At 37.7% G+C, this 288,358-nt stretch overlaps 1 protein-coding gene and 1 non-coding gene across 2 annotated transcripts; both read right to left on the reverse strand.

The window, feature by feature from the left end:
- Positions 1-24,006: 24,006 nt before the first annotated feature.
- CDH8 (cadherin 8) lies at positions 24,007-196,674 on the reverse strand. The gene is made up of 9 exons (XM_089902478.1): positions 196,533-196,674; positions 186,199-186,386; positions 180,721-180,974; positions 153,846-153,982; positions 96,017-96,138; positions 92,346-92,600; positions 82,107-82,224; positions 27,487-27,738; positions 24,007-26,061 (listed from the first exon to the last, which is right to left on the reverse strand). The coding sequence occupies exons 1-9, from the start codon at positions 196,672-196,674 to the stop codon at positions 25,568-25,570; spliced, it is 1,962 nt and encodes a 653-aa protein (XP_089758604.1). The 3' UTR covers positions 24,007-25,567.
- Positions 126,260-126,390, reverse strand: LOC115802830 (small nucleolar RNA SNORA18). The gene has a single exon (XR_004023379.1). It is a non-coding gene; the product is annotated as a small nucleolar RNA SNORA18 (small nucleolar RNA).
- Positions 196,675-288,358: the final 91,684 nt, after the last annotated feature.

Consider the following 288,358-nt stretch of genomic DNA (forward strand, 5'->3'; position numbering starts at 1 on the left):
TATTATTTTAGGTAGGAGTCCAACTTCACTTTTTTGCATGTGGTCATCCAGCTTTCCCAGCACCATTTATTGAAAAGACAGATCTTTCCCCCATTGGATCTCTTGGTCCCTTATTAAAAATCAGTTAACCGTAAATGTTATGGTTTATTTCTGGACTATCAAATTTATTTAATCTATATGTATATCCTAATGTTGGTACCAGACTGCCTTGATTACTGCAGCTTTGTATTAAGTTTTAAAATTGAGGAGTGAGAGTCCTCCAACTTTGTTCTTCTTTGCAAAATTGTTTTGCCTATTCTGGATTTCTTTCAGTTCCATATGACTGTAAGAATCAGCTTGTCAATTTCTACAAAAATAATCCAGCTGAGATTTTGATAGGTATTGTAGTCAACCTATAGAAAAACTTGAGAAGTATTGTCATCCTAACAAAATTAGTTGTTAGAGTCCGTAAACATGGGATGTCTTCCTACTTATTTAGGTCTGCTATTTATTTAAGCCTTCTTTAAGGGTTTTAGTAGATATCCTTTATCAGATCAATTAAGTCTCCTATTCCTTTCAAGTACTAATATGGTAATTATTAATATCAATATGGTAATATTACATTGGTCATGTTTGTTTGTTAAACAAAACTTACATCTCTGGGATCAACTCACAAATTTGTACATAACAACTAACACTTTTTTATGATGCTTGATTTGTTTTGCTAGTGTTTTGTTTAAAACTTTTGAGTTTGTATTCATATGAGTTATTGTCTGTGGTTTCCTTGTGACATTTTTGTCTAGTTTCAAATCAGGGAAATCCTGGCCTGATAGAAAGTGTTTGGGAAGTGTTTCCTCCTTTTCTGTTTTTTTGTTTTGTTTTGTTTTTTTCCTGTTCTGCTTTTTGAAAGAGTTTGTGAGGAATTGATGTTAATTTTTCTTTGAAAGTTTGGTAGAATCACCAGTAGAGCCATCTGTTTCTGGGCTTTTCTTTGCGGGTAGAGTTTTTCTTTAATTACTAATTCCATCTCTTTGTCTGTTATAAGCCTGTTCAGATTTTACAATTTCTTCTTGAATTCATTTTGATAGTTTGTGTCTTTCTAGGAATTTGTCCATAAATAATCATCCAGGTTATTTATTTTGTTGTCACGTAATTGTTTATACCATTCACTTATAATCATTTATTGTTCTGTAAGGTTGACAATGTTGTCCCCTTTTCCTTTCCAGATTTTAATAATTTGTCTTCTCTCTTTTTTCTTGGTCTAGCTAAAGTCTGACACTTTTCTTAAACATTTTAAAAAAAGCAACTCTTGGTTTTGTGGATTTTCTCTATTTTTTTCTATTCTCTATTTCATTGACTTCAGGACTTATTTTTATTTTTTCCTTCATTATGCTTGTTTGCATTTAGTTTGCCCTTCTTTGTCTAGTTTCTTCGGTGGGAGGTGACACTATTTATTTTAGGTCTTTGTTTTTTAATATGGTTGTTGTGTTTACAGATACATTTTCCTCTAACCACCCCTTCAGCTGCATCCCATAAGTTTGGGTATGTTATATGCCATATTCATCCATCTGAAAATGTTTTCTAGTTTATCTTATTATTTCTTCTTTGACCCACTGATTATTTAGGAGTGTTTTTTAAATTTCTACAAATTTGTGAATTTCCCAAACTTTCTTCTCATATTGACAATTCCATTTCCTTTCAGTCAGAGAATTCAATCATTTTAAATACACTGATGCTTGTTTTATGGCCTAACATATGGTCTGTCTTAGATAATGTTCTTTTTGCTTTGTGCACTTGAAAAGAATGTATATTCTGCTTTCATTGGGTTGAATATTCTTTATCTGTTATGCCTAGTTGTTTCATATGGTGTTCAAGTCTTTTATATCTCTGTTGACTTCTCTCTAGTTGTTCTATATTTTATTGAAAGTGGAGCATTAAGGTGTCCAGCTACAACTTTTAAATTGTCTATTTCTGTCTTTAATTCTATCAGGTTTTTTTCATGTATTTTGACACTCTGTTCTTAGGTGTATTCATTTATGATCATAAGTATAATGATGGATTGACCCTTTTTATGATAAAACATACTTTTTCATCTCTGTCACGTTTTTTATCTTAAAATCTGTTTCATCTGATATTGCTATAGCCATTCCATCTCTCTTTTGATTTCTGTTTACATGTTATATATTTTTCCCATTTGTGTATCTATCAACAGATTCATATTTTTTAATCTGCAGTATGTCTCTTATAGAAAAGAGAACCCTCATACACTGTGGATGGGAATGTAAATTGGTTCAGCTGCTGTGGATGACAATGTGGAGATTATTCAAAAAATTAAGAAAAGAACTACTATATGATCCAGCTATCTCACTTCTGGCTAGTTATCCAGAGAATATAAAAGCACTAATCTGAATAGATATCTGCACCCCTGTGTTCATTGTGGCATCATTTACAATAGCCAAGATATGGAAACAACCTAAGTGCCCATCAACACATAAATGGTAAAGAAGTTGTGATATATATGTACAATAGAATATATTTAACCATGAAAAGAGATAAAACCTTGTACTTACAACAACATGGATGGACCTTGAGGGAAAATACTAAGTGAAAATAAGTCATATGAAGAAAGACATACTATATGATTTCACTCATATGTGGAATATAAAAAGCTACTAAACAAACAACCAAAAACAAAATAAATGAACAAGCCAACCAAAACCAAACACATAAAGAGAACACAGTAAGGGCTACCAGAGGGGAAGAAGCGGGGGGAGGGGAAGGGTGAAATGGGTAAAGGGGGTCAACAGTATGATGATGGATGGAAAACAGACTTTTGGTGGTGAGCACATTGCAGTGTGTACAGAAGTAGGAATACAGTGTACACATGAAACATACAAGGAGCACAATTTCTGGCTGATATGGTAAGAGTATGTTTAGTTTTGTAAGAAAGTCCCAAACTGTCTTCCAAAGTGTCTAAATAATTTTGCATTCCCGCCAGCAATATATGAGAATACCTGTTGCTTCACATCCTCACCAACATTTGCTGTTGTCAGTGTTCCAGATTTTGGCCATTTTAATAGATATGTAGTGATATCTTATTTTTCTTTTAATTTGCATTTCCCTGATGACATATAATGTGGAGCATCTTTTCATGTTCTTATTTCCCACTCTTTTCATTTTGTAATTGTTTTTTCTCTTTGTTTTTCATATTGTATGATTTCTACTTATCTTCAAGCTTAGCAGTTTTTCTTCTGCCAGTTCAAATATACTATTGAACCCCTCAAGTAATTCATATTTTTTAATCTGCAGTATGTCTTTTATAGAAAAGAGAACCCTCATACACATGTGGTTGGGAAGCCCCAGAGGATTCTTAACCACTGCACCACCAGGGAAGCCCAAGTATTACCATTTTATTAAAAATAATAATATGGAGAAAGGGAAATGGTACATGGATTTTCATACTACATTAGGAGATCTCTAAGATCAATGAAACTATAATTTCATTACAACGTAAAAGAAGTTTTATTTATTTTTAATGTGAAAATAAGTATAGTTTAGAGCCCAATTGCTAAAGTCCAAGACTTCTTGGTAAGAACTTTACTTTGAAGAGAAGAGGAGCCCCTGAGGATTTTTTTTTTTTTTAATTAGGGGAAGGATAATACAGGAGAACGGCAAAAGTCAAATAAAAAAAGGAAATTCTTGGGCTTCCCTGGTGGTGCAGTGGTTGAGAGTCCACCTGCCGATGCAGGGGACATGGGTTCGTGCCCTGGTCCGGGAAGATCCCACATGCTGTGGAGCGGCTGGGCCCGTGAGCCATGGCCGCTGTGCCTGCATGTCTGGAGCCTGTGCTCCACAATGGGAGAGGCCACAGCAGTGAGAGGCCCGCGTACCACAAAAAAAATAAAAGGAAATTCTTCAACATATTTTTTTGGTTAAAAAATAAAGAGCTGGGGGTCTTGCAGAATCAGGAAAACTGAAATAAAAAATAAACACAAACAGAAATTTATTATTGATTATTTTAACCTGAGTATTCTCAGGGGCCTTGAATCTTCCTTTTTTATATATTTTATTATTTTTTTTTTAAAAAGGAAGTGAGAAGTGAAGGGAGGGTTGGAGGGAAAAATAAAGATTGAAGAAAGGGAAGAAAGAAAGCGAGAGAAAGCAGGAATGGTGATTTTATTCTACCTAGGTTTCTACGTAGGATACATAGGATTCACAGAAAGAAACAAAATAGTTTATTTGTTAAAACCCTACTTTTATTCTTTCATTTCTGCAGCACTGTTTCTTAGACGTAGTGCAGCATAGCAGTTGCAGGATGACGGCAGAGTCAGACAAACCAGCTGGAATCCGTTCCTCATTTATAAATTAGTTAATACCTAAATTCAGGCAAATTGCTGTACTTCTGTCATCCTCCCCCCTACACACACACATACACACACACACCCCAATTTGACTTTAAAAGTGCTATAAAGAGGTAGAGTTTTGTGGATAAATGGATTCAGAGAGGTTTATAAAACGAAATGACCTAAGGATAAAATAAGATTAATATTCAGTGAATACACAAGTCTCCACAGCAGAATATTGTTTTATGTTTATTGTTTATTGTCTGTCTCCTTCTTAATACTGTAAGTACCTGGAGAGCTGATGTTATGGCTCTTTTTGTTCAGTGATGTTATCCAGTTGTCTGGAACAGTGGCTGCCAGGAATGAATGAATGAATGGATAGACGGATGGATAAAGGGAACATAGATTGAAATCTCATAACCTTTTTGCTCCATTACTACGCTTAAAATCTACAATGACAGTTTTGTGATATTAAAGTGTACATTCGTTTGTTTCAATAATTATAAAGACTCCAATTTCTATTTTACTACCAGAAGGGAAGGAGGCATGACTAAGGAAAATGCTCTCCAACCACGCCATGAGATCATTTGATTTGGATTCCATGTGAATCTTGATTCTCCTTTGCCCGCTGAGCTCTGAATTGTCCTCTTCTCTATTTAAGAGCTGGATCATCACCCTCTCATATTACCAATATAAGCTTATTGTTTACCTGCAGCAGCAAGACAGTGGCTTATCTGATGAGTTCAAAAGAGCTCTCCCTGAAATGAACCATATTTTGTATTGGGCCACGTATCTAACAAACATGGTGCCCTATGAGGCCCAAATGAAGTCTTTTCAAATCACTGCTACAGATTCATGGGGGAAAGCCAATTTGGATACCCTTAAGTGAAGGTATTGAAGGTGGAGAAACAGAGCTAGGGTCTCTCTGAGATGTGGCACATATTGCCAAGGGCCCATCTGAAAGATTAAATTAGGCTCTCTTTGGAGGAAATTAGGATTCTTAAAGACTCTAAATATGGCAGGATATTAGGAGTGAGGTCTAATCTTAAACCCAATTTAAGAGAACATTAGCCTGCATCCCTTGAGTTCACGTCTCCAAATGTGAAGCAAATTTTCCACTAATGAAGGCAAAAAGGCTTCAAGCAGAAGCCATTTCAAGTCTGCAGGCAGAAGACAGAGGGTGCCTTTCCTGGATCCACCAGGGAGATTTTTGTATGCAACATTGTTCCCAGGCCTGCTTGACAGCCATCTGCATGGGACGTTTAATAGACCCTGCAGTAGGAAATACAGGAGGGAATGCAAATCACATTATTGAAGGCTCTGTGCTTTGTCAAGATTTGGAAAATGTCAAGGTGTTTTCTTTTCTTCATAATGCTGATGTGTTCTTAATTGAGACAGTGGATGAAAGAAAGACAAATTCACACAGAGAATTGTTACTGACCACCCTGATTGTACAGTTATTTTGCCTTCTGTTTTTATGGTCTGAAAGAATGGAGAGACCCTTATGATTAATTGAGTGAAGGAAGGAGAATGTATCTTAATAGAATTCAAGGCAAATATTTGCCAGATGCAAAAATGGGACTAACAGCCCCTGCCCTGACTACCACAATGGTTGCCATGAGGATTGGGTGATTTAATAAATGAAACTGAGATAATTAAGATTTTGAGTACTTCAAAATGTAGAAAAAGCTCCATCTCTTCCCATCATGGGAAGAAATATTCTGCAAGCCTTCCAGGCAAGAGTAGTTACACTGAGAAACATAAGTATGAGGGAGGTGAGGGAGAGAGAGATTGAGAGATATTTAGGGAGTAAGGCTTCATGTAAACATTTGAAGGCATTTTGCAAGTCCTAAATTAGTAATAATTTCTATCACACATTAATCTCTTTTAACCAGGCCTGGGCACCTAAAGAATTTTAGTATCTCACTCCCCTGTGTTTTAGTGAGATGCTTGTAAGTTCATTTTGCCTTATTAGGGATAATATGCATGCCAGGAGGGAATTTATTTTCTAATTGTGGTTGGTGTTCCATTCAAAATTGTGATGCCTTTCTGATTTTATGGGCCATGAAATATGATTTCCATATTCACCTCCTGCCTCTCTCAGCCTCACTTATATTTGGTCCATATTCTCTTGTGGATATCAAAGAATATAGTTCTAAATGAGTTTACCTTCTCTTAGACCTTTAGGGAAAATACATATATACATTTCCTAAGGCTTTATTACATAAACCCGCCTCCCTATTCTCCATGTATGCAACTACCATTTATTGAGTATTTATGATATACCAGGCAGCATGCTGAAAATTTATAGAATTATCTCCTTAAATTTGTACAGCTCAGGGCAGTCATTATCGTGAGTCCTAACTTACAAACGAGGAAGAAACCAAGGGTGGGAAAGTTTAAATAAGAGCCAATAAGTGGCAGATATTAGGTTTTAATTGAGGTCCATCTGTCTTTACCTCCTTAACCTCCATGCCAAACTGCCTCCTCTTACAATAAAATTCCTTCCCTTTAGAGTTCCAAAGCCCAATTTCTCTCTCTCTCTCTCCCTCTCTCTCTCCCTCTCTCTCTCTATATATATATATTTTTTCTAATTTCCATAATTCATGGTAACTGGAACTTGAAATCTCATTATTTCCTAAAATAATTACCAAAGAAAATTTATGCATAAATTCATTTTTGGCTATACAAGAGTACTTGGTACCAAAATTTTTCCTTGTAGCCGAAAATCCATATAACTACCCATTAATTCTCATTATAATTAATGTAAAAATGTGCTGTTACTATTAATGGATGTAATTACATACTGTAGATAATCATAATCTCTATCATTACACCAGTGAAATGTAAAACATTCCTGAAGGAACCAGGAACTTTGTAGCAGCTGAAATATCAGGTTGCAGTATTTCACTAGTTATTGGAGACTGGAGTAATGTTTGCAGTAGGTTTGAGAACAAGCTTTGCACAACACCCAGGTGATATTTTTTTAAAAAAGATTAAACAGAATATTAAAACAGGGACATAGAGTACACCATGTAGAGATTTACCTCAAAATGCTCAGAAAAAAAGAAAGGCATGATGTGGGAATCCATGGTCAAGTGCCTCAGGGTGGGCTGCTAGTAGATTTCTTTTTAAAATGAACTGACATTAGAGTTTTGGTTTTTTTTAAGTTATTTTAACCCCAAGTAGCTGCAAAAGCACCTGCCTCCTGCTGAGGCATAAACTTGCTTTTGTTTAGAAACAGCATCAGTGGACTTTCCTCTCTCTGATCTCCTTTTCTCTTTGCTTTCCTCTGTATTCCTCCTTCAGATTTTAGCACAGCTCATACCCGCACTTGGGTCTCTGCACAAATGCCACCTCCTCAGAGAGGCCCTCTCTGACTGCTCTATCTAAACACTCCTCTCTCATTACTCTCGTTCCATCTAAACTGCCTTTTTGTCTTTAAGGCATTCCATTTATTTGTTTACTTTTGTTTATTTATCATCTGTGTAAGGGAGGAAAAATCATTTTTCCTCTACCCTTGTTACCCAGCTAGGATTCCCTGCCTAATATGCATAGAAGCCAATACTATGGCACCGACTTTAGAGAAGAGAAGGAGGTTTATTGCAAGGTCAACTGGCAAGGAGACAGGAGGCAGGGCTCAAATCTCTTCCTTGATCCAGAGTCCAGGGTGAAATTTAAGGGGCTAGGGGAATTTCACACTTGGAAGCTGATTGGCCAGTTTTGAATAAGTCCGTATAAGTTACTCATGCTGATAGAAGCTAGATTTTCCTTATTGAAAAACTTCTTGCTTTGTAAAGGGCTCCGGTGACAGCATTTCCATTCTATGAGTTTTGTAGACTGAAATTCTTGGTTCCTTAGGTCATCCTGGAGACAGGAGTTCCTGTCTTGCACATTCTCAGTGCTGTCTCTAAAATAAGTCAAGGTTTGATTAATCAATAAACCTATGTAAGGAGACAAAACTAGTTTAGCTGGTCATTGTTTTAAGTGCTGTTTCACTCTTCTGGGTTCTTGGCTGAGACCCATCTGTAACAAAAAGACATTAGCAACAACAACGAAAACAAAAACAGAAGTTTAATAACATGTATACCTCCTGAGCACCTATTGTACATGGGAGAGAACCAGGAAAACTAAGTAATTCCCCCCAAATGGCCCAAGCCATCACCTTAAATAACATCTCTAGCTAAAGACCAAAGAAAGGTCTTGGGGGTGGGGAAGGAGAGACAGTTTCCGGAGGTTACCAGGAAGAGTACAGTAAGTAAGGGTGTGGTTGTTATGCAGATTGATTTAAGTCCCTCCTTTCTTCATTGATAAGAGATTCTAGATATTTAGGCAACTCCTCTTCCTGATACTGAGAGGACAACACCCTTACAGATGGAGATTTCCCTTATAAACGTAAATGTCTCTAACAAAAGGGAACTTCTACTCAATTTTTAGAGCCTTTCCTATGTCTGCTGTTTCTTAAAAATAATTAGCCTAAAAAAAAAAAGAAAAGAAAGAAAAAGAAACAAATGAAAAATAAATAAATAAATAATGAGCCTAAAATAAGCCTTATGCCAAAGAGGCAAATTTTGGGGTGGGAAATTCTGCTTTCCTTCATCTGTCTGAAATGGCTACTAAATGAAAGTTCCATGAGGCAGTAACCTCATTGGTCTTCCTAACCTGCGTGTGTCCAGCACAGTAGTTATAAGCATAATAAGATTTTAAGAAATACTTTTATGGACTTCCCTGGTAGTCCAGTGGTTAACACTCTGTGCTTCCAATGCAGGGGGCGTGGGTTTGATCCCTGGTCGGGGAACTAAGATCCCGCATGCCATGCAGCATGGCCAAAAAAACCCCCCAAAACTATTATTTTTATTTTTAGAATGTGTAAATGCATAGGCCATTCATTGTTCCTTCTTATTACAGGTGAGAAAATAGTGCCCCTCTTATCAAATACCAATTCCTTTCCATCTTCTTCTCTGGATTACAGCCTCCATCTTGTGTTGACCTGATAGACTACCAGATATTTCTCCAGCAAAGATGGGTTTATTCAGGATCAGCTGAGACTTGCAATTCAGGATCTGCAAACTTGGTGAGCCATGTTTAAGTTCCTACACAGCAAGGTAAGGAGAACTCTTCTATAGAGGGAAAAAGGAAGTTGGGAGGACTATAGTAAACAAAGAGTCCATGGTTTTTCATTTAATTGGCTGAGTACTTGCTAGGACAGAAGAAGAGGAGTCTTTCTTCTTCCTGTTGGTCTCTGCTATGGTCACAGGGCTTGTGTGTATGTATACATATATATATATATATATATATATACGCACATACATACAACATATGTGTATATTGGTGCGTTATGTTTAAGCTGTTGCATCCCAGACACACACACACACACACACACACACACACACACACACACACACACACACACACACACACACACACACTGCTAGATTAGCCTCTAGCAGATGAGGCCACCCAATAAACATTGGCTGAAAAAGCAACTATATAACAAATAGCTTTTTTTTTTTTTTTGCACGATAGGTAGGTATACAAAGGTTTTTATACCAGGTGGGTAAAGAGAAAATTATTTCACATACATGTCTGCTGAATTCCCTTTCATGAATGAGAATTTAATAGTCTCATCTCCCAGTATCATTAGCAGAGGTACATGCCTTTTCTCCTGCCAAGTGTATTCAGGAAACATCTTCTTGCAATAGTTGAAAACAAGCACAGGCTTGTAGTCTCTGGAAATCATGATGTCACAGTTAGTTACTACTTATGTCATAAGTGTAAGAAACATTGAAACATTCTTGAATTATTGGATTGAATTGGGTTGAATTTGGGTTGAATCAGATTGAGTTTTATAGTGGCAAAGTGGAATTTCTCCAAATGCATGCACAGGAAGAAGGGTAAGCTGGAACATATTGGTCCTAAACATAGCTATATGTGGATGTAATGAAAGCCCCAGCAAAAAGTGACAGAGTTTCGCAAATTGTTTATAAGTAATGGATAAAAGCCTAATTTTGCTGGAGGTGAGAGAAAAGAGCAGGCTGAGGGTTATAGGAAAGTCAGGGGATGTCTTGATTCTGTCTGAATGTAGAAGTTTGTAAAACTGCCACAGTGGAGATGATTTAAAAATCTTGCAGAAACCCTATTGATACAAAGTGAGATCATGTTTTTGAGCCCCTCCTAGAAGTGTCATCTGATGGCAATTCATCACTCATAGGCTGTGAATGTCAGGCTTTGTTATCAGGTGAAAATCTTATTTTAGTCTAGTTACTTCACATTTAGGAGTCTCAGTTTCTTAATCTGTAGAATGGTGATAAAAATAACGCTTATTTTATTGACATCTCCTACAAACCTGTGAAAACAATATCCCATAATGCCTGATCAAGTTCAGCAGCTTTCTACTTCCTTTGTTCCTGTCTACTTCTCTTTTTATGTCTTTATTCTGTCCCCTAACAGGTGGTGAGATTCCACGAAATCAAAGGGGACAACTACTTTTCTTTGTCATAGTTCCTGTCACCTATACTACACATAAAACTTCAACTCTGTCTCCAAGTTCCAGTAACTATTTAGTCTCATTTTCCAGTCAGGATTAAGAATGTTGATGCGTTCATTGCTATGGTTAGCTATGGACTGTACCACACCCTCGTTGACTACCCACTTTTGGAGTAGGGAGCAGAATAGAATGCAGAGGTCAAAGCATGACATCAGAGAAAATCGGGCCATGAGTGAGCCGGTCAACAAACCAGGCCACAAAGAAAATAATCAGAAAAAGTGGACATGGAACAATTTTAGTGTGGGGTCACAGAAAGTTATTATTGTTCTTTATCAGGTTCTTCCTTATAGGCCAGGAGAAGGCCCTTCATCTTGGAGTACAGCCATGGAGTAAACATTTGCATTTACAAGTGAGCTGCGTGGTTAGAAGAGACAATTTCAAATTTCTTAACTGTGTATCCCTCACCATATTCTCCCCAATTGATCAGAAAGATTTTACATGGTTTGATTGGAGTGATAAGTTGGTGAGTGCAGAATAGAAAATTAGTTTAATGATCTTACTTCTACACCTCTGTCTAGATGTGGAGTACTTAACTCATTTTAGGAAATAATCTTGAAGACATCTTCATCACTCTCCCACAGGTACATTTAGGAAAGTTTATAATTCCCCACTGAGAATCTTGGAGCTGGGTATGTGCCATCTTTCTGCACTATCAGAATTGGATAAAAGAAAAGAGAGTATTCATTTTTTTGTTTTTTTATAAATTTATTTATTTTATTTATTTATTTTTGGCTGTGTTGGGCCTTCATTGCTGCACGTGGGCTTTCTCTAGTTGCGGTGAGCGAGGGCTACTCTTCATTGCAGTGCGCGGGCTTCTTATTGCAGTGGCTTCTCTCATTGCAGAGCATGGGCTCTAGGCGCATGGGCTTCAGTAGTTGCAGCACGCGGGCTCAGTAGTTGTGACTCACGGGCTCTAGAGCACAGGCTCAATAGTTGTGGCGCACGGGCTTAGTTGCTCCACAGCATGTGGGATCTTCCAGGACCAGGGCTCAAACCCATGTCCCCTGCATTGACAGGCAGATTCTCAACCACTGCGCCACCAGGGAAGCCCAAGAGTGATCATTTTGAAGTGTGATTACAAAACCATTATGAGTTATAAAGCTAGCAAAGTTGATTTCTACCTTCTGCAATCCCAGAATATTGTCCTGCACAAATATAAAAATAATATGAACCTAACTTATAGGAATGATAGACTATAAAAGACTAGTACTGCATCCATTCAACATAAGCCTTTCAAAAAGATTCCAGAAAGTGGAAAGTACAATGACATGGAAACACTGCCTCCCACTGCAAACATTGCTAGGATTGATGACTAATTCTTCCAGATTTTCAAGTCAGTCATATGGTGGCCATGACAACTTGTACAAAGTACCTGCATTCCTATACATGGTCTCTCTGATATCATAGACAAAATATTACAGAACAAAAACTCTGTGTTCCTTTTACTAGGAAATAAGTACTCTGATATTGTCTTTGCCCTATTTAGAAAACTTCAAAATTATTTTTCTGCCTTTCTTTTTTTGTCATGGGGAGTTCTATTGGCCATAATTAAATGTGCAGTTTTTTGAGTGAAACATACAAGCTTATAAATATTGGAAGGGAGTTTTGAAAAATGTTGGGTCAACTGTCCAGAAAGATTTTTCAGCCATAAAAAAAAATAATAAACAAATAAATAAATAAATAGTGTAGTTTACTTGGCACCTCAATAAATAAAACAACAGTTTTTGGAGAGTTAAAATCAAGTGATGCTGGTAGTGATGGTGGAAAGTCTGTGACACTGCTCAGTGACCTTCCTCTTCATCCCCAACAGTTAGCAGCACCTGGCAAGTTTCTGTGGAGTACAGTTTGAAAGCAACTAATGTGTGTTCCTGTCTCTTTACAGAGAAGGACAATGGACTCAAGAGAGACAATTGCATGTTTAAGGGCATATAATCTAAGAACTGTGTCATATACATCATCGTTTTACTCAAAGCTGTCAATCATGTCCATGTACATAAACCTGACAAGTAAATGCCTGCCTTGAATTGGGTTAGTATTCTATTAGCCCCCTCAAAATAACTATTGCTGGGCTTCCCTGGTGGCACAGTGGTTGAGAGTCCGCCTACCGATGCGGGGGACACGGGTTCGTGCCCCGGTCCGGGAAGATCCCACATGCCGCGGAGCGGCTGGGCCCGTGAGTCATGGCCGCTGAGCCTGCGCGTCCGGAGCCTGTGCTCCGCAACGGGAGAGGCCACCACAGTGAGAGGCCCTCGTACCGGAGAGGCCACCACAGTGAGAGGCCCTCGTACCGCAAACAAACAAACAAACAAACAAACAAAAACATTGTTATCTAAAGACAACACAGATGTTGAAATAGTTTAAGTCTTTTTCATCTCCAACCCTCGAACTTTCTAGGACTGTTTCCTTTATTAATAAAAACAATTCACTCTAAACCCTCTTCATTATTACTAGAACTTTTGCCTAACTCCTGGTTGTTCAGATATGATCTTGTGACCACATACCCAACACTGAGATTGAAACTTGAAGAATAAATATGTATGTTGTTGAGTACCAGTGGGAAGGGCATTTCTGGGTCTCTTCAACAAAGGCAAACAAGAGGAGACTCTTATCTTGACCAAAGCAAGGGAGAAGACTTTAAATGAAAAGTTCAGTGGATCTGTTGGCTTGGAGGTCACTGTTTAATATAATAAGGGCCCTCTTCTCCTATGCCTAAACTCCAGACTGGACGTTTCTTTTGGGCTGGGGCTGTGCTTTACCAGGACGTGGTGCATAATAAGTTCTACAAGGACATACTGAACCAAAAAGCGATTAAAAAAAAAAAAAGAATGATTAGGGAGCCTCTTTAGGTTAGTTACAGAAAAATGACTAAATATGATGTTTTAGGAGGTTTACTTGATAATAGAGATCAGAGATGGAGACACTGTTCAGTAGACTACTGCAATAACCTATAGGGAAGGTAATTGTTTCACAAACCCCCTCGCCTAAATAGGGAAGGGAAGCCTAGCAGACAAGTTCAACTTGTCACACATTGCTTTCTCTAGCCCTTCTGACCTTCCTTGAGCTTTTTCTTTTTGGAATACCAATTGACTAGACAGCTTCCCCACATTTTATCACTTCCTGAGACAGTGTCATATGCAGTAGGGCACATCACCTAATTATCTCCATGTGTTACATTTCTCTCTCCAATTAGCTCTGTGTGAACAAGGTCTATGATTTCTTCTACTGTTTTATTCCTAATCACACTCACCACAGAGATGTGTGCAGTGTAGATGCTCAATAAATAGATGATGGTATCCTTAATATGTCCCCAACAAAAGGAAGGGGATTAAATTAGATGTGATCATATCCTTTTTTTAAAATTTGTATTGGGGTATAGTTAATTTACAATGTTGTGTTAGTTTCAGGTGTACAGCAAAGTGAATCTGTTATACATACACATTGATCATATCCTTTTACTTCTTAAAAATCCTCAGAATTTGCCTATTGATTCCAATAGTGATACTAAAATTGTATTTCACAAAATACATATATCTAGAAAGATGAATTTGGTGTTTCAGTTTTAAAAAATTAATTATATTTGAGAAATCCTGGAATAAACAGATTAGTTTTCATTGCAATAGGATTTCTGAGTCTTTATATATATATATATATATATATATTTATTTATTTTTGGCTGCATTGGGTCTTTGTTGCTGCCTGCGGGCTTTCTCTAGTTGTGGCGAGCGGGGGCTACTCTTTGTTGGGGTGCGCAGGCTTCTCATTGCAGTGGCTTCTCTTGTTGCGGAGCACGGGCTCTAGGCACACGGGCTTCATTAGTTGTGGCACGTGGGCTCAGTAGTTGTGGTGCACGGGCTTAGTTGCCCCACAGCATGCAGGATCTTCCTGGACCAGGGCTCGAACCCGTGTCCCCTGCACTGGCAGGCAGATTCTTAACCACTGCACCACCAGGTAAGTCCCTCTAAGAGTCTTTAGTTTGCAAATGTTGATTGTGACCTCTAAGAGGGGGATGGATAGTTGGAGCAAATCACCAAATGTGAAATATATTTGAAAATTTAACTTTTACTCAGAATACTTATCAAAATCATATGCGTTCCTGTTGTTCTGCAGAACAAATCCCATAGGCTGGAGTTCACCATCTATGTCTAGACTTCTTAGCACGTTTGAACTTTCATAATCAAAACACCACTCATCCTCTTCCTAATGTTTTTTCTCTACTGAACACTAAGTCCAAGACATATGTTATTTATTGTTTTCCATACACAGTAATCATCTTATTCATTTTATTTTTATCTATGTATTCATTTCCTTACTGAAACTCAAATGCAAATAGTTGGGTCATTCTTTTTTCTCATGTGATGCAGTAGTAAATATTCTTGGATATGTGTCCTTTGTAAAGTGTATATTTGTGTGAATCCATTTTTAATTAGTATAGATGTTATGGTGCCATAAAGATCATTCTCTATTTTATGTTTTTTCACTTGACAGTATTTTCAAAATTGATATACGTTGGACTATGTGAATTTATTTTTTTACTTCTAAATGCCCCATAGTAGCCCTTAATATCCATTCTCCTCGTGTAGATGAATACAGTGCCTTCAGCACCTTGTTTAAAAAAACCAATACAGTACAAAGAATAATATTATGTATATTTACCTATGAATCTGTGCAAGAATTTCTCTGGGTTTTATACCCTGAAATGGCATTGCTGGATCATAAGGTAGATGTACTGTACGAAGCTTCTCATTTTTTATATTTTCACCAGTACTTGGCCATATCCACCTTTTTAGACCTGTCTCATGAGTTTGAAGTAATAGCTTATTGTTTTCACATTTCCATTTTTTCTGGCTATACTTAGTTCGATTATTAGTTCACCTACTTGAGTATGCTTCTGCACCTGCAACAGGAATGCCATAGATTTATTTTTTATTGCTTTTGTTGTTGTTGTTTTCTTGTTTTAGTTTCACGACTTGGTAGTAAGTCTTTCTTATCTGTAAGTGTGAGAAATACCCTTCCCTCCTCCGCTCTCTACTAGTCTTACTAAGTTTTATGTTGAAGAATGGAGCTCTATAACTACTAAAATCAAATCTGAAAAAAAAAAGATGTTGAGTTGGTCACAAAATTCTGCTCTAATTTTGATTGTAATGGAATGAAAATTATAGGTTGATGCTTAGAATAATTGACATCTTTAACATTTTAAGTCCTTTTATCAATGATATATCACTCATCTAAACTCTGTTTAGTATTAATAGTTTGTCTATTTATTCTGTTAACTTTTCTATGTATATGGTAATGTCACCTGCAACTAAGGACACTTCTTTACTTTTTTCCATAAATCTTTAAGTCTTTGTTTCTGTTTTTGATTTTCTTTGTGTAACGGTGGTAGCCAGGCTCTACAATATTATATTGAACCAAAGAAGTGAGGACAGCCATTCTTTTCTTATCTCCATATTAAAGGAATGTACCTTACAATTCTCTATTAAGTATTTTATTTGCTATAGGATTTGGGTAGATTATTAAATTAAAGAACTTCCCATCTCTGCTTATTACTTAGGTTTTTTTTTTCTTTTTTTAAACATTACATAGATCATGAAGTCTATCAGAATTTTTCTAATGCATCTATATAAACGTTCAATGATGTTTTTGTCTTTGATAGTCAATTAAATATAATACTAAATTATCTTTATATTCATAGAATGAACCATATTAAAATAAGATATATTTCTTATTAATACACTATTAAATTCCATTGATCTTTTTTTAATAAATATATTTATTTATTTTTATTTTTGGCTGCCTTGGGTCTTTGTTGCTGCACGTGGGCTTTTCTATAGTTGCAGCAAGTCAGGGGCTACTCTTCGTTGCGGTGTGTGGGCTTCTCATTTGGTGGCTTCTCTTGTTGCAGAGCACAGGCTCTAGGTGCGCAGGCTTCAGTAATTGTGGCCCTCGGGCTCAGTAGTTGTGGCTCATGGGCCCTAGCGCGCAGTCTCAGTAGTTGTGGTGCACGGGCTTAGTTGCTCCACGGCATGTGGGATCTTCCCAGACTAGGGCTCGAACCTGTGTCGCCTGCGGTGGCAGGCAGATTCTTAACCACTGCGCCACCAGGGAAGCCTTCCATTGATCTTTTGCGGGAAAAATAAATGGGTCTGTAATGGTCAGTTCTTGGTTTATCCCTGCCAAGTTTTAAGATACATACTATGTCTTCTTGAGGCTCTTTGGGTCTGTCATGCCCTCCTGCTTTTCACTTGTGATATTATTTTTGCTTGTACATTCCATCTCTCACCTGTATACTAACTGAATAACTTTTCCTGTATTGCATAGGTTGATAAATATTTTTGTACCTTTCCCAAAACTCAAGAAGCATTACTTATTTTGACTTAGTGCTCCTATAACAATTTGAAAGTGCTAAAACTTGTTTCAAATCCCAATGCTATGATTAAAAAAAAAGTTGTGTTATGCTACCACAGAAGACTGGATGCTCTCACAGATAGGAATTGAATCTTATTGTCTTTGGCCAACCCCCATGACATCTTATAGCATAATAAGTGCATAACAAGTAAGGTGCATCCTTTTAAAATAGCTTTTTATGTAAGAATGTCTTATAAATATAAGATGTTCTCCTCCAGACTGATATCACTTCAGTTCTATGCACCCAGCATTTATTAAGTGCCAAGCTCCTCAACTTACAGAGAACCAGATGGACTTATCATTAATTGGCAATAAAAAAAAGATTTTTTTGAGTGTGTCTTTTTCTGATTTTTATTTTTTTTAATCATAGCTAAACCACAAAGACCAAAATTCCTCTTCCCTTGAGAATTAGCATTCACTCTGAAGAAAAGGACACCTTGGGAATGCTTCCTGGACAGTGTATTGTGTTTCTAATATAAAGCCATATGTGACCTTTTCCCTTGCTTTAAGATAATCATAGATAAATATTTCAGGATCTCACTCTTCATTTCCATTAAGAAATATTTCCAATAAGTGAATCCATCATGCGCCAGCCAACAGTGAACTCATTAATATGGAGGCTCTTTCTTTTTTCCTTTTTTTTCCTTTTCTTTTCTAGATGGCTAAAGAAATAAAATAATCAGACTGGCTGGACTTTTTCTGCCTGAGACTAATTGTGTCATTTATGTATTGATATATAGAAGAATCAAAGTATAGTAACATTTTCTAGAAGGTCCTTTACATACTCCATGTAGGGCTTTCCCCAGGACTCTAAATTCTGTTATCCCTCTGCTGTGGATGATTAGAGGAGGCAGTGATCTTTTTAAAAATATAAGCCAGATCATATCATTCTTTACCTTTAGATCCCTTCAATTGCCTTTGATGTAAAGTAAATCTGAGCTCCTTATTCTGGTTAACAAGGACTTGTATAATATGGTCTCTCCCCAACTCTCCACATCATATTGTGTCACTTTCACCCTCATCTACTTTTGTCTAGGCATCATTTTCATTTCTTGCCCATTGGTTTAGTGCAGCAGAACAGCTAACAGAAACTTTTCCTTAGACCTTTACTGTAGTTTGCTCTTATCATGGTGATTTCACATAGCAACTCAAATATCACTCTGTCCATTCTATGTATAACGTCTAGTGTCCCATCCATTTTATGTTCTATTGTATCGTCTTTTTTTTTTTTCTTACTTCTGCTCATCTACATTTCTCCTGTACCATCAAGTCTTTGAAGAAAGAGACCCCTCACACATCCCGTCCTATTTACTGCTGTATTCTCAGCACTCAGATTAGTGGAAATCTTAGGCATATATTTGTAAAATAAATAAGGTTATTGGAAGTTGTGTCATATGGAGAATTTCATATGGTAAGAAGCACTAACAGTCAAGTCCGTTGAGAGATTTATCCCAGCAGCACAATTCCTTTTCAAGTACCTGGACCTAGCCTGACCTTACTTACTGATGCTCCCAGTGTACTGACCTGCTCCGTCCAAGACTCACTATGACATAGTCTCTAGCAGTACAGTGTGCCTTGGCAGGGTTAGATATTATTTCTCTGAACTTTTATAGAACTGTCTATTTACCTTTTCCACAGCATAGACAAATCTAATGTTTTATTATTTATTTGTTTCTATAATTGATCCAATCCGACTCCGTGTCTTAGAAAGGCAAGGCAAATGGTTTATGATTATAGAATCTAGCACGTATTTGTAAAAAATTTAGAAAGATTCTTTTTTTTTTAAGTTTATTTGCAATATCGTTATTTGTAGCTCTGTCCTTGGGCTTAGATAGTCCATTCACTCATGAAACAATTAGACTTGACAAATGTGTAATAATTCTCAAACTTTAGAGGTTGAATTAAAGAAAACCTAGAAAATAACATTAGGTGAAGTGACAATGAGTGAATGCACATATTAGGGAGAGAGAAGGATCCCAGTAACTCCTGTTGTGTTCAGTTAGACCGTAGCTGTTAAACCCCAGCTGATTTTTATGAGGAGTCACAGAGTGGCCCTGGATATCTTTGCATGAACAGAGGAGATCTGAAGGAATTAAAATTTACCTTCAGTGATCTTTCATTTTCTTTTCTTGTCTGAGTCTCTGGGTTCATTGAAGCCTTTGTTTTCTACCATTCTCCTTCTCAGACAGCATCCTGTGCTATTCCTTATAACAACCCTTCTTCTGTCATCTGTGGATAATAATAGAGGTACCTATGATCTATTAATAAAGATACTTGCAAGAGATAATACTTACACTCAAGATGTGTGTCAGATGATGGCAGGTAACTCAAGTTGGGGGAAGAGAGAACCAAATACCAACTCCTCCAGCAAATGCCTACCTGCCTTGCAACCCAGATGAAACTTCTATAAATAAAAGAGGGGGGAGCATGCACACAAAAACACTTACAACTTCACAGTCCTAGCAATGAACTAGAAGACCAGAGTTTGATTCCTGCCTCTTTCACTTATTAGAAGTGTAATTTAACCATGAAAAATCCCTTAAGACATCTCTGAACCTCATTTTTCTCATCCCCAAAACATGCCTCAATTTAGGCAAACCTAGAGTTCCTATGAGCACTCACTTTCCAGATCTTTCTGAATGTCCATAAAAATGTCATTAATCTATAAATGTGATCTTTTGATAATTTCCTCCTCTTAGTGTTGGGTGTTTGAAAAGCTGTGATTACTGTTGCTTCAGTTCTCATCTTACTTTAAAACTTCTCCATGAAGACTTCCCATTTAGAGTCACTTTCTTCCTCCTCAGTTCTTCCATATCACTGTATGTAACTTAGTTTCTCTTTCTTATCATTATGAGCCTCACATGATAATTACAGAAAATGTTGTTTAGTTGAAAGTCACGGGCTTTAATGTCAGACCAACCTAAGTTTAAACCTTGACGCAAATAACAGGTGACAAGACCATAGAAAAATAATGTTTTGACAATTAGCTTAGGTGAGATTCATTAGCTCAAATTTATAAATAAAAGAGATATGTTTGGAGATGCTATCTCATCATCTCATGTAATCTTTCCATATCAACTACATAACCCGATTGTTGAGCAGGGTGATGGCTCAATATTTGTAGGAGACACAATTCTCTTATAGATAGACCATCAAGTCAGGGGGATTTTAAGTGGCATGACCCCCATACTACTAGGACTGCGTGGAAAATACTGGGACTAGAATATCTTTAATGTCAAGAGTATATCATTTAAACAATAACAACAAAAAGTATACCAGGTGATATATAAATGTGTGTTGACTAAGAAAATAATGAAAATAAACGTCTACTTTACTCATAGAATTTCTGTCTTCTACAATCGTCATAAACAGCAATAACAGCAATGACAACAATACATGCAACATGGTCTGGCCAGCTGAGTAACTTTGCAAAGAAGCTTTGTATAGCAAAAATTTTAAAAAGTACTGGAATAGAGGAAAATAAAAATACGTTGAAAACTATATTCCTTGCAAAATACAATCTACAATTATTGTTTCTACAGAACAATATTTAAAGAAATCTAATCCAGCTTTACAATGTTATGCATTTCATTCTAATTTCAGGTATTGCGAGTCATTATTTCATTCTTAAATAAAAACCGGCATTTAAAATCCTTTACCTTCAATCCAGTTTCTTTCAAAGTTAGATTCAGAAAAACAAAAAGCCACCATTCCAGGTTTTTGGTAGCGTGTGATTGGGAGATGAAAAATTGCAAATATAAATTTATTTCTAAAACCTTGAGTGTGTGTATATAAATATATATGTGTATATAAATATATATGTGTATATATAGTCTTTTCAGTGTTGATATTCATGTTTAAATTGTGAATTTATATCACTTTTATAGTGATGCCCACCGTTACCTTATTTTTTGACTGACAGTGATGGGATTTCAGTCATGCTCAGCCCTTCCAACAGTGCCAGTGATGGGATTTTTTGAAATCTTATTACTGGTTGCACTGCCCTGATCTCAGATGGAACTTTCAATCAAAAAGGCAATCAGTAGGTTATACATTCGTGAGATTCCCTGCAAAGCCAGTGATCGCATAATACAACTTGTTGGAAAGGCCTGCTTGCCTCCTGTCTTATGTGGCTATAAAGAGTAATTGGCTACTTAGCTCTCAGCACCTGCTTTTCCTTCTCCAGAATTCAGCATAGCCCAGAACTCTGTTGGGTCTCAGTGTGGAATCTTGCTGCTCCTAGGAGATTTCCAAGTCTCATGCAGAGACTTGTCTTACGTTAAGCATCTGATAAAGCAAAAAACTCTCCCAAAGACACACTTGGCTCTTTCTCAGCATTCTTGTTTCACTGGTGATGCCAGTGAATCTAAGTTTTATTTTATATACATACAAACACTTACCCACACATTTCTCCAAAACACTTTTACTGTAAAGTCCATATTCTAGAAATCACAATTCTGCGTGGCAAGGCTAAACTTGAATTTAATTTCTAGCATATTTTAATCATCCTATTATAAACTATTTTTAATCTTATTACTGTACTCATAAAAGATTATTATAAAGAATGGCTTCAGTACTCCTTAGTATACATATGTGGATGTTTAAAAGACATTTTTGTAATTTGATTTGTTCAAATAGTGAACAGGGGTGAGGCTGAATTGATCCCATGTGGTGTCCAGTCACCCAGGGATGCATTAGTTCCCCAGACAGGGACCTTGAATTGTGAAGTAGGCAGAGGGAGATAATTTTGTCTCACTTGGTTCCAACTCACTGGTTCTTCTCCATTAGGCAGAGAACCCTTGGGCAGGGATAAGTTTCAAGAATGAAAAAAGACTGATGCTTGGGACACAATAAAGACCTACAGACACATTAAAATGCCTATGGACTGAATGAGCATTTCTTTTGCCAAATAACCACACATGTAATATGTAAGACATATGTCAGTATTGCTGTGACAGAAAACAATGCACAGAGACAAAAATAGTCATTTTAATAAAGTTAAAGAATGCATTATTTAAAGAGCTGTGTATGGAATACTCAAATCCTGAAAGTTTAGGAATCCCATCAACCTCTTTTGGTTCAGGAAATTTTAGCAACTCTATTGCCAAAGTAAAAAGTACTTGAAGTCAAGGTAGGGGTATGTGTGTGAGAGTGTGTGTGTATATTCCTCAGATCTTTATTAAATTCAGGGTACTCTAAAAGTATAGTTCATCCCTGTATGAACATGGTATCATTTACTTGATTCCATATTAAAAAAAACCTTAAATGGGCTATTAAGCACAGTCAGCATGATGGTGACAAAGAAAATCAACAAGAAAACCACACTTTCATTCTCTCTTTCTGGGCAAAGTAAATTTTGAGATAAGATTGGACAACTGGTATACCAGATATTATCTCCTGCCCTTGAAAATCACCATATGAAGATTATTTTATTGATTGCCAAGATTGGAAGATATGGATTTCATACTCCTGAAAGCTAGTGTAATTTTTGTTAGACATGTTTATATGTCTCTAACCTATGCCATTTCACTGAAAGGTACACTAGAAATGAGTCTGGTATGCAAGAGATAAGTGAAGTAATAATCTCGCCTTGGTTTAGAATGTGAGATAGTCAGAATATTAGTATTGGTTACTACTAAAACTACCATTAATAATCTGCATTCACCAAGTATTTGCTTTAGTCACTGTGCCAAGTCCTGGTGTATTTTAAAGTCAATTTGGGCCATCATTTTGACTTCATTGAAAAGTGTTCAATAGCCATGATGATAAGCACTAAAGACGAACTATTCTCAGGCAAGAGAAACTCAATAAGGTGTCAGTTAAGTCACTGAGCACTGGGTAGTTGTAAATTCTAAGTATAATAGTCGAACTTCATAAAAATCACAGTGGAGTCAGCCTCCAGAAGTTGGTGCCTTTGGTTTTCTAGCCAAAGCCATACTTTTCTCAGGCAGCCCCAAGCCAATGACTGAGATGGCAGGGCAACTGGAGTCTATTTTTTTTCTTTTTTAATATTTATTTATTTTTGGCTGCATCAGGTCTTAGTTTTGGCCTGCGGGATCTTTCATTGAGGCCCACGGGCTCTTTAGTTGGGGCACACGGGCTTAGTTGCCCTGCGGCATGTGGGATCTTAGTTCCCTGACCTGGGATCAAACCCATGCCCCCTGCATTGGAAGGTGGACTCTCAATCACTGGACCACCAGGGAAGTACCTAGAGTCTGTTTTTTCGCAATGAGAGACTCCTTTAACAGGATTCCATTAAAATCCCTGATTTGCCTTGCAAAGATTTGTCAGGTCTGCTTTGCAGTCTAAGGCTCTCTTGTCAAATCCTGCTTCCTAATCTCTCTGCTTTTACAAGTTTTAAAATCTGCATTCCTGTATGAAAACTTTCCCTGCTCAATCCTGTTTCCTTTCTCTTTTATCTTTTACTCCTAACTCTGATTTAGCGTTTGCTTCCAGGAGGACCCAACTGGCACAGCTGGACTAGCCTTTACATACACTGTGTTTCTTTAATGTCCCTGTTGGTATCTTGCTGTGTGATCATTGCCAAACCATTTCTCATTTCTGGTTCTCTATAATGAAGACTTACAAATAAAAGTGAGCCTTATGATAATTTAGTTGAACGTTCTAGAATTCTAATTAGAGTTGATGACTCTGTTAATCGATCTTCATCTGATGGGAAAAAAAAGTGATGACAACAAAGGTATTTATAAAAATATATTTCACAAAGTAGGAAACAATACAGGAGTTTCTCTGAATACAATACATGGAGTAAATAAACAATATTGCATTAAAGCAAAGTAGAAAATTAAAATGATCTGCATGTAGTACTTGAGTTTTATCATACATTTTCTACTCCTAAATGGCAGGTTTGCATTAAAAATTGAATATGCTCACATCTTCTAGTGCTGTTCTCTTTTGGAGTCTAAGACATTCTGTGCATCACCATGAAGATCAGGGAGAGAAGTGCTAAAAACAGAAGCAGTAAAATTATGTACAAATCAGTTCCTGCTCTAAAACTGTGGAGGCAACTTGAAGCATGTTTATTGGGCAGGGCATTATGTAGGCATCTAAAAGTCTAGAGTTTAAATATTCACATGAATCAGTATACTTTCAGATGTTTGTGCTTGTAGTAAAAACACCAAATACTAGGATTATGAACAAAATAGAAAACAGTCCAAAAGTTTCTCTGGGAAAATGCTGTTCCTGCCATCACCAGTCACAATAACACTTTCTACTCTAAGGAGACTATTAGCTTCCCTTTTGATAATATTGCCTGCCATACTCATCTCATCAAAATGTACATGTATTAAACATTCATTGTATATATATTTATATAAAACAATCTAAAGTATTATTAATGGATATAATTTAGGTTTTTTTTCATATAGTCCCTTAATCTATAGATTACCAACCTTAATAAATAAAAGCATTAATGGACATCAATAAAATATTTATTTCGAGGATTAAACAAATAAATTCACGCGCTAGCAATAAAATCATCTGTCTCTTATGTAGTCCACTGTGTGACACAGTTTATCTTTGTGTCCTTGTGGGAGAAGATGAACCGGGGGGAATGAGTAATCCTGCTTCCAGAGAACAAGCCTGTTTGAATGGGACTTCTCTCCTCCCACTATTGAGTTGGCAGTCCCCACCCTGGAATGGATTACAAACATGTGAATATTTTAAGGCTCGACACAATATTTAAAGATGCTATTCAGTCTCTGATGAATGGGGCCAACAATTATGTACAAGGTGTGGTCACCGTACCATATAATCTAGGAGGCCTCCCAAAGCTCCAAAAAGTCAGAGTGTACAGCAGACCAAGTATTGCTTTATCATTTGTGGCGGGATCCTTATTGGTGAAGGGGAAAAAACCATTTGCGTTTATAAAAATCCTTGCAGAAGACACATATCAGTAGCAAATTTCTTGCAGGTCCATTTTTCTAAGAAAGCACCTTTTTAAGTTTGATTTTTTCCTCTTTTTAAACCATTTCTCTAAGGACGAGCCAGGATCCCAATCTTTGTGGTGGTCAGGTAAATATCAAATATCCAAAGACTTCTAGACACTCCACATACTTTAATTCACACTCCACAAGATTTATAACCTCCTAACACATACTTTTTTATTTTTATTATTACTTTTTTGGTTCAACATTAAAATGTAGCTGAGTTTATAGATGATTGGTGCTAAACTTGCCTCTAAAACAAATTGCCACATTGGTTGTATCTAAGGGGAGTGACCCTAGAATATTACAGAATGCTCAGTTCCCACTGATTTATTCATAATCCACTGTCAAGTTTCTTTGTCACTTTCACCGACAGAGTAGAGTTCACCCAGTCTCTTAAAGCGGGGACCCCAGTCACTGAGGTAGTCAAAATTCTGATCTGAGTCTGAGGTGGTGGACTCCAGGGAGCTGAGGGAGCCGGCCACAGACCCTCGGCCTTCATAGCCATAAATCTGAATGGAGTCATACGGTGGGGCTGTGGGGTCGTTATCTGCCTCGTGTAGCCGCACATTTATAAATTCATCCACATCCACACCGCTCGGAACTGGAGCAAGCCCTTGCCTTGGCATAAATTGCAAATCTGGTTTAATATCTTTACGGGGTAAAAATCCATTAATTCCATCTGGGTTTTGTAAAGTTGCAATGTCAAAAGCCTCCGTGTCTTCTTCCCCTCCTCCTTCGTCATCGTAGCGAATGATGTTTTCTCGCACATCTTCATCATCTTTGATAATTAAAGGCTCGTTTTTATGTCGCCGCAGAGTCACAAACAGCACCACGATGACTACAGGAAAAACACAAAATAGCGATTAGTCAGACTCAGGTATAATTTCACAAGCAACGCATCGTGTATGTTAAGAGAGAGGGGCGCTATTTAAAAACTTACTGAGCACGTACCTTTCATGCATTCACTTGGGAATTAAGTGAAATACCTTTCTGAAGTATGAGCACTGAATTTTGAGTGAATACTATTCCAGGTTGCTTCTGTTTATTAAATGGTGATGAAGAAGCTGGGTTAAAAGCACAAGTTTGCATCTATTTATGGTGAAAGCTACATTTAATACCGTTAGGAGCTCTAGAGTGAACGGCCCAAAAAGGGAAACAGCACCAATAGCATAACTAACTTGCTGTGTGTCTTGGGCAGTTTGTTCAATACTTTTTGGCTCCATGACCCTCTTCTATAAAGAAAAAGGAGCTGAATAGATCATATTCAGTACATTTTGTGTTTTTTAAAAATCAGTCCTTCAAGACTCTTTCCAATAAAATAATGTCCATTCACAGATGAAATGATACATTAAGGTGAATGTCAACTTTGCATGGGCAACTTCTTCTCTTGTATGAAAGCTAGCACTCCACTATCTGGTAAGGTAGGACTACGGGTCGGGGAAGGGAGAGGAACACATAAAAAACTAGCCAGATCAGCCACACCAAACTTGGGCTAATGACATTAAAAAAATGTGGCAGGAAACGATGATCAACTCAGGGTACTGGGTGAACAGAACAGATGTAACCAGGAAGGTAAAAACTGACATAACCTTCATCTAAGGGCAGGATAAGATATAACTTTCCTTTTGTGTGTCTTCCTACTGTCTAATCTCATTTTTATAATTGGATTTTTTAGTAGAAAAGTTACAAAAACTTTTTCTTATTTTGCAATCTTCATCTAAATTTGATTGTAGTATCAAGAAAAATATCTGAGAAACAATGCAATTTTGAAGAAAATGTATTTTTTGTTTGCTTGGGGTTTTTTTGTTTGTTTTTATCTTGCCAAATTTTGTGATTGGATGGACTCAGTAACCCAATCTATACATTGTTTAGATAAAAGAGTATTTTGGACATATGTTTGCCCCCATTGAAGTAAACTGGCGTGTATCAGAAGATCTGGAGGCCTTCTAATGTAATAGTTGCTGTTGTAACCACATAAAGGTCCATCCCCACTTCCACCACCATTATGCTTAGTCTTTTCGCCAGTGATGGGATTAAAAAAGGCACTGAATAGTTCTCTCCAATTGAATATTTACTATTACAATTCTTTTTTTTTCCCTTCTCTTAGTGACCTCAAAGCTTGGAGAAGTATATACAAAGGAATTTTTCTTCCAAAGAATGCTAATTAGGGTTTTCTAGGCTGGGTTAGGGTTTTCTGTCCTTCTTTACAGTCATTTATGAACCAGAAAAATGGTGACCATTCGGCTATGAAGAAAATACATACCTAGCAGCAAAATGATGCATGCTAATATGGCAATTAAGGCGCCCATACTGAGTCCAATCGGAAGTACATAAGCTTCAACATTACAAGACTGGACAACACCATCACTGCTGCAGCCACAGACCCGGATGGTCAGGGTACTGGTGCTGCTCAGAGGAGGATTCCCGCTATCACTGATTATGATTGGTAAAAGATAGACTTCTTGCTTCTGGCGGTTGAATCCATTATGCTTTGCCAAAATGCTGAGGGAATTATCTGGAAAAAGTGAAAATTACAATAGTTTGCATCATTTCAAAACGGCTGCCCAAACAACACTTGTTTTTCTAGTTCATAAATCCTCTGCAAGCCTCAAGACAATCCCAACTCCACTGAACCACTCCAGCTCTCTCCCTCTCCCCTTTCCCACTTTCCCAGTTGGCATGGACCAAAACATCCACACCCTAACAGGTTCAGTGAGCTTGGTCTAGGATAAACTAATGGAGTTTTACCACCACCTTGTAAATGCAAAAGATTTCTTTTACAAAAATGATCTTCAAGTGTCCTTTTAGAAGACACAAATTACCCCAAGTCCCCATAAATAAGTTTAATGTTCTCTCATTTGTCCTGATAATGCAAACGTGACAGAGTTTCATCACATTTGAAAGTCATGTTTGAGAAGCTTTGTGTTAAAAGTAGACTATATGACAGTATGGCATACAAAACAATGCATTTGACTCTCACAGATACCTAAAAACACTTACTCATGCTCTAGAGCATTTTACACTAACACATAACAAAAGTCCCATTTACTGCCAATTGGAGGAGATATGCCACATATTTTAAAATTCTGCAGAGAAGACCTCTAGTGGTTACACAAGTAAGAATTAAGTGATGAAAAGTCATAGGAGCAGGTGGTCCATTTTTAATGTATTAATTAATCATATGGAAATGTATATTGGTTATCTGGAGCAACACTTAAGGACATTTAAGCAATACTTAATGGCATACTTCAGCTCGATGTAGAACTGGCCAGTGAGAAGTGATTGGTCCCGTGGTAGCGCTATTGTTCTCAAAATTTCACCCCCAAAATGAACTCTTTATTGTCACTCATCCCTATCTCATGAACTATAGCTATATATGTGTGCATATATGTATATATATATAAATTATTAATCTATTTTCTCATTTTGATTAATGAAAGACATAGGTCTATTCAACATGGGAACACTGATTATTTCACACTGATATTCCAGCCAAAAGCAAATAAACATAACTTTGGTTAATGTGTGCAGTACAATTTGGGCAAAATGATTATTTCAGTTGGGATTTTTTCAAATATTGGCAAGTTTGCAGACCCCAGAACTCTTGTCTACCTCGTTGTTGCATATTAAGGCAGGCATTCCAAACCATTGCTGTCCAGTTCCTGGTCATCAGTGTCCTACTGGTTTCCAGAATACACAAATACATGAATAGATATTCCACTCAAGTGATTTTAAGTAAATGTGTTAAATCTTCTGAACCATATAGTACTATACCAGAATTCAAAAAAAAGTGACATTCCCTAAAATAAATGTATAAATTATATTTGTTTTTGCTTTAAGATATATGTGGACCTACAATGCCTTGCTAGTAAGCAGTTAAAGAGAAAAGAAAAAGAAACTCTGAGTTAACTTTTTTTTTCTAAATGATTGCTGGTTGTGCCTCATTATTTAGTAATTTGAAGGGTGAAAAGAAGTCTCTAGTGGAAGTAAGCAGTGGTATTCCAAATGATCTAGTCATCTTTATTTCCATGACATAGAAGGAAATAGCACTAAGCTAAAAGCAGGAGAACACCATCTCAAAAAAGATACAGAATATATAGCTGTGTTACATTTCCAGAAAGTGTGTGACAAGACTGAATACAGTTAAAATTAGTACAAGCAACATTTGTGGGTGATTTCGTATACCATAGTTCAAAACAGAAGATGGGAATTGTTCTTCAAGATGCAATTAATAAAATTACAACGAGGCTTTTGTCTTTCTGTGGTCAACATTATTTATATGAGAAACTATCTTTGCATATTCGCTCTTTAAAACGAACTATAATGATAATTTAGAAACTGCAGCAGGAGTATTACTCATTGCAGAACAAAACCATCTCCTTTATTACTTAGAAAAGCATTGATGGGTCTAAGACCAAACTCATACTCATTTTTTTACTACTCCTGGTATCTGTACGTGTTACTCCCTTTCTATATAAAGAAAATTATTGACTGAGTAAAGGGAGTCTATGAGTCATTTTTGCTAAAATTTACCTGCTACTTCCAGGCAAAGTCAACTCCCTATTTGCCTATTAATTTTTTACCATATTTTTGATTGGAACTTGCATTTATTAATTATTTAGTTATTTCATTAGGCCAAATTGAATTGTCATTATTTTAACACTCAAAAAAACATTGAATATTAGCAGTTTCACACACTTCAAATTCATGTATTTGAAATACATGTTTCTTTCAATCTACATGTTGCAAATATCTTTAACAAAGTTCTGGTTTGTTTCTTTAAAACATATGCCTTTTCATTTTATTAAAATTTTAATCTCAATGTAGTCAGTTTTATCCATCTCTTTAATGATTAGTCATTTAGCCTTATTTTTTAAATTATTAATTATATAAAAATTAGTTCTCATAATGTTACCTTTCACATTTAAACAATTGTATGGAATTGGTTTTTTCTGTACTGATTATTGATTTTTCCAAGGTTAATTATAGAGTAACTTATCCCTTACCCACTGATCTTCAATTCTCAGTCTCTCACAAATCAAATTTTTTTGCATCTTCATCCTTTTAGGCTCTCTATCATGTTCCAATGCTCTGTTTTTCTAATCCTGCATCAATACCATGCTTTTTATGTATGAAAAATTTGTAATAAATCTCGATGTTTGTTAGGGTATTTTCCCCTGTCGTGTTCTTCTTTAGGAATATTTCAGCTATACTTGTTCATTTGCTAATCTCTGACAAATATAGAAGAGATTATCAAGTTCCATGAAAATTCCTATAAGAGTTTTAGTAGAAATTATATTAAGATGTAAATAAATTGAGAGAACTGACAGCTTTATTATGTTTAGTCTTCTATACCAATATCGTGGTTTCTTTATTTTCTTTAATATATGTTAAAACGTTTTTATTTTGGCTACAAGAGATTTTCACATATTTTTTACACTTATTATTAGTACTGCATGTACTTTGTTTCTTTAGTAAATATTACCTTTCTAAAATTATATTTTCATCTCATTGTTCATCTGATTGTTTTATGCATTGATTTTAATTCTAGTAAACTTCTAAACCTTTTTTTTTACTTATAAAAATTTATCTCAACACAGAGATATGTGTGAGGAGCATGATAATATGAGGAACTCCATGGAATTGCTTCCCAGTGGAACTGGGGAGAATTATAAAATAACATTTAAAAAAATTAGTGTCTCTGGAAATGGTCCTGGAGACAAGCAGCAAATGCAGAAATGTTTATTCAAGAAAATCTATTAGAGTCTGGTAGGAATGATGAGAATGTAGTTTGTCAACCAGAACCTAGTTCCTTCATCCCTTCTCTCAGCTCTGCGAGATGGAAACTCCACTCCAAACTGGTTCAGCCAAGAACACAGGGCTCCCCCCACCCCACCCCAGCTAGCAGTTGGAGGGCAAGGTGTTGCCAGTTCTCACCCTGCTCCTAGCTACCTATTGATCAACTAAATTCTGAATCGGTATGGCCAAGAAGAGGGGCTCCTTTCTTCTTCACAGCCTATACTTGTGCAACAGAGGCTGTACCTTGGCAAGGCTTCACAGGGAATACAGGGCCGCAATTGTGCTTGCCCTGGACTGTAAAGCAGTGGTTTCACACTGGGAGAGCCAAGCCCAAAAGACTTGAGGCTGCTGTTCCCTTGCATCAAGTGCCCAGCTCCTAAAGTAGAGGCGTCACTCGGAGAAACCCAGCATAGTCTCCAATTCAGCTCCAAAGCCAGTGGCTCAAAGTTTTGCCTCAGTGGAGAAGCAAAGAACCCAGGAAAGAGAGGCAGAGGAGCCTGCCAGGTTCAGAACAAATCTGAAACACTTGCCAAGGGAAATACCCTTTTGAAGGAGCCCAAATTGGGTTGGATTAGTCTGTAGAACAATTTAGGGCCCCAAATTAAAAACAATACAGAAATCATCTGGCAATCAGTGGAGTATAGCAACTTGGGTGTAGTCAGGGAAAGAGACAGTAAACCCTGCCAAAACCACTGCCATTCGAGGGTGACTGTGGGCATACCCAAGACTGGGATCCCCTGAAGTGAAACGTTAGAGGCTTAACACTGCAGAGGGGAAGTAGACTTTACTAAAGTAATCTAGCCGATCATTAAACAAATAAACAAGGAAATTACAGTAACAGGCCTTCAGTAAAAAGTCAATATCAGATTTGCTAATATATTCTCTAAAAATGTCCAGTCTTCAACAAAAGATTACAGGATATACAAAGAAACAAGAAGGCATGACCCATAAACTAGAGCAAAACAAAACAAAACAAAAAAGCAGGCAAAAGAAACTGTCCATGAGAGCAAACAGGTATCAGATTAACCAAAGACTTCTAAGGAGCCATTGTAAACATGTTCAGTGAACTACAGTAAACCTTTAAAGAAGGAAATGAAGGAGTGATAACAATGTCATATCATAGAGAATATCAAAAAAAGAACATAATGGAAGATGTGGAGTTGAAAAGTACAATAACTAAAATGATAAATTACTAACTCTAAATTTGAATTGGCAAAAGAAAGCATTAGTGAACTTGGAGATAGATCAATAGAAAATATGCAAGCTGAAGAAGAATATAGAGAAAAAAGAAAGAAGAAAAATGAAGAGAACCTCAGAAAGATGTGGGACATCATTAAGTGCACAAATATACCTGAAATGAAAATACTAGGAGACAAAGAAAGGAAAAGAAAAAATATGGCTGAAAACTTCAAAAAATTTTGGAAACATTAGTCTCCACATTCAGAAAGCTCAACAACCATCAGGAACGTAAACACAAAGAGACAGAAAAAAAAATGCTGAAAGCGAGAGAAAATTGACTCATCACTTCCAAGGGAACCCCAATAAGATTAACAACTAAATCTTTATAGAAATAATGGTCATCAGAAGGAAGAGGGCTAGCACATTCAGAATGCTCAAAGCAAAAACTTTCAACCAAGGATCACATATTCAGCAAAGCTATCTTTAAAAAAAATGAAATAGAGACATTCCCAGATTACAAAAAAACTGAGGGCATTTGTCACCAGCAGATATGTCTTAAAAGAAACAGGAAAGGAAGTTCTTCAGACTGAAAAGCAAATATCCCCAGATGGTAATTCAACTCCACATTAAAAACAAAGAGCATCAGGAAAAGTAATTATGTAGTTATCAAAGACAGTATAAATGCATAGTTTTTCTCTTTTCTTAACTTTTAAAAAGCAATTGTATAACACAATGCATACGTAATATATTATTGAGGATATAATAACTAGAAATTCAAAAGTAATGGTTTGGTATTCCAGTATTCTCCTTTCAGTAATGGATAAGAAAACTAGTCAGAAATAAATAGGGCAATAGAAGATTTGAACAACAGTATAAACCAAGTATACCTAACATATTTATACAACACTCTACCCAAATAGCAGAATAAATATTCTTCTCAAGTACACATGGAACATTCTGCAATGTATACTATAGGTTAGGCATAAACTAAATAATACAAAGTATTAATAATACAAAGTGCATTCTCTGACAGTAATAGAATGAAATTAGATATCAATAATGTAAAACATTTTGGGAAACTCATAAATATGTGGAAATTAAACAATGCATTCCTCAATAACCAATGATTCAATGAAGAAATCAAAAGGGAATTTTGAAAATGTGAGACAATGTAAGTGAAAATGCAGTCAATCATAAAGTCATGGATGCAGCTATAGCAGTGCTTAGAGAGATACTTATAGCTTTAAATGCCTGTATTAATTTGTTTTTCATCTTAACTATACTAACAAGAACCCCACATACAATTTTGAATATAAGAAGTTATGGTAGACACCTGTACCTTGTTCTTGATATTAAAAAAGAGAAAATAGCTTTTGACTTTGAACACTAAGATGATTGATGGTGTTTATTTGAAGACACTTTTTGTAAAAGTGCACTCTCATTTCTTTCTTTTTAATTTTTTCTTTGGTTTTATTTGTTTTACAATGATGCAAAGGGAAAAGGCAGTCATATCAAGGATAGTAACTTAGCTGTTCACTACCTCTAAACTTGGCTTCAATTGTATTATTGTGTTACTTAAAAATCTTCTTTCCAGTCCTTCATATGTGCATGCATTTCCATTTTATATCATCTTGTTTTCTCTACAACCTAACCTGTTCTGTCCTTATGGCTTCTTCCCTTACTTATTATATTTAGTGCATTTATTTATTTTTCTTTTTGAGCATACCCAATATAAGAGGATACTTGATAATGATTTACTAGAGAAAACACAGACATTTTCTAAAACTAAAAAATATATGAAACAAAAAGAGGAAATGACCATTGATTTTTTTGAAAAAATTAAATCTTTTGAATTTGAGTATATAATGACAGAATTTGACAAAAGATAGAAAGATATTGTGCCAAGATCTATTTAAGAAGAGAATGGACCAAAAGCATTTGGCATTCTCTAGGGTGGATGAATATCCAGGTCAATAGACTAATGTCCATGGATATGCTACCCATATAGTGCAGTTGAGTTGCACTGAGATAGGAACGTATCATAACCTTATCACCTACTTCTCTGATATTCTCAGTAGGTGAAATATTTAAATATTTGTATTCCCTATTATTTTTCTCAGTTACAGATTTTCCTGTTTTCTCATCCTCCTGGAATGTTTTGCTTATGAGCCTTACAACAAGGAGGATGAATGACTCTATTTTAAAAACCTTGCTTCATACTCCACACCCATTTGTTTCTGTTTATGACCAACTGTTGAAGGAAAGATCATGAAGGGGAGTTAAAGTGGACAAATAGCACCAGGCATACTTCAAATGACGATATTCCTAAAGTAGTGGTTTGTTGCATTCCTTACTCCTTGTCTGAGTAATACAAGGTATATATCAAATAAATAGTAAAGAAAGGACCAGGTAAATAGTAGGTGCATGGGCTTGCTTGCTTTCAGATAGCACATTACAGTTATGCCATTATGCATGAAATTTCTTTCAGATTCTGACAACAGATTAATTTTGAATAAAAATAGTTACTTGTATTCTTAGTTTTGTCGTTTTGTTATTCCAGAGCATTTGTTGTAATTTTACTGGAAAGTGCTAGAGGCTGTTAACAAAGGCAGCCATTTTAAAATTAAGTGCTTAGAATTCTTATGCAACAGTTTTGACATTATAGATAATATTAAGACAAATAGATAATATTCAATAAAATGTGTGCATTATCTCACTAAACTCTAAGCCCCTTGAGGGAGACTAGCCTTAGTCACAGCTCTAGTCTCAGTCTCCAGCACAGGACTTGGCACAGAACAACATTAGTTGTTGACAATTAGTTGTTGACATTAGTTGTTGACTAATGACAACATTAGTCACATCGTTTAACCTACTTTTATTTGGTCTTGCCACTCTTCTTTCTCTCTTTGTTCCAGCCCTCCTGGTCTTTTCTGAGTTAAGGATTTTCTGTCCTCAGGGCTTTCATATTTGCTCTTTTTTCTGTCTCATAATCTCTCTATCCCTCCTCAGCCCTAATTTGAATTATTAAAATTTATGCATTGTTTATGTCTGTGCTTAAATATTACTCCTTTGGGGAAATTTTCTTTTACTAGCTGTCCCCAGTCTCCTCAGATAAATTAGTTATGTAATCTTCTAAAAACCTTTTTATTTTCATCAGAACACTTACCACAAAGAAATGATATCATAATGGGGATATCATAGACCCTGGGGATACAGAAATAAACTAGGGAACTTCCAAGTAACAAATAACCAATTTATGATGCATAATGAATACTCAGCAAATATTTGCTGAATAAATGAAGAAGTAATCATTAGCCATATTTTGTGGGGCTCATATTTATTTCCGTTCATGTTATTTTGTCACGGGGGGTTATATGTAGTTCAAAATAAGTCAGTGAGAAGAATCAATTTCAGGCTGTTGGAAAGCATATATAGCCAGGGTCTTATATGGAATTTTAAAAGAAATATTGATGGTTTCCAAGTCTTTCCCTGGACATGCCTCATATCATGTAACATGAGCAATAAATTGAGGTTGCTTATATTTACGTAGAGAAGGCTCAGAGGGGAAGAAAAATTGCTCTAACATATCTTAAATACCATCATTTAAAGAGGTGCACATCAGAATTCTACTGAGGAGTCTAGGAGAAATTTCCTCTTTGATTCTTTTTTTTTTTTTTTGGTATGCGGGCCTCTCACTGTTGTGGCCTCTCCCATTGCGGAGCACACAGGCTCCAGACACGCAGGCTCAGCGGCCATAGCTCACGGGCCCAGCCGCTCCACGGCATGTGGGATCTTCCTGGACCAGGGCATGAACCTGTGTCCCCTGCATTGGCAGGCGGACTCTCAACCACTGCGCCACCAGTGAAGCCCTCCTCTTTGATTCTTGATATTCAGCCTTTGAATCATTTGGAATTGGAAATCAAAGGATATTTTCTCATAGAACATTAATATCCTTATAAGAAAAGTTTCCTTTAGCAAATAAGTCAGTAAGTGTTTATTATAGACTGAAAGTTTGTGTAGCCCAATAATTCATATGTTTAAACCCTAACCCCCCACACACACACCCCCAGTGTGTCTATATTTGGTGATGGAGCTTCTAAGGAAGTAATTAAGGTTAAGGAAGTTTGTAAGGGTGGGGCCCTGATACTATAGAATTGGTGTCTATAGAATATAGAGACACCAGAGAGCTCTCTCTTTCTCCACCTGTGGGCAAACAAAGACGACGTCTTACGGAGTGCACAGAGAGACGGAGACGGTGGCCACCTATAAGCAGCCAAAAGAAGAGGGTTCAGGATGAAACACATCTTGCCTACCCCTTGATCTTGGATTTCTTCACCTCTGGGACTGTAAGAAATAAAATTGTGTTGTTGAAGCCACCAGTCTGAAATATTTTGTTATAGCAGCCTCAGCACACTAGATAGTGCTATGGTCACTTATTAATTCTATATGCATACTCCATGAAAAACTAAAAAGTCTATCTGAAGAGACAGGCGGTGCCTACCTGGATAATTCTTCAACTCTCTTTGTGTAATTTTCCCCACAGTCCTAAGTTCCTTCCTTCCTTCCTTCTTTCCTTCCTTCCTTCCTTCCTTCCTTCCTTCTTTCTATTTATTTTCTTTGGCCATTATTATTGCTGTTATTATTTAAATATCCCATGTTCTTTCCCCATTGTCTATTTTTTCTTCCAGATAAAAGAAAGCAGGCAAATCTAAATTCTCTGTTTGTTTCAGTGTAGTTCATCTCTTGTTGTTGCCCTGATGCAGAAAGTTTACTTTGGTCTAGGTCCCATTTATTTGAAATCATGGAGTTATGGCTTTGTTTATCCTGTTACATGCAAGCAAAAGCAACAAGGAGCCAGAGTTAATCAAGGCACTTGCCAGACAAATGTTTATGACAAAGGAATAGATGAAAAGAAGATCAGTAGATATTATGCCTTTTTGAGAAATGTCTCCTGTCATTTGACTTGCAAATTTAATTCAAATTTTCTTGGTCAAATCAAATGGAATGAAAATGGCAAGAAGGCCAAAACCAAGGGAAAATGACACTCTGTTCAGTAGGTATGGACAAGAGATTTAATTAAGTTCTTATCATTGTGTTGTCTGTTACTTCTAAAAGCCTAGCAAGGCAATAAAGATACAAATCCATGGATTTCAGCATACTAGATAATATGCATATATAGTATCTAATATCTAGGAACATGAAGCAAAGATCATAACATCTACACTTCATTCATGTATTTTTACTCTAAACACTAAGTCTTGTTGGAAACAATCAGGCTATAATGAATTAATAAAAATTAAGACTCTGTGAAGCCAGTCTCCTCCAGTACCATTATAATTTCCTACATAATTCATTGAAAGTATACCAACATACTAAGTCTGCAACATGCAACTGGATATTCTGAGTCATCTAATTAGACCATTTGTCATTCTTTTCCCTTTTTTTTCCTCATTAGATAGTGCACCATGCCACTGATGTCAGTAATCTCAATATTTATATGAATGTTGACTCATTACCAAATCTCCTAATATTTAATAATAAAGTATGTATATCTAGCCATAAATGTTGACCAAGGTTTACTTTGGCTTTAGAAAAACTGTCACTGTGAATTCTTTTAGAAGTTCCTAGACTAATACCAAAGTTAATGTTCAGTCAACATTTTACAGTTACATATAGAATAAATTAGTGCCTTTTTAACAGAAAAAAACTTATTCCACTATAACCATGTAGCACTACAATTCTATAAATATATGAAAGATTGACATTTTGCAGAGGAAATGTACAGAGAGTGGGCTATGCTTTTCACTTGACAAAAGTTAGTACTCATTAATCTATGAAATTTAAGCATCTTCTAAAATTCTTTAAGAATCTACATATACTGTTCTTAAATGGCTAATATAAGAGGAAATTTTTCTTAGATCTTATGAAGATGGTGTTCAATGTAGTGGTCTGAATGGTGACCTCCAAAGAGACATGTATATGTCCTTTTCCTTGGAACCTGTGAATGTTACCTTACTTGGAAAAGGGTCTTTGCAGATGTAATCAAATTAAAAATCTTGAGATGAAGAGTTCATCTGGGATTACCTGGTGGGTCCTAAATCCAGTAACATGTATCTTTAAAAGAAAGTCCAATAACATGTGTCCTTGTAAGAGTAAGTCAGAGAGAGATTTAACACAGAGAAGAAGGAGAGAGAATGTAACCACAAAGGCAGACATTGACATGATGTGGCCCCAGCCAATGGAATGCCTACAGCCAAAAGAAGCTGAAGGAGACGAAGAATGAATTCTCCTCTATGGTTTCTAAGAGGGAGTGTGGTCCTGCCAGTACCTTGATGTCAGACTTCTGGCCTCCAGACTGTGAGAATACATTTCCGTTGTTTTAAGCTTCCCTATCTGTGGTAATTTGTTATGGCAGCCCTAGGAAATTAATACAGTCAATAAATCTGATTAAATATTATTTACAGAAGCAAGGTAGGCATTCTTATGGCCATTTTACCTATGAGAAACAGGTTTTTTGGACTGATAAAAGGTTTCTCAGCTGACAGTTAAGAATTACTAGCAAGTCCAATGTATTTCTACACTTTCTCTGTCATCTTAGCAAAAGTCACCTCAGGAAGCAAGGAGAAATGGGCTCTAAGAAGGTTATATTAAAGCTCAAGGATAGGATAAAAAAGGGAAAGTGTGTGGAGTAGGTTTTTCCACACCATGACACCTTTATCAGAGTCAAGGTAAAAATTAAGTTGTCAAGGCCACTGGTAGGCAGAAATATAGTATTGTAGAGGCATCAAAAGGTATTCAGTACAACACTCGTATCAATCTAAATCCCGTTATCTTGAGATTCAGTATAACATAGTATAGCATAGCATAGCATAGCATAGCATAACCTTGAATTAATTATTAAGAAATAAGCATTTTCGGTGCCAGAGAGGAATGCAAGTATCTCAAAGTCCAAGTTCCATGCTAGACATAATCACTCTGCCCACAGTCTTCTGAGTTTGTTTTTCTCCTGCACTTAATTTGCATGCTTGATCTTACTCAAAATGTTCCACGTATGTTCTGTAGATCCCTTAGAACTCAGAGGAAAGGCAGATTTATCTCACTCCAGGCACCAGGGAATGAGAGATGAAGATTAATATTACCTTTATTTTATCTGAGAAATGCCTGCATTAACTAACTCACAAAAGTGAAAACTATACCAAGACCCAATTTCTATTTTGTTTGAATGGAAATTTTAAAGTTTTTATAAATATCAACAGATCTGGAAAATAATATTTCTTATCTACTTGGATTTACGCAGAACTGAAATATGCATTAACATTTTTTAAGTGTACAGCTACTTAGGGGAAAAAATACAAAAACAAAACAAAGAAATACCAAGGACTTTAGTGGAGTTGTAAACATTTCAGAAATTAACCTAATAGTGGTTAAAAATCCAGACATTGGAAAGCTAGCATTGTCAGGAGAATGACTTTTCTACCACATCTCTATAGATTGAATAGATATCTCTAAATATTTAAGAAACTGGGAGTCAGAGATTAATTCATTTGCACTGGAGCTGATAAGTTTTTGCCCATTAACACACTTGTTATTTAGGGTAGTTGGACCAGGAAGTGAGACGATTTTAAAACAGCAGTTAAAGTGAAGCATACATTGTGTATAAGATATGGAAATCATTATATATAGTGAATAGAGAGCTGAGGGTATAAAAGAAAGAAAGTACCTAAAGTAGTTTGTATTCTAAATAACCTGCTTTGATTTGAAGGAGGTTAAGTATCCCTGGAAATCATCACTTTGGTAGACATTATCATCTTCCTGAAGATTTTTAAATTTGCACATATGAAACTAAGACCTAAGTGTCTTTAGATCTTAGTTTCATACGTGCAAATGGTTTCTTAGTTTCCTAAGAAACTAAGTGAAAGCCACCAAAAATTGTACAAATTCATTTTCCTTTGCCATCACCCATGCCTCCATCTTAATGTCTTTCAAATCCACACTGACACGTTCAGTTAATTCTCTCAGTTATTCAGTTCCTCCTGTCTCCAAGACATTGCTGTCAGAGGAAAGTCTTCTTTGGCACATATTTACCCAGTATGCTGCTATACAGTCAGGTGTGATGGTTTTCTTCCTCACCAACTGAAAGATCCTTGGATGCAGAGATTTTGTCTTCTTTAGTGAATGCATCCTATTGACTATCATATGTGTCACCGTATAGCAATCTTCATGGCAAGATTTTAATTAATCCTTGTTGAATGAACAAATGGATGACTTTTTAAAATGATTACTGATCTCAAGGAACTTCTGACTCAGAAGGGGAGAGAAAATAACATATAACTATAGCCAAAATGTGAGTCAGGTGATAGTCCTTCTCTAATTATGAGCCCTGTCCTTTGGTCTCTGCTCCTATACCTCGTGGTCCACTATGCCATTTGTACCTTGATTTAAATTTCTATTATCATAGATACAAATGAGGGATGCTTTAAGGAAAGAGTGGCATGTGGGCTGGGTTTAGAGGAAAGGGCTGGTTTGTTAAGCTGGGGAAGTGCAAAGAACGGCATCCCTTCTTGTCCCTATAATTCTCATTTTTCTGTTCCATAACATTCTGTCCTCATCATTTTTTTCTAACCTCTTTATGATCTGTTTGAATCTGATTCACTTACATGATTTCAAATACCAGACAATATTTTTCTAAAATCTTAGCCCTATGTCCCCTCCAGTTACCTACTGGGTACATCCACCTGAATGGTCAGTGCCACAAATTCAGTCTTTCAGTAGTGGAACTAATAATATGTAATGCCTATTCTTCTCCATTTCTAAAAATCTCTTTCTTGATCCAATTTCTCGTATCATCTTTCTGGCTACATGATTTTATACATCTTTCCCCTTGTATCCAATAAGCTCACACCTTCGTTTTCAATGTAGGGAAGTTCTGTCATCCTTCAGTAATCAGCTGAAATTTTACTCTTTCCTTTATGAAGGAGGCAACAGGAACAAACAGACTCCTAAGGATTTTGGAGTATCTAACTCAGAGACGTAATGGAGATTTGATTATAAAATGAGTATAAAGCAAATATGGTTTTAGTTAGTTTGTTGAATAAATACATAATAGTCATCAGTGAATATAAGTCAACATGTAACAAGAGACTCAAAACGCAAAGCAGTACCTTGAGAAGTCCAAAATGTATCCAATGCTACAGAAATAGAATGCAGTGAGAGGATCTTACATCACTAATGATACATACATTATTACATTCATTTTAAAAATAAAGTGCCTATCATATACTAGGCTCTGATATATTTGGTCCATCTTGACACTCTAATTGTCAAGCCTGTTTAACGGTCACCTGTGTCTGAGCAAATATTCACACAAACAGAAGCCAGATGAAAAATCCAGATACAAATATCTGTCTGAGCATATTAAAAATGCATATTCTTGGATTTTATTCTAAATTAACTGAATAAGAATTTCTGGGGCTAGACCCTGGACATCTGCATTTCAAATAAATTTTGTTTGCATAAAAATCTTCTGGAATACCTGAGAGCCATTCTACTCTATTCTATTTCCTCCCTTAGGTGTTAGCAGTGGTTAGTGGCTTGGCCCAAGCCCTCAGAGGCTCCACTGGGGAAGCTGTTGTGCTCTGGGTTTTGTAATCCAGCAGGGGTAGCAGCTAATAGCAATTTTCCTGCATAATTCCTTCTTTTCTGGTTTAGTGGTAAAATAGCTGCTAAAAAAGAAGGGAAATGATGCAACAAAATGTGGCATCCTACAGCGAGCTGCAGTCCAGTGTTTGTCCTTGAATCATTTTAAAGTTTAATATGTTATATTAAAACAGCTGGCTAAACATATATCTTTGGGCGGAAGTCTTAATATACAGTGAAGGCAAGAAGAAGGCAGTTATGTAGATAAAATTATCATTCAAGCAGTGGTCACATTATCATTCCAGGTTACGGGGAATGGCACGTGCTTTTGAATCTTAAAATCCACATTCTTTACAGTCTTGGAAATAGTACTGTTTTGATCATTCAAAAATGACTTTACATTAAAGGTCAAACTGATTTGCTTTTCCTCAAATTCACCCACATATTAACAGGTTAAAATACAGATGGAGAGAGCAGAAATAAAGTGATCGAAGAAAAAAGATACCTGTGTAGGTCACCCTTATGATTGAAATAGAAATCACATCAAACTCATTCAAACTCTTTTTATTGAAGATGTAATCTGATAAAACTTCCTATTGTTATACACTGTAGAGAAATCTGAATACATTTTGAAGTCATGCATGATTTCATTTTAATACTTTCTTTTAAAATAAAAGGAATTTTTTGATGAGTCTTTCAAAATATTCTCAAGATGGTATTTGATGTTCCAAGCTTACCAGCCCCCATTGACAATGAATGTGTGGTATCTTCTAGCAGTGGGCAGTGATATAAAGATCCCTACCATCAGATTCTCCGCATTTTGGAATTATAAGAGGTATGCTTAACAAATAAAGAGAAGTTTAAGGGAATTTGTTCCCTTTTCAACTTCCTAATTCCTGAAAAGTTTATATTAGGTGTAATTTCTTTAGGCTGTGTATTCAGAATGCTTCAGAATGTCATATTAGATAACGTTCGGGCTTTGGAATCATTCCTAATTGTGTTTGCACCCTAATTTCATTACTTACCTAGTTGCATTTTAAAATAATTTCCCCAAGGTCATAGCAGGTACTCTTATTGTGCCCAAATTACTAATTAAGGAAATGAGGGTCAGGAGGTCTTTGAGGGGTAAATGTGTTTTTTTTATCTAAAGTTTATTTTCAGGGTCTGAAGTGTGCAGTGTTTAATGAAACTTAAAACAAGTCATTATTATTAATATATGTAAGATTATCAGTTACTTTAGCATTGAAATAAAGCAAAGCATTGCAATCTTTTAAGAATATTTGGATTTCATACTTTCCAATGAATTTCTACTTGAAAGCCTCAAAGATGAATACAAACTAAATTATAAAATAAAATATAAGGTAAAAAAATAAAATACATGTTAAAGAGTGAGACTCCACTTAAATTAAAAGAGTGTTTATTGTAGGTCAATTATATGTCAATAAAAGATGATTTTTAAAATCACATAACATTTAATTTAAAACATCTGCCTTCCCCAGGCTTGGTTTTGCTTCAGGCTTGGAAGACAGCCCTCCAAAAGTAGGATATAAATTGTCTTCTGTCTCTATCCTTCTGCTTCCGCTTTCAGTCAGGTATCTGCTATACGTAATCCTGGCTTCCTTGTGAACTGTCCCGGGGAACACACGAATCGAAGAAAAGGGTATAATCTTGCATGACTAATATAGCTATAATTTGTCGCTGATGCCTAAGAGTGAGATATAAAGTGCTAGTATTATTTTTAACATCTTTTTTGGAATATAATTGCTTTACAATGTTGTGTTAGTTTCTGCTATACAACAAAGTGAATCAGCTACATGTATACATATATCCCCATATCCCCTCCCTCTTGCGTCTCTCTCCCACCCTCCCTATCCCACCCCTCTAGGTGGTCACAAGTACCAAGCTGATTTCCCTGTGCTATCCAGCTGCTACCCACTAGCCGTCTATTTCACATTTGGTAGTGTATATATGTCCAGGCTGCTCTCTCACTTTGTCCCAGCTTACCCTTCCCCCTCCCCGTGTCCTCAAATCCATTCTCTATGTCTGCGTCTTTATTCCAGTCCTGCCCCTAGGTTCATCAGAACCATTTTTTTTTTAGATTCCATATATATGTGTTAGCATACGGTACGGTATTCGTTATTCTCTTTCTGACTGACTTCACTCTGTATGACAGACTCTAGGTCCATCCACCTCACTACAAATAACTCAATTTCACTTCTTTTTATGGCTGAGTAATATTCCATTATGTATATTGCCACATCTTCTTTATCCATTCATCTGTCGATGGACACTTAGGTTGCTTCCATGTCCTGGCTATTGTAAATAGAGCTGCAATGAACATTGTGGTACATGACTCTTTTTAAACCATGGTTTTCTATGGGTATATGCCCAGTAGTAGGATTGCTGGGTTGTATGGTATTTCTATTTTTAGTTTTTTAAGGAACCTCCATATAGTTTTCCATAGTGGTGGTATCAATTTACATTCCCACCAACAGTGCAAGAGTGTTCCCTTTTCTCCACACCCTCTCCAGCATTTACTGTTTGTAGATTTTTTGATGATGGCCATTCAGACCGGTATGAGGTGATACCTCATTGTGGTTTTGATTTGCTTTTCTCTAATGATTAGTAATGTTGAGCGTCCTTTCATGTGTTTGTAGATAATCTGTATATCTTCTTTAGAGAAATGTCTATTAGGGTCTTCCACCCATTTTTGGATTGGGTTGTTTGTTTTTTTGATATTGAGCTGCATGAGCTGCTTGTATATTTTGCAGATTAATCCTTTGTCTGTTGCTTCATTTGCAAATATTTTCTCCCATTCTGAGGGTTGTCTTTCGGTCTTCTTTATGGTTTCCTTTGCTGTGCAAAAGCTTTTAAGTTTCATTAGTTCCCATTTGTTTATTTTTATTTCCAGTTCTCTAGGAGGTGGGTCAAAAAGTATCTTGCTGTGATTTATGTCATAGAGTGTTCTGCCTATGTTTTCCTCTAAGAGCTTTATAGTGTCTGGACTTACATTTAGGTCTTTAATCCATTTGGAGTTTATTTTTGTATATGGTGTTAGGAAGCGTTCTAATTTCATTCTTTTACATGTAGCTGTCCAGTTTTCCAGCACCACTTATTGAAGAGGCTGTCTTTTCTCTACTGTATATTGCCTCCTTTATCAAAGATAAGGTGACTGTATGTGCATGGGTTTATCTCTGGGCTTTCTATCCTGTTCCTTTGATCTATATTTCTGTTTTTGTGCAAGTATCATACAGTCTTGATTACTGTAGCTTTGTAGTGTAGTCTGAAGCCAGGGAGCCTGATTCCTCCAGCTCTGTTTTTCTGTTTCAACATTACTTTGGTTATTCTGTTTCCATACAAATTGTGCAATTTTTTGTTCTAGTTCTGTGAAAAATGCCATTGGTAGTTTGATAGGGATTGCATTGCATCTGTAGATTGCTTTGGGTAGAATAGTCATTTTCACAATGTTGATTCTTCCAATCCAAGAACATGGTATATCTCTCCATCTGTTTGTGTCATCTTTGTTTTCTTTCATCAGTGTCTTATAGTTTTCTGCATACAGATCTTTTGCCTACTTAGGTAGGTTTATTCCTAGGTGTTTTATTCTTTTTGTTGCAATGGTAAATGGGAGTGTTTCCTTAATTTCTCTTTCAGAATTTTCATTGTTAGTGTATAAGAATACAAGAGATTTCTGTGCATTAATTTCGTATCCTGCTACTTTACCAAATTCATTGATTAGCTCAAGTAGTTTTCTGGTAGCCTCTTTAGTATTCTCTATGTATAGTATCATGTCATCTGCAAACAGTGACAGTTTTACTTCTTTTACAATTGGGATTCTTTTATTTCTTTTTCTTCTCTGATGGCCGTGGGTAAAACTTCTAAAACTATGTTGAATAATAGTGTTGAGAGTGTGCAACCCTGTCTTATTCCTGATCTTAGAGGAAATGCTTTCAGATTTTCACCTTTGAGAATGATGTTGGCTGTGGGTTTGTTATATATGGCCTTTATTATGTTGAGGTAGGTTCCCTCTATGCCTACTTTCTGGAGAGTTTTTATCATAAATGGGTGTTGAATTTTGTTGAAAGCTATTTCTCCGTCTATTGAGATGATCATATGTTTTTTATCCTTCAATTTGTTAATACGGTGTATCACATTGATTGGTTTGCGTATATTGAAGAATCCTTACATTCCTGGGATAAACCCCACTTGATCATGGTGTATGATCCTTTCATTGTGCTGTTGGATTCCGTTTGCTAGTATTTTGTTTAGGATTTTTGCATCTATGTTCATCAGTGATATTGGTCTGTAGTTTTCTTTTTTTGTGACATCTTTGACTGGTTTTGGTATCAGGGTGATGGTAGCCTCGTAGAATGAGTTTGTGAGTGTTCCTCCCTCTGCTATATTTTAGAAGAGTTTGAGAATGATGAGTGTTAGCGCTTCTCTAAATGTTTGATAGAATTCGCCTGTGAATCCATCTGTTCCTGGGCTTTTGTTTGTTGGAAAATTTTTAATCATAGTTTCAATTACAGTGCTTGTGATTGGTCTGTGTATATTTTCCATTTCTTCCTGGTTCAGACTCAGAAGGTTGTGCTTTTCTAAGAATTTGTCCATTTCTTCCAGGTTGTCCATTTTATTGGCATACAGCTGCTTGTAGTTATCTCTCATGATCCTTTGTATTTCTGCAGTGTCAGTTGTTACTTCTCCTTTTTCATTTCTAATTCTGTTGATTTGAGTCTTCTCCCTTTTTTTTCTTGATGAGTATGGCTAATGGTTTATCAATTTTGTTTATCTTCTCAAAGAACCAGCTTTTAGTTTTATTGATCCTTGCTATTGTATCCTTCATTTCTTTTTCATTTATTTGTGACCTGATCTTTATGATTTCTTTCCTTCAGCTAACTTTGGGTTTTTTTTGGTTCTTCTTTCTCTAATTGTTTTAGGTGTAAGATTAGGTTATTCATTTGAGATTTTTCTTGTTTCTTGAGGTAGGATTGTATTGCTATAAACTTCCCTCTTAGAACTGCTTTTGCTGCACCCCATAGGTTTTGGGTCTTCGTGTTTTCATCGTCATTTGTTTCTAGGTATTTTTTGATTTCCTGTTTGATTTCTTCAGTGATCTCTTGGTTATTTAGTAGCGTATTGTTTAGCCTCCATGTGTTTGCATTTTTTACAGTTTTTTTTCCTGTAATTGATATCTAGTCTCATAGTGTTGTGGTTGGAAAAGATATTTGATAAAATTTCAGTTTCCTTAAATTTACCAAGGCTTGATTTGTGACCAACGATATGTTCTATCCTGGAGAATGTTCCATGAGCACTTAAGAAGAAAGTGTATTCTGTTGTTTTGGGATGAAATGTCCTATAAATATCAGTTAAATCCATCTTGTCTAATGTGTCATTTAAAGCTTGTGTTTCCTTATTTATTTTCATTTTGGATGATCTGTCCATTGGTGAAAGTGGGATGATAAAGTCCCCCACTATTATTGTGTTACTGTTGATTTCCCCTTTTGTGGCTGTCAGCATTTGCCTTATGTACTGAGGTGCTCCTATGTTGGGTACATAAATATTTACAGTTGTTATATCTTCTTCTTGGATCGATCCCTTGACCATTATGTTGTGTCCTTCTTTGTCTCTTGTAATAGTCTTTAGTTTAAAGTCTATTTTGTCTGATATGAGAGTTGCTACTCTAGCTTTCTTTTGATTTCTCTTTGCATGGAATATCTTTTTCCATCCCCTTAATTTCAGTCTGTATGTGTCCCTAGGTCTGAAGTGGGTCTCTTGTAGACAGCATATATACGGGTCTTGTTTTTGTATCCATTTAGCCAGTCTATGTCTTTTGTTTGGAGCGTTTAATCCTTTTACATTTAAGGTAATTATCAATATGTATGTTCCTATTACCATTTTCTTAATTGTTTTGGGTTTGTTTTTGTAGGTCTTTTCCTTCTCTTGTGTTTCCTGCCTAGAGAAGTTCCTTTAGCCTTTGTTGTAATGTTGGTTTGGTGGTGCTGAATTCTCTTAACCTTTGCTTGTCTGTAAAGATTTTAATTTCTCTGTCAAATCTGAATGAGACCCTTGCTGGGTACTGTCATCTTGGTTGTAGGTTTTTCCCTTTCATCACTTTAAATATGTCCTGTCATTCCCTTCTGGCTTGCAGAGTTTCTGCTGAAAGATCAGCTGTTAACCTTATGGGGATTCCCTTGTATGTTATTTGTTGTTTTTCCCTTGCTGCTTTTATTATTTTTTCTTTGTATTTAATTTTTGATAGTTTGATTAATATGTGTCTTCACGTGTTTGTCCTTGGATTTATCCTGTATGGGATTCTATGCACTTCCTGGACTTGATTGACTATTTCCTTTCCCATTTGTGGGAATTTTTCAACTATAATCTCTTCAAGTATTTTCTCAGACCCTTTCTTTTTCTCTTCTTCTTCTGGGACCCCTATAATTTGAATGTTGGTGCGTTTAATGTTTTCCCAGAGGTCTCTGAGACTGTCCTCAATTCTTTTTTTTTTTTTTTTTGCGGTATGCTGGCCTCTCACTGTTGTGACCTCTCCCGTCGTGGATCGCAGGCTCCGGACGCGCAGGCTCGGTGGCCGTGGCTGACGGGCCCAGCCGCTCTGCGGCATGTCGGATCTTCCCAGACCGGGGCACGAGCCCATGTCCCCTGAATCGGCAGGCGGACTCTCAACCACTGTGCCGCCAGGGAAGCCCGTCCTCAATTCTTTTCATTCGTTATTCTGCTCTGTGGCAGTTATTTCCACTATTTTATCTTCCAGGTTATTTATCTGTTCTTCTGCCTTAGTTATTCTGCTACTGATTCCTTCTAGAGAATTTTTAATTTCATTTATTGTGTTTTTCATCATTGTTTGTTTCCTCTTTTGTTCTTCTAGGTCCTTGTTACACATTTCTTATATTTTCTCCATTCTAATTCCAAGATTTTGGATTCTTTCCTATCATTCTTCTGATTTCTTTTTCAGGTAGACTACTTACTTCCTCTTCATTTGTTTGGTCTGGTGGGTTTGTACCTTGCTTCTTCATCTGCTGCATATTTCTCTGTCTTCTCATTTTGTTTAACTTACTATGTTTGGGGTCTCCTTTTCACAGGCTGCAGGTTTGTAATTCCCGTTGTTTTTACTGCCTGACCCCAGTGGGTGAGGTTGGTTCAGTGGCTCATGTAGGCTTCCTGGTGGAGGGGACTGGTGCCTGTGTTCTCGTGGGTGGGACTGGATCTTGTCTTTCTGGGGGGCAGTGCCACGTCCAGTGGTGTGTTTTGGGATGTGTGAACTTAGTATGATGTTAGGCAGCCTCTCTGCTAATGCGTGGGGTTGTGTTCCTGTCTTGCTAGTTGTTTGGCATGGGGCACCCAGCACTGGAGTTGCTGGCCTTTGGATAGAGCTGGGTCTTAGTGTTGAGATGGAGATTTCTTGTGGAGCTCTTGTCGATTGATATTACGTGGGGCTGGGAGGTCTCTGGTGGTCCAATGTCCTGGACTCGGCTCTCTCATCTCAGAGGCTCAGGCCTGACACCAGCCTGAGCACCAAGACCCAGGAAACTTTTCTAGGCCTTCTGAATGACTCTGGCAGCTCTGTCTCTCTTTGTAAATTCTGATTTCTATTTCTAAGCCACACGAAAGTCTTGCCAGTCGCCACCAGCCCTGGCTCTGCTTGTGCCCTCAGTAATGCCGCAGACAGAAATAGCTAATACTTTTACTTACTGGGACGTTTCATGTGTTCTTCATTCCCCCACTGGCAACCTCCAACTTTAACTCATTTGATGCAAAACATTTTTCCCTAAAAAATCTCCAATTAGGCTCTTAGGTTTATCTTATTTGGGTCCCTCATTTTTCTAGGACTGAGTTTTTTTTACGATGATCCCACATTCGGTTGCTATGTTATATAAATTAGAAAGTGGCACCACATATCAGTGGATAAATGACAATAACACCCCATTTTGGAAAATTAAAAATTTAACTGGCTCTCAAAATGAGGTTGAGATGGAATTTTAGCCTCTATGTCAGCACATCTATTCATTTTAAGGTGATAGGATTGTTCTAAAATTAGATGGTGGTGATGGTGGCACAACTTTGTAAATTTACTAAAAAATCACAAAGATTGGAAGAGTAGTTGCAAAGTCAGCATCATGACCTTAAGGCCAATCCACAAAATGTTCTTGTGAGCAGTACTGTGCATGGATTGACAGCCGACAATATTGGGCTTCTAAAATTAGGAGAGTCCCATATGGTTATCTGGATGATCCTACCAGTATGCATAAGACTTTGCAAAAACTATAGAAACATTCACTGAATCTCTGGAAAAATAATCTCTCCAAGTAAAGAAGGATAAGCTTCTGAAGATATTCCACAGCTTGAAAAATAGATATTCACACGACTCAATAGGTAGATCCTGCTGTTTAACTTGCCTTTCTATAATAGAAAAGAGCTTATTCAATCGATTGTGTGTGTGTGTGAAAATCTGAAAAGAGTCACAGCATTTTTCCTTTCATGAGAAGCCATTTAAGACTGAAAACAATTTCTTTGGACATTTAACAGCTCATTACTTTTTAGTGATCAAAAGCAATGAGAGTTTATTTATTAGGAAAAATAGTAATTTTATGTTATTTTTTAATTTGAGATGGAAAATATTAAAAATCTAAGGATAAATGAAACTGGTTCAAAAAGACTCCCAAGAGATGTCATGTGTGGATTTTCTGCTAATTGCTCTGCATTCTTACTTTTAAAAACTCATTTGCCAAGATCTCAATACCCATGGCAGTATGTGAAAGTGATGCTTTAAATTCTTGAGTTACTTTTGTTATCATGTTTAGGCAGTTGAGCATTTTCCAGTTTTTAAAAATACTTCTTCTTACTATACCTGCAATTATATCTCCAATTCATAATAGTTATGGTGGTTTTACTCACTCTTCTCCTCCCTCACAGCCCTTATATTAAAAGCAAAGTGTTTTTTAAAAATACAGCGTTGGGGCTTCCCCGGTCGCGCAGTGGTTGAGAGTCTGCCTGCCGATGCAGGGGACACGGGTTCGTGCCCCGGTCCGGGAAGATCCCACATGCCGCGGAGCGGCTGGGCCTATGAGCCATGGCTGCCGAGCCTGCGCGTCCGGAGCCTGTGCTCCGCAACGGGAGAGGCCACAACAGTGAGAGGCCCGTGTATCGCAAATAAAAATAATAATAATAAGTTTTATATACTTTTGATATTTTCCATACGAAATGTTAAAAAATAGATAGTTATTTCCTAATTACATCTTTGCTCTTTAGAAGCTTTGTGGACTTGGGCAAGATGTTCTACCTCTTTGAATTTCTAGTCCTGTAACTGAGTAATGCTATAATAAGACATAACCTGTAGAAAGATCAGAGGTAGTACTATATATGTAAAAACTATAGCACAGTACCAACCCTAAAGTCAGTAAATGGTACACATGATTTAATTCATGAATCTTTGCAAGGAGGCATTTATACTTTTAAATGAGAATTTGATGACATATGTAGATCCCCAAATACAGTGTCATGCTTACAATAGTCATGGAAGTATAAATTTGAATTCCTAGCACTCTTTGGCTTGCTCTAACCAACCACAATCAAGGATTATCTGAAAAGCGTGCTGAAAGAGGCCCTTACAAGTACACTACCTGGATATCCATGTCCTTTGATACTCCAGGGACATTGGAGTATCATTATGTATTTATCTAGAGGTGCTGATTGTAGATATTTATTTCATCATGCATCGCATTCACTGATACCTTTGTACAGTTCATATTCACACATTTCTGACTGTCCTCCCATTAAGGATCTTATAGATGGAAAGATTCTGAAATTCATTTGAGCTTCTTGTTTCTCAGTTGCAATTTCTTTATAAAAGGCATTATTTTAATCACCCTCATCAGCTATGAGGAAAGGTAGGCCCTGTATTTGGTAATTCTAGAAAAGCCAATGGAACACAGAACAAAGAGATCCTTGAGAATAACTTCTCTCCAGAATTAGCTCACCACTAGTGGTGTTCAGAAGAAATGGTTTCTTTTTTATTGTCTTTTTCTCCTATTTTTCCACAAATATATGGGATTTCATAGATATGGCATGAATGATTATGCTGTGATACTAGGCAATAATACTTTCTTTCAAAACTTGAGATCAGTTGTACATTCTTGCCTTTCTGGAGTTAGAAGATCAGGTTAGGACATAGACTAAAACCAATAAGCAAGTGATTATTACAATGTGATGTATAAATCACTGTGCTGCTAAATCTTGGGTTATCCACTCTCATTCATTCATTCACCAGGCATTTATTGCAAAGAACTCTGTGAAGGTTTTCCTATAGACTAGGCATTATAGACACAGCAATAAAAACGTTTAGATGCTTTCATGGAGTTTATAATCTAGTAGGAGGCATAATTAAACACAATGATAATAACAAATGCAGAAATCACACACATGTTTCATTAACTACACTTTTTGGCATGTGCTGTGTAAGAAGGAAGCCAGGTTACATTGAGGATCTATATCAAGGGTACTTAAAGCCAACCTGAAGCCTAATTCATCACTGAGACTGTGCCAGTTATTTGACTGTTGGCACCCAGATCCATCTTCTGATGGTCCAGTGCTCTGCTCTTCACTGTAAGAGGTACTGACCTAACAGATCCTGTATCATCCAGAGTTTGGCTGAGTTCAGCTAATGGGAGACAGCGGCTGGGGGGAAGGAGAGTACAAGTTACGTTACTCATCTCCCTTCTTTTCTACCTCAAGTGGCATTTCTGTAGCAGCTGAACCTCCTCAGTGTCTTCAGCTCCCCCTTATTTCATTTGACTTCTTGTGATTCTGACTTTTTAGTGAACTCCAGGATGACCATGGCTCCAGTAATTCTGCATCTTCCCTTTCTCTCTTTGCTTAGTGGCAGTAGAAACTTCCTTTTGTTGTCAATATTTAGGTTGCCTCCGCTGTTTGGCTTCTCAGCATTTTCTATCATCTTTGTTACCACTGCCTTGCATTACATTTCCTGTTTTAAATAATCAGAGTGATATCTGTTGTCTTAGTAGGTCCTTGGACAGTTGAATTGAGAGCAGAGAGAATTTTTTATTTTTGGTTGAATCTTTTCAAAGCACTGTGCTAAGAATTTATTAGGAAAGGAATGTTACACAAAATAAGAAAATATTCAAAGGAAAGGAACAAGCGATCTCTAAAGAAGAAACACAAATGACCAGTTAATTACCTGAAAAATGTTGCATCCTATAAATTATAGTGAGACATCATGTGATGTCCATCAGATTGGCAAAGATTTTAAAAACATAGAACGATAATACCCTTTATTGGCAATGGTGTGAAGGGGCACAGTCATATAGTTCTGGTCAAATTGCTACAATCTTTTGTGAAGTAATTTAGCAATTGAGAACAGAGAGAATTTGAAAGCAAAGAATTTTTCTCTAAAGGGTCCTATTTAAAAAAAAAAAAATTACAACTTGCATCCAACATAGTTTGGATAGCAGAAGAACTGGGTGTGAGAGCTTGGCCAGTGTGGTATCATAGAAGGTGAAAATCACTATGGAGAAGAATAAAGGAGGTTGAGGAATAGAGGAGGGAATTAGAGAAAAACATGCTCAGTGAAGGCCTGACTCTCTTGGGACATTTGAGCAGATTTGAGGCAGATGGTGAGCGAGTCCAGCATTCAGATATAGGGGGTGGGGCAGGGGGTAGGAGAGCGTGTCAAGAGAGGGAAGAATAAGTTCAGTGACCCAGAGGTGATTCTGCCTGTGGTGAGTTCAATGAGTTCAACAGGAAGGAAGCCATTGTGACGGGGCGTAGTGGAGTGAAGTGGATCATGGCTGGAGTAAAAGGAGATGAAATCAAAGAGATCAAGAAGAGGCCTTACGTTTGCATTTACATAGCTTCTCTAAGACTTTTTCAAACATTGAGATTTCAGTTTCCTTTTATATAAAATGGGGATAATAATATCACTTACCTCACAGGCTAATAGTGAGAATGACACGACAAAGTGCTTAACATAGACCAGACACATAGTAACGATGTCAATTTTAAAATAATAATAATAACAATAACTTATTATTATTATTGCCTTTTCTGGGTTTTCTCTTCCCTTGGTGCTGCCCTCCCCAAAGGAGATGGGTTTGCCTTGGTCCACACAACTTACCTTGGAAGATGATTGTTGACTTTTAGGGCAGAATCAGCGGCTCTAAATCAAAGCAGAACTTGCTGTCTCACCTGAGAATGAAACTAACTTAATGGATTACTGCTGTATTCATCAGAGGTAAATGGTGCCAAGTATAAATTGTCACTTGCCACCTGCCTCTACAAGGATTAGGTCACTAGCCACTGCAGTCGCCGATCTTCAACACGCCCTGGAAGAAGTTCAGGGCAGAGATCAGGAGGGAGGCACTCTGTGCTCTGGGAAAAACTGGCACAACAGGTCATCAGATAGAGATTTTCAGGAGAAGATTTTATGAGCCCAAATTCTTGCATCTCCTCCTACCTAGAAAAGCACTAAAATCATTAACGGTGACATCTGTTCCTCATGACAAGCAGCAAGCCTCTGCCAACGGGTGCTTGACTGCATGTACCCCCCCTCACTAAAATCAAGTATAACACTGACCTTCCCCTCTACCCTTTTGTAACCGGTACCTCAGAGCTATCTGAGATGCTCTATCCCGGGCTATAGTCCTCATTTTGCCCCAAATAAAACTTAACTCACAGCTCTCATGTTGTGCATTTTTTTTTCAGTTGACAATGGTAAATTCCTTTGAGGGCAGAGGTCGTGTCTTCAATGACTTTATATCTGAAGAATCTAGCAACGAGGCTATAGTAAAGTCTTAATGTTTGTGGAATGAAAGATGAACGTTCTCATCCACCCAGGCTATCTCATTTGGGGAAACAATAAATTTGAAGTTGCCAGACTTCACTCATACATAACTGAAGCAAAAAGTCTTACTCATGTTGGGATATTTCTGGGTCAGTGAATCTGATTTCTCCAAACCACAGTAAAGCCACATCTATAAACAAAGGCAATCTGAATGTTTAGGCAGTTATTCAAATAGTGATCACTGTTTATGCGAGAATGATTCCATTCTTCTTACTCCGTTTTCATGACAGTCGGATTTCTTTTTTTTTGCCTGAATTATTCGTTTCTCAAATTTATTAGTCACCTACTCTGTACAAGGCACTGTTCCCAGTACTGATTGCCTCAATTATCTGTTTGATTTTGCCTGTGAAAATAAAGCCAAAGAGATACTGAAAATCCACTTTCTCATTCCAAAGTCCTTATTTAAAAAATCAGCAGTTGGTTTGTGTTCAAGTGTTACTTTGTAAGTGCCCCTCATCTGGTTCCTTTATTTCTGGGGCACTCACTTTAATATGTTCAGATCACTAGCTATTCCTGCTGTGTAACTTTCCACCTACCTACCTCGGGTCTGTCACTGTCTTTTACAGGCTTTTAAGCTCTCTGCAGAACGATCAAATAATTAATGGTATTAAAGATGTCGCAGTAAAATTGTTATCTATGCTGGAAATGTTACTTGAGTGAAGAAAAGGAGAAATTTTTAATTGGAAGTCTTGTAGCTGGAAACCTTGACAGGGCTGGGGATTTGTGTTTCTTTTTATTTATTGGAGTTAATGCATTTTAGTTTAGGCAGTATGTGTTTCAAAATTACAAGGACATTTCTGTATCTTGTAGGTGTCCTTCGGAGATTTGAAAGCAGAATCTATGCTTAACCAAATAGCTTTTGAAACAAGGGGGAATGAAGAGTTTCTTAACAGGGGCCAGGCAGTTTTGAAGAAAGCAGCAACTGTGGGGTTTTATGAAGGGTCCTGTAGACCAACTCCACAGCTTCCTAACCATAAAATTATTGTATGCAAATTACATAATTTCTTTCCCCTCAGTACTGTAAACCTTAAAATGGTATTGATATTCTTTCCTTAAACGTTGAAGTAGATTCAATGAATCATCGAACAGTATACCTAGTTTACAACGGATTAATTTTAGTCTGACTTCTTTTCCCTCTTCCTTTCATGCCACAATGAAAAAGGGATGAAATGTGATTGTGAATGAAATTTGGGAGTTCTCAGTACTCACCCCATTTTGAAACCAAAAACTTCGGTTATAAATCTCCTAGAGTTCGTAAAGTTCATCTCCATTTTTAACATGAGCTGCACATATACAGATTCTATCCAGCAGTCTTCACCATAAATGCAGGTATGCTATACCCATTTTATAGACCAGGACTCTGAGGTTTAGATAGTCTAAGTTACTTCCCGAAAGTCATTCTGTGCTTTGGCAGCAGCACTGAGTATTTGGGATTCCTGACACGAAAGCCTATTCTCGTGAATTGAAAGGACATTGTGAAGTTCTTGATGAATGTCATGAAGAAGTTACTCTCAATTTAAACACCCTACAAGTTGATTTCATTCCTACAACTTCCTTAGTTCTCACACAAACCTTCCCACCAGGAATTATTATCCTAAGCTCACACTATAAGAAACACTAGCGCAATGTCTTTGCTTGTGCATTCTGGAGTCAGACTGCTTGGGTTTGACTCTGGCTTTGCATTTATCAATTAAGTGCCTTGGGCAAGTTGCTCAACCCCTATGTGCTTCAGTTTTATCATCTGTAAAATGGAGAAAATAACGGTACTAGCCTAAGTGAAGTCTAATGGTTTTTTGAATATGCGTAATTGATAAGCTAGGAATTGTGGTGAGTCCTTCTAAGCTTCATCTCATTTAGCTATTATCATATTTGTTTTTATCATATACTATTTTTATTATGTGCTATTTTATCATGTACTATTTCCTTTCTTATGGTGAGGAAAATCAACAGCCTCCTTTGGCAAATGAGAATACTTCACCCCATAAAGCTGGCTTAGAGGGCCTCATATCCACGTCTTTTTGTCCCCAGAACTCATGTTCTAAGCACTTTGAAATCTCTTCTCAGAACAAACTTCCAAACTATGCTGGACCAGTAGAGGAAGCAAGGAGGTGGACATACCTATTCGTGTTGTCTTTTTCCCTTTATTATGTCACATGCAAGTGTTATCTCCATCATTCCAACGTCTCTGCCAGAACAGCTAATTTATACCCCATTCATTCAGATCAGATGCAAGCCAAGGATGGAATTACTGCATATGTGCCCTTGGAAACTCTAATGAAAGAGCCTAGCTTTCTTCACCTATGAATATAAGGACTCAAGGCAGGTACAAGCAGCAATTCTCTGTATGCTCCTAACCTCCTGCAGGGACCAGACTTGTCTGCAAAGCAGTTTGTTTTTAAAGCAGTTTACAAAGGAAGAGTTTGCTCCTTTTTTCGAGTGCTTCCTTTTTCATGCTGTTGGTGGACCACTGAACAGTTGGAGGAAATGAAATGTGCATGCTGTCTGGGAGACCTCCAAATGCAGCAATCCCGAGGCCTGAAGGTAGCATCCCCTCGTGGCTCGGGTTTCTGCAGAATGATCCCACTGAGATGACAGTGGAGATGTGAAGATTTGAACAGCGTGAGTTCCCTTCTGCTCTCTCCCAAGCTAGGGAATACTCTGTACGGAGGGACCTCAGGTTGATTGACAGAGAAAATGCAACTCAGTTAAAAAGAGCATTTTCCCTCTTCCTGCCTTTTAGTGGATGGGCCACCCTTAACATCAATTCAGATGGTCCTTCTCATCTTCAAAGTAAAGTTTTCAAAGGTGTAAGAAATCTTAAACCTATTTTATGCCTAAATATTTTCCAGCCAAAGTTCTGCAGTGGGTTTGGGGCAGTGGGTAGGGGGAAGAAGAGGGGGGTTTTGAGGGGGCAGGAGAACTGCCTTCTGTGAGCTTATGTTTACTTCTAATTCCAAGTATTGCCTCTTTCACCCCCAAGCCATGCACTTCGAATGTCTGCAATATGTAACAGCCTAAGTATAGAACCCAAGGGGTGAGAAACATAAGTGATGGGGAGACAGGGTAGAGGGGGCTTCACTGAAACACAGATTGGCAGTTTGTTTCAAAATGTAGAGGTGTGGTCCTCCACTTCATTTGACAGTTCAAGAAACCGGCATCTTCTCTGTTACCCAAAACAAGATTTCATAATGAAACACTAAGGGCTTTAGAGTAAAAATGGAGTTTGAATATTAGCTCTTCTGTGACCTTGGAAACCTTCACATGACTCAACTTAAATTTCTACATATATAAGATGGAGCAAGGAATACCACCTTTTCAGGATTGTCATAAAGCTAAAATGAGATAAGATATATAAAGTACCTGGTCCATAAGAGGCATGCAATTAACATTAGCCAAACTGTACCCCAAGCTCCATTTTCTCCCTTGAATCCTCCCCCTACCCCTAGCACACAGACCTGGAATTCTACTTCCACCATTGAATTAGCATTTATTAGCTTTGTGATTTCGGGCAACAACTTAACCTCGACCTCACTGAGCCCTAGATACTATAGCTCTAAAATAAGGATAGCAATATCCCCTCATGGATTTTTGTGGGGGAACAGACAAGGCAAGAAAAGTGAAGCCATTGCTTTGTAAGCCAAGAAGCAATACATACTATGTTTTTATTATCATTGTAGATTTTGTTTTGCTTCAATGATGATAATGATAGCCAGCACTCTGGTACAGATAAAACATTTATTGAGTCCTTCTAAAGATTTTTATAAACATAAATCACAAAAGTTCTATGAAAATGGCTTTACTAATTTTTTTTTAGATAAAGACTGAGTTTTAGATAGTTTAACTAACCTTCCCACGGTCACATCACTAACACGTGTTACAGCTGAGATACAACAATCTAACCATGATCTGAAAGCCACTAATCTAGACTGCCTTCCACTTTCTAGGAACTTGAATTCATGTTAGTTAGCCAGTTAAACTATAGCTGTCTATGTCTGTATTCTTACTGCCATTCCACTGAAGTTGACATTCCTTGGGATGTATAGGAGCAAGAAAGTATGCTGGACATTTGTTGAATAATGGATCATAGGGGATTTATACTGGCATTGTGGCAGTACGGTATCCATATTCTAAAGATGATCAAGTTACCTGGGTCAAGCAGGTCTCTGAAGTAGCTAACTTTTGGAGGCATTATTGAGAAGGAGGTATAAAGATGGATTCTAAAGTTTAATTGTGCTTCTCCCTCTTGTCTTGAACGTTGGGTTCTTTATTGACCCTTGTTACAATTTTGTCACTACTGGCTTTCTGAAACCTTGGAATAACTTGGCACAGTGGTGGAAGTTATAAACCCCCCCACCCCCGGCTAAAGGAGTTTTCTCACACGTAGAGATGACACTAAAATGGTCTCTCTCATCTATATAAGCTCTCCTATTTCGCATGAGCAACATGAGGTTTGAAAGAATGCCATTTTCATCAATATGCATGATATGATCTTCAGAGTTTGGTCAGTGTTTGCAGGAATGGGAATTGTGAAATATTTATGCACCTTTGATAAGCACACACACCTTTACAGTTGCTATCGATTAAACGTTTGAAATAAATCTCTCAGCTTGCTGGTCTTTTCACTTGGCTTATTTTTTTCCTCTGCCAAGTAACATGTCCACTAACAGGACCATATGCTGCTTCTCAGATCATTGTCCAATGTAAGAAAACACAGAGATAGAATGGACATATCTCTATAGCTCATATTTGGAATCTCTGGGATTTTTTTTTTTTTTCTAACAGGGATAGTTTATGATAGGGGAGTGACTCCTACAAGGCTGATTGCAGCATACAAAATCACTGTAAGAATTACCTCCTTCTTTTCTTATTTTATAGCCTTCACCAGTAATTTTTCAAAATCTCCCTGGGTCTCTCTCCAGCCTCCTTTTTAGTCATTAATGCCTGCATGCCCCCTCACAGTAGAGTCTGGTACTGCCAATGAGGTTATAGTTCCCTTATATATATATGGCTGTCTGATCAAGCTGTTTCCTTTGTCCTGAATGATCCCTTCAAGGGACTTCCCTTGTACTTTCACTTACCTGGGTAAGTCATGCACCTTTGATAAGTACACTCACCTTGAAGAATCAGCCCAGGTTTACTGCTTTCAGAGTTGGCTATCAGAGCTCCTTCTCTGTGTTCTAGTCACACCCTGTGTTTGTCCCTCCCGCTGTCTTGGTTATTTGTTTTCTAATTTCAAAGCCTCTAATAAGGCAAAGGGCCATATTCATTTTTAGGATGCGGGGGCCATTGCTGAACTGAACTTCTCTACCTGCATTATCAGACAATGTAATTGGCCATATATACATTATGCATCTGCATAATCTTGTTTTCTTTCCCAGTTTTGTTGTCTTGGATTGAAGCACCACTCAGTCTTCACTTTCTCCATCTGGCAATTCCTATAAGACTCAGCTCAGGCATCTCTTTCTCCTAGAAATCCTCATTTTCCCCCTTTCCCACCCCAGTCTTATTGAGATCCCTTTGTCTCAGATCTTGTTTGCCCTCTGAAAACCTCAGACTTAAGACAAGCAAACCAGTGATTACGAGATAGATAAGAACACCAATAGCATTGCTAAGGATATGGATCAGGACATTGATCTCTGTACCCCTCATATTTGTCGCAATACCTGCTCTTGATAAGCCACAAGAACTCAGTGGACATGTGTTAAATGTATATGAATGGATGAGTAAGAGGAAAACTGTATGAAAGATAGCTTCTCAGTACTCAGTCATAACACTCTTTGAAAACTTGCTGAATAAGAGTAAAAATGCACAACTTACATACATTTTAACTATTCAATCAACATTTCATGATCACCTGGATCACCTTCTTAACTACCTTGCCAAACACTGACAGTTATTGGATATTTTTTCCATGTAGATAAAGTGGTGTTCAGGGGAGGCACTTTGTTTTCACTTGGAAATTGTTAATATGTAGCAAAATCAGTGATTTTTTTATAATAGGAATGCAGATGGAGCCTAGAGGTTAAGTGACCATATACTTTATCATTGAAATACTTTGGAAACAGAAGAGGTCATTATTAACAACTAAAATGTTGGAACAATTGGCATAAACCTGAATCGACCAGGCAAACTGTGATGAAAGTTTACACTATCTAGAGAGAAAACACAATGTTTTTATGACTGTCCTTCTGCTGACATGAAGTTCAATGTCCAAAGGCAATGTGATGGATAATCCTATGAAGATCCTCTCATCAGAGGTTTTTACCTAAGTGTCTGAGGTACCTATGAACCTGACTGTTAGGTATTTCTCTTAGTTACTTACTCTTGCTATGCATCATTACTGTAGTTTGATAGATTCCTTCCTGCAGAACTATATGTATAAAAGAATGTCTAGGGACTTCCCTGGTTGCACAGTGGTTAAGAATCTGCCTGCCAACGCAGGGGACACGGGTTTGATCCCTGGTCCGGGAAGATCCCACATGCTGTGGAGCAACTAAGCCCATGTGCCACAACTACTGAGCCTGCACTCTAGAGCCTGCGAGCCACAACTACTGAGTCCTCATGCCACAACTACTGAAGCCCATGCTCCGCAACAAGAGAAGCCACCTCAATGAGAAGCCCGCGCGCCGCAACAAAGAGTAGCCCCCACTCTCTGTGACTAGAGAAAGCCCGCGTGCAGCAAGGAAGACCCAATGCAGCCAAAAATAAACAAAAATTAAAAAAAAAAAAAAGAATGTCTACTTTGTTGCTGTTCTTCTGCCTTTCCCCTTTCAGAGAGTATGGAAAGAGTAGAGTATGCATATACCTTGTTGGCTGTGCCAGAATCACCCTACCCCCTGGAAGAAAAAGGTGTGGTTGCATGTGTGTGTATGCACACGTGTTGAATTGTGTACTGATGTTGTAAGCTAAGAAGAAAAACAACTGGTCTTGGAAGGAGAATAAATCCTGCTTTCCCCTAGATTTACCAAAGTCACAGTCTAAACAATTATAGCAAAATGTCTTTAGAAGCCACCCTTCCCCTGGGGGAGAAAAATAGAAGAAATAGCGAACCCTACTGCTCTGTAGAATTTTTTTTTTAATCTGGAGAAAATTGGTGCTGAATAATGAGTAGGTTGTTTATAGATTTTCTCTTTTGCAAAAACGTCTGCAATAATTCTTCCCTCCGTAATTATGCTCCCAGCTAGTCCCCTCTTACATGGAATCTGGACTTTACCATGTGTCGTATTCTGGCCAATGGGACGACAGAAAACATGGCCCAGTATTTGGTGCTTGCCCTTTTCTCCTACACTTGGGTGTCCTGTAACCAATACCTTGTGAACAGGTATGAACTGGCCTTCTGAATGATGGGACACACATTGTTAAATCATCTCTATTGCTCAGCTAACATTCAGTCAATCATCACATATGTTTGGAAGCCGTGTTATATCATCCAGTCCCAGCTGAGCCAGCCCACATAAGAAGAATCACCCAGAAGATCCATAGAATCATAAGAAATTTTAAAACGTGATTGTCTTAAGCTGCTAAGTTGTGGGTTAGTTTGTTACATGGAAAAACCAACTGAGGGCTTCCCTGGTGGTGCAGTGGTTAAGAATCTGCCTGCCAATGCAGGGGACACGGGTTCGAGCGCTGGACCAGGAAGATCCCACATGCTGTGGAGCAACTAAGCCCGTGTGCCACAACTACTGAGCCTGCGAGCCACAACTACTGAAGCCCACGTGCCTAGAGCCTGTGCTCTGCAACAAGAGAAGCCACCCAATTAGAAGCCCGCACACCACAACGAAGCCAAAAAGAAAAAAGAAAAAGCCAACTGATAAAGAAATAGGTACTTTAAAAAGGAGTTATGGTAACAAAAATCTAAAACACATAGCATTGGCTTTGGGACCAGATAGGTGCAGAGGCTGAAAAAGAAGTCAGGAGAATTTTAGGAAATGCTGAAAAACGCAGCAAGAAAACTATTAGATTCTTAGTGGAATCTATTAAAGTCATGAGGAAAATGCTATAGCAAACTGGTAGTCAACCAGTTATACTGTGGTCAATCAAGTTGTATAGTAGACAAAAGTTTATAAAATATCGATAGTAACAGAAAAGGTTTTTTTAAAAATCCCCTAATTAATTTGTAGACTTTGGTTAAGAAATCTTCCAGACAAAATGTTAGAAGTGTCAATTGGCTTCTTTTAGTGAAATATGATACAGTACAGGAAAAGAAATATGAGCTAAAACAAAACAATAATAACAAAAAATAAATATTCATTCTGTAAGCATTGTTTAATGCAGTTTTGAAATAGAAGGCTTACTGGGTTGCACAATAAAACTGTTTCTTAATTAATGTCTATCAAACAGTAGAAGAGTTTCAGAGTATAAAGTGACCTAGAGTAGAAGTCAGCAAACTATGATGATGGACCAAATCCAGCCTGCCACCTGTTTTTCTAAATAGATTTATTGGAACACAGACATGCCTATAGTTCACGTATTGTTTATTTGTTGGTTTCTCGCTAGAAAGACAGAATCAAGTAGATGTGACAGAGGGCATAAGACCCACAAAGCCTTTTTTATCCCTTTATAGAAAAAGTTTGCCAACCCCTCTCATGGGGTAAAGATCAAATAGAGGGTGAGACTGCCCTTTGTTAAGACATCTAAAAGATTTAAGATGGTACCTCACAGACCAACTTGACTAGAATTTAAGAAAATCTTTAGGGCAGTGTCTTAAAGTAGACTGATATACTGAAAAAAAATAGACATTTCTCAAAAAGAATAATAGATATGGCTTTTGGAGACATGGACTGGACTCATAGGAAACGTACAAAGTATTAAAAGATAATTTTATGATAAATTAGGAGTTTGGCATTAAAATATATACACTACTATTAATAGATAACTAACAAGGACCTACTATATAGCACAGGAAACTATACTCAATATCTTATAATAACCTGTAATGGAAGAGAATGTAAAACATATATATATATTTTATATATATTCAGTTTTATATATATATATAACTGAATCACTTTACTGTACACCTGAAACTAACACAACATTGTAAATCAACATATATTTCAATAAAAAAATTTTAAAAAAACATTTTATAGTTGAAAGCATCATCAACATGGATAAAATTGACTTAACAGTTGTAATTAAAAAAGAAGTCTCAGATACCCAGCAGATGAGAAAGATACTGAGCTGAAAATATGCAATACTTCTTGTAGAAAACAAAGGATTTATCAAGGGATGATCCAAGAACCCAGAGGCAGAGTCAAGAGCAGTGGTGAACAATGAACAAGGCATCATGTACATAAAGTAGAACCTGGCTCATTTCCTACCTTTGGAGCAAGAGGATCTGGCAACAGGTAACCAGGTGGATTTTAGAGTAGCTATGGACCAGTGACTTCTATCTATCTCACATTCCTCCCCTATCTAAATAGTATCTCCAGTCCAGTTATCCTTTTCAAATTTAACCAGATATGTTAGGTATATGGGGGTACAGATAATGTGTCTTTTCAGTTCATAGTCTCCTGATTGAGAGAAGCTGAAACAAGAATTTCATTTGAATTCAGACCTGTTACAGAGCGTGATTAACTGATTCTATAATTGTAAGAGGTTTTTGGGAGTCCTGGGATAGGAGAGAGCACATATCGAATGTGAGAAGAATATAAAGGATTTTTGGACAGAAGGCAGACAGTAGTAGACAACAGAAAATGGCCACAGGATGTCTACTGCTTTTTCTATCAGAGAGTGGCAACTCTTTTCCCTCTCCCCTAATGTGGGCTGCCCTTGTGACTGGCTTTGACCAAAAGAATGTGCTGAAAGCGACAGGGTATATAAGTCCCCAAGCCCGGGAATCAAGTGAACCTTAAGAATCTGCTCCCCATCTGGGAAAGTGTCTACCACCTGAATCCAGGTTAACCTTCTAGAAGAGGAGAAACCACATGGAATGAGGTTCCAGATGTCCTAGCCAAAGCCCCAGGCAGGCGAGTGAACCATGGTGAGAATAGCTGAGGCCAGCTCAGGCCAGAAGAGATACAAAGCTATAAGCGCAGCAGCACAACTTGCTAATGCACAAAACTGGGATTAAATTAAAGGGTTGCTGCTTTATGCCATCACAGGGTCACCTTATGAGGAGGCATTCAACTTAGAAATGTTTCTGGAACTCTTTCTGGTTGCATGTTCTAGCTGAATAATAACAGTAGCTACTATATGCGGGGCATCTTGTACATGCCAGGCACTTTACATACATTATCTCTAATTCTTACAATTATAGTGCTAAGCAGTCTATAAATGATAGCTATTATTATGCATCACACTCTGTGGTAAATGCTTTACATCATTATCACATTTAATCCTTAAAATCACTTCTATGATAGGCATTATTAACCCAACCTCACAAAGAAAGCAACAAAAGCATGCAGACCTTAAATAATGAACCCAAACACACAGAGTTAGTAAATGGCAGACCAAGGATTTCTGTTTGGATCTATTATAATCTAAAACCTACTTTCTTTTTACCAGTACTACTCTGTATCTTGGCAGATGGAAATCCTAGGTAGTGAGAGTTCTTTGTCAGGTACATATAAACACCGACAATGGATTATTTTCAACTTTGTTCTCAGACGTGCCTTTCTGGAAGCAAAGGGAAACATCGAAGAAGCTGTCCACACTCCTTAGTGACTTCTTCCAAGAGCAATATTGACTTTCCAGTGTCTTTCCCTGGCATGATTCACAACATCAAATGTATCCATCCCTGGAAGGAGCCTTTTGCATCACTGGTTTTCAAGTTATCTCTTGGGTTCTGTCATGTTGGGAGTGATGGGGCGATGGAATGGACAGAGTCTCTGGTCCTGTCTTTCACCTGTTTCAGTCATAGAAACTTCACATCTATGTGTTCTATATAATTACGGTACCTTGAGAAGAATAGCTTAATATAAGGATTCCTCTATTAAAAAAACAATCAAACAAGCAAAGCCAAGTAATTCTGCTTTATGCAGTTTCCCATAGTATAGATGAGACCACTGGGCCCTGAGAGGGGAAGCCATCTTCCAAAGGCCTTCAAAGATAGAGCTATGGTAGAGGTAGAACGCTCAGAAATATTGCCTTTTTTTCCTTATAGGACGTGCTGTGAGGCTGTTAGTAGGTGAAATTCCCAATAATCAATCTTTGGTGTACACAAAGATTCTGTTTAGTGTCCCTTAAGCCCAAAAGAGTTAGCTGGATATTTAAATAATGTATTACCACGGCCTGTATTGAGGATGGGATGATGGATGAAACCAATTCTAGACTCATCAGAATTTTACTTGGGACACCTTTGGACCAGGTCATGGCCGTGTTTAGGCCAGTTCACTTAAATAGTGACCTCTGGGATTAGAGGCATCGCTAAGACATTAGACAGAATGAACTTGCGGACGCTGTCCTGAGCATCGTAGAACGTTTAGCAGCATCTCTGACCTTTTCCCACTAGATGCTAGTAACATCCCACCCCTGTCTCAGTTGTGACATATCCAGACATTGCCAAATATCTCGTAGACTACAAGACCACATTCAGTTGTGAACTACTCATTTGATGTAGGCACTAAAATAATTTATTTGATCATCACTTTTTAGCAGTATCCAAAAGAAAACTAAATTTACAATCCAAAACAATAAACAATATTGCACTTATCATAGAAAGCAAAAACAGAACTTGAGTCAAGACTAATGCAGCTTTTAGAGTGTTTGGTTTTTAACTGAGTTATAGTAACTGAGTTGTGCAGGCACTGAAGTGTTTGTGGATGTTTCAAAATGACCTGCTTTTCATGAACATCAAATTTTTGATCTGCAGAAAAAAATGGATAGCTGATATCAAATTTGATCCAAGATCCTGGATATAAAAAAAAAGTTTTCTTGCTATAAAATTTTAGCTGCGTGTCACTTACATTATATTATGTCACATCTCACAATGACATATTGCAATGTAAGTCACATAATAGACAACTGCAATTCATAACTTTCTGAACAGGGAGAGTCATTCTTTACAGAGAAGCTTCCCAAGGGGAGGGAAGGAATCCCTCTGCTGAGGTCACTCATAGCACTGATACTGCTGGCCTATTTGTGACTTATCTTCTCATCCTGTCTGTACTATTTATTTTTCCAACTTACCTTCCTTTTAAAACGGACCTTCCTTCACATCTTCTGATTGTGTTGGAGCTGTCAATCAAGTGGCTTGTCCCCAGTGGAAGGTGGGGACTTACCCAGGCTGAACCAACAGGGATCTCAGGGCTGCTACTAGCCTAAGGTTGCATTTGTGTGAATTAAAATATGTATTCATCTTTTTGAAGTTACAGCCTCACAGAGTTCAAGGGCTTGGTGATGAGATGGTGCCTTTCTAAAAATGAGACAAAGGAGACTGCGCTGGGATCATAGCTTCTCAAGGGAAGTGTGTGCTGGTTTTCAGTTGTCATTCCTCCCAGGGCTGAGGGCCTTGCACAGGGAGCAACTCATACAACTGTAGCCCTGAGAACATTTCATCTCCGTAAATACAGAGAATGGCTTTTGAGTCACATGCTCATCTCCTAGGTCAAACAGGGACCCCATTGTTTTAAACCAGGAATTGATATGAAACCTGGCATAGAGAAGATCTCTCATTTACAAACACCAAGCTGTGAGATCTGTATAGGTCTACCTTGTCTGCAAGCTTTCTTTCCCACTCTTGGGAGAGAATGTACAGGGAAGGCAATATAGCACAGAGAAAGAAAGCAGAGGAATAGTGCTAGGGAAAGACAGGGACCTATAACATCTTTGGGGCACCTGGATCTGGTCATGATAAAAGCCAATTAAACTCTGGACTTTTTGTTATTTGGGCCAGTTTACATTTCTTGTTTAGGTAATTTGAGTGGGTTCTTCTGTCACCTGTAAGCAAATAAGTTTTTAATAAGCATATGCACTCTCTCCATCTAGTTTTTTTATTTCTTTTTTTCTTTTTAAGAGAAGTAGTGTAAGCTCTTCACAAGCTCTTCTGTGTGAAGCTACATTAAATGCATGCATTCATTCAACAGTTTCTTACATTTTTTAAATGCAGCCACCATCTATTGCTCTTCCCTTTGAGCCCATGCAATATACTCTAAGGTCACATAGTTTGTTTTTTAAACTCCTTGGAACACTGTAAGTAATGCCTGGATGTACCCATCTTAAGAGGAGACTCGGGCTGAGAAATGCAATACTTATCAAAGTTCAGCTAACAAGCGATGCAGCCCATAGTCAGAACCCAGTCTGGGAGATGGCTTCCCTACCTTGTGTGACTGTCTCTGTCATTGCTCACTTTCATCATTGTTGCTTCTGAGAGTATTTTATGTATTAGAAGCCCAAGGAAGTCACAAATTTGTCGGATCAAGGATAATAGAATCACAGCTGGAACAGCCCATGCTTCCCCTCTTTCTTCCAATTTTCTCTGCATCATAACTTTTTCCCTTCTAAGCCCTCTAAGAAAACAAACTAATGCATGCCGTATATCAAGAGGCTCAGACCCTCACATTGTAATGTGAATGGTCTTGCTTCTATAAGCCCAACATCCAATGGACTTAAAAAAGTGGAGCTCGCAGGGACCCAGGGAATTGACTAGTAAATTATGGACTCTACCTGCTTAATCTCCACAGTCTGGTTTTGGCCTTGGTTTCCTAAGTTTCCCCGAATCTCCTAACAAAACTGACTGATGACTTTCCTGACATCTTATTTTGTTCTTTTCATCTTTGCCCTCCTATGGAGCCATAGGTACCCATGGAACAAGCACCTTGGCTGGGTGCTACTCTTTTTTTTTTTTTTTTTGCGGTATGCGGGCCTCTCACTGCTGTGGCCTCTCCCGTTGCGGAGCACAGGCTCCGGACGCGCAGGCTCAGCAGCCATGGCTCACTGGCCCAGCCGCTCCGCGGCACGCGGGATCTTCCCGGACTGGGGCACAAACCCATGTTCTCTGCATTGGCAGGCGGACTCTCAACCACTGCGCCACCAGGGAAGCCCTGGGTGCTACTCTTAAGAAGGAGAGTCACAGGTGGGAACATCTACATCCCTACTAGTGAGAAGTTTTTTTACGTTTTGGAAATTCCTGCTGCCATATCATCCTCACTAATTTGACCCTTCTTATCCCTTTTTGGGATCAGCTTGAGACCTAGGATACATTTCAGGGAAGGTTTTATATAGCTAGTTTAACCCCTTAAGTTCCATTCTTACCTGCTTCCTTCTTTCCTCTTGTAAGGTCCCACCAGCTTTGCTACTTGGTCCACCTGAATTATGGTACTAAAAACCCCGCTACTCTCCTGTTCTCTACCACCTGCTCATTCTCATCACCCTTCTGAGGAGGAAAGGCCCTGATGAGAGAAACTTTATGATGCTAAAACTCCATGTTCTATACTTACAAACAAGACCCAGCACATACTCCAGTAACGTATTTCCAGGAGAATCTTGCACAGCCAAGATTTGAATTTTAAATTCTCATTTTACAATTCCAACATTGGAAATTGTGCTTTGAGAGAAATAAGTAATTCCTTGTTAATGGTGCTTTGCTTATTTTGAAAGACATTGTATTAAGGGATTAAGCAAGTGAGTAATATAATAAAAACGATGACTGCCTTTGGAAATGTGCTTCTTTATAGCTTTTACTTATAAACTTTGCTTATACTCTTTATACGCAGCATTATTTTTGTACTTAGGTTCTTATTCTTTTCCTCCAGTTCTTTTTAGAAGCTAATGTGCTTTTCTTCAGGTTTATTAATCAGAATACCGTATTGATTGCAATATCTGTGAAATATGGGTGTGTATTATAGTTGAGGGCACATTGTATTTAATTGTCAGCTTTTTAGTGGAACATTATTTTTCGTAGCTGGATATAACGTTAATGATACATCTCATTAACAATATATTATATTTGGTGACATTAAAGTTTTAAGGCATCAGATTAGAGTTGAGGCTTTCAATCAGAAAAAGGCAAAGATAGTGTGTTGGCCTGATATGGTTTCAGGCCACTATGATTGGCTTATCTCCATTGCAAATGATTCACTAGACTATATTGAGGTATAGGTCCAATGCCCTAGTTTAAGTCCCTACTTTGTTCTATATGAACATAATAACCCTAGAAATATCCAAGGAAGAAAGGATACTAATCTAGGTACCGGTCAAATACTTATGTGCCCCTAACTTTAGATCATGTAAATGTCACATCCTATTACTAAAAAGTATGTAAAAACTGTTTATGTGGAATTGAAGTACTACAAAAGTCCCATTTCCAAAAAATAGTAAATATTTCTAAATGCTTTTTCTTTCCTTTTAATGCATTTTAGACTCTTTGTATTAAAAAAAAGTTTAAATGATTTATCTGTTCTCTTTGTCCTAATGCGTTGTGTATATATTTGAGTGGTTATGTATGATCGTTGAATAGGACAATGCAGCAAGATCTTTCACCTTTTTAATTAGACAGTCCTTCCAGATTTTGGCAACATGTTGACTATCAGTCAGTTTTCGTGGCTTTCATTTTTCCATATTTTTATATCATTTTCTATACCTATATAGAAAGATATCTTTCTATATCTTCACTAAATTTAGGGTGGAAAGTTGTGCAAGACTGAACCAGGTCTATTAGCCCAATACAAGAGTCATTGTTCTCTTCCTAAGCATAGGAAACAAGTGCTTTACTATGTTTCTTAATAACTCAGTATCATTGTAATGAATTTCAAAGACCATTGTGAGGATCAGACACACACAGTCTAGAATCACACTTGGCATGCAGTAGATGCTCACTAAGCAGGAGGCATAATAATTTTTTGTGTAGGCCTGCAATATCTACAGTAAATCATTTGTTTTAATATTCTTTTTTGATGCTTCCAGGTTTTCTGTAACTAATACTGTGACTATCTTCTCTGATGTTTAGCTATTGGTTTCTAACGTTCTATAGTTGGAAAAATGAAAGCACAGGTGTTTGAAAATTATAAATGAAATATCAACAGTTTTACTGAGCAAATGTTCTAGAAGTATAGTGTAAGGCATTGAAAGGCAGCAGGTGCTACTGGTGAGAATGTAGCTTTAGAAGCTTGGTAGCAAGCTGCATTCTGTACCTGGCAGGTCAGTGAGCATATCTGAGTTTCAATTTCCTCATCTGTAAAATGGCAATAACAGTACTCACCCTGAATATATATGGTAATAGATAGATATTATGTAAATTATCTGAAATAATAGGTGCTCAATAAATTTTAGCTATTTTTTTTGCAATTTGATATATAACCCATGCAGAGTAAGAAAGTACAGATTTGTCTTAAAATAACCACAGGACTTTTAAAAAATATCCTAAACAGAGATGTAAGCATACTCTCTAATCTTTATAATTATTTTTTATATTTCTCAATGAAAGTTATTTTGTAAGCAATTCTGTTTTCATGGTATGTAATGTTAGATTATTCCTTGAAAAAAAATGTTCTTACAAAATTAAACATCCATTTTAGAATAAATATTTTAGAAAGACAGAAAAGTTATAAAAGGATTAATATAGAGGTATAGGTTTTCTTCTTGTTTCTTGCCTACCCAGTCAAAATGTGAATTTATACAATTACCTGCGTACATTTTACTTCTCTTTCTTTGGGCAAAAAAGATAATGAATTCTAGATAATTGTCTCTTAAGCATTCTAAAACTTTCTTTATTGAACTTTAGCCTACCAACATTCATAACAAAGGCAAGTTTTATGTCAACTCAATATGTTTCAGAATATGGCCAAAGTTATTATTTGTTTGTTTTGTTTGTTTGTTTGTTTTGCGGTACACAGGCCTCTCACTGTTGTGGCCTCTCCCGTTGCGGAGCACAGGCTCCGGACGCACAGGCTCAGCCGCCACGGCTTACGGGTCCAGCCGCTCCGCGGCATGTGGGATCTTCCCGGACCGGGGCATGAACCCGTGTCCCCTGCATTGGCAGGCGGACTCTCAACCACTGCACCACTGGGGAAGCCCCAAAGTTATTTTTTATTTTTAAGATTTAAAACTGTGCACTGAGAAAAAAAATTTAAATGTATCTATTACTGATGTACATAATGTGTAGATCATGATGTTTACATCGATTCACTTCCTAGGGCCATTAGTAAACTTTGTGTGCATGCATGAGCGTGTGTGGAAAAACCTCTTCAAAGTGTGAGACGCATTGTTTATCCTATGAAAAGCATCAAGAATCGATGCAGATATAATCAAAATATGAAGAACTACTTCACTAATTTATTTTTGGGAATCAAGCAAACTCTTATGATCATAGAGTTTATGAATCTCCACAAAATGTCTCACTGCATTTTTCTTTTAAAAACATTTTTGGTAATTCCCTATTTCTCCTTTAAGTAAACTATTCATATAGCTGATCATTCTTCCTTAACTTCGACAGGCACCTCTACCCAAAACTGTGTCTTATCTCTGCAAAAGTTAGTTCAAACTCTACCTTTTTGAGAGATTTTTCTGTAAATCGAAACTGAATCCAATAATTAAATACCTTCATAAAACTCTTAACTTTCCTTGTCTCCAGCCTTAGAAGATAAGCAAGACTTACCAATTCTGAACTATTGGAATCATGTATCATACATGATTGAGTTATTTTGATGTAGGGGAATAATTTAATTCTATAACATGTCCAGAAACCTGCTCAATGAGTTATATACAACCTATAATATTGTAGAAGCATATCTTTTAATAATACTATCCAGTATTTTAATGTGGATGAGATTTGGTACAATAATTTCTAATGTAAAGATCACTTCCATTTGCATTATTTCTTTTGAAGGTTGATAAAGACAAAATACATAGAGTATCTAAGTTCAGGTACTGCCCTTGGCATTTATGCTACATTCTTTCATTTGCTCATCCCAGCAATTTTGTTTTGACATAGTTAAACACGGTCTGTTACAGAAAGTTAAAAGCCTTGTCCAAAGTCACATCTTCGTTAATTGGTGGATGTGGGATTTGTCTGATTTCAAAGTTTGTACTATTTCTCCTAATACCATGGGTTTGCACGCTCAGTATGTTAGAATAGATGAGTCCTTAGCTCCCAGCCCTAACCTATTCATTTTGTGTGAGAGGAAACAAGTCCAGGGAGAAGTATATCACAGTGTGACCTTGATGAAACTAGCAATGCCTGTCTGGCCAAATGAAAGCAGGAAACTCAGAGAAGGATGATTGTGTTCAGCTCACCAGGCACCATATCACCCTTTTTTCAGACTGCTTTAAGATAAACAGCCTTCAAAAGTCTGAGAATAATATACTCAAGCAATAGAGAGAGGAAATTCTAGTAGGCAATCTACTAGGATGAAAGCAAAGGCAATGAGTAAACCAAAGAGGTCCAAGGACAACAATTACTATCTTCCTTTATGAAGTGCATCAGCACATTCATTCTGGTGGCAGCTTAGGGAACAGAACAGGCAACAGATAGAAAATGAATCCAACATGATGTCCTGAAATCAGTACAATACCATCCTCTAGTTGCCAGGGGCCCTCAATAAACATTATACTACATTGAAAGTTAGCTAAAACATGTTAACTGACAGGTCTCTAAACCAGCTGTGCATAGCAACTGGAAAAGGCATGAACTATTTACAGGGAGACTTGGACCAAAACTAGAATGGATTCTAATAAACCTGCAAAAATAGAATCATCAGCCCCAGCTCACAGTGCTACAGCACAAATTGCAGTGATGACTGTGGATCGCTGTGAATTTGGAAAGAGCTCACCAAAATTATTTGACTCTGCAAGCAGAAAAGCATTAAAGAGTATAGTTCAGCATAGTTTGTCTAAGCTTAGGAATCACGAGGACACCAATCTGAAACTCACAGGAGAACCATGGGTTCATGAGTACAGATGTGTGTCACCACCCAGATCAGCCAAATGCTTTGTAAAGATGGGAGAGATGGAATCTAGGAGAACCTAACTCTTTATATAGAACAAGTTTCACAAGTTGGGTAAGATTTAAAAGGGAACATTGTTTATGACAGTATGGAAACTAGAATGTGTGATCATTCCTCCTCATATCATAGTATTTTGCAGGCTAGCCTGTGAATTTCTCCACTGTATGACAAAAAGCCATGTTAAAGTATAGCTGTTCTCTCTGAGAATTCAAATTAGTATAAGACTGAGTCCTAAGGAGAACAAAAATACTCTGTACAGGACAAAAACAGTGTATATTTGATTCACTGTTTTATTTTGAATTTCCAAAGTAGTGCCTTGCACGTGGTAAGCACTAAATAAATAGGTATTGAATGAATATGAGTGAATAAAGATATGGTGTGTTATCAATAACCTCAGAGGACAGTGGAGGAGATACTCCTTGACTCAAGACAGATACTCGTGTCTACCTTAGCAGTTATCACAGTCCTGCAAGAGAAAAGCAAATCAAACTTCACAGAAACCGTTAAGCACTCCATTGCTCTGCTCACAGATGAGGGGAACCTGGGTTGTTAGGAATGACTAGAAATTAGCTAGATGGAAAATAGAGGGAGCAGAGGATGTATATTCCAGACAAAAGGAAGGGATATAAAAAACATAATTGGTTTTGCGTGTTCAACCTAAAGGATGTATAAGACAGGAACAAGGTAAAAGGGAGAGAGTGATGGAAAATAAAGTTGGGGTGATAGATGTCTCTCGTCGTTGCCTTTTTAAAGCACACTGCTATTGATTTTTAAAACATACATTTGAAGTCTCTGTATCTAGTATCTAATATCTTCATAGTCTGCCTATTTACTAAGGCACTACTAGCTCAAAAATTATATCATTCTATCAACTCTTAAATATCCCATTTGCCAATATATAGAGAGCTATATGCAATTGGATCAAGTCCTGTGGAAACCTACAATTTTTAGGTACTCTTTATTTTTATCCATTGATTATGTTATGGTAATGAGGGTTATATCCAAAGAACAACTTAAGTTACCCAAATACTCTTCTTTCCCATTTCTCCTTTCCCCCCTGCTTTACTCATGGTCAGTGTTTACCAGTAGGTTCAATTATTGGCCTTTCAGGTAAGGGACAGTTGAACAGCATATAACTACTTATCACCCCAATCCTTATTTTAGGTTCCTTTTTAATATTTTTGTTTGTTACATTGGGTGAATGAAAGAGGCTTAGGGGGCTCACAAATTTGTAGAAGAAGGAGAGAAAGAGAGGAAGGAAACTAGTATTTATTGAGTGCCTTCTATTTACGAGACACTAAACTTAGCACGTTTTTATGTTTTTACTTAAATTAATATTTTCTTATACAAAACAACATAGGGATAATTATTACTTTCAGTTTATAGATAAAGGCTCAAGGTTATTCAGTGATTCATGCGAGTTCTCACAGTTCATGTTCAGAAGCACTAGGATTCAAAACTAAATATTATTAACCAGGAAGCTTGTGCTATTCTGTATTCCACAAGGGCTCTCTCTTTTATCCTTCATTCTAATGCATCCCAAGTCAACTTTTTACATGTTTATCTATGCAAGTGTCCCCTTTACTGTTTCCAAATTATTTCTCTGCCTTCTCTATACACTTTAATAAACTGAAGGATCCAAAGCACATGGTGTGATATTCGGGTCACATCCCTAGACAGAATGCCACATATGCCTAATGTTGTGTCTATAAAGTGCTCAAATTAATTCAAAATGCAAACTTCTGGGCGGAAAAGAGATGAAATGATTGTCAACTACATTTAATACTTTTTTAGAAAAGGAAAATTTGCATAGACTGACAGCTCATTTTGTTTCCACATCCGATTTTAATATCTGGTTGTTCTTACCAGAGGACAGTCATGTTTATTTGGCACACACAAAATCCCCAGGCCTATTTTCATGCTTGCAAATAGATGGTAAATCAGTAAATAACATTATTCTTTAATGACACAAACAACAAAGTGGTCCAAACAAGATTTGATAAATTCAAAAAAAAGTTCTCTGAGTAATTCTTTTTACTTCCCCTAATGTTCAATCTATTCCTTTATCGTTCTATTTTTCTTTTGAAGCAAAAGTCTCAGAAAGCAAAATTCTCAAAAAAAAAAAAAGTTTCTATGCCATAAGGTATCTTTAAGATAACTGAGATAACTTCAAGATAACTAACCATGTGCCCATGTGTCTCTTCGTTTTTCTTTCAAAAATCCTCAGAATTAGAATTCTCTGTAAGAACCAGAAAAGATTGCTAGCAAATTGACAGCAAAGCTCTGAATCAGCTCATAACTTTGAATAGCATATGGACAACAACACATATGAGCATATGCCGTGTATCTAAATTACATCCATAGGAGTCAGCAATCTCAGGACTAAATTGTGTTCTATAACATACACTGAAAAATAGATACTGTGCTGTGCTATGTCTGACCAGAGCAGTAATTTTAGGATTTTCAGTTTTTGCAAAGGAAATTCTTAGTTTCTGTGGGTACTCTTGAATTATGATTTTAAAAAAAGCAAACAAACATACAAAAAAGATCCTGACAAAATAACAAGAGTTTTCTAAAAACTACTTAAGCGAAGAAAATCTAGTTTTCTGAACCAAGCTATACAGTCACACTCAACTCAGAAAGTGGAAGTACAGATCTGTTATCTATTTTTCTTAGCTTGCACATCATCCTTAATTACAGTTTAAACGACAAAATGAAACATAAATGGCTTTTTATCAACGAAACATTGCTGGAAGCATAAACAATAAATTATGAATTACTGAAGCAGAAGCCTTTTTGGATCATGTATGCATAATGCTATTCTGCATATTCGGAATCCCAGTTGGCCCTTCTGTTCCATGCAAATTGAGCACCACCTTTTATGATTTAACACTGAGGAAGAGCACCTTACTTCATATGGGTAAAAGCTAACACCAAATATGAAAGAGGCCTCTTATCAATGTTTGATGCTGTGGAAAAGTCTACTATGTGAGCAGAGTAGACAGGGTCACCATGTCTACTGTATGTAGACATGCGTGTATAGGTATTCACTACCACACTCAGCCAAGCACACAGTTTTCACGTGATGCTTAGGTATGGTAGCCTGAGAAACCCAATAATAATGAATCCACTGTCACTGAGGGATTGAGGCTTCTTTTTTCTTTTTTTTCTTTTTTTTTTTTTTTTTTTGCGGTACGCGGGCCTCTCACTGTTGTGGCCTCTCCCATTGCGGAGCACAGGCTCCGGACGCGCAGGCTCAGCGGCCATGGCTCACGGGCCCAGCTGCTCCGTGCGGCATGTGGGATCTTCCCGGACCTGGGCACGAACCCGTGTGCCCTGCATCGGCAGGCGGACTCTCAACCGCTGCGCCACCAGGGAAGCCCGGATGGAGGCTTTTTAAAGACCACTTGGGGAAAGAGATGTTATTTAGGAAAGTCTTCTGTTAGTTGCAAAGCAACTTGGTGTAATGGAAGAATTTAACGAGACTGGCGGTGTCCAGAAAGAGGACAGTTGGCTTACCAAGGTCCTCTTTGCTGTGTGGATAATCAAGGAAGGCTTTTCAGGTCTAATTCAGCCCAGATGGGGCAGAGGGACTCTGCCTGCCTGGAAACCTAAATCCTGAATACAGGAGAGGTGTGCCTGAGGATTCAGCTGGAGAGAGGATGGAGGGCTGAGGATCAGCTCTGGCTGGCTTGGAATGTGGGAAACCCACTTCCACTTTCAAGAAGTAAATTTTAGTTTGGGGACAAGAGGCGTCTGAATTAAGTTGACATTATTCAAAAAAGCAAAGGAAGACTCTAATTTTCCAGCTTATACAAAATGATTCCCACAGAGTCTGTGTGTTGGGAGGTTGTGGATGATTTAAAACAACTTGATATGCTAGAATGGAATGTCATCTTAACAAATTGGAAATTGGGATTAGCCATTTTATGGAGAAAGCTTAGTTTAATATTGGCAAAGGAGAGAGAGAAAAAAAAAAACCCTGCATATTTAAAACCAGGTCCAGGAATCCCACCTATTTCGTGGCTGGTAAATATTTTCATTCTTTCCCCACCTTCTCATCTTCCTATTTTTTTCCCTTTTATGTTTCTATGATAATGCCCTTTAGACTGCAATACATTGCAATGCGTACTAGTAAGGATCATTAGTTTCACAACTACCAGTGGGGCCAATATCAGAACTACTGTACAACATTCAAAAATCAACAGTTATAGCTGCAAAGGGACCTGGTTGAGAATGATAAGCCATCTCTTCCATGAAGAGATGGAAATTTAGGAATTAATGGATTCACATAAATAGGATCTTGTCCCATTTCATGATGAGTGATTTTCTATGTGCCAGACATTGGGATAATAGCTGTCTAAGCCCTCGGTTACTCACATCCATCAAAGCACACCTACAGGGTAGATAGGCAGTATCTGCTATTACAGATGATGAAACTGAGGCTTAAAATAACTTGCCTGTAGTCAGTATTCCCACAAGGGATATTTCTAGAGGATAAAAAGACATGAAACACATAGTGATTGAAGTTGGCCATTGAGCTGAGATGGAAACCCCACCAAACAAAACATGAATTATACTCTAAACAGGTAACCATGGAATGGATACTGAGATGACCCAAGACACACTTATTTCAAAGCTCTAATTACCATCTCCATTATCTGAATTAATTATCACAATCATGCCTTTAGAGTGAGGTTCTTGTTAATAGAATTTTGGTTAAAAAAGAGTCATCAAGAGGAGAAAATAAAAAATATTAGTGTCATCAGATATTCTGGTTCCCCTCTGTCTTTCCTTAAGCCTAATCAAGCTATAACTAAGGCCAAGTCTATGTCTTTCCTTCCCACAGACCCTCTTTAGGGGAGCGTTTTATGTTTATCCTTATTTCTCTATACATGTGATTCAAATATTTCAGTATAAAACATGAAGACTCCCATTTCTCCAGCCTGCTTTCTGGCAATTTCAATCAAATCTTTTAACTGCAACGTGCAGGCTGGCGAAGATCATGTTTCTGCCGACCTCACATTTTCTGCATGCGAGAGATTTCTGTATCTGGAAAAGGTTCATTTATCTTCCCTGACTTGTTAATATGTAATTGCCGAGTATCTTCTGTTTTCACAATTAGAATGGAAGCCACTACTGAAATGCTGTCAGTCAAACTCCTTTTGTTTATAAATTCATCCAACTGGAAGATGAAGAAACCGATGTCTGAGCTGTATAATTGAGAAGATTCAAGGCGTTGTGGTTGTTTGGTGTGTACATGTGATGTGAGTGACTCATCACATTTTTTTTTTTTTTTTGCGGTACGCGGGCCTCTCACTGCTGTGGCCTCTCCCGTTGCGGAGCACAGGCTCCGGATGCGCAGGCTCAGCGGCCATGGCTCACGGGCCCAGCCGCTCCGCGCGGCATGTGGGATCCTCCCGGACCGGGGCATGAACCCGCATCCCCTGCATTGGCAGGCGGACTCTCAACCACTGTGCCACCAGGGAAGCCCTCATCACATTTTTGACCTTTGTTTTCACCTTTACCTGTATTGAAGTTTGCTTTCCTATTCTGGCAGAAATATAATTCTCATATATTCAGAAAGAGAATTATTTATGAAATCACTCAACTGTATAGGAGACAAGAGACAGTTAATTTCTATCTCATTTTGTTTTTGATTATGAATTAGTCAGCTGAAAATTGCAGAAGGACCAAGCTGTATGAGAGAGGAGAATGATCACAGCAACTTCGAATTGAAAGACATGCTGCAAGTTTCTTAGAAAATGCCAAATACTGAAACCATCTCCCTTAAAGATCCAATTAAAAAGAGGGTTCATCCACCTATCAATTATGGATTTGAATGTATTGGCTGTCTCAAAATATTAACTTTCATCTGCTGGGCTAGGACTTGTAAATCATGAAGTTCTCAGTGGAGAAACATCAGCTATTGACCATTTTAAAGTCCATCTGAAGAAGGAAAAACAATTCTGAATATGAGTTTATCATTTGATTCTCTCACGTTTCAAACATAAAATATACCATAGTTTTAAAATAAATAATGTCTAGTATTTGAATTTTTTTGGTTGTTTTGTGTTCTCTCATCATTAATAAGGAATGAGTAACAGGCTCACAAGACAACATTTTATCTACATTCTTATCAGTATATCTCCACCATTTTAAACCTGACAACTTCTTTCCATTGCTTTGTTTCTAAATGTTAAGAGGAGACAAACTGTGTTTTTTTCCTACTTTCATGGAAACTATCCAGATGCCAAAAAAGTGAAACAAAACTCATGCATTTCTGATCCAGGAAAAGGGAGATAGAGTATAAACTTGACATATCTGTTCCAGAGACCTGTGTTCATGATTAATTCTATGGAGATGTTGAATATTTAGATCCTAAATCCAAAATCACAGAGAACATATGTCCTAGTTTCCACAAGACCGTCCTGGTTTATGGTGTTTCTAGGCATAAATATAAATAGCAACCCCTTTCACATTAAAAAAAATCCCAGTTGGGACAATATATGGTCACTCTTTGCAAAATAAATCAACACATAATTTTAAATAAACAGTCATGGCACAGAGAGTGTTCTTTCTGTCCATTTTGTGATACCTAGCTTGTTTTTTTGTAATTATTTCACACACACACACCTGTGAGGTAAGTCAAAACTTAAATCCTATTTTCTAGTTTCAAGATAAAACAGATAATCCACATGCCTTTAAATATTCTACTACAGGGTTTATTGAAATGTGTGGTGTTGCAGCACGAAGAGTTTTCCTAGGTGTACAAACTTTTACTTTGTACTAATTCTAAAAATTAGAGAAAACACTTGAAATTCATCCACTGTAGGACTAAAATCTCCTCTTTAAAGGGTTTAGGGCATAATAAATATAGTACAAAACTACGCTTTCACAGGCACCCAGTAACTACCTCTCATTCATCCAGCATATGTTTACGCAGTGTCTTTGACGGGCCATACCTGTAATGGGCACATCTTGAAATTGCAGAATGCACAGAAAGCACCAAGGATCTCAGACCTTTGGGATGGGAAAACACTTCTTCCCAGAGAATCTTTAAATGTAGGGCATTTGATATGCAAAAATAATGACTAGTACCTATTAGCTCACAATCAAAGTAAGCACGGCTCACACTTCTGCACAGACTTTCAGCTCAGTTTGGAATTGCCGAGGGGGCTCTCATCTTAGGCGTGGTCACGGGGCTTCCACAAAATAAGAAATGTTGGCAGCGTTATCCAAAAAACAAAGACAATGTACTTGGATTAGAGCTCCTAATTCAGGGAGGCTAACACATGTAACTCCTCTATTGAGGAGAAAGATCAAGATTTCATTTCCTTAATGTTTATAATAGTGGAAGCCAGCTGAATGAGTAATATCTATATAATAGCTTTCTCATTTCCTTTTCTGTGATGCATCCACTTTATCAAAGCATCCCCAAAGAACTAAGTAGCATCTTGTTAAAGGGTAAGGCCAGAATATATTTAACAAGAGCCATAAAATGTTATTTCACTTCATAAAGGAAGTTTTACCAAAACTCACTACCTCCTTGAAACAGAACAGAGAAAATGAACCAAATGTCATGAGCCAAATTTTACTCTTCAGATTGAGCATAGTTTTTATATAGACCATTCATAAATCTAAACAAATGCCTATAGTAAAGCCAGAAGACAGCCCCAGATGATACATTTATTCTGCTAATCATTCTAAAAAAGCTGAAACTAAGGCTTAAATACTTCTGAGCCAAAATAGACAGCTAAAAATCCTTGTTAAATGTACAGCAGCTTAGTAAAGAAAAACGCACAGATGAGATAGACTTTTTTTAAATGATCTATGACCTTCATATGTAATAGACAAGAGTTAAGGGAAATGGTTAATCCGAGCTTGGTTCTCAATAAATAATGAAATGGATTAAATATTTTCTGTGAGTAAAAGACTTAACAAGAAAATCAGTTCATATTAGCTCCAAAATAATACTAATAAGGAGTGTCCTTCAAGAAGGATTTTCTGATCTAATTGCTATTGTCAAAGTTGGTACAGGCTTAAAACAAATACCTCTAATGTGTACCCACAAACCAGACGAAATTAGAATAGGCTTTCCCTAAAGACTTGGTAAACATTCAATTAAAACTTAACAACTGCAAAGTATAAGCCAGCCCCTCCTCTATCAGCTATCTCGGTATAATGTACTTGGATAACATCAGATATCTCAGTAAAATTACTGGAACTTTCACAGGGGTTAAATCTTACTGTCCATTTTTTTTTTTAAAGTAAGGTGATTGAGGTATTCCCCGGGATAAAATTAACTTGCATTGCACATTCACAATTCCCTTATCTATTGTTTCAATACTGGAAAGAGGAAGTGATGTAATTACCATGCCTTTAGGCTGATAAGCTAAGTTTCAACTGCTCATAGTGAAGAAAAATTATTTTACTGATATTTTCAGTCACATTATGAAATCACATCCTATTTTCCAATGTATATTCTACCCTGTTTCACAATGCTAATGTATTTACCTTCATTTTTCTTGATGGTAAAATTCGGATTGTTGACCATTTCTGGAAGAAGGCTGTATAAGAAATAATGTCCGTTTTTGGGCTCATCTTTGTCCGTGGCACTCACTGTTTGAATGACCTGTAACATAAAACTTGACGTCAGCACTTCTGATGACATCAGAGGGCTTGCACTGCCTTTAAAAGCTGAGTGACATTCCTTTAGTAGAGTGATACTTTGGTCCAAGGAATATTTTTCAGTTTTCTAAGTTGTTATGGACGGTTCACACCAAGAATAAGGAGAAACATTCATCACTTTAAAACCTAGCTTTGATATAAGCTGATGAAAATTAGGGTCATTACTTTTGTGTCCACTTGGTATCTGTGGCTTGAAATGGCAAATTTAAGGGTATTTGAAAATTCCACTGGGCAATTACAAGCTTCTTTCCACTTTGAGTATGTACGGGCTTCAAGAATGAAATCTGGAATTGTTACAGTGATTGTAGTGTGGCTCTTGGGAGGATGTTGGAGGTAAAGTACTTAAATCTTGAATCCTCACAACTCCTCTTTCATTTTACTCATTAGGTTACAAGTGTTTGCAAATAGAATGTTCCTCGGCACAAACATCACTGCCACAAACCTTTCTGAAGAGTTGCATCTCTTCCCTCCCAATAATGAATACTGTTTTTAAAGCTAGTGGATAACACATGCAAACAATGCTTTGGAGTGTATCCTGAGATGAATAAATTATAGGGATTAGAAGAATTACCACCATGCAGAGAACTGTTTGGATAGATACACATACTCAGAATTGGTGCCAGTTGAATGTGCTTATTTCATTTGCAAAGCTGCATTAACTTAGTGCTAAGTTGTTCCTTGGGATGTCAGAGAATTAGCTTAATAATTCATATTTATGAGTCTGTGATATTAATAACTTCCATATGAAACACTGGGCAACAGCTAATGTAAAAATTATAGCTTAAATTACTACTGTAAATAGTTACAACATAATTTCTACCAAAAAAAAAATGCCTATGAAGCATGACAGTCAAGGGTATAATCAGATTTACCATAAAAAATTAACAGGGAAATACTCTCAGGTTTGTGAAATTTAGAGAATTATGATGCCTAATGTTGTGTCAGTTTAAACAATTATGTGCCACTGAACTTTGTCAGTGTCATTAAAGAGAAAAAAATGGATCACTTCTTTGTGAGAAAGAGACATCATTGCCTTGTAACTTATCACCTAAATAAGATATCACCACAATTTAAGAACATTTTCAATAGCTGTGAAGTTTTGCATTGTTATCACCCACATGCTATACGATAAGCAGTGCATCAAGGTTATTTGGGGCATAAATGAAATAACTTCTCTCATTTTCTATTTCTCCATTTTTGTAAATGGAACATATTCCTACTTTGTAGGTGTTTTACTCTTGTTAAAGACCTTGTGAAATGTCTTATAATTGTACTTAGCTTGAGTAACAATATAACAAAAAATAGCACAAAATATAACTCATGGTGGAGACAGTGAGATAGTCATTAAGTTGACGGACTCTGAAATAAAGCTGCCTTGACAGAAGTCATAGCCTTATCCTTTACTCACTGCATGAAATGGAGGGATTTACTTAACTCTTTGAAACTCAGTATTCCTAAATTTTAAATAAAAGAATACTTTTCTCATAGGGTCGTTTTAATTCTTTATGTAAATTCATGTCAATCTGTTAATACAGTGTCTGGTTCCTAGTAACTGTTCAATGAGTATTAGTCATCATCATTATTATTTATTATTTTTTGTTAAGGTCACTACCATTTATTCATGACATAGCACATTGATAAGTGTAACAACTTAGATGTTACACAAACAGGGGCCTCGCTTCCATCAGATTAGTTGGGAAAGCAATTATATTTACTATATCTAAACAGCTAGCTTATTTGCCTTGACATTTAGGTGCAGAGAGGTTCCTTGGGCTTCTAGTTTTATAAAGAAGAAAGACTTAAAGTACAAGGGAAAAAACTGTGAAATACAGATGAATCTTTTATAGACAACCTACATGTACAAATATTTAACAGAATAATTTGACAAGAGCCTTCTTTTAGGCAGTTATGAAGAACAAATGGGGAAAAGTTACTTGTGAACACATGTAGCATCGTCTTCTCCCTTTACCCAATTTTGTTTCAAAAAGACTTCTAGGGCTTCCCCGGTGGCGCAGTGGTTGAGAGTCCGCCTGCCGATGCAGGGGACGCGGGTTCGGGCCCCGGTCCGGGAGGATCCCACATGCCGCGGAGAGGCTGGGCCCGTGAGCCATGGCCGCTAAGCCTGCACGTCCGGAGCCTGTGCTCCGCAGCGGGAGAGGCCACAGCAGTGAGACGCCCGTGTACCAAAAAAAAAAAAAAAAAAAAAAAGACTTCTGTTCCCAAGTGCACCTGTTGAAGAAATCATTCCTGAAGTGTGTGAGCACATGTGAAGAAAAAGAGCAAACAAAGAAAGGATGTCTCCACAGTGGCTGTATCAATTTACATTCCCACCAACAGTGCGAGAGGGTTCCCTTTTCTCCACACCCTCTCCAGCATTTATTGTTTGTAGATTTTTTGATGATGGCCATTCTGACCGGTGTGGAGATTCCTTAAAAAACTAAAAATAGAACTACTATATGACCCAGCAATCCCACTACTGGGCATATATCCTGAGAAAACCGTAATTCAAAAGAGTCATGTACCACAATGTTCATTGCAGCTCTATTTACAATAGCCAGGACATGGAAGCAACCTAAGTGTCCATCGACAGATGAATGGATAAAGAAGATGTGGCACATATATACAATGGAATATTACTCAGCCATAAAAAGGAACAAAACTGAGTTATTTGTAGTGAGGTGGATGGACCTAGAGACTGTCATACAGAGTGAAGTAAGTCGGAAAGAGAAAAACAAATACCGTATGCTAACACATATATATGGAATCTAAGGGAAAAAAAAAGGGACATGAAGAACCTAGGGGCAAGACGGGAATAAAGACACAGACCTACTAGAGAATGGACTTGAGGATAGGGGGAGGGGGAAGGGTAAGCTGTGACAAAGCGAGAGAGCGGCATGGACATATATACACTACCAAACGTAAAATAGCTAGCTAGTGGGAAACAGCCGCATAGCACAGGGAGATCAGCTCGGTGCTTTGTGACCACCTAGAGGGGTGGGATAGGGAGGGTGGGAGGGTGGGAGGGAGGGAGACACAAGAGGGAAGAGATATGGGAACATATGTATATGTATAGCTGATTCACTTTGTTATAAAGCAGAAACTAACACACCATTGTAAAGCAATTATACTCCAATAAAGATATTTTTAAAAAACACATGAAAAGATGCTCAACATCGCTAAAAAAAAAAAAAAAAAAAGAGGATGTCTTGTATTCTGGGGTGGGAATCATTTGTAACTAAGAGCATTCTTAACGTGTATTTAATGGATAGAGCTCCTACAAGCAATACCATTTCTAAGTCATCTGCATGAAAAAGACTCATACGTGCTGGCGAGTGAATCTACATGTTACGCTCTCACAACCAAAACAAAAGAGGCAATAATTTAGCTTACCTGAAGTAAATGAGTATAATTACCTGTCATACCACATCTCAGAAGTTTGGTCTAAATATTACATCTGCAATAAATATTTTTTCCACCATTTATTTAAGTCAGGAAATCTGTTAGACATGCAATTTCTGAGCTTGCTGAACCAAAAAGTCTTGGGACAGGGCCTAGAAATCTGCATTTTAAAGTCTTGTGATTCTGATGCATGCTTAAGTCTGGGATCCACTCTTTTGAGTCAAGGGAGAAGATTGGTGTCCATAGGTCTCTTATTACTGTTCATTAGAAGAGTTTGTACTGTCAAGTTTACATCAAAATCAGTGCATGATGTGTTGGGAAAAAAGTGATGAAATGGTGAATCTTTAACTTCCAAATATCCTATGAACTAGCTATGGTTAAGACTTTGGTTTAAACCATTTTTGACACTTCATTTTATTTTAATGCAATGGCCACTGTCTGATCATTTTCTCTGAGAGTAGATGCCTGGTAGATCACTTGAAGGACTTTATGCTATTAAAATGCATTAAGTTACCCATATTTAAAAGGCTGAAATTTTCATTGATGTAATAACATCTGAACACATTTGGCTTTAAACAACAGAAGAAAAAAGAATAGATTTATTCAAGGAAGTGTACCTCCACACAAGCAGATTTTATAGGTACACTGAGTTGATGGCAGATGAAAACTGCATGCATTTCCCACTGTGAGCTACTTTGACATCAGCTGATTTTTAAGTAATTGGACAACTATTTCATGAAAATGATATAAAAATTTCTGAAGAGGTCATAGATTTTTAGTAGTAAATATACAGCATTTAGCTTAAATATTTCCCTTTCTAGCAGTAAAGTTAGGATGCAGTTGAAAAATCTAATGCTTGATAACTTATTGTGGATTAATTTCAAGGGAAGGTAAAAGCTAATATACTTCTCTATCAGAAAAACAAAGCATATCTGAGATCGGGCATAAGGAAATGAATTTCAAGGCCATACTTGAATTTCCATGGGAGCAGACTCTGATCTATTTCTTGAGAGTACTGATTTGAAATCAAATGACCTTTCTAAGCGTAAAACTGAAAAGAAATTTTTTTTAGAACTGTCGGCCATATCATAATTCTGACTCTTTTTAAAAAAAACTATTCATTGTTTATCAATAATGCTAAACCTTAGATCGCTTTAATTAATATAGTTTATTAAACATTATTTTAGATTTTTATAGTAACTCAAAAGAAGTTAATAGTAGTAGGTTTCACTGTCATTATTAACTTTTCAAAAGGCAAGCCGCCAACAAACAAACACATTTCTGATTATCTGATCTGTTGACAACCTTAAAACTCTCTTGGAATCTATTAGAATATCCCCTGTGAGTTCCTATCGTTATTGTTCATTGATTTGTTCTTAGATGACGAGTTGGGTTTTTTCCCCCCTCTCACTGCTATTAGAACAGTGTCTGGCACATAGTAGCTTTTTAATAAGTATTGTCTAAATGAATAAATGAATGGATGAATAAATAATCATGTCAGGCATGTTTTAGCATCACCACTAATTCTTATGTAACTTTGAGAGGTAGGTATGAAGAGACTTATCAGAACGCTAGCGCATCAAAGACATTGTAACATCTGATCCCAAGTAAATTAGGTAACAAACTCCCTACATCTTCCTGCTCCGCATGTCAGACTGCCTCAAAATCTTGTTGGCATTCATATCTTCCTCACGTGTACTTCAGTTAAATTGGGGCTTAGACTTCCAATATTTTGGAGAGTGCATAAAGATGAACTTATCCATTCTTGACATTTATGTTCTTTGCTTTATGGATATTAAGGTTCCCTTTTGATTTCGAAGGTGGTGGAAAGAGAGTGAGGAGACATCAAAGGCAGTACAGCATAATTTTTGGTTTTCTATTCATTCTTTTGCCTATTATTGATAGTTTGTTTCTGGTTACCAATGTAAACGTTCCTGAAATACTAGCTTCTATTTCTTAGAGCAGTAGTTTTCAACTTGAGGAAGGAAAAGATGATACATGAAAGTAAAATTGTATGAAATCATTTATATATGCACATATATGAAGGAAAAGTCCAGAGCTTTTATCAGATTATCAATGGTGTCCATAACTGAAGGGAACAAAACAAAATAGACTAAGAGCCATCCCCTGAAAGAGCGGTCTTTGCAAATACAAATTTTGTCTACAAGAGAAATCAAGTTATACCAATGATAACTAATTGAAAAAGGAGGACATACAGGAATTTGAGGAAACTATATGAAAACCCACATGACCCAATTATCCTCAGTTATTTCAAAACTGTGTAACATAGTTCAAATTGAGCACTGCTCATATCCATTTAATGGACAGTTCCTGGATACTTTTTTTATAATTTGTAAGGCAATCCAGTTTCTATCAGGATTTTTCTTTTCCTCCCCAAAGTGTTGTCCCATGTCACATTTCTTTGCATGAGTATGTCTTTGTCTTTAAAAAGTATTAGGTGGCTATTTAGAGCATGTATCTTAGGTCTGACCTATAGAAAATACAACAGGAGAATGTAGATTAGATTGTATATGTTTCTTTTAAACACTAAGTGAAGTCCTCAGTCCTCTTGGTAGACATCTGGGGCCTGTGCCTTCATTCATCCACCACAGAACTTCTGACATTTTCCTCAGTTTCGTTCTTTTTCATTCCCTTTCCCTTTACTGTAACTAAGTTAAGGTAAAATGATACAAAGCAAGGACTCTTAAAGGATGTATTTATACAAAGTTTGAATTTTCCAGTTTCTCCTGTTTCTTATTTTCTTTTGCTTGTCTCTGCATATTTCATCTGTATTTTGTGCGTCTCTGAAATGATCAATATTTTTGAAAAATTACTCCATCACTTGCTGTGCTTTGAAAACCTCATTAGTAAAGTCCACAGTTTTTAACATAATTTAGAAGTCTCAACTGCCTTTTTAGTCTTATCTCCTCTCCATCTTCCACTACACAACTTCACAGGAATATTTCCTGATGCCTCATTAATATCATAAACATTACTTCCTAGGCTGAAAATGCATCCTATTGTTTATTCTTCTTAAGCAAGATTTTTCCAGCTGGCTTCCATTTGCCACTAGTTGTATAGTTTTCTCTGAAGGAAATTCAAAAGATCTTATAATCAACTATGTTTGGTAAATGCCCAAGACCATTTGGTTCTAGCCCTTTGGGGATTCATATGTATTTATAAATGCAAGGGGATCTTACAGTGAAACAAAACCAGTAGAAGACAATGTTCTTTAATTTCGTTTAATACAGTTGTTCCCAATCTTATTGGGAAAAACATGCGCGCACACACATACCCAGACACACCACACACCATACCATATACTGACATGCTATACCCTAAAAGTGTTTCTCAGGCTGTCACTTTAAGACACGCTACCCTCTAGAATATGAGTCTTAAAGGCCCGGAGACCTCTTTAATCTCCTTTTGAAGGTGTTGTATCTACATAGCTTGGTGGTTATAGCACTAATTCCATTTGCATCTCTGCCCTTCCAACAATACATCAGCTTCTCTTGGTACCAGATCTTACCCAATTTATGTCACTAACACAAAGCCTAATAAGACTAAAACCTCCTAATAGCTAGTGTCATTTTTACTTTCTTGAAAAAGACGTGCTCATCACCATGGCTTCCATGAACAAATAAAAACAAGCATACACATGTGCGTACCATGCTTCCATCTAAATTCTTATTTACTAACTTGTAGGTTGAAAATAAAATGAAGAGAGAACATCAGTCAGTAACAACCCAAGATTTGTAAACAATCCTTTATACCATTGTTTTTTCTGTGGATCATCAATCCTAATATTCAGGTGAAGGGCCAGAATAAAGCATGTGGATTTGGAATCATGCAAGAGGTTCAGTCAAAGCATATAGAGGCTGCAAACATGACTTCAAAAAAGATTTAGATTGTATGTGTTCCTGTAAGTTGATTCTGCTGTACTTTAAAAAATAATATTAGCCCACAAATTCATATGGGGAGGAATGAAGTACAAGCCCTTTCTTCACTCTTGACAAATACACTTGTAAATTATCAGAGGAAGAGTTATTCCAATACAGGGAAAACAGACTGTCCTCTTTTATACTGACCCATTTAGGCATTGTTTATAGTGTTTTGCTCCAAATCAAGGATCATAAATATATAACAATAAGAGCAATAAAAACAACAAAGACAATACTAATAAAATATTTTGCTTTTGAAACTATGAAACTAGTTAAAATATATACTAGTAATAATTACAATTATTTATTGAGCACTTGATATTGAGCTAGATATTTCTAAAATGTGAGAGTTTAAACTAACAGCAGTTAAGACCCAAGGTCACAAAACTAGTAAATGACAGAGCTGTGACTCAGACTTAGATTGTGCTAGTTTCAAACCTTCAAAAATTCCGAGTTTTTTTAAACTTTTTTGCCTTTTTTTTTAGCTTTTCCCCCTCTGTCAAAATTGCACTCTAAAAGTTATACTTCTATTAATGACTCTCTTGAAATGTTTTTTTACATGTGAATTCTTCAAATATTGTTTTATACATCCCACTAATCTGCCTTCCCCTTACTTCACCTAAAGTAAAATGAAAATCATATTTTATGCATTTTGTTGAGGCCATCAATTTCATCTGTTCTAAAATCAATCCTGTCTCTCTCTTGTGTATGCAGATAGATCCTGAAAGATGCCCTCCGGCAGGAAAGTTAAAATTAAGTCTCCTATATTTATTGTTTCATGAGTGTTATAAAATGCCATAATTTCATTTCATTGTTTCACATTTATTAGAAAAAGACCAACAGAAACTAAAAATATACATAAATATGGTAGCAAACTCATTTATTGCTGCTATTTATCAAGGGATAATTCTACTTTTCTTATTATGTGGAATGCTTTGGAATAGAGTGTGTTATTGATCACAGGAGTTTTGTTTTTTTTTTTCTTTTGAAAAGTGCTCACTCTTGATCAGAATCTTATTCTCATTACTATTTTTCTAAAAAGTGTGTCACACAGGCAATGGAATTTCAAAGTCTGCTCCTTGGGAAGCATTGTGAAATCCTAGAAAGTACAGGGACTGGGGCACCTCCAAGAATAGACTTTGAAGCCCATCTTTCCTACTTTTCATGGCCTTAGTTAAGACCCTTACTCTTTTATCAGCCTCAGCCCCCATATCTGTAAAATGTCATTGCAACACCAAACTCCCAGAACGGTGATGTTGATTGCATGTTAGATGTCTGTATGTATTATTTCATTCATGGAAGCATGCAGCCTTCCCAGTCACCTCTCTCCACCTCCACTGCCAGCACCTTAGGCCAGGCTACCATTATCTTTTGCAATTACAACCTTCTAGATGCTCTTCGTGTTTAATTGCAGGTGCACGCGTCTGCATGTGGGTATGTGTGTGTATGGATTTTATTCAAACACAATATTCTTTTTGTCCAATTTCATTCTTGCTTATTACACTCGTATTACAGTTGCTTATTACTCTTATTATACTCAGCCACAGATGTCTTCAATTTTTCAAACAAACCAAGGTTTTTCTCCCTTCAGGGTCTTTGCACAAGCTTATTCTGTTGGCTAGAAGGCTCTTGTTTCCACTTCTTGTATGACTACCCTTTCTCATTTTTGTTCAGTTTCAGCCTAAATGATATCCCTTTAAAAAGTAACTTTCTTTACAACACTACGTAAAGTAGATCTCTGCTTTTTCTTTGTTCTCTTCTGTCTATACTGTGTAGTTTTCTTCAACTCAGTTTTCAAAATTTATATTATTGACTCATTCTATGTTTTTTTATTATCCCTCTTCCTCGTTCAGTTCCATTGGAGAGAACACTTTTTTTGTTCTTTTCACATTGTCTCCCCAGGTCATATTACAATACTTAGCATCTTGTAGATACACAATAAATACTGTTCAATAAATAAATGAATGATTTTTCATTTGTGCACTCTGTGTCTGTGAATAAAACAAGTGTTTCCATGGTAATATCTGAGAAACTAATTATTGAAATATTTGTCACTGCTAAATCAGAATCATGATTCTAAAATTTTGTGGATATCCATTACTACATGACAAGCATTGGCTAGATACATATCTATAAGTATGGGCTATTATCTTTTTTGACCTGTGATATTCCCATGATAAGCAAACTTTATATTGCTGCAGTATTGGTCAGAGATAGAAGGGATTAAAAGCGATAAACCAAAGTATGTTTTTAACCCAGACGTAAATAACTTGATGCTAAATAGAACATCTCGACTTCTGTAGATGGTGATGAAGCTCAAATTATACTCCACTAGATTTATTTATAGTAACAGGGGAAGCTCCTTCCTGAAGGAAAAATAGCTGAAGAGGTCCGTTGCTAACTAATTCTCAAACAATAAATATTCTCTGAGACTAAACAAGAGACCTTGAGTCACCCCTGGAAACACAATATTTTCAGTTCCGTCCCTGTGTCAGTGAACCATCTGGAGCACATTACCCTAATTCTGTATGTATGGTAAGCAAGAGGTAAGCACCTGAAATCTTAGAAAGACCCTACTGAGGAGACAAGATGTAGAACAGAGTTATGGAAGGCCCTCTGTCCAACACTGATCACTGATGTTCTCTATTTCTCTTTCATGTTTGGTTTTGAGTATGGTGTTATCATAGTGAAGGAAGATACTGGTTTCTCCTGAAGGAGCTGTTACCTGGTCCTCCACCCATCCCACCAGAGTACCATTCTCTTCAGACAGAACCTGGTTTATCCCCAGCTGACTCCTTTTCAGCACTTGATAGATGTTTCCTATCTCTGGTGGAATGTGTCCTATACTAAGCGGTCTTTTCATTAAGATAGTTCCATTTCCTCTCATCTCTTCAACCTCCTTTCTGCCCAGAGGATTTGAGGTATTTTCTTGCAATTCTACCACATCTAATTTTCTCAAGTGCCTACCAGAGGGAAAACTCTATGAGGGAAAAAGACCGAAGTTTGTCTGCCACTAAATCCCCAGTACCCAGCCAAGTCTTGGCATACAGTTTGTGTTCGACAAATATCTACTGTCTGGTCAAAACCTATCATCCTATTAGACACATGAACTTTCAGATATCTTGCCTTCTAATTTTGAAATCCTCAACCCATACGCTCATTTCTGCTTTGGCCATTAAAGAGGAGCAAGTGGAGAGAATCTTTTTATTCATCCTGTTAAACTGAGGGCCAGGTAATTTGTAGATGACTCTATCATGGCATTATTGAATTGGAGACTAAAGGTATACGTCACCTTATAACTTTTAACTTAAGATAAATTACCTGTAACTATTGGGGGAAAATTGTTTTAAATAAGAGTAACTAGCCATCAGAAAATACCACATCAACATCTAATTTTGAAGTGGAGGGATTATTTAAAAGGATTCTAATCAAAAGGGATTCCCGTTGATTTTTTATAATATTGACTGTGAACTCTCTTTGTCATGGGTGGTTGTTACTCTCTTAAGGGAACCAATTCAAGAAAATGTCATCTTTTACTTCAGAATTGTGGGAACGTGGGAGGAAGAGACAGGACTTCCAGTTCTACTTTCAAAGTACACCTATGCCAATTTAACACAGATGTACCATGACCTAGAGATCTATCTTAGAGGAAGGTGGCCTCCCTTCTTTCTTTTTCTTTTCTTTTCTTTCTTTTTTTTCTTGGACTCTTTGTTTAAATGAGTCCAGCGGAAAAGAGTCAAGTGCAGTAGAATTCTCTGCGTTCATGTTGATACTGGTTTTCATTTTGTGAGATGTTTTAAAGAACTCTTTACAAAGCCTCACTCAATCCAGAAGATTTTTTACGGATTGAGTTTTTTTAATGGCTTGTGCTTGCTTATTGCTAATGATTTTCAGCTGCATCATCTCCCAGGAAGCTGACCCCCTCGAGTTTAGCCTTAAATCCATATCTTCCAGGCAAACTAGACATTTCAAAGCCACCTGCACTCCTTTCTCTGAGGCTGTTATAAAGCAGACATTAATTGTTGAAAAATATTGAGATGACTATGAATTTAGTGCTAATTCAGTCTTTGACATTTGTTTTGCATGAATGTGATAATGAATATTCTAATTTCAAAGTGAGTCAGCCATTTGTATGGTATTATGAGACATGATTGAAAGTGTATCTATGTTGAACTTATATAAGTGAACACTATTTAGTGTGGATAACAAAAATGAATTTGGGAGAATGTTAAATATAAAAATGAGATACTTGAGCTATTAAAAGTGACTTAGGAATGATATAATGAATCAAACATGAGTTCTGACTAGCACAAAGGATTCAAGGAATTCAGGAGCTATTTGAACAACTGCGTGTGTATCAACCAGTCAGCCATATGTCCAAAAATTATGCTGAACAGACAAAGATCTGATTATCTTCATGTAAATATGAACTCTAATAAACATGCCTAAATAGATTCATTTGAGGATAAGATAGTGCAGTGGACACACACAACATAAACATTTTTTCACAGAATGAGTCATTCATGTTGATTTGCAAAAATCATAAAACAAAGAATCAACTTTTTTTTTTTATTTTGATCTTGCATAGGAAAGGGGATGAAACAGTGCATTTTTTTCGGAGGATAAAAACTGCTGAGGAATCATTAAAACCTTGGAAACAGTCAAAATCCACAGGGTAAACCTCCAGATTCCAGGAGGTCCAAAGGCATGCATGTCAATATCACAAGCGAAGCCAATGTGTAATTTTTGAAATATCGATGCCATTGACTCTCTGAACTTGTGTGATGAGTTTTGCATGAACAGTGGAGTTTTACTTAAATTCTCAAGCATTTGACAGTTTCTCTATGATCAAAAATGTCTGGCTTATAACTCTGTGATTGGCTACATTACCCCAGCAACAATCTGGCCCACACAACCATATCCTTGAAACTGACCTGCATATATTTTGATCAGACTCTCTCCACCAACTGCATTCACCAACTTAGCTAAATGATATTTGCTGCCAAGTATATATACACTCCATCCTCAAAGGATCACAAATAAAAACACTCAAAAGATAAGACCGATAGAGGGCAATTCGACATGATGAAATTAAGAAACATTGAAACTAATGTTAGAATATTATTTTTAAAAAGAGGTCCACCTTTGGCATATGACTGCTGAAGGTGAATGTTTTGATTATAACGACACTTATGATGTCTAAGTGTTTAAAATTACTCAATTTTATTATTAGAATTTTAGCTTTTACTTTGTATGTGTGCACATGTATGTGTATCTTTTTTTGGTAGATGGAAACAATGCCAATCCTTCAGATACAGGAGAGTAGTCTCAGGGAAAATGCCCACTGTTTTATAGGAGAGTAGCAACTTGATCTTTTGTAAGAGTTAAATAAAAGTATAGAGCCACAGTTCTATTCCTTTCTTAGGTGGAAGAAATCTGACTCTTGTCAGGTAAACTGCTCGGCAAATAGTAAGTTGAATTCCTAACACCCACGTGAGGCACAAGAATAGTTGGATTAACAACTCCAGTGTCATGCTGTCAGCTGCTGTTTATTTAAATTAAAATGTCACCATCCAGAAATAAATTAGGAAGTTGAAAAACGATAAATTTCTTTAACATACAGTACTTTGGCACCTTGTTAAAATAAGTCTATTACATTTGTGTTTTTTAGAACTTTACATAGACTATTTCCATTTTGACATTGAGTATAGCAGGTTTTGTTTTCGTTCTTCTTTCTTAACTCTCTCCCTCCTTCCTCCCTCCCCCTTCCTTCCTTCCTTCCTCTCTCCCCGTCTCTCTCTCTGTGTCTGCATTGTCCTATCTAAGCTACATAAGACAGTTTAAAAGAAAAAGAGTTCCATCAATACACATCAATACACAATTATCAGATGCTTTACTTGCATGTCTAAAACATGTCGTTCACATTATGTCTATCTAAATGCAGCTACACCTTTACAGATTTAAAACTTCACTTCCTGCAATTGGTCTTCCTAGGGTTCCAATGTTATGTGTTATTTCTACATTTGATATGAAACAAACATGCCTTCCCATGGGCTCTTCCCTCACTTCCCGTCATTTGAAGGTTAAAATTTTGGCCCCATCACTCTAAGACCTCCCCTGTGATCATCCATACCCCGAGATATTTTAAGATAGTTTTTTGGCTCGGGGTTCATGGCACAGCAGGTCATTCCGTTTGAGGAGCCAATTTGGTCATAAGTAGGAAGAGAATGAACATCTCTGAAAGAAGAATACTCCCTCTCTGTTCCCGTTTGGATGTTTCTTGCCTATGACTTTGCAGATTGTGAATGATGCAAGTGCACCCTATAATGCAGGTTAATCAAATATGAGACAGTTGTATACAAACATATTCAGCATTAACAACATGGAGATATTTACTTGGCCGGGTTTTCCATTTTCACATAAAAATGCCTCATATTCGGATGCGAATTCAGGGGCGTTGTCATTGACATCCAGCACTTTAATAGCAACAGGTACTCGGGATATCTGACTGTGGTTCCCTATGGGAAGGAAAAAATAACATCAGCATTGAGGATATTGCATTTTAATGTGCAATTCAACTTTCTTCTTGAAAGCTTGTGTGTCTGTTTCAACTTCCCTTAATTAGGGTGTTTTCAACATGGTGATTATGGAATCTGACCATTCAGCAAGGAAAAATAGCAAGTGCTTGGCTGCTTAAAAAAAAGTATAAATTATTATTCCAAACACCATTTGCTGGAGCTTAGCTTGATAAAGACCATCTCTGAATAAATTAAAAGAGGTTTCCTTGATGAAGAAAGCTTTATTTTATTGATAAAGCCCATTGTACAAAAGAAAAGAATGCTGTATTGCAACAAAGATTTATCTCTTTCTTTATCTTGGGTAGACAGCCCATTTCTGCACTATTACTTGTTCGACTGACTATATATTAAAGATGAACATCAAAACCTGAAAAAAGGCTAGAACCAAATCAGTTGTTGAGAAGGTATCTTTAATACTGATAAAAGGGATAATCTTAAAGAAAGGGAATCATATCTTTTATGAATTTTATTTTTTATTCAAAATTGACCTTGGGATCTTTTTGGGTTAAGATAAGCCCAAGTTATTTTAATATGTCATTTTCATAAAGATTTTCATCAGTGTAAACAGATAATAATCTTTTAATCTTTCCAGGTCAATTCCAGTAGCACAGACCTTAATCCTTAAGCCTTAAGTCCTTAAATTTAAAAAATTATACACACACACACACACACACACACGTGCACACACACGCATACACACACAAATATACACACATGCACACACACGCATACACACACAAATATGCATGCACAGAAATCTGGCCCATTAATACACTGCTGACTTGGCCCACGTGATGATTTTTCATTTCTAACAAATGCAGTGCCACTCGACTCTGTACCATGCAATAACCTTTTGATCGCTTGTAAATTATACAGAATGCATTGAAAATGGCCAATTATTTATTTGTGTTTCTGTGGCACTGAATATTTATAAGCAAGCTAGGAGGGGAAAAATCTTTGGCTTTTGTGTATGAAGAAACAGACTTGTATTTGATATATCGGACTCTTCTTTTTGACAGCTGGTTAAATTCAGACCTCTGAAACCTTCAAATACTCATGCCAAATAATCATAGCCATGTTACAGTTTTATAGTTGGTTAACCCCACTGGCAATGCTACAAGATTGGAATTTAACTACCATGGCTATTCTCCAATATTCTAATTTGATTAACTATGGATGGATGAGTATTATCCTTTGGAATTCCAACCACCTCAGTAATGGAACAAAATCTCAATTCCCAAAAATCACACCAGTGGCTTTAAATGTCCTTTTTCTTTTACCTAATATGTCCTTTTTCTTTTACTGTCTTATGTCTAATGAATTAATTCATTCCCATTCAGAGAGGAGGCATGCAGCTCCCTAGTTTCAATGGAAGGGAAAATTTAAAAAAGTGTAACACATGACTCTGAGGACAAGAAACTTACATTTTACCCTTTATCTACTTGAATCAGGTAGATAAATGAGTTGTAAGGTATTTGAAATAAGGTCTGATTATGTCCTTAAAGACTTACATCTCTTTTCTAGTCTGACCATGAGCTGAATAGCAGCTGCTGAAGAGTAAAAGGGAATCCGGTGTTTGCAGGAAACAAATGTTTGGAGCCCCATCTTTGCCTCCCACTACCAACATGACTCTGAACATGTTATTTAAGCTCATTTTATTCCTGAGGACACTGAAACTCAAGACCTTGACACCTTATTTGCAGAACTATTATACACATTATATAAGAAGAATTAGAAGCGCCCAGATCATATTGGGCACATAGTCAAGTGTATCTTAGACTTTACCTTTTATAACTGGAAACATCAGCTCCGTGCATATTCAGTGTGCACTATGTACAGTGCAAGATATTTCACAGAATCATCTCATTCAGTCCTTACTGAAGAGCTATGTAATAGGTAATGTGATCCCCATGTTGTGGATTACTGATGTGGAGACTAATATTCACAGGGCTACATGCCTTTACCAATATGACTCAAAAATGAACTCCAAGACTCCAAAATGTAGTTTTGGCCGTCCAAACATGAGTCATTTTCGCAGTATTATACTGATGAAGTTTAAAACAAAGTATATTTGCTTGTTGTTTGTTTACTGGTAAGGTCACTAATCACTGCCATTTCCCCAAGAATGCTTATAGGCTTGTTATAAATTTTTATTTCAAGTTTGAGCACTCTTTGAAGTTTGAGTACAAATATAAAAAATCAAGCTGGATAAATCTAATGGGTTGTACCACGACTGATATTCTCAGAATTGCACTAATAATCTGCAAGCCTCTCTGAGAAACTGAACGATTGAAATTCCATATTTTTCCTCATACTTCGATTTTGCCCAAGGTCTCTTCAGTTGATTGATTTTATTTTGTGATTCTCTGTATTTCAACTCTAAGGACTATTGATTAGTTAGTTACATAACATTCACTTCTTGCAGTGCCACATCTTAGACCAACTCTTGTGTATATAAGTGATTAGAGGAGCCTTCTATTATGTTTTAGTCTCGTTAAGCATTCAATTCATAGACAATGATCAACATAGACTTGAACAGTGAATAATAGATGCATTGTCTTCGAAAACTGCAGGTACAAGAAAAAGCTGTCGTACTCTTTAAACATGATTTTGTGCCTGGGGAAGTGAAGAGAATGCTGAGCTTACCGAGTTAGAGTCACTGAAAATGGCTGATTGGGCCAAGTTTACGAAATATGATATTCTTTGTCTTCCCTCTTTCTCATGTCTTGCGCGTGCACACACACACACACGCCACAGGCAAACATGCATATACAGATTCTACTCTCACTATTTTGGCAAAAGGATAATTATGCCAAGGCACATGTTCTTAACTTCTCTCTTCTCTTTTCTTAATCTCACAGTTTTAATAAACTGCAATTATCTCTTAGATCTAGATGGCCAGCAGGTGGTAAAACTCAAGCATAGAGGCTAGAGAATCTCCGTGAGCTTCTTTCTGGGATAACTTTCAACATTAAAGTAATATATGTTTTCTCTTATTGTAAGATCTGGGACAGGGTGGTGGTTAACTATCCAGGGGCCCAGATCCCTAGAATAATACCATCTAATCCTTTTCTGTTGTTAGAAGTAATGTAGGTTTGGGAGCTATCACTTAATATTGTTAGAAGATCACGAGCATAGGGGCTATATCATATGATCACTGGCGAGTCACTGAAATATTTTTTGATGAGATTTACAATTTTAAAAGCTAGGATAAAGCTTACTGACAAGAGAAGTTATGGTTTAATTTTGTTTTCTTAAGCAAATGAATGTCTCAGACATTTACTTTATTTCTTGAAACTGCTAAATCAAGGAGAAAAACAATAAAATATAATCAAACAATAAACTGGTACCATATATCCCCAAAATATCCCCAAAATGTGTTATCATTCTCTGTATTAGATGAACATGCACAATTGAAATTATTTCAACTTATAATTCTTCACACAAGTGTCATATTTAAATGCTGAAGATTCACTTTTATCTAAATTAATGAAGTGATGGGAGTTCAAAATTTAAAGATATTATAGAGCAATAAAATTAATTAGATAAGCTTCTAAGGAAATTATTCATGTCCTTTGTGACTGGCCCCAAAATGTTTGCCTTTCATCTGATACACAAACATTAAATATAAAGATATTATAATAGAAACTTGATTAGCATTCGTTAAAGATTAATTTTCTAAACACAGGAGATGTGACAAAGTGGTCTGGAAGGAAAAGCCCATTTCAATTGGCCACAAAAGTTGACTGTTTTCACATAATGATGGAAAAAAGGCTGAAATGGCACCTACTATAAACAACTCCTTGACTTCTACCATTTGAATAGTAGTGACTTCCTGTCACCTCTCTGTCACATAGCCTCATGAATTGCCCATTAATTTTGCCCTGTTATAATCAAAGGTAATGGAATACTGCCAAGTCTGCGTTACTTGGGAATTTGCTTCTAACTAGTTTCCATGAGCTGCTGTTTTTGCAGGCATCGATTGAAATAAACAGCCTCTCCTTTTCAGGCTATAAGAGAGAAAATTGATTTGACAAATTTAGATATACTGGTGGGTTCAATAAATAATTCTTGAGCCTTCTACGAGTGGAAGGCATGAGCAGTAAATTACAGTCAACGGGGGGAATGCAAAATAGTGAATTTATAATTGAATAGGGATGAGAGGAATGCTGAAAGTTTATAAAACAGGAAGATTCTAACTGAATATATGACTGATAGAAAAGATAGCAACTTAGGAAATTTAAAATGAAACTGATGGTAATTTCAAAGGTCTTGGAAAATAATTTCAGTCGTGAATTTAGGCTCTCTGGTGACTAAAGATACAACTTTTTGATGTACATTTTGCCCATAAATGGTGTGATAATTTCTAAATCATTAGTTATGGTTTATTAATTCATAGATTATTAGCATAGAAACAAGGTGGAATATAATTAACCAGTGGACACCAGGGTAGAAAATCTGTTGGGACTTTTTAAAAATTTTTATTGGACAAATATATATCACTTATATGTGGAATCTAATAAAAAATGGTACAAATGAACTTGTTTACAAAATAGAAATAGACTCACAGATGTAGAAACGAATCTTATGGTTACTGGGGGGAAAGGGATAAATTGGGAGATTGGGATTGACATATACACACTACTATATAAAATAGATAACTAATAAGGACCTACTGTACAGCACAGGGAACTCAATATTCTCTACAAAAATATTCTGGAATATTTTTGATAGGTTTTTCTCTTTACAGTATTATTTTTATGTGTTACCCTTTCACTAACATGGCAACTGTATTGATGCACCAGTTAAAACACAATCTGTTGTCTCCCTCAAATACATACCAAGAAATTTCAACATCAAGGGAGCAGTTGACCACCATAATTTTAATAATTTTTCATTATATGATTGTGAAGATTCCAGCAAGCCAGGCTGTAAAGAGAAGTCATTCTATTTTACTCCTTAAAATCTCAGTCATATTTAGATTAGTTTAGAATTAAATGAGAACTTTAATCAGAGGGTGTCTCTGGTATCAAATGAACAAAGCTTGTAAGGCATAGTTTTTGTATTAACCAAGTAGTAGCTCTCTCAAGAAAGGTAGAGAAATGCTTTCTCTCACTGTGCAAGTTGTGGACTTAGACATATTTGAAAATGCCTTAAACTCTGGAGAAAATGACTCTTAAATGGCGACTTCAGTTTAAGTCCTCACTGACCCCTGTCTGTTTTCCCTACTGACTACAAAAATGCATGCTGTCTGGCTCCAGCATTTTCAAATGCTCTCTAAATAGGGAGAAAATGTGTAGGTCTCTCTCTTATTTATTACATTCATCTTAAGTGAACCTGGACGTAGTGGAATCCTTGGCAAGACCTCACTCCACCTTTTCCCACTCTCTACAGTGAACCCTCAGTATCCTTTTTCCAGCTCACAAAAGTTGAAGTCCTAAAGAATAAGGTAGGCACATTTATGGTTGTTAAATTCTATGGGAAAAAATTTTAGAGCCATTGAAGTTAGGACTGATGTTATGAACCTCTTAGATACTATTTATTAAATATAAGGCTTTAAAACAGTCATGTTCTAAATAAAGGCAACATTAATGGCAGTTTATAAATGAAAAATTAGTACTAATGGGAATGGAGCTATTACATTTCCCATTTTTTTATTAATATGTTATATAATATTACCTACTGTAAAATAAATTTATTTATTTATTTATTTTTTGGCTGCGTTGGGTCTTCGTTACTGTGTGTGGGCTTTCTCTAGTTGTGGTGAGCGGCGACTTCTCTTTGTTGCAGTGCACGGGCTTCTCATTGCAGTGGCTTCTCTTGCTGCGGGCACGGGCTCTAAGCACACAGCCTTCAGTAGTTGTGGCATGCGGGCTCAGTGTTGTGGCTCGTGGGCTCTAGAGCGCAGGCTCAGTAGTTGTGGCACACAGGCTTAGTTGCTCCGCAGCATGTGGGATCCTCCTGGACCAGGGCTCGAACCCGTGTCCCCTGCATTGGCAGGAGGATTCTTAACCACTGCACCACCAGGGAAGTCCAATATTACCTACTTTTAGTTCTTTTTTAAAAAAATTTAAGCACTTACTAGTTTTATTTTAATATGCTAAACATTTTAACTTAAAATTGATAAATATGCATTATTTGCGAAACTTTTTCCCAAGACCTTGTCTTTGACAATAAATCTGCTTCTAGAGTTCTGAGTTAAATTTACATAAACCAGTAATTCATGGCTTATGATTTCCAAGTATTTTTTTTAATGTAATATTGGCTTAGAACATCATGTAAGTTTCACGTGTACAACATTACAGTTCAACTTCTGTATACACTACTGTGCTTACTAAGATACTTTTAATTCTTTTCTTTATGTATGCTTACCAATTTGTTTCCTTTAGTTGTCTACATTTTTTGTTTTGTGTGTATGTGTGTATGCATACATGGTTTTTACGTGTTCATTTTTGTTTTGTTTTATGTACATCTCTCTTTTCTACTGTGTACTACTGTTGCTGAATTTGTGACTGGAAAATACTGACTCCCTCCTTTCGCAGCCCTAAGTGCACGTTTAAATCCTTTTTATACATCTCATCTTTCTCCATACTGTAAGAGGCGAGGAAACAAAATGCCGTAATAAGTTTATTATTCCTTATGCTCCCTTTGGTAATCTAAGTCTTTGAAAAATCTCTAATTCTACTCTGCCAACAAAAATTGCATTATGCTTCTATTACTATATCTTCAGTGTTTTTTTTCCCTAATTATTTCAAATAGGATTGATTCAAAATTATTGGAACTGAATTTCTTGGTATTACTCTTACAATGCAATTCAGTTTAAATCCCTTATATGTTAGAATCTTAATAAAGGAGACTCACACTTTCAGAGGAATATAGATTTATGTAATATTGAGTTTAAATGCTCATTCAACACCAGCTTAGAATAACATTTGTGCCCCCTAATACATGCATACACATACACGCACACACAAACACAGACACACTTTATTAGGGAAGAAAACTAATATTGTAAACTACCCAGCATGTATTGTGTGATCTGTTACGTACTATTTCTTTGAGGTTTGTTGGGTTACTGTGAAGACGTTATTTTCTTAAATGGGAATATGATTTCAGGCTATGTAAGACTGAAATTTATATGTTACATATCAGAGTAGGGAGTAAAGAACATCCAGTGCACCTAGAAATCATGTGGACTCTAGTCACCTTGCCCATATTTACTCAAAGCCAAGAAGTGATAAAGCTGAAATATTAATCCAGGGCAGTTTTATCAACAAGTGGGGAAAAAAAAAAAACACACAGAAACAAACAAAACTGATTATTCCCCACAGGCTCTCTTCAGCATAGCACTCGTAAAACATAACCTTAAAATATATTTTTAAGATGGATCACTTCCCAAACAATACAATATCCTAATAAATTAACCTCAAAAGAAAGGTTTGATGATTCCATTAACATGGAATTTTTATTAGTGAATTTATTTTTAGAAATATAATTTTCATATTTTTAATTTTTTGGGCAACTCCTTACATCTTCTTGTGTGAGATCAACTTTTGTGGTAGAAGTAAGCCATGAAAACAATAAAGTGTATACACCTTATGGTTTTATTCCAGTGTATTTTTATAAAATGAACATACCCATGTAACTATCACTCAGGTCAAGATATAACCAGCATCCCCAAAGCTTCCCATGTACCCCTTCTCAGTCATTATGCCCTTCAAGGTAACCTCTACTCTGTTTCTTAACACTATATTAGTGTGTCTTCTTCAGAACTTTATAAAAACTGAAATAATATAAAGTACACACTTTTGTATCTGACTTCTTTAGCTCAATATAGTATTTGTAAATTCACTAATGTGGTTGTAGGCAGCTGTCGTTCATTCTTTTCCACTGTTTGGGAAAGAATTTCATTGTATACATATACCACCATTTATTTATTTATTTATTCTCTTACTGGTGGATATTTGGGTTGTTTCAGTTTCATGCTATTCTGAAAAGTGCTGCTATAAATATTTTGTGTATTTTTGTTGGTGTACAAATATGTGAATTCCGTTACGTTACATACTTAGGAATAGAATGAAAGATTATAGAATATGGCTCCTTTCAATTTTAGCATATGCTTCCAAATATGTTTTCTAATGTGGATGTGCCAGTTTACACTCTGACCAGCAATGTATAAGAGTTCAAGTTGCTGCATGTCTTCAAGAACACTTGGAAAAGCCAGTTATTTATTATTTGTTTTTCATTTTAGTCATTGCAGAGGTGTACAGTTATGTTTCAGTTTGATTTTATTTTAATATCTTGATGATTTGATGCTAAGGACATATTATGCTTACTGGCCACTTGGATATCTTCTTTTGTGAAGAACCTGTTCAAGTTTTTGCCATGTTTTAATTGGTTGTCTATGTTTTTCTAATTGATATGCATATTATATATTAAGGATACGTGTCCTTTGCTACATATGAGTGTCACAATACCTTTCCCTACTCTGTGGCTTAATTTTTCACTCTTAATAGTGACTTTTGATGAGCACAGATTCTTAACTTAAAGCTGAATTCATCAGTTTTTGCTCTTATTAACTTTAACACTTGTTGCAACTGATTCGTTAATTATTTGCATAATCCAGAATTTGAGAATTCTGTTATTTTTAGAAGGTATATTATTTTTTTCACATTTACATCTCTGATCTCCCTGAAGATTACTAAAATTGAGGTTCTGAGTTAGAGGCCAAGGTTCAGTTTCATCCACTCATGGATATCCAATTCACTGTCAACTTTATTGTAAGTTCACCTATGCTATCTTTGTCATTGAGTTGAGTATTTTTGTACAGGCTTGTTCCGGGAATTTTCTGTTCTATTTTTCTGTCTTTATGCTCATACAATCCTCTTTTAATAACTCTTTATGATAGATCTTCATATATTATCATGAATATGGTAAGATCGACAATTTTTCTTTTAAAATATTTTCTTCATTATTTTTCCCTTTAAATTTCTTTACACGTTTTAGTATTATTTGTCAAGTTGTGGGCACACACACACATACACACACACATAGCTGTTGGAAGTTTGATTGATATTGCAAAGATTCTACAGATAAATTTAAAGCGGATTGACATCTTTTACATTTGAATCTCCAAATCATGAACTATGTATATACTTCATTTATTTATATTTTCCTTAATTTCTCTCAGTAATGTTCTATAGTTTTCTATTTAGAAGTTTTGTATGTCATTCATTAGATTTTTTTTTTTTTTTTTTTTTTGTGGTATGTGGGCCTCTCACTGCTGTGGCCTCTCCCATTGCGGAGCACAGGCTCTGGACGCGCAGGCTCAGCAGCCATGGCTCACAGGCCCAGCCGCTCCACAGCATGTGGGATCTTCCTGGACTGGGGCACGAACCCGTGTCCCCGTGTCCCCTGCATTGGCAGGCGGACTCCCAACCACTGCACCACCAGGGAAGCCCCATTCATTAGATTTTGTTACTATTTAATTGTAGTCTTCTTACTATTATAAGTAGTATATTTATTTTCTGAGTATTGTTAGAAAATAAAAATATGATTATTTTATAACTAACAATCATGCAGACTTTCTTCATTATTGATAATAGTTTAACTTAGATTTTTTTTTCCCTTTTTATGTACTCAATCATGTTGTCTATGAGTAGTGACAACTTTATTTCTTCTTTCCGATATTTATACTTTAATTTCTTACCTGTATCTTACTGTACTGGTTAAAACCTTCAGTGTAATTAATTGAATAAAAGTAGCAATAGTACACAACCTGCCTCATTTCCAATCTCAGGGAGAAACCTTTCAATATTTTACCATTAGGTTTGATATTTGCTATTATTTTTTTGGTAACTATCATTTATCAAATTAAGTTTTCTTCTATTTCTAGTGTGCAAAGAGCTTTTTCAAGAACAAGAGATGAAGATATAACATTTTCTGCATCTGCCGAGAATGATCATACGTTTTTTCTCTTTTCTTTCCTCAGGATTTTAATTTACATTAATAGATTTTCAAATGTTATCACCTGTCCTTGTATTCCCTGGGTGTAATATTATATTTTTATATTAACAGTTTTGATTTGCTAATAATTACTTAGGATTTTGTTTATGAGAAGCAGGCTGTTAATTCTCCTTTCTTTCTTGTAATATTCTTGTTGGGTTTTAGCATTAAGATTATTCTGGCTTGGTGACATAAGGTGGAAACTGCTCCCTCTTTTACTTCTCTCTGATAAAGTATGTGTCATGTTCATTTGGGCATGACAATTTATGTGTTAAGAGTTAGTAATTGTGAATTCAATTTATTCAATAGAGAAAATGACAGACATACTTTTCTTTTTCTTATCTATGCCAGTTTGCACTGACTGCATTTTTCAACTTATTAGGCTATCTCATATACATTTTAATCCTTATTCCATAAATATGTTAATAATGTCCAGCTATTGTTTTTTAACATCTATAGAATCTGTAATGAAGTCCCCTTTGTAATATTTTTTTCCATGCCCCCTGCAGTGAAAGCACGGAGTCCTAACCACTGGACTGCTGGGAATTCCCTGTCATTTCTAATACTGGCAACTTGTACCTTTCCTATTTTTTCTTCCAAGATTTTTATCAACGTTATCTTTGCACATAAAGAGGTTTTGGCTTTGTTGAATTTCAGGACTGTATATTTGTGTTCAATTTCACTATATTCTACCCTATATTTATTTTCACCTCGCTACTAGTTTTTAATTTTCTGTTCACTTTTAGCCTTTTTGAAGTGGATGCTCAGATAATTGATTTTTAGCATTTCTTCTTTTCTACTATAGCCATTTAAGGCTAATTTCTCTTTAGGCACTGTGTTAGCTGTATTCCACAGGTTTTGTCATGTCATTATTTTGTTATCATTCATTTTTTTAATGTGCTAATTCCCTTTGTGATTTTATTGTTTTCCATGGATCATTTAGAGACATATGGCTTAATTTCCAATACTTGGGGATCATTTCAGGGCCTTTAGTGATTTATTTCTAGCTTAATTCCACTGTGTTAAGAAAGCATACTCTGCTTTGAGTGCTGAGACTTGGGTAAATGTTTCAAGTGTGTTTGACAATAATAATATTTTTGTAATTTTTGAGTGCAGTGTTTTATACATTACAATTAGGCAAGTTGACTAATCATGCTATTCAAACACTTTCTACCCTTACTAATTTTTTGTCTACTTATTTGATTAGTAGAGTTGTAGGTTAAAATTTTCATCTACAAGTGTTGACTTGTCTATCCCTTTGCTTCTGTCAATTTTTTGCTTTATGTACTTCACAAACATCTTATTAGGTACATACAAATTTAGAATTTTTATATCTTGCTGCTGAATTTAATCATTTATCATTATAAAAAATTTATTTTTGGTAATATTTCTTCTTAGTCTATAGCTGAACCATTTTGGTTTTAATTTGCATAGCTATTGTTTCAGTCTTTAAGTGTTCTTATATTTGAGGTTTATTTCTGATAAAAAACATGATTTGAAAATTGATTGATTGCTTTTTTCCTAGTCTGACAAATGTCTTTTAATTGAATTGAAGTATGTAGCTTATTTACAATTAATGTGATTGTTTATTTATCTGGGTTGTAATTTCTTCTTGTACTTTAAAATTTTCTTCATCAGTTCTTTCTCATTTTTCCTCTTTACTATTTTTTTGGGGATTCATAATTTTCAATTCTTTTATTTCCCCCAACTAATAGGCTAATGGGGGAAATTAAAGAATTAAAACTTACGAATCCAAAAAAAGATAGAAAAGCAGGATTAGCCTATTAGTTACATAGTCTTCTATTAATATTATTTTAGTGGTAACCTTAAATATATTTGTATATATGTCACTGACTTATTAGAATATGCCTTAGAGTAATGCTTCAAACATTTTATGTACAATGAAAGGATATATATAATGCATAATTGTTTATGCCATTTTGTTACCATTTTCCTGTATCTGGGTTTTCATTTTGGAAATCAGATATGAAAATGTGTTATCTTCCTTCAGATAGAGTTTGATTTTCTCCTCACAGGAAGGTCTGTACAGATGGATCATCTCAATACTATTAAGGCTGGATTTCAGAATTTATGAGGGCTGATTTAATTTCTGGTTTTCCCTTATTTCTAGAGCCCACCCTTTCTATTAAATTGCAAAAAAAAAAGGTTTTTTTTCGCTTTTTGCCTCTTAGCACACGCTCTCCCATAGCCTTGAAATCCTCTTACTCCCACACATGTTAAGATTTGGTAAATGCGTCATGGGAAAAATCCATCCATGATGCTCTGATGTCTTCTTTTCAATTACCTCCTCACTGTAGACTTGGCCTCTCCATTTCTGGATACCTCTGTAGCCCTGACCTACAGCTTTTGTCTCCACAGTCCCACGAGACACTCAAACTCCAGGTCACTGATTTCTGCTTGGTTTCTATGCCCTCTGAATCACTTAAAGTCCTGAAGGAAATAAGCAGTGCTAAATTTAGGAGTCACTTCAGTTTGTTTCCTTTCTTTCTGGTATCTTGGCTTCTTAAGTACTGGCTGCCTTCAAATACCATTTTTTTCTCCAATTTTGCAGTTATTCTCACTGGGGGAATTAGTTGGGTATAAGCTACCACCATAGACATAAGAAAAATACATAATTACCCCTATCCCATTGTGGGATAATATGTTCATTGTTTTCCCAAGAAATTTAAACTGTAAATCACCCCACACTTATGGAACAATGGACAAAATATTACTATAAAATGACTGTAATCCTCCATGAGTTATTGCCCAGCAGAATTCACGTATGGTAATTAAGATTGTGTTATCCTTAGTTAATGCTCTGACTACAAAGCCAGACCAATCTCTTGAGATTCCTTTCCTCAGTCTATGCTTTGGCCTCAAAAATTATGCATTTATTGTGACAGTGAACCAAGATGTATATACCATAATGAGTGACAAAAAACAAAACAAATACATAACTCAAGATAAATGATTAGCAGAGGTGGTAGAAATGACTGCAGTGCAAGCCACCACCTCAGTGTCAAGTACATGATAATAAAATGGATGATGCTGATTTATTCCCAGATGTTAATATTAAAAGGGTTGAATATATGTGAATGTAGACGTAGATATACGTAGTTGTATCCATATGTCACTACTTCCTCCAACTGCATTTGTATCCACAAAATCATCTGTGTATCAATGCATATTAGAAAGGCAACTAGACACAGAGTATTATGTATTCTTTTAATAAAATTTGAAAAGATATATTGGGTGAAATATGTAAATCTATAAGTAATAGGTAGCACTAGGTGTTTTTATAATTGTATTTAGAGAGGCAATGCAGAGCACCTATATATAATGGTATTGTGCAGCTCAGAATGTCTGTAAACCAATCTCTCTCTTTTTCTCTCTCTTTCATTTTAGATAAAAGTTAGGTGCTAGCTGCAAAAAACTTTAAAACTACCTACTCTGTTAAAGGAAGGTTAATAAACTCTTCATGGACCCAGTAAATCTATCATGCAAATTTGCAACGTAGAGCAACAGAGATGCTGACAAGGACACCACGTGTCAAGCTTATTTCAAAACATTATGAGAGAGACTCTGGGAGGGCTCATGCCAAGAAGTACTTCCCAGAACTTCTGCTTCCAGTGTCCTTGTCCTCATGGTGAGCCACTGCCACCACCTGCCTCTGCAGGACCCTCCAACACTAGCAGCCGTGTGGATGAAAGGCCCTTGGTGCTGCAGCCAGGATTCACTGCTGTGCCTCTGAGGTGGGAGAGCCAACTTCAGGACACTGGTCCACAAGAGACCACCCAGCTGTACATAATATCAAACAGCGAAAATCTCCCAGAGATCTCCATCTCAACACCAGCACCCAGCTTCACTCAACGACCAGCAAGCTACAGTGCTGGACATCCTATGCCAAACAGCTACCAAGACAGGAACACAACCCCACCCATTAGCAGAGAGGCTGCCCAAAATCATAATAAGTCGACAGACACCCCAAAACACACCACCTGACGTGGACCTGCCCACCAGAAAGACAAGATCCAGCCTCATCCACCAGAACACAGGCACTAGTCCCCTCCACCAGGAAGCCTACACAACCCACTGAACCAACCTTAGCCACTGGGGACAGACACCAAAAACAACGGGAACTACGAACCTGCAGCCTGCAAAAAGGAGACCCCAAACACAGTAAGAGAAGCAAAATGAGAAGACAGCAAAACACACAGCAGATGAAGGAGCAAGATAAAAACCCACCAGACCTAACAAATGAAGAGCAAATAGGCAGTCCACCTGAAAAAGAATTCAGAATAACGAGAGTAAAGATAATCCAAAATCTTGAAAATAGAATAGACAAAATGCAAGAAACATTTAACAAGGACCTAGAAGAACTAAAGCTGAAACAAACAATGATGAACAACACAATAAGTGAAATGAAAAAATACTCTAGATGGGATCAATAGCAGAATAACTGAGACAGAAGAACGGATAAGTGACCTGGAAGATAAAATAGTGGAAATAACTACTGCAGAGCAGAAAAAAGAATGAAAAGAACTGAGGACAGTCTCAGAGACCTCTGGGACAACATTAAATGCACCAACATTCGAATTATAAGGGTTCCAGAAGAAGAAGAGAAAAAGAAAGGGACTGAGAAAATATTTGAAGAGATTATAGTTGAAAACTTCCCTAATATGGGAAAGGAAAGAGTTAATCAAGTCCAGGAAGCACAGAGAGTCCGATACAGGAAAAATTCAAGAAGAAATACGCCAAGACACATAGTAATCAAACTGTCAAAAATTAAATACAAAGAAAACATATTAAAAGCAGCAAGGGAAAAACAACAAATAACACACAAGGGAATCCCCATAAGGTTAACAGCTGATCTTTCAGCAGAAACTGTGCAAGCCAGAAGGGAGTGGCAGGACATACTGAAAGTGATGAAGGAGAAAAACCTGCAACCAAGATTACTCTACCCAGCAAGGATCTCATTCAGATTTGATGGAGAAATTAAAACCTTTACAGACAAGCAAAAGCTGAGAGAGTTCAGCACCACCAAACCAACATTACAACAAATGCTAAAGGAACTTCTCTAGGCAAGAAACACAAGAGAAGGAAAAGACCTACAATAACGAACCCAAAACAATTAAGAAAATGGGAATAGGAACATACATATCGATAATTACCTTAAATGTAAATGGATTAAATGCTCCCACCAAAAGACACAGATTGGCTGAATGGATACAAAAACAAGACACATATATTTGCTGTCTACAAGAGACCCACTTCAGACCTAGAGACACATACAGACTGAAAGTAAGGGGATGGAAAAAGATATTTCATGCAAATGGAAACCAAAAGAAAGCTGGAGTAGCAATTCTCATATCAGACAAAATAGACTTTAAAATAAAGAAGAGACAAAGAAGGACACTACATAATGATCAAGGGATCGATCCAAGAAGAAGATATAACAATTGTAAATATTTATGCACCCCACATAGGAGCACCTCAATACATAAGGCAAATACTAACAGCCATAAAAGGGGAAATCGACAGTAACACATTCATAGTAGGGGACTTTAACACCCCACTTTCACCAATGGACAGATCATCCAAAATGAAAATAAATAAGGAAACACAAGCTTTAAATGATACATTGAACAAGATGGACTTAATTGGTATTTATAGGACATTCCATGCAAAAACAACAGAATACACATTTTTCTCTAGTGCTCATGGAACATTCTCCAGGATAGAGCATATCTTGGGTCACAAATCAAGCCTTGGTAAATTTAAGAAAATTGAAATTCTATCAAGTATCTTTTCCAACCACAACCCTATGAGACTAGATATCAATTACAGGAAAAGATCTGTAAAAAATACAAACACATGGAGGCTAAGCAATACACTACTTAATAACGAAGTGATCACTGAAGAAATCAAAGAGGAAATCAAAAAATACCTAGAAACAAATGACAATGGAGAAACAACAACCCAAAATCTATGGGATGCAGCAAAAGCAGTTCTACGAGGGAAGTTTATAGCAATACAATCCTACCTTAAGAAACAGGAAACATCTCGAAAACACAACCTAACCTTGCACCTAAAGCAATTAGAGAAAGAAGAACAAAAAGCCCCAAAGTTAGCAGAAGGAAAGAAATCATAAAAATCAGATCAGAAATAAATGAAAAAGAAATGAAGGAAACGATAGCAAAGATCAATAAAACTAAAAGCTGGTTCTTTGAGAAGATAAACAAAATTGATAAACCATTAGCCAGACTCATCAATTACTACAAGACTGAAATCAACAGAATTAGAAATGAAAAAGGAGAAGTAACAACTGACACTGCAGAAATACAAAAGACCATGAGGGATTACTACTAGCAACTCTATGCCAATACAATGGACAACCTGGAAGAAATGGACAAATTCTTAGAAATGCACAACCTGCCAAGACTGAATCATGAATCAGGAAGAAATAGAAAATATGAACAGACCAATCACAGGCACTGAAATTGATTAAAAATCTTCCAACAAACAAAAGCCCAGGACCAGATGGCTTCACAGGCGAATTCTATCAAACATTTAGAGAAGAGCTAACACCTATCCTTCTCAAACTCTTCCAAAATATAGCAGAGAGAGGAACACTCCCCAACTCATTCTACGAGGCCACCATCACCCTGATACCAAAACCAGACAAGGATGTCACAAAGAAAGAAAACTACAGGCCAATATCACTGATGAACATAGATGCAACAATCCTCAACAAAATACTAACAAACAGAATCCAACAGCATATTAAACGGATCATACACCATGATCAAGTGGGGTTTATTCCAGGAATGCAAGGATTCTTCAATATACGCAAATCAATCAACGTGATACACCATATTAACAAATTGAAGGGGAAAAACCATATGGTCATCTCAATAGATGCAGAGAAAGCTTTTGACAAAATTCAACACCCATTTATGATAAAAACCCTGCAGAAAGTAGGCATAGAGGGAACTTTCCTCAACATAATAAAGGCCATATATGAGAAACCCACAGCCAACATTGTCCTCAATGGTGAGAAACTGAAAGCATTTCCACTAAGATCAGGAACAAGACAAGGTTGCCCACTCTCACCACTCTTATTCAACACAGTTTTGGAAGTTTTAGCCACAGCAATCAGAGAAGAAAAGGAAATAAAAGGAATCCAAGTCAGAAAAGAAGAAGTAAAGCTGTCACTGTTTGCAGATGACATGATACTATACATAGAGAATCCTAAAGATGCTACCAGAAAACTACTAGAGCTAATCAATGAATTTGGTAAAGTAGCAGGATACAAAATTAATGCACAGAAATCTCTGGCATTCCTATTCACTAAGGATGAAAAATCTGAAAGTGAAATCAAGAAAACACTCCCATTTACCATTGCAACCAAAAGAATAAAATATCTAGGAATAAACCTACCTAAGGAGACAAAAGACCTGTAGGCAGAAAATTGTAAGACACTGATGAAAGAAATTAAAGATGATACAAATAGATGGAGAGATATACCATGTTCTTGGATGGGAAGAATCAACATTGTGAAAATGACTCTACTACCCAAAGCAATCTACAGATTCAATGCAATCCCTGTCAAACTACCACTGGCATTTTTCACAGAACTAGAACAAAAAATTGCACAATTTGTATGGAAACACAAAAGACCCCAAATAGCCAAAGCAATCTTGAGAACGAAAAACGGAGCTGGAGGAATCAGGCTTCCTGACTTCAGACTATACTACAAAGCTACAGTAATCAAGACAGTATGGTACTGGCACAAAAACAGAAAGATAGATCAATGGAACAGGATAGAAAGCCCAGAGATAGACCAACGCACATATGGTCAACTTATCTTTGATAAAGGAGGCAGGAATGTACAGTGGAGAAACGACAGCCTCTTCAATAAGTGGTGCTGGGAAAACTGGACAGCTACATGTAAAAGTATGAGATTAGATCACTCCCTAACACCATACACAAAAATAAGCTTAAAATGGATTAAAGACCTAAATGTAAGGCCAGAAATGATCAAACTCTTAGAGGAAAACATAGGGAGGACACTCTATGACATAAATCATAGCAAGGTCCTTTTTGACTCACCTCCTAGTGAAATGGAAATAAAAACAAAAATAAACAAACGGGAACTAATGAAACTTCAAAGCTTTTGCACAGCAAAGGAAACCATAAACAAGACCAAAAGACAACCCTCAGAATGGGAGAAAATATTTGCAAATAAAGCAACTGACAAAGGATTAGTCTCCAAAATTTATAAGCAGCTCATACAGCTTAATAACAAAAAAACAAACAACCCAATCCAAAAATGGGCAGAAGACTTAAATAGACATTTCTCCAAAGAAGATATACAGACTGCCAACAAACACATGAAAGAATGCTCAGCATCACTAATCATTAGAGAAATGCACATTAAAACTACAATGAGATACCATCTCACACCAGTCAGAATGGCCGTTATCAAAATCTAGAAAGAATAAATGCTGGAGAGGGTGTGGAGAAAAGGGAACCCTCTTACACTGTTGGTGGGAATGTAAATTGATACAGCCACTGTGGAGAACAGTATGGAGGTTCCTTAAAAAACTAAAAATAGAACTACCATATGACCCAGCAATCCCACTACTGGGCATATACCCTGAGAAAACCATAATTCAAAAAGAGTCATGTACCAAAATGTTCATTGCAGCTCTATTTACAATAGCCCGGAGATGGAAACAACCTAAGTGTCCATCATCGGATGAATGGATAAAGAAGATGTGGCACATATATACAATGGAATATTAATTACTCAGCCATAAAAAGAAACGAAATTGACCTATTTGTAATGAGGTGGATAGACCTAGAGTCTGTCATACAGAGTGAAGTAAGTCAGAGAGAGACAAATACCATATGCTAACACATATATATGGAATTTAAGGGAAAAAATGTCATGAAGAACCTAGGGGTAAAACAGGAATAAAGACACACACTTACTAGAGTATGGCCTTGAGGATATGCGGAGGGGGAAGGGTAAGCTGTGACAAAGCGAGAGAGGCATGGACATATATACACTACCAAACGTAAGGTAGATAGCTAGTGGGAAGCAGCCGCATAGCCCAGGGAGATCAGCTCGGTGCTTTGTGACCGCCTGGATGGGTGGGATAGGGAGGGTGGGAGGGAGGGAGACGCAAGCGGGAAGAGATACGGGAACATATGTATATATATAACTGATTCATTTTGTTGTGAAGCAGAAACTAACACACCATTGTAAAGCAATTATACTCCATAAAGATGTTAAAAAAAAAACAAAATACATAATGAGAGAGAACATTGACCAATAGCGGAGTATTCAATGTTGTTAGCAAAATAATTGCAAATAATGGTGAAACAGAAAAAGCTGCTGGAGGTTTTTGTTTGTTTGTTTGTTTTTGTGGTACGCGGGCCTCTCACTGTTGTGGCCTCTCCCGTTGTGGAGCACAGGCTCCGGACGCGCAGGCTCAGCGGCCATGGCTCACGGGCCCAGCCGTTCTGCAGCATGTGGGATCTTCCCGGACCGGGGCACGAACCCGTGTCCCCTGCATCGGCACCAGGGAAGTCCTGTTTTTGTTTTTGCTTTTTAACTGAATTTATGGAGAATGGCGAAAAGCCCTGTATGCTACATGCTATATTTTAATTTCTAAAAATTCAGGCCAAAGACAGAAATGAAAAGTGATTTTTTTCTTAACACACCAGAAAAAAAAAAAAAAAGGATGCAAGAGAAAAGCACTGCCGGCAAAATGTTAAGTTCTATTGTTGACACCTGCATTTTTGCTGTTGCAAATAATCCACTTGTTTCTGGTGGTCTATTCCAGACATGGCCTAGCATGCTTGGGGCAGATCTTTGAATAAAGTTATTTGTGTAAAAAGTAACCTAACTGATGCCTACATTTGGGCACATTCCTCTAGAACATTAATCATTTTCAAACTGATAGTGAAATCCTACTTGGAAACCCCAACCCTACTCCATAATCATCTATGCCAGCCACATCAGAACGCCATTATCGTCATGATCGGCATCATCGTCTTAAGAAGCTACCTGCTATTTATTGAACACGTACTCTCAGGCACCATGCTTTCATTTTTATACAACCCTATGGCTAAAGTCATATGATTATTTCCTCTTATAAACATTTAACAAATAATAACTGTAATTTTAAACGTCCATTCAATCAACAAATATTGACCTTATACTTACTGGGTGCCAGATACTCTTCTAGGACAAGAGATACCAAATAGAAAAGACAAACAAACAAAAACATGTTCTATTATATTCACACATAAATGGGGGTAGGGGTGGAGACTCTCAGGTATAGATGAAATGTATGAACAAAAATAAAACCAGGTAAAATAAAAGAGACTAATGTTGGAACTCAACTTTTCGCTCAGTGCTTACAAACGATAATTACAGGGGCTGCAGTATCAAGTTATAGGTGTGCTAAAACCTCTTTTCTCAATTTTCTTATCTCAGAAACCGATTCTCTCCTTTCTCTAATTAAAAAATCTAATAATTTGACCCTGTGCGTTCATCCCCAATATGGAAATGAAATGAGACTGACATCTTTTTCTTGATGATTCCTGGAAAACTGTATCTACTCTCAGCAGAGGCCTGTTGGCCACCAGTGATGATCAGAGTAATAGCTTCCAAAGGTCCAAGGTCAAATATGTCCTTGGCTACTTCTGCCAGTTGATGCTATGAGGAGGGTACAGTCTAGTGGGGGGCGCGGTTCAGGGGGAATGTAATTTTCTTTTGAATTCGTTTTTATGGAGGGAACAAATGATTTTACTGAATTTTGGCTATTCGAGCCATAACCTATAATACTGAGAGAGGGTAGTAAATTCAGTTCATTTGAAACATCTAAAATAAAAACTTCGGCAGTTTTTTCTCAAATTCTTGTGGATTCCAGAACATTCAGTAAAATTTGACTCAACGGGTCTGATTTGAGCCCAGAAACTTTTATTAGAAAAAAAAAAATCTTAAAAGGACTTCAGAGCTTTGATCAGGTTCAATATGGTAAGAATTGTAGTGAGAAAATCCCTTCTTCATTTAAAAATCTTCCTCTGTCTATACCATGAATCTTATGAGGGTTCAGAAGACAGCATTAATGCTTGTGGTACTTTTATATATTCTATGAAGCTCTGATTCTAGAAAGACTCTATCCTAGCATCCCCCCTGGCAGTAGAAATTTAGACTTTAAGCCAACTGGTAAGCAGGTATTATGGTTTGGCAAACCCTGGTTATCATTACTAGAATGTAAATTGCATCTGGATAAGACTTTTTTGTTCACTGTTGTGTTCAGGAGATAGAACAGTAACTGGTACATAAGAGGCCACCCTAAAGTCAAGATAATGTCTATCTGAGAGTTACTGAGAGGAGTGAATGAAATCATATATGAAAACACTAAGCAAACTACAGAATTTGAAGAGTTAGGTCGTTTTTGTCCCCTGTTGTCTTTTGCTCCAAATTTTCTAGTTACCTCCTTACTGACTCAACTTCCTCTGAGGTCTTGTCACCTCTGTGCCTAATTCTACAAGCACATTTTTCTCCTTAGCCATTATTCCAGGGAACTGAAACCATGTCACATAAACAATTTTTTCAAGACACTTTGTATTTTACTCGGCTAAAGGGGAAGAGAGTAAGACTTGTTTATACCTTGAGGCACATTTTGGCTCACTGTAAGATTAAAGTGCTTTCCAACACAGCTGCTCAAGAGAAAAACTCATCAGTCTCCCAAGGTAGTGAGTTTCTGACCACTGCAAGTATGCAGTCATAGAACAAGGCTGTGGTAAAGGCAAGTGGAGTACCAAATGGTGGATGTGGGGTAGGTTTTTATATCTGCTCTAATCATTAAATTAAAACAAACATTGCTTTTTATTCTGACTCATGTTTAACTACCGAATTTATTTAGTAAAAGTTTATCCAGAGTTGACTCAGTGAAACTAAATTAGGAATTGTTGTAATAATTTTCCACCTCATCTGGTTCCTACGTTGAAATTACAGGTCATACTTTTACAGCACTACAAATTACTGTTTTTCCTGTAAGCAAGTTGACTCGGATTTATATATACATAATTTCAGGATTTCCCCCCACTAATTTCTTAATATTTGGTGACGATATTGCTCCCAGAATCCTCTACTGAAAAAAAAAATAAATAAATACTCTGCTAATGAGTTCCACTGTGTAGTTTCTCATCCCAACATCCATATTTACTTCTAATTAAGTGCATGAGAGCAATTCAGAATTTTAACATTTCAAATATTGCCTATCCAGGTGATTCTTCATAACTATGTGAGAATAAAAAGTTTCTATAACTTTTCATTTCTTGCACATAAACCTTCATTATAATTTTGTCTCAGGAAAGTGTTGGAATTTGCTCAAAACTAAAAAGAATTAATTGCCTATCGTATTAAGGCAATTAATTGCCTAACGTATTGAGGCAGTTAAATCATTTCATCATATGAATAACAGTGAATATAGACTTAGGGTAATATGGAAAATGAAGGAAAAGGAAGGGCAGGGAAAAAGGGAAGCTAATAATGATAGATGTTCAGTTTAGTGTTTATTATGCAGTTAGTTTTAGTATCCATTATATAGATGACAAAAACAAAGGTATAGAGAAACTATCTCACATCCTTGAAGTCAAACAATTAAAAGACACAGATACGATACAGGGTTTGAAATTAATGCATGCCTCATTCCAAAGCACATCCAAATCTCTTGCAGTTATATAATATTTGCCTTAAATATTAGCTTGATACAGACACCACAGAAATGGAGTTACAAAGTCATACGCTAGCAGAGAGGATCCTTCTCTAAGTGTATCTGGGGTGAAATTATTTGCCACAAATACCCTCTACCTTCTCTCCATTAAAAACAAACAAACAAAAAAAACCCAAAATAGTCTGAGAGATTAAAAAAACACTGGCTTAAAGAAACACGATACTTGTATCTTGGAGATAAAAGACTGTCCAATCACATTTTGAGCATCTCAATATACTAAAAGGTCCAAATGGACACAATTAATTAACATAGTGAATAAGAAGAGTGAAAAGTTGGTTTATAGGGTAGTTGCATAAAAAGATTGTGGTAACTAAAACTCTGGACTAGGGTGCGGGGTCAGCCTAGGATTAATAACATGTTGTTTAATCGCTGGCATATAGCAGGAAACGTATTTCCTCTCTCTATGCTTCATACTACACTTTATGAAAACAAAAAGTTAATTACATTGCATTGAGTTGTGGACTTTCCAGTTCAAATATTTGAAGATGTCTATAGAAACTAAGCATGTTGTTATGCTACCAGTTAATTATGCAATGGAATTAGGTATTAGCCAATGCTCTTTAAGCCAAGATAAATGTTAACAGTCTAGTACTAGTTTACATATTCTCCCTTCATTCATTTATTCAATCAATGATTCATTCATTCAGTAAATATTTATTGAAGACTTACTATTATCAGATACTCTGTAGCTGTTGAGGAGATATCAATTTAAAGCATAAGATATTCTACCCATGGAGAAGAATTCATAAACAGTATACATGATAATAACTAAATTATATGGTATGTAAGAAAGGATTAAATGCTAATAAAAACAAATAAAGCAGGATAAGGAAGATCTGGTACTGATGGTGGTAAGGGTTGAGCTTATTTGAGCAAAGACTTAAAGATGGAGTTAATCATGACTACAGCAAGAGGATGCATATTCCAGGCAGAGGAAACAGTTGTTGCAAAGATTCTGAAGGGAGAGCATGGCTAACGTCTGGAAGTATTCAATCACAGATTTCTGGATGGTTAGCAAGCAAAATTATTTTCTTAGGTTTAGTGATAGAGTTGCACATAACAGTGACAAACTGCAAAAACAATTAAGCAACATCTTTTTCTTGATTACTGAGATTGAGATAATGTAAGACAAAACTACTCTAGGTTTTAACAAAGAATTAGGCTTGGGTTATTAACTTCAAAGTATACAACCAACTGCTGTGTTCTTGGAGGATATTTTATTTCCTTAGGAAACCTCTCTTCTGATATATTCCCACCTCAGAATATTTGCAAGAATTCTGTGCCCTTTTCTTTCCCCATATCTTGATAGGTTAGATTTTTTTTTCTGTTTCTAAAGTATTTAGCGTATTATAAGCATGTGCTTAAAAACCTTGTAATTGTATCCCAAAAGTAACCATTAAGATTTGCTCATTGAATTAATATTTGCCAATCACTTACATTGTGATACTTTGTATGCCATGAGCTATGAGGATTATAGAAAAGTGTAAAATGTAGTCTCTGCCCTTGATGACATTAGTCTGGGAGGGAATAGAAGGCACATACACAAATAACTATAATTATAAATTAGATCATCACTGCCTTCTCTGAACTCCCACGTAGTTGCGACAAAATATGTACTTTCTGAAAGAAGGAAACATTGTATACAAATCTTGAACAGTAGTAACAGGAAATATAGAGAAATGACAGGATATTCAAGGAAAGAAAAAATAATATAACTAGAAAAGGTCCAGAGTTAGGACACTGCACGCACGCTTCATCTGAAGTAAAAGTGATGAGCAGTAAGGGTTGACAAAATAGTATAGATACCAGACATGTATGTAGTATTAGGGTGATACAGTTTTTGTATTATTTTATCCTGAAACAGTATCCTCAAGTTTAAAATCATAGCCACATATTGTTATTGATAACTGGTATTTCTGATAGCAGTATTCTAAAGACGTAATTCCTCATTTAAACTTTTATTTTAAAGAGGCCTAAATACTACTTGTAAGAAATAAACTCAGGACTCCTAACATTTCTGGATTTCAGTGTAGGGTCTCAAACTGAGTTCTGTTCAAATATAAAATCCTTCCTCTTTCCCTGAAAAAGATATATTATTAATATTCTTTATAGAAAAATTTTAAAAGCTTTGGTGGATACGAGGAACAATCCCAAGGTCACATAGTTGGCTACCCTGCAAAAGGCCAGTCTTAAAACAAGGACTTTTTTTTAATCCAGAGATAAAGCACAACAACGAATATACCTAACAGGGTTTATGAAGTAATAAGGAAACTACACAGACGTTCTCAGCTTTTAGTATGCTCTAAAGTTTTAGGACTTAAAACTAGAAGTATTTAAGAAGTACTTAATAACATTTAACATTTATTATTAATTTTAATAGTATTATTTAATATTTTAAAAGTAGTTTGAAACTATGTTAACTGTGCTTTGTAACATAATGCCTTTGTGGGAAACAAGTTAGTGTGGTAATTTTAAAACATGGCCCCAAAATTGTTTGACATGCCTCTCGTTGCAAGGTGGGGGAATATGTTCCACTCTCTTGAATGTCTATTCTCTTACTAATCAATAGTATATGAAAAAAGTGAATTATGTCAATTTCTAGACTCAAGTTTACAAAGTTACCACCTTCCACTTCCCATCTTTGTTGGGAAACTCACTGTTGGAACACAGATACCAAGCAATGAAGAAGCCCAGGCTACCTCTTAGAAAGGCAGCTAACAGCCAACACCAATGTGCCAGTCATGTGAGTGATTCATATTGGAATTGGATGGTCAGCCACATTCAGGCTGTCCCAGCTGGTACCACATTCTGCAGAGACAAGCTGACCCTGACAGGCACTGCTCACATTTCAGATTTGTGAGTAAAATACGTATTTGTTGTTTTATGCCACTAAGTTCTGGAATAGTTTGTTATGTAACAGTAGATAATCAGAACAGATTTTTAGTGTCTGGATGTAATGTGCTACTGTAATGAAAACTTAAAACATGTGGCATTGGTTTTGGGACCAGGTGGCAGACAGGAGCTAGATAAATTAGGAAGACTCTGGTGAAAGCCTAAAGGGCCCCAGGGAGAGTGTCGAAAGACTAAAGGATGTGAAGAGGCTGTTGACAGGGTCTTATAGTAAAGAAAATAGGGAAAGTATTATTGGAAGTTGGAGGAAAGGAGACCCTTGTATGTAGTGGCTAGATTTTCGACCATGTCGCCTGCAGGTCATGCAGAAGAAAAGGTAATGTACCTAATGAATTTGATGATTAAGAGATTCCAGGCAGAGGCAGAATTTTTAAAATACCACATCACTTCTTCTCATTGACTAAACAAAATGTGGATGGAGACACATTGGCTAAAGAAGGAATTTTTCCATCAAGACTGGTTGGGTTTGAAAATAAAACTTTTTCATTTGCAGCTTCTCCAGAGAAAAACAATTATCAAGTTAAGAAATATCTCAGTCCACCGATCAAATACAGATTGGGACAATATGATCCTCTGTTGTTACTATCTCAGAAAGATCTGAGGTTCCTCATGGGAACTTTCAGAGAGATAAAAGTCTCTGTGAAGATTTTAAGGACAGGATAATCTCCCAGATCCTCTCTGTTAAAAATCTTAAGAGCATTGACCATAGCAGTTTCACTAGATTCCCAAGGTCAAGAAGGGCTCATTGTGAAGAGATATGGGAGTGTAGCTCTTTTTTAATGGAGTGTATTATAAATGGACTTGTTAGAAACTTACAGTCTTTAAAGGAAATGTATTGGTTTTGACTAAAAGAGTGATTATAAAAGGACAACAGGAGAGATTCTTGTGGTGAGTGATGAAAGTCTCATTATGTCTTGACTGTGGTGGTATATACATGAACTGACACGTGATAGAATTGCATAGAGCTAATCTCTCTCTCTCTCACACACACACACACACACACCACAGAGAGAGAGAGGACAAGTAAAACTGGAGATAATCTGAATAAGTTTGGGTAGATTGTATGGATGGCGGTATCCTCGTTGTGACACTGTACCATAGTTTTGCAAGATGTTACCATTAGAAGAAGCTGTATAAAGGGTGCACAGGAACTCTCCATATATGTGTATATATATATATATTTACAACTGCATACAAATATACGATTCTATTAAATAAATAAATAAATGATACTTCCTGATGATCATCATCTACCTAAGACTGAAAAACCAAATATGGTTTTCAAAACTATTAACAGACGTTTTCAAATAAGGGAGGAACTCGCCTAGGTCAGTGCTTTTCAATTTATGGTACACACTGCAGTATGACTGTCACTCGGAAACTTGTTAAATATGCAAATTCTCAGGCTCCAACTCAGACCCAGTGAAGCACAAGCAATCTGTGCTTCAATAGTCACCTCCCGGTGGGTGTGATGCACGCTGAACTCTGAGAAACACTAGCCTAGAGTTTTGTTCTGTGATAACCATTAAACATATACTAAATAGAGCCTTGCTACTCATATTTACTCCACTGACCAGTAACGTCAGCAGCACATGCAAGCTCATTAGAAATGCAGAATCTGTACTCCAGACTCAGAGAATCCAAATCTGCCTTTTTACAAGATCTCCAGTTAACTCAAAGGGACGGAAAAGCTTAAGAAGTGGTGCCTGAGTGTATTTGCTGAACAGCTACTATGTGCATCCCATGAAAATACAGCTTTGTTTCTAGTGATAGAACATTTGGGCACCAGCTTCCTGCTGGGGCCGGGATATTAAACAAGTTGCCCAAGATCACACATCCTAGAAGGAGCCTAGGATTTGAGCTTGCACAGTACATAAAGGGACAACAGAAATGATCCTTCTGGTCTGGATCCCTCCAGAGCCTATGTTCATAAGCACGATGCTCAATTGTCCAGTCTTTCTTCATCTGTTAGTCTAGCTCCTGTGGGCCAGTTCTGGTTTCCAGCTATTTACAACAGCGAGTGTCTGAACTGCTGACACACATTCCAGAGTCAGAATAGATATTATTATTCACTCAGGCAGTTTTGACCATATCACTTTCTGGACACTAAGCTCGTAACAGGAACCTCAGATACACCACCCAGGATGTTCTGGTTTCGGGATTGCAGAGTGTCTGCGTGCTCTGGTCCTCCTCCTCCCCAAGGCCCCCCATTGATCCTTCCATGTGCATCACAAGGCACAGACTACAAGTCGACAGAGTGCACGTTAGCTGTAAAATAATACTATTGGGAGGCAGAGTTGAAAGGGAAACCTCTGATTGTCTCTGACTGGATTTTCTTCGTATTTATCTTCTAAACTTCAATTCTGTGGAAGTTGCTGGCAGAACCGAGTGTTATCTGAATGCACAACTGACAGCATAAAAAATCAGTTATCATTTTTATGTCTAGGGTTTAACTTCAAGAAAATAGCAATATTCAGATTGAGTAGATGGTTTAGGGACTTCAGGGGGAGGTGTAGGGTTTTTTTAAATCCTTTTTGCCAAATAAATAGGGAGGCATAGCTAGAAAATGCTTCAAAGCTGTGAGAGAATAGACTATTAGGATTCTGTATATTTTTGTAGAATCTTCAGAAGTGAAATAATAAATAAAGTTATATCTATAACAGCAAAGCACACAGCTAATGGAGCAGGGTAGACCCTCATTAATAACAGCAACTAGTGGGCTTCCCTGGTGGCGCAGTGGTTGAGAATCTGCCTGCTAATGCAGGGGACACGGGTTCGAGCCCTGGTCTGGGAGGATCCCACATGCCGCGGAGCAACTGGGCCCGTGAGCCACAACTACTGAGCCTGCACATCTGGAGCCTGTGCTCCGCAACGGGAGAGGCCGCCATAGTGAGAGGCCTGCGCACCACGATGAAGAGTGGCCCCCGCTTGCCACAACTAGAGAAAACCCTCGCGCAGAAACGAAGACCCAACACGGCCAAAAATAAATAAATAAAATAATAGCAACTAGTATCATTGAGCATCATACTCTAGTTTCTGCTAGCCCCTGGAAATTCAAAGATGAATAATTTAGGGTGAACAACATACTATAACAATCGAATGAATACATCGAATATAACTAATTGTCAATTTCAACGTACCAGGCATGACGCTAGGTGCTAACTAGGTGCCTTCTCTACTTTAGATCATCCAACATTCCTATGATGTTGATATTATCACTCACGTTTCACAAAGAAGGAAGCTGAAGCTCAGAAACATGGGGGGGCTTTCCCATAGTCACACAACGCATATGTGGCCTAGACAGAATTCAAACAAAATGCTACCTTCCCAAAATTCCTTTCTTTGATGACAGAAGTAGGAAAGGGCATTGAAAAGAGGTCAGGAGCAGTCAGTTGAGAAAGGAATGGGTTTTAGATTCAAATCAAAGAGAACTACCCAACTTCAACTCTTTTCCTGTCTTTCTCCACAGATGGCTCCAAATGTGCTCAGTTTATCTTTGGAAAAGTAAGACTAATTACTACCATCTACATGAATCGTTAACCATTCACATCCAATTACTGACACAGCAATAACCATTATACGTGTCCATAAACTGTCTGCTTAATGTTGCTGTACATTTCGTCTTGTCTCCACACTGAACGAAGTATACCAAAGATTCTCTGTCTTCATAGTCTGTTGTGTCATGAGCTTTGGGGAGGAAAGGTAGAGAAAACTGACACGGTGAAGGTAATAGGTGGCATGACATAGACCAAGAGAGGATTGACTAATTTAAATTAGTTCTCAGTTCTCCAATGCTTATTTTATTTATTTATTTATTTTACAAAAAGTGTAAAGGATTTTAAAAATTATGTGTAGCACAGGCAAAATTATTTAAAGTCAATACATTTTTAAGGAATTTCACACATTCTGATTCCTTCCACTGCCAATCTACCTTAGTTCCTCCAATGTTTGAGTCATAATCTTCAAGATAGCCCTTCCAAAAAGAACTTTTGCTCAATCCACAGTTGTCATGTCAAGTCATGCACAATTCTTTTAGTCAGGCTTCTTTGATATCCAATGGAATATGGACACACTTCAAAAATTCCCCACCTGTAATCTTTAGGATCTAGTTTCCTCAAGCAATTTACTTTAGGGCCATGTTCAGGGTCAGAGGAAATGGACCTGCCTGGTTCTGAATTTAAGACACCCTCTAAACATTCATTAAGTTCAAATCATATTAATTCCTAAGCTATCACACCCTAGAATAGTACAGATCTTTGGGATATGCCGATACCTATGATTAAAAAGTTTGATTGTTAGGTTTTTCATAGTTTATTTAGCAGCTCTGTCTTGTAGTTCTTTCCCACAGATTTAACACATAGTTCTGTGAGTAAAGGAAACCACAGAGTTATCCTGTGAGGTGTTTCCAACGATGTAGGTCTATAGGAAAAGCCTCATTGGGATAGACCTCAACTCCAATGCTTATTGTAATGTGTAGAAACAATTCCCTTTCCTCTTCCCCTCAGAATATAAATATAGATACAGATCTACACACACACACACACACTGATAACTCATCTTACAAGTTTAAGAAATAATTTCCAAGTAAATTAACTAGCTAGCATTTGTCACGTTTTCAAAGCAATGCTGCAACTACATATATGAGGTGGTTTGGTCAAGGCTCTTATTGCTATCCTAGGAAAATGATTTTCTATCTCATTTTATCTTGTTTTCTACACTTGAAAAATGGGTCTAATAATACTTGCCCTTTACATACTTCAGAGAAATGCTGCAAAGATTAATGAAATACATGTAAAGAGCTGTAAGCTGGATAAATTAAGAGATCATCATCATTATTCTATTGGATTCTTCAAATAAAATTTCCAGTAGAGCTATGACCCTACCAACATTGGTGAGTAAGGCAGATATAAGAATGCAGGAATAATGTGATTTTTAAAGAGCTTTTTGTTGTTTGAATCAAGTGCTTAAATCAAATGCCTAAATCTCAAACAGATCTGAGAAACTAAACAATTTTTCAGAAAAAAAAAAAAAGAATGAAGACATCTGAGAATTTAGAAACCAAGAAAGGGATGATCTTCAAATGCTGCAAGCTGACACTTCAGTTGGCACCCAACCTTCAGATGGGATTACTATTATTAGACCCATGATTCCAAAGACTTAATAAGTGGACAATTAGGGTTTATTTCTCCTGGAATTTATCAAAATTACTTGAGATACTCATCCAGCCTTTCCCCCACGTCTGTTGCTTGGCTGTATGTGGATAAATTCCAGTTGATTTAATTTTTCATTTCTGCTGCCAGATGTTTTGACATCACGTATTATAGGCATCTAATTGTTTAAAAATGCTCTCGCATTAATGCAGGAGAGTTCTGCTGTTTTCTGCCTTCTAGGCTTTAACTCTGATAAGAAAGGAAGTAACTTTATTGTTTTCAAATATGAAACAAGGTCTGAAATTCACATCTGGCTTGACCCAGTACTTCAGCAATATATTTAATTAATTAATTATATTTAATTTTGGCTGCATTGTGTCTTCGTCGCTGTGCACGGGCTTTCTTTAGTTGCAGCGAGCGGGGGCTACTTTTGGTTTTGGTGCGCGGGCTTTTCGTTGCGGTGGCTTCTCTTGTTGCAGAGCATGGGCTCTAGGCGCGTGGGCTCAGTAGTTGTGGTGCAAGGGCTTAGTTGCTCCACGGCATGTGGTATCTTCCTGGACTAGGGCTCAAACCCGTGTCCCCTGCATTGGCAGGCAGATTCTTAACCACTGTGCCACCAGGGAAGCCCTGAACTTTTTAAATTAGCTGCATTCATTTGAGAAACCCAAGGCTTATTCCATGGAAGGAGAGAAAGGAGTCAGAGAGAGAGAGGAGAGACTCTATATCCAGAATAAATTTAGTTATTTGCAAGGAGTCCATGTGCTATTAACTTGAATATAGTCTACTGATGTAGAAAGACAGACTTGGTAGACATTTTAATTTTAGAAAGTGCTCATTCAGTGATCTTGAGGAAATTACCTCCATATATCTCAATATTATAAAATGAAGATAATATAATCTATTTACTTAACAGTCTCTTATCTCAATATTTATTGTACTAAGAAAAGTTAATAGTCTTTTGTCCATGCAAGTTACTTATGGTATGAAGAGGAGCCTCAGGCCAACATTATCCTGGCACCTTAAAAACAAGATCAAACTTCTGAGCCTCAAGCATACACAACTCCAGGGCTGCATTTATGTGCTTTGGAGAAGACAATCTGCAGAGAGGTAAGAGGATGAGCACTGTGTAAGGAGCAGGGCAGCAGCCATCTTGCTCCCTTGAAGACAGTGGAAACACGCCCATTCTCAATTCGATTTCTTCTGATGTGCTAACACTTTTCAAGGTGTTTACCAAGATAATTTCTGCCTGATTTAAAAGTGTGTGTGACACTCCTTATACAGTTCCTAGGTAAAATAACTACTCCAGGGGCTTCCCTGGTGGCGCAGTGGTTGAGAGTCCGCTTGCCGATGCAGGGGACACGGGTTCGTGCCCCGGTCTGGGAAGATCCCACATGCCGCGGAGCGGCTGGGCCCGTGAGCCATGACTGCTGAGCCTGCGCGTCCGGAGCCTGTGCTCCGCAACGGGAGAGGCCACAGCAGTGAGAGGCCCGCGTGCCGCAAAAAATAAAATAAAATAAAATAACTACTCCATAAAACTGATGGTAATACACAGAGTGACCACGAGGTGGTATTATCGTTACCATCCTCACAGTTTGTATTACCAGAATCGATCTGGTACTTATCTGTTCTTGCAAAATGAATATTAGTGAAGCACGTGCTAATTACAGATTCATGAAAAGTCTTAGGGTTACCGAATGACTTTACACTGTCTAGCAGAATGATCCTGAGAAAACAACTCAAGCTTTCTAACTTTCAGCTACATCATCTAAAATGTAGGATAATACAACCAGCCCTGGCTTATTTTCATATTGTTGTTTTGAGGCTTCAATGTTGTAAAGAATAAAGAATCAGTTTACCAAATATATAATATAAAAATAGAAATGTAAGGAATTCCTATTACTAGCAGAAATGAAATCTGGAGGCCAAAGTTATCCTTACCTGGCAAGAGCCTCACTTTCATGACTAAATTTTCCAAAATATCATTCACCTTGCTACATTCACTGAGATTTAGGGTTTTGTCCTCAGCTTTGTGGGAACAGAAACTTTATTCTGTCAGCACATTCCTGAAGACAATGGTGCTTCAGCACAGATATGCATTAGCCAAGCCCAAGGAAGACACTTGCTTAACAAGAATGTGAATACATTAATTTACAGTGAAAATAAAATGTCCGCCAAAGGCTTTGTAGTGTGGCACAGTGGTTAAGGCAGAGGTTCTGGTGTCAGACAAACGAAGGTTCAAAGTTTGGCTCCACCAAGTACTAGTTGTAAAGTCCTTAAAGCTTAAAGACACACAATAGCTATCTGATTTTCTCATTTGCACCATGTAGATAATCTAATTTCTAACCACACAGGAAAATTTTGTAAAATACATGGGTGACTACTCAGAATGCTGTGTCAAGCTCTGAGGAAAGTAAGTTCAAGAAATGATGGAATGATAGTTGTTGCTGTCATTATTATCATCATCATCTAGGTCAGCAAATTTTACTGCAGCGTTTCTAAAATTGAATAAAATAGTCACAAAAATTGGCTTGAAAAAACATGGAGTGAGAGGAATGGGAGTTAGATGTGCAATTTAAATCCTAGCAGCCCTGTGTTCTGTTAATCTGCCTATTTCTAGAGGCAGGGCTTGTCTTGAAAGAGCACATCAGGCTTGGTCCTTATACCGGGGTGTCACTCCCTGGAAGACCTGGATGGGCCCCCCACCTTTATCTCTGTGACATACTTAATTCCCTATTCCTGCTCATATGCCTCTCTGAAAGAGTAACAATACCCGGGATTTAGCAGAAGGCAAGTCTTTGATCTGTCCTGACAAAATGCTGTCTCTAGAGAAGGCAGCCTTATTTGATGAGACCCTAGAAATGTCAATTATAATGTCAATCTATTTCCACTGAGGATAACTTCATTTTCATTCTGCTCTTAACAATGACCAACATTTAGTGAGCTCTTACTCTCTATACTATACCAAGAATCCTATGAAAGATGTTATATACATTACTTCTTTCAATATCCAACCTACATTTTGCTGGTGATAAATTATTTTATCAACATGATATCTAAGATATAGCAATACTTCTTGCTGTTACTATATCTCAAACTAATTGGGAAGATAAATGCCTTCCTAAGGCCATGGTTCTTAAACAGTTTGGTCTCAGGGCCTCCTTATACACTTAAAAATAACTAAAGAAATCAAAATGTTTTTATTTATAAAAACATGTTACTAGCTTATATCTCTCAATATTTACCAACTAGAAATCACAACTAATTTTTAAAACAAAATAATACACACACACACACACATTTCATTAGCCATTGAGCAATGATACCAACACATGTCATGTAGCCTTTGGAAAACTCCACTCTCACGTGTGAGAACATGAGAGAGAAAAAGGCAGATAGCATCTGTGTATTATTATAAACACACTGTGACCTCATGGAACCCCTAAAAGACTTTACCTTACACTAGACCATACTTTGAATATGCTGTTTTAAAGGATTAAAGATTTTTGCTTCCCCCACATGTTCCCCTGTATATTTCAACCATTCTATGATTTTTTTAAGACTAGGGACTACGGTAGGTAAAGCATACAACGCTATACAAAAATGTTATTATGTACACCGTACAAATGATGAAAATAAGGCTTAGAAAGGATAAGCGCTTTTCCTAACATCACATGAGTTACAGGTATTGTAGTTAGCTTACAACCCCATATCCTTCTGTCCCCAAACCTGTGCTCTTCATTATCGTATTATGCTGCAGCCACTGAAGATCCATCAACCCGAGATGGATGAGAACTTAGTGATGCTCTCATTTTACGCACAGGCTAAAGAGAACTCTGAAGTCCAGAAGTACCATTATGATAGGTCCAAGAATTGAACCTATGTTTCCTGAATGGGTTTATCATACCCAACTCCTTGCCTCTTAAAATCAGTTGTTCCCATTGTAGACACAATAATTACAGTATGTGTCCATTAAGAAGAAGGACAAAAATATTCATGTGAAGGTGTAGACGAGCCAAGTTTCTTGGCAAAACTATGCTGAATAAAATAAACATACTACCTTATGTGACTTTTATTTTTATGATTTTTATCCCAAGTAGACTATCAGCAATTTAATTCCCTGATTTTTTCTTCCCGAACGTATAGTGCCTAGCACAAAGCCTGGCATTTAATGACACATTTGTACAGAGATTAGTATTTTTCAAGGATGTTTGCCCTGTTTTCCCATCTGTCACAATTAGTAGCACCAAAGAGTAGAGAGTTCAGGCTTTGGTATTAAACCTGGTGGATTTGAACCTCATAGTATTAGATCTGTGACCTCATATACATTCCCTGACTTCCCCAGATTTCATTTCATGTATTTCTGAAACAATGCTCAGGATGTGTCCATCCCAATGCTGTTATAAGGAGTGAATGAAACAAATGTTTGCACACAGTGGTGACTGTCATTCTGCCTGGAATTAAGTAGCATCTCAAATTCTAGTTTGCCTTGATTGCCACTCACAGATATTATTAAATTTAACAGATCTAGACGCTGAATCAAAGGAGATCGTAGGAGAGTTGCTCTGTATGCATCTATGCAACTTTCCCAAATCGTAATTCCTATGATGTCCAAAGACCAGTGAGCTTCTCCAGTCCTTCTACAAACAGACAATATACCTTGGGTGTTCATTTTTATTGTCCTGTTGGCTAAAAAGCACAACAGAAAGGTCCACGTGGAAATAAGTGTGCATACAGTGGAGGCTCCCATAACCATGACTGAAACAAGCCAAGATCAACAATTCCCTCCCTTTCATCACAAAATTCCCAAAACATCCTGGGTGGATTCATGCTATTCCCTTCACCTGCAACATTCTTGCTCTTCCTCTTCACTTGTCCCAATAGAGCATTGCACTTGACTCCTAGGGACACTGGAGAAGGCACCATACAGAGCTAATTTCTTCTTCATATGTGTTGTTAGGATGTGTTCTGTCTCCTTCCATTAGACAACCTGCTTGTAGTCCACCAATTATCTCCCTACTGCAGAAGCCCCGCATCTAGGCCGGGAACTATGTCTTTAACAACATGTGACCATAGTGTCTAGTACAGAGGTGCAGAAATGTGTTTGACTCACTAAAGTTTTGTGTGCTCAGTCAACAGTCATTTGGTACATTTACTGACTAATTTACTGGATCTTAACTCTCTTTAAGATGGAGACTACAAGGGACAAAATCAATCATTCAGAGACCAAAACCAAAATAAAGATATCTAATTCAGTATTTTCCATTTTCACTAAGGTCTCCTATTTATATGCCAGAGGCCATTTGTAGAACATCTAAATGCCTTTTTAAGCCCATGCCTAACCAATCACTTCTGATAAATATCCAGGTATTTTCAGATTTATTTTAGGTTATCAGTTTCCCTGAGAAGTCACCCAACACATCAGTTCTATCTTCCATGCTTTTTATATCGTTTCTTAAATAAACAAATGTGGATTTGTTATATTCTGGTATTCTGTGGAGTTCAGTCTTGGTTTCTTTGTAACTGCTACATAATTATATTGGAAATGTGAAAAACACTTCAGCAGGAAATCAGATGCTGGCTCAATGTGGGTATGTTTATATCCAGAGATACTCGAGTATTAACCGGCAATGAGATTCAGATACTGTGCCTAAAACACAACCTGAAGACAAGCCTTATTTTAGAGCTAGGAAAAAATATATATATATTTTTATAAAATAGAAAAACACAGATTTTCTTCATAGCGCATTAGAATTGTTTGTTTTACTGAACAAAACAGTTAAAGTCAAGACAGAGAATGTTCTAAAAAGTCAGTGTCGGGGAGTTGGGAAGATGGTGGAAGAGTAAGACGCGGAGATCGCCTTCCTCCCCACGGATACACCAGAAATACATCTACACGTGGAACAACTCCTACAGAACACCTACTGAAGGCTGGCAGAAGACCTCAGACCTCCCAAAAGGCAAGAAACTCCCCACGTACCTCGGTAGGGCAAAAGAAAAAAAGAAAAAACAGAGACAAAAGAATAAGGACGGAACCTGCACCAGTGGGAGGGAGCTGTGAAGGAGGAAAAGTTTCCACACACTAGTAAGCCCCTCCGCGGGCGGAGACTGTGGGAGGCGGAGGGGGGAGCTTCGGTACCGCGGAGGAGAGCACAGCAACAGGGTGCGGAGGGCAAGGCGGGGAGATTCCCGCACAGAGGATCGGTGCCGACCGGCACTCACCAGCCCGAGAGACTTGTCTGCTCACCCGCCGGGGCGGGCGGGGCTGCGAGCTGGGGCTCGGGTTTCGGTTTTGGACTGAGAGCAGGGAGAGGACTGGGGTTGGCGGCTTGAACATAGCCTGAAGGGGTTAGTGCACCACGACTAGCTGGGAGGGAGTTTGGGGAAAAGCCTGCACCTGCCGAAGAGGCAAGAGACTTTTTCTTCCCTCTTTGTTTCCTGGTGCGCGAGGAGAGGGGTTTAAGAGCGCTGCTTAAAGGAACTCCAGAGACGGGCGCGAGCCGCGGTTAAAAGCGCGAACCCCAGAGACGGGCGCGAGCCGCGGCTAAAAGCGCGGACCCCAGAGACGGGCGCGAGCCGCGGCTGAAAGCGCAGACCCCAGAGACGGGCGGGAGACGCTGGGGCTGCTGCTGCCGCCACCAAGGGGCCTGTGTGCGAGCACAGGTCACTCTCCACACCCCTCTTCCGCGGAGCCTGTGCAGCCCGCCACTGCCAGGTTCCCGGGAACCAGGGACAACTTCCCCGGGAGAACGCACGGCTGACCTCACGCTGGTGCAACGTCACGCCGGCCTCTGCCGCAACGTCACGCCGCCTCTGACGCCGCAGGCCCGCCCCGCACGCAGTGCCCCTCCTTCCGCCCCCCACCCCCGGCCTGAGTGAGCCAGAGCCCCCGAATCAGCGGCTCCTTTAACCCTGTCCTGTCTGAGCAAAAAACAGACGCCCTCCAGCGACCTACACGCAGAGGCAGGGCCAAATCCAAAGCTGAGCTCCTGTGAGCTGTGAGAACAAAGAAGAGAAAGGGAAATCTCTCCCAGCAGCCTCAGAAGCAGCGGATTAAAGCTCCACAATCAACTTGATATACCCTGCATCTATGGAATACCTGAATAGACAAGGAATGATCCCAAATTGAAGAGGTGGAATTTAGGAGCGAGATCTATGATTTTTTTCCCTTTTCCTCTTTTTGTGAATGTGTACGTGTATGCTTCTGTGTGAGGTCTTGTCTGTATACTCTTGCTTCCACCATTTGTCCTAGGGCTCTATCCGTCCATGGTTTTTAAAAAAATTTTTTTTTTCTCAATTAATTTTATTTGTAATAACTTTATTATACTTTACCTTCGTTCTTTTTCTTTCTTTCCTTCCTTCCTTCCCTCCTTTAGACAACGAATCACCCCAAATTGAGGAGGTGGTCTCTGAGAGCAAGATTTATGATTTTTCCCCCTTTACCTCTTTTTGTGAAGGTGTATGTGTATGCTTCTGTGTAAGATTTTCTCTGTATAGCTTTGCTTCCAACATTTGTCCTAAGGTTCTATCCGTCCCTTTTTTTTTTTCCTAAATATTTTTTAATTCAATAACTATATTATACTTTATTTTATTTTTACTGTATCTTCTTTCTTTCTGTCTTTTTTCCTTCTTTCCCTCCTTCCTTCCTTCCTTCCTCCCTCCCTCCCTCCCTCCTGTCTTTCCTTCTTTGCTTCTTTCTTCCTTCCTTCCTTTCCTCCTTTCCTTCTTTCTTTCCTCATACTTCTACTAATTCTCTCTACTTTTTCTCCCTTTTATTCTGAGCCGTGTGGATGAAAGGCTCTTGGTGCTCCAGCCAGGAGTCAGGGCTCTGCCTCTGAGGTAGGAGAGCCAACTTCAGGACACTGGTCAACAAGAGACCTCCCAGCTCCACATAATATTAAACGGCGGAAATCTCCCAGTGACCTCCATCTTAACACCAGCACCCAGCTTCACTCAACGACCAGCAATCCACAGTGCTAGACAACCTATGCCAAACAACTAGCAAAACAGGAACACAACCCCACCCATTAGCAGAGAGGCTGCCTAAAATCATAATAAGGCCACAGACACCACAAAACACACCACCAGACGTGAACCTGCCCACTAAAGAGACAAGATCCAGCCTCATCCACCACAACACAGGCACTAGTCCCCTCCACCAGGAAGCCTACACAACCCACTGAAACAACCTTAGCCACTGGAGACAGACATCAAAAACAACGGGAACTACGAACGTGCAGCCTGCAAAAAGGAGACCCCAAACACAGTAAGATAAGCAAAATGAGAAGACAGAAAAACACACAGCAGATGAAGGAGCAAGATAAAAATGCACCAGACCTAACAAATGAAGAGGAAATAGGCAGTCTACCTGAAAAAGAATTCAGAATAATGATAGTAAGGATGATCCAAAATCTTGGAAGTAGAATGGACAAAATGCAAGAAACAGTTAACAAGGACCTAGAAGAAATAAAGATGAAACAAGCAACGATGAACAACGCAATAAATGAAATTAAAAGTACTCTAGATGGGATCAATAACAGAATAACTGAGGCAGAAGAACGGATAAGTGACCTGGAAGATAAAATAGTGGAAATAACTACTGCAGAGCAGAATAAAGAAAAAAGAATGAAAAGAACTGAGGACAGTCTCAGAGACCTCTGGGACAACATTAAACGCACCAACATTCGAATTATAGGGGTTCCAGAAGAAGAAGAGAAAAAGAAAGGGACTGAGAAAATATTTGAAGAGATTATAGTTGAAAACTTCCCTAATATGGGAAAGGAAATAGTTAATCAAGTCCAGGAAGCACAGAGAGTTCCATACAGGATAAATACAAGGAGAAATACGCCAAGACACATATTAATCAAACTGTCAAAAATTAAATACAAAGAAAGCATATTAAAAGCAGCAAGGGAAAAACAACAAATAACACACAAGGGAATCCCCATAAGGTTAACAGCTGATCTCTCAGCAGAAACCCTACAAGCCAGAAGGGAGTGGCAGGACATACTGAAAGTGATGAAGGAGAAAAACCTGCAACCAAGACTACTCTACCCAGCAAGGATCTCATTCAGATTTGATGGAGAAATTAAAACCTTTACAGACAAGCAAAAGCTGAGAGAGTTCAGCACCACCAAACCAGCTTTACAACAAATGCTAAAGGAACTTCTCTAGACAAGGAACACAAGAGAAGGAAAAGACCTATAATAACGAACCCAAAACAATATAGAAAATGGGAATAGGAACATATATATCGATAATTACCTTAAATGTAAATGGACTAAATGCTCCCACCAAAAGACACAGATTGGCTGAATGGATACAAAAACAAGACCCTTATATATGCTGTCTACAAGAGACCCACTTCAGACCTAGAGACACATACAGACTGAAAATAAAGGGATGGAAAAAGATATTCCATGCAAATGGAAACCAAAAGAAAGCTGGAGTAGCAATTCTCATATCAGACAAAATAGATTTTAAAATAAGGACTATTACAAGAGACAAAGAAGGACACTACATAATGATCAAGGGATCGATCCAAGAAGAAGATATAACAATTGTAAATATTTATGCACCCAACATAGGAGCACCTCAATACATAAGGCAAATACTAACAGCCATAAAAGGGGAGATCGACAGTAACACATTCATAGTAGGGGACTTTAACACCCCACTTTCACCCATGGACAGATCATCCAAAATGAAAATAAATAAGGAAACACAAGCTTTAAATGATACATTAAACAAGATGTACTTAATTGATATTTATAGGACACTCCATCCAAAAACAACAGAATACACATTTTTCTCAAGTGCTCATGGAACATTCTCCAGGATAGATCATATCTTGGGTCACAAATCAAGCCTTGGTAAATTTAAGAAAATTGAAATTGTATCAAGTATCTTTTCTGACCACAACGCCATGAGACTAGATATCAATTACAGGAAAAGATCTGTAAAAAATACAAACACATGGAGGCTAAACAATACACTACTTAATAATGAAGTGATCACTGAAGAAATCAAAGCGGAAATTTAAAAATACCTAGAAACAAATGACAATGGAGACACGACGACCCAAAACCTATGGGATGCAGCAAAAGCAGTTCTAAGGGGGAAGTTTATAGCAATACAAGCCCACCTTAAGAAGCAGGAAACATCTCGAATAAACAACCTAACCTTGCACCTCAAGCAATTAGAGAAAGAAGAACAAAAAAACCCCAAAGCTAGCAGAAGGAAAGAAATCATAAAAATCAGATCAGAAATAAATGAAAAAGAAATGAAGGAAACGATAGCAAAGATCAATAAAACTAAAAGCTGGTTCTTTGAGAAGATAAACAAAATAGATAAACCACTAGCCAGACTCATTAAGAAAAAAAGGGAGAAGACTCAAATCAATAGAATTAGAAATGAAAAAGGAGAAGTAACAACTGACACTGCAGAAATAAAAAAAATCATGAGAGATTACTACAAGCAACTCTATGCCAATATAATGGACAATCTGGAAGAAATGGACAAATTCTTAGAAATGCACAAACTGCCAAGACTGAATCAGGAAGAAATAGAAAATATGAACAGACCAATCACAAGCACTGAAATTGAAACTGTGATTAAAAATCTTCCAACAAACAAAAGCCCAGGACCAGATGGCTTCACAGGTGAATTCTATCAAACGTTTAGAGAAGAGCTAACACCTATCCTTCTCAAACTCTTCCAAAATATAGCAGAGGGAGGAACACTCCCAAATTCCTTCTACGAGGCCACCATCACCTTGATACCAAAACCAGACAAGGATGTCACAAAGAAAGAAAACTACAGGCCAATATCACTGATGAACATAGATGCAAAAATCCTCAACAAAATACTAGCAAACAGAATCCAACAGCACATTAAAAGGATCATACACCATGATCAAGTGGGGTTTATTCCAGGAATGCAAGGATTCTTCAATATACGCAAATCTATCAATGTGATAAACCATATTAACAAATTGAAGGAGAAAAACCATATGATCATCTCAATAGATGCAGAGAAAGCTTTCGACAAAATTCAACACCCATTTATGATAAAAACCCTGCAGAAATCAGGCATAGAGGGAACTTTCCTCAACATAATAAAGGCCATATATGACAAGCCCACAGCAAACATCATCCTCAATGGTGAAAAACTGAAAGCATTTCCACTAAGATCAGGAACAAGACAAGGTTGCCCACTCTCACCACTCTTATTCAACATAGTTTTGGAAGTTTTAGCCACAGCAATCAGAGAAGAAAAGGAAATAAAAGGAATCCAAATCGGAAAAGAAGAAGTAAAGCTGTCACTGTTTGCAGATGACATGATACTATACATAGAGAATCCTAAAGATACTACCAGAAAACTACTAGAGCTAATCAATGAATTTGGTAAAGTAGCAGGATACAAAGTTAATGCACAGAAATCTCTGGCATTCCTATATACTAATGATGAAAAATCTGAAAGTGAAATCAAGAAAACACTCCCATTTACCATTGCAACAAAAATAATAAAATACCTAGGAATAAACCTACCTAAGGAGACGAAAGACCTGTATGCAGAAAATTATAAGACACTGATGAAAGAAATTAAAGATGATACAAATAGATGGAGAGATATACCATGTTCTTGGATGGGAAGAATCAACATTGTGAAAATGACTCTACTACCCAAAGCAATCTACAGATTCAATGCAATCCCTATCAAACTACCACTGGCATTTTTCACAGAACTAGAACAAAAAATTTCGCAATTTGTATGGAAACACAAAAGACCCCGAATAGCCAAAGCAATCTTGAGAACAAGAAAAGGAGCTGGAGGAATCAGGCTCCCTGACTTCAGACTATACTACAAAGCTACAGTAATCAAGACAGTATGGTACTGGCACAAAAACAGAAAGATAGATCAATGGAACAGGATAGAAAGCCCAGAGATAAACCCACGCACATATGGACACCTTATCTTTGATAAAGGTGGCAGGAATGTACAGTGGAGAAAGGACAGCCTCCTCAATAAATGGTGCTGGGAAAACTGGACAGCTACATGTAAAAGTATGAGATTAGATCACTCCCTAACACCATACACAAAAATAAGCTCAAAATGGATTAAAGACCTAAATGTAAGGCCAGAAACTATAAAACTCTTAGAGGAAAACATAGGCAGAACACTCTATGACATAAATCACAGCAAGATCCTTTCTGACCCACCTCCTAGAGTAATGGAAATAAAAACAAAAATAAACAAATGGGACCCAATGAAACTTCAAAGCTTTTGCACAGCAAAGGAAACCATAATCAAGACCAAAAGACAACCCTCAGAATGGGAGAAAATATTTGCAAATGAAGCAAATGACAAAGGATTAATCTCCAAAATTTACAAGCAGCTCATGCAGCTCAATAACAAAAAAACAAACAACCCAATCCAAAAATGGGCAGAAGACCTAAATAGACATTTCTCCAAAGAAGATATACAGAATGCCAACAAACACATGAAAGAATGCTCAACATCATTAATCATTAGAGAAATGCAAATCAAAACTACAATGAGATATCATCTCACACCAGTCAGAATGGCCATCATCAAAAAATCTAGAAACAATAAATGCTGGAGAGGGTGTGGAGAAAAGGGAACACTCTTGCACTGCTGGTGGGAATGTAAATTGGTTCAGCCACTATGGAGAACAGTATGGAGGTTCCTTAAAAAACTACAAATAGAATTACCATATGACCCAGCAATCCCACTACTGGGCATATACCCTGAGAAAACCAAAATTCAAAAAGAGTCATGTACCAAAATGTTCATTGCAGCTCTATTTACAATAGCCCGGAGATGGAAACAACCTAAGCGCCCATCATCGGATGAATGGATAAAGAAAATGTGGCACATATATACAATGGAATATTACTCAGCCTTAAAAAGAAATGAAATTGAGCTATTTGTAATGAGATGGATAGACCTAGAGTCTGTCATACAGAGTGAAGTAAGTCAGAAAGAAAAAGACAAATACCGTATGCTAACACATATATATGGAATTTAAGGGGAAAAAAAATGTCATGAAGAACCTAGGGGTAAGACAGGAATAAAGACGCAGACCTACTGGAGAACGGACTTGAGGATATGGGGAGGGGGAGAGGTGAGCTTTGACAGGGCGAGAGAGAGTCATGGACATATACACACTAACAAAAGTAGTAAGGTAGATAGCTAGGGGGAAGCAGCCGCAAGGCACAGGGATATTAGCTCGGTGCTTTGTGACAGCCTGGAGGGGTGGGATAGGGAGAGTGGGAGGGAGGGAGACGCAAGAGGGAAGACATATGGGAACATATGTATATGTATAACTGATTCACTTTGTTATAAAGCAGAAACTAACACACCATTGTAAAGCAATTATACCCCAATAAAGATGTTTAAAAAAAATAAAAATAAAATAAAAATAAAAAAAAAAAAGTCAGTGTCTTTTTTTTTAAGTCAGTGTCTCTTAAACATCAAGCTCACAATAGTTCACCTGAAAGAACAGGTGATGAGGCTTTTATTATTATTGCCATTGCTAAAAACAGATATAGAGAATATATTTATATTATACCATATTAAATTATAGTAAATAATATGTTATAATATAATGTGATGATTATATTAATGTAATCTATATTAATTACAGAAATATGATAATTATATATGCATATATATTCTCTATATCAACCAGCTGAGTTTTAGTTCCCTGTTGAGTATTACAGTTTCCTTTTAACCAATAAATAAACACACTAGATTGATCAAGGAAACTGTTGATGTTCAAGTAGGTTGTTGTTAATGTAAACTAGGTTGGAATTCATATTTGTTTGGCTGCATAGCCGACGCTTTTTCCTTCTACATTTGTCATCCATGGTTTTATTCCGTGTCTCCCTTCTTCAGCCTATTATTAATCATTCATTGTCAAATTATAACAGCAGGTGTGCGGAGCAGACTTCAGCATCATTCCAGGCTTATCTCAGTGGGTTGCAGGAGCATTCAAACTTCAATATAAGGAGCCCCTTTAATTTGTTTTAAATTTAGGAACTGGAGGTTCCTAAAACTCCAAATTCCCCTAGAACAGCTAGTTCACAGATGCAAATTTTAGATTCATTATCCCCAACTGGACCTCCTCCCACCCTTTCAGTGGGGAAAAAAGCGTTATCAGTGACATCCCATTGTGTTCTAACCTGTTTTATAAAGCGCTAGTCAAAGGAAGGCTGTGAACTCTTAAACTTTGGAAGGATGGACCATCTTTTCTGTTTTCTGACTTGTTAACATGAATCATGATATGTCTCAGGAGCAACTAGGCTATCACTAGGAGAGGATGCAGGCTCAATTGTCAGAGACTGGGCTGAAGAGTCAGACAAACCTAGGATCAAATCCAAACTTAGCCACCTAAACATGGAGAGCTTGAAGTTTGGTATCTTCACTTTCTTTATGAGATGAGAGACTGGTGGTACCAATTTATGGAACCGTTGTGAGGATTAAATGGATAAAGGGCACGAGAAGGGCTAGAATGTTGCCTAGCATACAGTAAGCAGTAACTCTTAATTGTATCATTACTTTCATTCTCGTCACCAAGGTTTAGTCTCCATCAGTTTCCTTGCTGCTCATTAGTTTTAGCCAGATGCCAATTTCTGTTCATTCAAACTCCATTTCTAACGCAGCTTCAGTTCTACTCTGAATCAGGACTGCAGGGGTTATAGCAGTGGTTCTCCAAGTGCAGGACCTGGGCCGGCAGCATCGGCCTCACGTGGGAACTTGTTAGAAATACAGATTCTTTGGCCCAGTGTTGTAACAAGCTCTCTGGGCGATTCTGAGCCACCATCATAGCCATATTCTTCCCCTTCTCATTCTCCAGGTTGTAGGCTCTCTGTTCCACTCATAACCTATTCTGCTCCTAAATCTGGAATGCTAATATTCTGAGCCAGACATTTCCCTTATTTTGATATTTCTATGTATTTGATGGGCCCCTCTGACACAGAGAATAAGATCATTTCCTGTACCTGGCATCCGAAGGCAATCATAATTTTCCATACTTAACTTTCCAACCATATATTCTTTTCTCTCCTGAGTTCTCTAATCTTCAGAAGATATTCTGTGCTCTTCTCCTCTTGATCAAGACGTTTGTTAGTTTGGAAATACATCTCTGACAAAAGCCTACTGTTGCTTTATGACCCTGATGAAAATATACCATCCACAAAGGATCTTGCCAGAGAAGACTGTCTCTCCCATCCAATGGAGAGATCCCACCCTACTCCAAATTATATGCTTTTTATATTATAAATATTTTTATATAATATTATTTTTATAATAATATTTAGAGTTTCAATGCAAGCCTTAGAGACAGTTTCTTTACATTCTACTTCCTTGCTTCTTTGTGACAAACAGCATAAACCTTGACCTTGGGCATCACGTGGGGTGAACCCTTGTCCTATAGATACTCCAGGAACAAGAAGGTATCAGTATCATAAGTGAGGGTGTAGAGTGACCAATGCCCTGCCACCCCAAATTAGATGGAAGCAAGTTATCATAGTTCAAAATTCTACCATCTGGCTAAAAGGGCCACCTGACCTGGCACTGAAATGCTAGGTGGGTGGGGGTGGATCAGAGATGGAACTGGCATCTATTTTTAGCCCTGACTTCTAAGCTCTGGATTAGGGAGTCCTGTAATCAGAAAACATGCTGCATTTTCATTCTTTAGGCTTTGCTGCTTTGTAACCTGCTTCCACTTGTTCAATACATATCAGATTAAACGATAAACGGGCTCATTGGGTAATGAAGTGTGGGCTGGCATAATTCAGGGCTTGCCTCAGGCTCTCAGAGGGAAGAGAAATAAAGGTTCTTAGATCAGAAGGCTGGCTCCTTGGGGAAGAAGTGAGAGGACCTGAGGCTCCTCTCTGCCAGCACCTTTCTCATGGTCTCTGTCTCTGACCTTAGATTGGTTAATATTCTATGGGAATTCTTCCTTTTGAGCAGTCAGTGCCCCACAATTTTCATACAAGGAGAGCATAGTCATTCCTGCCCTTTATGCCTCAGCTTCAGTCACTCAGGAAAGAATGACTTTAAAAAATCCAGAAAAGCCACTGTGCCTATGTGCTTGTCTGCCCAAGACTTTTAACAAAGAGCTAAGTGGGGTATATTAAAAGCAGAGATCCTTTCCACCAATTAATCAATAGTGTCTGTTTAGAGTCAGAAATAATCAGGTTATCTTGTGGTATTAATTCTTATTTCCTTTATTCATTCATTAATTCAGCAAATATGTACTGGGCTAGGCTCCCAGGATAAAAGAGTGATCAATAACAAAGCAATAATAAAATGTCTCATGAGAACAAGGACTTTACCAATTTCTCCCTTTAGAAATGTATTTTCAAGGAATTCCCTGGTAGCCCAGTTGTTAGGACTCGGCCCTTTCACTGCTGTGGGCCCGGGTTTGATCATCCCTGGTCGTGGAACTAAGATTCCGGAAGTCACATGGCATAGCCAAAACAAACAAACAAAAAAAGGTATTTTCAAAACCTCAAGCAAGTAAATGGGTATTATAAGCCGCAACCAGTCTCTTAAAGGCAAAGAGCATGGATCTTTGAGACCTTAGAGCAAAGGATTAATAATAATTGCTAAAGCTTACACTAGCAGTCAGGTAGGAGAAATTTTTGTAGCATTAAAAATGTGCTAACAGATTTATTATGAATAATACAAATTGCTATTTAAGTTGAAATTCTAAAGAATCTATAGTTAACTAGTTGACAGCTGTTAGGAATACTGTGTCCAATCCTTTTTCTCAAATAAGTAAGAGGTGAGAGCAGAGAATTTTAGATGTATGTGAGAAGAGGAATCTAGAAGGGAAGTACCTATGTGTGTAGGCTACAGATCCATATCATTCTTGGTCACATATACTGAGATTTAGCATCCCAGTGTGAAATTAATTCTTCTAAAAAAGAATGCCCGTAATATTTGGAAATTCCAACTCCTCCCATCAAGAGGTGACATTTGTTTCTTCACTCCTTAAACCTGCTCTTGGTAATGTGACTTGCTTTGACCAGTGGGGTTTGCAAACTTGATGCAAATAGAGACTCGGCAAGTACTTGCTCCCCAGTCTTTTGCTGTTCCATGGACGCCCGGGAGTAGCACCAGAGGAGCTGAGCTAGCCTATTAGAGGATGTGAGGCCACGTGGAGCAGAGAAGAGGTGCTAACTAACGCCTAACTAGCCTGTCATATATACAATTGGTGCCAATATAGATCATCCAGCCCCAGACAAGCCACCAGCTGACCAGATAGACTAGCAAAACCAGTTCAGACCAAAAGAACCACTCAGCTGCTCCAGAGAACCACGAGAAATACATCTTTATCATTTTAAGTTTTGACATGGTCATTTATGCAGCAGAAGTGAACCAATACAAATCAATGTCCATATGACTATTTTGGTTCCCTTTATTCCTAAGCCCAGGTGGCTGGGAGAAAAAGGGAGATCTAAATGACAAATAGAATGTTTAGATAAAGGACATAAAGTTTATGTTTATGCAGGGTTGAGTAGGCACCAGGTTTGGTCTGGAGAAGGATAAAGAGGAGGGTGAGGAAGGAGGGGGGAGGGACACTAGAGAGGGGAAAGAAGAAACGTCATTGAGTCCTTCCTATACGCCAGGCTCTATTTTATGCAGTTTACCTGTATTACATCATTTAATTGTCATGACAAACTTCAAATATAGCAACTGAGGCTAAAAGAGATTATGTGACTTATTCAAATCACACACAGAGCATATGTTCTGGCTCTGAAAACTTGACTTCATAGTTTGGTTTTACCTAGTAAGCACTACTGCTATCTGAGAGAGCAGTGGTAACAGTAACTGTGACCTTAGTTTGGGGTAAGAAGGAGGCTTTTAGGGTTGCCAAGCTGGCCAGGACTGACAAGAGGAAAGAAGCCCCTCCTTTTGGATACATATTTTTGTGGAAAATTATACCTCCCAAATCAGCTCAGGATGATACGTCCTCAAAAACTCACAATTTGTATATCCTCAAAATAAAGCTGGGTGGTTTTACTTGATGACAAAAAGATTACTTTTAGGCATATCCTCTTTAATTATATAAAGTGATAAAATTAATGTTTATAATTATTGTTATGATAATTAATATTAGCATAAGCATCATTACCAGAAGTTTATTCTATGTTAGGAAAGATATTAGGATGTAAACATATTCACTCCTCATCACACACCTCTAAAGGTGTTTCAATATATCCCCCATTTTATAAATAGGGAAACTAAGCCACAGAACGAAGTAATTTACCAATGGAGTGAGTGTGATTGAATGAAAAAATTATGATTCCATCCAAGCAAACTGACTTATAAACTTGGCCACTTAACTCATATGTCATTCTCTTTGACTTGTAGACTGATGTCTGCACTTTCTTCCCAAATCCATGTGCTTCCTCTGTCCTCAGAGAAACCATAGCTGAGGGTAAATCAACCTACTATCCTCCAATATTTATAATCTCTTCACATATCTAGGACCTCCCCTACCTGCCCCCCCTTAATCTGGTACCCTCAAATCTGGAGACGACCATTTGCTATGACTGGTCAGTTTGCTACAACTTGCAGCTGAAAACCTTGAATTACTATTTGCTGCCTACTTCCTATCCTTTATCTACAGTTGTCTACAGTAGGAGTTAACTGTTAAGGATTTGAGGAGGGTGGTTTATAAAGAGAGACCAGGGCAAGACATAGGGATGGAAGCCTCTTACCTTCTGCCTTTTTCTGGGTTAGGATTAAGGGATTATTAGGCATAGTGATATCTTAAAGGAGTTCCTAGTTAAAATCTATTGATATAGCTCCAGTCTCAATCCACAGGCTTTTTCTAAATGTCAGTAGATTAGAACAAAAGAGGGGTAAAGATGAAAGAGATGAGAGATGGTGGGAGGATATCGGTAAAAAGGATGCAGAACAAAGAGGAACTAAGGGAGAGATTCCCAAGTCAGTATTCAAATAACTGGAGCAGATGTATATGAAGTGGGCACTATAGTGGTTAAAATAAATCTGGTGTGGGTTACCCACAAAATGATATTCATGCGGGGCCTGTATCAGGCTTCTCCTTGAACTTGGAATGACACTCCCATTCTTCCCTGTAGGGAAATCTTATTTTGTATGCTGATCTCTTTCCCAGGAAACTGTAGCTTCCCCTTCACTTTCCCATAATTTATTTCCACTTCCCTTCATTATAATCTCTATTGTTAAGAATACTGATCTCTACCTTATAGCACCTGCATGCTTGTCTGAGGTAGGGGGATCTTGCTAGGAACTTGCCATGTGCCTATATTCCCAGACAGTCAGCCATAGTGCTACAGCTTCTCTGATATTTGGGAGCCCTTAACCACTCCTGCCCCTGAATTTTACTGTTCACCTCAGACTTTCATCATCCTTTCCCTTCTGTGAGAGTTACTGAACTGGACAACACCTTCTCTCCATCTGCTTCCACTCAATTCTATACAAGGGAATGATATTGATCTTAAAGACACTCTAGTCCTGATTATGCCACAGGCAATAGATAGAGACCCTGCATATTTTGAACGAGATCTTGATATAAAATCTGAAGTCCTTAATTCAATCAGGCTCTCCCAGAATATGCCTGCTTCATTTCGAGGGTTTTTATTTAGGCACAGGTCAATCCACCATGCCCGAACCAGGGACAAGAGGAAGGTCAGTGAACATATTGGCGGTGCAATGAAGAAACACAGCTGCACCCAGCAGTAACACACAAGTCACGACTACCAATTTTGTTGTTGTGGGGAGAAGGGGTAAAAGAAAATATAAACCAAATAAATAATTTAAAATTAAGCTGTTATTCAAAGCCTCAGGTTAGGGCTGTATTAACAAGAACATATGTGATTTATTCATCAATTACTAAAGATTATAGATAGATTTTTAAGCTAAAAGGTATAGTACCATCACTTTTAATTCAGTTCTTACTACAACCTAAATTTAAAAGAACAATTATGATTCCCATTTCACAGGTGGGAAAACTGAGAGCAAGAGAGAGGAAATAATTTGCCCAAGGTTATACGGGCAAAATGTGGCCAACTCCATCCAACTCCAGGACCCAGAATTTCTCGAAACAATGAGCTCCCTATAAAGATGTATTTTTCCTAAGTAGCCTGGGTTGGACAAAGCAATCATTCTGGCAGCTGGGCCCTATGTCAGGAAGAAACATTCCTTAAGTGCTATCAGACTACTATGTCCCCTGGGAGATCTAACCATCATTAGTGAAAAGCTTCATTGACAATATTGTGTGCAGCCCACTGTAGTGGGCTAGAGCAATGCATTATCAATAACTCAAAGAGATTCATTTAATGGGCAATTATATGCTTCCTGCTTTACAATACTTTCAGGTAACCAATAGTAGTATGCTTTCTGTAAATGCCAGTTGCCAGCTCTCGGGTACACAGTGTCAGCGGGATTCCCCACTTTCCATCCCACATCACCACTCTCTCTGGGAAGGACACTCTAAAATGGGCATTCAATGCCTCTGAGATGTCCCTGCAGAGACTCTACTGTAAGAAAATTTTTCCCTTACTGTCCCCCAATATCCTTTATCTCTCTGACAGCTGAGCTTGTTACCCATGTCTCTCTCTTAAGTAGGTCTTACTACACTACCCAACCTAAAGGGATCTTGTGCATCATCTGACAAGCCTTAGCTCAAACCTCAGCTTAGTGAAATATCACCTATCACCACAGGAATAACAAAAAATAGAGGCCAAAACACACAAACAGAAGAACACGTCACCTTTTTCTGCCTTCCTTCAAAATATCATAATTATGTTTATAATAGAAAATCATATTAATTATAATATAATTAAATTATAATGTGAATCTGATGGGGAGGGTGGAGGGGAGGTGGGAGAACTTGCGAAAAGTGGATTCCTGAATGGCTGCCTTGAGGTTCTGATTCCATAGGTCCTAGGCAAACACCAGAACTCTGGTTTGTACAATAACCCAGGTGACTGGGATCAGCTGGGCATGTCAAGTTCTCTGTGAACTTCATTGAAAAAATGCTGTCCCCTAAAATGTTCCTCAGTTTCCTGATCTCGAAAATGGGAATAGAATTCCCGTCTGAACAGCTCCAAAGGCTGGCTTTGTCCATTAGGCAATGTTCCTCCCCTGAGTTATAAACGTTAGAACACGAGGGCCTGATCAAATACAGGCTTGTTCTTTCCTCCACTGCACTCTTGTCCCTGCACCAGCCTTCCGCTTTGCACAGAAGAACTATTTCATTCGCTTGTTTTAGGAAATGATGTGGCAGTGTCAGAAGCTCGATTTAAGCAGGAGGATGGAAGGAAAGAAGATATAGGACAGGGTTCCCCCCAAAGAAGGCATCTAAGAGCATGTAATCTGCAGTTAAGCAACAAGGGTACCAATCTTGTCTCCACCCTTTGCTGTCTTGGAGACTCCGGGCAAGTTACTTAACCTATGTCTGAGATACCTTGACTGGAAAATGCATAGAGTAATAGTACCTGTTTTCAAAGACTGATGTGAGTTAAATGTACCATAGGGATTACATGATACTTTTTCAGTGTTTAGCTAAATTTACTTTAAGCCTTCACTACCATGGTACACAGCAGCCATGCAATATAGTTTCAAGGGATGCTACTAGCAAAGCTACTTAGCAAAGATGCTCTATACAAGCCTAATCTCTTGTTAGTACTTGGGCATCTAACTGCCAGATCATGTAATGAGATGTGCTTGTTGATTGTGATGGCCAGTTAGATCTATTATCACTGAAATTCTTGGGAAATATACACAGTGAAGCATCTCAGCCTTGGTTAAGTGAATCTGACACAAGAGGATAAAGGATGACATCTCCATTCTCATTAAGAGATAACAGATGGACTTTCCTAAAATCCATTTTATAGCTTAATTTCATTTGTTCAAATCTTTTGTCTGAAGAGATGGTGATCTGAGAGTAATTTTAAATTGTTCTCCCTGGAATGAATATTTCTTTATCTTTATTAGAACCTCCCCCTGTGGGGTTCTATTGTCCTGGGTAGTTTTAAATATTCATCTCATCCAAATACAATAAATCTCCCTTTAGTATTTTTTTCCAAGACATGGTCTGCGGCTTTGGAAGATAAACATTACATGATGGGCTAAATAATAAAACCAAGTGAAAACAAGTTTCTAAGCCATTTTCATAGTAATTCCAATATTTCTTAAGTTGTCTGTGATCTTATTTCAAGTTCCTTTCATGATTTAGAAAAAAAAGATAACCTAATTTTACATTTAAATTTCTAGAATTATGCCCACCTCAGCTTATATTTTACAGACTAAAATTAAAGTTCTCTTTTGTATTCTGCCTTGTTGGTTTTAAGAAAGTTACATGCAAAAAGTCAAAAAAAAAAGTTTACAATCTCTGAGTAAAAAAAAAAAACAAACATCAAAAAAGGATGTAATAAAAGGTGAGATAACTCCCATTGATGTCAACAGAATAATGTAAGTTTGGGTTGTATATTTTTAATTCTATAAGGTTCCAAGTAAAGCTGAGGAGGGTTGTCATGTGGACAGAACCATTTCCTATTTGGTCTCTATGGAGCTAACTGTAACCTTGAATCTGGGACATACTTGAGTGATTTCTGTCAAGCCATGAAGAAAACTTTATCTGATCTATGTTTCAGTATTTTTTAATCAATCATATGTTCATTGAAGGAGGTTTGTGGTCATACTTTTTTTTCACACCATCAACATGGAACTGCTTGTAATTCCCAATACTCATCACCTTCTTGCTCACCTCCGTGTCATTCTTTATAGATATATCAGCAGATTCCAACTCACACTTTTATATGCAGGGGCTTCCAAGTGCCATTAGAAGGAAAACTTCAAGAGGCCCAGGGTTTTTGCTTATTTTGTTCACTGCTATATCCTCAGTCACTAAAACAGTGCTTGGCAAGTACCGAAGACTCCATAAATAATTATTGAGTGAATGAACAAATGAATGTCTTCTCTTATTTGGTTTGGTACCCTTGTCGCCCTAGAATTAACAGCTCATTATCCCAGAGCATATGCTTTTGTATCTGTCTTCCTTACTTGTCTGTGATTCCTTACAAATGAGACTTTTGTTTCTGGGTTGCCCCTGAAATATTTCCTAACCACCTATTCTGTGTATTCATTTCCCTTTACTCTTTACAATGGAGTACCTGGATTCTTCTAATTAGGGCCTCCGTGATGAATATTTAAGTGAAGGCATCCATCTCATTAAAAAAGTGTCATAGATTAAGGCGAACTCAAGTAGGTTTTTATATTCAATATATGAGAAAATTCTTTTAAAAGTAATTATTGCCTACATACTTTAAAGAACACCATGGTCCTTTAGAGCGTTTTTATATAGCCTCAAACCAATCTAAATAGAGTTTTTCTCAGACGCTTAAGGTGATATGCAGCTTCAACACTGTAAATTGTAAAAATTTCATATCTAGATGGGGTTAAGACTTCTAATAAACCAAAGCCACCAAATGGGATGCTTTGTTTCCTTTATCCCTTAACGTTACAAGGGAAAACTATTGCCAGAGTCACATACTGGAGAAGAAAATGGTACTTCTAATAAGGAAAAACACCGAAGTTTCCAAAGCTCTTTTTTCATTCCATATCAAGCAGGTTCTTTGCCTGCTTTGAGTTGCCAAAAGAAACATTCTTCACTCTTGAATCGTCACTTTTTCACACCGTGGTTGTATTCTGTTTTCTTTTGTTTTTAGTAAGACTCCATGGAAGACATTACCCCACATCTCAGAACAAGGAAAAACCATGCCCTTCATGAAGGTCTAGATTACTCTTCCTCTTACAGACAAAGTTATCAACATACAGACATTAGCTGTGAAACCAGAGCAGATTTTAGAGAGAGCATAGAGCAGATCTTAGGGCTGATGTCCTTTACATATGTATGCCCATGAATCTTGCTTATTGTGAGTTTTTATTTCCTTATTCAGATTCCTTCTACCCTAATTCCCTCAAGAATGTAATGTCTCCCTTGAACTGTGTAAACTGTGAAGTCCTCATCAGCTCCTTTATGGAAAAATAAAGTCAGGTAATATGCAGAATGTCTTTTGCTTGGAAAGAAAATGAATATCACATCCCCTTTGCATGTTCTGTATAATAAAAAAAACTGGTGAGACAGAGTGTGAGTTCTCATAGACAGAATAGCACTAAATTGTACCATACAGCTATTGTTTAGAGACTCAATTATAGTGTCATTAAGTGTAATCAAAGAAGCTGTGCTCATTAAAAATTGGCAGAAGGACTATCGTGTTATTTTAACAACCCTAGAACCTCCTTTGAAAAAAAGGTTACATTTTCACATGTAATTTATGAAAAATTTTACGTTGAAGATATAATTTTAAATAGTCCATGACTGTTCTTGGATTGGAAGAATCAACATTGTGAAAATGACTCTACTACCCAAAGCAATCTACAGATTCAATGCAATCCCTATCAAACTACCACTGGCATTTCTCACAGAACTAGAACAAAAAATTGCACAATTGGTATGGAAACACAAAAGACCCCGAATAGCCAAAGCAATCTTGAGAATGAAAAACGGAACTGGAGGTATCAGGCTCCCTGACTTCAGACTATACTACAAAGCTACAGTAATCAAGACAGTATGGTACTGGCACAAAAACAGAAAGATAGATCAATGGAACAGGATACAAAGCCCAGAGATAAAACCACGCATATATGGTCACCTTATCTTTGATAAAGGAGGCAGGAATGTACAGTGGAGAAAGGACAGCCTCTTCAATAAGTGCTGCTGGGAAAACTGGACAGGTACATGTAAAAGTATGAGATTAGATCACTCCCTAACACCATACACAAAAATAAGCTCAAAATGGATTAAAGACCTAAAGGCCAGAAACTATCAAACTCCTGGAGGAAAACATAGGCAGAACATTCTATGACATAAATCACAGCAAGATCCTTTTTGACCCACCTCCTAGAGAAATGGAAATAAAAACAAAAATAAACAAATGAGACCTAATGAAACTTCAAAGCTTTTTGCACAGCAAAGGAAACCATAAACAAGACCAAAAGACAACCCTCAGAATGGGAGAAAATATTTGCAAATGAAGCAACTGACAAAGGATTAATCTCCAAAATTTATAAGCAGCTCATGCAGCTCAATAACAAAAAAACAAACAACCTAATCCAACAATGGGCAGAAGACCTAAACAGACATTTCTCCAAAGAAGATATACAGACTGCCAACAAACACATGAAAGAATGCTCAACATCATTAATCATTAGAGAAATGCAAATCAAAACTACAATTAGATATCATCTCACACCAGTCAGAATGGCCATCATCAAAAAATCTAGAAACAATAAATGCTGGAGAGGGTGTGGACAAAAGGGAACACTCTTGCACTGCTGGTGGGAATGTGAATTGGTACAGCCACTGTGGAGAACAGTATGGATGTTCCTTAAAAAACTACAAATAGAACTACCATATGACCCAGCAATCCCACTACTGGGCATATACCCTAAGAAAACCATAATTCAAAAAGAGTCTTGTACCACAATGTTCATTGCAGCTCTATTTACAATAGCCCGGAGATGGAAACAACCTAAGTGTCCATCATCGAATGAATGGATAAAGAAGATGTGGCACATATATACAATGGAATATTACTCAGCCATAAAAAGAAACAAAATTGAGCTATTTGTAATGAGGTGGATAGACCTAGAGTCTGTCATACAGAGTGAAGTAAGTCAGAAAGAGAAAGACAAATACCATATGCTAACACATGTATATGGAATTTAAGAAAAAAAAAATGTCATGAAGAACCTAGGGGTAAGACAGGAATAAAGACACAGACCTACTAGAGAATGGACTTGAGGATATGGGGAGGGGGAAGGGTAAGCTGTGACAAAGCGAGAGAGAGGCATGGACATATGTACACTACCAAACGTAAGGTAGATAGCTAGTGGGAAGCAGCCGCATAGCACAGGGAGATCAGCTCGGTGCTTTGTGACCGCCTGGAGGGGTGGGATAGGGAGGATGGGAGGGAGGGAGGGAGACACAAGAGAGAAGAGATATGGGAACATATGTATATGTATAACTGATTCACTTTGTTATAAAGCAGAAACTAACACACCATTATAAAGCAATTATACTGCAATAAAGATGTAAAATAAATAGTCCATGATTACTGTGTAAGACATATTAATTCTAAAAAACAAAAACAAGAAATCATCTATCATCTCATCTCCCCAAAATGATATGTATTGACAGTGTAAATTTTCTTTCTGTATTTTCTGCATGTATATATGTATGTATATATGCATAGTTTAGCTATGTGAGTAATAGTTTCTATATCGAATATAATATATATGTTAGGGTCCACTTATTTAAATTATGGTATATAGTTCTTGAATTCTATTTTTTTAACCTACCCTTTTATACTAAATCTTTCCCCATATTTTTATATGCAAAACATTGTTTTTGATGGCCGAACAATGGATATAGATATAAGAATACTTGGATAGAAGAATGTTTCCTTCCCACATATATTGCAACTTTTTGGTCATTTACCACAGTGTAAGTTATTTCATGTTGAGACGATGCATTCAAAGGCTCCTCGGGAACAATAAAATAAGTTCCAATGCCAAAATATCTAATAGAAACTGGGACCACTTGTCATATGATCCCTAGGCATAAACTGAACTCAGCCACATAAGGAAGAAATTAACAAACCCAGGCACTTACTGATTTCGGTAGCAATGATTGTTATGTTGTGCCACACGGTTAATTCCCTGTCAAGCGGTGTTGCAAGCGTTATCTTCCCATCATCTGCATTAACGTTGAATTGTCTCTCCAGGTCGGTGTGCCGGTCGATGGAAAACCTACAAAACAGATACATTTGTAATCTACTTCACTGTTTCTATGATCCATACATTCCACAGCAGACCTTTAGTAATCCTTAGAGAGCCATAGTTGTGAAGTCAAATGAATCGGGAAACACAATGGCATCATAATTTGTAAAACAAAATGACTGAATGCAGCATAAGAAACTTAATAATTATTGTCTAAGGAGTAATTAGCTACATATGCAACACGGAGGTCGTAAACTGCCATCAGTTTCAATAGGTAACATCTTCAAAAATGGATGCTGATGAAGAGTTAATTGGACAATCCATCACATTTATTGGACAGCTTATGGTAATTAGCAGTTGCCACAAAATACCATATAAAACAATGAACCCAAGCCCAAAGCAAGATGGCACTAGCCAGCAAGTTATTTACGGCAGTTCAAAGGAAATGTGTCTTTGTGTAAAACTTGCATTTGATTACACAGTATGTATGTGTTACTGTCGTTGCTGCTGTTGGTTTGTTTTGTTTTCATTTTAAGTAAAATATATATTTAGTCTCCTATTTGTCTCTGTCTATAGAAATCAGATGTTTACTGATCCTCTAGTAAAATTTTTTAAATTGGAATAGATATTTTGGCAGATTTACAACACACAATTTCAGGAAATTTAAAACTTTAAGTGGGCAGGTTAGTAGTTTCTCTGTTGAGAAAACTCTTCCAAAGAAGACAACATTAAGATGCTTTGTGTCTATGGCCAAGTGCTTCTTGGGAACACTAAGTATCAAGATCATACAGGAATTATTTTTTTCACAACATTAATATCCTTTTTATACACCAGTATCTGAGCTTTGGCAATGGAATGCCAAATATAAAAAGCTATATGTCTTAAGGAACACAAGGCATAATTAGAAATATCGGTCTATAAATAAGCAGTGAAATAAACTAAAACAGGATGGAACAGAGGCTCAAAGAAGGATACTGTAGACTAAATGTTTGTGTCTCCCCCAAAATTTATATGTTAAAATCCTAATTCCTAATGTGATGGTGTTTGGAAGTAAGGCCTTTAGGAGGTAGTTAGGGTTAGAATAGATCATTAGAGTAGGGCCCTCCTGATGGGATCAATGACCTCATTTAAAAAAGAAGAAGAAGAAGAAGGGGACATAGGCTCTCTCCCTGCTCTTTGCCAATGAGGATACAAGAAGAGAACCATTTGTAAACCAGAAAATGTGCCCTCTCCATACACTGGATCTGCTGGTGCCTTAATCTTAGACCTCCCAGCCTCTAGAACTGTGAGAAATACATTTTTGTTGTTTAATCCACCCAGTCTATGGTATTCCATATCTGTAGAAGGACAAACTAAGACCAAGGCCATGTACAATCCCATCTAGGAGGAAGGACTGAAGAAAACCTTCATGGTTGAGGTGACCTCCTAGGAAGTGCACATGAAATCGATTTACTGGTACCCGTTAATGCTAAATATGAAACATGGTCCATGGCTATTTGGAGCTTAGCATATTTTATTTTTTTACATGGTTTTTATGGACATTTATTCTATCATTAAGAATAAGACTATGTTATTATAACAAAATGAGAAAAAAATAAATTTCCCATAGTGTTCTGTCTGTAGTTTTGTACTGTTAATATTTTAGTGGATTTCACTGCAAACATATATATGTATTTTATGTATATCTACTTATTTATGTGTATCTACTTATTTGTCTGGTCGTGAAGATTAAAAATAAAGCATAAATCAGTCTCTTATTTGTATCTATATCTACCTATAAAGAAGGATGGATAAGTGGATGGGTAGATAGATGATAGGTAGATAGACAGACATATAGGGATATGGATAACTCCTTCCTCCTTTTAGCTATTTCTTTTTCATTAGAAAGGATATTTATATCACTTATACCAGATGCAAATACCAAGAAAAAAGGCATTTCTGTGAATCTTCCCCACCAAACACAAGCATCACTGAACATTTTGGAATAATATTAAAAAACACTTAATTTTATTGACAATAGCTTATTGCTGAATTACTTGGTAAAAACATGTACCATGAAATTACAGTTCCTGGTACAGTAAAGACTTAGATATAAAGAAAACTAAGACACTGACATGCATCTATACACCAGGAATTTACAAACCAACCCCATGCCTAACCCCCAGGATGATTAGAGAAATTCAGAAAGAATTTAAGAACCCAGAGGCATCTCTGAATTAACAGTGCTTGCAAAATAATCCTGAGCATGAGGAAGTAAGTGTTCATCGCAAAACATTTCAATCTGTTGTATTACGGGAGAAAAAAGACTAAAAAACCTTTTCTTGGGGAACAATGATTGTTGATTAGACCTATGAAGTTCCAAGTTGAACTGTAAAGTAACTGAAAAGACATGGGTTTTGCTCCACATAGCATGAACACTCTGTCTCTTAAAAGAGCTAAGGAATGTCCAGAGGATTAACTATCACTCTCTGTGTCATTTTCATAAATAAACTTTGCAGGCATTGCTGGGCTGTAGTCATTTTATTATCTCACTGCTGATATTTCACACACTCATGCAGCTACCAGTTTCCCAGAGGCCACAGTAAATGAAAATCAGTCTAATCACTGATACTCATGAATCCCAAATCTGAAACACACTCCATGGCTATTTGATTGCTGTCCAGTAAATGCCTAAAACTTCTGGCCTAGAAGCAGCACTGGGAACAATGACAGGGTTTTGGAAGTTGGTATTTTTTTTAAAAAAATGCTGTTTGTTTAATCCCTTAGTTAAAACTATATTATGCAGGGACTTCCCTGGTGGTCCAGTGGTTAAGACTTTGCCTTCCAATGCAGGGGGTGTGGTTTCGTCCCCTGGTCAGGGAGCTAAGATCCCACATGCCTCACAGCCAAGAAAATAAAACAAAAGCAATACTGTAACAAACTCAATAAAGACTTTAAAAATGATCCACCTCAAAAAAATTTTTTTAAAAACCTGTATCATGCAGACCTCAAATTTGGAATAAATTATATCTCTATTATTTATACATTGCTGTTTCTGGGATAATTAACAAATTCATTGAGCCTCAGTTTCTTCACTGGTCAAACATGAAGTACTCAGATCCCAGGTCTGGTTGTGAAGATTAAAAATAAAGCATAAATCAGTCTCTGGTGCTTAAATAGGTGCTGAAGATATGATCATCATCAAATCACCATAATCATCATGTCCCATTAAATGAAACTTTATATAAACTTCCCCACTTGGAAGGTGGTGGAGAAGGCCCCTTTCTTAATAGTTTATAAATAGCATAAACCTGGAAAAACATTTGGGGGTTATTTAACTCCCATCACTCTAACAGAGGCAGGGATATTTTCCTCATTTTTTAAAGATCCAGTTCATGACAGACTTTATGGGGTGAGTCATAAGAATTTATCAAATAGGCTATAAATACAACCCTTTAGTAAGATCAGAGGTAAGAATGTCATAATATTACGAGATTACACAATGGGAGGAACTTGGGGAAAACAATGACTTAGTTTAAAATTCAGTTTAAAGTCTACCTCAACTATTTCAAGAAGCCTCTTGCTCCCTTTGTAGACATTTCACACATTTTATTGCCTAACAGACTTTATAGTAAAGGCTGCCAAGAGCCTTTGCTAAACTGTTCAAAAATCCAGACTTAACATAGTCAATAAGCAGGCATGAGACACCAAACGTATACCAAGCACAGTGCTAGATGCCTTTTTCTTTCTTGTATCCTTCTCTCCTTGGTTTCTTGTAGAATGAATAAAAGAAAAATCACTCTTACACAGGTGTTACTTAGTTGTGTTATTAATCTCTCTGTACCTTTGTTACCTAATCTGTAAAATGGGAATTATAATAGGTTTTGTGAGATTTAAACAAGGTAATATCTATAAAGCACTTATTGCAGTGCCTGGCATGTAATAAGTGCTCAGGAAATATCTACTGAAAATTTTTAATGTTGTCATTACTTATCTGGAAACAATAGGTTTCTACTGACAATTCCCAGGCCCCTCTTCAGTGGTAAGCCAGCATTCCTTTTACTCCTGCTTCTTTGTCCCTAAACAGTTCATCTGGGTTCTCATATCAGTGGAAGCAAACACAAGGAGGATATCACTTTAAGTGATAAAATAAAGCTGAGGAGACAGAGCATGTGGGGAGGCTCCTACCTGCACCTCTAGCACCATTCTAGCGTTCATTTTTCTACCAACTTTTCGGACCAAAATCTCCATCCCATAAACTGGCCATTCAAGTTCAAAGCATTATTGGACACATTCACTTTTGTATTCATATTGAATACTATATGAGCATTTGTTATCATAGTTAAAATTAATTACATTTTTATATAAGTTTGAAATGAATTACATAAAGATTACCCATATTTTAAAAAACTGCACCCCACACGCCACTTTTAGGAATGTTCTCAGAAGATCCGTGCTCCCCACCGATAGCTACACCACTCCATCACTAGCTGCAAAGATTCAAGTTGCTTTCCTCTGGCCCTCTAAGCTGCCACCATCCACTCCACTATCTCAGTTTCTCCCCACTCCTCCTCATTCTACTGTGTGACACAGCCACATCACTAGCGATAAAAGTCAATACTCAATTATAAGACTCGATAGAGGCTCTTTCCTTAAAAGCCAATTGACAGAGAATAATTTCAAAGAAAAGCAGAGTGGGTTAAAAATAGCAAACCTGAAGTACCAACTTAAATTTTAGAATCCAGTGTACCAAGCAAGTTCTCCAGATGTCATGATTTTGCATAGATGTCCCAGAAGTAGACACTAAGCCATTCACTCTGTTTTCTGGGATTCCTAGCGTCTATCTGAATAGCAACAGAGTGCAAGAAACAGAGAAACCAGAAAACCTTCAGTCTAATCTCACCTGTGGGATCTCATTAAAACAATGTAACTAGTCATCATCTCATAGGCCCATCTATAAATTGGAGAAAGTATCTCTTTCACAGCATGGTTCTTCGCAGTAAATGAGTTGATACATGACTCAGATACAATAAACTAACTGGTTAATTAATAGTCAAGTCTTCAAACCCAGAATGACTGTGAAAAAGAATAACTAGAAATAGGAAGATATAAATAAAAACAACCATTCACATCCTTCAGTAGTTTCCCAAGTGACACTAGAAAAATGTTCCAAAATTATTTGTAGTGTTTGTCTATACAAGTCATCACCCTTTTCAAAATATCTGCTACCAAAGTATCTGCTTCATAGAGCACAGACTCTGAGCTGAAGAGATGGGAGTCTGTGCTGGGTTTCCTCTCTCAACACTCATCCACAAGGAGCCTTCTGGACCTGGCCCGAGCCTTCACATATCTTCTCTTCCTTAAGGTTGTCCCTCCTATTATTCTACAGGTAAACATTTGCTGGACTTTTGCTCTTTATAGACAGGAAGAGGTTGTTTGATTTATATATCATAACATCACATTAGTTGGAATTTTGTACTGCAGTTATTCAACAGCTCACAATAGGAAAGATGCACAAACATTTACTGAGCATGGCTTGTTATTATGTGTGAAACATGGTGGTAAAGAAATATGAGAAAAAAGAGTAGACGGGATAAGAAAATAAAAAAAAATAAAGCATGAATTTGGTTCCTACTATATCTACTGAAAATTTCAATGTCTTCTAATTTATATCTTAAAAGTCATAGGGGGCTTCCCTGCTGGCGCAGTGGTTAAGAATCTGCCTGCCAATGCAGGGGACGTGGGTTCAAACCCTGGTCCGGGAAGATCCCACATACCACGGAGCAACTAAGCCCGTGCACCACATCTACTGAGCCTATGAGCCACAACTGCTGAAGCCCGCACGCCTAGAGCCCGTGCTCTGCAATAAGAGAAGCCACCGCAATGAGAAGCCCGTACACTGCAACAAAGAGTAGCCCCCGCTCGCCGCAACTAGAGAGAGCCCGCGCACAGCAACAAAGACCCAACGCAGCAGCCATAAATAAATAAATAAATAAATAAATAAATAAATAAATAAATAAATAAATAAATAAAATCTATTAAAAAAAAGTTAATTCTGCATTAAAAATAAAAGTCATAGGATTTGTATCTCCAGTATTGAAGTCTCCATTCTAATTTCTTAAATATGCATCTGTTGGATTTGCTATTCCTTTGCAGATTTACTTAAGATGAATTAGACAAAAGACCTCATTGCAAAAGAGTAGAATATATTTTGGAGAGTCATCTTCCTGCCACAATAAGAAGAAACTTCTTATTAACACAGTGTGGAGTGGTATTTGAAAAAACAGGCCCCTTGGGTTATGTTAACGTCAACTCTAATGATGGACGTTTTGGAAATAGACATTCTTATTCTAAAACAATGGATATGTTTTAGAAACTGCATCACCCTTGATAACTAGTATTCACAGATGCCCTATTTAAACTTTCCCATTTTATTCCAACAAATACCCTGGTTTTCTTCAATGCTAGTGTTCCTCTAACCTACGGTAGTATGTCTTAGAAATAAATCCTAAAGACTTCATCATTTTACTTTGTGGAGGTAAGGCTATGGATGCAAGGAAATTCCTACCTAGATGCTAAGCACTTTGGAGATCTAATTTAACCTACTGCACTCTTACCATGAACACAAACTTTGCCACCAGTTCACTCAATCAAGAGTAGTTTGCAGAGGTCAGAAGTTAACATAAGATGTCACTGGTGCAGTGGTTGAGAGTAGGTCAGAATGGACAACTGGATATTACTGTGTTGGAAAATAGCACCCTTTCTGTATTGCTGCTACTGTTTATATTAAATTACAACTTTTACCTGAGTCATATGTTTACTCAATTATCACAGCCCAACTATTTACATTTCATACCAACACTTGGCACAAAATCCCATCTCTTGTGTGTATGTGTGTGTACATAAGACAGATTTTATTGTCAGCATACAAATATTATATGTACTTATACATTCATTCATTCATTTATTCATTTAAAGCATCTCCTACTCCCTCTTTCCAATCTCACCCCCATACTACGTACCTACAGAGACCCTCTGTCCCTGCTGAATTTCTGTTTCTTGTTTGCAATAAAGAACATCAGACTGTGATGTTCTAATATCAAGAATATTTTAAGGATTTTCAGAACCAAGCTCCCATTATCAAGGAGTCTTTTTCACTCCCAATGACTTTGGTGCCACATTGGAAGGGTGCAGATTAAAGTCTGGAGTGTACCCAGGAGATACACTGATTATCTTAATAATCAGATAAAGATAAATAACAAGTTTCTTTTAAAAAAGTTATTCTGGACTATATTATTTCTAACACAATATTTGTGAAACCCCTGATGATTTTTCAAGAGAAAGACCCTTTTACTCCTAACTTCTCTGCTAGGCCAATTTATACATCCATCCTTAGTTTCTTCAACTGAAAAATGAGAACAATAAGATTGCCTTCTTTTAAAGTTTAAGGTAAATCCCAAATTAAGTAATGCACTGTAAATTTCCTTTTGCTTTTTAAAAGTGGCTTTACATGGAATATTTATCATTATTTGTAGAAGATACTCTGCCAAATATCTAGGTATTTTTAAACAACAATAACAAAATATTTGAAAGATTCTGCTATTTGGTGTCCATGTGGAGAGACATAAGGCTGTTTTCACCCAAAGGATGAAACAGATTTATCCACCACAGTCATCCTCAGATACTTTAATTTATTTAGGGTCATATATAGAAATCTCAGATTCCAAATCTGTTGGTTCAAATAACATCCCATTTTCTGAGTATGTGTTTTGTTTTATAGTTTGTTCCACTCACGCCTTGAAAGGATAGCATCATAAAGCCAGAATCTCATGTGTAAATTTCTGCAGCCACAGAACCGAAAATAGATTTTTCTACAGTGAGTCCCAGATAAAATTTGATTCATGATTAATTCTTTAATATTTATGTAATATCTTTGGAGAAATTCTAATTTTCTCCCTGAGTCATCAAAATAATCATTCATAATTGAGAACTCTAAATATGATATGATGGGAAAAATATGAAAAAATTGAATGCAGTTTTACATTTAAGAGATTAAATGTAAAATTTTAATTTTTATTTAATTTCAATAAAGGCTTAGTGACTGCTTCTTTTGGTCAAGTATGATGCTTAATGCTTGAACAAAGCCTCCTCTCTCAGACACACTGGCTATGACTTTCTCATTATTTACAATGAAAAGTAGCAAGCTCTGTAATAAAGTAATGCTTACATTGCAGTTAGTGAGGGTCCCTAGATGTGCCTGCGAAAGGGAAGGTGTGGTCAGAGATGACACCAAGAGGAGGCAGCATCTGTCTGGGGACAGGAAAAATGAGTAGCATTTTTCCAGGCAGAATATGTAGGGAGAGCATCCTCAGCAGGAAGAAATGCATGGAGAAAATCTTGAGTTTGGGTTTGTTTAGGAAACTAGACAATTAAAGGACCAGACTAGGTGTGGTGAGAGCAAAGTTCTGACAGATAAGCAACCTATCATTTCTTCCCCATCCTTTCTTTTATTTTGTCTCTTCCATCCTTCTTTCCTTCACTCTTTATTGAATATCTCTCATGTACAAGGCATTGTATTAGTTGCCAAGACAGACATGGCCTTGCCTGCTCCCATGTAACTGAGTCTATATCTGGAGAAAGACAATGAAAGAAAATAAGATTTTGTAAAGTTAACGGTGATGTATTCATGAAGAAGAAAAGAAAAGGGAGGAGATGTATAGAATATTATTAAAATATGCCTATCAAAAGAAAGAGCAAATATGAAAAGTCTGAGTTAGGAAGATATTCAGTATGTTTGAAGACTTTAACGAAGGATAGTACTGTTGAAGTTCAAGATTCAGTGGAGGGAGAGCATCAAGGGGTACATCAGGAAGGGCCTTGGAAACTGTGCTGAGGAATTCATTTTTTCACTTGTAGGAGATGGGAAGCCACTTGAAAAAAATACAGCAGGAGAGTGATATGACCTAAACCACAGCCAGATTCCATAGAACTTTCTGTGATGTAGGAATGTGCTCTGTGCTGTCCAAGATGGTAACCACTAGCTCTATGTGGCTATTTAGCCCTTGAAATCTAGCTAGTGTGATTGAGGGATTGAAATTGTTATTGTATTTAATTTAAATTCATTTTATTTGCATTCAAAGAGCCACATGTGGCTAGTGGCTACTGTATCAGCAGAGATCTAAACTGAGTTAGAGGTCACTTTGGCACCTGTGTGGATATCAAATGGCGGGAGATGGGCAAATGGGGCTGTTTGTAGCTGCTCACATGAGAGATGATGGTGTTCGAGCTTAGGAACTAAAATAAATAGGACACGGTTATTATTTGGATGTGGGAAGTAAAGGACATTAAGGAATCTTGAAGAAACACCCTTATGGAAGGCTCATAACCTCTTCTATTAATCTACATTGCTTTCAAATTAGACATCAATTCTCTTTTGTCTTCTTTTAACCATATTTATCTAATTAATCACCAATACACCAAACTGGTCAAAAACTTCACATAAAGATTAGCAAAATATAATTAAATATTTCTTTCCAGAAATGTAATCTGGAATTTACAGGAGCTATGTGATATTTCTCTCTGGTGTGTGTTTTTTATGATGGGAGATTAGGAGTTATGAGGATAAACTCTTTTACACCCATGATGACCTTGACGCTCACTGTTCACCAAGTGACAGGAATCCCAACCAACTCCCATGAATCTCTGTAGGCTCACAGTGACTTAAGGATGTCAGGGGAAATCTAGCAGTGAAGAGTATCCTTTAACTGCCTTAGATATCTTTTGGGGGCTGTCAATCATGCCAATAATGACTTTTCTCTATAAGAAAGGACATTCAAAGTTGAATGCTACATGGACAATAAAACAGAGATGGTGTGAGACAGAAAAACAAATCATTGTGTAGCAGTATGGGCCATAGGGCCACATGCAGAATTAAGATTTAATATTATATTCAATGTATTTATTGTGGCCTTCCTGATTTTCAGCCTCTCTGCTAAGCCCTGTATATTAATTTCTTAGTTAATCCTCTCTTTAAATTACTTGTGTAGCCCAAATAAAATGTCTTGACTCTCAGTGTTTGTAGTTGTAAAATGAAGATAATATACATTTTTCCCCAGTCATTAAGTTAGTGAGATAATAAGTATAATATCCTGGCCACAGTATCTGACACTTAATAAATTCTTAGTCAAGAATAGCTTCTTGAATAGCTATCAGAAAGGTGGTATTTGATTATACGTTTGTCCCATTTGTGTCAAAACCATTTATTATATGGAAAAATAAGTGTTTACGGAAAACATGCACATGAAGAAATAATAAAAGAGTAGTGCACAGCTATATTGAAGCACGATTTTTGAAAATGTCAAAAGTTATATACACTTAGAAATTTTAATTGGACATTCAGGCTCAGTAAATGCAAAAGACATATGGTAAGTGCTGGGAATTAAGAGATAAACAACATGTGGCCTCTTAACTCTTAAGAACTAGAAATGCATTTATACTGAAATAGTTTGCTTGTCTATCACAACAGAAATAACACAAGCACACCATTTCAGTATTCAACCAGATGTAATCTTTCTAGGGGGACAAAAGTATTTAAGGTGACCATCCCAAACTTGACTTGGATCCTGAGGCCCATTTTTAGGAACTTCAACTAAGCCTATGCCATTCCCCAGCAAACTGACTACAAACACACAGGAGCGATCTAATAAACGTTTGATAGACGGATGGAGATGGCACTTCTCCATTTTTAACACATTCTCTTCTTAAATATGCCATATTATGTTTTCTTCTGCAACACTAAGTCAAATCTGATTGTCCTTTATCAAAAGCAAGGTTGTATAACATATTGTGTCAAATCGGAATGTAGAAATATAAGGAAACATAAAGGTTTGGTTGAAATGACTCCCATAAATATTTGAACATAAGACAAGAGTACCAGTCTCCCTTTGTTGGGATGCATAATAGGGGATTTATTTTGCCTTATGAGTGTAATAATGTTAGATAACACTGCTCAGCCTATACAATCAGCTTTGTTTCTCTCAGAATATAAACATTATTATTTTTGTACCCTAGAGGGAACAGAGACTTCACCAATCAGAAATAAATAAATAAATAAAAACTTTTAAAATCCCAGATCAGCCCTTTTTTTCTTTCAAGCTTCTTATGCTATTTTTCCATCTTAGATCACTTGTTTTAAAATAGTTGATCAATACATGCAGTGTGATAATTTTTTTTAACATCTTTATTGGAACATAAATGCTTTACAATGTTGTGTTAGTTTCTGCTGTATAACAGAGAAAATCAGCTATATGTATACATATATCCCCATATCCCCTCCCTCGTGTCTCCTTCCCACCCTCCCTATCCCAACCCTCTAAGTGGTCACAAAGCACTGAGCTGATCTCCCTGTGCTACACAGCTGCTTCCCACTAGCTATCTATTTTACATTTGGTAGTGTATATATGTCAATGCCACTCTCTCACTTAGTCCCAGCTTACCCTTCCCCCTCCCTGTGTCCTCAAGTCCATTCTATATGTCTGCATCTTTATTCCTGTCCTGCCCCTAGGTTCATCAGAACCTTTTTTTTTTTTTCTAGGTTCCATACATATGTGTCACCATATGGTATTTCTTTTTTTCTTTCTGACGTACTCCACACTGTATGACAGACTCTAGGTCCATCCACCTCACTACAAATAACTCAATTTTGTTTCTTTTTATGGCTGAGTAATATTCCATTGTATATATGTGCCACAACTTCTGTATCCATTCATCTGTCGATGGACACCTAGGTTGCTTCCATGTCTTGGTATTGTAAACAGAGCTGCAATGAACACTGTGGTACATGACTCTTTTTGAATTATGGTTTTTTCAGGGTATATGCCCAGTAGTGGGATTGCTGGGTCATACGGTAGTTCTATTATTAGTTTTTAAGAAACCTCCATAGTGTTCTCCATAGTGGCTGTATCAATTTAATTCCCACCAACAGTGCAAGAGGATTCCCTTTACTCCACACCCTCTCCAGCATTTATGGTTTGTAGATTTTTTGACAATGGCCGTTCTGACCGGTGTGAAATGATACCTCATTGTAGTTTTGATTTGCACTTCTCTGATGATTAGTGATGTTGAGTATCCTTTCATGTGTTTGTTGGCAATCTGTATATCTTCTTTGAAGAAATATCTATTTAGGTCTTCTGCCCAGTTTTGAATTGGGTTGTTTGTTTTTTTGATACTGAGCTGCATGAGCAGTTTATATATTTGGGAGATTAATCCTCTGTCAGTTGCTTCATTTGCAAATATTTTCTCCCATTCTGAGGGTTGTCTTTTGGTCTTGTTTATGGTTTCCTTTGCTGTGCAAAAGCTTTGAAGTTTCATTAGGTTCCATCTGTTTATTTTTGTTTTTATTTCCATTACTCTAGGAGGTGGGTCAAAAAGGATCTTGCTGTGATTTATGTCAAAGAGTGTTCTTCCGATGCTTACCTGTAAGAGTTTTAAAGTGTCTGGCCTTCCATTTAGGTCTTTAATCCATTTTGAGTTTATTTTTGTGTATGGTGTTAGGAAGTATTCTAATTTCATTCTTTTACATGTAGCTGTCCAGTTTTCCCAGCACCACTTATTGAAGAGGCTGTCTTTTCTCCATTGTATATTCTTGCCTCCTTTATCAAAGATAAGGTGACCATATGTGTGTGGGTTTATCTCTGGTCTTTCTATCCTGTTCCATTGATCTATATTTCTGTTTTTGTGCCAGTACCATACTGTCTTGATTACTGTAGCTTTGTAGTATATTCTTAAGTCTGGGAGCCTGATTCCTCCAGCTCCATTTTTCTTTCTCAACATTGCTTTGGCTATTCAGGGTCTTTTGTGTTTCCATACAAATTGTGAATTTTTTTGTTCTAGCTCTGTGAAAAATGTCAGTGGTAGTTTGATAGGAATTGCATTGAATCTGTAGATTGCTTTGGGTAATACAGTAATTTCACAATGTTGATTCTTCCAATCCAAGAACATGGTATATCTCTCCATGTGTTTGTATCATATTTAATTTCTTTCATCAGTGGCTTACAGTTTTCTGAGTTCAGGTCTTTTACCTCGTTAGGTAGGTTTATTCCTAGGTATTTTATTCTTTGTTGCAATGGTAAATGGGAATGTTTCCTTAATTTCTCCTTCAGATTTTTCATCATTAGTGTATAGGAATGAAACAGATTTCTGTGCATTAATTTTATATCCTGCTACTTTACCAAATTCATTGATTAGCTCTAGTAGTTTTCTGGTAGCATCTTTAGGATTCTCTGTGTATAGTGTCATCTGCAAACAGTGACAGCTTTACTTCTTCTTTTCCAATTTGGATTCCTTTTATTTCTTTTTCTTCTCTGATTGCTGTGGCTCAAACTTCCAAAACTATGTTGAATAATAGTGGTAACAGCAGGCATCCTTGTTTTGATCCTGCTTCAGCTTTTCACAATTGAGAATGATGTTGGCTGTGGGTTTGTCATATGTGGCCTGTATTATGTTGAGGTAAGTTCCCTCTATGCCTACTTTCTGGAGAGTTTTTATCATAAATGGGTGCTGAATTCTGTCAAAAGATTCTGCTGCATCTATTGAGATTATCATATGTTTTTTATCCTTCAATTTGTTAATACAGTGTATCACATTGTTTGCGTATATTTAAGAATCCTTGCATTCCTGGGATAAACCCCACTTGACCATGGTGTATGATCCTTTCAATGTGCTGTTGGATTCCGTTTGCTAGTATTTTGTTTAGGATTTTTGCATCTATGTTCATCAGTGATATTGGTCTGTAGTTTTTTTTGTGACATCTTTGACTGGTTTTGGTATCAGGGTGATGGTGGCCTCATAGAATGAGTTTGTGAGTGTTCCTCCCTCTGCTATATTTTGGAAGAGTTTGAGAAGGATAAGTGTTAGCTCTTCTCTAAATGTTTGAAATAATTCACCTGTGAAGCGATCTGGTCATGGGCTTTTGTTTGTTGGAAGATTTTTAATCACTGTTTCAATTTCAGTGCTTGTAATTAGTCTATGTATATTTTCTATTTCTTCCTGGTTCAGTCTCGGAAGGCTGCGCTTTTCTAAGAATTTGTCCATTTCTTCCAGGTTGTCCATTTTATTGGCATATAGTTGCTTGTAGTAAGCCCTTTTGATTCTTCGTATTTCTGCTGGGTGAGTTGTTACTTCTCCTTTTTCATTTCTAATTCTGTTAATTTGAGTCTTCTCGTTTTTTTTGATCAGTCTGGCTAATGGTTTATCAATTTTGTTTACCTTCTCAAAGAACCAGCTTTTCGTTTTCTTGATCTTTGCTATTGTTTTCTTCATTTCCTTTTCATTTATTTCTGTTCTGATCTTTATGATTTCTTTCCTTCTGATAACTTTGGGTTTTTTTGGTTCTTCTTTCTCTAATTGTTTTAAGTGTAAGATTAGTTTGTTCATTTGAGATTTTTCTTGTTTCTTGAGGTAGGATTGTATTGCTATAAACTTCCCTCTTAGAACTGCTTTTGCTGCACCCCATAGGTTTTGGGTCTTCGTGTTTTCATCGTCATTTGTTTCTAGGTATTTTTTGATTTCCTGTTTGATTTCTTCAGTGATATCTTGGTTATTTAGTAGCATATTGTTTAGCCTCCATTTGTTTTTATTTTTTTTAAGTTTTTTTTTCCCGTAATTGCTATCTAGTCTCATAGCGTTGTGTTCAGAAAAGATACTTTACACAATTTCAGTTTCCTTAAATTTGCCAAGGCTTAATTTGTGAACCAAGATATGATCCTGGAGAATGTTCCATGAGCAGGTGAGAAGAAAGTGTATTCTGTTGTTTTTGGATGTAGTGTCCTATAAATATGAATTAATTCCATCTTGTTTAATGTGTCATTTAAAGCTTGTGTTTCCTTATTTATTTTCATTTTGGATCTCTGTCCGTTGGTGAAAGTGGGGTGTTAAAGTCCCCTACTATTTTGTGTTACTGTCGATTTCTCCTTTTATGGCTGTTAGCATTTGCCTTATGTAGTGAGGTTCTCCTATGCTGTGTGCATAAATATTTACAATTGTTGTAACTTCTTCTTGGATTGATCCCGTGATCATTATGTAGTGTCCTTCTTTGTCTCTTGTAATAGTCTTTATTTTAAAGTCTATTTTGTCTGATACAAGAATTACTACTCCAGCCTTCTTTTGATTTCCATTTGCATGGAATATCATTTTCCATCTTTCAGTCTGTATGTGTCACTAGGTCTGAAATGTAGACAGCATATATATGGTCTTGTTTTTGTATCTATTTAGCCAGTCTATGTCTTTTGGTTGGAGCATTTAATCCTTTTACATTTAAGGTAATTATCAATATGTATGTTCCTATTACCATTTTGTTTATTGTTTTGGGTTTGTTTTTGTAGGTCTTTTCCTTTTCTTGTGTTTTGTGCCCAAGGATGTTCCTTTAGCATCTGTTGTAAAGGTGGTTTGGTGGTGCTGAATTATCTTAACTTTTGCTTGTCTGTTAAGGTTTTAATTGCTCCATAGAATCTGAATGAGATCCCTGCTGGGTAGAGTAATCTTGCTTGTAGGTTTTTCTCTTTCACCACTTAAATATGTCCTGCCACTCCCTTCTGGCTTGCAGAGTTTCTGCTGAAAGATCAGTTGTTAGCCTTATGGGGGTTCCCTTGTATGTCATTTGTTGCTTTTCCCTTGCTGCTTTTAATATTTTTTTCTTTTTATTTAATTTTTGATAGCTTGATTAATATGTTCCTTGATGTGTTTCTCCTCATATTTGTCCTGTATGGGACTCTCTGCACTTCCTGGACTTGATTGACTATTTCCTTTCCAAAGTTAGGGACGTTTTCAACTATAATCTCTTCAAACATTTTCTCAGACCCTTTCTTTTCCTCTTTTTCTTCTGGGACCCCTATAATTTGAATGTTGGTGCATTTAATGTTGTATCAGAGGTCTCTGAGGCTGTCCTCAATTCTTCTCATTCTTTTTTCTTTATTCTGCTCTGCGGTAGCTATTTCCACTATTTTGTCTTCCAGGTCACTTATCCGTTCTCCTTCCTCATTTATTCTGCTATTGATTCTTTCTAGACAGTTTTTCATTTCATTTATTGTGTTGTTCATCCTTGTCTGTTTGCTCTTTAATTCTTCTAGGTCCTTGTTAAACGTTTCTTGTATTTTCTCCATTCTATTTCCAAGATTTTGGATCATCTTTACTATCATTACTATGAATTATTTTTCAAGTAGACTGCCTATTTCCTCTTAATTTATTTGGTCTGGTGGGTTTTTATCTTGCTTCTTCATTTGTTGCTTATTTTTCTGTCTTTCCATTTGTTTAACTTACTGTGTCTGGGGTCTCATTTTCTCAGGCTGCACATTCATGGTTCCCATTGCTTTTGGTGTCTGCCCCCAGTGGGTAAGGTTGGTTTAGTGGCTTGTGTAGATTTCCTGGTGGAGGGCACTGGTGCCCGTGTTCTGGTGGGTGGGGCTGGATCTTGTCTTTCTGGTGGGCAGGGCTGCATCCAGTGTTGTGTTTCGGGATGTCTGTGAACTTAGTATGATTTTAGGCTGCGTCTCTGCTGAAGGGTGGGGTTGTGTTCCTGTCTTGCTAGTTGTTTGGCATGGGGCATCCAACACTGGAGCTTGGTGGCTGTTGGGTGGAGCTGGGTCTTAGCATTGAGATGGAGAATGCTGGGAGAGCTCTTGCCGATTGATATTACATGGGTCTCGGTGGTCTCTGGTGGTCCAGTGTCCTGAACTTGGCTCTCCCACCTCAGAGGTTCAGGCCTGACACCAGGCCCGAGCACCAGGACCCTGTCAGCCACATAGTTTGGGCAGCCATCCTGTCACGGAGTTGCCAGAGGGCCGGGCATCCTGTTGGGGGCTCCTCTCCTTGGGTCCCAGAGACGCCTGAGGGGTGGCCTCCTGTCAGGGGCTTCCCAGTCAGGTGCAGTCACCTGAGAGCCAGGCGTCAGGTCTGAGTCATGCGGGGTGCTGGGCGCTAACCTTCTCTGCTCCAGGGCGCAGCATTGGGAGGTTCAGCCAGTGTCTGAGACCCAAGTTACGGCTTCCATCAGGTTTATATCTGAGCCCCAGGTTTACGACTTCAAGATTCTTTCAACTTTTTTTCTTTTTCTCTGTGCTCAGTCTACTTCCACTTGCTCATAGGGGGACTGCATTCAGAGTCCTCTCCTCCTGAACTTCAGACCAGAGTTTCTCATCAGTTTGATAATTTTTGATTATTGTTAGTCAGGTTTACCGTACCACACAGGTTAACATTTGAGCTAAATCAATTTGTCGCTTTAGCATTTGCATCTAAAAATGTAGAACAAATATATATTTGCCTAAGAGAAGACACTGTAATTTGGAGGTAACATGTGGGTTTGGAGCTAGATGACTAGCAGCGTGAAGTTGGGCAAATTACTCCACCAGTAAAGAGGTTCCGTGCACTTGTCCGTGATGGACATATTCAGGGCAGATGTCCCTTTAAGGAAGGATGCCAGAGCTGTAGGATGAGCGGGCAGGGGAGACCCTCTAGATAGCAGGTCCTTAGAATCTGCCTCTTTTGCAGAAATTGTCCTCTCCAGGAGTTACCTGGAGATTAAGCCAGCAGAGGGATAAAGGCCCTACCATTCTGGCAGGACACAGGACTCCTCTGATGATCAATACTCATCCCACTGGGTTGGGCCAAGGCTTTGCTGGGATCGCACTGCAGTTTTACTGTTCCCTAAGTCTGCCTGCTTCTGTCCCCTTCCAGTCGCAGGTGCTGCCCTCTAACAAACAGCTTGCACTTCAAACTCTATCTACTGCCCAGGAAAACAACCTGCAACCAATGTGTTTAATGGGGATAAGAATACAGGTAATTCATAGAGTTCCTGTAATACAGTGTAAATGAGACATATGTGAAGGGCACTGTGCTAAAACACTAAATAGGCATGACTGAAGATCCACAAAAAATTTCCAGTATTACTCATTAAATATCTACTCTTGGGCTTCCCTGGTGGCGCAGTGGTTGAGAGTCCGCCTGCCGATGCAGGGGACACGGGTTCGTGCCCTGGTCTGGGAAGATCCCACATGCCGCGGAGCGGCTGGGCCTGTGAGCCATGGCCGCTGAGCCTGCGCGTCCAGAGCCTATGCTCTGCAACGAGAGAGCCCACAACAGTGAGAGGCCCGTGTACCACAAAAAAAAAGAATAATAATAAAAAAAAAATCTACTCTTGTATTGGAGAATGCATGTTAGAGTTTCTTGAACATACTCCAGCAAGTCTGTTCCAAGTGAAATTCTATTTCATGCCACTTCATGCTTTCAGAGAGAGAAATGCTGCTGTGCAAGTCAGAGGTTTTGCCAAGGCATTGAACTGCAGAGGCCAGAGTCTGGCTAAGGCAATCACCAGCCTCAGTTCTAAAAACCCTGTATCATAGTCATCACTGAGGCCTGGAGAACAGAAAGGGCAGGTAGAAAAATAGGGTATTATGAGAAATTCATGCAAGAAACAAATATATTCCCCAGTCCAAGAGAGTAAGCATCTCAGTCTTTTTCAGGATGTCCTTTCACAGTGTGTATGGTAGTTATGGTGATTTTCCCCAAAGCTACACTAAATGAAGCCAGATTTTTCTGGCTGACTCAACGTAAGTGCACACTGTCAGGTGCCCCATGAGAACTAACGTCCCAAGGGTTCTAAGGCAAGCGTGGGGGACATCAACCCCATCATATACAGCTGGATTCTAATAAAAGAATTTCTTTGACTACTCCAAGTTTAAAAAATATTTTAAAAATCTTACCTTTAGGGAGTTTGCTAGACAGAACAAGATCCTGGAATTATGTGAGAACCAACAATTCAACTTACTGATGAAAACCCAAGCTCTTACCAGTCTATTGTAGGAGATGACAAACTCTTTGATAAAGTAAATATCTTAGGCTTTGCAGGTCATACTGTCTCTGTCACAACTATTCCAATGCAGAGTGGCTGCGTTCCAATAAAACTTTATTTTTAAAAAATGTGGGAGGCCAGATTCTGCACACAGGCTATAGTTTGCTGACTTCTGGCCTCATGCAATAGACTTAAAGTATTCACTAGTCATGGGTCCTCCCTTAAGTAGGTTCTATGGAAAGGAAAAGGGGGCAACGTATATTCTACTACACAAATAGGAATAAGTGTCATGATGTTTGCAATGATCTGCAATGCTTGATGCATTAGAATCTAGAGTACAGACCAGCACAGAAGCCTGAATGTCCTTTACATCAAATGTTTCAGATTCTCTGAAAAATTACAGAAAGTTCAAAGGCTAAATCTCTCCTTCTTAAAGAGTGCAAAGCCCCTGAGCCAAGTAACTCATCTATGAAATCCTGGTGCAAAGAAACTTGAGTTCAAATTGATCTGGCTGCCCTGTCTTTAGTCCCAGTGATGTTCCTTAGAGCCCAGTTAGGGAGATGCTGCTCTTGGAGAAGGGCAGTGTATATTCTAGTTTCCAAATTTAACAGGAATAAATGCACTTTTATATTATAAAAACTATTTTGCTGTGGTAAATTTATAGGAAGATACAATGTTGAGCCAACTGCAAGGAAAGATGCTGTTTAGAGCCACTAATAATGAAATAAAGCCCTTAGTTATGAATCAGTTATATACTTCACTGAACTCCAACTGTTTCTTTCTCACTGTTTAATTTCATTCTAGCTTTTGTTATTATGCCTAAAGAAACCATTTTAACATTTTCTCCCATGCACTTCGAGTATCAAAAATTCCATCTACAAGTTTTCAACTTTTGCCTCTAATTGCTCTACTGGTTGCTCTAACTGCTTTAATAAATAATATTATCTGAGTTTTGCTAGTCCCAGAATTCTAAAGTCCCTGCATCACATATTATTTATTATTCCTTTAAGGGAAAAAAGGAGTTTTTTTTCTACCCAAAGCTTCTCTTTATAGTGAGAGAGAAGGAGGAGGGAGGAAGGGAGGGAGGGAATAAAAAATGAGAGAAAATTATATACATACAGTCCACCCTCCAGATTAATACTAGGTTCTGTAGAGTGTGAGGTATTTCCACTTTAACATCACTGGATATCTGTGGTTGCTTCTATTGCAATTCCTTAGACAACTAGGAGACCTCTTCCTCTATGTGACCCTGAAGTTCCATAATCTAGTTTTGTTTATCATTTTCAGATAGCCTTAAAGGTTAGTTAGATAAATGTGAAAGACTTGAATTTAACATGGCTATTTAACCAGCCTCCTTACTATAGAACAAGGTCCATGAGGGCAGAGGATCTGTCTTTATAGAAATTCCTTAGGAAACCATAGATTAGATAGATATAGATATAAATATATAGATATGGATATAGACAAGTCATATGTGCCATAGAATATAATATATAGTATATATAACATGTTATATATATATATAGTAATGTGAATGAATGGCCATGTGACTAAATGAATATATGACTTAATACTAATCACGATTAGCTGAATTAGCAGTACAGTGAGTGTTTTGGGGAAATGACTTGGAAAAGCTGGTACTGTTGAATTGGGAGACAAACTTTAACTGGCTAAGAGTGCACAGGAACTAAGTGACCAAGTTTTAATTGTTTTAAAAAGACTCAGTCCGTGTACTAGACCCTTGTACGCTGTTGGTAGGAATGCAAAGTGGTGCAGCAGCTACAGAAAGCAGTATGAAAGTTCCTAAAAAAATTAAAATAGAACTACCATATAATTCAGCAATCTCATTTCAGGGCATTTATTCAAACTAACTGAAATCATATTAGCACTCCTACATTCATTGCAGCATTATTCACAATAGCCAAGATGTGGAAACAACCTAAATGTCCATCGAGAGATGAATGGATAAAGAAAATGTGGTGTATAGACAGAATGGAGTATTATTCAGCCTTAAAAAGAAGAAAATTCTGTAATGTGCGGCAACATCAATGAGCCTGGAGGACATTTTGCTAAGTACAAGAAACCAGCCACAGAAGGATATTATAGCATGATTCCACTTATATGAGGTATCTAAAATAGTCAGCCATGGAAGCATAGAATGGTGGTTGCCAGGGGCTGGGAGAAGGGAGGAATGAGAAGTTGCTAATCAATGGCTATAAAGTTTCAGTTACGCAAGACAAATAAGTTTTAGGGATGTGCTGTGTAACACTGTGCTTGCAGTTAACAGTACTGTGCTGTACACTTAAAAATCTGTTAAAAGGGTAGATCTCATGTAAAGTGTCCTTATCACAATTAAAAACAACAACGACAAAAAGACAAAGTCTCTGGGGGATTATTGCAAGATTGAGGAGAGAGTCAATCGATACACAGTTTATTCGCCAAACAATTGCCAGGTTTTCTACAGTATGAAGCATTTTCACTGTAGCATCATTGGACATCAGGACTATAAGAAGTGTTTTCAGGAAAAGAGCTCATGAACAGCAAGCCTGGTAACTGAGGCGAATTATAAAAATGCCAGAATACAAGTAGGAAAAAAAAAAAAAGCAGGGTCTTCTGTTGAGTGGGCACTTGCATTCAAGAGAGGAATTAGGGCAACAGAGCACTGTGGCCGCCATGGTCATGTGTCAGCCTGCTTCACCTGCTGAATGGCCATTATTCCCACTTTTATTTTAAGCAGCTCATGTAGTCTTACTCACGGAGAATGCTTTGCAAAAAATAAATAGGAAGCAACTATCTAAAAAAACAGTCACATGCCACTCAAAGCCATGGTGAAATCAAATATACACTTGACATGACTTTATTGAGAGGAAAAAAATGAGCCATAGCAGGTTTACATGAAAGCACTGACCTGTATTTAACACTTACTCTGTGCTAGGAAGTTTCACCTTAAGGATAAACAATTTGCTCCCTCAAATGCCATTTCAGAGTGTCTATCACAAAGTATCGACTCAGTAAACATTAGCTGTCATTATCCTACCCACCTCATGCAAAATACCAGAACGTAGCAAAGCATGCACAGACATAGTCATCAGTGGTAAGAAGAAACCCGGGTTTAAACCCTGGCCCCATACCCCCTGCTATGTCAACATGCACAGGAAGCATCTTTTCAGAGCCTCAGTCTCCTCCATAACGCTGGAATCATACTGACTACTTCATAGGTGTCTTTTGTGGGAATTAAGTGAAATGATACATAATAGAAACTTAGCACAATGTCTGATTCATCAAATAACAATAACGTTGTTTTTTCCTTTACCTCCCTAATCACAATTTGGTTCACAACCGATAGTAACAAACCCATACAAAGGGGCTAGACTGATGAGAAAGGAACACTCCACCCATACTCTGGTTAATTCCACAGACCTGATACATGTATGCCCCTTTTTCCTGGTATGCATCCTGGACTGAATGAGACCATTTAGAGAATGAATAGTTTATTATTTCAATTAAATCGGTCCTGCTAATTCAATGCAGTCTTGTTTATAATAGCCAAGATATGGAAACAACCTAAGTGTCCATCTACGGATGAATGGGTAAAGAAGATGCCACACAAACATGTACACACACACAACAGAATATTAGTCATAAAAAAAGAATGAAATCCTGCCATTTGTGAAAACACAGAGAGACCATGAAGGTATTATGATTAGTGAAATAAGTCAGAGAAAGACAAATACTGTATGATTTTACTCATATGTGTCATCTGAGACAAACTGATGAACAAACAAAATAAAATAAAAACAAATTCGTAAATACAGAGAATAGATTAGTAGCTACCAAGAAGGGAACAGGGTTGAGGAGGTGAAATGGATGAAGGGGATCTGCTGTATGGTGATGGATGGTGACTAGACTTGTGGTGGTGCTCTCTCTGTAGTGTATGCAGATGTTGAACTAGAATGCTGTACACCTGAAAATTATATAATTAAAAATAAACAAACACATAAAAGAAGATTTTGAGAAAAAAAATTGGTCCTGCTAAGCCATCACAACACGTAGAGACACAGTTTGAGTCACAGAGATCATAGGGAAAGAAAGGGAGTGTGACAAAGGAACAGAAAGCAGGCATTGCACTGCCAGAAGAAAAAAAAAAAAAAAAAAAGTATGCACCACAGTTCCGTTCTTGACTATTTGTATGACAGTGGGCAAGTTAGTCTTTTTATCCTCGGTTTTCTCATCTGTTAAGAGAGTACACATATTATCTCATAAAGGTGTTAGGAAATGAACTGAATACATTTAGCACATCCCTGCCACATAGTAAGCACTCACTAGTAACTATTCATCACAGTAGCAAGGGCAAATTAGACTAAATGATGTTAATTGGACGATTTAGCATGTAACTGTTAAATAAAAAGATAACAGGTAATTCTGCACCGTCAGCAACCTTGAGTAGAAGGATCTCTGCTAAAATGACTACTAGGATTTTATTTTTATTTTATTTTATTATTTTTATTTATTTATTTATTTATTTGGAGCAGAGAAAGGTTTATTGCAAGGTGAAATGAGTACTAGGTTTTTAATTTGCAGTTAAGATATGAAATTTATGGTGGCTTTATTAGTTGGTAGTGTTAACAGCTCCAAAGATGATATTATCCCAAAATACAGATGAGGAAGCTGAGTCTCAGAGAATTCCAAGAGACCAGCTGTCTGACTGGAAAGTAGGAGTGACAGGATTTGAAATGCAGTCTGCTGTAGTTTCAAGATATGGCATCTTTTAAATAATTTACTCAATCGTATCCTGTATTACTGAGAGGCATACGGTACTGAAGAAAGTAGCACATGCTTAATTAATGTTCCTGGAAGGGAGATGGTAAGACCATGAAGTTTGCCTCTGTGTCACTGTCTGTTTGCCCTGATGGGCTTATGCAGACATAGATATAGATACAGATATGTTTATACACGTAGAAATAGGCTTAGTTTTAAGAATTTTAATATACATGATATTTTCAGCTTGACAATGTGCTCTCAAAAGAAGCTGAGTCTTAGAGGAAGTTGACCAACCAATTAATGACTGCATGTTTTAACATGGCAGATGCCACAATAAATGCCTATTTCTTGCTGGATGGCAAGGTAAACATTCCCCTAAAAGATGCGTACATTCTTGTTAGCATATAAAATACAACAGCCCTAAAGAGAAAATCATGCTTTGTTATTTGTTACTTGATAGTTCCCTGAATATCTGTGTCCTCTAGTTCTGTTTAAAAAGGTTAAATGGCTCTAAGTCTGTCTGCTAGACTTATAAGGAACTATGCACTGCTCTGGCTAGTCAGGAAATTTAATTTTCTACACAAATTAACCAATTGTGCATCGATAGAGGAAAGCTGCTCTCCATAACCCAGTTGGGGGACAGGGGTTGGGGGAGGGACAACTGCAAAAATGCAGAACTGATACTGAAAAATGCAGTTGGTGATTCTTACATTCTAGATTCATTCCTATGGAGCCAGTCCACCTCCAGTCAGAACGGTGTGGGGCTCACTTTCTGAATAATGCATCAAAACCCTGTTGTAAATGATTTGAAACAGTAATCGCCCCTTCTTTGGGTGAAACCATATATGCCAAGGAACTAGCACTTGCCTGACATCTATCAGAGCTAGAGTATGCCTGTGTCATCAAGTGGTACTTTATCTGTCCATCCCTTCCTGGTAACACAGCCCTAGACCCCCTTTAGCTTGCCTGGAAACAAAATGCTTCCAAGTTGGGCAGTTGTTGCTAAGCAGCCTCAAGCTTCTTCTTCACCTGCCTTTTATGCCACCAACAATTATAAAAAATAACAATAGCAATAACAACAACAATCAACGACAGTGATAATCATCACTGATTCCCTGTAAGCTGGAATGATTATCAGTATATCTCCATTTTTACATCAGTCAATGGATAGATTATAAAATGGGCAAAAACAAGTGGGGAGCTATGAACCTGGATGTTTACCCACTTCTAACCAATCTGAGGTTAGTATTGGCATCAAAAGTTACTCAAACTTCATCTCCAGCTGATGAAGAACATGCTTCTGCACAGGAAGTCTGTTCCCGCTGGTACTATAGATTCCATGTTTTGGGTGTACATGGGATTGCCCTGATATCTGAATCCCCATTTGCCCTGAGGGTCCTCAGCTTGGCATGCTCCTGGCCCCCTATGGGTTCTTTGCTGACAAGAGTAGAAATCTTGACAAGTCAAATGCTAAACTGACCCCATGGCTGGTCTCTCAGTTAGGCCAATCTTGTTTACTTTCTTCATATTCTCTCTTATGCTTGAAGATGTGAAGAAAGTGGCAATTGCTCTGTTCTGTGTTCTTTCAGAAGAAATGGAAAACGGGGCAGATTCATTCATTCAACAAGTACCACTGTCTCTATTTATATTAGAATTTCAGTATAAAGCCATTTCACAACTTCACTATTTAGTCAAAAAATGGATGCCCATGTAAATTTATTTTTCTGGATACTTCCTGCCCTTGGATTCAATACTTGTCCCTTTGATAGATATGATTTTCTTAGCCAAATAGAGGCCATTCTGTGTGTCCACAACTTGTTGAGTTCCTTTACAACAAAGAATGGGCCACTGACCATTCCTCAAATCCCCTTCTTAGAGGTTGAGCTCTTTTGAAGAAAGGATTTTTTTTTTTATATCCTTATGAGATACACTCTACTATCCTGAATTTAGAAATGACTTGTGTTAAAAACAACTTTTCCAGACCTGAAAATAATTCTTTTTTTGCCCAAACTCAAATTATTTGGGGCACTGATTATTCTGCTGGGTTTCACCTCCAGCCTCATAGTTTCAGCATCCTTGGGAGTATTGGGAGTTTAATACACAAAAAAGAAGTGAATAAGTAAAGCTTTCATAAAGCTCACTTGTCTAGAGTTTCCCTGAATAAAGTAATTAGAAAGATATCTGCCGTAGGTCCCTGTGACTTAGAAATTGAATGACTTGGATATAAGTTGACATCTAACTCATAAATTAACTGGACAATTCTTTAAAACTGTATTCTTCCATCTAGTTTTCTCTCTCTTTTTCAACAAACATTTCTAATGCAATATTTGAAATCCACACTCAAACACATCATTAACTAACACTTCACCCTTGGAGACCAGTGGACAAGTTACAGATTTTCAGTGTTCTTTCAGAAGAAAGCTATTTAGCCCGAGCATCTACTGTCATTTGGGTGACTGGCAAAGAGAAAAGATGTACACAGTTCAACAACAAGAAAAACCCAGAACTGAGCCTTATTTCTAAAAAAAGGAAGAAAAACTTTAACAAGGGATTATATTTCTCAGCCTGGGAAAAATTTTGAGCAGGGAAAGTATAAACAAAAGATATCTTTGAAATGGCAGAGAAAGGTTTTGTCTAAAAGGCACCGATCCAAACATGCTGACCTATCAGAAATGCCCATAAAGTGATAAAAAGATCATTTCAAAGCCAAACAGCGAACACAGAAATAAGACAGGGGGCCTCTTAATGTGTTGAGACAGTGATCTCATGCCTCTAAATTCTTATACATAATTCACTGTAACTGTCAAAGGAGAAAGAAAGAAAGAAAAAAAAAAAAGCAATACTTTTCTAATGCTAGAAAGTAAAACCCCACAAACAAGCAAAAACAATATCATATAAAAGATCCACCCAAATGCACTGCAAAATATATTCGATTTGGCTTTTTCATTGAGCTCTCTGAAAGCTTAATAGCTTTCTTCATCTTGATATTCCTGGCTCTGGGCATTGTATGCAGCTCTTCGCAGGTGTGTGCAACACACACACACAAGCTCAGTACATGTTGACCAAAATTCCTTGGTCATGTGAACATAGTCTCAAAGGCAGCCACACAGACTGCATACGTAATTACATTTTGTACTGATCTGCTTGTCAGGCACTATAGCCAGTTTTCCTTTCAAAAGAGAAATACCTTATAGGACTGGAGGTGATGTCGGGGTCACGAGCGGTCACTTGCCCAATCACGGAGTTGAGAGCAGCATTTTCATGAACTTCGAGGAGGTAAGTTGGTGAAGAGAAGACTGGAGGCTCATCTGCATCTTCGACAACAATTTTAACTGTCGCCGTGTCTTTAAAGGGCCCCCTGCTGCTGAAACGCGGGTCAGTGTGGACATTGGCTGCCTCTACCTTCAGCGTATAGGATCTTTTGGTCTCAAAATCCAGAGGCTGTTAAGAAATGACAAAGATGAATGTTTCTCACTAATGACCACAGCAGCGAGAACAAATGAGTATAATGCTGATGGATGATCGTTATGTGCATTTAAGCCCATTTGTGAGCCTTAATGGGATCACTCTCCATTCCCCCAGATTCAACCTGTAAATTTTACAGGCATTTATTGATATCTGTTTATTATACAAGCTCAGTGAATCTAATCTCCTACTGTTTTGTTTTGTTTTGCTCATTTCACTTGGAATTCACAAAATATTCACAGTCATGAATTGTGCCATCAAAATTTCACTTCAGACTCATAATAAAATTTTACTAGTGAAGGCATGATCTGCATACCAATCAGCCAGTTAATCGGGCCTCTGCTCGTCAGAGATAAGGCAGCATCGAACATAATCTCTATCTGGGAAGAATATTTTATCATTTCTGCAACAGTGTGTGAAATGTAAAGAACTAGAAATAATCATTGTTCAGTCCATGGAGACATTATAAAGCACAATTTAGCACTAATCCCAACAAAGAGTGTTTTCTTATTTCACTTCCAGAGCATCACTGCTTTACTGATCATGTGGCTAAAATGAGGCTTATTATTTTTTAGGGCATTCTTAGAAGGTCTCTATTATATGAGTTCTGTGCTGTGAAGCAGGTGGGCATATAAAGAAATATGTATACAGACGCATATCTACCTGTGTTTATATTTAGGATAGATGATAGATAGATAGACAGATAGATAGATAGACAGACAGACAGACAGGTAGGTAACTAGGTCTGGTGGTGACTTCCACCAACCAGTTAAAAGCAATTTGAAATTACCTCACTGCACCATTACTTAAAATATTTCTGACCTATTAATACCTCTTTCCTTAAAAGCCCCAGAGACTTAACTTAATGACCTATGTAAATAGAGGCAGGTAAAAGAACACAGTCCCCTTAAACAACCAGAAGGCCATCTGCATCAGAACCCTCACAGTCCAATTCTCTCAGCAACACATAATACTTCAGATGTCAAGGATGTATTTCTGTCAAGGTTCAAAGAGACAATTTAGATTTCCATGGCAATTCTTATAAGAAATTGAACTTTACATCTGCGGTGCAAATTAAAAAAAAAAAAGCTGGAACACAAGCTAGCATTAGTGAACTCTTTCAGAACTCCTATACAAGCTTAAATATATATTCTTATTTCAAAATTTTATGTTGATTCTTATATTTGAATTTCATTCTAATTGGACTTCGATTTTTTGATATATTTTCTAATAAAAAAGGCAGATACTCAATCTCCTGTCTATTCTGAAATTACTAAACACATGTGCCCGTATGTACATGAATAGGCAATTCAACATCAACATTTTCACAATTTGCTAATCACCCCTACTCTAACAATTTTGTAATCTCAAATTCTTTACAAACGTTGTTAAGCATAAGAGATTATATTCTGCTTAATTCTTTGCCCAACTTAATGACAATCTACCGGAACACATCCTGGTGTCCTTGGGATTTTGTCAGACAAAAAAGAGGACCCATGAATTACAGGAAAATGACTCCCTACAGATTGTTCTCTAGAGTAAAATACATGGGATTTTTGGTGTCAAGATGTGTAGTATATGCTTCCAAGTTTATGAATAATGGTGAATAAAAATACAGCAAACAGCTAATTGCTTCAGTTTATAAAAGCATCTTATGGTAACAAAGAATAGCAGTTAATAATAACAACAAAAATGACATTAGGAATCATTAGCCAAGGAAAATGTGTCTCTGGGTTAGTCAATAATTGACTCAAGTATAATTATACTGTACTCTATTTAACACACGAGTTTTTAAATACTTTGCAACTCTTAATACTGAGCTCCATCCAGGTTTAAAGTGAGTGTTACTCAGCAAAGTTAAAACAGATGCAGCCATTTTCTTTTCAAAATTGATTTTTAAAACTGATTTTGTATATAAAACTATATCCAGAAAATTCCATGTTCTCACTTTCAATACCTCCCCAAAAGGGGATTTTAAGAGCATGACCATTGGAAGCACATCCCTGTGTAACATGACAGAGAGAGTCAGAGAGTAAGCTTGGAGTCATGTCATTGTAATGCTGATCAAGACAGAGGGCAAAATTATTGGCTCCTGACAGTGTGACCTATTATCTATCTTCTAATTCATGAATCAGCAAATCCGTTTTAAAATTAATTTGTACTACTTCATGGCAAGCATATAAAGAACAATGTTGAACAAAATACTCATGATGAAGATAAAAGGGTGTTTTTCTTTGCAAATGCCCATGTCTGTAAAATACTGAACTGTGTTCTACACGTTTTTTAATGAATGTAGTTGTCACAATGAGAAATAAATATGGAAAATGTACAGAATTTTTCACATTTACCACACGCACACAAATGATCATGAGCAAAAGCAGTCACAGACTGCAATATGGAGAGACATACCATGCTCCTGGATTGGAAGAATCAATATTGTGAAAATGACTATACGACCCAAAGCAATCTACAGGTTCAATGCAATCCCTAACAAATTACCAGACACTTTTCACAGAATTAGAGCAAAAAATTATACAATTTGTATGGAAACACAAAAGACCCTGAATAGCCAAAGCAATCTTGAGGTAAGAAAAAGGAGCTAGAGGAATCAGACTCCCAACTTCAGGCTATACTACAAAGCTACAGTAATCAAGACAGTATGGTATTGGCACCAAAACAGAAATATAGATCAATGGAACAGGATAGAAAGCCCAGAGGTAAACCCACGTACATATGGTTACCTTATCTTTGATAAAGGAGGCAAGAATATACAATGGAGAAAAGACAGCCTCTTCAATAAGTGCTGCTGGGAAAACTGGACAACTACATGTAAAAGAATGAAATTAGAACACTCCCTAACACCATACACAAAAATAAACTCAAAATGGATTAAAGACCTAAATGGAAGGCTAGACACTATAAAACTTTTAGAGGAAAACATAGGAAGAACACTCTTTGACATAAATCACAGCAAGATCCTTTTTGACCCACCTCCTAGAGAAATGGAAATAAGAATATAAACAAATGGGACCTAATGAAACTTCAAAGCTTTTGCACAGCAAAGGAAACCATAAACAAGACGAAAAGACAACCCTCAGAATGGGAGAAAACATTTGTAAACGAATCAACGGACAAAGTATTAATCTCCCAAATATATAAACAGCTCATGCAGCTCAGTATTAAAAAAACAAACAACCCAATCTAAAAATGGGCAGAAGCCCTAAACAGACATTTCTCCAAAGGAGACATACAGATGGCCAAGAGGCACATGAAAAGATGCTCAACATCACTAATTATCAGAGAAATGCAGATCAAAACTACAACGAGGTATCACCTCACACAAGTCAGAATGGCCATCATCAGAAAATCTACAAACAACAAATGATGGAGAGGGTGCAGAGAAAAGGGAAGCCTCTTGCACTATTGGTGGGAATGTAAATTGATTCAGCCTCTGTGGAGAACAGTATGGACGTTCCTTAAAAAACTGAAAATAGGGGTTTCCCTGGTGGCGCAGTGGTTGAGAGTCCGCCTGCCGATGCAGGGGACACGGGTTCGTGCCCCGGTCTGGGAGGATCCCACATGCCGCGGAGCGACTTGGCCTGTGAGCCATGGCCGCTGAGCCTGCACGTTCGGAGCCTGTGCTCTGCAACGGGAGAGGCCACAGCAGTGAGAGGCCCGTGTACCACACACACACACAAAAAAAAAACAACAAAAAAAAACTGAAAACAGAACTACTATATGACCCAGGAATCCCACTACTGGGCATATACCATATTTTGGACATGTGTCCAAAAGACACATGTACCCCAATGTTCATTGCAGCACTATTTACAATAGCCAGGTCACGGAAACAACTTAAATGTCCATCAACATCTGAATGGATAAAGAAGATGTGGTACATATATGTAATGGAATATTATTCAGCCACAAAAAGAAATGAAATTGGATCATTCATAGAGATGTGGATGGACCTTGAGTCTGTCATACAGAGTGAAGTAAGTCAGAAAGAGAAAAACAAATATCGTACATTAACTCATATATGTGGAATCTAGAAAAATGGTACAGATGAACCCATTTGCAGGGCAGGAATAGAAAGGCAGACGTAGAGAACGGACGTGTGGACATGGAGGGGAAGGGAAGGGGAGGATGAATTGGGAGATTAGGTTTGACATAAATACATTACCATGTGTAAAACAGATAGCTAGTGGGAACCTGCTGTATAGCACAGGGAGCTGAGCTTGGTGCTATGTGATGGCCTAGTTGGGTGGGATGAAGGCGGGGAGGGAGGTCCAAGAGGCAGGGGATATGTGTATGCATACGGCTGATTCACTTCACTTTGTGGCAGAAACTAACACAGCATTGTAAAGCAATTATACTCCAATTTTTAAAAAGCCATATATTCTTTGTACTATTTATGGAGATGTTTCTTTCTCCAATGGTAGACCCACACCCAGGAAAAAAGCAAAGATGAGCTTCATTGACCACAATGCTTGGTCATTTGATCACAGTTAGGAGCATCTAATGATAGCAGGGTGGGCCCTGTCCTTCCAGTGCCAGAGCTAGCCAGAATAACTGAAGCTGACTTTGTCTCTTTGAGTTTCCCTAAAAGCAGAGCCTGCAGTGAAGACACAGGAAACTTGAATGCATTTTGCAGAGATATTCTAGGAAGCAGGAGATTAGAAATGCGGAGAGTTCTATAGAAAAGGATGAAAAGCCATTGAACTTGCCACCTCTATGGGCTTATGAGGATTATTCCCACTGAAAATCCTCTAAGGAATCATAAACAATATGCCTCACAATAATTTCTTCAGTGAATAGGAACTGTCCACCAATCTTTGTCCCTCATTGCTTAAAGGTTGCTTTCAGAGTGTTGGCTTTCCTACATAGGTGGATGCTCTGGACAAGAACTGAGCAAGTTCCTGCAGCTCATGGAAAAACACTGAAACACAGAGAGGAAAGAAATGATGGGTGAGATGGGAGGCTAGCACCACCATGGTCACTGTTCACCGAGGTTTAGCTGAAATATAAAGTAGGACTAGAAGACAGGATGTGCAAAAAGCACTCACTTTTGCACAGCTCAAGAAGGCAAACCTCCTCCAGTTGTAAGATTACATCAGGAAGTCCACCCAACCCCTACCACCTTCAACATTCAAGTTTCAAAGAGGTATTCTGAAGACGAACAAAACCTTCCTGAGCTTACCTTTCTCAGCCTTATAATGCCATCCTGGGCCTGGGCATCAGAAGTGATTTCAAACAGTGCTGTTCCATCTCCATCAATGATGTCATATGACGACTGTGCATTTTCACCAATATCCTGATCATTGGCCTTCACCCTCCCTATGGCAGTGCCAAGAACCACATCTTCTGGTACTGAGAAGTGATACAGACCTTAGGAAAGAGGAGAGACACTGAGCACTGCACATATTCCATTCTTCATTCATTCATCTAACAAACATGTATTGGGCACCTCTTTTGCTCTGGCTACTTCTGTATAGATACTACCAATACAGTGACGGGAAAGACAAAAGCCTCCTTTCCACTGTGGAATGTACAGTCTTAAATGAGCCAGAGACAAATGTTCCCAGAAGAAGCACTGATCTCTCTTTGAAACTCTTCTGAGTTATGGGACTTATTCAACCATATGTTTACCAAGTACATATTTGGAGCAGAGTTATATCAGGATATTAGTGAGTCTATGTGAATGTTCTTTCCAATTTGCTGTATAATCACATTGGCTGCCCTTGGGGATATTCATTGTTGCCCAACATAAAATATTAAGCTAATTTCAGCACAGATAGATGCAATGTGTAACACACTGAAAGTCACTTTTGAAGTTACCTTTATATTTACAGACTTATAGACCATTTTTGATAAAATCCAATTACCAAGCTTCTGCTGTGCCCTGCAGCAAGCTGTTCAGACACATGAAGCACTCCTCTTGTTACTAAAATTCTCCTTGCTCTGAAGACCAAAAATCCTACCCTCAAAACTCTCTAGGCAAAATACAGTTACAGTGTATGTGGCTTCCCCTATGGGGGCAGGAAAACGTGTCTAATTAGTGATATTAGTCCCATTTTTATTCAGATCACTTTGGCTGTTGTATTGGTGTCACTCACTTTCACTGGTGTAGGGGAAGTTGCCGGTACCCCAACCCCGTAACCCCTGGACACTACCACTTCAGTCACACCTGCCTTACAGCCAACGGCCAACTCTTGCATTTCTTTGCTGAGGGTTTCCTCTGGACTTCAGAACCCGTTTTGTCCATTTCCTGTCAGTCCAGAACTATCAGAAAATTAACACCCCCAGAGAAGCAGCCCTCAAAGGCTCACGCAACTTAGTATATAAAATTCCAGGCTCCTTGCCCTCTCTGGCAGGATAATCTTAAGCTGGTCCTTTTCTTTTGCTTATTTACAGTGCTCCAGAGTTTCCCCAGTGGAATGAAGCTCCAGTCACCCCAGTCATCGCTGGCTTGATAACGCACACTGTCAGCTTTCTACCTCCTCTCGCTCACAATTCTCACTTCCCTGCTGGCGTTTCTTGGGATCATCTCCAATATAAACTACTTATAATCAAATCCTTGTCTCAGCGCCTGTTTGCGGGGAACCCAAACCCAGACAACCAGGAAGTTGTAGTCCCATTGCAACAAGAACAAGGGAAAATAAACATTCGATGAACCATAAACCCAAAAGGAAAAACTATATCTGGAGAACATTACCTAATTCTAGTTTGAACTCAATCACTGAGTCCCTTGGATAAACTAAGGCTCATTTTTCCCAGTATAACAAGATTACTTTAGATGATGGGCGAGGTTTTCTTCTAGAACTAACACACTTTTATTTACTGATGAAGTTAAAGTGTCTCTTGAAATCATAATATTATGTGACCCGGGAACAAAAATGTTTTCCAAACAGTTTTGCTGTAAGAAAGGCACCAAAAATCATCGGTCTAGCACAAGTCTCCCAATACCCTCATAATTGGTGTAATGATTCCATTTCCTTCCAACTTTATATTTCAGATAAAGTTTTCAGATGATTCCTTGAGGTGTGCTTATTAAATAATAAGACAGCAAGGGGCTCACCTTGCTACTAAACCTGCATCAGGAAGCCTTGGGAAACCAAGCCAATGAAACATTTCTTTATCCACTTTTACTCTTCCTACTCTCATCATCCCTTTCAGTGGGATCGTAGTTAATCAATATTACCTCTAAGAAAGGGAACGCTTGAAACTTATCCGCCACCACTCAATTGAAACAATCATTTTGTGAGAAAGAGGAGTTGCATGTTAGTGCATTACCTATAATGGCAACTGAAAAGAAAACAAGAGTCAGGGGAAGGATGCAAGAGATGACGTTTTTTATTTCAGTCATTTGGTTTCAAAGGTTGGCATTGTTGTCTGATTTATGAATGGCCAGATGTGAAAATTCTAAAATTCTTTAAAAAAAAGAAAAATTTTTAACATCATTATTGGAGTATAATTGCTTTACAATGGTGTGTTAGTTTCTGCTTTATAACAAAGTGAATCAGCTATACATATATCCCCATATCTCTTCCTTCTTGCGTCTCCCTCCCTCCATCCCCTCAAGGTGGTCACAAAGCACCAAGCTGATCTCCCTGTGCTATGCGGTTGCTTTCCACTAGCTATCTATTTTACACTTGGTAGCATATATATATCCATGCCACTCTCTCACTTTGTCCCAGCTTACCCTGCCCGCTCCCCGTGTCCTCAAGTCCATTCTCTAGTAGGTCTGCGTCTATTCCCGTCCACCCCGTAGGTTCTTCATGACCTTTTTTTTTTTTTTTTGATTCCATATATATGTGTTAGCATACGGTATTTGTTTTTCTCTTTCTGACTTACTTCACTCTGTATGACAGACTCTAGGTCCATCCACCTCACTGCAAATAACTCAATTTTGTTTCTTTTTATGGCTGAGTAATATTCCATTATATACATGTGCCACATCTTCTTTATCCATTCGTCTGTCGATGGACACTTAGGCTGCTTCCATGTCCTGGCTATTGTAAATAGAGCTGCAGTGAACACTGTGGTACATGACTCTTTTTGAATTATGGTTTTCTCAGGGTATATGCCCAGTAGTGGAATAGCTGAGTTGTATGTTAGTTCTATTTTTAGTTTTTTAAGGAACCTCCATACTGCGCTCCATAATGGCTGTATCAATTTATATTCCCACCAACAGTGCAAGACGGTTCCCTTTTCTCCACACCCTCTCCAGCATTCATTGTTTGTAGATATTTTGATGATGGCCAATCTGACTGGTGTCAGATGATACCTCATTGTAGTTTTGATTTGCATTTCTCTAATAATGATGTTGAGCATTCTTTCATGTGTTTCTTTTTTTTTTAACATCTTTATTGGAGTATAATTGCTTTACAATGGTATGTTAGTTTCTGCTTTACAACAAAATAAATCAGTTATATATATACATATGTTCCCATATCTCTGCCCGCTTGCGTCTCCCTTCCTCCCACCCTCCCTATCCCACCCCTCCAGGCGATCACAAAGCACCAAGCTGATCCCCCTGTGCTATGCGGCTGCTTCCCACTAGCTATCTACCTTACATTTGGTACTGTATATATGTCCATGCCTCTCTCTCGCTTTGTCACAGCTTTCCCTTCCCCCTCCCCATATCCTCAAGTCCATTCTCTAGTAGGTCTGTGTCTTTATTCCTGTCTTACCCCTAGGTTCTTCATGACATTTTTTTTTTCTTAAATTCCATATATATGTGTTAGCATATGGTATTTGTCTCTCTTTTTCTGACTTATTCACTCTGTATGACAGACTCTAGGTCTATCCACCTCATTACAAATAGCTCAATTTCGTTTCTTTTTATGGCTAATATTCCATTGTATATATGTGCCACATCTTCTTTATCCATTCATTCGATGATGGACACTTCGGTTGTTTCCATCTCTCCGGGCTATTGTAAATAGAGCTGCAATGAACATTTTGGTACATGACTCTTTTTGAATTATGGTTTTCTCAGGGTATATGCCCAGTAGTGGGATTGCTGGGTCATATGGTAGTTCTATTTGTAGTTTTTTCAGGAACCTCCATACTTTTCTCCACAGTGGCTGTATCAATTTACATTCCCACCAACAGTGCAAGAGGGTTCCCTTTCCTCCACACCCTCTCCAGCATTTACTGTTTCTAGATTTTTTGATGATGGCCTTTCTGACTGGTGTGAGATGATATCTCATTGTAGTTTTGATTTGCATTTCTCTAATGATTAGTGATGTTGAGCATTCTTTCATGTGTTTGTCAGCAGTCTGTATATCTTCTTTGGAGAAATGTCTATTTAGGTCTTCTGCCCATTTTTGGATAGTTGATTTTTGCAACTATGTTCATCAGTGATATTGCTCTGTAGTTTTCTTTCCTTGTGACATCTTTGACTGGTTTTGGTATCAGGGTGATGGTGGTCTCGTAGAATGAGTTTGGGAGTGTTCCTCCCTCTGCTACATTTTGGAAGAGTTTGAGAAGGATAGGTGTTAGCTCTTCTCTAAATGTTTGATAGAATTCGCCTGTGAAGCCATCTGGTCCTGGGCTTTTGTTTGTTGGAAGTTTTTAATCACAGTTTCAATTTCAGTGCTTGTGATTGGTCTGTTTATATTTTCTGTTTCTTTCTGGTTCAGTCTCAGAAGGCTGCGCTTTTCTAAGAATTTGTCCATTTCTTCCAGGTTGTCTAATTTATTGGCATATAATGCTTGTATTAATCTCTCATGATATTTTGTATTTCTGCAGTGTAAGTTGTTACTTCTCCTTTTTCACTTCTACTTCTACTGATTTGAGTCTTCTCCCTTTTTTTCTTGATGAGTCTGGCTAATGGTTTATCAATTTTGTTCATCTTCTCAAAGAACCAGCTTTTAGTTTTAGTGATCTTTGCTATGGTTTCCTTCATTTCTTTTTCATTTATTTCTGATCTGATCTTTATGATTGCTTTCCTTCTGCTAACTTTGTGGGGGTTTTTTTTGCTGTTCTTTCTCTAATTGCTTAGGTGTAAGATTAGGTTGTTTATTTGTGATGTTTCTTGTTTCTTAAGGTAGGATTGCGTTGCTATAAACGTCCCTCTTAGAACTGCTATTGCTGCATCCCATAGGTTTTGGGTCATCGTGTTTTCATTGTCATTTGTTTCTAGGTATTTTTTCATTTCCTCTTTGATTTCATCAGTTGTCTCTTGGTTATTTAGTAGTGTATTGTTTAGCCTCCATGTGTTGGTATTTTTACAGTTTTTTGTTTCCTGTAATTGATATCTAGTCTCATAGCGTTATGGTCGGAAAAGATATTTGATATGATTTCAATTTTCTTAATTTTACCAAGGCTTGATTTGTGACCCAAGATATGATCTATCATGGAGAATGTTCCATGAGCACTAGAGAAGAGAGTGTATTCTGTTATTTTTGGATGGAATGTCCCATAGATACCAATTAAGTCCATCTTGTTTAATGTATCATTTAACGCTTGTGTTTCCTTATTTAATTTCATTTTGGATAATCTGTCCGTTGGTGAAAGTGGGGTGTTAAAGTCCCCTACTATTTTTGTGTTACTGTTGATTTCCCCTTTTACGGCTGTCAGCATTTGCCTTATGTATTGAGGTGATCCTATATTGGGTGCATAAATATTTACAATTGCTACATCTTCTTCTTGGATTGATCCCTTGATCATTATGTAGTGTCCTTCTTTGTCTCTTGTAACAGTCTTTGTTTTAAAGTCTATTTTGTCTGATATGAGAATTGCTACTCCAGCTTTCTTTTGGTTTCTATTTGCATGGAATATCTTTTTCCATCCCCTCACTTTCAGTCTGTATGTGTCCCTAGGTCTCAAGTGGGTCTCTTGTAGACAGCATATATACGGGTCTTGTTTTTGTATCCATTCAGCCAGTCTATGTCTTTTGGTTGGAGCATTTAATCCATTTACATTTAAGGTAATTATCGATATGTATGTTCGTATTACCATTTTCTTATTTGTTTTGGGTTTGTTTTTGTAGGTCTTTTCCTTCTCTTGTGTTTCCTGCCTAGAGAAGTTCCTTTAGCATTTGTTGTAAAGCTGGTTTAGTGGTGCTGAATTCTCTTAGCTTTTGCTTGTCTGCAAAGGTTTTAATTTCTCCATCAAATCTGAATTTGATTCTTGCTGGGTAGAGTAATCTTGGTTGTAGGTTTTTCCCTTTAATCACTTTAAATATGTCCTGTCACTCCCTTCTGGCTTGCAGAGATTCTGCTGAACGATCAGCTGTTAACCTTATGGGGATTCCCTTGTGTGTTATTTGTTGTTTTTCCCTTGCTGCTTTTAATATGTTTTCTTTGTATTTAATTTTTGATAGCTTGATTAATATGTGTCTTGGTGTGTTTCTCCTTGGATTTATCCTGTATGGGGCTCTCTGTGCTTCCGGGACTTGATTAACTATTTCCATTCCCATATTAGGGAAGTGTTCAACTATAATCTCTTCAAATATTTTCTCAGTCCCTTTCTTTTTCTCTTCTTCTTCTGGGACCCCTATAATTCAAATGATGGTGCATTTAATGTTGTCCCAGAGGTCTCTGAGACTGTCCTCAATTCCTTTCATTCTTTTTTCTTTATTCTGGTCTGCAGTGGTTATTTCCACTATTTTATCTTCCAGGTCACTTACCCATTCTTCTGCCTCAGTTATTCTGCTACTGATTCCTTCTAGAGAATTTTTCATTTCATTTATGGTGTTGTTCATCATTGTTTGTTTGCTCCTTAGTTCTTCTATGTCCTTGTTAAACGTTTCTTGTATTTTCTCCATTGTAATTCCAAGAGTTTGGATCATCTTTACTATCATTATTCTGAAATCTTTTTCAGGTAGAAACCCTATTTCGTCTTCATTTGTTTGGTCTGGTGGGTTTTTACCTTGCTCCTTCATGTGATGTGTGTTTCTCTTTCTTCTCATTTTGCTTAACTTACTGTGTTTGGGGGTCTCCTTTTTGCAGGCTGCAGATTCATAGTTCCTGTTGTTTTTGGTGCCTGCCGGCGGTAGCTAAGGTTGGTTCAGTGGGTTGTGTAGGCTTCCTGGTGTAGGGGACTAGTGCCTGTGTTCTGGTGGATGAGGCTGGATCCTGTCTTTCTGGTGGGCAGGTCCGTGTCCAGTGGTGTGTTTTTGGGTGTCTGTGACCTTATTATGATTTTAGGCAGCCTCTCTGCTAATGGTTAGGGTTGTATTCCTGTCTTGCTAGTTGTTTGGCATAGGGTGTCCAGCACTGTAGCTTGCTGGTCGTTGAGTAGAGCTGGGTGTTGGCGTTGAGATGGAGATCTCTGGGAGATTTTCGCCATCTGATATTACGTGGAGCTGGGAGGTCTCTGGCGGGCCAATGTCCTGAACTCGGCTCTCCCACCCCAGAGGCACAGGCCTGATGCCCGGCCGGAGCACCAAGACCCTGTCATCCACACGGCTCAGAATAAAATGGAGAAAAAATAAAGAAAGAAAGAAAAAAGTTAAACAAAGTTGTTAAACTGAAAAATAAAAAATGATTATTAAAAATAAAAATTATTTAAAAATTAACAAAAAGAAAGAAGAGAGCAACCAAACCAAAAAACAAATCCACCAATGATAACAAGTGCTAAAAACTATAGTAAAAATTAAAAAAAACAGATAGAACCCTAAGACAAATGGTAAAAGCAAAGCTATACAGACAAAATCACACACAGAAGCATACACATACACACTCACAAAAAGGGGAAAAGGAAAAAATATATATATATATCGTTGCTCCCAAAGTCCACTGCCTCCATTTGGGATGATTCGTTGTCCATTCAGCGATTACACTCATGCAGGGTACATGAAATTGATTGTGGAGATTTAATCTGCTGCTCCTGAGGCTGCTGGGAGAGATTTCCCTTTCTCTTCTTTGTTCGCACAGCTCCTGGGGTTTAGCATTGGATTTGGCCCCGCCTCTGTGTGTAGGTAACCTGAGGGCATCTGTTCTTCACCCAGACAGGAGGGGGTTAAAGGAGCAGCTGATTAGGGGGCTCTGGCTCACTCAGGCCGGGGGGAGGGAGGGGTACAGAATGCGGGGCAAGCCTGTGGCGGCAGAGCCCAGCATGACGTTGCAACAGCCTGAGGCGCCATGTGTTCTCCCAGGGAAGTTGTCCCTCGGTCACGGGACCCTGGCAGTGGCGGGCTGCACAGGCTCCCGGGAGGGGAGGTGTGGATAGTGACCTGTGCTTGCACACAGGCTTCTTGGTAGCTGCAGCAGCGTTCGTGTTTCATGCCCGTCTCTGGTGTCCACTCTGATAGCCATGGCTCACGCCCATCTCTGGAGCTCGTTTAGGCGGTGCTCTGAATCCCCTCTCCTCGCGAACCCCGAAACAATGGTCTCTTGCCTCTTAGGCAGCTCCAGACTTTCTCCCGGACTCCCTCCCGGCTAGCTGTGGCGCACTAGCCCCTTCAGGCTGTCTTCACGCAGCCAACCCCAGTCCTCTCCCTGGGATCCGACCGAAGCCCCAGCCTCAGCTCCCAGCCCCTCGCCCGCCCCGGCGGGTGAGCAGACAAGCCTCTCGGGCTGGTTAGTGCTGGCCGGCACCGATCCTCTGTGCAGGAATCTCTGCACTTTGCCCTCCGCACCCCTGTTGCTGCGCTCTCCTCCGTGGCTCCGAAGCTTCCCCCCTGCACACCCCCCGTCTCTGCCAGTGAAGGGGCTTGTAGTGTGTGGAAACCTTTCCTCCTTCACAGCTCCCTCCCAGAAGTGCAAGTCCCTTCCCTATTCTTTTGTCCCTGTTTTTTGTTTTTTTTGCCCTACCCAGGTACGTGGAGAGTTTCTTGCCTTTTGGGTGGTCTGAGGTCTTATGCCAGTGTTCATTTGGTGTTCTGTAGGAGTTGTTCCACATGTAGATGTATTTCTGATGTATATGGTATCTCCACGGCTCACTCCTCTGCCATTTTGAAGCTCTACCTCATGCTATCCACAAGGAAAATGTTCCAGTGGATTAAAGTCTGAGCCCCCACCTCCAGCTGGAGCCGGTTGTGGTGCTTTTCCCACAGCTGAGTCGGTGAAGCAAAACTGGTCAAGAGGCACTGCTCTCACTCCCACTTTTCCTAAAATTCTTAATGAAATGCATCTTTTCTGTTCTTTCTACCTTGGCGTTTTTGCAGAGAAATTCTCCAAGGTACCTCAAATGTGTCATTTTCAAACTGCACCTCTGTCTTTCCCTTCCTCTCTCACTCTCCTTCTCCCTCCCCTCTCTTCTCTCTCTCTGCAAAAACTGGTTTTCCTAAGGTATTTCCTATCCCAGCAAAGAGCACTAGCATGCATGTAATCTCTCATGTCAGAAATAGGATAACTCACCTCCTCAACTGAAAATGCAATCTATTCTTAGATTTTTGTTACCATTAGCTCTTAAATATCTAACACCCTTATACACTTTCTCCACTCCCACTGCGACCAACCTTGCTTGCCAGGGCTTCCATCACCTTTTAAATGAATGATTACAAGCACCCCTTACCTGGCTGCAGTGTGGAAAGACACTGGAAGAAGGCCAGATTCCATTTTCTCTGATTTCCCTAGAATCAAATCTTATTACTTAACCTACAAGTTAAAATATTTTAATGACTTCCTAGTGATCTTAGGATAAAAGTCTTGGTACTTAAAATGACCTGCAAATCCAAGGATGGCTAATTCCTGCCTAACTCTCCAGCCTCGTGCTCCAGCTGTAGTGAAATTTTTTCAGTTCTCATCCAGGGCCGTACACCCTTCTTCCTTGGGGCTTTTGGACATCCTTTTCTTCTAGTTGCAATGTCCATCCTCCCTTCCCCAGTTTCACCTTGTTCCAGCTAATTCCTATTCATCATTTATTTCTCTTATTTCAAGATTCTCCATGTCAGAAAGTCCTTCCCAAATCATCTCTCTAATGTCACATTACTTGGATGAATGCACAGAGGGAAAGGGTTCTATGAGAGTACAAGAAAGTTGGCAAATAATGATTGTCTCCCTGATTCATTGATGGTGGCTGCCTACAATGCTGTTGAGAGGTTTCTGGGGCCAAGCACAGCTTTAGTAGGAACGGGTAGAGTCAGTGATCACTGATGTCCCGCCAGCCACAGGAAGGAGGAGTGTATATTTTGCAGCAAGTGTACTGTATATCTGCCTTCCCCACCTCAGGCTCTAGAGATTTAGTTTCTTTTATACAAGTGGGACTATTGATAGAACAATATCTGAGGTGCATTTCAATCATTCTCTTGAGTTTTCTTAAAGGGAGGTAACATGCAATAGAGAAATAAGCACAAATCTTGCAGCCAGACTTGCTGGTTCTAATTCTCAGCTCCATTGTTTACTTTATGCTTAATATTCAGAAATGTTCTTAAATTCTTTGAAATCTGTAAAGTGAGGATACATTTAGTACCAAAGTGATAGAAGAGTTCACAGTTTTTCATATATATGAATTACCATACCTTGCACATAATAAGCACTCAGTGATTGCTATCAGTTTTTCAAATCACTGAAAATTAGAATATAGATTCAAAGGGAAACATCATACTTAGATGCTCACCAGCGTGGGGAATTCACTTACTCTGGGCAAATTTTGGAGGATTGTCATTCACGTCAGTGAGGGTCACTGTAAGTGTTGTGGTTCCAGATAGGCCACCCGAGTGTCCACCCATATCTTTGGCTTGGATAACAACCAGGTACTCCTCCTTGGCTTCTCTGTCCATATTGGGAAGGGCAGTTTTTATAATTGCTGAGGGGAAAAAAAATGGGAGAATGACTTTTAGCCGGACAGCTCATTCAAAAATCAATGTGTGAATCACACACACACACACACACAGAAACACACACGTGCATACATCAGGACCCCACTCAGATAATTTTCTCTTTTCTCTTGACATTTAGCTGGTGTGCATCTCTGATGCCAACACTGAGAAAGACTGTAGTCATAGACAGTAGTGGATAACTTGCAAAAATACATTTTATAATGTATAAAAAAAAGAACTTGCGAAGATATACATTAGAAAGTAAGCTGAATGGCATACTCTTGCCTACCAAATTAAAGTATAAATCATAACATAGCTTCATCTACTCAGGAAAATCCTGGAAGTGAAAGAATCCTACAATTTATCACAGACTCCAATTCCCCTACAAGAGAAGTAAATACACAAATAGCTAGAAGGCTCTGAGGTCAAAGATAAATCATTCTGAGGCTCACAAATACATCAGAGAGATGAAAGAAATAAATGCATTATTAGAATCAACTCAGACAAATAAAATGCCAATCAGAGTTAATATAGGCAAGTGTCTAAATCTTAAGGCATTGTTCAACTACATTTATATTTTAATTTTTAGTTACATCATGACTATAGTAAAAGTAATAAATATTTTAGAGAAATGGGAGGATATAGAAAAGAGAAAAGGGAGTAAACATAAAATCATATAAAATAACATAATATCAGTGCTAAAATGTTAGTATTTTTTCCGACATATTTTCAGGGTTTCTGCTTCTCTGTGTGTCATTAGTAATTTAATATTCTTATTAAAGATTCAAAATCTTCTTAGATATTCCTGATGATATTTTGAAAAATCTTTATTTAGCCCTCTCCCTACCCTCATACCTCTTTTCATAGATACTGCTAATATTTTGATGTGTATATTTTCACATGTATATGCATACAAATGTGCAAATGTGCACATGAACATTTAACCACAAATGTGATCACAGTATAGTCATTGCTCTGAGACTTTCTTTTTTCACACAATGGATATCTTTGAGATCTTGTCAACGGTTAGAGGCCCAACTCATTACTTCTTATAGCTGTATAATTTTTCATTGAATTAATGTACTATGAGTAACTTGGGCATTCCCATATTAACCGATGTTGCTATTTTTCCCATTTCAAATAACCATCCACATATCTTATTATGATGATACTATATTTTTCTGTGCCCTGCAGTTTTACTTAACTCTATGCCATAAGATGCCCACCCCATATTACTAAAAGCCCATAATAGAAGTGTTTGTCACTAGTCCAGAACATCCCTATTGAATGAATGTGTTACCTCTCTGGACCAAGTGAAGGAAAATTCTCTGCATTAAAGACAACTCGCCCCTAACTTCTAACCTCAGGGACATCATAAATGTTCAATTCAAATTGAAGATGAGTGAATCGCTTGGTCATGTCTGAAGTTGTAATCCTGTGTTTTTGGACTCATATGCTCTAATTATATCATCTGTCTGTAAAAGGTTTGCAAGGATTTCAAGTCCCTGAATCATTCAAGTATCAGCCGAGGCACAAGAGTGCCCAGGGAAATCTAATCCACCCAGTCAGTGAGCAGGCTCTGGGAAAAGTTGTGAGTTCTTATGCACTTTCTTCAACCTTGAAGCCACCTTTATATCAGAGCTTCCCATTCAGGGAGCACTCAACTGGATAACCCTGCCTATTTGGAAGTATGGATAGTAACATACTGATATCTTTCAATACAGTGATTTCTTTCAGGATTTGACCATATTGTAATATAAGTCAATAGGTCATACATATATGGTTATAAACAAAAAACTGAAAGAAGAGAAAAACAGAAATATAGCAATCATTCTGATTTGGATCACTGTGAGGCATTGCTGAGGAGAAAATAAACATCTAGGCAAAAGACAGTAAAAACAACAATAAGAAAACCTCATTAACAGCATGACAAGATGCCAACACGGTTACTCCGCTATGGATGTATATTTTCATGACTCAGAATCTTCAGTATGGGCCCAATTCCAGTAAGAAGGATTAGAAAACAGTTTTACCCCCATGCTAGTAACATGAGTAACTTGTAGTTTGTAAAGTTTAGGTACCACCACAATTTAAGGTCATCATGAATTAAAGCCATCCATTGGACTTTGGAATTTGATGTAGAGCTTCTAATAATCAGAGAAAAGCGATATAATTCCTCAAGGGAGGCAGCAACTGTTTTCAAAGAAGTTGATGGATTAAGGTCTACACATTAATCCTCTTAGGTTACTTCAGTGGAAGAATTTTTTACAGCTTCCTCAGAGTCAGAGAAGACTGGTATGTATTATTCTCATCATTTATTTTAATATATCATGAGAACGTAAATTAAGAAAAAAAAACTGTGATGTCTCTCAGACACATGGAATTAAAATAGTTTTGAAGCTCGTTTGAAAATAGCATACTTGGGTCAGTGTCTGTGAGTTGTATCAGAATATGAGTGAAGCATCATGACAGAGGGCCTTGCTTTAATGGGACAAGAAGAGCTCCCTGGGTTTCCACCTATTACAGAAATGTTGATGTCCTCCACCATCAAGGTATACAGCTTCCTACTACCTACGATGCCCATCTGTTGACAAGTTAGAGTCCCCTTATAAATGCTCCCACCTATTGAAGTCAAGCAAGTTTGGTTTCTCATATTATCCTCACACTTACGAGCTTTGTGATCATGAACACATTATTAAACCCACCAGGGCTCACCTCCCCTGTTAAATGGAGATAATAATCAGCCTCTCATCAAGGGGATTCTAAGACTATGTGAGATAAATCATGCAAAGTTCTTGTCACACAGTAGTTACCCAACCGTACTGTCTCCCCTCCCCTTCTGGCTTCCCAAACAGAATTTAATGCTTATCTGGATACTGGTTCGAGTGCTGAACACTTGCCAGCTGCTCTTCCACATCCACTCTCCAGCATTCTGCACCTACTTTTGGTGTGGGAGAGTGGCCTCTATGGATGGACTTACTTGCTGGCTTTGTGTTAGACTCCACCAATGCACACTACCCCAGGAGATAGGGAGGCTGGAGCAGGGTGAGGTTCCAGACCACCCAATACCTCAATCACATGCTTGGCCATCTACGGTTTCTATCTTGGGATAACACTAGAGCAAAACTCTAGTGTCTGTTAGCGCCTCCTTCCCTGGCTCCTTCAGGTCTAGGAATGATATTAACACTTCTGCTGCTGGCCTTGTGGGGCTTCCCTATTCCTTAATGGGCTCTCTTAACCTGGCCATACTTTTCTCAGTACTTCCCTCATTAAACTCTCCTGAATCACGCCACTCCTGCCAGGACCCTAAAAGATATGGTTCGGATATTGGTTCTTTAGCCACGTGTCAAACATGTTTCCACCATGTCATTCTTACATCTACAGGTCAAAAGTTCATCAATGTCATCGCATATAGCTGTCTAAAGGACTGCTCCTTGAGACAGCAAGACAGGTATTTGGTTCCTTATCTGTAACATGAGAATAATACGTATACAGTGAAGTGAGTTGCTCACAATGACCCATCTGGGAAGCTGCACACCTGGGAGGTTTCACACCTTCTTCTTTTATTGTACAACATTGAGAGTAGGTTTCCTGATATTTTAAGGTTAAGTGGGGAGTGTCTCCCATGTCCTTAGGGTGTGCCACACACGTAACTGGCTTCAGTACAAACTGTAATGAACAGCTTTTGCTTTGCCTGAGCCCATTGCCTTACAACTAGCAGCAACTCCTTAAAAAATCCAAGACATAGTTTCTGGAACATTTTTCCTGCTACCTTGTGCCCATAAAAGCAGGATAAGAAAAACCACAAGTGCCTTTGGTCCTTCTATTCTTCTCCTTGTGTTGGGGCATATCTATACATGTTACTTAACTTTTTAAATTCCTATACAAAAGGCAGATCATTTCACATGCATAGATACGGCAAGATGTTAATAAACTCCTAAAACAGAAGCTTAAAAACTGCCTTAAACTTTCTTCCTACTTCTTCTACCCTGAATTATTTGCTTTGGCCCACATATTCTCCCAAGTTATTAGTAGCTTTAAGCTATTTCTTTTGTGGACAAGAGAAGGACTTCTATGTTTTAATAATTGTTTGGTATTAAATATCACCAAATACAGAAGAGAAAATATAGTAATAAGTGATTTTCCCTCTCTGATTTGAGAAGTCACAACTTTTGAACTATGAAGACTAAAATGTGACTATAATCCTCAATTAAATGGCACTTTTATCCATTTTCACCTGTGATTTTACGAAGACAGAGAAAATATCCTTATACCCTTTTTGCCAAAGTAAACTAATTTAAAACAACTTTTGATGGTGCTCATTTTAAATAGCTTCCCATCTGCTGAGAAATAGACTGTGTTCCTCTTTTTCAAAGTAGTGGTCAAGCAAAAGTAGTGTCCACGTCTCCCCATGTGCTTATAGTCACACATCCTCAATGCCCAGCAATGTGTTCACAAGCTTAAATATTATGTTTAAACTTCCATTACACCAATTGGCAACAAATCAGAGTTATCAATTTTTTGGCGAGTAGTATACAACATGCTTTCTTCAGGGGCAGTTAGTATGGTAAATAACCTCACAAAAAAGAAAAAAGCATATGACCTGGAGTTGATACAACGAAAACTGTTAGAGATTTTGTCTTTGGCTTTTGTAAACTTTCAACTCAGGAAGGGGTCTAGGGCTGACTTAGTTAGACACCTTAAATAGTTGCCTTTGGAAAAATCACAGAACTTCCCTGGGACACATTTTTTTTTCCTTGAAAATAGGAGGCTCTAACATTTCCAGTGGAAGAAAAATCCACAATTCATGTTCAGAAGGATAAGCCTGTCCTGCTGAATCCTTGATCACATTAACTGCAAAGTAGACTCAGAAACGGGAAATGTAAACTATTAAATTGTAGAAGTGTTTCCCTGGAACTCCATTTTGAAAATCTAATCTAATCAGAAAATTCAATTAATGAGACTAGTCCATTCTCTGTGAATTGAATTCAATGGAGATTTTGAACCTGGCACTGGGAGTAGGGTTGGGAAGGTATGAGATCGGAGGTGAACCCTGGCAGGAGGATTAACAGGGGAAAGAGGGAATCGTCTTGCTCTGAAGCTGGCATTCACCACCCTACTGTGAATAGACCAATGTGCTTGATTCTCCTGTATTTAAAAGACATGGTTTCATCTTAACTGTATTCAATCACTGGAGATTTCCCTTGTGCAGAAGTTTAAGAATTTAAATCCTAGCCTGGCCTAAGTTCCTCCCAAGTACTAAACAGCTATTCCTTATGTCTCATCATTCAGGGAGTACTTCTTATTAGAATTCAGTCATCTCAAAAATTTTAAAGTTGAGTCTTTATTTTTTTCTTCCCATTGTCTTTGGTATTATCATTTGAGAAGCATTTTGTCTCCGTCACAAAGACTTCCTTTTATAATTTCTGTGATATCACCAGATTGAGAGGCTTCATGAGAAAGGCAAGGAGATGCTGATTAACTCCTTTGTCATTCTGAAGGCCGATTACTGTAATTCACTCTTTGTGGGTCTCCCAGATTGTGCTGTTCAAAGACTGCGGTTGATACAAAATGCTGTGCTAAACTCCTATTTGAATAAGACTTGTTGAACACATTATCCTAGTTATGAAAAAACGAGCTCTGTTATTCCCCCAAACTCTTGCCAATATAACGTGCAATTATCATCTTACAATCTCTGAAAAAGAGTCTTTCAATTATGAGGTTAAGTGGTACAAATTCATCAGGGAAAAATTCTTTTGGGGGGTCATATCCTACACCCATACTTTCTGTTACTTATGGAATTTGTACTACATGCTGCCAGTTATGAGGGGTGAAGGGTATACAACCAAAGACCCTTCAATGCATGCCCACCTTATCACTGAATAATAGCTTTCATACAATAACTTCAATAATGCCATATCCGCACAGATACATTGCAAAGGAGAAAGTGAAACATTAGAAAACTGTTCAACCTTTATAGGGTTCAGAAAAAACTGCATTTACCTTTCTTTGTGACCAATAACTTATCAATTAGATAGGTGATAGACAGGTAGATAGGTAGACAGAGAGAATGGCCTGGATTTGGAGAAACTAGATTTCTCAGATATCTCTGGTGCTTTTGCAAAATATAACATAATTAGAAAGCTAATGTGTTTAAGTATCAGGAATCAAAAGCTTGTTTAGATACTCTGACCTGGTATTTTTAAAACTAAGAACATATTCCAAGGAAATGACAAATTTCTTTTCTCCTAACCCCTCAAATTTTTGGATTAAGATATTCACTTTTTTGTATGGTATTTTTAAAAAGGCAAGTAATTTAAATATGTAACAATGGGAAATATTAAATTAGCAGTTAAGGTTGTAATGATCAAATGCATAAAATATTAAGCAGATATAAAAATTCATGGCCAAGATGCACATGAAAGAATGCTCAACATCATTAATTATTAGAGAAATGCAAATCAAAACTACAATGAGGTATCACCTCTCACCAGTTAAAACAGGCATCATCAGAAAATCTACAAACAACAAATGCTGGAGAGGGTGAGGAGAAAAGGGAACCCTCTTGCACTGTTGGTGGGAATGTAAATTGATACAGTCACTATGGAGAACAGTATGGAGGTTCCTTAAAAAACTAAAAATAGAACTACCATATGACCCAGCAATCCCACTACTGGGCATACACCCAGAGAAAACCATAATTCAAAAAGAGTCATGTACCACAATGTTCACTGCAGCACTATTTACAATAGCCAGGTCATGGAAGCAACCTAAATGCCCATTGACAGATGAACAGATAAAGAAGATGTGGTACATATATACAATGGAATATTACTCAGCCATAAAAAGGAACGAAATTGGGTCATTTGTTGAGACATGGATGGATCTAGAGACTGTCATACAGAGTGAAGTAAGTCAAAAAGAGAAAAGCAAATATCGTATATTAACGCATATAAGTGGAACCTAGAAAAATGGTACAGATGAACCGGTTTGTAGGGCAGAAGTTGAGACACAGAAGTAGAGAAAAAACATATGGACACCAAGGGGGAAAGTGGCGGGGGGTGGTGGTGGTGGTGTGATGAATTGGGCGATTGGGATTGACATGTATACACTGATGTGTATATAATTGATGACTCATAAGAACCTGCTGTATAAAATAAATAAATAAAATAAAATCAGAAAGAAAGAGAAAAACAAATACTGTATGCTAACACATATATATGGAATATATATTAAAAAAAAAGGTTCTGAAGAACTTAGGGGCAGGACAGGAATAAAGACGCAGATGTAGAGAATGGACTTGAGGACACGGGGAGGGGGAAGGGTAAGTTGGGACGAAGTGAGAGAGTCGCCTCGACATATGTACACTATCAAACGTAAAGTAGCTAGCTAGTGGGAAGCAGCTGCATAGCACAGGGAGATCAGCTCGGTGCTTTGTGACCACCTAGAGGGGTGGGATAGGGAGGGTGGGAGGGAGACGCAAGAGGGAGGAGATATGGGGATATATGTATACGTATAGCTGATTCACTTTGTTATACAGTAGAAACTAACACACCATTGTAAAGCAATTATACTCCAATGAAGATGTTAAAAAAAAATTATGTAGCAACTTAAAATGCTCATAACATTTTAAAATTTTTATTTTAAAAATAATGTATCCCAGGCTTCCCTGGTGGCGCAGTGGTTGAGAGTCCGCCTGCCGATGCAGGGGACACGGTTTTGTGCCCTGGTCTGGGAAGATTCCACATGCCGCGGAGCGGCTAGGCCCGTGAGCCATGGCTGCTGAGCCTGCGCGTCCGGAGCCTGTGCTCCGCAACGGGAGAGGCCACAACAGTGAGAGGCCTGCGTACTGCAAAACAAAAACAAAAACAAAATAAAAAAAATAAAAATAATGTATCCCATGATTAATCTTATATAAGTGCTTATAACAATTTGGCAAAGAATATAAATGAAGATAACTTGATGTGTTTTGTGAAGGAATTGGAGGTTCACCGCCACATTTCCTAGCACTCTGCGATAGAAAGTATAGGACTGCATCTGTTAGAAAATGGTCTGGGATTATATAGATGAAAATTTTTTTCAGGAGTATTACTAGCCATGTGATTTTGGGCAAGTCACTGAAATTTCCTGAAGCTCACCAATCATGTTTAAAATCTTATTAATTGCCAAATAAGAGTTTAGGTTGGTATTATTACACGAGAGGTAAAAGCCAAATGTTTTACTTTATACGTCAGATATAGATACAGACACATATAGAGATATATGTAAATATAATACATATTTTGGTATTTATTTTTATAAATATATACATATATATGTGGGCATATATACATTCACCCATATATATATATATATGCTTTTGTATTTACATTTTATAGATAGACAGACATATATATGTAAATAAAATTTAGATATTAATTCAGTGCTAACAATAAAGTAAACATACGTTATTTTAAATATTAGAAACGAAGATTATAGTCAGCGATGCTGCAAGAACATCTCTTACCAACTTCAAAATGGTAATGCCTCCACAGTGGTATTCATGTAGCAAAAATTAATATTTTTTGCTTCCAGATCTCTACATGATTTGTACCCAGATTCATCTTGACTACAACATTCTACACAGCATATGCCTTTGATTCCCCAGATACTTACCTTTCTTCAGACTTTCCACAAGCTTCTGTGCCTCCACAACTCTGTGTAGATAATGCAGCCTCGTCCACACTTGCCCTTTATGGACCTCTTAAAACTCCATCCATCCTTTCAGCTCTGATGTTTCAGAAGCCAAGGAGCCTTCCCAGGTAGAACTAATGACTTTTCTTCTTTTGGATCTTACCCATCTTTGCTAGGAACTTCCTCATGTCACTTACTTTTCTGTTTCTTCTCCATTTCACCACTTGCCCTATTATGTCAACCTATCCTGGTAGTAAATTACTGAGGAAAGGAACCATGTCTCATTCATCTTTGAATACCCAGAACTGAACACAATCTCTGGCCCATAACAGGTATCATCAAATACAAGAGGGAAGAAAATAACACAAAGATCAAGAGAGAAGGTACGAGGAAGTGAAAAAGGAAGAAGAAAGAGAGACAGAAAAAAATGATAAGTGTAGATCATTTCTCTAGCCGCTTTGGGGACTCAGCCCTGGAGTATGTAAGCACTTGATAAATATTAATAATTGTCATGTATCTGGGGACCAGAGACATTTAGATACAGTTATAAGGTAACAGAGCCGTTAAGTCGGGAAGGAGGGTGTCAAGATTCAAACCAAGTCTTGCTGCCTTCAAGGCTCAAGGGAGACTCAAGAGCTATTCTGTACCATTGCAAGAGTCACTTCTTAAGGTCATGCTGGTTTGCCAGAGGAAGGGCACAGCACTTCCTGAATGCCAGTGATGTGTGTGTGTGTTGCAGATTAAAGAAGCCAGGGGTTCTCATGGTTTCGTTAGATATTGTACCCATTTCATAATTGACATTTGAGTTATTTATTGAATGTCTCAGTATAAATTTGTGGTGCACTGTTCTAATATTTCAGATATTCTCAGGATCACTCAAAACAGTGATGCTGATGAGCTATGTATACTAGTAACACTTCAAAAATTGAATTAGTTAAGGATGAATTCATGAAAAATTTCTTTTGATCTATATGCTTTATCAGCAATGCTTTGGTTTTTCTATTTTTGAGGTTCCAGTGTTATTTACTTCTCTTGGAAAATGTAGTTATGACAGCTAAATTTTCCTACAGTAATCCATAGGAAAACTTAGTTCATCTGTCAGAATTGAAAATGTATTATCACATGAATATTAGGGATTTGGAATGTGGTCCAGCACTGAGAAAGGTCTTGGACAATGTCACAGACTGTGGCTGAGCAAGGATACAAACCTGGGTCTCTAGAATCTTAATTATGAATTATTAATGAAATAATACACTGCCCCTTGGCAAAAAAAGAACAAAAAAAAACTCCATATACTTAACTACAACTTTAAAGTTTTCCCACTGCGTGGATCACAGCCACGTCTATCTTCATATCCATATAGAATAACATATGAAATAGTTGTAAGTGAAATAACAATGATACCCCATCTCTATATTTTTACATACAATGTTCATAGTGCATTTAGTGTACAGACTGTCGCTTCTGTAGCTCCTGGATTCCCCTATTAAGTAGTTTTGCAAAAGCCACCATTTATAGCATCAACACACAGGCTAGCCAATAACTGATGTTATTTAAAATGCCAATTTTGAGTTACACTGAAATCCTCGCAATTATTCCTATTCAGAATTAAGGTGAAATTTCTTTTCCCCTAAATGAAAACACTTCCAGGGGCTCCTCAATCAAGTGGAATTATTTCTGTGAAGAACAGGATGACACTATTCTTTCCTTAAGCTATAATTCCAATAACTAATTATATGTATAATAAGTATGGGTGGTTTAAAAAGCAAAGCAAAGGTCGCTACAAAATTGGATGCTTTCTCTTAGCAGTTCAGGACTTGGGCAGACGAGAACGGGGGGTGGGGGGGGATTGAGTAGATAAAGCACAAGCTCTGTTTTCACCGACTAAGAAATGGAGCCAAAGTTAAGAAACTATTTTCAACTCTTGGAACCTCAGTCTCCTCATCTATACAGGAGAGATAGTAACAACCACCTGAGGTTACCTAGCGCTTGTTCACAGAGCCTAACAGATACTCAAAACTGATACTATCCCCAAATGTTAAAGTGGCCCTGATTCCTCTAATGCCTCAGAGGAATTGTCTGACCCCAGATCTCAATCAGACCCAGCATGTCATATTGATTTTAGCCTGCTGATATGGACAAGTGCAACATGGTGTTTTAAGAGCCCAGGATTTGATATGGGACATCAGGGTTGATTTCTGACCCTTCCGATTCCAAGTGTCATAAATAACCTGGGTAACTTTTTAACATCTTTGAGCCCCTGTTTTTTCCTCCGTTACAAAGAGATAGTACTTACCCATAGGTTTTGTGTTCATAAAATGATTATTAAGGAAGATAATGCATCTAAAATATTTAGCCAATAATATAATAGTAACTAGCTGATCACTAGTACTGCTACTATAACTACCACTTATTCTACATTATTGCTGGGTGATTGTAAAGATCAATCACAGTAAAAATAATAATACTCCATATCTTACTGAGCCTCTTTTGTGCCAGGCCCTACACAGGTACAAAGTCTATGTGCATATAAGGTGCCTAGCGCAATGGCTGGCAAAGAGTAGATATTTACCTGTATAGGTATTGAAATTATTATCACCATCACCTCATTGTTATTTTTTTACAACCACCCAGTCAGGTACCTATTGCAGTTCCTGCTAAAAGATGAAGACTCATGAACTTTTGTGGTCTTATTATTTATATTCCATGAGCTTTAATATGGTTGAGACCGTAATAGACCCGATATTCCTCTCTGTATTTCCTGTTGCACCAACTGCTCTCTTCTACACTTTGGAGGATCTAGATGATCAGTAATCACTGACTTCAGAGTACTCTGCGTGTAAGTTTGCCTGTTAGCTTCAAATAATCGTCATTGCTCTTCCTCTTTTAGTAATCGCTGACCCAGAGGCGCTAGACCAACTCAGGGGCCTCCCTCAGGGAGCTTCCAGTGACTCACTGACCCTGATTTGAAGTATCTATAAAATGCAGAAAGTAAGACAGGCATTGGCGAAGATTGCCATTGTTAATAAAATTTTCCAAATTAACTAAATCCTCAACCTCAAATTTTTAGAGAAATGTTTGGCTAATAAATTCTGCTTTTGCCCCATGAGTCACTACATGTGTAGCAACAGATGATCACTGTATGATTTCTACATGTGAATGAATAAGGTTACCATTCATAAAATCATAACACAAGGCTTCAGAGACATGAGGTATCAATTTGCTTCCATCGCTTTAACACGGGGCAAAGGGGCACGCCTACTTCCAGGAGAGGGCTTTGGCCAGGAAGGGGACGGTCTTCCTATAATTATTGTAGCTGCTACCATGAGCACCAAACATGTGCTGAGAACTTGTCCCAACTGCCCTCAAAGTAACAATCAGATATCCAACTGGGCTCCAAAGAAATATTCTAGGGTTTCCTACCACTGTCATGCTTCTACTGCGTTTTGTTTATTAGTCAAAGACCTTTATAAACCATTGACATGTACAAAAGTAAAACATGTTCAAGTACTGAGAGGAGTCACGTAATAAAATCACTTGACACTCTGCCAACTTGATTCGTTTAGAATAATTTAAGGGCTATCGATCTCACAACTAACTAATCCTGGAAAATCTCCTCACCACTCCTTTTGTGCCTTTCAATCCAATACCCTCCTTGACCCCTTTGTTACATTCCCAAAGTTCTGTTTTTGAAATCTTCCTACATTCTTCTTTGGGGCTGCAGGCTTGCCTTCTTTCCAGCAGAGTGACTTCCCTCCGTTCCTTCACATTATCTCTCAAAATAGAATTCTCCTCCTCCTCCCCTCATGCCTCTTCTCCAACAATGGTGCTATGTGATTCCCTCTTCATCAGATCCATGTCAGTGCAAGAAGCACCATTAGCTTCCTTCCCCTGGCACCGTAACCGTCCCTCTTTTTCACTCTTGCTTATTATCATAGGTTTTAGTTTATTTATTCTTTTTTTTTTTTGCGGTACGCGGGCCTCTCACTGTTGTGGCCTCTCCCGTTGCGGAGCACAGGCTCCGGATGCGCAGGCTCAGCGGCCATGGCTCACGGGCCCAGCCTCTCCGTGGTATGTGGGATCTTCCCGGACCGGGGCACGGACCCATGTCCCCTGCATCGGCAGGCGGACTCTCAACCACTGCGCCACCAGGGAAGCCCTATTTATTCTTTTTTATTTTTAAGGTTTTTTTTCTCGCACCAAAATTATTTCTACTGTGCCAGTCAACGCCTTTCAGCTCCCATCGTGGACCTAATAGGGCAGGTGGCACAGAATGCCCTGGGCTCTATTTTGTACAGAATAAGGGGAAGAAGCAGTACGGCTAAATAACTGACAAGGAATCAATCTGTGGTTCCCCAAATGTTTGTCAATGACTATTCTGTATAGAACACTGTTTCACATACTCAGGATACGGTGGAGAAGACAGACTAGGAGGCTAACTTCACATTCCTTATACGCTAAGTGTAAAAGCAGGGGGAGGATTGCAATGTGCAGAGCTACACAAAACCGGGTAACCAGGCTTACAACTCCCTGGCTTTCTGGGCTCCAGCTATTTCCTTTGTAAAGCTGGGAGAGTGATACTTACCTTGCAGGAAAAAAAAAAAAATGAGACAGACATATGTCACCTGCAGGAGCTATTCGTTATAGGTGGTTCTCATATACATAGGACACATTTAACTATAATTAGCCCTGGACACTTGTGAATATTGAAATCCAGGTATGATTATACCCCACAATAGAGAGGCAAACATAGGTGAATGGATCTCTGTGTTCCTCCAGGACAGAGATAATTAGACGTGTATAAACAAGAAGCCTTCTGACCTTCCTGGGAGGCAAGCCCGAGGCAAAACCAGTCAGAATGGGATGTGAGGTAGGTGTTCCAGTTAACAGAGAGTTACCATACAGAGGGTTAGTGAGAGCAGATTTTTATGGATCTATTGTTCCCTTAGTGACAGTTGTCAAAATACATCAGAGCTCTGTTTCTTCAAATACATTAAGTGGCTTATGATTTTGATGCTCTATATTAAAATTAGAAACCCTAACAAATAGGTAGCTCTTCCTTTTTCTTCGCTGATTTTTAAAAACTTACATGACCCCCCCTTCTCTTTCTCTTCCTGATTCTTATCAATCTCTTCTCATGCCCCATTCGATACTCCTTTCCCTGCTGTATGTATTCTTCTTTTTAATGTCTTTGTTCCAATAAATCTAAGTGAAGATACATTTTATGGGAATACATATTTGGTGTGTGAATGCATGAATGAATGAATATTGAAGCTCAATCATCTCTAAAAGTCTGCTTCCTTCAATGCAATTCAATAGTCACTCACTAATTACCCCCATTTGCCAAGCATTAGGCATGGTGCAGGGGTCTGTGCATGAGTCTCTTTAGTAGAGGTACCCACGGCAGGCGAAAGACTGGCTCCTTCAAACTCTTAGTTGCTCATGGTAATTACAGGACCTGAGGTTTATGTGTTCATCTGTTGTTGACCTTCTCGCAATACAAAGAATGCAAGGCGCTAATTCTGAGAAACCTGCAGTCTCTCCTTGCACATGTCATTGTATGCAGTGTAATGAGAAATGAAATACTCTAGGAGTAACCTCTGTGCATGAACATGAGTGCAATACACTTAAGAGAAATCATGTGATACAGAGAAAACATTTTTGGATGAGGACAAAGGAATACATTTGTCTTTAAATCTGACATTTATGTTTTGGGTGACTTTGAATATGTCACCTACCCTCTCTCATCATGATTTCTCTGTATTAAATTAAGACCACGGGCACTTTGTTTCTAAGATGAGCAAGGGATTAAATCAAAGATAGGTGGGTGAGGTTGCCTGGAAGACATACTTTTCCTACTCTTTCAAAGTACAACATAATAAGTGACTTACTCAAGGTCACACTGCTAGTAAATGATGATGGAATCCAGAATTTTCTAACTCTAGTTCCAATATTTCTCACCATAAGTACTAATGTGCCTAAGTAATAGCATGTTTTTTCATCCATCCTTGTTAAAAATGTACATTTCCTGAAAACCTATGGAACACATCAAATATACTGTGTCCTAGACAGAGGCATATTGTACTGATGATCACTAAGATCTGTAATGTTTCTTTTGTCTTTTTCTAGCAGTTGTTGCCAAATAATGGCCCCAAAGGGCTCCAAAGATATGGGGCTGCTTTTGCTTTTTCCTGAACTTATCAGGCATTCTTTCAATAACTATTTGCCCCATCAATTTCAAAGTGTAAAAATCCTTTTTTGTTGTTTTATATATTTAGAGGCAAAAAAAATTTCATAAGCCTATCTTCATGTATGCAAATAATCTATTATTATGAGTGAATTCTAGGCATCCATTTCTGGTGTGAGTGAACCTAATATCCAAAGAAGGCTCATGTGAGGGAATCGAGAGGGTGATAAATAAAATCAATCTTTCTTTCTTCCTTATGGTCTTTCACATTTATGCTGACTCTGTCAAAACACTCCAAATAACTCTAATTTCTTAGCCCACGACCAGCAGGGCAAGAGAAAAGAAACCATGTCACCATCATCCACCCTCTTTAATTCCTCATCTTTGCAAAAGTTTGGATAACGCTATTCAAATCAGTGGCCATGGAGAGAGCACCTCCAACGAAACAGGCACCGTACTAAGAGCTGGAGATATAAAGCTCGATGAGGTATACACACAGTTCTCTGGTCTGGAGTAGTTCACAATCCAAAAGATGAGGCAGGAGTGATCAGCTGCCTGCTAAAATACAAATTCACCCCCTCCAATTTTGAACTTTGCTATCATTTTATGCACTACTCAGTCATAACACTTATCACACCGAATTTGTTTCCCGTATGTGCTTTTGTCCTTATTGCAGCATCTAACTGGCCTGCCCCTCTCTGTCAAATTTACTAAGACTTTAAGCATCCTCTTTTCTATAAAAAGATTCCTGCTCTGATCTTTTTCACTCAAAAAATATATGACTATACATTAGTCCCCTCTACACTTTGATAAATACCATAAGACCAGATAGAAGTGATTTCCATGATTCCTTCATGTAAAAGGACAGTCACACATTTAGAATCTCAGCACCCACTGTATCCCAGGTGCACACCGTCATGTGACCATGAGCAAGTCACTTTATCTCTTTGATGCTCTCTTCATTTGTAAAAACAGCATTGTGATGTCCCTACTCAAATGTCAAATTATTAGTGAGGCTTCCCTGACCAGCCTTTACGAAATAATAACCCCTCTGGGTTGGTACTCTTTTTCCTTATTCAGCTATCAAAGTCTCTGCCTACATGCATTTTAGGGGGAGCAGACAGACAGTAAACAAGTGGGCTTTCCTAGTCTACTGATGTTTACTGAGCCCCTAGAACAGTACCTGACACATAGTTGTCTCTCAATGCATTTTAATATTTTTCAATGACTCAGGGCATGAATGACTAACTTTCCTCCGTGTGAGCTTGTGAGGAATCCCACATAAAAGTAAACACAGACAAGTAAATGACTATCACAGGCCTCTTCCAAAGATGTGTGGAGGTCTAATTAGAGCTGACTTTCCCCACTTCTTCACCTCTGTAGTGAAAAATTCTAGGCGCAGAATGCTCAGGAGCCAGAGCAGGATGGGTCTACTTAACAGGGAGCCGCGTGGTGTAATTGTAATTAATTTATCCCAGTGAAGCATTCAGAATACCTTAGCATCAAATTACTGTTGTGCTTATTCTCACTCTTACATAAATATTGCACATGTAAAAATTCAGCACCTTGACGTCCCCTGAAATAGGTGCATGGAAAAATGAGACAAATTGACTCAGGGACAGGCGTTGGCATTCAGCACGGGGAAAGACAGTCTTCTGTCAATGGGGTAACCATGAGCAGTGGAGCAGATATACAGAAACCAGGGCCTCCGACAGGTGGGGTGAGGGCTCTGAAAACTCCATGCCCCCCTCGGTTGCTCAGAGATCTGAACACGTGGGTGGATGAGATTTTTGGTGTGTATTAAATGTGAACAAACCTCAATTTTCCACCCAAATTCATTTTCAAGCCAGTAACCTGTTAACAACAATATTCATGCAAGGGGGCGGTATTTGGGTTAATGTTCTTCAGTGGGAATTATAACTTTGGCAGGTAAGGGAACTCAAGTAGTTGAGTGGAAATTAGGTGTGGATGCTCTAAATATGTTATCTCAATCTTAACCTTGCAAGAGCTCTAAAAGTAGCTATGATCATGCATCCTTAAGATATAAAGAGTAGGGTCTTAGGGACAGGAAATATTTTAATGATGGTCATCAACTCGGGAATGTCGGTGACAGAAGTTGAACCGAACTCTTATTCCAAAGTTCCCATTCATGACTTCCCACACTATATTGTCTCCTCTGAAATTCCAAGCCACATAGGCATCATTGGAATCTTTCTTTCTCGCAGAAACACAGTGACCATTCAGAAGCTCAGCTTTCTTATAAGTGTTTACATGTAACACAGAGCTTTTGTTTGTCTTTTTTGCTTTCTTTCAGCGTATTTTTCAGTTGCTTTAGATGACAGTCTTCAATAACTATTTTCCAGAGTGCAGGAGGCACGTTACTTTAGAGTTCATATGAAATGTAAATAAGACAAATGCTGTTTTTAAATGTGTTTTTCCCCATACCTATTTTCAGCTGTGATAGAGAGTGATGTCATTTCAGAATAGATCCCATTATGACAATTCTAATATTTTACGACTGCAATTTGGGAGACCTGGTGGATAGAAAACGGAACACGGTGGGAAGGTGGGCTGATTTCCTTCCAGCTATTGTAGAACAACTACAGATACACAGAGTGAGAAGAAGTACCACACTTACAAACATTCTCTCGATACCCAATTATTAACAATTCTTGTTCAAACGGTTGCCTCACAAGGGAAAGATTTTTTAAATACAATTTTATGAAGTTAGCAGAACATGATTGTTAAAAATGTTACTTTGATATCAAGTCATCTAAACTCAAGTGACCTGACTCAAGTCATAGAAAGAACAAAGTTAATCCTATGAGAACGAGAACGTTACGGGGGCTACTTCTTTCCCTGACCTCGTTTTGCAAGAGGACTGAGGACCAGTGAGGTTTGTTGCCAGTTCTTTCAAATCACTAAACGTTTTAGCTTTATTATCCAAGGCCTAGTACATTTCTGTTATTATTGTTTGTGTCTGGGATTGCTAATTTATACTCTGCTGAGAATGACAGCAAGGAAATCAAATCTGCATTTTGTTTCATTGTGTAAACATAGTCATTATTCTCATTTATAGCTCATGAATGTGTTTGTTATTAAATAGCACAATTAGGTGATCTCAATTCCTGTCTTTAAGAGAACCACACGGGTCAGAGTGCAAAGGTAGCTTTTAAGATAGATAATACCACAGCAACATTATTAAAGTTAATGGAATGGAAAGGAAAGTTCCAATAGTACTATGTCACACACAATAAAATTTTACCGCATATGGAAACTACTTTTAAAGAAACTCTCCAGATTTAAAAAAAAAAAAAAATCTATCTAATTATGGCTATGCTTGCATTTACCAACCAGTTCAATCCTGTTAAACTTATGAACACTAAAATCGCTAATTTACTTTTCCATATTTCTGCTCCTCACGGTCATCTAAAACAGCCTGGCTTGGGGCTTCCCTAGTGGTGCAGTGGTTAAGAATCCACCTGCCAATGCAGGAGACACGGGTTCGAGCCCTGGTCTGTGAAGACCTCACATACTGTGGAGCAACTAAACCTGTGCGCCACAACTACTGAGCCTGCGTGCCAGAGTGTGTGCTCCGCAACAAGAGAAGGCACCCCAATGAGTAGCCTGTACACCACAAGAGTAGCCCCCACTCACCACAACTAGAGAAAGCCCACACGCAGCAACGAAGACCCAACACAGCCAAAAATAAATAAACCATTTCATTTTTTTTTTCTTTACTGTATTTATAGATCCACATGCTTAGCCCCTGCCTAGGAAAACACAAAACTTGTGTCTTTTTCACTTACTCTATGCATAGTACCAGGCACATAAGAGTTTGGAAACGATATTTAGTCTATATATATCAATTAAACCTGTATGGGTAGAAATAACCATTTATTTCCATATTATAGCCACAAAATCTTCTAACTAAGGGAATAAATATAAGCCTAGAGACCAGTACTTACACTCAAATTTTTTTCTAAATCAGGGTTTCACCCCAAGTGGAACGTCCCTCCAGTTTTTGAAAAACGAAGAACTGATTCTCTTGAGACTGATTATTCTTTGCAAGTAGCTCTATTTTAGACTTCCTTACCCAATATTCCTGAATCATCCATATTTATATGAACCAATTACTCTCATTATTCAAGAACGTTATTTTTTCCTCTTTAATTTCATGAAATTCAATCCAATCCTTCAAATAAAAACAACCCATAATAATAATAATAATAAATCAACTATCTCATTCCCTTACATCTTTTCTTCATGGCACTTTGGACAATAAACAAGAAAATATCCAATTGATGTATTTTAACATAATTATTAATGTCGAAATCTCTCTAGTTGTTCTGGAAGCTCCAGGAAGTCAGGGCCATGTTTACCCCATTCATCATTTTGTCCCTGAGAGTGGAGGTGATCAATAAATATCTATTTACTGAATTGAAAATAAACATTAATATAAAAGAGGGCATTAAAATGTTTATAGAGTTTCTCTCTTCTTTTTCTTCTTTTTAGTTTCTGGACTCATTGACTTTTCACTGTTGTTGGGTTTTTTTTCCCCCAGTCCTCTCTATTAGGACATAAAAAGCCTAATGCAGCAGAGCTTGCAATCAGACAGATGTGGTCAGGAAACCAGCTATGACTTTTACTACCTGGACAGCCTCCAGAAATTAATTTGCCTAGAGTTTTATTTCCTTTATGTAAAATGAGGATCATAGCACCCACTTCACATGGTCACTATGAAAATTATAGGAAATGGCACATAGTAGATGATCAATAAAGAGTACCTTCCTTCCCTTTGATTTTATAAACAGAATATAATACACAGTGTTACGTGCCACTGCCATGAGAGGTCACTGCTTCTGGAAAGGGAGACATAAACGGACACAACAGTGTTATGGGCTAGTCTTATGTAGCATCTATAGGCACATCCTTGTGTCCTTGGTCTGTCATAAGCAATGTCACACCGAATGGTTCCAAATAATCAAATGGTCAGATGCTAATATATATTAAATATGAGAATATAAATATATACTCTAAGCTTCTAGAAGCACCCATTTTTCAAATCCAAAATTCTCTGGGATCTGAAATTGACAACATCTAAGTCCTTCTGAGGAAGCCCATTTTCTAACCACGCTCATCCTTGATTTAATTGTCCATGTTTATTGGTTCACTTATAACATGGTTCTTGTACAACTATCACAAGGAACGCACAGTGCTAGGCACATAGGTGCAGAGTGAGAACTAAATAGGATTCCCTGTAATTACAGTTGAATTTTTTTTTTTGGTAGTCTTTCTTAATAAAGAAAAATTGTGGTCTTTCATGCTTAAGTCCAGAGGAAATTATCTCACAGGAATGTTTCTAGAATTTGACTTATAAGGAAACAGATGAAATATTTATATACTCCTTCTAATCCAGCCTCTCAGTGGATTCCTATCTGTGCATTAGACCTATCTCAGTTGCTTTAAGAAGAGTGGTGTCCAGTATGAATTAACCCCCTTCTCTGAGCTTCCAAAATCATATATATATATAACCATAGATAACATTTTATGATATTTAATACCCTATTTTCCAAACTAGAACAGTTGAATGTTAGATAATCCTTCTTTTGGGAGCTATATCTAAAGTCACATTTGCTAGAATATTTTAAAGCAATTACTGTGCATCAGTAACGTGTTCAAAATAGTCTTAACTGCTGGGGATGCAGAGTTAAGCCAAAAGGATGGAGTGCGGTGGGGATGGAACTATACAAATAACCTGCTATCCTTAAACAAAAACACCAAAGGGGTGTTCATATGTGTGTGTGCATTTTTGAATATATAAGGTTAATCTTTGATATCCTTACATAAACCATGCTTTGCTATAAAATCAATGAAACCACATCTTGTCTTTCTTCCCTAAGCCATTTTGAAATTCAAAGCTATATTTCAAAGGAAGAAAGAGTACCATCACAGAAATAGAAACTACAATTTATTTCTGCAGGGACATGATTCATAGTAAGCTGGGGAAAAAAATATTCCTGATCTTAGCTGGTCTACTCAGGCTGGATGAGTGTCATGGGGGAGTATTTGCTTTTGCTTCCACCTAAACCCATCCCAAAGCACCCCAATGTGACAGCAGCTGTAACGTGTTGAGGAGTCTGTGTAGTTCAGGCTTCCTCTTCACCATGCACCTCCAAAGACTTTGGTTTCTCTGAAAATACATCACTTTGACTCTAGCTATGGTCAGCACTGGACAGCTCCCTCTGAGTTTAAAAAATGTTCAAAGGTGTAAGTAACATGACAGTCACACTTCTTTCAGCGTACCCAAGTACGTATAATTGTTCTGGGTTGGGGGGGGGAGATTGGGTAGGGAGATTATTTTTAGTAATCATAAAACAGTTTTGTGACCACAACGCTTAACCCACTTTACCTCCCTCAAGAGACTCCAGGCAGGGAAATAAATGATTGTTAAGTCAGCGTGTGCAAGCAGCCGGCTGATATACTCACTGGGATATGAAAAGTTGATCATCAGCAAGACTACGGAGGGATAGCCTTTGCTGAGAATACTATCCCTAAATACTGCACAGATTAGGACATTAACCCATCAGGTATTTGAAATGACGTTTTGTCATCATCGTATCATCATCTAGTTGGAACTAAAACAACACAGTGAGGTTTAAATATAGGTACAGGTGGCATTACACACATTAGATTCTCATTACTCACTCATTAATTCATTCATCCATTTTTTCCAACAAATATTGATTTTGAACTATATGTACCAAATACTTGTCACCTGCCTGACTTTGGCCATATTATTAAACCTCTTCATAATCCTCATCTTTAATAAGACATTTAAAAATAGCTACTTCATATGGTGTAGGGATTTTATAAGAGTGCAAAGACTTAGTTTGTTTGTTGCTGCCTACAATTTTATTGAGCATCCATTTGTGGTTCTTCTACCTGAAATGTAAGGCATATTATAAAGGAACTGTCTTTCTCTATACAGTCCTTTGGCCTTAAACAAGCATAGACTCACAAACTGATACTTCCTCCCATCTTTAGTTGCTCTGAACACGTATCTGTGTGTTTGTGTGTGTGTGTGTGTGTGTGTGTGTGTGTGTTTGAAAGGGATGTCTCTAGGCTTCTATTTTTTCCTCGAAAATTATTTTCTGTATAAAGAGAATATAAATTGGATGAAGAGTGCATTAGGAGGATGTCTCCACAGGTGAGAAAAGCACCCTTTGGTTCCCTTCCCAATCTTTCTGTCTATTGGCTTCATGACTGAGGTTCTTCAGGGAGAACCCCTGTTCTTTCAGGAGGCTTAGAAGAGGTTCCACATGTTACAGAAGAAGCTGTACCTGCTCCTTCCCCACCGTTGACCACCCACTTCATGGGAGAACTTGATCTGGGGTGTTCTGTAATTTTCAAAGTGAGTCAGCTGTGAGATGGGTGCTTTTAGCCAGCACTTAGAAAGGGGTTCTTTATCTGCTATGATGAAACTGACCCAGACAATTGGTTAAGCCAGCTTCCTCCCTCTCCATATCACTCTTTCCTTTCAGTCAAACTTTCCACTCCGAATCCAGAGGTTTTAATGGAAACAGATGCCTTGTATTAAAGAATGCCGAAGTACCTTTCTACCATTAATGCAAAAGCTTTGGGTTGTTCTAAGAGGAAACGTCCAATCAAAAACATCACATTTTGTTTGATTCAATAAAAATTAAAGTATAAAAATAATATTCAATAAAGATACAGACCTACTAGAGAATGGACTTGAGGATATGGGGAAGGGGAAAGGTAAGCTGGGACAAGGTGAGACAGTGGCATGGACATTATACACTACCAAATGAAAAACAGATAGCTAGTGGGAAGCAGCTGCATAGCACAGGGAGATCAGCTCGGGGCTTTGTGACCACCTAGAGGGGTGGGATAGGGAGGGTGGGAGGGAGGGAGACGCAAGAGGGAAGAGATATGGGGACATATGTATATGTATAACTGATTCACTTTGTTATAAAGCAGAAATTAACACACCACTGCAAAGCAATTATACTCCAATAAAGATGTTAAAAAAATAAAAAAGCAAAGAAAGGCTGTATTCACCAGCCACTATGACTTTGACAGATTTTCAATACCTAAAGAAAAATTAATAATAATAATATTCAAGATAGTCTAAATTTGTCAAGATCAAAAGCAAAGTATGGAGTATATGCTTTTTTTTCCTCCAATTTCATGAATGATTGGAAACAGCATTATAATCAGTATTTTTAAAAATTGGATACTTAGTCCCAAGAGGAGATGGTACTCGGCCAAAGTCATGCAGAAAATTAAAAGGAGTTTGGATTCCTAAATTACAGCCTCAATTTATTTTATATAGAAATCCCTCTTAAAGTAAAAATCTTCTGATACCATTCAGGAAGTGAAAGCTACTGAATTTCTCAATATCACCTCCTTATCCAGTTTTTCCCCTGACCACATATCCCTTTGATTTCCTTTGCTAAAAGGCCTTATTTAACCATTCCCCCTACCCCAGACCAATCAACTATTAAAGGATGCAGTTTTTCAGGACACAACCTTTGGTATCACTACCTTTTAAAAGGCTTCTTTTAATCTCCTCTTTCCATACTAGTTGGTTTAGCTGGCACTCCTCTCCGTCCCTATGTCATGAATTCTGGCATGTGTCCTATGTTATCACACCATTTTGAGTGCCCATATACAACTCTTTTAGGATTTATCATACATAACATTGCACCCTCAATGCCTGGCACATGATTTATCAGAGTGTAGACTAAATGTGAGTTGACATGAATTACAAAGACATTCTCACTCATCAGTGCATATCCCGGCATTGTTGGGCAGCCTGAGTTTATCTGAATATTTCATCTCAAAGGTCTGCACAAGAAAATCCTTTGGCCAGACCCCTTGGCAGTGGAAATGATAATCTATGTAATCCTGATTAAAAAAGAGACCTTGTATGCTTGCAATTTGTCACTTTGGCTCAGAAGGTAAAACAATGACTCAATTCCAAAGGCATTCCATGAAGACTCTATGTATTATCTTGATTTTTAGGAAAGACAACCATTCATTACATGGATTTTTTTTCCTCAAGGAGTATTTTTTTCCTTAGCTCATTTTTACAGGTTCCACTGAGACAAATGTTATTTGTATCCAATGAAGAAAGATGGTCTGAGTTTCAAAAAAAGGTCAATGAATTAAGTTAGTTTATTTTTACACTGGTCATTTTTCATACCCTTGATTGCCCGGAGGAAAGTTTAGACTGTGCTGCAACTTCACCCTGATTTCTTTAGATAATTAAGCATTTATTATTCACTTTCCTTGCATTTTATTTAGATTTTCCATCTTCAATCATTTAGGATGGACTGCAACTGTTTTCTCACTGCTGTCCTCAAATTAGTAGCTTTTAAAATAAATGTCACATTCCTCCCTGTCTGTGCCCAAAATGGTACAAGCAAACATATGGTATTGGGGGCAGCAGGGAGAGGGAAACAAAAAAAGAGAAAACATTTATAGAATACAAATAAGCTATTTTCAGCCTTTTGAAGCTATTCACAAAAATGACAATTCATTTTATAATACTACCGCCTCACATCTTATCTGACACCAAACTGCCTCATATATCTATGTATAAAGGAGACCTGGGCCTGCTTCCAAGTTCTATAGGTCCGTTTGTAAACCAATGGCAGCCCCAGGCACAAGCTACAATGCGTGGAAGTCAAGTTGTGGTACAGGAGAATGCTGAAAACCTGGATCTTGCAATCAGACTCACTTTGAATCTTGCTTCAAACACTTTGTGTAATAAATGTATCAATTCTGATCCTCTGTTCTCTCATCAGTAACACAGAGATGACATTAGTACCTATCTCAAAATATTGTGTGGAATAAATTAAATTAAATTTGATAATGCATGCAAACCCAATTAGCACACTGCTGAGAACATAATACGTGTTCAATAAATGAGGTGGTGGTTGTTTACACTCTTGTTTTTATTTTTCCTGTTGTTTATAATTTGACAGAGTTTGAGTTAAAGAGAGGGAAGGCATTTTGCCTTACTTTCTCTGAAACACAATTTTGTCAGTTGCAAAATGGAGACATAAATTCTTCCCTCTATACTGTGGTTTAGAAACACAGTAATATTTTCCCTTCTTTACTGTTATTATTATTATTACTATCACAGTGACCTCTGGAATAGGGAGATATATTAATAACCATTCCTTCCTTCTGCAGTGGCCCGTGAACCTTTCTATCTTAACATCTAATCTAGAACTAAATCTGGGCAAGAATTTATCGCTGAATCAAGGCTCATTTTTGCAAGTACCAGAATAGCATTGCATTGGCTAGACACTTAAGACATAGTATGAGACTTGGAAATGACATGAATTTTAGTCTTAAGTGAATCTCAACAACAACAACAAAAATCACATGTGGGATGACAATGGTGTTCTTCCAACCGCAAAAATAGAAGGAAGACGGGCTGGAAAGCAAGCTGGATTTCCTACCTGGTGCTTCACACATCTTCTCCTTGAGCTGTGGCAAGCTTTTCTCTTTCTCTTTATTAATTTGTTCCTTACTTCTATCCTTCCTCCCCACCCCAACCTCTTCTTGCCTTCCTATCTCAACTACTTATTGAATGACTTTAGGGGCCAAACACTCTGCTAGGCATAGGGATGCAAAATGAACAAATCAGACAAGCCCCATTCTTTCATGAACTATACATTCTAGCATGAGAACTGACTTAGAATTACAAACAAGTCAATTACAAGATAATTACTGATTATGAGATGCTCAAAGAGGATGATAAACAGAAAAAATGGCAAATCTTTCTGCAGTCTTAAGCTTATACCTAAAACAGGAGGAGAAGCTCTCCCTCCGACAGAGCGATTGATGTGTTATATGGCAACAGGAAATAATTCCAGAAAATTAGAAAGTAGCAAGCAAGGGGGCAGAACTTCTCTGTTCCAAAGTCCAGAGCTCTGTTCTTAGCATTCTTGTGAGGATAAAACAAGACACATAAATGTATTCTTGTCTCCTATGTTCTGGTTTCCTTTTCTTTACTGAAAATATTCTAGCATCAGTGACCTGCTGACAGTGGTCAATGGGCAATCTTCTTTATAAAGATCATCCCACCAAGTGATTCTCCAGATAGAAGCTTGGAGTCCTACAATTCAACCCCGTTCAGACACTATCTACCCAGAGGTAGCATCAGGCTCCACAGGCTGTCACCCATGCTGACCAACTGATTAAATATCACAGTTTCCCTCACCCCTCTTCTTGGACTTCAGACTCTAGTTGCAAGTCTAGGTTGTTACTTGTTCTTCTGACCAACTGGCTATAAATCAGAAGTCCCCACGACTCCCTCCTTGAGTTCAATTAATTTGCTAGAGCTCTTAAGAGAGCTCACAAAAACATTTCACTTCCTAGATTATCAGTTTACTGTAAAAAGATATAACTCAGGAATGGCCACATGGAAGAGATGCATGGGGCAAGGTATGGGGAAAGGGTGTGGAGATGCCATGCTTTCTTCAGGTGCCACTCTCCCCAAATCTCCACCTGTTCACCAATCCAGAAGCTCTCTGAACCCCATCCTTTTCAGATTTTATGGAAGCTTCATTATAAGGGCAGGACTGATGAAATCATTGGCCATTGGCAAAAGAGTCACACTCCAGCCCTTTTCTCCTCCCCAGAGGTCTGAGGGTGGGACTGAAAGTTCCAACCCTATAATCAGAACATTGGTTCCCTAAGTCACCTGGTTAACATAACAAAAGACACCTTTATCACTCTCACCTCTTAGGAAATTCTAAGGATTTTAGGAGCTCTGTGCCAGAAACTGGGACAAAGACCAAATATACATTTCTTGTTATAAATCAAAATAGCACAACAGCCTTTTTTTCCCCAATAAATGTACCTATTAACACTCCTACTATCAGTTTTTGACTAATTCACCAAGCACATGCTAATTTTATGTATTATTGTTTTAAATAAACATCACACTCTCAACGTTTTCTCTTTTGTTTTTGCCATGCCTTGTGGCAGCCACAGAGGCCTACCGCTTGGATTTCTTCTCAAGAAAGAACTTGCCCAAGAGTGCAGTTAGCCGACAACCTCCAGCTGAGGCATTTTTAGGATCGGTTTTAAGATTCAAGCAGAGGACCTACTCTTCCCAGACACATCCCAGCCAATGACTGTGCCTGGCAGGTGATAATAAAGCCTGGTCATTTGTGTGTACCATGAGACTCCTTTTAAGAGAAATCTTTGTTCCAGGGACCTCTATGGGTTTGGCCAAGATGCTGTCAAATCTACATTGCCTTATCCTATGTCCTCTCCTCCTAACTTACATGGGTACGAGATCTGTCTGCATCACAGTATTATGGGCTTCCCTGCCTGCTTCTCTTTCATCTCTGATATGGATTGAATGTTTTTGTCCTTCTCCAGATTCATACACGGAACTGTAATCCCCACTGTGATGGTATTTGGAGGTGGGGGCTTTGAGAGGTAGATCATGAGGGTGAAGCCCTCATAAATAGTATTAGCGTTCATGTATAAAGAGGCCAGAGAGCCAGCTTGTTCTCTTTCCAAGAGGATAGGAGAAGTCAGCCTCTGCAACCCAGAAGAGGGTCCTCACCGGAACTCAACCATGCCCACGCTGATCTCAAACTTCCAGCCTCTAGAACTCTAAGAAATAACTTTCTGACTCTTACAAGCCATCCAGTTTATTGTATTTTGTTATAGCAGCTGGAACTAAGACAGTGCTTCTTCTATCTTTCACAGTCATTAACCCCTAGCAAGTCACTTGTTTTCCTAACTCCACCTCAGAGTCTATTTCCCAGAGGACACAACTGGTACACATCGTTTGGTCACCAGGAAGGGTATTTTCTTTCCATTTACTTACAAAATAAAAAATCCAAATGCTCAATGGTCTTTGTACATTTTTTCCTATATTTTTCCAATAGAAAATATTAAAAAGTATTCTCAATCTGTTTCTGTGTTTATATACACACACATACATTCATACCAGTTTCAATTTTTTTTTTTTAAAAAGAGAACAAAGGCCTCAGAGATTGACAAATTTAGATTCTTTGGGAACAACTAACACTCAGTTTTCATTTGAACACACTCAAGTGTAATTACGCACACATTTACACAATAAGGTTTACATTTCACTCACACATATTGATGTTTCAGCTAAAGAACTTAGGCTGACTTTATTGATTATTAAATTTAGCCTCTATTTCCTTCTGCATTGTGTCTGCTTTAGTTAAAAACCTCAACTTCACTCAACCAATATTTATTAAGCAACTATTATGTATATGCTTCAAGTATCATTTCTCTCCATTACATTTTCCACAATAGTACCAGAATAACTTTCTAAAATATAAGTCAGATAACTTTGTATCTGTCACACTGGAAATAATAAGGCTGAAATGAATGTGTTGAGATAAACACTCATTATGCTAAGTAAAAATGTAAATCTTAAATGATGCTGACAATATTTAATTAAGCAAATGGCAGTATATGTCAATGAGATTTAAAATTGCCCAAATCCTCTGACTTAGTAGCGGGCTTTTATTCTCTGTACTTCATGGTAAGTTATTCTTAAGATATAAATTATTTAAATGGCATCATCATACTTCCTTGTATTTATGTTGAAAAAAAAAGTCTGTCTGCCAAAATGGATTGTGAGATACTTGTAGTCTGAGATTAGTCTTTGTGAATTTTGTCTCCTTATACTTAATTTAGCACCTGGAACATAGTGAATGCTGACTGGATTGTTTGCTGGATTAATATCCATTGCTGATCCAAAGATACAAACTTACAGTTATAAAGTAAATAAGTCCTGGGGATATAATGTTCAGCACAGTGAGTATAGTTAATAATACTGTGTTGTATATTTGAAAGTTGCAAAGAGAGTAGGTCCTAAAAGTTTGCATCATAAGAAAAAAATATATATAACTACGTGTGGTGATGGATGTTAACGAGACTTATTATGATAATCACTTCACAATACATACCTATTATCGAATCTTTATGTTATACATCTGAAACTAATATATAGTTATGTGTCAATTATTTCTCACTATATTACACTGTAAATGGTGAACTTTTGAGATTCCAGTAAACAAACAAATAGCCAAGGAGCAACGGAGGAAACTATTCAATTCCCCTTAAGCAATTAATACATTTCTGTTTTGTGGAAGCCACTACACCATAACTATTGCCTATGAAAAGAGAAGTTCAAAGATATCTGACATTCGCTTTGAAATTAAGGACCTGGGTGTGAGTCCCAACTCTGGTCCCAACTCTCACTGTGACTTTGGCCAAGGAATAGGACACCTCTAGACTTTTTCTCTTCCCTCAAAATTCAAAGCTGACTACCTCCTCTACCACTTCCCCAGGGTCATCAAAGAGCACAAATGAGATGAAGTTTATGGCAGACTTCTTCTTTCACTGAGGAAGAAAATGTAATTATGCCCCTAATTAATGTATTTTACAAGAGCTCTTTCCTGTTTCCAAATCTAAATTCAATTTTAAGCCATGACCCATTTATGTATAAATGTACTTTTTCCTCATTTTTAAATGCATGAGGATTTTACTCTTTGAATTAGAAAAAAAGTGAGGAGAGGCTTTAAATTTTTAATTTAATTAATAATTGACTTAATGGTAAGACATGGAAATTCATCTCAATATTGCTGAAAACTCATGAATCAAAGAAACAATATGTGTATGTGCCCACATACTGAATTTTTCTATTTGGAAGTCTGCAGACAAAACCACCAGATACAGAAGAAAAGTACACACAAAAGATGGTGTTATATATAATAATTTTAAAATGTGCTATAAAAAACAAGATGATAAGTGTGACAAAATGGCTTACTCTCTTACTTCATTGTTAAAATTAAACAATAAAAGATATATCTTCATTTACAAAAACTATCATTTTATGAAGTTATGTTCCAAATCATTAAAAATAGTTTTTTTTGTTTTGTCTTATATTTTAAATAACTTATTTCCTGTTTGCTAAAATCTATACCGTTGGACTCAGGATACTGGTGGGGTTTAATATTGGCAAGAATAATAATATCTTCATAAGACCTCTAGTGCATAGATATCAGTATCCTGTTTTACATATGAGGAATCTAATAGCAAATGTAATAATATCCATACATGGAATGATTACCACATGTCGTGTACTGTAGGTTTAATATTTATTGCTTCATCTGATCTTCATCATAAGGCTATAACGAAGGTTCCACAGCACTTTATAGATGTGTGAGTTGAAACTTAGAAAGCTTTATAAATGTTACTTGCCAAGCATCATGCAGCCGATAACTAACTGTATTTATTCTTAAATCTGATATTTAAGTCTGCCTGCTTTATAAGCTCATTTTCCCAGGGATGAACAATGGTGCCAGGCCATCTGTTAAACAGGTGATACTCTACAAAGGATCTGCAATTCATTTTAATATGTATCAAAATGATTGTCAGGCTTGCCATGTACCTCCCATTGCACAGGAATAACACATTCAAATGTTATTGATAAGCAGTGAAATACTTAACCATAACATTTCATAATCCACATCCCAAGAAAAGTATTTTCCTGAAGCAATGACATGGTAAATAGAATTCAAAATTTAGGCCACAAACCTGTTTCAGGCTCAATGGAAAAATAAGGTTGCCCTTCCAAGATACTATAAACCAACTTCGCACTGTTTCCATAAACTGGGTCATCAGCATCGGTAGCTGTTACATTAGTGACAGACGTACCTAAAAGAAAGAAAGAAAGAGAGAAAATAATAATTAACACATCATTCTTTGCCAAGAACTAAATTTTGTCAAGCATATTATACAGAAATCCATGTGTAGGAATAAGAAGGAAAAGAAATCATTTTAAAAATATGGAGATAAACTACTCTATCACAACTTCAGTGATATACAAACCTTTTAAAAGAAAGAGTATTGCTAGGTTGGAGTACTATATAAAGATAGCTCTTTTAGAATTGGTATTATTTAAGATTCCTTTGTAGTTTTCATTTAAAGATACCTATCAGATTCATGTGGGCTTAGAGAATATGAAAAAGATACATATCAAAGAAATATGAAACATAAGCTTAATAATATGATGGATATAACATGTAGCACTTAAGTTTTGCAAAAGCACAACTGAATGTACCTGGAAAAATTGGCTGCTGAAAAAAGTTGTGCAGAAATATCAAAGGAATATTTTATCCCATTTAATTTAATTCCTCAGAATATAAAATTATATTGGAGCTACCAAGTAATCAGCATGTTTAGATAATTGGGCCTATGGATAACAGAATCAAAACCTTAATTTTTTCCCAGATTAATTTTCTATTTTTATTCACTCATTCATTTAGCAATTGAACACATTCAGCTTGCCTGATACAAAATATATATATTACAACAAAATCTACACTCAAGAAGCTTACAGTTTGGTGGTGGGAGGGAAGAGGAGGGAAGAGACAAATGTACCTAGACATTCAGCTGAATGCAATAGCCCCAGATTTGGATCCCTCACTTAATCCAGCACAGACTGGATACAGTCAGGGACAGCTTTCTGAGAGGCACTGCATTTGAGTGGAATTATGAAAGACAGGTAGAGTTTAACCAGGAGAAGAAGAGCAGGGGAGGAATTCTAAACAAAAGTCAAGCATAAGTAAAAGCAAAATAGTCTGAGAGACTGAGGGAAATTCTGGGAAATGCTGAAAGTGGGGAGAAATTGGAGAAGTCTGGTGTGGTAACAGAATCATGTTCTATGAGGGCAGGGTCAATGTCTTCCTCACCCAGTAAGCGTCAGACATATAATTATCGAACATATATTTGCTAACTGATGGATGAATGAGTAAATTATCTGATGATTTCATGACAAATGGTAGGTAGCTATCACAAATGAGTTTCCTAGAAATAGATTCTAAGATGAAGATTTCTTGAATTTTTACTGAAGAGTCTCTTTGATCAACATCTATGGGAAAGTGAAAAGGACAAGTCTGAGCAGAAGGAACACTTGGGCAATGATGCAGCTACAACACAGACCTCAGTGGTCTCTCCTCTAGAGCTGGCATAGTCATTGAGGAGATCCATCCAGGACTTTATACTCTGGCACTGACCAGTTATTGGCTGTGGGAGCCTCCCTGAGAATGAAGGCTTGGCCCTGGTGCAGGGAGCTATCTTCAGTTGAGGGATCATCAGCCCTGAGCTGTCAATTGTCAACACTCCCAGCAGCTTAGGGAAGAGTGTTTTAAACCTGAAGCGAGTTGAGGGTGGATCTGAGCAGCATTTCTCTACGTTTGCTGAAACAATGTAGAGCCTTTGCAAAATCTTGCCAATCAAAATCTTTCTGAAGTGTTTTGAATTACAGTCACTACAGAGGACAATGTAATGATATTTGTCAAGCAGTTGATTGTCCTGTAAAATTGGAATTTTTACTCAGAATGATGATTCAGAGGTGCTACAAAAGTCTACAGTCAGAAATAAAAAAATGCTCTGAATGTCAGTTGTGTAATACACTCCACCAGATACTGGGAACGATATCAAAAAAATAATTAATAAAGACTCACTTTCACAGGTAGCTCATCAACGAGCTGGTGAAATGAGGACATGAAAGTACAGTATTTGCAGTTATTTGAATATTGTGTGGGATGGAGAAGAAATGGAGGAAAAACATTCCAGGTGAGAGGAGGATAATAAGATAAAAGTGACTAGATTTTTCTAGGAGGAGAGATGTCTGAAAAAGCCAGCCATTAAAGCTAAGGTTGGAGATGCAAGCTGAGAACAAAATACAAGGGCACGTGAATGTCAAGATGGGGAGAGTTGGCTTCATCCTGTAGGAAAGAGAGAAAATATATCAGTTAGGGATCAACCCTAGGTAGAAGCCTGCTCCATTAGTGCTTGCAGATTCAGTTGGAGGCAGAGATATAGAGGATTAGGTGATCAGATGAGTTATGTGGTTTACAGCAATAGTCCAGTTAAGAGGTGACAAAACATTGACACTGGGTAATGACAATAAATATGGGTCTCAATGCTTATTTTCTTGTTTTGGTCCTTGCATTAAGTTTATCTAAAATGTTCAACTGGGGGTAAGCTGAGTAAGATTTTAAAAAATGAATCGCGAGAAAAAGATTCAAGAATTACTGAAAGAAGTGAGTTCAGAGACTGATCAGAAAGGGTGAACTCTTCCATGCAGAAGATCATGCAATAACTTTTTTGTTTTCCTTTGTTTTGTTGTGTATTTATTTAGATTTCTTTTAGGAGAAATGATCTTCCCCCATTATGAAGTAACACATTATCAGGAAAATAAAGTCAAGCTCTATAATCTGTATCATGCTAAGTTAGTCAGTGTGAGCATTTTGTACCAGGCTCTGTTTAGGCTGGAAAAAGAGAAGTGACAAAGTAAAAACTTTCTGTCATCAACAAATTTACCTTCTAGTGAGGGACTCTAAAATTAAGAAATGTCTTCACAGAGGAAAAAAAAAAATCTAGATAGTGTCTGAACAATGACAGTATCTCTGCATATATTTGTGGGGTGAGTGTATTTGGACAGAGTAGCGTGGGGTTAATAGTTTCATAGATGGAATAGTTCCATGTGGAATGTTCTGAAACAAGTACCTCTTTCTCTTTGGACCAATCACTTAACTTGTCTTAGCCCCAGATTTCAAATCTACAATGAATATTAGAGTTACTGTGAGGGTCAAGCAAAATAATATATGTAGGGGCTAGAACGGAAATTACCACATGCTAAGCCTGTGAGTATCACCTCTGCTCACGGATTAGAATCTAGCTCTGAAAAATATTTAGATCCCTAGGGTTCCTTTCAGATCTGTGGGATGGCAATACAGGGATGAGGGTGGGATACTTCTTAAAGTCTTCTCAGGCAATCTGATGTAAAGCCACAGTTTAGAACAACTGGAGTGGGCACCAGACTTTTAAAATTTTAACTTCACTCTTCTCCACAGAAGCATTAATTTCTACCCTGATTACCGCGAAGAACTTTTGCTCAGATTTGTATATAAAATGAAGTAATTTTTAAACCACCCCTACTGCATAAACAGTCATGGAGATTATTTCTTATTAAATAGAAGTTGGGCGGCTTCCCTGGTGGCGCAGTGGCTGGGAGTCCGCCTGCCAATGCAGGGGACACGGGTTCGAGCCCTGGTCCCGGAAGATCCCACATGCCGCGGAGCACCTAGGCCTGTGCGCCACAACTACTGAGCCTGCACTCTAGAGCCTGTGAGCCACAACTACTGAAGCCCACGCGCCTAGGGCCTGTGGTCTGTGACAAGAGAAGCCGCTGCAATGAAAGCCCACACACGGCAACAAAGACCCAACGCAGCCATAAATAAATAAATAAATAAAAATTAAAAAAAAGAAAAAAGAAGTTGGGGATAGTTCCTTGAGAATTTACTGTTACAAGACTGATGAAGATTACATCGATTTTCATTAGTTAGTATAAATTTATATTATCTTATTATGAGAGGACTCCTATCACATTACCTAACATTGAGGCAAGAGTAGGGGACCATTTTCTCCATCATTTACACGCTCTGCTCTGTGATTCCGTTTTTTCACATACAAAAACAATAGTTTTTATTCTTCAAACCTCAAAGTTTTGTGTGAGGATCAAATGAGATACTAGTAAGTAGAGAGCAGTGGCTGAGAAGATAAATTTGAAGTCAAACTGCCTCTAACCAGAACACCTGTTTTATGTTCCATCCTCAACTTTTACTAGTTCTGTGTCCTTGGCCAAGTAACAGAACTTTTCTAAGCTTGGATTCCTTAATCTGTAAAAAAGGAAGGTGACAGTAATTGTTATATCCTAGGTTTACTGAGTTAATTAAATACAATAATTTATGCAAACAGTATAGAAGAGTTATTTACTCAATATTTCTGAGAGCTTATTGTCACTATAATTACATGTACATTATGTGTATGTACATGAGGGATTGAATAATAAACTAGTCTTTTACAATTTTAAGTGGTGGTGGATGTTGTAATTTATAAGTGTAGTCCTGCCTAGTCGTTATAATAGTAGCTTATTTTCGCTGGAGAGGATGTGGAGAAAAGGGAACCCTCCTACACTGTTGGTGGGAACGTAAGTTGGTGCAGCCACTGCGGAAGAAAGTATGGAGGTTCCTCGGAAAACTAAAAATAGAATCACCACATGATCCAGCAATCCCACTCCTGGGCATATATCCAGACAAAACTGTAATTCAAAAAGAGGCATGCACCCCTATGTTCATAGCAGCACTATTCACAATAACCATGACATGGAAACAATCTACATGTCCATGTAGAGGAATGGATAAAGAAGATGTGGTACATATATAACAATGGAATAACTACTCAGCCATAAAAAATAATGAAATAATGCCATTTGTAGCAACACGGATGCAACTATAGATCATCATACTAACTCAGGTAAGTCAGAAAGAGAAAGACAAATACCACATGATACCACTTATACGTGGAATCTAAAATATGACACAAATGAACCTATCTATGAAATAGAAACAGAATCAGGGACATAGATATTAGACTGGCGGTTGTCAAGCGGGAGGAGAGTGGGAGAAGCATGGATTGGGAGTTTGGGATTAGCAGATGCAAACTATTATATATAGAATGGATAAAAAACAAAGTCCTCCTGTATACCACAGGGAACTATATTCAATATCCTGTGATAAACCATAATGGAAAAGAAAAAAATAATAGCTCATTTCCTTAAATTTGGAAGAGGAAACACAAAAAGGTATTCTCAAGTGTAACAATATGTTCTTGTCTTTAACAAGAAAGTGACTTAGAAAACACACACACACACACACATACACACAAACACACAAATCTCACATTCTCCCATCCAGTCAATTCCGTCTCAATTTGCTCTGTGGTATAAAACTGCTGCGGGTTCAAAAATACAATGTATTTTGTTGTAGCCAGCAGAAGACCAGGCACTGGACACACCCTCAATACAAGTTTCTCAATGTTATTTGAGTGAATATCTCCCATATTTGAGTGTCTTATCTCCCCGTCCATGCAAATCCCACACGCTTCCCAAGAAGAACCACTGGGCTGGGGACTGTAACAAAGCTAAGACAAGCTTTTACCCACATCCTCCTCCAGGATATTTCTGCCTGTTGTCTGGCTTCCCAGGAAATCCACATCCTTCAACTTCAGACACCTGGAAATGCAAAGGCAGCACTACTTTCCGTCAAGGATGATATTTCTCCTAATAGTGATTCAAGACTGTTGATGTACCTGTACACTGGAATAAATGTGTGCAGAGGTTTTGTGGATGCATTTGTCAAGTGATTACCCAGAGGGGGAAAAATGGATGCTTTGAGGTTAATCTTACAGCAGAAAAGACTAGTCAAGCTGCGGTATAGGCTTCTCCATGGAAATGCATGCAGAATGCAGACCACAGAGGCAAATTGAAAAGTGTAAACCTTGAGGGATAATGTTTCTTCAAAGCGGCAAGTGTTGGTGTGTGATAAATAGGACCCTGAGTAATACCCAGGAAATATAACAACAGGATTCTCTGTTTGTGTTTTCATTTGGAACTGTTTTTGTCCCTTTGTCGAGGATACAAGAGACTCATTTAGCTAGTGACTATAAATTTGACACTGTGCCATTTCTCCAAGAAAGCCCCTATTATAATCCAACTTGATGCTGATCCTAATTATAATAATATAGCTGTTGTATTTCCAGCTGTTGTCAACAAAAATGATCCCTGTCACCACAATTCATCCTGCTAGTATCAAGTGTGAGCATGTCAACTCCAAGGTGAATTCTGCTTTTAATAAACCCATTTTTCTGCATTTAGCTTCTTGGTTAAGTGCAACTTGCCAAAGTGCTGCTTGGATTTTAATTAACAGAGGGCTCCAGTATCGTTTGCCTCTTGCCACACCTGAAAGTCCCCTCCCATTAGCAGCAGAACCTATACATCTGCCCCCTATAATGACAGCAAACACTACAAGAAAAATTAACCATCAAAAATTTTCACTGTCAGGTTAGAGGTTCCAGTTTGCTGACAAACTAAGATGAAAGGTCTTCCGGAAAATAAGATGTTGGGATTTGGGTAGGGCAGCTCTGTTAGCTAGGCTCTACTTCTTTATGAGCAAGACAGCACACCAATTCTTCACATTACTCAGAAAGAAAAAATGCTGGTGCTGACACACTGAGCAGAAAAACAAAGGTTTCGTGCAGCGCGAAAATGTGAGCATTGGAAAAGCTAAAACTCTTACGATAAGAAGAACACAAGCCCCATTTGCAAAGACTCATTTGCAATACATTTTCAGAGAAAAAGCATTTCAATACCAGGTGAAAAAATAAAACAGCAGAACCTTTGCAATAGCTGAAATTCAGAAAGGTATGCATTACTGGCCCTCCTAATATCATCTTCCAACTTTGATTTGGCCTTTTGGCTACTCTGATCCAAGTTCAGTATGTACAATACCCAGAAAGAGCGTCTGGCATCATCTTCTGAAAATATGTTACTTAAACATTCAGACTCTCCAAAGATCAGAGGCCTAACAGGTGATAGCAACCAATGCAAATGCCTTCATTATTTTAATAAAACTAAACCCTCAACCCATCTTCCCTCATCCTCCTTATTAATTCCCCCGAGTAGTAGGCAATACAAGACGTAATGGGGAACAGGTGTTGCTAATGACAACCCTTTTTGGTTGTTGAAGAGCAGGGCAATACTTTCATGATATCTGTGTAACTTGTTGACTGACTAGAAGCTGAAGCATCTGGCCCTGGAAGTTTTAAACGTGTCATGCGAAATCCATTTTTTTTTTTTTTTTTTTAGGTTTATCAAACCATGCTCTGGGGTTATTCTGTACATGACTGGCATGCACTTTTAGAGGCTTTTTTGGTTTGTTTGTTGTGCACCCCGTACCCCACCCCCAATTACAACACAGCACAGACCTAGTGCGCTTAAGAAAAAATCTGAGGGGAGAGAGGGAGAAGATGGCGGAAGACTAAGACGCGGAGATCACCTTCCTCCCCACAGATACATCAGAAATACAACTACACGTGGAACAACTACAGAACACCCACTGAACGCCGGCAGAAGATCTCAGACCTCCCAAATGGCAAGAAATTCCCCACGTAGCTGGGTAGGGCAAAAGAAAAAACAGAGACAAAAGAATAGGGACGGGACCTGCACCAGTGGGAGGGAGCCGTGAAGGAGGAAAGGATTCCACACACCAGAAGCCCCTTCGCGGGCGGAGACGGCGGGTGGTGGAGGGGGGGAGCTTCAGAGCCGCGGCGGAGAGCACAGCAACAGGGGTGCGGAGGGCAAAGCGGGGAGATTCCCGCACAGAGGAGGGGTGCCGACCGGCACTCACCAGGCCAAGAGGCTTGTCTGCTCACCAGCCGGGGAGGGCGGGGCTGGGAGCTGAGGCTTGGGCGTCGGTCCGAGCGCAGGAAGACGACTCGCGGGGAGAACACAGCCTGAAGTGGTTAGTGCACCACGGATAGCCGGGAGGGAGTAAGGGAAAACTCCCTCTGCTTCCTGGTGCGTGAGGAGAGCGGATTAAGAGCGCTGCTTAAAGGAGCTCCAAAGATGGGCGCAAGCCGCGGCTAACAGCGCGCAGCCCAGAGACGGGCATGAGATGCTAAGGCTGCTGCTGCCGCCACCAAGAAGCCTGTGTGCGAGCACAGGTCACTCTCCACACCTCCCTTTCGGGGAGCCTGTGCAGCCCGCCACTGCCACGGTCCCGGGATCCAGGGACAACTTCCCCGGGAGAACACACGGCGCACCTCAGGCTGGTGCAACGTCACGCCGGCCTCTGCCGCCGCAGGCTCGCCCCGCACTCTGCGCCCTCCCTCCCCCCCGGCCTGATTGAGCCAGAGCCATCCAATCAGCTGCTCCTTTGACTCCGTCCGGTCTGAGCGAAGAACAGACGCCCTCAGGCGACCTACACGCAGAGGCGGGGCCAAATCCAAAGCTGAACCCCGGGAGTTGTGCGAACAGAGAAAAGAAAGGGAAATTTCTCCCAGCAGCCTGAAGAGCAGCGGATTAAATCTCCACAGTCAACTTGATGTACCCTGCATCTGTGGAATACCTGAATAGACAACGAATCACCCCAAACTGAGGAGGTGGACTTTAAGAGCAAGATAGATTACTTTTTCCCCTTTTCCTCTTTTTGTGAGTGTGTATGTGTATGCTTCCGTGTGAGATTTTGTCTGTATAGCTTTGCTTTCACCATTTGTCCTAGGGTTCTATCAGTCCGTTTGCTTTTTTTAAAAAATTTTTTTTCTTAATATTTTTTATTTTAATAACTATTTTATTTTACCTTTATTTTCTTTTATCCTCTTTCTTTCTTTCTTTCTTTCTTTCTACTTTTTCTCCCTTTTATTCTGAGCCGTGTGGATGAAAGGCTCTTGGTGCTGCAGCCAGGAGTCAGTGCTGTGCCACTGAGGTGGGAGACCCAACTTCAGGACACTGGTCCACAAGAGACCTCCCAGCTCCAAGTCATATCAAACAGCGAAAATCTCCCAGAGATCTCCATCTCAACACCAACACCCAGCTTCACTCAACGACCAGCAAGCTACAGTGCTGGACATCCTATGCCAAACAACTAGCAAGACAGGAACACAACCCCAACCATTAGCAGAGAGGCTGCCTAAAATCATAAGTCCACAGACACCCCAAAACACACCACCAGACGTGGACCTGCCCACCAGAAAGACAAAATCCAGCCTCATCCACCAGAACACAGGCACTAGTCCCCTCCACCAGGAAGCCTACACAACCCACTGAACCAACTTTAGCCACTGGGGACAGACACCAAAAACAACGGGAACTACGAACATGCAGCCTGCAAAAAGGAGACCCCAAACACAGTAAGATAAGCAAAATGAGAAGACAGCAAAACACACAGCAGATGAAGGAGCAAAATAAAAACCCACCAGACCTAACAAATGAAGAGGAAATAGGCAGTCTACCTGAAAAAGAATTCAGAATAATGATAGTAAACATGATCCAAAATCTTGGAAATAGAATAGAGAAAATGCAAGGAACATTTAACAAGGACCTAGAAGAACTAAAGATGAAACAAGCAACAATGAACAACACAATAAATGAAATTAAAAATACTCTAGAAGGGATCAATAGCAGAATAACAGAGGCAGAAGAACGAATAAGTGACCCGGAAGATAAAATAGTGGATATAACTGCTGCAGAGCAGAATAAAGAAAAAAGAATGAAAAGAACTAAGGACAGTCTCAGAGACCTCTGGGACAACATCAAACGCACCAACATTCGAATTATAGGGGTTCCAGAAGAAGAAGAGAAGAAGAAAGGGACTGAGAAAATATTTGAAGAGATTATAGTTGAAAACTTCCCTAATATGGGAGAGGAAATAGTTAATCAAGTCCAGGAAACACAGAGAGTCCCATACAGGATAAATCCAAGGAGAAACACGCCAAGACACATATTAATCAAACTGTCAAAAGTTAAATACAAAGAAAACATATTAAAAGCAGCAAGGGAAAAACAACAAATAACATACAAGGGAATCCCCATAAGGTTAACAGCTGATCTTTCAGCAGAATCTCTTGCCAGCAAAAGGGACTGGCAGGACATATTTAAAGTGATGAAGGAGAAAATCCTACAACCAAGATTACTCTACCCAGCAAGGATCTCATTCAGATTTGATGGAGAAATTAAAACCTTTACAGACAAGCAAAAGCTGAGAGAGTTCAGCACCACCAAATCAGCTTTACAACAAATGCTAAAGGGTCTTCTCTAGGCAAGAAACACAAGAGAAGGAAAAGACTTACATTAACAAACCCAAAACAATTAAGAAAATGGGAATAGGAACATACATATCAATAATTACCTTCAATGTAAATGGATTAAATGCTCCCACCAAAAGACACAGACTGGCTGAATGGATACAAAAACAAAACCTATATATATGCTGTCTAAAAGAGACCCACTTCAGACCTAGAGACACATACAGACTGAAAGTGAGGGGATGGAAAAAGATATTCCATGCAAATGGAAAACAAAAGAAAGCTGGAGTAGCAGTTCTCATATCAGACAAAATAAACTTTAAAACAAAGACTATTACAAGAGACAAAGAAGGACACTACATAATGATCAAGGGATCGATCCAAGAAGAAGATATAACAATTGTAAATATTTATGAACCCCACATAGGAGCACCTCAATACATAAGGCAAATACTAACAGCCATAAAAGGGGAAATCGACAGTAACACATTCATAGTAGGGGACTTTAACACCCCACTTTCACCAATGGACAGATCATCCAAAATGAAAATAAATAAGGAAACACAAGCTTTAAATGATACATTAAACAACATGGACTTACTTGATATTTATAGGACATTCCATCCAAAAACAACAGAATACACATTTTTCTCAAGTGCTCATGGAACATTCTCCAGGATAGATCATATCTTGGGTCACAAATCAAGCCTTGGTAAATTTAAGAAAATTTAAATTGTATCAAGTATCTTTTCCAACCACAACGCTATAAGACTAGATATCAATTACAGGAAAAGATCTACAAAAAATACAACACATGGAGGCTAAACAATACACTACTTAATAACGAAGTGATCACTGAAGAAATCAAAGAGGAAATAAAAAAATACCTAGAAACAAATGACAATGGAGACACGACGACCCAAAACCTATGGGATGCAGCAAAAGCAGTTCTAAGAGGGAAGTTTATAACAATACAATCCTACCTTAAGAAACAGGAAACATCTCGAATAAACAACCTAACCTTGCACCTAAAGCATTTAGAGAAAGAACAAAAAAAACCCCAAAGTTAGCAAAAGGAAATAAATCATAAAAATCAGATCAGAAACAAATGAAAAAGAAATGAAGGAAACGACAGCAAAGATCAACAAAACTAAAGGCTGGCTCTTTGAGAAGATAAACAAAATTGATAAAACATTAGCCAGACTCATCAGACAAAAAGGGAGAAGACAAATCAATAGAATTAGAAATGAAAAAGGAGAAGTAACAACTGACACTGCAGAAATAAAAAAGATCATGAGAGATTACTACAAGCAACTCTATGCCAATAAAATGGACAACCTGGAAGAAATGGACAAATTCTTAAAAATGCACAACGTGCCAAGACTGAATCAGGAAGAAATAGAAAATATGAAAATACCAATCACAAGCACTGAAATTGAAACTGTGATTAAAAGTCTTCCAACAAACAAAAGCCCAGGACCAGATGGCTTCACAGGTGAATTCTATCAAACGTTTAGAGAAGAGCTAACACCTATCCTTCTCAAACTCTTCCAAAATATTGCAGAGGGAGGAACACTCCCAAACTCATTTACGAGGCCACCATCACCCTGATACCAAAACCAGACAAAGATGTCACAAAGAAAGAAAACTACAGGCCAATATCACTGATAAACATAGATGCAAAAATCCTCAACAAAATATAGCAAACAGAATCCAACAGCACATTAAGAGGATCATACACCATGATCAAGTGGGGTTTATTTCAGGAATGCAAGGATTCTTCAATATACGCAAATCAATCAATGTGATACACCATATTAACAAATTGAAAGAGAAAAACCATATGGTCATCTCAATAGATGCAGAGAAAGCTTTCGACAAAATTCAACAGCAATTTATCATAAAAAACCCTCCAGAATGTAGGCACAGAGCGAACTTTCCTCAACATAATAAAGGCCATATATGACAAACCCACAGCCAACATCGTCCTCAATGGTGAGAAACTGAAAGCATTTCCACTAAGATCAGGAACAAGACAAGGTTGCCCACTCTCACCACTCTTATTCAACATAGTTTTGGAAGTTTTAGCCACAGCAATCAGAGAAGAAAAGGAAATAAAAGGAATCCAAATCGGAAAAGAAGAAGTAAAGCTGTCACTGTCTGCAGATGACATGATACTATACAAAGAGAATCCTAAAGATGCTACCAGAAAACTACTAGAGTTAATCAATGAATTCGGTAAAGTAGAAGGATACAAAATTAATGCACAGAAATCTCTGGCATTCCTATACCCTAATGATGAAAAATCTGAAAGTGAAATCAAGAAAACACTCCCATTTACCATTGCAACAAAAAGAATAAAATATCTAGGAATAAACCTAAGGAGACAAAAGAACTGTATGCAGAAAATTATAAGACACTGATGAAAGAAATTAAAGATGATACAAATAGATGGAGAGATATACCATGTTTTTGGATTGGAAGAATCAACATTGTGAAAATGACTCTACTACCCAAAGCAATCTACAGATTCAATGCAATCCCTATCAAACTACCACTGGCATTTTTCACAGAACTAGAACAAAAAATTGCACAATTTGTATGGAAACACAAAAGACCCCGAATAGCCAAAGCAATCTTGAAAAGGAAAAACGGAGCTGGAGGTATCAGGCTGCCTGACTTCAGACTATACTACAAAGCTACAGTAATGAAGACAGTATGGTACTGGCACACAAACAGAAAGATAGATCAATGGAACAGGATAGAAAGCCCAGAGATAAACCCACACACATACGGTCACCTTATCTTTGATAAAGGAGGCAGGAATGTACAGTAGAGAAAGGACAGCCTCTTCAATAAGTGGTGCTGGGAAAACTGGACAGGTACATGTAAAAGTATGAGATTAGATCACTCCCTAACACCATACACAAAAATAAGCTGAAAATGGATTAAAGACCTAAATGTAAGGCCAGACACTATCAAACTCTTAGAGGAAAACAAAGGCAGAACTCTCTATGACATAAATCACAGCAAGATCCTTTTTGACCCACCTCCTAGAGAAATGGAAATAAAAACAAAAATAAACAAATGGGACCTAATGAAACTTCAAAGCTTTTGCACAGCAAAGGAACCATAAATGAGATGAAAAGACAACCCTCAGAATGGGAGAAAATATTTGCAAATGAAGCAACTGACAAAGGATTAATCTCCAAAATTTACAAGCAGCTCATGCAGCTCAATAACAAAAAAAACAAACAACCCAATCCAAAAATGGGAAGAAGACCTAAATAGACATTTCTCCAAAGAAGATATACAGACTGCCAACAAACACATGAAAGAATGCTCAACATCATTAATCACTAGAGAAATGCAAATCAAAACTACAATGAGATATAATTTCACACCAGTCAGAATGGCCATCATCAAAAAACCTAGAAACAATAAATGCTGGAGAGGGTGTGGAGAAAAGGGAACACTCTTGCACTGCTGGTGGGAATGTGTATTGGTACAGCCACTATGGAGAACAGTATGGAGGTTCCTTAAAAAACTAAAAATAGAACTACCATATGACCCAGCAATCCCACTACTGGGCATATACCCTGAGAAAACCATAATTCAAAAAGAGTCATGTACCACAATGTCCATTGCAGCTCTATTTACAATAGCCAGGAGATGGAAACAACCTAAGTGTCCATCATCGGATGAATCGATAAAGAAGATGTGGCACATATGTACAACGGAATATTACTCAGCCATAAAAAGGAACGAAATTGAGCTATTTGTAATGAGGTGGATGGACCTAGAGTCTGTCATACAGAGTGAAGTAAGTCAGAAAGAGAAGGACAAATACCGTATGCTCACACATATACATGGAATTTAAGAAAAAAAGATGTCATGAAGAACCTAGGGGTAAGACGAGAATAAAGACACAGACCTACTAGAGAATGGACTTGAGGATACGGGGAGGGGGAAGGGAAAGCTGTGACAAAGTGAGAGAGTGGCATGGACATATATACACTACCAAACGTAAAATAGATAGCTAGTGGGAACCAGCCGCATAGCACAGGGAGATCAGCTCGGTGCTTTGTGATCACCTAGAGGGGTCGGATAGGGAGGGTGGGAGGGAGGGAGACGCAAGAGGGAAGAGATATGGGAACATATATGTATAACTGATTCACTTTGTTATAAAGCAGGAACTAACATACCATTGTAAAGCAATTATACTCCAATAAAGATGTAAAGAAAAAGAAAAAGAAAAAATCTGAGAAATAAATGCAGGCAGCCAATGCATTTTTCTTCACACCTCTGACTGATAACACAGGTTTCAACCTTCATTTCTCCTGAAGGGCCTCAAGCAAACTCCCCCAGTGGGAAAGATGGCCTAAATCCTACCAGTATTTATTTTCTCATTTTGCTGTTTGATTATAGAAGACATACGCCAAACACCCAAATCACCAAGGGATGCTTTACGGTGTCTTTGGAGGAAGAGGAGGATTAAACACAGATCAGTAAAAATTACAGCTTTTTTTTTTGTTTTTTGTAACCCTGTATATGAAGAATTCTTCCCAACCATGTTCTGCGGGAAATAAATAGTGAACTGTACCATCTGACTGTTTGGGTTTCGTTCACCTATAAGCAAGAAGACAGGTTTCCACTTCCTTCTAGGTACTTGTGCTCTGAACCACTGTTGTTTAACTAGAAAGTTATGTCAGGGTGATAATAGAAGATTTAACCTTCCTCTTTCGTTGGTGATCAATCCTGCAATTGAACAGGATGCCGAGGTGGCCTCCGCTTGCCGTTTCACTTCAGAAAGCTCTCTTTGAAGACACATACCACACAGTGCAATCCTAAACAATCATGTCCCACGCCATCTTCTTTTGCAAAGGCCTAACCACTGCTCGTTGGGTGTTCTCCTCCTGTGCCAGCTCTCAGCCTGTAGTGAAATGTTGCTGCCAAATTCTACAGGCTCCAAATTGAATTTATTATGGGAACAGGGACAGATTTTTAACTGCAGTCGGGTGGATGGACAGCATCAAAATGTATCCTGTCATTTCTCTGGCTCTGTTTTGAGACGTAAACTGGGGAAATAAAATTCAGTTTCCATATTATATTCTGGAGCATTTAGAGGTATAAACAGTTTTGTAACTTAATGAAACCTCCATACACACTTACCATTGTGTTTTTAAAATGAGCCTGAAAGTTTCTGGAACAATTAAACACTTCAGAAAACGCACTGGAGCACACAGATGTCTTCTATTCACCCATGCATCATTTCAGCAAACATCTGTAATGTGCATCGGGTGAGAGAAATGAAAAATATTGTATGAAAATATGTAACTGTAAAATCTCAGCCATGTTTACTATGCACAGGAGAAAAATGTCTTCTATATCCCGGGCAAACAACGCCAGGATGGTGGCCTACCCACTGCTTTCGCAAATCTATAATGAGGACAATTGGAGGCCTGGTTGTGAAAACTAATAAGCTGTCTGTTTTACAGTTTCATGTGCATAAATAAACACTTTCAGAATCGGAATGACTCTTTTATAATACAACAGGGGAAAAATAGTATATTTTCTTTTCTTAGGAGGCCTGTTCCCAGCAATCAGGCCTTTGCTGTTCCAGTACCTATGGAACAAAATCCTATAAATGCTTAAGAAGTAAACTAGCATCATTTATGCTTTAGACTGACAGCTATTTCCATCCTGACCTTGTACAATTATCCTACCAGTGGCACTGCAGGCATCTTCTACAATGTGTCAGGATTGCAGTAGGTGGAAGCTTTGTTTGTTCTGTTTTATTATCTGAATTCATTCATTCACTCGCACAAAGCCTATTTGCATATTATGTGCTGTGTGCGGGGCTCAGAGTTAGATGGGGAGGGTACAAGAATGTTCAACAAAGTCCGAGTTTCTGTCCCAACAGTGTTTGAAGTTTATTTTAGCAGTGCTTCCACATCATTTCACTTTATTACAGGAAACTGTGCCAATCTTTAAGTTTAGTTGTAGAAGACATGATGCAGTGGAAAACACCTATATGCCACAGTTATAACAGCAGAAGATTTTGTTCACATCATCTTATTATAAGACAGATCCTATTCTACATCAATGACTTGCCACTCTCACACAGCAAGGGCATATTTTTTTTTTTTTTTTTTACACCTTTAAGGCTCAGTTTCTTAACCTAAAAAATGGGAATGATATCACCCACTTCATGTTGTTATTCTAAGGCTCCATAAAGGTACCACACAATCAGCACTCCCTGGGTGATGGGACATTGTATAAAGCCACATCCCTGGGCTCTCCAGGGCATGCTACTACATTATTTACATTTGATGAAGTGAGAATTTGGGGCCAAGATGCGTGAGAAAAAATATAACCATTGCAGTGGCTGTTCATTTTTATTCTTTTAGAATAAGCTTAATTTTCTAGTTAAAAGATAGGACTTTTAAAAATTTCAGTAGTGTGGTTGTGGCTGCCCTGCCTCCCTTTCTTTCTTTCTTTTCCCCCCCAGCTTTATTGAGGTATAATTGACAAAAAAATTGCAATATATTTAAAGTGGTATACAACGTGATGATTTGATATATGTATACATTGTGAAATGATTACCACAGTCAAGTTCATTAACACATCTACATCACATAGTTACCTTTTCCCCCCTAAACGTGAAATACAAAATGAGTAACTCTCCTATCAAATTGCAAACCTGGCAACATGAAAAGCCACTGAGCTGTTGTGCTTTTGGGAAGGGAAAGTCCTAGACAAAACAGGCTTAACTGGGCAATTATTACAGTGCTATAGTTTCACAGAGATTTAAAAAAATAAGTATTCATGAATTCATCCAAAATATGCCATCCTACATGTGCCGCCAGCTAAAATGGAGGTGAATTGGCTTGGGCTGATCTCCTATTTGGGCCCTTTATTATTGCAATACATTTTTATTCAGCTCCTGTGATGTGTCAAGCCTTCTTTTAGGCACCTAAGAAACTTGATAGTTAGAAGATTCTTGCTTTCTTGAAGGGCAGACTAGTGGAAAGGCAGAAAATTAAATAACGAACAAAAATGATGTGATAAAGTGCTGTAGGTCAAAGAAAGGACCTGGATAACACAGGGCAGCCAGACAGCAACAGCAAGGTTTCTGGGAGGAGGGGACATTGATTTAAGATTAGATTTAAGAAAAAGGATGATCTTGAGTCAATGTTCAGACATGGGGTTGCAAATCAGGAAGAACCCCCATGAAAGAGGTTAATCAGATTGGAGCTTTTCTTAGGAAAATACGAAGTTAGAAATGAGTTTTGGACAGCTTTTTTACACCAATCACCCAGAGTTCTCTAATTTACACAACTTTTTTTTTTTACATTTTTTGACAGACTTGATCAAGTAAGTACATTCCTATCCCTAATACATCCACCTAAGTCGTTCAGACACAGATTCAAGATTTAGTTGATTCCTAAGCTGAATAGTTCCCTCTTCTGAACTCTAAAAATACTTTATCTGACTGTCTCTCAGGGCACCTTTTACTCTTATATATAATTGCACTGCATACAGATTTTTCCTTTTCAGACTGAAAGCTTCTTGAAAACAATACTTTCTTATTTGCTCAACTTTCCCCTCTAGTCTTCTTCTCCAGAATTAACTCACTCTCTAATGTGGCTTCATCCCTTTATCACATCATAAACATAGCTCCACACTGTCCTAGTTGTACAAATGCTAAGAACACCTGGTATAAAATATTTATTTATTTAACGTTTGCAACAAGGCTTTGAGCATTTGTGATGATTATCTCCTTTCAAACAGAAAGGGATAAATCCTATGTTCAAAATCAGAAGTTTCCAAACTGGCTCTTGTAACTACTACACAAGCACCATATGCTTCTGAAGTTTACGTATTTAAGTGCAGAAAACATGGCTCAATGTCCTTATCTTTCTCTCTAGCATCTCAGAAGGTGCCTTGCATATAAATATGTACTAAGTGAACAACTGAATAACTGAATGAATGGTTATTTTCTTTAGGAACACATATTCAGAAATTAATACAGCAGATTGATCCACTGATATTTTAAATAGGTGTTATTTCTATGTTTTTGTCTCATTTTCATATGTTAGGTTGTTAGTGAAGAAACAGTAGAGATTTTTATTCCTCTTGAGGGTAGTCATGATCTTGTCTTCCTCAAGAGAAGCCCACTTTTGTGGCTGTAAACAAAAGCTAGTATGATATCAAACCCTTATATAAGGTTGTGAAAATTTCCTATAGAACAAATGATGGACTGAAGACATTATTGGGTGGGGAGGTGTTTAGAGGGTGGAAAGTGTTTTTATCAGGAGTAAAGACCCTCCCAGGGACTAGGAAGGACGATAAAGATGGTAGGTTCCACAGGTGATAGGCTGGAGCCTGTCTAGGTTTCACAAGCCTGTACCAAGAGTGGCTGCAGTCACATCCATGAAGGCTGATCAGTAAGAGCCCAAGTCTGAAAATTAGGCATCAAAGCCAAGCTTATTGTGGAGTGAATAGTCACAAGGCTACCTTCCACCCAGGGCAAGCACAGGTCTAGCAGAGAACTGGACTAGGAGGTTCCATGAGAGCATGCATCAAGAAAATCCTTTGATAGTAAAGGGTGGTAGCAATGGCCAGGGATGGGTTGGTGATGGAGGGTGAAGAGCTGGACTCTCCTTTCTGCTGATAGAGCTTGAAGTCTAGTGGACGTTTCTCTGTGATGAGTAAATCCCTCTGGAGTTTCCTATGATCCACAAGAATAAGTACTTTCTGCCCATCTTGCTAGTATGTGCTTAAGGAAATTCTACTTAAACTGGAGAAAATAAGTGGAGATAACATTTCTTGAATCTGAGCCACTCCTTGCTAGATGTTCCACTGACATTACATAGGGAAGCTCCTTAATCCTTATAAAAATTCACAAACAGGGTACTATGGACTACTTTTTTGTGCCCTCCCTCATTCATATGTTGAATTCCTAATCCTTAGTGGGATAGTATTAGGAGATGGAACGTTTGGGAGGTAATTAGTTTATGAGGATAAAACCCTCAGAGTGGGATTAGTGCACTTAGAAGAAGAGGAAAAAGACACCTGGCTTCTCTCTCTCTGTTCTCTACTATGTGAGGACATGGTAAGAAGATGGGTATCTGCAAACCAGGAAGCAGGTTCTCACCAGACGCCAGATCTGCCGACACCTTGATCTTTGACTTCCAGGCCTCCAGAATGGTGAGAAATAAATGTTTGTTGTTTACCACGGTCTTTTATTAACCAAGTTCTAGGTTACAATTTAAGAAGCTGGCATTCAAGTCCAGTTCTATCTGATCCAAAGACATTTCTACTCTACTAAAAAGAAAAAGAGAGGCATACATCATTTGTACTTTGGTATTAGTGTATTTTAAATTAAATTTTACCTATCATAAAAGCAGAGACTTTCAGTATGGAAAGGGAGAGATATCACTTGGTCCTAATCCCAAATTCTGGTTGGGACAGACACAGTGATACCATTAATTGTCTCCAACTATGTCCTACATACTATGCCAGGTCCTTTATCTTTCCTTATTCATTTGTATCCTCCAAATACATCTATTAAGCTGAAACTGTTATCTCCATTTTTAGATGGGAAAACAGGCTCAAAGAAGCTAAATAAACGTATTAAGACATATAGTCCATAAGTGGAGAAACACTGTTCTAACTGTTTCATTTTTCCCCTCAAACTCCAAGAGTTCAACTCTGCAGTTCCAGCATCTTACCATAAATAGTCATATGTCTGAAACCTAACCATATAACTAAGGAATTCACACATATATAACCCTGACAAATAATCAAAACACGAGGGCTGTTATTGGAAAATTAGCCTTGGCAAAGGTACCTCACCTCAAAGAAAATTAATCATTGGATTTAAAATCCAAGTTGATCCATGTCAATTCCCAACCCCATCTTTTGCATCTCTGGTACTATTAGCTCATTCCTGGATACAGGGATTCCTGGATGCCAGTTAAGAGTCTTTTTTCTTTCCCCCAGTTCATCCTAAAAGATGTGGGAGAGGAAAGGGACTTCTACAGCTGTACAGGAAGAAGTTAAGTGTGGCCATATAAAACAAGCAGAGCATAGAAACTAGAAGAATATAGTGAGACCTTGGCACCTGCTTGCTTGGAAAGAGTTGGGGAAAAAAATATCTTGGCAAGTCTACTTGCCTTAATTAAAATCTTGGCAAAACCAAAAGAATACATGAAAGGCTAGACACCAAATTTACGAAGAATGATCAAGGATCTGCCAACATCTTGAGGGTTTTTTTTTAAAGCGGGAGGATAGAAACCCCCAAAGAGGAAGAGAGGATGAGACAGACAGACTATGACGGATTACACTTTTAGCCCTGAAGATGCACTGATGAAGCTGACATGGGCCACACTTTTAAGCAGCTTAACAGGAAACGTGAATTAGTATTTTATCTCATCTTTTCTTTAGATTGTCTTCTTTCTCTTTACTCTCCCTTTCTTAGTCCCTTCTTCTCATTCTATAGATATTTATTGATTGCTGTATATCATCAAACTGTGCTTGGCCCTGGGGTATCAAAAATTAATACGGTTCCTTCCTGGACTTTGGGGGATTCACAGCCTAACCAGGGACAGGCATGGAAAGAAACATCTTTGCATAGGCTGTAACTTAGGGTAGGTTCCAGGTGTGTGTACAGAGGAGACTGACTCCAAGTCCTACTGCTGGGAAAGATGGATGGCAAGTTGGAGGTGTGTCAATGAAACCTTCCCTGATATGAGACAGGGCAGGTAGTTCAACTTCAAGGGTGTTCTGTGATTTACAAATATACTGACTTTGCCATCAGAAATGAATGGCGTATGTGTGTGTGGAGGTGTGTGAGGTTTTTTTATTCCATTCCTAAATATTGATCACACTAAGGTAAGACCTTGTCCAAATTTGGGATTTATTTAGAAAACAACTTACTGTGCATCAATTTATTTGTATAACACATCTGGAAATATCAATATTTTCTTAGATTTGTTTAAATTTTAATCATGATACCATGCCAGGAAAAGTAACTTTACTAGGTTCTAACAAAAAGTAAAAGCAAAACATAGCAGATTTGAAAGACACACAGAGAATGTGGGGACCCATCGAGGAAAATCCCAGGTTCATTTTAAAAATAACTGAAATGATAAAAATAACTGAAATGATAAAATAAAGTTCAATTCAGTTACATTTCCACTCTTTTCACTTCTTCCTAGTTACCACATTTAATAACCTTAGGTGGAATAAGAGAAATTACTGTATATGTTTTTCAACAGCTGTGCCTTTCCAACTGTATTTTACAACATCTGCAGCTTTTTTCTCTTTAACATTTATACTACCTTTGTGTTTACCTTTTGGGCTAATTTGTAGTTGACCCCTGTAATAGAGCCCTTTTAACCAACATTTTGTGACAGACTGTCATTGATTTAGCAGTCTTGCAGAATGCCTTAAAAATCAATGTACCCAGAAGAAGGAACTGGTGGGACTTCATAATATCACATCTCGTTTTTATCACAAATTTCCAATTTTCCAAGTTCCCGTCTCATTATTTATACCAGACAGGGCATGCTGATGAGATACACAACCCGTTCCATCCCTTTTGGCAATCCATTTATAACTGAAGCACAATTAATATCTTTACAGCTCTTCTCCAGGCAGAAAGAAAAATGTGGGAGAAAAGATTTTGTACATGTTTGAGTATAAATGTGTGAAATGAGGAGCACCGGGATTCGTCTAAAAAGAGTGGAATCTGGGTTTTTCTTGTTTTTAAATTCTCCAGAGAAATATTTTCAAGACAGTATTTCATACAGGAAGGGAAGCTACCTTGAGCAGTCCTCCAGATTTCTCAAGCAAATAATGAGGAATCAGGAGAGTCTTTAAATACAGACTTCACACATGATGCTCCATTAAAGAAAAAGCATAAAGGGGAAAAAATCCACCAATTTCTAGAGAAGTCCACATCACTTTAGCCTCCTTTAAAAAATCCACTGTCAACTGACTGTTTTACTTTCAAATATTCATCTTTTCTTTTAATTAGAGACTGATAATTACCATCAAATATAAAGGAACCACCATGTTTCTGGCCCAGATTGATTTAATTATATCCTTTAGACCTCACATAAACCCTTAAAAATTAGATTTAAAGCACATTTACGTTCCTAAAAAAGGACAGGAATAGATAGGTACCCAATAAATGTTTGTTTTTAATTCGTTCATCTACTCAATTACAGATGAGTTTTCTACCTGGATATTTTTAGAATAATTTAATTTATTTATTTGTTGAAGTACAGTTGATTTACAATGTTGTGTTAGTTTCAGGTGTACAGCAAAGTGATTCTATATCTATTCTTTTTCAGATTCTTTTCCATTATAGGTTATTACAAGACCTTGGATAAAGTTCCCTGTGCTATACAGTAGGTCCTTCAATAAACCTACCAAAGGAGGCAAAAGTCCTGTACTCTGAAAAATATAATATGCTGATGAAAGAAACTGAAGACCATACAAACAGATGGAAAGATACGCCGTGTTCCTGGATAAGAAGAATCAATATTGTCAAAATTGATTCCCCACTGCAATCTACAGATTCAATGCAATCCCTATCAAATCACTAATGGCATTTTTCACAGAACTAGAATAATTTTATAATAGCAAGCACCCCAATAGTTAGTTTGGTACAGCCAGGAAAACAAAACAAATTAGGTAGATAGGTAGATAGATAGATAGATAGATAGATAGATAGATAGGAGATTGATAGATAGAAATACATATAGATATACTCAAAACGTTTGACTTAGTAATTTTATCTCTTGGGTTATTCTAAAGAAAGAATTCAAAATATGAGCAAACATTTTTATTGTTACCCTCTGATAGAACAAATAAATATTATTTAAAAACAATTAGAATATCATTAGTAATAGTTATAATAATAGTAAAAATTAAGATAGTTTTTTAAAAAACCTGAAGATAAAACAGGATACACAAAATTCAAACAACCAAAGGTAAATAAGAGAAAATAATGACTGTTAAAAAAAGAAAGAAAGAGGGACTTCCCTGGTGGCACAGTGGTTAAGAATCTGCCTGCCAGTGCAGGGGACACGGGTTCAAGCTCTGGTCTGGGAAGATCCCACATGCCACGGAGCAACTAAGCCTGTGCACCACAAATAGTGAGCCTGCGCTCTAGAGCCCTCGAGCCACAACTATTGAGCCCGTATGCCACAGCTACTGAAGCCCGCGCACCTAGAGCCCATGCTCTGCAACAAAGAGAAGCCACTCCAATGAGAAGCCCGCGCACCGCAACGAAGAGCAGCCCCCGCTCGCCACAACTAGAGAAAGCCCGCGCACAGCAACAAAGACCCAACACAGCCAAAAAAAAATAAATAAATAGATAGATTTACTTTTTTAAAAAAGAAAGAGAAAAGAAAAGAAAATGAAGGAAAAAACTAAAATGTTTAGGTAGCTGGCGTAGGTTCCCATAACTGACAGGTGTGGGACCTGCAGTCAGAAGCTGGTTCTAACTAATAGCAAACTGCATGCACTGTGCAATACTGTACTATGCTAGGTGCTATGTCCTATATACTGTGTACTAAACAATATTGCTCCTGTATGACTAAAAGAAACAGAACACAGCAGCTATTTGAGAATAGAACATGGAGAGACTCACAGGACATATTTTGAAACTATCAAAAAAGTGCAGTATGTCAGAAAACAGAGCAGTGTGTCCAGCGTGAAAAGAACCCTGCTCAGAGTGAATCAGAACCAGAATCCCCTGAGAAGCTGAGTTTAAAATGCAAATAGATCCCGAGGTCTTACCCCTGAAATCTCAGAGGAGGGGGCAAGGAATATACTTCATCACACACAGGTCCCTGGAAGAGTGCTATTTGTGAGTCAGAAGAAGAAGGGAGGCTTACACACCTTCAAAAAGTTATATGTTGCTTCAAGATTTTAATTATAAAAGTAATACATACTCACTGTGGAAACACACCTCTTTTTGGTCAAAGAGACACCTTAAGAGACCCAGAAGTGAGAAGGCTGGGCTTTTAGGCCAGTGCAAAGTGTTAAGAAGTTAATTAGCACCTGCATTCTAAAGAGCTGTCAGGTACAATTTGGGACAGACGGGGGTCAAACACTGTGAAAAACATCCAGGAGAGCCTAGAGAATTGTGAAAGATAACAGCTTAAACTTCACTTTTGTAAATATTTAAACCTATATGTTGTAATTTTTCTGTAGTGCTAAGGCATCAGGACACTTCTAATGCTCTCTCTATAATTACAGTGTAGCTTGTATGAATGTTTGTTTTTACTAATGGAAATAAATAATGCAAACAGTGGCTAATATTATATAAATCATAAAAAGATTAGTTATTTAGACAAGCACAAGTGTCAAGTACATTTTTAATTTACTACACAAGCCTGGGGCAGGCTGAATTTTTCACCCTGCCTTTATTTGCTAGCATATCCCCCAGGCTGGCATTGTTGCTGAAAGGAATCAAAAACCTCTGTAGCAGTATTTTCTGAGCTGTAAACCACACAGGCCACCTAATGAAGAAGCACACTGTGAACTGGTTCAACATGAAATTCCCAGGTTCCACATACAAAGAATTTCATATACAATGGTACACATCCACTGGCCTACTCACTGTTATTAAATAGTTGTGTGGCTCACAGTAAGCTCTCCCTGCATTTACTGTATTTGGTAAAGGCTTTCAAACATTGTCTTGAATTAATACAAAATGCCCAAGTGAGACAATTATTTCCCCAGTGAAGTGGTTTCATCATTGTGCCTTTTCTCCTAAAGCAGCAAACCAGACACAGATTAAAACAGAAGAAATCTTGCCTAGGACCACACAGATTGTTGAGGTTCCATTCTTGCCAGACTTGAACTTAGAGCCTAGGGATTCAATATTAGGTAAATAAATATAGCACTTACCCTTGTGGAGCCCCTAATTTTAGAATATTTGATTGGATGTGTCTGAAAATCTCTAGTAAGTTAGGCAGCCACATCAGGTGACAGCTTTCATAGGTAGCAGACAGTTACAAACTTGGAACTACTTTGAGATCTTGCGTTTTTCTCAGAATATATCATACAGTTTTTGCATTTCATTCCTTAATAGATCAACGTTATTTCTTTTTTCTCTTTTTATTTTATCTTTTAAAAAATTTATTTATTTTTGGCTGCGTTGGGTCTTGGTTGTGGTGCACGGGTTTCTCATTGCGGTGGCTTCTCTTGTTGCGGAGCACGGGCTCTAGGCGCACGGGCTTCAGTAGTTGTGGCTCGCAGGCTGTAGAGTGCAGGCTCAGTAGTTGTGGCGCACGGGCTTACTTGCTCCGTGGCATGTGGGATCTTCCGGGACAAGGGATTGAACCTGTGTCCCCGACGTTGGCAGGCAGATTCTTATCCACTGTACCACCAGGGAAGCCCCTCCATGTTATTTCTTTAAAATATGAAATAGCTTTACAAAGGTTCTGGTTAACACCTCACAAAGATGTGTCATGCCTCTCGTATTTTGTTTTCAGAATCTCTTGGCACCCTACCAGGTAGAGATGCCAAGTGGAGTGAACTCCAAGTAAGGAAGTATGGCACTCTAGTCACCCACTAAGCAGGCAGTTCTCAAAGTGTGGTCTCCATGCCAGCAGCATCAGTCTCCTCTAAGAACCTGTTAGACATGTAAATTCTTGGCTCCACTCCAGGCATACTGAATCATAGACTCTGTGAGTGAGGCTGAAAAATTATATTTTAACCAGTCCTCCAGGTCCTGCTGATGCCCACTCAAATTAGGGAACCAATGTATTAAGTGAACAGTAATGGTACTATTATACCAGATCAATATAGGTATCTTTGACGTTAAAAAAAAAAAAAAAGCCACTAAGATAATGTGTTATATAATGTGTTAGCTTCTTTTTATAACTTTACAACCTTCTGAGTAAGGTAAGACAATTATAAAGTTTCTAATTTTATGGAAAAGTAGACTGAAAAATTCCCTTTACCTCTTTGTGTTCAAAGGTTGTACAGAAAGTACTGCTGCTCAAGATGCTGGAAATACATCTAGGTGTGCTTTTGAACCTTTTATTATGTGGTACATTTTTAGTGTAGTGTTAGTAAGGATATAACTCATAAATGTCCTTATTTTTACCCAATGGTTTCCAGTAATGATAGTGGCTTACCACCAAAAGGTAGGGTGTCATCACCAGAATAACTCATTTTTCTTTAGGATGGCAAAGTAAGAAGTATGGGATGCAGTATAGTTTTCATACTAATCCTACTTTTTATTTCTCCAAAATTAATATATTGTAACAGATCTAAGTATAGTCATTAAAATTACATCCTTTGTAAGATTGGTTCAAGATGGTGGAGTAGAAGGACGTGTGCTCACTCCCTCTTTCAAAAGCACCGGAATCACAACTAACTGAACAATCATCGACAGGAGGACACTGGAACTCATCAAAAAAGATACCCCACATCCAAAGACAAAGGAGAAGCCACAATGAGATGGTAGGAGGGGCACAATCACAATAAAATCAAATCCCATGACCACTGGGTGGGTGATTCACAAACTGGAGAACAATTATACCACAGAAGTCCACCCACCGGAGTTAAGGTTCTGAGCTCCACGTCAGGCTTCCCAACCTGGGGGTCCAGCAATAGGAGGAGGAATTCCCAGAGAATCAGACTTTGAACGCTAGTGGGATTTGATTGCAGGATTTTGACAGGACTGGGGGAAACAGAGACTCCACTCTTGGAGGGCACACACAAAGTAGTGTGCGCCTCGGGACACTGCTTTACCCACTTTACGGCACGCACTATCATGGAAAACCAACAGCATAACGAAGATATACAACCCCATCCAAAAACATATGAAAATCTCATGCAAACATTAAGACATCTATAAAGATAATTGTGGTAAATATATTTACACATTAGGTGTCGGTTCCCTTGCATGTTAACTTCTTTCTCTGTCACCAGGATGAGGATCCTTTTTAGACACCACTACATCTATAAAACCTATTGAAATTAGACACAATTACTTTAAGCACCATTACAAAGAAATAATTGCACCATCTTCTTAGCACAAGACAACCTGATGCTGTACATTATGGATGGAACTGACAAACTCATGAGGAAGTAAATGGGGAATGTGGAATTCTTAAAAAAAAGAAAAAGAAAAGAAACAAAGGAAGAGACTTCCTAGGCATTTGCTGAAACTCAATCCTTCTGAACTTGAATTGCCTTGAATCAGAGCCCACAATATAAATAATTTCTCACCCCCATTTTTGCCAAGATAATACAAAATTAATGATCTCACATGTCCCTATGAAGACTTCAGAATTTGCACATATTTCACTAACTGTGTATGTATGGACAGAAAACTACTCTAGACAGAAAAGAGAATTTCCTTCAGGATAGAATTTATATTTCAGAGTAGAGAGACTGTGAGGCAAGCCAGCTATTTTTGTTGTCGTTCCAGACTCTACACATTTTTCTCTTTGATTTGGAAAGAAAGTAGCATTTTCTCTCCAACTTAGACAGTATATATTACACAAATCCACAGACAAACACACATATACCGCAACATATAGAAATGAGAGAATTAAGAGAAAGGGAATGCGTGTGTGTGAGAGGGAGAGAGAGAATAAATTTGTGCAAGAGCGATAAAATATTAAAGACTTTTGCTCTTTTCAAGGGTTAACAGAAATATTTTTGGAAATTGCATTCACCTGCAATTCATAAACAGTAAGTTACAAACTAAGAAGAAAGGAGACTAGAATCACACTGTTACAAGGTTGTTGGGGTTTTTTTTTTTTTTGGTCACAGTTGAAAAAATTACATGTAAACAAAAACATGCATCAGGGCTTGCTGTGTGCAAATCATTCATGCAAACACCATGCCAAACATGTGTGAGCAAAGGTCCTGCCTTCACAGAGCTGGCCATCTAGTCATATGTTAGACAAATGTGAACTTCTCTTTGGATACTTATTCTGCTCATCAGTGATGGATGGAAGACTGAGAAATGATTTCCGTTTTCTCTCCCTAGGGAAGGTATTCTGAAAAACATGGCTGAAGGAGCACCTTGAATAAGTGATGCCTAAGTTGAAGAAGGGTTTCAGTCTTCCTCCCCTCGTTTAAGGTATTTTAACATCACTACGAAGGCTTTAGTCTGGGGATAATAAGAAGTTGAATAAAGCCATACCTTAAAAGCATTTGTGATTTTGATAACAATATATAGATAGTAAATAACAATGGTATGCTTCATCTGGAGGTACAGAATCATGTTTTAGTTAAAGTGTTTGCGGGTAAGAATGAAGAGAGTCACTGCATATTTGCTGAGACTCTTAGCCAATTGCTTTACTGCATTTTCTTTATACAAAACAAAAACACCTGCCTGTTAGATTTGTGCGGACATAAAGTCAGATGAAATTGCACAGCGCAGTGTTGGCTCAGAATAGTAGCAATGATAATGATAATGATGTTGATAATGAGGATGCTAATGGTATTGATTTACTGAGCACCTACAATGTGCAAGACACTAGCCCAGGTATTTTCTATGTGCTATTATTTTTATTTCTTAATTAACAGTTATTGAATGCCTATTAAGTGTCATTGCTGCAGGTACATCAAACTTACTGTTTAAGTACATTACTGTTTCCTAAATAACAGTAAAGGAATACCATTCTAAAAATAATAAATTGGATGTGCAGGGGAGAGACATAATATATCCAAATTTCCATGTTTAATGAGGGGTCTCCATGATCCACAGATTTCACTCTACATTGAATATCTCATGTTATATATTAAATCCTATTTTATAACAGGCTATCTAAGTTACCACCTGAAGATTTTGATCCTTATATCTGAATAAGATTAGTGTATTCACCCCCATGACCTGCGTAAGTTTCTAAAGCCACTGAAAAATAAAAGACGATACAGAGAATCTCGTATTTCATTGTCTAAATCCTACACAAAGGAGTTTCCTCAAAAATAAAGAAGACTATTAAATTGTTATTCCCAGGGTTTTCATGATGTTCTTACCTCTGATGACCAAAAATTAAAAGGTAATAATGAATACATTAACTTCATTTATATTGAATCATCAAGGGAAAGAACGTTACTGTTTTAGGAGGAATTTACTTTAAATACGAGGGAGTAACTTGAGCAGCAAAAGCGAAAAGGAAAGATGAAGGAGGCCATGAGCATTTTTTCACTTAAACTGGACTTTCCTCATTTCTACATCAGTTTGGTTTGTGTAGGGAGACTGAAGACACAATATCATCTAAAAGAAATTCCCTCTTTATCACATTTCAGGATCAGTTGCCTTGTCAATCTGAGAGGCAGTACAGAGCTTGATGATAACATTCCAACACCAGAATGCCTCATGTTTTTATAAGACATTGAAGTTTATTTCACCATCTTTTGAGTGTTATCAGTTGCACCAGATACTCGTCATCATTCTCCCAAACTGTCCTGTGCCTCCGTCATTGCTGAACCTCTCCCAGTCTCTTCCACTGCACCGCTCAGGACCACCGATCATGAAAAAGCAACTCTCTGTGCCCCTAATCTCATTGCACCAAGGTCTGTTGTTTCCCTAACTGCCATTGAAATCTTCTGAGAGAACACTGCACGTTATTTCAGCCCTACCTCCCTTTTGTTTATTTTTTAAAAAATTTTAATGGAGTTTAGTTGACTTAACAATGTGTTAGTTTCAGGTGTACAGCAAAGTGAATCAGTTATACATATACATATACATATACACACTCTTTTTTAGATTCTTTTTCCATATAGGTCATTACAGAGTATTGAGTAGAGCTCCCTGTGCTATACAGTAGGTTCTTACTAGTTATCTATTTTATATATAGTAGTGCGTATATGTCAATCCCAATCTCCCAATTTATCCCTCCCCCTCCTTACTCCTCCTTACTTATGGTTATAAGTTTGTTTTCTACATTTGTAACTTTCTTCCTTTTGTTTAATACATATTTTCTGAGATACTGTATGTTTGGCCCTGTGATGGGCCCTGGAGGACAGCAATGAACAATGGAAGCACATGCTCCACCAACTTAAGGGAGCTTATTACAGCCAAGCACAGAGAGCTCCACAGGGAATTAATCAATCAATGATAATTTGTATGAAGGAAAAGACAGAATGATATGAAGTCTTTAACAGACTTGCAGAAAGTGATGATAATCTGAGACTGGAAAGATGAATAGGAATTAGAGTCTTCTGGGCAAAATCAATGGCATGTATGGAGACTCTGAGGCCTTCATACTTGAAGGACAAAAAACAGGTCTGTAAGGCAGAGAGTACAGCTAGAAAATATAGGGATGTTGGCATGGTTACATTGTGCAGAACATTATCAGTCATGTTATAAATTTTGATCTATATCTGAAAAGCAATGGCGAAACACTGAAGTTCAGTAAGTAGGAACATGTCATAATCAGAAGATGCATTAGAACAGGGCAGTAGTGAATCCAGACAACCAGTATGGAGGCTAGGCAGAAGTCCAAGCGAATTCTAATTTCTTGAAGTAGGATGGTGAGAGAAGGCACAGTGGTCGAAAAGTAGAAGGTGACCCTTATTTATTGTAAAATGGCTCAAATCCACCTACATTTATTTCTCAGAGCAACGGGAAAGCACCCGAGTATTGGGCTGGCCAAAAAGTTCATTTGTTTTTTTGGCTGCAAGATGGCTCTAGTAGCGCTTAGTTGTCTTTAACTTCATTTGAAACTATTTTGTCAGACTGTATTGTGACAGCTGTCATATCAGTGTGCATTTTAAAAAAACTTATCAAAATTGGTGAATTTGTGTGTAGCCATTTTAAAATTAAGATGGAAGAAAAAAAGCAACATTTTTGGCATATTATGCTTCCGTATTTCAAGAAAGGTTAAAACGCAACTGAAACGCAAAAAAAGATTTGGGCAGTGTATGGAGAAGGTGCTGTGACCGATCAAACATGTCAAAAGTGGTTTGTGAAGTTTCGTGCTGGAAATTTCTCGCTGGATGATGCTGCACGGTCGGGTAGACCAGTTGAAGTTGATAGTGATCAAATTGAGACATTAACTGAGAACAATCAGTGTTATACCATGTGGGAGGATAGCTGACATGCTCAATATATCCAAATCAAGAGGTGAAAACCATTTGCACCAGCTTGGTTATGTTCATCGCTCTGATGTTTGGTTTCCACATAAGTTAAGCGAAAAAACCTTATTGACCGTATTTCTGCAGGCGATTCTCTACTTAAACATAATGAAAACGTTCTGTTTTTAAAACAAATTGTGGTGGGCAATGAAAAGTGGATACTGTACAATAATGTGGAACGGAAGAGATCGTGGGGCAAGCGAAATGAACCACCACCAACCACACCAGAGGCCGGTCTTCACTCAAAGGAGGTGATGTTGTTCATATGGTGGGATTGGAAGGGAGTCCTCTATCATGAGATCCTTCTGGAAAATGAAACGATTAATTCCAACAAGTACTGCTCCCAATTACACCAACTAAAATCACTTGACGAAAAGCATCCGGAATTAGTCAACAGAAAACGCATAATCTTCCATCAGGATAACGCAAGACCACGTTTCTTTGATGACCAGGCAAAAACTGTTACAGCGGACAACCCTGGTGGCACAGTGGTTAAGAATCCACCTGACAATGCAGGGGGCACGGGTTCAAGCCGTGGTTGGGGAAGATCCCACGTGCCGCGGAGCAACTAAGCCCGTGCACCACAACTACTGAGCCTGCACTCTAGAGCCTGCGAGCCACAACTACAGAAGCCCGTGTGCCACAACTACTGAAGCCCGCGTGCCTAGAGCCCGTGCTCTGCAACAAGAGAAGCCACCGCAAGGAGAAGCCTGCGCACCGAAACAGAGTAGTCCCCGCTCGCCACAACTAGAGAAAGCCTGCGTGCAGCAACGAAGACCCAACGCAGCCAAAAATAAATAAATAAATTTATAAAAAAGAAAAAAAAAAAACTGTTACAGCTTGGCTGGGAAGTTCTGATTCGTCCGCCATATTCACCAAACATTACACCTTCGGATTTCCATTTATTTCAGTCTTTACAAAATTCTCTCAATAGAAAAAAATTGCAATTCCCTGGAAGACTGTAAAAGGCACCTAGAACAGTTCTTTGCTCAAAAAGATAAAAAGTTTTGGGAGGATGGAATTATGAAGTTGCCTGAAAAATGGCAGAAGCTGTGGAACAAAACGGTGAATACTTTGTTCGATAAAGTTCTTGGTGAAAATGAAAAATGTGTCTTTACTTAAAAACCGAAAGAACTTTTTGGCCAACCCAGTATGTGTGGTAAGGGAATGCCATGCTCAAAACCATGTTTTGGAAATATCACTCTTGCTACTATAGAACCAGATTGGAGGAGATCAATAATAAATATGACCAGGGACTTGCTTCTAACCAATAAAATATAGCAAAGGTGACTGGGTGTATATGGTTGTGTGGATGTGATGATTTTATCTGAGATTGTAATGTCTACCATGCCGAGACTGTCTTTTGCTGGCTGTGAAGAAGCAAGTTTCCACATTCTGAGCTGCCATTTGGAAAATCTATGTAGCAAAAAGTGGAGGGTGCCCACCAGACACAGGTAGCAAAGAAACTGAGCCCCTCAAGGATCTGAATGCTGACAACAACCATGAGATCTTGGAATTGAGGTCTTGCTTATCAAGCCTCAGATGAGACCTCAGCCCCTGCTGAAACTTTGATTACAGCCTTGTGAGGTTCTAAAGCAAGAGGATCCACAGACCTCCTGAATGTGTCCTGACCCACAGGAACCACGAGATAGATAATGTGTGTTGTTAAAAGCCATGAAATTTGTGGTAATAGTGTAACACAGCAATAACTAATAGATGCATTCAGTTTTGAATGTGCTTGTTGTTAACCAAGGTGCCTCAATCTCACATTTATGCATCACATGGATAGTCTGAGCTGTAGGCCTGGAACTCAGAGAAAAGCTCAGAAATAAGATGCTAATTTTGGAGGGTGAATTTAGAAAATAATAAAAGAGGGGGGAGGGTCATAGGAACAAAGGGTAAGGATATCGTCTGAAGTAAAGCTAATGGAATAATCAATTATTTGTTTTGGACAGATTAATTTAATTCTGAAAATGTATCATAAACAAAAATATCAGAGACAAAGACTCAACTTTATGTACACGCTCAGAGAATTCAGAAGCAGCATGCTGACTGAGAAAGGAAGTCCGGGTAACCTTTCTAACACACAGCTATGCCTCAAAGCCTGGGCAAAACTGACACTTTTTGAAATATTGCATGTCAGGCAGAGTATTTTTTCCTTTCATATAATTTTCCTTTTCAAACCCCTCTTAAAAGAAGAAACTCAGATTGAGAGGGGTAAATTCCCTCCTCACGGTCATTCAGTAGTTAGGAGAAGATCCACAATTCAAACAGTCTGGCTTCAAAGCTCGAGCTTTTATCTTTGAGCATTTCAAGAAAGCATTAAATCAGACACAAAGAAGCACATTTTTATACTCTTTACACCATCCTAAGCCTAACCTTGAATCCCACATTCTAAGAATCCCCCACTCTGTAGAACTTAAAGAGCTACAGATGTATCTAAAAAGTCAGGGAAATCTTAGCATTAGTCAGGCATATCTTTTCTGTTCAAAGCAAATGCCAAGTCTGATGTGTTAGAATACCCCTTCAAAATCTAACATTGCCCTTGTCCCTGCAGCTGGGGGTAAGGGAGCTTCAAAATGGCCTTTATCGCCATTGCTGATAGCACAGCAATAACTCACTTTAATCACAACACTTTGAAATATCTTCAGATCAAAGGTGTTTTACTTGATGGACATAATGCAAAAGTTCCCATCCAATATTTAAAACAATTACACACCTTTAAATTCATCCACCTGCTTGCTCATTTGAATACGACACTAATTGCTTATACACACTGGATTCCTTAGGCCTAGGAAAGGAGAGATGATGCTGACATATTTTCCATTTTGCAAGAATCAATCCTTAAGCTATTAAGCAGAGCCCACACAGTCCTGCTAATACAGCCTCTGCTCTGCTCACATGACTTGACTTCTGAGCAGGGGATTCCATGGGCCTCGTTCTCGTCACTTCCAAAGAGCTTAAGAAACAGCAGCAGGTCCTCTGAGTCATGAGGAAACATGAAATTTTAATTGATACCCTGCCACGCAAATCTTAGGCAAGCCAAGTTCCCAGGGGTATCTCTTGGCACCCCTCGGCCACCTAGGTAATCATGGTTTCTGCTATGATAGTTTTTCCACATCTTTCACAAGCCTCAAGAAAGCAGGTTATCTTCCCTGACAGACTATGCGCCCCTTGAAGGCATGTGTCTTGGTGTGGCATTTACCAAAACGTGAACTTGCATTTTACATAACATGTTCACTTTCCAAAATATGGCACTCTAGGTAGACAAAGAATCAGCATCAATCAATTTCAAATCCATAGCAACAGATGTGGTATATCCATTTCATTCTCCCTTTAACCATTCAGATTATACTGAAGACATTCAGTTTTATGCCAGTATGTGTTTAACACCTTTGTAATATTTTCCAAAATCCCTTTATATAGTAAGGAATACCAGGCTTGGGGATAAGAGCCTTTGGCAGGCAACAGTGTCTATACAAAAGTTAATGACTTTTATATATTTATATATATATCTCACATTATACTTATCTAATAGTATGTATATTTTTCATGATATTTATGTAATATATTTATCTGACACTTATCTTCTCTATTTATGGCAAGTGATACAGGATGTAGGATAAAGTTTTTTTTTAATGACAATTTATATAAATAAAATTACAATAGTTTTCTCTAACATGACAGTTCCATGTAGGCTAATGGCATATTTGAGACTGGACAATAATCCTGGAGGTGCATTTCTAAGGGCAAAAGGGGGGTTCGTTGCTGTAAGGAAACTAGTGGGAATTTGCTACAAGCCCTGCTGACTCCAGAGAATGTACTCTTCACCACTGGGTCTTTCTCTCTGCAAACACAGCTTGATCTCTGTGACCTCACTGTCTATAAATGCAGGTGCTCACTACATGTCTGTTAAATGATTTGATGAAAACCTTGGAGAAAATAGAGGCATGGAGGTTGAAACAAAAAGATGAAATAAAGTGGTAGAGGCAGAACAGTAGTTTTGTTTTCTTTGGAATGAATGTAGCTTTAATTAGCGAATTTCTGTTAGGAATAAGGTGAGATTTTTTTCAGGTAGATGGGATACTTAAACTTCCCACAGGTGCAGATTTACCACTGGCAGAACTAACCCTGGCCTTGACATGGAAGTTCCCCCTTAGCTGCCTTGAGCTTGGCACACAATGAAAGATCACCCCAAATAACATACCTAATATTAAAGTCAGCCTCCAGCTTTTCCAGAATACAAAAGAAAAGAGGGGATGAGGGGAGAGGAATCAAAAGGATAAGTAAATATAAAAATCAATATATTCGGGCTTCCCTGGTGGCGCAGTGGTTGAGAAGCTGCCTGCTAATGCAGGGGACACGGGTTCAAGCCCTGGTCTGAGAGGACCCCACATGTCGCGGAGCAACTAGGCCCGTGAACCGCAACTACTGAGCCTGCGCGTCTGGAGCCTGTGCCCCGCAACAAGAGAGGCCATGACAGTGAGAGGCCCGTGCACCGCGATGAAGAGTGGCCCCGCTTGCCACAACTAGAGAAAGCCCTCGCACAGAAATGAAGACCCAACGCAGCAAAAGTAAAAATAAACAAAACAAAACAGAATACCCTGTGGAATATCTTTGCATCATTTAAAAAAAAAAAATCAATATATTCACTGGTTCATTCACCAATCTTTGTAAACTTGGTAGACCTGGTTTCAAGCTTGGGTGTTGAGAGAAACCAGGCTCAAAAGCAAAAGCAGTGTATGAGTCCAGCTGCATAAAGCACAAAGCAGGCAAAACTTCTCTATGCTTATAGAAGTGAGGATGCTGGGAGGAAGCACAAAAATGAATCTTGCAGTGCTGGGAACTCTTCTGATTTTTTATCTGGGTGCTGATTACATGTCTGCTGGGTCTGTGAGCTTGTGCTCTTATAGTATATGCACTTTACTGTGAGGCTATTACACTTCAATGCATCATTTAAAAGTACGTATGGGGACAAGAAAAGGCCAACATGTAGAAAAGCCTGAACAGAAATAAGAATTGCTGTCTACGCTTATGAAAAAGTCTAACTTAGCCATGCCTTTAGTGCTACATCAAGCAGTGGCGATAATGCCAGATTCACATCACATGGTCTTATTTCCGTTGCTGTGTGGTCCCCGAAAAGGCCCTCATCACAGTGCCCTTGTGTCTTGTTGACTGGAGCTGTGAGACACTATAAGAGCAGCTCTTAAGATGGATACTGACACTTGTCTTTTCATTTAACTTTGACATTGTAACTTGTTACCTATACACAAATGAATGGGGAATGTTTGATATTATTTCATTGTCACCAAATGGTATCAGTGGCCTAATAATTACACAGGAATAGCAATACAAAAAAAAAAATACTGGGGTGATTATCATTATTCAGATGATGCTGTCAAGGTGAGAAAAAGACAATAAAGACATGCTCAGGAATGAATTTTGCCCTTTGTTTTCTGTCTTGATCATCTAGTTTTTCTTTTAATACTAATTTTAAAAAAGAACAAAGCACAGAAGACTGTAGGTTATCTTACATCTATTAATAGGATCTGAGAACATAAATGGATGGAAGAGTGACACTGCACCCAGCATGAAGAGTCTTTTTTTCAGACAGAACTCAGAATATTCCTTCTCTCAATGTCTCTTTCTCTCCCAGTTCAAGGAGATGCATGGCCCTTTTACAAGCCAGGCAGAGGCATATCCCATATCCCACTCTGGTTCTAACTTTCCCAAGGATTTAAATTTCAGTTCATTGCTTTTATATGGGCAGCAGTCAATGGCAGTAAAAGAAAAAAGAAAGAAAAAAACCTCTTAATATGTTATTAAGATACGCACGACACATTATTAATATCCATCCATACAATGCCTTGCCCTGAAGAGCCAGGATCTTTTATAAGGAAGACACAAGAGTGATAGTGTATTCTCTAGGTTTGTATAATGAGAAAACTGCATTGCCCGAGTGGGCATAAATATTTATCATTTTATACACTGTTTACATAGCCAAGAAGAAAGATGCTTCTATAGCTACTCTGATAGACCAGAATTTCTTTGAATAATTCCTTTTCACTGGCACCCATAGCATCCAGCAGAAAATTTTATATTTCTTAGGAAATTTTTGTTTCTAGGAAATATAGTATCGCCCCACCTGGTCTTTCTGAGTCATATATGGAGAGATGGAAGTATCATAGAAACCAGAGATGGGAACTGAGATTCAGTGTGTTTCTAGGACCAGAGACTAAGAAATCCAACATGTGAAACATAGTTTTTCTGTTTCTCTAATATATATCATGAAAGGATGATGTCTACCTGATGGTTCCTAAGTTCACATATTTTTACACTGAGCTGCTTGGAAAAATACTATTTCAGTATTTTCTCAGTCCCCATGGCAAATGCCTGGGATTGAGGTCATTGAACTAGATTGGTGAAATGTCTACCTGTGTTTGAAAACAGAAGCAACACTTCACAGACTGGCTGGTGGTTATCCACACTGCCAACGGGGAGATGGACTGTGACTAGAGAATAAACACAGTGTGAGTATGGCTGACATTAGGTGGGTGTTCACTACAGCCTCGAAAGAGGAAGGTTCTCCATAGGTGGTTACTGACCACAAGATGCTCACTCCTGTATTCATTCTTTTTTTTTTTTTGCATAAACTTTCAAAAAGCAGAAATAGGCAGAGTAGCAGTGGTAGAGACAACTTGGTGAACAGTGTCCATAAACACATATTCCAAGACTAGAAACAGGAGGACCCATTTTGACAGAAGAAAGGAAAGATAAAAAAATCCTCTGGGGCAGCATTTCCTAAAGGCATGGAGATCTGACAGCATGTTAAGATAATTCCTATTTACAGTGTGATCACTGTAACGCATACAAGTATATCTGTTCATCTCTATATTAACTAATTGCTTCCTATTCTAGGTTTTCTACCATAGTTTTTGCCTGCTAACGAACGAGGGATATCTTTACAGTGTTTTACAGATTACTCATAGGGCTTTCTGGTCATATTTTGGTTAAATCAATTAAAATTTCTTATAAAACTAAATATATTCTTACTGAGTGATACATCAGGTATACTCCGAGGTATTTCAACTGAATTGAAAACTTATTTCTAAACAAAAACCTGAACAGGAATGTTTTCATAGTAGCTTTATGTATAATCACACAAAACTGGAAGTAATCAAAATATACTTCAATAGATGAAAGGATAAACAAACTATGGTAACCCCCATACAATGGAATACTATTTAGTGTTTAAAAGAAATGAACTGTCAAGCCATACAAAAATTTGAATGAATCTTAAATGCATATTGCTAAGTAAAAGGTCGATATATTATTTTAGGATATTTTAGAAGAGACAAAGCTATAAATTCAGTAGACAGATCAGTGGATACTAGGGGTTTAGGGAATGAGGAAGTTAACAGGTAAAGCTCAAGGGCTTCTTTTTCAGGTTGTAAAACTATTCCATCTGATACTGTAATGATGGACATGTGGCAAAATGGACTTATCAAAACCATTAGAACTAACTTTATAGCACAAGTAAAACTGAATACATGCAAATGTTTTAAAAATTAGGATGTGGGGTTTCCCAAGATGGACTGCAAACAGTGACAAAATAATATAACTATATTACCATTGTATTTGTAAAACTTAAGTATATATATATACATACCTCCACATGTATTTGTCCTCCCTCTATCATCTGAGACGGCCTAGAATCAAAGATAACCCAGCAGCAGCTAGTATACCTAGCACTCAGATCTTGGCTTCTAATACCCCAATAAAAAGAACCAGGGTTCCTTAGAGGTATAGCTAATTCTGGAAGCTAGGCAATAAATATACAAGATGAACCTGAAGCATCATGCACTGTAGGAAGGTAAGAATGTATATAAGTGCTAAAAAGCAAACAAAAAATAATGGACGTATGTGGAAGGGACCCAGGTGACAACTAAAAGAGCTCCCAATGCCCAAAGCTGGAAAAAAAAAATAGGCAGGAAAATAAAGTTGCATTGGATTATAACAGAAAGTATAAAATAACCCTTGAGTACTATTGATTAAATAAAAGAAAGAAGGGAAGGAAGGAAGGGAGGAAGGGAGGGAGGGAGGAGGGATGGAAGGAGGGAAGGACAATCACCTATGCACAAGAAATCCACATGAGTAACGTAGATAACTATGTATGGGGGAAGCATGACTTCCCACTCTTTAAGTATGTGCTGCACATAGTGACCTCCTTCTAAAAGGTACAGTGTAGAAAGCAGAACAAAAGAGTCACTTTACAGGAGAGAAACCTGACAAACTTAATACCTCAGCCAGGTGATCAAGGTTCACATCAACAGGGGTAAATCCTATTGATAGTATGTATTGATATAATGTGACAAAATGGCAGTCTTCCTCCCCAATATTCTACCCCATGAGACAAATCTCAAATGAGGGAAATTCTACAAAAGTACCTGACCAGTACTCACCACAATTGTTAAAATGCAGTGTCAAGGACTTCCCTGGTGGCACAGTGGTTGAGAATCTGCCTGCTAATGCAGGGGACACGGGTTCGAGCCCTGGTCTGGGAGGATCCCACATGCCGCGGAGCACCTAGGCCCGTGAGCCACAACTACTGAGCCTGCGCGTCTGGAGCCTGTGCTCCGCAACAAGAGAGTCCGCGATAGTGAGAGGCCCGCGCACCGCGATGAAGAGTGGCCCCCGCTTGCCACAACTAGAGAAAGCCCTCGCACAGAAACGAAGACCCAACACAGCAAAAATAAATAATTAATAAACTCCTACCCGCAAACATCTTCTTAAAAAACAAAAAATGCAGTGTCAATATTGGTTCATTAATTTTAACAAAGTACCATACTAATGTAAGATGTTAATAATAGTGAAATGTGGGTATGAGGTATATGGGGACTCTCTGTATAATTTCAAACCTTTCAATAAATCTAAAACTATACTAAAATAAAAAGTTTATTTAAAACCAAAAGAAGTTCCACGCTTAAGCATATGATTTTCTATTTTTTAAAAAATTCCATAGCTGGGAACAGATGTTCACTCCATATGTATCCAGAGATATGACCCTAAGTCAAGGCTGATACAGGGACACAATAGCTCTAGAAGAAAGAACACTGATACCCCATTTAATAAGTCTCTGACTTTGGATTCTGACCCTAGTGCATCCTAAATTAAGTCAATCTGGCCACACAAACTGCATTAGTGTGCCAGGGTTGCCGTAACAAAATACCACAGCCTAGGTGATTTACACAACGGAAGTTGATTTTTGTACAGTTCTGGAAGCTAGAAGTTGAAGATCAAAGTGCTGGCAGGGTTGGTTTCTCCTGAGGTCTCTCCTTGGCTTACAGATGGCCACTGTCTTACTGCCTTGTCACACAGTTGTCCTTCTGTTCATATGTGCCCCTGGTGTCTCTCTGTGTGTCCAGATTCCTTCTTCTTGTAAGGACACCAGTTAGATTGGATTAGCCCCTGCTCATATGTCCTCACTTAACCTTAATTACCTCTTCAAGGGCCCTACCTCCAAAAACAATCTCATTTGTAGGTTCTGGGGGTTAGAGCTTCAGCATATTAATTTTGTTGAACAGAATGCAGCCCGTAACCCAAATACATTTCTGTTTTTTTTTTTTTTTCAGTAAAAATATGATAATAACATGTAACCTATAAGACATACAATTATTATGTAATATATGATGTGCAATGATAATACTTGACATATATAATGTTCTTTTCTAAAAAATCTATACAGTGTTTTCCATAGTACCTAGCCTACAATAGAAACTAAATAAAGTATATCTGTCATGGCTTTGTTCTCTATCAGTTTAGCTAAACTGGGATTATATTTCTAGAATTCCCTTCCCTGTATTGTCCTGGTTAGGTTTGGCATGTGATTTTGAAGGCAGAAGTGAAGAAGACAGACAAAATGCTAGTGTAGGATATTGGGCACTAGGGCAGCACACGTCTGACTCAGCAGATTCTCAAGCTCACCATGCTGGCACAGAGCAGAATCCCGCTCACAGCTCCTTCAGCACCTCACAGCAACCATAAGAGGTGCTCCTTCAGAATGTCCAAGTCCCGGGCCAGGTCCATGCACAGCCATGTGACAAAGGGCACCAGCTTCTCCTGAAGGTTATCTGCCACGTGGAAAATTGAGGTGGGAGAGCCAGGTACAGGCTCCTTTTGGATTCCAGCATACTCCTGGTCTCTTCCACTTCACTTCCAGCTTTCCTTCCCATCACCCCATGCAGAGACAAGAGCTCTTCTATCAGCTCTATTGTTGTATATGGTCTAACCCCTATAATAACTCCTCCGTTACTCTGTGGACTGTTAGCGGTTCTGCATGTCTGACGGGAGCTCTTATTTCTACCCATGATAAGACCTTGAGTAATTTTAAGCTTGTGTGCGTCAGTTTTCTCTTTTTAAAAATAAGAATAATAAAATTCACTTCATAAAGTTGTTGTTACGATTAAATGAATGTACCTGAATAGTGTGTTTGGCGTAAAACAAACTTTTTAAATATTAATCTCTATGTAGTCATAAAACAATTATTCATTGTGCTAACCTTAAATGAATAACATTGCTTTGGATTTCAGAAGAAACACATATAGGCATTTCAACACCTATTCCAGAGACCCTTATTTGATGAATTCCCCCTCTCCTACCCCCATGTATTTCTTGAACTCAAACCACTCTTGTGGCTTGCAAAGATTCATAAATGGCAGATAGTGAGATCCGAAAAGTCTGACGTGGTTATAAAGAGAAGACTCCTTGGTGTAATGCTCCCTGACAAAAAAAAAAAAGAATAAAATCATCTTCAACAGTGGCACAAATATGGTTATACTGACTTTAAACTCTTCCAGCACAGACACAAGGAATAAAACCTTGTTCCCTTAGAATTGGAGATGCATCTGAGACAATCCATATGTTCTCACTTAGAGCCTCATGATGTAACAATTTTTTGTCTTTTTTTTTTTAGGATATCTAATTATAATATCAAATACACACACATGTAAACACATACACACTTAAATTTCTTTCCTCCATATATCTACATACTTATATTTATCCTCAGGTCTTTTAACAGCTTGTATATCTTCTCTACCATCTTTTATCTACAGGCATACTTCATTTTATTACACTTCACTTTATCACCCTTCACAGATACTGCATTTTTCACAAATTGAAGGTACGTGGCAACCCTGCATTGTCAGATGACGGTTAGCATTTTTTAGTAATATTTTAAAATTAAGGTATGTACATATTTTAAACATAATGCTATTGCACACTTAGTAAAATACAATATAGCATAAACATAACTTTTATTTGCACTGGGAAACCAAAACATTTGTGTGACTTGCTTTATTGTGCTGGTCTAGAACCCAACTGACAATATCTCTGAGGCATGCCTGTATTGATCTATTTGCGTATCTATGCATGTAACTATCTTGTCATTTAAATTTCATCATATTTTTCTCTATGTAACATTACTGATAAGGAGAATAGGAAAAATGGCACATATCTCACACAACTGTGATTGCTATATAACCAAAGAATAAAAGCAATTTGGGTCTAAAACTCAAATGGCAATTTTCCAAGTCCAATGAATCCAGGAAGTACAACTATTAAGTCCATTATGTACAAATATCAAAATTAAAGAAATAACATTAATACACACATAAAGACTCTAGGAACCCCTACCAGCTCTGAGAGCCAAGGAGGGCATGACAGACAACAAAAATATATTGAGAAATGTGTCCCACATTCATTTTCAGCCAAGACTTCAGGATTTCACAAATGCATGTTTCAGAGCTGCCCTGACTTGCAGTGGATTCATTTCTCTGACAGGCGAATGTGGGCAAAGGCTGAAACTCTATGTGCTTTTTCTCTCTAGCCCCTTTTAATTCATGATTTCCTGAAACGGCTATATAACAAAAACTTGTAACCCTGTGGGTATTGATGCTAATTCACAGAGCTCTAGACACAAGCATGGCTTGAATAACTTAAGAATGATTTGCCCTTTTGCATCTAGAGTCAATAAATGTGTTGAATCCTAAAATATTAATTCTTAGGTGAGGACAAAGAGAAAGACAACAGGATCATGGAATTGTCTAGATAGTATTCCCCCTTTGTTTCTCAACTTTCCATCTGTGATCAATGTTTTTGTTAAGTGTTTTGATTTTCCTTAGAAATGCAGGTTTACTGATATGAGAATACTTTTCAGTATTTCAAGTACAGAAGATTACTTGAATAGAAAGCAGTAGATGTCTTATCTTTTCAGAAAGGTTCACGGTAGACCTGGATGAAGTATTATTCGCCATAGGAACTTTCTCTGACAACAAGCTAGTTGGTGTAATTTCCAGAGAGGTTATCCAATGTATCCAGAAATAGGAAGAATCAAAATGTAAGTGAGTAGAAGACATATTTCTGAAGAACTTATAGAGACACTAGGATAATCAAATTGAGCTTAATGTGATAATCAAATTGTTAATCAAATTGAGTTTAATTCTAATGAGTGATCACAGGGATAAAATGGAGGGAAAAAGTAAGAGGGAAAGAAACAGAATGTTAGCCCTAGCTACTGTTATGAATAGGCTTAGAAACCATTGTTTAATCGGTACATTGATGGAATGACCTGGTTTAAAGGCACAGGTTGAGACATATAGTCAGTGTTGCTTCTTCACTTAGATACTGTTAATGCTGAGTCAATGCTTTAATTTTAATCTTCTAGAACACCAATTCAAATTATGAGATACTCATGAATGGGAGATACAGGTCTCTAAATTAATCCTATTCCACACAGAGTGACCCTGTTCACCAGTGGGGATGGAGTTAGGGGCAGAGTGTTAAATTTGTTTTCAATAGGTTCAAATTTAAGGTACTTATGTAACTTATTGAAATACATTTTTGTAATATTCTATTATATAGGACAAAAGTGACACCAACATTACAACTTGTAAAATCGAATGAGGTATTTCATCACATTCTCTTGTGATTTATATAATTCTGAAAAATTTTTATTGGCTAGTGATTGAGAATTCATCTTCTAGAAAGAATTCAAAGATTTCTAGTATTTATATGAAATTCCTAAGTCGACAGACCAAATCTACAAGAAGAGACCATTGAAAACACCTAGTTTATGTTGGCCATGAAACCCCAAAACAAGAGTGGGTCTGAAGCTCCTGAGCCAGTCCTATAATGAGTAGTTCTAGAATTTTAACTATTTTCAAAGTGAATGAAAGTTGGATTTATATATACATGTGTATACATATATATATATATATATATATATATATATATATATATATATTTTTTTTTTTTTTTGGCCACACCACGAGGCTTACAGGATCTTAGTTCCCCAACCAGGGGTCGAACCTGGCCTCCGGCAGTGAAGACACAAAGTCCTAATCACTGGACCGCTAGGGAATTCCCCTCTATATACTTTTAATAACTTCCCTAAGCTATCCTACCTGCATTCATGTATTTTTATGGGTTGATATTTAGCCCAAAGAACATTAAAATTAAAGACATCAGGTATATGAGTTGACCTAAAAATAGTAAGAATCCCATTACGGACAATACAATCAATTAATTATATTATTGCATTATCACCTAGTTGATTAATAAAATATCATCTTTTAATTTAGAGAGTAAAGAAGAGTAAGCATTAAAGCAAAATTTGATGGAAGGAGTTTCCTCATCACAGAAGGCATTCAAATAAACTTTGTTTATATCCCCACCATTATACCCCAAACTTGTTCTGAGCCATAATGCAGAAATAACATAATGGCTCTTGGAAGGCTAATTTGTTTTAGGTACCTCTCACAGTTAACTGCCAATAATTTTCCCATTTGGATACTCCAGTAATTTCTAAGCCATAGATCATTTAGGGAGACCTTTGGGAACCACTAAAATCCACATATCAGAAATCACTGCTTCACAGATACAAGGTTCATCTATTACACCAACTGTCTATGTATTCCTAATGGAGGTTTACCTTCCTTATGCAGAACAGAAACTACACAATCCTCACCCCATCTTAGAGTTTTGGAACCACAGCTGTTACAGGCATTCATATCAGGTAGAGAAGCTGGATTTCTTTTTAAAGTGTTTATTTCAATCCTCATGATTTCCCGCCCATGTTTTCCTAAAGAATTTCAATTTTGTTCATCAGCCCGAATCAAATAAGACAAAAAAGATAATCAAATCCATCAAGATATGTTTTTCCCTTTCTCACTTTGCATCTCTCCTTTGAAATAGAGAAATTCTGCCAAATCCTTTTAAAATCTAGCTTAGAGAGAGGAAGAAAGCCATAACCTCTAAATTATAAAGAAGATGTATGTTAGGTTTAAGACAATTTGTCAGTATGAACATTCTTTGATCTTTTAAGCTTCTGTGACATAAACTGTTTCCTTAATAATAACAAAATATGAAAATGAATCTCTTTATCAGTTGGGGAATCTTCTTTATATGGGATGAAAATACGTACTGGGCAGTGACAGGAATAACAAGCTAATCCATGTAAGCTATAGTCATCATAGTTTTTAATTTGCTCTTTAGAAATTGCAAATTTGACTATTTAGTTGTGTGCTAAATTAACATGTGACCTAACATAGATTCAAAAATCTCTTCTCATTAGACATGTGTTTGTAAAGCTTTTATAGTATTAAGTTATGCACTTCCGCAAGATACTTTTAAAAAGTAGTTTCTGAAATTTCCAAAAGGGCCTATAATATGCATTTATCAAATTCCAGCATATTAATATTTTAAAGATTCTGAAGTATGAAAAGCATTTCACTTTTTTTAATTCAGAGTTTTGATTTGATTTGTTTCAGTAGATCTATTTTGAGCACAGATTGGAAGATGTTGCCATAGGTCTATTGTATAATAACAAACAATTGATATATACAGGAGAATAAAAGTAGAGAGTATTATATAGTTCCTGCCTCCATTCCTGACTGTCTGCCTGCCACCTGAACACTTCATTCCGAAAGGCATTAGGTATGTCTGGGTGAGGTAAGAATCCATGGAAAGGCAGGAAGGTGGAGGGAGAGTGGAACAGCAGATAAACATTTGTGTCAGGGAGTCAGGGGATGGGCAGAGGGAGCAAATGGAAATCACTTACTACGGCAGTGAGGGATGATCCAAATAACAAATATATTGAGTGTAAAGACACAGGGTTCTCACTGTTGGAGAAAAAGAAACAATTAGAATGAACCCTGTGGTGTTGCTTTAGAGTTGGAGGTACTGAGGTAATGCATGTGGGGTCCTGGATTTGATCCTTTCACTATAAAAAGACTTTACTGGGACAAATGGAGACATGTGACTGAGGTCTGTGCATCCAATAGCAATGGTGTATCACTATTAATTTCCTAATTTTGATGGCTGTATTGTGCTTGTGTAGAGAAAACACCCATGTGGCAAAGGCTGACTGAGTTATCTCATGGTAGTGGGGCATCATCGCAGCAATGTACTCACTTATAGTTCAGGAAAAATACATTTGGACTACAAATGCAACTTTTCTCTAAGATTAAATTTATTCCAAATTAAAGATAATGAACAGCACAAAAGAAATAGAATGTATTTTATATGGGCCTTCCTCCAAAAGAGGATTTGAAGACTTTTACCATAAAAGAACAAAATTACAAAGAAAAGACATACTACTAATGGTAAGAGAAGACAGGAGAGTGAGAATGTCACATAGAAGGGACAACACAAACTGTTTTCAAATGCTGGCATTTTCCTTTTGGCTGAGTTACTGTTTCAAGTAGAGTAAGTTCACTTGCATACTGTGTACTGACAGCCTCGACCTCTTCAGTTATGAGCCTTTGGAAAGCAGTGAGACTTGCCTTTCCAAAATATATTTTACTAAGTAATCTCTTGACCTTCTGATTTTTTGATTAATATTTTTTGATGGAGAGTGCTTTCTTTTTTTGCATTCACTACCAGGAAATCCAGAGTCAATCCCGGTTACTCTCTGTAGTTTTTATCTTTAACATATTAACAGCACTTCAGCCCCAGTTAGTCACCACATGGCTCTCAATTAATTGTACTGTGATTTGAATTTCTATGTGATGTATTGTTCTTACATTTTTAATGTGCATAATATTCCTATTTAAACACTGTGTAATACTTCACCCAAACTTCTCTTTGTCCAACTCCTGTCTCAGCTCCTCAATTTAATTTGCAAAGTATGCTGACCTCAAGAGCTCTTCCACCTTGGAAAAATAGTAACTATTATAAATAGGCAGCAGAACCATAGGGCATATATAAACAAAACTCTCTAGAGATATTATCAAAAATTAGTACAGCATACTGGTTAAACCCATGGGAGGAAGAGCCAGATGTCTGAATTTAAATCCGCTCTCCCACTTAATATCTGGATTTGGATTAGCTATTATTTCCCCTATTTTTTCTGATTAAAAATAAAGAGAAATAGAGAAGTTAACATCGGTACTAATGTAGGATTGTTGTGAATATTGCAAGCATTTAACACAGCTTTGGGGATATAGCAACTTTTTAATACATATTGATCATCATGAGAGTAGCCTTGAATCTCAAAGAAAACTCAGAAAACCACCAGTGCTGTGTTTTATATAACTGTGTACTCAACAATGCAATCATGCCCACCAGCTTAAGCCCTACTTGGCTTTCTGATCCTTTTATTCCCATCTTCACTAATATGCCCTTTTGAATAAAATAGGCTTCATTCCAACATGTACAACTGCGAAACATAAAGTTAAGCCTTGTCGAGCAATTTTTCATTGACCAAGGCATTCATATCCTATACGCAATTTATTGAATCATACTAGCAGAAGTAGCTTGAAAATGGATGTTTGTAAAGAAACTAATGTCAATTGAGCACCAGCTCTATGCTATGCCAAGTTATTTAAATATAATCATTGAATTTTTCCAAACATACTTTCTTAGGTAGGGATGCTTGTGCACACTACACAGATAGAGAAGATGAGGCTTAGATGGGTCATGTCACTAACACAAGTAGAAAATCTGCAGTCAAGTAATCTGAGATTCTACTTTGAAGCTAAATACCAAGTTCATTTTACCTGAATCCAGGTGTGGACACACAATCAAGGTTAAGTATCCTTCACTCTAATATCCAGTAGCAAAAAAAATTATCTATTTAAAGTGCCTGAAATTTAATAAGTGTAGGCACATTTTCACTGAAAAACCAACTTCAACGATGCTAGTTTGGGATCCACAGTAAAAACCAGACAAGCTTGCACATCACTCTTTATGTGGTATTGCTATAAAAGTGAATTCTCATCAAGTTCTGAAATTCACAGTAGAATATAAAAGAGCTCTGTCTACAGCTTCCAAATATGATATTTCTAAAATAATTTGGCTGCCATTTGGGCAAATATATATGTGTGTTTTGTCCTGACAGCTTGTCAACTGGCAGACGGTTCTTGAATATCACATTCATTTCAATGTAATATTGGTAAATTTCTCAATTAGAATTTTACTTTTCACTTTCTGCACAATGAAATCCCCCAGTCCTTGCTGGCATTCTTCAGGGTGTACAGGTGCAGGTGTTGGCATTTCTGCAGTAGCAAAGGAAGAAAAATGAAAGAAGGAAGGAGGGGAGGGAAGAGACAGGCTGGGAGAGAACAGTGGTAATGGGGAGAGAAAGGAGATAGGAGCCGACCTTCATCCTGATATTCACCTTCATGGAAATGAAGGGAATAATTCACACTTGACAATAAAATAGTGCAGTTGCCTCTGCCTCCCTTTAACCAGAGAGGCTGGAGTCAAACAGAAACCAGACACCTCTGTATAATCGATACAGAGGAAAGGTCCAAAGGTACGATGGGAAATCGATTAATAAAAATCAGTTTTAAAACCACAACCAATTATTGAACACTTATTTACTTCATGGCGCACCCTGACTTTGTATTTTATCACGCGGTTCTCAAACAATGAAAGCAAGATGGAAATTGTTATTTTGCATTGTAGCTAAGGAAAACAAGAAACAGTTTAACCTCCTTGAACTTCAAAGTCAACCAGATAATAAGGGATAGAGCCAGGATTCAAGATTTCATCCACCTAACTTCAAAACCCACACTTTCAACTGCAGCATATTCCATGTGGTTTTTAGAAGAGATGTCACAAGCTAAGCATTTTTAAAAATAACTGTGTAAAGTTAGTGTAGATTATTTCTTTTAGTTGCTACACTCTTATCAAGAAAAATACTTTAGATAGAGGAAAAATGCATAGGTGCACATACACATTGCGTTATGTAGCTAATAATATCTTTAAATTCTTTGTCTTAGCTGAAATTGACCTTGAAGTTTGCAGACGTTTGGGGGCTTTTTTTTTTTTTTTCTCAACATACTTATCAGGCACATAACTCATACACACAGGAATGGAAGCCTCTGACACATTTACAATAAATAGATATAGACTTGGCCATTAAGATGTAGAAATCATAATAATGAGGCAAAAATAGCAGCTTTCCTGTTCTTCATTCATTAGCAATTAAGATTAAGTGTTCTGTATGTATTACAGCTGGTAATAGTCCTTTAAAACCATCTTACACAAACCTGAATGAAAAGATGGATTAGGCAAGTTCTCTGGCCTAAATAAGTTGATCAAATAAGAGGAAAATAAAAAGAGAGAAAAAAATATATAGTATTTCTTAGTCCCTATTTACATGTCAGAATTTAAAACAAGTACAAACATGAATGTGTTTTTGCTTGTTTGTGGGTTTCTTTCTGTGGTAATAGTGATGGTAGAGAGATAAATTCCTGCTAGAAAGACCTAGAAGTTTCCCTAGAAAAAGTGTCATTTCAGCCAGCCATAGAGGAGTGATTTGATTATGATAAGAAGGAAAAAATAAACAATAATAGGATTCCTCACAAAAGAGATAGAAAAGGGGAGTCTTGGCAGGAGAAATACATGGGTAAAATGTGAAGACCTGAGGTCAGTTCTGATTTGCTGCTGTAATGGGTGTATCTACCAAAGTTATACTGTGGGTTAAGAAAGAAGAGATCAAATGAAGCCAAACTATTTACCTAATTTTGGCCTTCAATTTATATCTCCACTTGTGTTTTTTTTATTTATCACATCTTGTTCACCTGCTGTTAATTTATGTGATTTTGCTGCATAGCATGTATCCTTATAGGCTGTCTTAAATGCAATTTGAAACAAACTAGGGTATCCCTTACATCCACTGCACACTTAGGAATGACTTTAGTGATCTTAATCCCCTGGATTTTGGATCCTACGTACTACTTTTGTCAGACCAGGAAGAGCTCTAAAATACCTTTTATTCTATTATAAAGTCTGGGGTCAGGGATTTCCTTTATCGAGGCCAGAGTCTGGGGATAAAACAAATCCAAAAAGGGGAGGAAAAAGTAGAAAATCATGTTTTGAAATATATTCTGTTCTGTAAAGTATAATGAATATTTCAATGGCTCAGAAAAAGTGGGAGTGAGTCCTTGGTGATAGCAATGCTCCTTTAAAAAGTTCGGTTAAAGTACGATGCCCACAGCTCAGAAGCCTCTGGTAACTGTGATTTCCTAATTCACTCTAGACTCGATCCAAGCCTCTGGTAACTGTGATTTCCTAATTCGCTCTAGACTCGACCCACCAGCTCAATCCAATATCTGGCTGACTACAGACCTAGACGGTTTTCTGTTTCTCTGTGTGCTGCATCTGCATGTGAATATATACAAACAAATAATTAAACATCAAGAAAATATCAATAGGATTAGTCTGGCATGTTGGAACAAATCTTGATAAATCCGCCTCAGTAACAATACTCGAACTACAGTCTATGAGAGGAATACAAATTCAGCCTATTGAAGCACTGTCGTGTAAGGATAGATATTTTAATAAAACTGCTTCGTCAGTTCCTATTACTAAGGGACTAAAGCTATTGAGCTGTGGAAGTGAGGCCAAAAAAGGGGATTTGGAAATGCAAATTAGAGATAAGACGGTAATAAATGTCTTTTATTCAGCCACACACTATCCCTGATGCCAGGAGCTATTTTAAAGATGATTCTTAATAGTTCTGTGAAATTGGAAGCATACATACCCAAAATGGACATCTCTGGCACGGTAGCATGATAGGGTCCATTGAGAAACTCTGGTGCATTGTCGTTGATGTCTTGAACTTTGATAATAAATTCAGAAGGAGGCTCAAGAGGCTTATTTGTCTCCCAGTCCACTGCCTGAGCTGTTAGGGTGTACTCAGCTTTTTCCTCTCGGTCAAGTCTTTTTATAGCATGGATATCTCCTGTTATGTCATTTATTTGAAAGATAGTCCCAGCTCCATCGCCTGACAGGATATATTTGATTTTTTTGCTCCCAGGATCCAGGTCTGTATGTAACTAAAACGAAAAGGGACATTGGTTAGTGATGTGGCAATTTGCAAAGTATGTTTTACTACCTCATGTTTCAATATAAAGTTGTTTCTTTCTACATTGATTGTAACTTCATCAATGTCTGCTAACAGTAGCTGTACAAAGAGTCTATGCAACTGTATGCATATCAAGTAAAATATAATGAAAGTCAGACAAATATGTTTGAACACTTTAAAAATATACTCTGGCCTGTTCAGTATAAACTGACATGCATTTACAATGATAAAAAGATTGAGGAGAAAACACTAAAATATATGTATTCTTTCCATTTATTCATACATTTACTTGTTTAGTATAAACTGATATGCATTTACAATGATAAAAAGACCAGGAGAAAATACAAAAATACATGTATGCTTTTTAATTTGTTAATACATTTATTTAAAGTTATTATTATTAGTTACCTTTTATGGGTTACTATCTGTGTGCCAAGAACTATATGAATCACTTCTCATATGATAATCCCCGTAATTCTTCCAAAAGTCACTGAGTTAGAATATATCATATGAAACATGAGAAAAGGGAAGTTTGACAAGGCATATTATAATATCTTCAAGGTTTCCATTTGATGGAATCAAGCTCAGTAGACCTAAAATTCAACTCAGATCTGGCTGCTATATTCATAAAAACAGAAATAATTCTAATAATCTGATATATATTAAGATCTTATGTTTATGTAAGGCTTTTTTTTCCCCTTTGATTTACACAATTCTTCTGGTCCAGGAAAATTATTCCCATTTTACAAAGATGACTGAGGCCAGATTATGGGAGCACATTTTCCAGAAATGGGACTTCTTAGAGAAATGAAAACTTCGCAGTAGGGATCCAGATCCATCTTAGATCATGGCAACAAATATTTATTGAACATCTACTCTTCCTAAAACATTTTAGTAGGTACTGGGGAAAACAGAATCCCTGGCTTTCAAATTTTCACAGTTTATTCTTTAGAGGGAGACTCCTGATACAGGGTGCTTCTTTTTTATACTATGTTGACTCCTATTAAAAAAACTAAAATAAAACAAGAATATATATATTTTTAGTTTGTATTTTTAAAAGGAAAATTAATTGAATTATATTTGCAAAATACTGCTCAAATGTGCATATTTTCAGCTTAATCCAGTTACTTAAATGCCAGTATAGTTATAGTTCTTGCATCATGAGATTTCAAACACTTGCTCCTTAAAAAATATACATATGTATATATTGAAAAAAAAGTCTTGTGCAAAGAAACTCCTAGAAGCTCAAAAGACATTGCATTCTCTTGGGATCACTTTCATTCAGTGATTGCGTTCTTTGCCAATTTAAATTGCATTTAGTGCCTCAATAAATGAAAAGATTTTTTAAAAGACATAAAACAGCAACAAAGCATCCAAATGCATCTAGAGCTCCTATTTTACTTTTGAATACTTTAAAAAGCTAAAGCATAAGATTACATCAAATACTTACTGAATCTCAAAATGTATCCCTTTCATTTATTGTATTGAACTTATTAACAAGAGCAAATATTGAAATGCCACTTTATCTTAATGAATGTAGGATTATAATTCATTAATATGATATTAATCCTAATTTATGAGCATTTTAATTTATGTGCATTTTAACATTTCCATTAGCATTTTTATTAAAAAAAGAAAATTTTGAATAAAATATGATTCATGGATGTTTCCATTCATACACAGGCATTCCTGAGACACAGAGGTATTGGTATGTGTCACTCTTGCCCATCACATTTTTGCTATTAAAAATTAAGACATTCAAAATGCTGCTACTATTACTTATATTAGAACTTATTTGCACCACATTTTCCTTATATTTATCAATAGCCTCTGATTAGTAAATCGTATCGTACTCCCAGGTTTTGATGATCCTTTGTGTTTAGAAATAACTGAGGGAGAAGGGAAAAGCATAGGTTTTTGAAAAAACACAAAGCTAAGACTCAGGTCTCTCTAACTATATAAACTGGAGAAATTAACACATTTATTTGAGCTTCAGTTACTTTGCCTCTAATATGGGGATAAAACATCTACCCTGCAGAATTGGTTTTAGAATCTGAGATGATCTATTTGAAAAATAGAGAAAAATGGAAGTTGGCATATTAAGTGTACAATAACTAAAACCATTTTTACTTCACAGCATCCTCAACTATATACGACTATCTGAAAACACTATAATAAAGCCCAGTTGCAAGCTGAGTGAAAAGTTCCCAAGATTCCATCCTGAAAAAACTCTTAGCAAACACCGTGTGCTTCCTCTTTCTTCTGAAATTTATTTTTAGCAAATCTCAGCAAAATCCAGAGCCCTCATGATCTTGAAAGGCAGAGTACTGCGTTTCTATATTCATTCATTTCATCCTGTTATTTGGATCACACACACTCAAACACACACTCTTGCACATGGCTTGTTCAGGTAACCAACTTGACATTACAAATGAAAGACCTGTGGGTATGTAAGAATAGCAATTTACAGGCAGCAAACGCTCATAAAACTCCAGATCTGGACCTCAGGCTTCGGAATACATGATGATAAGCTGCTGCTTTTTTGGTTGGTCTTCACATATCTGTTAAAACCTGCTCACTTCAATGCATCAAGACTGTTCCTGTCAATTTATCCCACCCCAGGACGCTCTCTGTGAGATTATGGTACCAAAGGTATCCCAAACGCACCACATTTTCACACATTGTGCATCATCTGAAAGTGTGAGGACCATCTCTCCCAAGAGCTGCTTCTGCTAATTAGAGCAGCATAAGGGCCACATGCAAACTGGCTGGGATGGTAAGACTGGTTGGCCTGGCTGTGGTACAAAAATACCTCATCCATTCACTGATTAAATATGCACAAAATATGATTACAAACAACACAGACATGGTCTCTGCCCTCAAAGACCCATAGGTTAGTGGGAGATAAACACAAATAAACAGAAAATATTTGCTGTTGTTATTGTTATTATTACTACCACACGTACTAACTACATATTACCTGGTAAATATTTTATTCAATACATGTATACATGTCATGTTTTTCTCACAGCCAACCAGAGAACATTTTGCCATTTCACCCATGAAACAGTTAAGATTCAGAGATTTTTAGGGAACTTTTCCATAGAATGTACTATGAGCAAGTGGCGATCTTAACAGCAGAAGCTTTAAAGGAAATTTCCTGGATTCAAATGCATGCTCTAAAGGTTTGAGTGCATATATTAAGTTTACTTAACTCAGAAAGTGGAGCGTGGAGGAACAGAAAAGGCCACTACAAACAAGTAATGATGAAAACTCCAGATCTCAAAGAGGGAGGGAATGGGTGAAGATCCAGAGATAAGAGAGAGCATAGTAAGTGGGAAAAGATGATTTAACATTGCACTGACTTCAGGAGACGAGAAGAGGCAGGAAATAAGAATAAAAAGCAAGGCAGGGGTCAGATTACACAGAGTTTTGAAGGCAAGATAGAATTCAGATTTGACTATAAAGCAACAAGAGTCCATAAACACAAGGTTTCAGTAAGAAGCCTGGCATCATAATAGTTTTTTTTTTTACTAAATCACAGTGCTTCATGTGTGCCCATAAGCAAAAGTCTCAGAAGCAAAGGGAAAGAGGTCAGAGGGAAAACTTAGACACCAATTCACAAAGCTACCTCAATCTGCGTTCCCAAGCTCAGCCCAGCACCTATGATCTGTCTCATCTACAACCAGACAGATCCCGGTGGTCACTCACAGCAGCCTCGTAGGAGAAGCACCGAGTGTCAGGTATGCAAGGAGCGATCCAGTCATTCATATTAAGTCTTCGATTTGAGGGATAATAACGGGACTGCTACATAATTAAGTTGAATTGTGAGTATCAATATAATTACACCTTCACTATCTTTCATATATTTTCAAAATACCCCTTAATTAAAATACAAGTTTAAACTTTAAAAGCCACGGGAAGAAGCTTTTGCATCTCCACTCTCTTTTGCATTCCCACTGCCTAGTAAGGTGCCTGTCATGTTGTTGGAGCTCAAACAATATTTGTGGAGTAAGTAAGGTGAATGCAAAAGAAGGGAAGGAAGAACACTGCCTCGTTTTACTTTCAAAACACTAATTTAAAGAAGAGAGTAAAGAAATTTAGAAAAGTTAGGTTCGGTGAGCTAAAATCTTATCCACTCTAAACGCAAAGCCCTTGAGTTCCCTCAAATATGCATTCAACTGTAGCCCCCAGCAAAACAACTGAGACATAGTAGAGGGAACATCGATGGAAACATGAGTGGATGGATGAATGGATGGATGGACGGATGGCAATGGATGAATAACAGATGGACAACAGACAACAAGTATCTAATATACACACATCAGTGTTCTCAGAATAAGAGCCCCCGCCACCCCAGTCTTCAAAAGAATCACCCTTATCTCCCCTGTGGCTGTCAAAGAAAAAAAAAAGTACAAACTACTTTTCTACCTTCTCCTACAAGATTCCTGAGGACACTACAGCACTCCTAGTACAGTAGAGCCTAGAGAAGATAAATTCTCCTCTGAGTGCCTATTTTAATACCAAAGAATGATCTAATTACCATGCTGCCCAACTTTTCCCGGAGAGCGAGTGATGAGGAGTAGGATTCAGTGAACTATGGGGGAAATCAGCACCTCATCGGAAAATCGGTAGCTCTGACATCAGAACTTACTTTGAGGTTCCACTCCCTCCAAAAGGAAATCCTAAGAGGTTTCTCAACTTTCCTCTCTTCCTTTAGAGAAGTCTAAGTTACAGGGAGAGAATCAGCATCTTTTGAAACCCAAAGGGGTTAACGGGGATCACTACAACATGAATCTCTATCACTGATGCCTGTTTTTCATCAATCTGCTCTCCCTTGGAAAGAACAGCAAGCTTAGCACACTTAAATAATATTAAATCTTACACTGTACTCTCCCTATCTACCAGGTGCCTGTCAGGGAGATACTGTCAGCGAACAGACGGATAATCTAATCCTTAAGTTATAACCAATTAACATCAAAGATGGGACCAGAAACCTAGCACAGTATAAGTTTTTGACCTAAATGATAAGAGTGCAGGAATTCACTCTAGATCAGGTGCATATTTAGGCTGCTAGGAGAGTGAAAGGGCCGGTAGAGAAAAAGTGCAAGAGGGTATAAGAAGAGAATACTTTCATGTTCCTGAACCGTTCTTCCACAACAAAGACCAGGAGTCTGACTTGAAATCTACTTATTTTAACTTGTAGTTCAGCCTTCTCGTGCACTATAGAACATCTCACAAAAGATGCTGACCCAACATGAAATGGTCCATTCAAGAATGAGTTTGAGTCCATCGTTGTATTCAAGCAGAACTAGACAACCGCTGGTTCTTCTGCTTTAGAGCTAAATGAAGCATCATATGATGGTGGGAGATGGGGTAGGAGGGGTGAAGATGTTAGGATGGACCACATAACTTGTAAAATGCCTTTATATGCTGAAATGTTATACCACATCAGTAAATCTAAATAATTATTCCATCCAGTCATGCCACTCTTTTTTTTTCATTTATTTTACTGAAGTATTGTTGATTTACAATGTTGTGTTAATTTCTGCTGTACAACAAAGTGACTCAGATATATATATATATTCTTTTTCATATTCTTTTCATTTATGGTTCATTATAAGATATCAAATATAGTTCCCTATGCTATACACTAGGACCTTGTTGTTTATGCATTCTATATATATTAGTTTGCATCTGCTAACCCCCAAACTCCCAATGCTTCCCTCCACTGCTCCTCCTCCCCCTAGACAACCACAAGTCTGTTCTTTATGGCTCAGTCACTCCACTCTTAACAATTTGCAGAAACAAATTATAAAACTAAAGCCAGGTAACAGACATAAAAACACCCCAGCATATTAGTAAGATCAAGTTGGGAATACGCACTTACTCTCACGATCATACACTCTAAGGAAATAATTCAGTGAAATGATAACAGTCCTCAAAGTCATTCTCATATAAACCAAATGACTCTTAAATTTGTCTTATGGAGTGAAAGGCTAAAGAAGACACAATCCCCGATTAAAAGACTAGAACAGAGCATCCTACACTGGAAGTGACCTCTACTTTGACAAAAAAATTCTAATGTTTTACAGGAGGCAAATGTGTAGCGTCCTGATATCTCAGATGTGTGGTCTTTGCATTCCGTGTCAGCTGCTGATGTGTATACTGAACAGCTTAACCTGGCCAAGGGGACCAGTGCCCAGAGAAACAGAAAATTGGAAGCAAGTCTGAGTGAACTGCTGCTTTTGGCTGCAGGGACCTGAAATTATAGTCAGAATTAGGAATGCATTACTTGTGCTACTCCTTCAAATGGTTAAGTTCCACAAAGGTCCTCTAGGTACATTAGTCAACAATCTTCCAACAAGAAGCATTGTACATGGTACATAGCAAATGCTCAGTAAAGTCTAACTGCTGTTTTGTCTGCACAGGACCTACCATAACTTCCTGCACCTTATCAGTGATTTTACAAGGATGAGAGGCACAGGTTCAGTAAATATATGGCCTTTCTCAAGCTCACATGACTGACAAATAACAGAACCAGATGTAACCCAGTAAATCAGATTTCAGAGCATACACATTTTAGCATAATTCTAGAGAGATCCCCAGGAAAGCATACCTAGTTAGTCTGGAGACCTCCTATTTCACTAGATGAGAAGGAGGCAGAATGGAGAAGCCTCTCTATTCTGTCCCTATATGGCAGTAGAAATTTCCTATATATATTTAGAAGCTATTTGTATGAAATCATGCAGTACAGTTCATCCTAAAAAAGTTTGAAATAGAGTAGACATAGAAATAGAAAGGCAGTATGCTCAACTAATAGGAATGCAAATGGAGAATATTGACAAGAAGAGGCTGGCCAGCTGTTTACCAAGCCAACATTCATGACCTTGGCAAATTTGCTACTATCTTGTCTGGACCGCAGCTTTATAGGTTTGGAAACATGATGTGTCAGCCTTATAGCAAATCCATCTCTCTTAGCCCGACGCCAACAAAGAAAGTTCCCAAGCCCAATTTTTTTAAAGGCAACATATCAGTGATAAATAGTATTTCGACTATTTAAGTGATCATGATGAGCAAAATTTCTCTTTATATAAAGACCCACACACAAGTGAAGCCAAATTATCCTTGTTGATAGGATTCAGAGAAAGGAGAATTAGATGGATCAATTCCATAATGATGCCACGGGAAAAAATAGCATAAGTACGCCCATCCTACAAAAACGGCCTTAAAATTGCTCTAGCATGCTTAAGTTTTGTATTCTCAGATTTTTTCTTTTCCTTTAAGTAATGAGGTGGAGGTTCCGATATTTAAGCAACCACAAGTAAAAAAAAAAAAAAAAAAAAAAAAAAGACAATGAACTCCTTTCAATTGGACACATAATTTCTTACGTATGTTGATAACATCCTGGTTAACATATTAAATCTTACAGGGTTGGAAGTCAATATGTTTCTCTAAGGCAACCAAAGATTAATATAGTAGTAATTCAGATTATGGGAACCAGAATGAGAGCCTGATAAGAAATAGAAAAAACTGTAAGATACTGAGGGATTTACTTAACCTCCCCAGATTTCAGTGTCCTTATTTGTAAAATGCTTTAATAACAGGTTTAACAACCTATCTATAGGGTTTTTGTAATGATTAAAATGTGACAACAGATAATAGATAAAGGCATGATATCTTTTAGGAGCCAAAATATTCAAGTAAAACTGCATATAGGGTGGATTCTTGTGGAGATTGAATTTTGGAATTACAATGATAAGTTCTGCCAAACCTGGAACTGCTTTCCAAGAAAAATACATCTAACAACATAGACTTCAACATGCAACATTACTCTGTAGTGAATATAAGAAATGTCACTTCCTTTTTTTTTATTGGAGTATAGTTGCTTTATAATGTTGTGCTAGTTTCTACTGTACAGCAAAGTGAATCAGCTCTCTCTCTCTCTCTCTCTCTCTCTATACATATATATATATATCCCCTCTTTTTTGGATTTCCTTCCCATTTAGGTCACCACAGAGCATTGAGCAGGGTTCCCTGTGCTATACAGTAGGTTCTCATTAGTTATCTATTTTATACATAGTATCAATAGTGTATATATGTCAATCTCAATCTCCCAATTCAATCCACCTGCCCCTTCCCCCTTGGTATCCACACGTTTGTTCTCTACTTCTGTCTCTATTTCTGCTTTGCAAATAAGATCATCTATACCATTTTTCTAGATTCCACATATATGTGTTAATATAAGATATTTGTTTTTCTCTTTCTGGCTTCACTCTGTATGACAGTCTCAAGGTCCGTCCACGTCTCTACAAATGACCCAATTTCGTGCCTTTTTATAGCTGAGTAACATTCCATTGTATATATGTACCACATCTTCTTTATCCATTCATCTGTTGATGGACACTTAGGTTGCTTCCATGACCTGGCTATTGTAAATAGTGCTGCAATGAACACTGGGGTGCATGTGTCTTTTTGAATTATGGTTTTCTCAGGGTATATGCCCAGTAGTGGGATTGCTGGGTCATATGGTTAATTCTATTTTTAGTATTTTAAGGAACCTCCATACTGTTCTCCATAGCAGCTGTAGCAATTTACATTCCCACCAACAGTGCAAGAGGGTTCCCTTTTCTCCACACCCTCCCCAGCATTTATTGTTTGCAGATTTTCTGATGATGGCCATTCTGACTGGTGTGAGGTGATACCTCATTGTAGATTTGATTTGCATTTCTCTAATAATTAGTGACGTTGAGCATCTTTTTTTTTTAAACATCTTTATTGGAGTATAATTGTTTTACAGTGTTGTGTTAGTTTCTCTGTACAACAAAGTGAATCAGCTATATGTACACATATATCCCCATATCCCCTCCCTCTTGCATCTCCCTCCCACACCCCCAGCCCACCCCTCTAGGTGGTCACAAAGCACCGAGCTGATCTCCCTGTGCGATGCAGCTGCTTCCCACTAGCTATCTATATAAAAAAAAAAAAAAGGTTCTGACGAACCTAGGGGCAGGACAGGAATAAAGACACAGATGTAGAGAATGCACTTGAGGGTATGGGGAGGGGGAAGTGTAAGCTGGGACAAAGCGAAAGAGTAGCACTGACATATATACACTTCCAAATGTTGAGCATCTTTTCATGTGTTTGTTGGCCATCTGTATGTCTTCTTTGGATAAATGTCTATTTAGGTATTTAGGTCTTCTGCCCAGGTTTTGATTGGGTTTTTTGTTTTTTTGATATTGAGCTGCCTGAGCTATTTGTATATTTTGGAGATTAATCCTTTGTCAGTTGCTTCATTTGCAAATATTTTCTCCCAAGAATGTCGCTTCTTGAGTCAAATGATCTTGGTACAAAGTGGCTTAAACTCTTACATTGGGCACTCTTATATTGAGCGTATAGTCACATATTTGGTACTTACTCACCTGCTCAGGAAGTAATGATAGTATATGTATCTGGAAGTTTTTACTTTTTTTCAGCTTTAGTGACGTGTAATCGACAAATAAAATTGTAAGGTATTTAAAATA

Source organism: Delphinapterus leucas, chromosome 20, assembly GCF_059928025.1.
Source record: "Delphinapterus leucas isolate spDelLeu-1000000601 "Yukka" chromosome 20, BTC_Dleu_Yukka2, whole genome shotgun sequence".
In the NCBI taxonomy this organism is placed as follows: Eukaryota; Metazoa; Chordata; class Mammalia; order Artiodactyla; family Monodontidae; genus Delphinapterus; species Delphinapterus leucas.

What these genes read in the sequence shown, in the direction of transcription:
- CDH8 (XM_089902478.1), bottom strand. Translation starts at nt 196,674, where the DNA reads ATGGACAGAGAAGCCAAGGAGGAGTACCTGGTTGTTATCCAAGCCAAA. An exon ending in TGGGATGGGTGGAGGACCAG is followed by an intron (nt 82,225 to 92,345) that starts GTAACAGCTCCT and finishes TTTATGTTACAG; the next exon opens with GTCATTCAAACAGTGAGTGC. An exon ending in TACCATCAAGAAAAATGAAG is followed by an intron (nt 27,739 to 82,106) that starts GTAAATACATTA and finishes CACTTTTTCCAG; the next exon opens with ATAATTCCCTCAGCATTTTG.